General features: G+C 41.9%; 5 protein-coding genes across 6 annotated transcripts; 1 reads left to right on the forward strand and 4 right to left on the reverse strand.

Annotated features, from left to right (window-relative positions):
- Positions 1–4,053: 4,053 nt before the first annotated feature.
- On the reverse strand, positions 4,054–18,651 carry palmda (palmdelphin a). The gene is made up of 11 exons (XM_073490786.1): positions 18,627–18,651; positions 17,771–17,820; positions 14,463–14,525; positions 11,406–11,486; positions 10,782–10,891; positions 10,547–10,661; positions 10,369–10,393; positions 10,209–10,286; positions 7,942–8,102; positions 4,340–5,359; positions 4,054–4,077 (listed from the first exon to the last, which is right to left on the reverse strand). The coding sequence occupies exons 3-11, from the start codon at positions 14,505–14,507 to the stop codon at positions 4,054–4,056; spliced, it is 1,659 nt and encodes a 552-aa protein (XP_073346887.1). The 5' UTR covers positions 14,508–14,525; positions 17,771–17,820; positions 18,627–18,651.
- A 36,277-nt stretch (positions 18,652–54,928) lies between these two features.
- LOC141016276 (phospholipid phosphatase-related protein type 5-like) lies at positions 54,929–80,879 on the reverse strand. Of its 2 annotated transcripts, XM_073490538.1 has the most exons (6): positions 80,613–80,879; positions 61,133–61,265; positions 58,407–58,657; positions 58,150–58,326; positions 56,516–56,656; positions 54,929–56,253 (listed from the first exon to the last, which is right to left on the reverse strand). In XM_073490538.1, exons 1-6 carry the CDS (start codon positions 80,814–80,816, stop codon positions 56,224–56,226), a joined length of 936 nt encoding a protein of 311 aa, XP_073346639.1. In that variant the 5' UTR covers positions 80,817–80,879; the 3' UTR covers positions 54,929–56,223. The 2 variants fall into 2 exon arrangements, with proteins under 2 accessions (XP_073346639.1, XP_073346640.1); XM_073490539.1 differs by lacking the exons at positions 54,929–56,253; positions 56,516–56,656 and adding an exon at positions 56,727–57,132.
- Positions 80,880–88,202: 7,323 nt separating this feature from the next.
- On the reverse strand, positions 88,203–97,426 carry tyw3 (tRNA-yW synthesizing protein 3 homolog (S. cerevisiae)). The gene is made up of 6 exons (XM_073492195.1): positions 97,117–97,426; positions 96,790–96,870; positions 96,607–96,705; positions 90,277–90,348; positions 89,996–90,129; positions 88,203–88,904 (listed from the first exon to the last, which is right to left on the reverse strand). Exons 1-6 carry the CDS (start codon positions 97,282–97,284, stop codon positions 88,640–88,642), a joined length of 819 nt encoding a protein of 272 aa, XP_073348296.1. The 5' UTR covers positions 97,285–97,426; the 3' UTR covers positions 88,203–88,639.
- Positions 97,427–111,667: 14,241 nt separating this feature from the next.
- Positions 111,668–243,082, forward strand: LOC141017205 (phospholipid phosphatase-related protein type 4-like). The gene is made up of 12 exons (XM_073491856.1): positions 111,668–111,751; positions 149,747–149,932; positions 173,143–173,266; positions 173,457–173,652; positions 206,962–207,019; positions 207,253–207,426; positions 230,346–230,481; positions 232,505–232,727; positions 238,692–239,307; positions 241,343–241,496; positions 242,037–242,397; positions 242,524–243,082. Exons 1-12 carry the CDS (start codon positions 111,668–111,670, stop codon positions 243,080–243,082), a joined length of 2,871 nt encoding a protein of 956 aa, XP_073347957.1.
- LOC141016928 (E3 SUMO-protein ligase ZBED1-like) lies at positions 117,346–120,090 on the reverse strand. Its single transcript, XM_073491523.1, has 2 exons — positions 119,896–120,090; positions 117,346–119,353 (listed from the first exon to the last, which is right to left on the reverse strand). The coding sequence occupies exons 1-2, from the start codon at positions 119,997–119,999 to the stop codon at positions 117,679–117,681; spliced, it is 1,779 nt and encodes a 592-aa protein (XP_073347624.1). The 5' UTR covers positions 120,000–120,090; the 3' UTR covers positions 117,346–117,678.
- Positions 243,083–243,793: the final 711 nt, after the last annotated feature.

Raw genomic sequence — 243,793 nt, forward strand, 5'->3', positions numbered from 1 at the left:
CAGCTAACAGTAACTGTTTCATTGTTCACAGCATGTGAGTATTATATGAAGTTAGACCAGAAACAATCTGAACATATCCTCTAAGAAAAAAAGTCTTGGAGCTGTGAGGTCACATAAGAGTCTGAGATGTATTGAATGCACAGTAATAACTTCTATGTCAAAAGCAGATAAATAGGTAGATACAATAGACACACTGTATGATAGCACATAACACACCTGTACACTCACTGTTTGTCCCGTCATGTGATTGTATCCACGTCCAGACCTGTTCAAGTTTCTGCACCAGATGAATTAAGATACTTTAATACTTGATAACTCTACGTTTAGTTTTAAGAAGAAAGTGTATTTAGTTATAAAGTTCTTTAACATTTCTGATTGTGTTGATCCCACTGCTCAGTGAACACAGAGGTCACACTGGGTCACACCACAATATTCTGTATGATTCACGTAAACAGCTGCCCTTACTTACTATTACAGCTTCTCCTCACTAGTGTCATGTATTCTGATTATTCTGTTTATTTCTTAGTTTGTTTGCCAAATGAAAGTTCTGCTGATGACGTCTTCAATAAAGTGTGTGACTTCTTAAACCTACTGTGTGTCTATAGTCTGTTCATTTGTCAGCAACCATTCTGATGGTCCGGCACAAACATCTGTCGATCTGATATCGCTCTGTGGCTGCGAGGGACAAAGTCCTTTTAGAGCGAGCTGTTGTGACTGAATAGGTTAAGTAGAGTACTCTGACCCAGGACACTCGGGTTTATATCCTGAGTAGAACTTATTATTGAGACTTGCATTTCTTTTCCAGTCTACTGACCGCTGAGTTCACTTCATTCTCAGAATTGTGACTTTAACTCTGAGATTGAAACTAGAATTCTGAGATAATCATTTTCTTCTCAGTGGCTGGACTCTTCTTCCAGACCGTCAATGTGAGGACAATGAGTCAGATGTTTCAGGAGGATGGCTGTCTTGCAAAAGAAGAAAAGACTGAGGTACAGAGAGACCCAGGCATCGACATTAGAAAAACAAGTAGAGGTAAATCTAACATGTTGGTCCGTTTGTGATGCTGGGCAGAGACTGTGGATGAAGCAGCACCATGGACAGAGGACACAATGATATTAAAGCATCACTGGAATAAGGACGAGGTTCTGATGTATGAAGGCAGCAGTGGAGGTAGAGCAGCAGGCTCACCATGAACTGGTTGGTGTGGTCAGTCTGGGATCACAGGAGATAGACTTCACTCCTCTGTACCTGACACACACACACACACGCACATACACTTTCATGAGTGCAGCAGTCTGCTTGTTCAGCTCTAGCTGGCTCAACATGTGCTTTGCTAAAAGGCTAAATGTGATAACGGACATGATTACATCGACTCACACTACAGGAAGTTGTAAGATGAGGACTCGCAGGTGTTTCAGCTTGGATTTTTCAATTTTAAGATAGAGAACATGAGATTATAGATTCAACCAAACAACCATGATCCTGGCTGAAAAAAGGAGGTGGTGGAGGTGTTAATTTAAACTGTGGACTGATTCTGTCCTGCAGCCACAACAAGAACACTGGATCCACTGTCCTCAAAGACTAATTCATGTTGTCTGCCTGTTAGCGCCAATGATACAAGTACTGTCATTAATTTCATCGGACATAAAGCTGTCAGCTACAGGATGTGTCCTGCACACACACAGAGAGAGAGAGAGAGAGAGAGAGAGAGAGAGAGAGAGAGAGAGAGAGAGAGAGAGGTACAGTATAATTAGATGACATCAGTGTTAATATAACTAACACAGACTGATATCTAGCATGACTTTGTGGGGACATCTGAGCCGATTCACATCATACAGGATTAATGTCACACACACACACACACACACACACACACACAGTGATGATGAGGTTTTTAGGGCAACACACACACACAGAAAGCTGTTATCACCTGTCAGTAACAAAGGTTTATTAGCATCATCATTACACATGGTCGTCATCTGACATGTACAGTTCAAACATTATAGTTAGTATAAATATGTGACAGCACCGGCAGGACATGAACACAAAACAAGAAAAAAAACATTCTGTACAAAAGCTGTCATTCTTGGATTGGATGTTTTTAACATAATTATGATCCAGTCAAATATTTTATATCTGTACATGTTGCCTTTTCAAATGTTTTGCAAATGTTGTGAGAAAATAGTGTCACGTAACATCATTGTGGTTATTCTAAGTTTGACAGTGTGTTGATCCAACGTTTCTATTTAAAGCTGCATCACGTCTCTGAGCAGTTTGTGATTCTGTAACAGGGAGGATGGTCCAATGGAAACAAATACACATCATGTTTATAGATAAAACATCTAAATGTGTTGTTCCAGAGGGGGTTTAGTGTGAGGGTGCATCTTCAGCAGCACACACACTACTGAGTGATCATAGAATACTACAGTACATCTCCTACATGTTGCTATGTGTCACTGTGATCATGAAGCTGACTCTATGGAGTATATACAGACTATATATATAGTATATAGTGTAGAGTATTTATAGTTTAGTGTTACAGATCAGAGAACCACAGAGGTACCACTGAGGCTCCCTGAAACTTACTTTGCAAACTAGAAGTGCACATGCACCTGCATCTACTCATTAATATAAACTAGGTCACATCAGAACCTTCACACCAGCAGAGGGAGCCATAGGACAGCAGCTCACTGGAATCTGTTTTCTATACATTTCCACATATACTTGCCATTATTATGTGCTGTATATATTCTGTTTTTTAAAGTTCTTTGATAACTTGAATATACCAGTAGTTAGTATTTTTAAACACTGCATGTTTGCATTTATTCATTAACAAGTTTAATATGCATTATGAAAGAGTACAGAATTATTTAGATAGCAAGAGAAGTGCATTGTGCTGCAGGTGGTTTGAGAATTTCTTGTAATTTCTTGCAATATTTGTTTAGCAGTGAAAAGTGCTCACCATTCAGTAAATGTTCTCTTCCAACAAAGAACAAACAAGCTTTTCAGAAAGGATGCACCATATTATTTCAGCCAATACCAATAAGTTAACTGACATTTTTGGACTTTAATAAGTTAATGAGCTGTAGTTTATTCATACCTGAAGGTAAGAAAAGCAAAGATGGATGACTTAATATTCCACAGCTTTAAGGTTTGTTGTGGTCAAACAGACGTTCCTCCTTCTGAACCCTTGTAGCATTTATTACAGTTGTGGTTTTTTCCTCTTAATTGTAAAAAATGTCCACACAGTTTGTCTCTCTAGACACTACACTACACCTGTACCCAGGTGCAGCAGTGACATCATGAGTGTGACAGCAGTGTGCTGCTTCTTCTTCTTCTGTGTTTATTGGTGGATTGAAAACCAACTTTCAAGATACAAACAGCCACCGACTGTATCGGTGTTTGTACATGCTGTGTTTGTTAAGTGGATAAAGGAAATCAGGCTTCATATTATCGTCTCCATTTATCAGCTATATCTTCACGGTGCCTGTATATATCTGATGATTGTAGGTCTGACAGAAATCAAGCATCCTTACTTTGTTTTTGCCACCTTTCAGGTCTACAGCAGGCAAATGTTTGATGCTCACATTATAAATATACTGGTAGAGTACTGCTTTTAATTAATAAACAACTGCATATTACCACATCCTGCAGACACAGAGCAAGACAAGCATTACTGGTGCAGTGACTCTCCTTCCAGCTGTTTGGTCTTTATGAACTCCTGAGTCTCTCTGGCTGCTGAATGCTCCACTATGTTCACCAGCTAGTCTCTGACCGTGCTTGTCTGCTGTTTGCAGCTGAGCAGCTGGTGCACAGTGGCGAGACTTAAGTGTACGGTTAAAGCTTGAAGTTGAAATGTTGGATGGAACCAAGACAACGAGCTCTGAGGGGCTGGAAGCTCAGTAGACTTGCAGAGCTGGTATGAAAATGATGAGCTCTGTGGGCTCATCATTTTAAGTGACTCCTTTCTCTATCATCGAGCTACTTGATTCATTTAATGTAGAAAGTATTGACTTTCCAGGTAAAGCTGGATTTCCACTTGATGCACAGGGTTCACCTGACCCCCGCCGCAGATACCTGTGGGTAGGTTATGATGTCAGCACACCAGCAACACTACACATCTGTATTGTACATAACATGACTTCACTTATACAGTATCTGTTCGACTCATCACACACTGCTTATGTCACGGGTCAAACAGAGACTCTCAGTGGGCTTGTTTGCAGTTAGTCATCAGGTTAGCAGTCTGATATAGACACTCAGGCATTAGTAAGTCCAGTTAGCAGACAGTACAGCACATTTTGTGTTTTTTGGGGCTCTTTCTGATATCTGGTCCCACCTGTCTCTCCGTCCTCTTGTCTCCTATTCCCTCCATGCGTCCCATGATTCCATTAGCTGAACTATTGCCCCTGAGCGTGGCCTGGCTCTTGTTCTCCCTCATGCTGTTGTTAGCAGCGTTGTCTTCGTTGTCTTTGATGATGACCAGCTCGGCCTTCATTGAGCCCTCAAACTCTCGACCCTGCCCGCTGTCATCCTGAGCCATCTGGAAGCCCATGAAGATGGCTGTTATTGGCTCAGTGGTCTCTGTGGCGTTCAGGATGGTGTAGGGAGTGTCGTCTCGGTAGAGGGGGGAAGGCACTCTGTCAGAGTGGGCGGAGTCACACACAGCAGTGGGGGGGTTTCCATCATGGCTGTGATAGGAGGGTGGGTTGAAGTGATAAAGTTCTTCTTCCTCCACACTGATGTAATCCCTAAGAGGAATATAATTGGCTGGAGTGTAGCAGAGCAGTGGTTGGCAGGTGGACACCACTTCCTGGTCATGTGATCTGGGAGGAGGGCAGCCATTGGCTCTGCCTCCACTTACCAAACCATTGCTTGTGATGATGCCGCTTGCAGGCCAATCTTCTTGAACACAGTTTCTTAGCTGGTATGAACTGTAGTGACAATCACTCTGGTTGTCATAGTGATTTCCCAACCCCTTGTAGTTTCCAAGGCGATGACCCTCCCTCAGGTTGCTTTGGTTATCTCTCTCTTCCTGCCTTCTGTAATGGCTTTCTTGGGGACCAGAGCGATGACCTGCCCCTGGTTTTCTCTGCCACTTCTCCCTACAGCTCAAGTCTTTCTCCGAGCTGTTGTTTCTCGGGAGATGGTTACTACTGTGACCCCCCAGGTGTCTGAGGTCACACCCCAGCACTCTGTCGCTCTCATCTTGGTGCTTGTAAAAGCAATGCTCCTCCCTCCTGCTGTGGTTTTGGCGGTAGTTTGGTTGGTGTACTTGGCGATGTATTGTGGCGCTTCTCAGCAAGTGTTCCACCTCATTGGCTGACAGCTCGGACCCATAGCTCTGCTCACGTGACCCCTAAAAGTAGAAAAAAATATGGGACATTATTAGGAGAACACAATGCAAAGTCACTGTCAAGAAGCAGACGATTTTCCAAAAACAAATAGGAGGGGTTGCTGCGCAGAAGAAGATCAAAGTATTAGACAGTTACAGTTACTCTTGGTAATCTGACATCAACCTTTTCTTTGTATTGTGTAGCCGATAACAACTCTATGGGTCCTAAAGTGCATGGCGCTAGTGCATTTAGGGCGTGTCCAAGTCCAATTTGCTAGTTAAACAGTGGATAATCTGGGAGCAAAGTGTGACGCACAGCACAAAAGGGTTGTATTTAGAGTCTTCATTAGTCATAGGTGTGTTTTGGATGGAACATAAATTAAACCAATCAGAGAGTCCTCTGCCATTCCCTTCAGAGCCAGCTGGACCAGGACCTGGAGCATTGCTATTTAATAGTGGCACTCGTCTTCACAGAGGGACAGGGATGTGGTCCTCTGCTGCTGGACCCTCTGCCTCAACAGCTCTGTTTGACTGCATCTGAAAAAACACACTGATATTTAACTGAGGAGGAGGAGAGCTGCTACTCATCCCTGTGTGTGTAATAGTGATGCATAGATCTCAGTCCATGGATCAGACGGGACGGGTCATAAATAGTATCATCCTTATGAATAATGGTGGGATGAGAAGGAGAAATACATCTTTAATGAGGAAAATATTAATGACATTACCTGCAGCGATCCTTCAGCAGCAGAAACCAGATGTGTATCTCTACATTAACATGCACATTTGTGCACGAGGAACAGCTGATTAACTTGATTGATTATTTAAAACTCCTGACAGGATCAGATAGTATTTCATGTTAATCAGTGTTCTGTGTTCTTCTACATATCAAAGGTCACACAGTCCAGATTCATACAGTAGAATAGTTTGGAGTGAAGCAGCTGTCCTGATAAATCCTGACATCCTGTCTAAAAATATTTATTTTAGAAGCTGAAAGTTTAATTTTTGTTTCCTTTGGAGAGTTTAGAACTACAGCTTTTAGTTTTGTTAATTAAATGTGCCACGATATTTGTTACAGTGACATGTTTAAAATAACTGACAGCAGTCTCTCTAATCATAAAATCAGAGTGTATGAACGGTGTGAACTTGCCTGTGTAGGAGCATCTAATGCGTCCTTTAAACAGCAGTAAAAAGACTGCGATTTGACTTCAGACCAGCTTTTTGTTGGTCTATAACGCTGTCACTTTCTGCTGCCTCAAGATAGCGATCCTCCATCAGTGCGCCTGACCACACCTCACTTTAAGACCAACATGCCCAGGGGAGCACAGGTGGGTGTAAGTACGTTTGCTATTTACACAACGTAGGCGCAGGGCATGAAGATGTCAACTGCGTTGGTCTGAAACTAGCGATGACACTTCTGCAGCACTGTGCGCAGCCTTGTACTGAGCATAAGATAGAGTCCTATGCGTCTTTCAAATCTGCATCTACCAGCAGTCTCTAAGTCTCCTTATAGAAGTCTAACTGACCTTAAGCATTGCTTGTAATGACTTCCTCCAAGTCAATGAAGAAAAAAATGACAGTCTTGTTCCGGTCATTAAATACATCAGAATCTAATGGTAAACACGCTCACCTCTAGTATCTTATTCTAACATAACTTTGAATCATGTTCGTAAGGTAGTTCGGTTCAGTTCAGTCCTGTTCATATCAACTATGTATTGTTTCCAACATCCGGTCATTTTAATTATTCTCTGACTTGTAGAAAGTTCTTCTGCTTTACATCCTCTGCAGAATTGATTTTTTTTTTCACAAAACCCCCCGTTTTCTTAGCTCTTTGCACCAGCTCCCATTGATCTTAGAATGGACTTCTGGGTTTGACCTGTTACTTTTAAAGCACTGCATGGTCTGCATCACTTTTTACAAGGAAACAAAAAACTTCATGTTGTGATTTAATGCTGAATTTACAAGAAGGCACCAATGATTTAGAATTTGTTGTAGCCGTTTAACAAAGTTTGTTAAGTTTCTCCTCATGAAACAACTCTTAAATCACTACATTTGTTAAGGGAGTCTGGTGATAGTGTGGTTACTAGTTCAATGGTTGGATCAGTTGAAACAGACGGGGTGTTCACAAACAGCTGCTGCTGACAGTGGCAGGTTAACAGAGACCAAACATGTCATTTAAATCACAGTGAACCACACGGAGTCAGACAACAAGTGCTGTGTACGAGAATCCATTCTGCCTCTTGTTGTGGCTTCTTCTTCTTTCACAGAGGACATCAGTTGAGTAGACGGTCCTTCACTGTGGTCCAGGACACCAGTGTGTACACACTGCTAATTGAATGTGGTCCACCTCTGAATGTGGTCTGAGTGATCCCATCTCAAATGCGACCTTGATGCGTTTGAGCTGTCCACTTGTCATTGGATCAGTCAGGATGAATGGTCAGTATTATAGTTATTATTATTATTATTGTTATTATTATTATTATTATTATTATTATTATTATTATTATTATTATTATTATAATAATAATTAGTTATATTATCATTATTATTATTATTATTATTATTGTTATAGTTATTATTATTATTATTATTACGAGAGATAATACCTCTTGTGAGTTCAGGGCATAAACACACTTCCTGCCGTCGTCGTAAACCTTGAACCCTGAGTGTTGGTGTATCTCCTCTGGGGGAACTGTTGCAGTAGAAAGGACTGTGCTCTCCCCAGTACACAGGTTTTTACTCACATTGATCTGCATGGCAAACAGTGCTGAGACACAGAGGGAAGACAGACAGACAGAGGCCATGTTAATATCACTTACATGATTACACCAGTCCAGGTTACCTCCATAATTAGCAATGACCACTTAAGCTGCTGTTCCTACACTTCAGTTATATTTAGAAAGGCTGTATGACCAAACATCACTTTTTAGTGAGAACAGAGGTCATTTAGTACTTGAGCAGGTGTTAGTTAGCAGCACAGCATGTTGAAGTCTGTTACAGCCTATAGAAGACTCTCCCAAGTCTCCTATCTCAATCATCATCAGATAATGAGTGTGTTTACATGCGCACTAGATATCCCGCTTTGGTTCAGATTTTTGGAGTTTGCCAGTTTTACCCAATATGCCAGTTTCAGAAATCTGGATGAGCCCAAATCCTGGTTCTGAGAAGGAGAAAATGCAAAGCTGCAGTACTTGGATGGAAACCAGGATAGTGTGACAATTACTGTCTGCCATGTTTTCAGGTGCATGCTCACCCTCACCACAACCTTTGATACTATCTACATTGGTATTTCCACCTGTTTCTGTTCACACCAGGACAGGTCTGAAAATCTGCCAGTGGCACTATGATGAGGCCTTGTCCAGAATCACTTCACTTCCCAGAAGGACACTGTACAGCAAATTCTGTTTCTGTTTCTGTGTAGTCATATTCAAACAATCTTTCACAGGGCAAAACTCAAATATTTTGCAGAGCTAGATCTGGACCGGCATGGCCCCTCTTCAACTGGGCTAAAATCCTGACCGACTGTGAAACCAGGTTGCATCAGACACATACAGAGAATCTTCACAAATGTTTTCTCTCCCGAGATCTCAAGTGTGATATTGTGACAAATTGTTGCAGTAACATTAACATCAGTGAGAACAGGAGGTGAGTTAATATCCATCAACAGTAATCGGCCTATGCTAGCTAATGTTAGCTTCAAGGGCTAGGTTTGTTAACCGTTGCTTGTCAACATAGTCAACTGCTGGATATCTCTCTCATTGGATATTGTGAAAGTATTGATGTCATGACAATTGCTGTCGTCAAGATTTTCAATCCTAGATATCAAATGCATTTGATATTCATTGGGGCAGCCTCGATGAGTCTGGAGCTGTCCAGGAGGTTTGAGACTGGATCAGTACACACCTAACATTACCAAATAATCTGGGCTGACCCTCAGGACCGACCAAGCTCTCTGCCCAGATTTCTCCTCCAGTTGTCAGGAAGGGCAAATCAGGGTTAAATCAGCCTTACACTGCTGTAGTCTGAGCCCGGCTGTACTTAAAACATAGAGCCCAGAAGACTCCAGCAGAGCAGTCACCTCTCTGCTGTCCATCCCTTCATGTTTTCAGAAGTTTTTTAATATGGCTGAATACTAAGAGTGGTGAAACATTCATCACCATTTTCTCCTCATATATTATGTTTCCATGCAGAAAAGTCAACAATCAAAATTTTAAAACCCTTTTAAAACCCTTAAGTCCTTAATACTGTGATCGCCTGCAACAAGTTTGTAAGAGCGGGCCGTACATTACTTATGGCTGAACCAACTGCATGCTGAAACATAACAGACGTAAAACACGTGTCATGATTAAATTTGAAGCTCGGCAACTTATTAAGTTTTGGTGAGAATGGCTGAGCATGAGCACAGATAATAAATTCATCTGTTTGTTTTAATCATAGATCAAACAGGTTCAAAGTAGAAAGTCGTAACACAGTGACAAAAAATAAATCATGTATAGAAATAACATTCTTTGATGCATCAAAATGGATGGATAATCTTTTCATAGTCACATCCTAGCCATCAGAATCAGATCAAAGCGAAGTGTCTTGAGATTGAAGCTTCTGTTTGATGTTAGTGTGCTTAGATTGCATTCATTGAGGTCCACCAGGACTACACTGGAGTCTACTACAACCACATCAGATTGACCAAAGCTGCTGTCCTCTGCAGGGGAGCCAGATACAAGCTTGGTTTGTCACTACAGTTTTCTTTTAAGAGTCTTTGCCACCAAACTATAGGACTATGGGTGAACCCTGAACTCTTGAATGCACATGAACATCAAAACTGATTAACTACAAAGAACAGCTGACTTGACAGAAACAAGTGAAATGGTCTCACTCTTTCTTGGTGTGTTTGGTTCAGAGTGTTTGTTGGATTCTGGGACATCAGGGATCACTGTGGTGACCTGTAGAGGCTCTGTGGAACAGAAAACACAACTGTGAACATCAACTCATCTTTGGTCTGCTTAAAACATCCCAAAAAATATATCATGACTCACCAGGAGCAAAGCTGTCCTGGATTTCCTAGAAGACAGAAACAAATCAGTAAAAACAACGTAATGGAGCCATAAATATATAGCTGTGAGAGTGTGAGAGTGTGTATGTATGTATGTATGTATGTATGTATGTATGTATGTATGTATGTATGTATGTATGTATGTGTGTGTGTGTGTGTACCTTGATAATATCCTCTGAACTTTTCTCCACAGCCTTCAGTCTGTTGAGGATGAAGCTCTCGTTGGTAGAGATCATAGACTCCTCTCTCTCCAAAGCCTCCACCTCAGTTTCTATCCTAATGAGGACACAGTGCAGGTCAGTCCAGCCTCATATTGGTGTGTGTGTGTGTGTGTGTGTGCCACTGTGTGTGCCACAGTGTGTGTGCATGTGTGTCACTGTGTCTTTGTGTCTGTACCTGTGGATGCTGAGCTGCAGTGCTCTGGTCTGCTGCTGGTCAGGCAGGAGGTGTGTTGCATTGTGGGAAGCTGAGTCCTGTAGCAGCCACTGCTCTCTCAGAGCTTTTTTCTGATGATGTCGAACAGAACACACACTTCAATAATGTGGATGAAGATCTGTGACCTAGTTTAACTGGAACAGTCTCAACACTGACGCCTCTATATGACCTACATCAGCAAACAGGAACATCAGTTAGAGGACCGGGTATCTCTATATAGAGTATTTATATTGTTCTTAATGCCTGTCACTGGGCTGTATGACTCATAACATTTAAATTATTTTCATGGCAGTGTTCTGAGGATGGGTTGAGGAAAAAAGCTGCTCTATAGTCTGGTGGTGAGGTACAGCACTAAAACAGAGCTGACTCTATCTTGCTCAGCTGCCTGAAACAACAAGAGATGAGATGATCTAGTAGCAGCTTTAAATACTGAAAGAGTCAGTGGTGACCTCTGTGCCTGTCACAGCAGGAAGAACAATATGAAGATAAACAGATGATAACAGATAACAGTTTACCTCATACCTCATCTGGTGCTATTGTTAGTTTAAATCAGACAGCATTTCAGTGTAATTGAGTGTACTGTACCTTTAGATGCTGTAATTTCAGTTTCTCCTGGTCCAGTTCCAGTTTCTTCTGTCTAATGTCTTCCTGAATGCGATGCTTCTCCTGTTACATTACAGTCAGTGAAATGAGTGAATGTACAAAACAGTTATATTCCAGTCAACTGAGGGGAAACAGGTGAAGTCAGCCAGAAAACAGCAGATATACAGTACTGTGCAAAAATTTTAGGCAGGTGTGAAAAAATACTGTAAACCAAGAATGTTTTTAAAGAATGGAAGTGTTAATAGTTTATTTTCATCAATTAACAAAATGCAGTGAATGAACAGAAGAGAAATCTAAATCAAATCAATATTTGGTGTGAACAGCATCAGTTCTTCTAGGTACACTTGTACACAGTTTTTGAGGGAACTCAGCTGGTAGGTTGTTCCAAACATCTTGGAGAACTAACCATAGATCTTTTGTGGATGTAGGTTTTCCTCACATCCTTCTGTCTCTTCATGTAATCCCAGACAGACTCGATGATGTTGAGATCAGGGCTCTGTGGGGGCCATACCATCACTTCCAGGACTTCTTGTTCTTCTTTACGCTGAAGATAGTTCTTAATGACATTGGCTGTATGTTTGGGGTCGTTGTCCTGCTGCAGAATAAATTCCTCCCTGATGGTATTGCATGATGGATAAGTATCTGCCTGTATTTCTCAGCATCGAGGACCATTAATCCACCGAATCTCCAACTTGCAGAAATGCAGCCCCAAACTTGCGAGGAACCTCCACCATGCTTCACTGTTGCCTGCAGACACTCATTATTGTACCGCTCTCCAGCCCTTCGGCGAACAAACTGCCTTCTGCTACAGCCAAATATTTCAAATTTTGACTCATCAGTCCAGAGCACCTGCTGCCATTTTTCTGCACCCCAGTTCCTATGTTTTCATGCATAGTTGAGTCTCTTGGCCTTGTTTCCATGTTGGAGGTATGGCTTTTTGGCTGCAACTCTTCCATGAAGACCACTTCTGGCCAGACTTCTCCAGACAGTAGATGGGTGTACCTGGGTCCCACTGGTTTCTGCCAGTTCTGAGCTAGTGCACTGCTGGACATCTTCTGATTTCGAAGGGAAATTAGCTTGATGTGTTTTTCATCTGCTGCACTAAGTTTCCTTGGCTGACCACTGTGTCTATGATCCTCAACGTTGCCCGTTTCTTTGTACTTCTTCAAAAGAGCTTGAACAGCACATCTTGAAACCCCAGTCTGCTTTGAAATCTTTGTCTGGGAGAGACCTTGCTGATGCAGTATAACTACCTTGTGTCTTGTTGCTGTGCTCAGTCTTGCCATGGTGTATGACCTGTGACATGCAACTGTCTTCCACAACCTCACCTTGGTAGCAGAGATTGGCTGTTCCTCACCCAGTTTTAAGCCTCCTACACAGCTGTTTCTGTTTCAGTTAATGACTGTGTTTCAGCCTACATGTGAAATTGATGATCATTAGCACCTATTTGGTATAATTGGTTGATGATACACCTGACTATAATCCTACAAAATCCCTGACTTTGTGCAAGTGTACCTATAAGAATTGATGCTGATTTGAAGGCAAAGGGTAGTAACACCAAATATTGATTTGATTTACATTTTTCTTTTGTTCGCTCACTTTGCATTTTGTAAACTGACAAAAATAAACAATTATTATTTATATTTTTGAAAGCATTCTTAGTTTACAGCATTTTTTCACACCTGCTTAAAACTTTTGCACAGTACTGTATGTTTAAAAGGTGTTAACTTCAGATAAGGATTATAGCCACTCTGATCACAGCTGGATCAGCTGTTAGTCTGCTTTAACAGCTGCAGAGACGTCAGATGAATTTGTGCTAAAAATGCTATTATCTATATATATTTAAATTATAACACAGAACTCAAACTTGACAAGAGATTTGGATAATCAATAAAGTCAAACTGATGTGCTGCGTGTTATTGTGCACAGCTCTGTTAACAGAGAGACACACTTATATGGTTTCTTATAGTTATATATAGTATGACATATTATTTCAGCCACCAGCAGCTCCTCTGATATCAATCACAATGTTTAGTTTTATGACCTGGACCGCCCAACACAGGTTTCCGGCGGTGTCCATGGATATAGGCCTACCTGTGATCTGGTCATCATCACCGTGAATTAAAGTTACAGTGAATACAGTTCAGACCTACACTTGGAAATTAGACTGTGATGAACTTGATTCACAGATGGCTTAAAATAAAGATGTTATTTCTTTTGCATTATCTCAGCTGCTGTCTGTGTCCTACATTATAACCATCCTGTCCTTTATACCTGTTTAAATATATTTGAAGAGTGGACAAACAGTTTACTGGATGATCACTTTGTATACTGTATTTATATTGTGAACTGTGTATTCATACTGTGAGCTGTGTATTTATACTGTGAACTGTGTATTCATACTGTGTGCTGTGTATTTATACTGTGTACTCTGTATTTATACTGTGTACTGTGTATTTATACTGTGTGCTGTGTATTTATACTGTGAGCTGTCTATTTATACTGTGTACTGTGTATTTATACTGTGAGCTGTGTATTTATACTGCATACTGTGTATTTATGCTGTGTGCTGTGTATTTATACTGTGTACTGTTTATTTATACTGTGTACTGTATGTGTTTATATATTGATTCATTGTTTATCTGTGTTCAGTGATATTCTGATGTGAAATCATCATGTAATAACTCAGGATGTGACTGTGGTATCTTCTGGACACTGGAAGATATTTTCAGGCTAAATGTTTCAGTGAAAACTGAAATGAAAACATGAAACGTGATGCTCAGGAACGATCAGCCTCACGTGTTTAAACTACTGTGTTTTAATTAAGAACGTTTGCATCAGTCACCTCTCGGGCTCCGTACGTACGTCTCTGTGAAAAACAGTCAAAACTCATCACTCTAATTTAATTATATTATAATTATAATTTTTCAGTGGCCTTATTGTCTTCCACAGTTCAGTGGAGCAGAAACTATAGGATTGGCTACAAAACACCAACACTGGTTCTGGAGGTGATCAGACTGAAGCAGAGTGAAGTCTTACAGTGATGGCCTGCAACCTCTTGTTGAGCAGGTCGGACTCCTCCATCCTACGTCAGAACAGACACTGAGGGAAAGAAAACATGAGAGTGAGGAGAAAGTGGACAAGAAAGGAAAGACATTTGTTCCACACTTCCACAATGAAATAAAGTTATACTGCATTTAACTACAAGATTAAAGTAGCTGTTACTGTACCGTGGAAGCTGTAGCAGTAATGACTGTGTGTACGACACAGGAAAACACAGTTTATATAATGATTGACTCATTTTAAATGTACTGTACATTGAGCAGCTTACAGCTGACGAACAGTTAATGCTGTGATATGTGGCACTGGTCCATGCTTTGTATTTGTCTCTGTATAAATTAACATTCAATAAACATTACCGGTATTAATCAGTGCTGGTTAGACATGCCAACATCAGGCTATGCTTGAAGACAATACATGTTCTGTGTTGTAGTGAGTGCACATCACTGGACACATCTGCACCGAGCTTCACAGTACAGTATAACAAGTTATCTCCACTGCTGGAAACCGGACACATAGTGCTTTGGCTATGAAATGAAAAAGTGTATCAGTAGTATCAGTCATCAGTTCTGGTCAAAGTTACCTTTACAGGTGTAATTTGTGAGAAATGGCCAGAATACAAAGGTAGATCCAAAACTATAGAGGGCAGCAGAACTGTACGCAGTCAGAATACTTTTTGCTGTAGCTATCTTTGGCCATGCCCACTAGCTGCTGTTAGCAAGTGGCTCAGTTAGCCCTGGAGCTAAGTGGCCCTGTGAGCTGCCCGGAGTCTGTCCACACCACAACGCTGAGTCAATGCGGTGAACCGGGCTCAGCAGCCTCCCAGTGAACACAGCTGGACACCAGACTGGGACTGAACTCAGCCTCTTAGAGTGACTGAGGTCAGTCTGCAGACAGGAGACACAGTACAGTGGTAATTTACACCAACTCTGATCGGCTGTATTTATCTGTAGAGTAAAGAAAACAGAAGTGAGAGTATTTCCTTTCTTGACATTTTGTGAGCTTATTTTGTTGTTTGTTTAAACTAAAATCCTGATATTTCAAATTGATTCACAAAATCTTCATAATTTTCAATAGTTTGGCATGATTGCATATCTAATACACACACTGCACATCACTGCTTATGTCTCACTGCTCTGTCCTGCTTCCTCTTCATCAGCTGTTGTTGTTCCTGCTGTCCGTTTGTCCCAGTTCAACCCAACTGAACTTCATGTCTACAACAGCTGCTGCAGTAGGGCCGTCCCTACATGGACTAAATCTGTGACTTCCTATTCAGAAATACAACACTCTGGCTTTTTATATACTGTGGGGTCAAATCTTTAATTTCTGTCCAGAGGGTCGGTGTTGGTGTCTGCTGGCCCAGTTGTCCACAGTGTGTCACGCCTCATGTTTTTCAGCCGTCTATGGTCTAAACAAAATATTATTATTATAAAATATAATCTATCATTTCTAATGTCAAATGTTCTCTCATTCTTTGATCCTCCTGGGATCTGGTATTAAATGCTCAGATCCTTGGTGTTGTTCTCTCATTCTTTGATCATATACTGTATGTGCCCTGACCTTCTCCCTATGAAGACCTTATTGCTCTTCTCCTCACGTCTTCATGCTGCTGTAATAATACAGCCACTAGAGGGTGCCACCTCACAGGAAACATAAAAGAAGTGGTAAAAAGTGCTCTTGCGGTCGTTTTTCTGATGCAGACGCGCAGTTAAAGAGACAGACCACCGTTCACTTCCTGTTTCAAACCAATAGTCAGTGTTGTTTCCTTTTAAAGCCTGACGATAATAATAAAAAATAATAAAATTATATATATATATATATATATATATATATATATATATATATATATATATATATATATATATATATATATATATATAAATAATAAAATAATAATTCTCTAGCCTTAACCACATATTTATGATTATAACCATGATGACAAAGCTCTCCAAACCTTAACGCAGCAGTCATTTTAACCTGAATCCAGATGTTTCCCTAACATTAACGACTAAATGTAAACATGATCCTCCCTAAACCTAACCAACCCTGAACAAACTTCCACCACAGTGCTGTCACATCACCAATCCAGTTTACTTCTCAGCAGTGATTTACATTTAACGATTAAGACATCACAGGCTTCTAATGTCACAGGGTCCATAGAGCAGGCTAGTAGGCTCATTCTGGAGGACTTGTTCATATAATGTAATGGAAGCATGAAACAAATTAGAAAATACAATATACCACAATCCTGTAAAGTGACCCTCTGAAGAACTCCTCAATCACAACTCAATGTCCTGTTTTTTTGTACATAACAATATTTACTGCCTTTTTGTTTCCAAGGAATAGACTTAATCTCATCTTCTTCAACCATCAGTAGAAGGCTAATGTTAGCCATGAGGTGAGTGGGCGGCACCAACAGCAGGCTGCTCTTTAAAACTCCAGCTGAACACAAATGAAAGATAAAATGGAACACACCAGACTGCACAGTCAGCTGCATTATGCAGGTATTTCACCAGTGTCCCCTGAGGCCCTTGCATGTAAGGTCAGCAGTACAGCCCACATTGACCCAGTGCCTCAGGTCAGCCAGGAGAAAAGGCTCTCAGATTAATTTTGCTCTAAGTCATCTTAATAAACCAGTCCATGCCACTGAAGGAGAGGGGCCACGTTATTCTGCCCTAACTCTCTCAAATAAGGCGTCGTGCCTGTCAGCCTTAGAAGGGGGTTTAATCTGCCCCCCCTCCAGTCACACACACTGTCAGTCACATGCACACTGTCAGTCACACAGTCCTCAGCTGTCACACCATCATCCTCTACATGAAGGGAAAACACATTTACCAATCAGCTCGTCTTTCATACATTAGGGTGACTGACTTTTTCTCATTCCTACAAAATAAAAGCTGAGTAGAGTTTCTATCAGTCAGTCAGTCAGTCAGTCAGTCAGTCAGGCAGATAACTGGTCAGTAAAGCAGTGGGTACTCTTGGGTAGCCTCATGAACAGCTAATCTGCTCATGAGGCTGTTAATCTGTGTAAACCATCTGCTTGCCAGCTCTACTGTAGACAGAACAACCATGTGGGCTGATCATCATTATGACACAGTAGCATGTGCTCAGTATCTATCTGACAATCTAACAACACTGCACAGCAAGTGCTGTGAAAAGCTTTGACTGTGTGTCAGTGATCATTTCACAGTGAAAAAATATAGTTCAAAATGTTGTTATTCCACAAAATAACATGGACGCATCACTTCCTAAAGCATTAAACACTCACATTCATACATATTACTTACCCAGTGTAGAAACATGTCGTACAGAGTAGACAGAGGTGCTGATCCTGGTTCTGTGGCCAAATGTAAAGAGTCAAATCAGCAACATGAATTAGGGATGTTAATGAATTATGATTAACCAATTCAGAATTTACCTATGAAATGTATCAAAACAAACAAATACATTAAATAAATTCCTTATGATTCAGATCAGCTTATCAGATATATAAAGACAAAGGATGCTGTTATGTACAGTCTGTGCAACGACTACAAACCATGTGTGAAGTCAAGCTAATGAAAGCTGGAAGTTTTCAGACCTGTACTCAGAGCTGCAAACCTGAACCCTACAGAGGAGGGTCAGGGTTACAGGACTACACAACGGCTCAAGTGTCTGCACTATATTTCCTGAATACTTGAAGTACTCAATTTGAGTATAGACAATGTTTTCACCTTTAAAATAAGACTGTAGTTGTACATAAAAAACAGAGACTACTGGTTGTCTGCCTGGTTGGAGGCAGCAGTGTTACAGCAGCTGAGCACTGAGGAGAAACTGAAGCTTAAGCAGCATTAAGGAATTATCTGCACTTCTCTGTTTGTCTTTGTGTGTCCTCCTGTTTGAAACCTTTACTGACTGTCTGTGTGGTTCCAGTGTGACTGACTCCTCTGCTGGCTGCCTCTGAACCTGAAGTGAGAGCAGCTGATGGAGCTATGAAGCCCTGCTGCTGCTGCTGCTGCTGCCACTGCCGCTGCTGCTGACAGGAGTCTGTTTACACAGTCACTGACGGGGTCACCTTCTTCAACACAACAACACAGGATCTAAACTAAACGAACTAACCCTTCACACACACACTCACACTGTGGAGACACACACTGAGCCTACCTGACAGCAGACCACTCCTCTCTCGTGCTGGCCGGTTGTGCGTCTGTCCCGCGTGGAGCTCGAGACCATCCGGCTGCAGGTGTAGCGGGGCGTGGGCGGGGCTATGTGTGCCCATCGTTGTGTGTTACAGTTGACTGACACGTGGCTGTCCTCCTGCCAGCCAATAACAATGACAGAAGTGTTGCCACTGGGGAGTCCTGCTGCGACGCGCCGAGACAAGACGCGTCCTCCAGAGACAAACTGTCAGCTGACAAACCTCCAGCTGACTGCTGTGTAACTGGGCGCAGTGCCTTCAGTTCTGACCCACATCTCAAGTTCACACTCATAAAGATCCCGCTACATGATGTCGTCATGAGTCATCATAGTTTCAAAGTGTTACACTGTCAGTACTCATGGAATGTAACTATGTAGGCTACATGTATTCAAGTACTGTATTTAAGGCCTGGACTACACGTATATGGATATTTTTTTTAAGCGGATATTTTCATCTTCGTTTTAGAAAAAAACTCTGTCCACACCACAGAAATATCTCTGTCCATACGAAGAGGCAAAACTGAAAACTTTCGCCTCTGAAGCCTGCAATGCCATGCCCAGCCGATAGGTGGCGATTAGCAAAATGTAAAATACCACAGAAGAAGAACGTTATGAGCATGCGCAGTCAAACAGTCCAGAAGAAGCAGTCAAACGGCGGCAGTTAGGGTAAGAAGTTATGGCGAAGAAAACGAAAATAGAATATTTTGTGTGGACCGGCGCTGAAGTGGAGTTGTTGCAACAACGTTACGTTCATGTGTAGAGCTGAGATGAGACCTAAAAGTGCAAAGCACACATAGATAGCCCGGTACATGTCGGCCATTGTTGTTGACAACCGTTTTGCTTCAATACGCATGTGCGAACTGCTTGTCGCTAGGCGCTTGACGTCATCGCGTCAACGCCAGCTCCGTTTAACATCGCTACACGGATCCACTCAATCGGATATTTTTTTATTTCTCCACTTTTTTCTCCGTTTATGTGGGTGAAATCGCCGTGTTCGTGTGGTTGAGAGGCCCAATTTGACAGAAAAATGTGTGTTTAGGAATATTTCGTATTCGTGTAGTCCAGGCCTAAGTAGGCCACAATTCATTTTACTTTATTGGAGTATTTTCTGATACTTTTTACTTCACTACATTTATTTGATAACTCAAGTTACTAGTTACTTTCGTGCCGCATCACACACACACACACACACACACACACACACACGTACTTTTGACAGGCTACTTAATTCTATTAATGGGCAGAGTAGTAGTATTTCAACATGATCTCTTTACTTTTACTCCCACCACTGCCACCACTTACATCACACTAGAAGGAGAAATCCTTTGTTAACCAAAGCTGATTTAAAAAAGTAGTTAAAACATTTTTCAATTGATCAGATTGACAATGTGAATGTGACAAGAAATTAAAACAACATATAATACAAAAAGTCACATGCCAGCAAAAAGAAAAGCCACACTCATTCACTGCTCACAGTAACGTGCAAGAAATGTCAACTCTTAATGACAACAGATATTAAAATCAGAGTCATACCTTCACTTTGTGTTTAAATTGTTTGTAGTTTTAGTAGTTTACCTCACAAAAAAGACATTTAACAACATGAGTCACTACACAGGTATGAATGCAGTTTAATTACATCTAGTTCACTTCTCCTTAACACTGTCCAGTTCAGTACCAGTGACAATGGAAAGGAGGTAAAGAGACTACGTTCATGATTCATTTCTAAAGTCTTTCAGTATCAGTCCTCGGAACAACATGAACAACAGACAGCAGTAGTTCCTTGCTTTAGTTGTGGATGTGGAGTCACTTGTTCTATAAAGTGCTGTATGTACAGGCACCTGCATTTACAGAAACATCTCATGTTCACATGGAAAACTAACCCTTTTATTTAAAGGTGCCTTTCAAAGCACTCAAGGACACCTTACAAGACACACATAATACAACAGCAATCAAACGATATAATCAGGTAACATTGGTATGGAAGTAAGTGCAATTATGTTTATTTTGGAATATCTGAGTATGGTAATAATCTGATAAGTGGTTTATCATGAATTATGTTTATAAGAAGCATAAAGTATGTTGATTGAGGTTCTCAGTCATCCAGGTCCTGGTACCTCTAAGTGCTGTATCATAGTCAACTGGACTTGTTTCAGTTTCTTGAAGATGTTTCACCTCTCATCCAAGAGGTTTCTTCAGTTCTAACTAACTGGAGGAGCTGCAGGCTTTTAAACTCTGTGTGGGAGTGTCCTTACAGAGTCGTTAAGGACGCGTGTGAGCTCTGAGTTTCAGAGTCATTAGGGCCACTTGTGGGTCGTTGTTGTTGGTTCATGTTGGTTGCTAAGGCTAGGTGACTTTGCAATAACTCCAGAAGAGATACTGGTGGTAAATCTCATCACAGCAACAGAGTCAGCCATCAAAAACAACAAGCTGGCAGACACAGAGGCAGAACAGCTACGGTTGAAGGTATCAGCCACTATTGCTAATGCAAAAGCACCCCCTTCCAACCTTACTACTGAGGAGAGGAAGGCCCGGCATCACTCAAAATACACCAGAACATCACCATCTTGCCGGCGGACAAAGGGAGATGCATTGTAGTGCTAAACACAGTGGATTACCACACCAAAATCACTGATCTGCTTAGTGATACTAACAACTATGAGACTCCGAGGTGAGATCCTAACAGTAGCTACAAAAAGATGGTTATAGAATATCTGCAAAAGGGTTGATGACAAATAAGAAGCAAAAAATCACTCTTTTGTAAAACACATTTTTTTAAGAAAATATATATATATATATATATATATATATATATATATATATATATATATATATATATATATATACATATATATATATATATTCATGTAGTTTGAAATCTGATATTTGAGAATACATAAGTGATCACTAACTTTTTCAATTATTTCACTGCACCATAAATATGTCCTATGGTGTGACGTAAAAAAAATTAAGGAAAAAAACCTTAAATATTACACAAATAGCATGAGACAGATTCATCTTAATTGTGAGACACTTATTTTCATATAGTGTTATTTATTTGATGAGAAATTATGAATAACACTATTTTTTCCCCATGACTTGTTGAACGTTTTCAATAAATGCAATAAATGTGAGTCAAACTTTGATGTCAACCTTTCAAAACTGTTAAAAAAATGATAATAATTCAAGGTGAATGATGATTATATATCCCCTAATGCAATACTCAACCTTTTTTAAAGATATTTTTTTACATACAAATACATTTTTGGTTCTTTTATGTGTGTTACACCATAGGACATTATGTCACACTAAAGGACAGAAATAGTAGTCATTAAAGAGAAATTGAGAGGTGTTACATTGAAATATTTTTTATTTAACTTTGAAAATGTCAGAGATGAAAGAATATTCTTTTTTTACAAACAACATCAAACATATTTTTAAACAAAACAAAAAATAATAATTTTCACCTAACTTAACTGACTACTCAACAGAGCAAATATTTGAAACAAGCAAGTTTAAAAGTGTGTTTGGGGGAAAGAACATTTCATTTATATCAATCATGTTTTTAAAAAACAAAACAATCATTTTTCATCAGATAACCAAAAAACTGTCTTAATTTAACTAATGTTATAATTTCTTTTATTTAATTTCATTTTATTCAATTGTTTAATACAGGAGTTCTCCTCCTGCTCCTTTACTCCTCTTCTCCTCCTCTTCTCCAGCTCCTCCCTTTCCTCTCCTCTCCCCCTTATCATCTTCTTCTTATTCTAGTTACTTTCTGCGTCGTTCTCTTAGGATCTCCTCCCTTTTGTGTGGATCCCTGTTAATTTTCTCTCTATATTTCTGTGTCCTCTCTCTCCCACTCATTTTTCTTAAATTCTTTCTGTCTAAAAAAAAACACAAAAAAAATTTAGTACTTTTTTCTCATGACACTTTAAAACAGTACAAATTTTCAACAAAAACAAAATATTTTAATTAATGAAGCTATTGCATTTAAAAACACTGAAAATGGTCAAGGGAATAAAAATTGTTTTTAAAAAAATCTTATTTAATTGTTTAGAATGCTTCTTAAAAAGACCTTGTCCTCCGGTGTGACATTTTGTCCTTTGACATTTCTGTCACACTAAAGAACATTTCAGCCTTTTGTGTGAGTTAAAGACCATGCTATTCCTAGCTAACCTGTCTTTAGCAGTTAGCAGTTAGCATTTGTATAATTTTCCATAATTATGTAGTTTAATCAACAGTTTTTAATTGAAAAATATAATTTAGTGACGTCACACCAAAGGACAACAAAACTGAGCACTTTCATAGTGGTTCGGAAAAAGTTAAATATTTGAATAATGCTGAGACAAGAACTTACCATGTACTCATGTCATTGGCTTCATAGGAGGCTTCAGTAACAGAAATTTGAATGGGGTCCTTCAATTAAATAAAGTTGTTTGTGGAATTGCCCAATTTAAAATCAGAATAAGGTGTCACACTGAAGGACATGTTTTTTGTGACAAAATGTTCCTATGCATTTAGAAATATATGGATGAAAAAAGTGATTGCCATTTATTAAAATAAGCACTTAAACTAAACTAACTAAACACTTAACTAAAATTATGCCTGACTTATTTATAAACATTTTTATGCTTTTTAAAAAAAACTTATAAAAGTTGTAATTTATTTAACTATGCAGTCACACCATAGGACAATTTTGAGATTTGACTCAAAAATTTTAAAAATCTAATAACAAAGCAGTTTTTATAGCAACAGGTCCATGTAAAACAAATAAATGTTTAACCATTTACTGTATTTTAAATGACGAGAATACTAATTATATTCATTTTTATCTTCTGTGACAGTGAAAAATACATGTCATGTCAACAACCCAAAAACAGAAAAAGGACAAAGCCATTGACAGGCTATTATATTACAGACTGTACCCCAGGGAAGACATCCCATGTATCTGTGGACTCCCCAAGAAACACAAGGAAGGAGCACCACTCAGACACATCACCGGCAGCATTAACTTAGTTACCTAGAACATATCCAAGCACTTAGCCAGTGTCCTAGCTCCTTTGGTCAGTATCAAAAACTCACCGGAGTTTGCCAAAACACACAGATCAATACTTGCTGTTTGACTCTCATCACCCACTGGAACACAAGCTGGGGGTCATCAGAACCATAAACCATCTGGCTGAGACCGTGCCCACAAAGACAGAGGGGAAGGAGAAGGAACAGAAGCACATCAGGGGAGCACTTAAAACCTGTGGCTACCCAAACTGGACCTTGTCAAAACCTCTAAAACAGACTTTCTCAAAGTGTGGTCCCCGGACCACTGGTGGTCCGTGAGCGACCCCTAGTGGTCCGCGAGGTGACAAGTGACATATCATGTTTTAAAATTTATGTCAGTGTTTTAATTTCAGTGTTTCTCAAACTACCATACATATATGTGTTGTTTTCAATATCAAATAAACTAGCATGTAAAATCACAAAATATTTTTTTGTGGCATTGTCTGACTTGAGCAGTGCAGTGGACTGGTTTGCGACACCACAACCGGTTTACGTCAAATTAAGTGTGACCCTGCTGCCGTAACTGGGAATGTGACTGTGCAAAGCGGTGTAAAGCGTGGATGTATGGTGCGAACAAGCACGGAAACGAGTTATAAATGGATCAGTGGCTTAGGACCGGGTCACGTAAAAGAAATGATGAAAAGATGAAAATTCTGACTCGACAGGAAAAGTTGTTGAGTCCCAGGATGCTGGTCCTACGCCAGCGGCGTCGTCAAAGCAGACCCCGCCGCCAACTCGTCATGAACGTGAAAAATCCACCGTTAAGGTGAAACGAAGATACCACAGCGACTACATACAGTTCGGGTTTTTTTGGACTGGTGACGAGGAGGATCCTAAACCACACTGCGTGTTGTGCTATGAAATGTTAGCTAACGAGGCTATGAAACCTGCAAAGTTAAAGCGACATCTGGAAACTAAACACAAGGAGTACATGGGGAAACCTACTGGATTTTTTGAAAGGAAACGCGATGAACTCACGCAGCATATGATGAAAGAGGCTTCACAGTTTTTTGAACCCGGAGAAAATGCTAAGGCTACTGAGGCTTCATACAAGGTATCCCTCTTGATCGCTAAAGCTGGAAAACCTCATTCAATAGGTGAAAATTTAGTTAAACCAGCTACAAAGGTGATGACTAACATATTGTTTGGGGGGAAAGCCAGCGACGAAATTAACAGGATTCCTCTTTCCAATGACACCGTCCAGCGGCGCATCAAATCTTTGGCTGAAAGCGTGGAAGATCAGCTGGTGACACGTTTGCGCCAAAGCCAGTTCGTCTCACTACAGTTGGATGAATCTACCGACATTGGGAATGAGGCAAATCTGCTGTGTTTTGTGAGATACATTTATGCCAGTGGAGTGCATGATGACTTTCTCTTCTGCCGTTCCCTGCCGACCAACACCACAGGAGAAGCAGTTTTTCACTCACTCAATGATTTCATTATGACGAATAACCTGGACTGGTCAAGATGTGTCGGCATTTGCACCAACGGCGCAACTGCAATGACTGGAAAGCTGAAAGGACTGGTAGCGCGCGTTCGCGCAGTAGCGCCGTCTGCAGCAGCAACACACTGTTGCATCCACAGAGAACAACTGGCTGTGAAAAAAATGCCACAGTGCCTAAAATCAGTACTGGACGAATCTGTGAAAATAGTCAACAAGATCAAAGGTAAAGAACTGAACACACGTCTTTTTAAAGCTCTGTGTGAAGAAATGGGGAGCGAACACACAAAACTCCTGTTTCACACTGAAGTTCGCTGGCTGTCGCGTGGTAAAGTTCTCACCCGTCTATTTGAACTGCGAGACGAGGTAATGTTATTAATGCACCACAGCGATGAACTGTATGACAGAATGCATGATTTCCAGTGGCTCGCAAAGTTGGCATACTTGGCTGATGTTTTCAGCACTCTCAATACTTTGAATGTGGCGCTGCAAGGGAAGACCGTCACCAAAAAAACGCACAAAACGCACATTGAGCAAGTCAGTTCCAAACTTTCACCAAGAGAGGCTGACAGCCTTGTGGACATTGCATCAGATGGGACACTGAGGACAACTTTCAGGGAGAAAGAATTGACTGACTTTTGGCTCCACATCCAGCCTGAGCACCCTGAGCTGGCTGACTCTGCTCTGAAACTGTTGATGCTGTTTCCAACCACCTACAACTGTGAAGTTGGATTTTCCTCCCTTGTTGGTCTGAAAACAAAGCAGCGCAACCGGATTAACGTGGACTATGATATGAGACTGAAACTGTCCAGTTTGGAGCCAGACATTGCTTCACTCATGGCCCAGAAAAAAAAGCAGCACCATTCTTCTCATTAAGATGACAAAAAAACTGAGTGAGTACAGAGACTATGATATTGCTTCCTTGAGGGATGGGTTAAATACAAAGAATCTCACTGTACAAGCTGTGTGACAAAAATAAAGTACCTGTATCTTTGGTAAAACTGTCATTTTATGTTGTAATTTGTGAACTGAAGTTAGCATATTGTTTTGAGGCTATTTTGAGTTAGGTGGTCCGTGAGTGTTTTTTTATGGGTTAAGTGGTCCTTGGTCTGAAAAAGTTTGAGAAACACTGGTCTACACCGACAACAACCCCTTGAGTCACCTGTCGTCCGCTAGGCTTGGGGCCACCGAGCAACGTTGGGCAGCCCAACTAGCGTCCTTTGATTTCGAACTCAAGTACCGCTCGGGCCGAAGCAATAAGAACGTGGATGCTCTCTCTCGCCAGCATCCCCCTGAGCCACAGGACATGCAAACCATGGTCCGTGGCACACTGCTCCCTAAGCCTTTGCAGCAGGCCCTGCAGGTGGAAAAGGTGGGTGCACACAAGCAGTGGTTGCAGCCTTGCCCCATCATCCTCCATCTGACATTGTCACGCTCCAGCACACCGACCCAGTGATCCAGGAAGTCCTGGTTTTCTGGAGGCATAAGCAACCTCCCAATAAAGAGGAGTGCAAGAACATGTCTCCCTCAGCCTTGGTGTTGCTTTGGCAGTGGGATCGGTTGGTGGAGCAGAATAGTGTTTTGTATCGCCAGGTTTTCCGGCCAGATGGGGCGGAGGTTGTGTTGCAGTTGTTGTTACCTGCTGCTTTAAAAGCAGATGTGCTGACTGAAGTTCACCAGGGGCATGGCCATCAGGGGGTCAAGAGGACCTTAGAGCTCCTACGGCAGCGGTGTTACTGGCCAGGTATGTCGGCTGAGGTGACACAGTGATGCCAGGCATGTGAGAGGTGCCAGGTTGCCAAGGAGAGTCAACCGACTGCTCGTACCTTCATGGGGCACTTGTTGGTTCCTCGGCCTAACGAGATCCTTGCCATTGATTTCACCCTTTTGGAGCCCAGCCGTAATGGCATGGAAGACGTCCTTGTCATGACTGATGTCTTTAGTAAGTACATGTTGGCTGTTCCTACCCGGGATCAACGTGCCACCTCTGTAGCTCGAGCCTTGGTTATTGAGTGGTTCTCAAAATTCGGTGTCCCAGCCCGGATACATTCAGACCAGGGACGGAGCTTTGAGAGCTCTCTCATCTAGCAGCTTTGTGTTTTGTATGGCATAGAGAAGTCTCGTACCACTCCATACCATCTGTCAGGGAATGGGCAATGTGAGCGTTTCAACAGAACGCTTCACAACCTGTTGCGTACATTGCTGGTGTCACGAAAGCATGACTGGAGTTCCTGTCTGCCTCAAGTCTTGTATGCCTATAACACCACCCCGCATCAAGCCACCGGCGAGTCTCCTTTTTTGTTGATGTTTGGCCAAGAGCCTAGACTCCCAGTCGATTTTCTGTTAGGCCGCGTCCAAGATCCTGTTGGTGGCAGCGTCCACGAGTGGCTCCAGGAGCATCAAACTCGCCTGCAGATGGCTTTCGAGGGACAGGTTGAAGGCTGCTGCAGAACGCCGTAAGCAGAACAATGACCAATATGTCCGTGATGTTCCCTTAAAGGAGGGCCAGTTGGTGTGGTTGCAAGATCTTAGTGTACGGGGGTGTCATAAGATCCAGGACCAGTGGGCCTCGGTTGTGTGTCATGTCTTGAGGGCACCAAAGGAAGGGGGGCCAGTCTACACCATTGCCCATTGCCAGGCAAGTCCATCGTACTCTGCTGAAGGCTGTGGTGGGGGTCGACCCCCCAGGTAGTAATGCTGTCTCTTCTCCTCCTGCTGAGCAGCCTCAGTCGGAGGATGAGCTGTCATGCGATGGCGATTTGTTGTTCCTGAGGCCAGAGCACTGGCCACTCCCCCACCAAGCCGCTGCTGTGGCTCAAACCACACGCCGGTTGCTGCTTCCACAGTCCGACCGAGCTCCCTCTGTGCCACCCCTATCAGTGGATCCTGCTCCCATGGACATTGGGCCATCTCTCCCCGTTGTTGAGGAAGTGGCTGCATGACGGACAACTAGGTCTACTGCAGGCCAACATTCCAATGCCCATCGTCTCCCACGGTCCGCAGGCGGGATGGCACACAGAGTTGTAAATCTTCCTGGCCCAGTGTCTAACGCGGTTGCCACTTTATTTAGGCCTTGGAGTTAATTGTTTCTTGGTTTGTTGCTGGTTAGTTCATCGTCGGGACGACGACTCAATTGGTGGGGGGAGATTGTAGCAGTATGAAGTTGTGTGGTGGATTTCAGCTGTGTGGCTCTTCCCAGCCAATGGCTGTGAGGGAGCACCTTAAAAAAGGCAGGCAGAAGGCACCTGGTTCACGTCACTTCCTGACGCCCTCCACTTCCGCATTCATTTGGTGGCAGGTAGGCTGGCGGCGGCGACTGCAGTCTGTTATCATGCTGTCCATCCAGTTGTTCATTCTGGTTATTTTATTTCAGAGGCTTGCTTGGGTGTTGCTGCTGGCTGCTCGCTGCTCACCGCTCGCTGTGTGCTGCTCGCTGTCCACTGCTCGCTGTCCGCTGCTGGTCGCCCTCAGGTAGCCAAGTGCTTTGCTCCGCGCCGTGCCGATCGGGATTGCCTGACCCGTATGTAGCACAGTGACCTTAGCTTCCTCCTCCAGCCATCAGTAAGTTGCTAATATCTGTTGTTTTATTGTAGGGTAAAGATACCTGTGTAGCAGGAAATCACTGCTGCTTTGCTTTGCTTTGGCTCGACTGTTGCTTCGCATTGCTGCTGCTTGGCTTGGCTTTGCTTCGCCTAGCTGCTTTGCTTCGCCTCCTTGTTATTACGGCGACCCATAAAAAAACACTCACGGACCACCTAACTCAAAATAGCCTCAAAACAATATGCCAACTTCAGTTCACAAATTACAACATAAAATGACAGTTTTACCAAAGATACAGGTACTTTATTTTTGTCACACAGCTTGTACAGTGAGATTCTTTGTATTTAACCCATCCCTCAAGGAAGCACTATCATAGTCTCTGTACTCACTCAGTTTTTTTGTCATCTTAATGAGAAGAATGGTGCTGCTTTTTTTCTGGGCCAGGAGTGAAGCAATGTCTGGCTCCAAACACATCTGAAGAGCCTACATTCACAATGGGAATGTAGGCTGTGCCCCGTACCACCGGCACCAGGGCAGAAGAAGCAAGCAGTCCAGCTGGCAGGCCAGAGTCTAATGGCTCAAACAATACAGTGCTGCCGGAGTACTGCTCCGAGCATGTGGTCACAACGATTTTCATCACACCACCTGGGATACGACAAGCCCTTTTGCCACGAACCTTGACCTTCCCTGCACTCTGATCAGGCTTAACACTGGCTTGATGGCACTTTTGCAGGGCCTGCATGACAGGCTTGGGGGCCTCAGCCACCACCGGCAGGTCGAACAAAGCCAGGCCATGATGCCCAAACAACTCCCAGTAGCACTTGCGAATAACATTCATCCCTAGAATGCCAGGAACCTGCGAAGACAAACAACCAGGAGGGTCCTTGACCACCAAAATCCCACAGCCCGGCAACCTCTTACCACAAAGCTCCACGTCTAGTTCTAGGTAGCCAATGTAGGGGATAGCCAGTCCATTGGCTGCTCTGAGCTGCAGCCAGTGACAAGATTTGAGCCATTCTTGGCCCCATGGCTCAAAGTGCTGGCGAAAAAGAGACTCCGTAATGGTTGACACCATAGACCCTGTATCTACCAGGCAAGAAACAGCAATCCCCCCCATGCTCACACCTAAATGGGGACAAGATGACATGAGCTTGGACACTTCCATGTCACCTACACACCCTGAGCCTGTAACTGCCCCGCCCAAACTGTGACTCTGCAGCTCGGCGGGCACTAGTTTTCCAGCACCTGGGCAGGGTGGAACGGCCTGCTTGGCTGAGAGACCGGCAAAGGAGGCTGAGTACGGAAAGGGACACGGGCCCCATCACACTCCCTAGCGATGTGACCTGGTTGCTGGCATCGCCCACAAATTATGGGACCACAAGAAGCTACTCGGCTATGCTGCTGAGGGCCCTGCAGATGGGAAATGCTCTGAGTCAGTTGATTCAACTGCTCTTGCTGTAACTTTAGCATTTCCCTCAACTCACGCAGCTCGGAAGCCTGTGGAGAACCAACACCTCCCTGGCTACTACCCTGAACCACGCACTGAGCACCGAAGATAGAAGGGACAGAATGACTACGACCCCTAACACCCCCGGGTAAGCCCTCTCATTCCCACCTGATCGCCTCACTCCTAACCTCCAGTAAAGTAGCTGTAGGCTGCCGGCGCACGAACTGCTTCAGTTCACGACGAAGGGCCCCATCCAGCACATGCTCCACAAACTGGTCATGCAACAGAACCTCTGCGTTGGGTATGCCACTGGGTGCACGCTGCTTCACAGATGTCATGAGACCCATCAACACAAGTGAAAACTCTAACAGAGTCTCTCTCTCTTGCTGCCGTCGAGAGATAAAGGCCTCTTGTAAAGCTACATAGGACTCTGCACAGCCATATAGCTCCTGTAGCACCTCTATGATTTTAGCTGGATCTGCACGCTCTCCACTGGGGCGATACTTAATATCCTCACGTGCCTCCCCCTCTAGGTGGTCAAATAAGAAGAAAGCCTGATCGGATGCAGACAGGTGGTGTGCTCTCATACAGGCTTGCACCTCCTCCAGCCACTCAGTTAACCCTATCCCTGCCTTTCCCCTAAATGTGGGACATTTTCTGTCTCGAGGCACAAAAATCAGCTGCTCCGTTAAAGGAGCACTGGCGGTAGAAGAAGCAGCGGGTGTAAGAGAAATTGAGGGCGCTGCACTAGGGCCAGGCATGGCCGCAACCTGTTCCTGTCTCAGCCTCTCGTTATCCGCTCTTAGCTGAGAGACTACTTCCCTCAGTTCCTGCAACTCAGCCTCCATTACTAAACCTGTACCAGCTAAGGCTTTCCTACCGTAAAGATGAGACCAGGGAAAAGGGGAGAAGGAGGGCGGGCTCCTCACAGGACTCTTCTCAGATCCAAGAAACCAACTGCTGCTTTGCCTCGGAAGGAAAAAAAAACACAGGTCAGACACTGACACTTAAAATAGTCTGTCACCGGTTTTCCCATTCAAAGGAGGGAAAAGGAAAAAAAATTAACAAAAGAAAACAGAAAATGCGTCTCTGCTCTCAAATTGCAAACCCTGCCAACAACGCCAGATTGTGGTGACACGAGAGTCGTGCTTTGGGCAGCACTTGATTAAGAATGAATTTTCACGCCAAACAACGCCACCCTGGGGGTTTCACCCAGGGACCTTTTTTTTAAAGGACTATTTTTTAACAAAAGAAGGCACTCAGGTCCGTTTTACAATTGAGACAGAGACAGCATTTCTGGTTACCAAACAAATGTTATTTATTAATTATAATTCAAAATTTTTAAAACTCCAATGTTAAGAAGTCACTCACTGGGGCAAAAAGGGGAGCCAATCAGGGCTGAGTCTTACTGGGCAGATGGGTCCAAAACAAAGGGGGATCCCAGGAACACCACACGTGAAGTAAATGAAAGTGAAACAAAATCAACCCAAAAAGTGCTAACACAAGGAGGGACACCGCCACCAGGACACCAATCCGCCACCCTAGACTCAGCACCTGAATGGGGGGGACAGCAAGTGAGAAACAAAAGAAATTAGATACTAATCACAAAACACACATAAGAAATCAAGAAATTAACTATACAAGATCTCTAATAACACAATAGCAAATCAAATATAATTAACATAATAAATAAGAATTTGAATAAATAAGTAGTTAGTGGTTAATAACAACTGGTAACAAGTACTGGGATATTAAAGAATCTAATCAAAATGTGAATGAATCATAAATGAATGGTTAAAACATGTATTGCTCTGCACTAGTTGATTGAACATGCACCTATTGATCGAACTGATGATTAAACTGAATTGTGTTACTTTGGAATGAAATATAACCACAAATGAAAGAGTGAAATCATGTAATCAAATATACCACATTTTTTATTATTGTTGTTAAAAGAGATGGAGTCAGTGGGGCAGTAGTACAAGTCTCACAGTCACAAGCACAGAGTAGCCAAGGTCAAATGAGAAGATAGGGCAGGCAGCCAGCTCCACCTTTCCCGGCCTCCGAGATCTGACGGCGCCGCCATGGTAGAGTTTTGCTGAGCAGAGAATTTCGTAGCGAGGTCGCAAGACGGGCACAAGCAGAAAGGGGAGGGGGCACATGTTTTTGCCTCGAGAAGGAAAGTACCCGAATCAGAAAAATTTGGATGTAAACAAAAGAACGAGCCAGGATTGGACAATCCAAGGGGCCCAGCCCCCGAATTAGTGAATATAAGGAGTATGTTTTGTATTGAGTAGTTGGGTCTTATCAGATGAACTTTTGTCTGTATGATCTCATGTTTTAATTGTCGACAATTAAACATTACTGCACTCAGCTTTGGAAGACTCCTGGAGATTATTTCCTTTTTATTGGTGACTTTTTGAAACTCTGAAACACCTTTTTGGACAAACAAAGATTAAGAAGTCGATACACAACATTTTGGCGACCGACGATTGGGACTGGAATCGAGCCATCAAGTGGGTCCACCAAAGGGAGGAGGTCAACCTGCATTTCAGTACCAGGCCACCAAAACTCTAAAAGGTAAGCAGAGCCTTTAATATCTGCAAATATGAATTGGTGACTGAATGCAGGTGTGATTCCGCCCAAAGGTAAAAACCCTATAATGTCATGTTTATGTCATCAGTCACTGAAACCGTGGACTTCTACAATACAACCCTGAGAAAAATTCTGGATTTCCATGCACCCATCAAAGTCAGGACAGCAACATTCTCCTGCTCTGCTCCCTGGTATACAAGTGAGCTGCGGAAAATGAAGGCAGCTGGACGTGCCCTTGAGCGCCGATACAAGGCTTCTGGACTTACTGTCCACAAGCTGGCATATCGGGACCACCAAAAGACTTACTCCAAGTCCCTTAAAGACGCTCGGTCACAGTTATACTCTAACATCATCCAAAGCAGTCCTGGAAATTCCAAGCAATTGTTCTCCACTATAAGCCACCTCCTTCAACCTCAAAACCCTCCACTTACAGGAATTACAGAAGAGAACAGAATTCGCTCACATGCTGTTGGCTGCGGGGTTCCACAAGGGTTGGTGCTTGGACCCATCCTGTTTATCCTCTACATGCTCCCCCCCGGTAAAGTCATCAGACGCTTCGGGATATCTTTTCACTGCCACGCAGATGACACGCAATTATACATTAGAACGGATACTCATTCACCACCATCAGCAGCATCACCTCCCTCCGTGCTCACTGCATGTCTGGAGAAGATAAGGGCGTGGATGAGACATAATTTTCTCCAGCTGAACAGCTCGAAAACTGAAGCCATCCTCATTGGTTCCCCTCATCAGATTCGAAACTCCTCCATAACCTGCATTACTTTCTCTGGCAAGGACATCCCTCTATCATCAACAGTCACTAACCTTGGTGTCAGGTTTGACCCCCAGCTAACCTTTGAGGCCCACATCAATCTCCTCTGCAAAATATCATTTTTCCACCTAAGGAATATAGCCAGACTTCGTCCCACACTCACCTTAAGAGATGCAGAGAAGCTCGTCCACGCCTTTGTCTCCTCCAGACTTGATTACTGTAACGCACTTCTCAGCGGGATTCCCAGCAAGAGCATACAGAAATTACAACACATTCAAAACAGCGCCGCTAGAATCCTGCTGAGAGTACACAAATATAAGCACATCACACCCATTCTTCACTCACTACACTGGCTACCCATCTCCACTCGGATCGACTATAAAGTCTCCCTCCTCACATTCCAGTGCATCCATGGCAATGCCCCCCAGTACCTCAAAGAACTCCTCACCCCCCAGACCTCAGCACGCTCACTCCGCTCCACCAACAGCCACAGACTTCTCCCCCCAAGGACTAAGAGCCGCACACTGGGAGATCGAGCCTTCTGCTCCTCTGCTCCTCGACTGTGGAACACCCTCCCAGAACACCTTGTTTTAAAAAGGGCCTTAAAACGTACCTTTTTAAAAAATCTTTTAATCTGTAATTTTTGCTTGTGTTACTTTGATAACTGCTTTTAACTCTTGTTTTAACTTATTTTTCTTTTTTGGTTGCTGTTGTAGCACTTTGAGATTTTTTGTTAAATATAAAGTGCGTTACAAATAAAATGTATCATTATTATTATTATTATTATTATTATTATTATTATTATTATTATAAGAACTCACCAGTTTGAACCTAATTTGACACTAAAACTAACAACTAAGACAATCACCAAAGGGAGAAAACAAGGCTGGGTGCAATCTGTGTTGTGTTTGTCTTGTATGTTACTGTGTCTATGTTTATAACTAACTATTACCAAGTAAGTGATAATCCGAGCGTTGAGGAAGTGTATCTCGGATTAAAGACAGAAGGAAAAACTTGAGTGTTGGGGAAGTGTATCTCAAGATTGAATCGGAAAGTTATTGTATTGTGCACTCTGTGTTGTGTTGTCTTGTATGTCACTGTGTTCATGTTTGTAACTGAATATTACCAAATGGTGCGGTATAAAAATGAATGATACAGAATATCGGGACAAAGTAACACTGAATGTGTGTATTGCATGCTGGCTTATCGCTATGAGAGTGTTTGCAGGAGGATTGTTTTGGCTAGCGGTAAGAGCAGGTCAAATACCTCATTAAAAAACAGAAGCAAAACAAAACAGAGCAACCTATTGTAGTGGAATACAGTTAAATAGACTGGTGTGGTACTGATGCTGAAAAAGTGAGTTTAAAACCATGTTGAATTTGGATGTTGCAGCTTTAAGTATTTGAAGTTTGTTGTTAAAAAAAAAAAATAAAGGAAAAAGAGTTTCCAAGATTGGGACAAAATGAAAAGGGTGTGCATCATAAGGAGTCAAGAGGGCATAGTTATTGTGATATATTAGTGCAAACAAGGCACAGTTGTTGTATGTTGTATGATGTTTGTAAAGTTGTAGATTAGTGGAAGACATAAAAAGCACTGTGGCTACCGCTCTCGTCTTCAAGGGTCAAAGAGGCCAGCTAAAGAGTGAGGTCTGCACGGGCAGTTGGCTTTAATGTGCCACAAAGAGTGTGACCAAGTGCGCTGATATCGCTGAGAAGAATAGCGATTAGAGGAAGAGATAAAGACCACTGTGGCTACCGCTCTGGACTTCAGGGGTCAAAAAGGCCAGCTGAAGCGTGATGTCTGTATGGGTAGTTGGCTAAAGCGCTAAAGAAGCGCTGTCACTAGGAAGTGACCATAGTGCACTGAGATCACTGAGAAGAATAGCAACAGAGAGAGAACTGCATGCAAAGGGAGACTGGCCAGGAGACAGGGGAGTGAGAGCTCAAGATAAGATAAAAACCTACATTCACAGAAGGTCAAGTTGTGGGACAGAACAAATCAAAACAAGAGAATTAAAGTCCTAGGCAATTTCTTTTTCTTTTTAACATTACTACTGTGTTTGCTGTGTAATTAAGGCTTAAAGTATAACTATTGCTGTGCGTTAAATGTTTGATATTAGACTAATGTTATAAAAATAATTGTAGTTTGAGGCAATTAAATAAAGAAAATAATATAATAGAACAATAATAGCAAGCTAATAATTATACACTCAATAGAATAGAATTCTATTATATTATTATAATAGTACAATAAGTTGATGATGATAAAATAAGTGGATGATAAAACAAATATTATATATTATTGTATATTATATAAGACACATATGGATGGAGGAGATAGCAGTGAAGATGAGATTATAACTGATGATTATTTTACTACAGAAGGAGACAGGGAAACACAGGGTGTCAGAACTCATTTTTGGCTTGAACGGACATATATTGATGAGGAGGGAATTGAACATTGGCAAACTGAGCAAGAAATTAGCCAAAAGTTGTGGCATTTGACTAAAGTTGTCAATTTAGAGCGGACTGAAAAAGAGTTTCCTGTAGTAGCGTGGAGAGAGGTGTTAAGGGGATTGTGGACTCCTCGAATATTATCATCAATATTGGAGCATCTTTGCAAAAATCCAATAACTAAAACAACTATTCATTTAAACCCAATTTTAGGAATCCCAGAAGGCCTAACTATAGAAGGGGTGAAAAGGGGAACAGTAGATCCACGGTTGGATATCATTGTGGTCCCCAGGAAAGTAGAGTGGGACACAGGTAAATTTGGCTACATTGTCAGAGAGACCACAGACGACGGTGTTGAAGAGTTAAAATATAATCCCACACAGGAAAAAAGACTTAAAGCAGGTGTGACTATTAGTAAAATAATAGTGTTGATAAAAACAAAAGAAGAAAGACGCCCAGAGATTACTAGAGCAGAGGGAGAAGCAAATCAGGGATACATGGGGGCTAAAATGACAAAGAGGGAAGGGGCGTTAACTCCATTGGCATTGGTAGTAAGAATGCAGCCAGACCATGAAAAACAGATCAGACTCTGCATGAAAAAATGGCACAGACGCACGTCAGGAAGATTACAGTGGCCTCTGGAAGGAACATTTGAAGCAGCTTGTTGTAATGAGCTAGAAGCTAACATCAGACATTACAAAGCTAAAGACACAAGCAGCATAAGAGAGGGCAAGCAAGCCAGGGAAAGGGAGGTGCTGAGTTGGTTTAGACAGGCTGCCCAAAGACATGTGTTGAATATCAGACAAATGCCAGCACTACAGAGCGATAAGACCCAAGAGGCTAACAAGAGTCCACAAGCCGCACCTACTGCCCCACAGTGGCAGGCTCCACCCCCTTATGCACCAAACACAACTGGAGGATGCAATACCACTGAAGCTCCAACAGGACAATTTCCGGTCAGAGGAGCCCAGGGCACCATGGAGGGAGAAATGGTGGGAAAAATAAAAATAAATTGGAATTCAAAAACAGAAGAAACAGAAGATAACAGCGAACAAGAATCGATCAGCCTGAGAGAAGAAGATGATGTCAGCATATGCACCAACAGCATGGTATCAGGAAAAGCGGAGCCAGCACCAGAGGGCGCCAGAGCAGAAAGAACACAGATGGGCAGGGAGCTCAAAGGACATGCAGCTCTGGAACCCGAACAGCAAGAGAAAGATATGAGAAGGTGGTCAAGATGAAAGCCCATCAGAGGGAGATAGAAACCGATACCGACGCCTGGGGACAAGGTCGAAGAACGATTCAGAGGGGGAAGAAAGCGAAGAAGAAACCAACGCCAAAGCAATGTACCAGAAGAAACACAGCACCCCAAGAAGCTATCAACCTCGAGAGATAGAAGAATGATTCCTCACGCAGCTTCGAACCAAGGAGAAAGTGGAGAAGTGGTGCAGTGGATCACTACTACTAATAGTTCGAGCAGTTGGAGAAACTACATAATGAAGAGAGACAGCTTGAAGCTGGACTGGCAAAACTACGAGAGGAAGCAGACAAAATAAAAGCATGTCCTCCGACGATGAAACTAAAGCTAACAGGAACAATGGAGCCAAGTAACGGTGAGGAAAATGAAGAAATCTCCCAACAACTGGACCGGATCCAGACCACTCTAACCAACCTGATGGGTCATCAAGCTAGTCAACTGAGGCCTGAGCAAGAGCAACATGATCATATGAGACTCAGAAGCGGCAAAATGGTGCCAATGCAGCAACTAACGATGCCACCCGATCCATATGATGACGAAGCATCAGAAGTATATCTCCAAGAAAATGAACTACAAGGAGAATACCCAAACCTCACCATGCTTCCCCTGATGACAAAGCCCAGACAGCGCCAACCACAATATACCATAGTCATTCTGTGACATGATTGAATTGGCAGGCAGGCTACCAGACCTTACTGAAGGAGCCAACAAATGGATTACAGCGCTGGAAGAGAACACAGCAGGGGTAACATTAGCATTGGGAGACATCAAAGCACTGCTGATGCATGTGGGTGGCAAACACGTCACTGAAAAAATCTTCTATGCTGCTCAACTGCCCCTGGTGGTGCAAGGCAACAGAGCTGACGACTTAAGGTTCAACTGTTTCCGCGACCGCATTTGGACTGAATTAAGAAAACAATATCCAGAGAAGATGGATCCCTCAAAGCTGGAAGGAGAGACACTGAAAGATGGGGAATGTCCAGCCAAGTTCCTAGGCTCGTTCCAGGGAAAATGGAGGGAGGACACTGGCAACACCTGGAACCTCAACAACACCACCCAGAGCCTGTTCAAAGTAATGGTGAAAAAGGCCATGCCATAAGAAGTACAGAAGCGGCTAGACAACGTGGTAGGACTCATGAAGATGGAGTGGCCATTGTTATCAGAACATTTGGTTCACCGTGTGGAGAGCGTCAGAAAAAAAAACAAACAGAAGAGGAGGCAAACAAACATCTGACAAATAAACTGGCACAACTGCAGGTGAGTGAACTAAACAATAAACAGAAGAAAGGCAAAATACAGGCGCCGGTGATAACTGCGGGACAAGCTCAAGCACAAATCACTGCAACAATGGCACCCCAGAGTCCAACTTGACCCCCACCACCTCCTCAGATGCAAGTCCCACAGGTGACTGAACAACCAGCGTTACCCACATCTCCCATTCCACTGCCACCGATCCACGCATACTTACCTGGTGGAGACATACGCTACAGAGGGCAGACGCCACAGAGAGGAGGTTCATATCGTAGAGGACGGGGTCGTGCCCTAAACCAATATGGACGGTCAAGATCCCAAGGTCACCTGAATATGAACCAAGAAGATGATCAGGTCTGCTGGGGATGTGACAAAAAGGGACATCGCTGAAGAGACTGTCCAACAAACCCATGGGAAGGACCAGCAAGAGAGTGGCAATAGGGGTGCCCAGAGGAGCCTAAAGGGGAGCTTATGACACCAATGGTCTCTATGCAACCACAAGATGAGCCAACAATACAGGTAATAATACAAAACCAAAAACATCCATTTATGGTGGACACAGGGGCAACCTATTCCTGTATTGGAAACGCCGGCTCCAGACTCCCCCTATCAGAATCATCGGTAAAAACCGTAGGCTTCTCTGGGAAAACACAAGTTATACCCCTAACACAGCCCGTCCCAATGCTGATCGCTGGAAAAACCATAATAGCGCCCCTGTTGTACTCAGAAAATACACCCATCAACCTATTAGGAAGAGACATTTTATGCCCATTAAAGGCTAACATAATATGCACACATGAAGGACTGAGTGTGGATTTCTCCAACGACCCCATCCACAGACTGATGACAGTGCAAGTAATAAAAGAACCTGTCACCCAAGTCCAACCAGCTGTGTACTGGATCCACTGGCCCTCAGCATCAGAGTTGAAACAGAAATGGGAGCACTGGAAAGACTGGACGATGAAAGAAATGGGAACTGCATATGAACCAGAGTTGCCACCACACTGCACCATGATGTATGATGAAGAACAGTCACATACAGACTATAAGAAGTGTTGGGAAGAACTGATCAACAAGAAACCATTCTATGTGGTCAGCTCGAACATGTACATAGGACCACAAGGAGCAGCAGCCGCAGCAACTCTCCCAACCGAATTACAATCATGGTTCCAAGTCCCAGACTCTGTCCCACATGTCACACTCATGATAGCAGACAGTCATGAGTCAGACAACCAACAACATGATGAAATTAGCATTACAGGTGCAACAGTAGCTGCCAACACGAAACAAAAACATTAACATCACTGCTAACAAACAGTATATGAGAATATCATTGAGGGCAAGTGATGAAGGGACAGCAGAGAGGGTATTAGTGAGTAGCAGGTCACCCACACAAATGATGACATCAATAGAACAAGAGGTCTTGCTCAAACAAATATCACAGGAATTATGGTCGCAACATAAAACAGATGTAGGTTTGGTGAGATCAGCACAACCCGTTCAGATCAAGCTAAAAAGTGGAATAGTGTTGCCATATCAGAGACAATGTCCTCTCAGACAACAAGCTGTAGATGGCATCAGGCCAACAATTGAAGGTCTGGTAAAGGCAGGTGTACTTATTAAAACTCGTAGTCCCTGTAACACACCAATCTTTCCAATCAAAAAGCCACACTCGATTGGTACATGATCTGCGCGCTATCAGTGCTATTGTGGATGTTGAAACACCCATTGTCCCAGACCCCCATACGCTATTGTCAAACATCCCTCCATCTGCTCAATGGTACACAGTGATTGTTCTATGTTCTGCATTTTTCAGTGTACCACCGCATACAGACTCATGATATCTGTTTGCATTTACTTATCAAGGTCAACAATATACATACACACGGCTTGCAAAAGGCTATGTAGACAGCCCCTCTATTTTTAACAAAGTGCTTGCTGATGACTTGCAGCACCTAAATGTAGCAAGTACACGAATTCAGTACGTAGATAGCCTCCTGATCTGTAGTCCCACCAAAGAGCAGTGTGAAAAAGACTCAATTGCAGTGTTGACTGCATTAGCAAAGGGGGGGACACAAAGTAAGTAAAACTAAACTACAATTCTGCCAAACTGAGGTTGAATACTTAGGCAGACTCTTGAAGGGAAATAAAAGAAGCATAGCTCCCTCCCAGGTTGAAGCTATAATCAAAGCTCCTAAACCACAAACAGTTGGACAAATGTTGTCCTTCCTGGGGATGGCGGGGTACAGCCGGCCGTGGATTTGCGATTATGCTATCAAAGCAGCTCCTTAATGAGGTTTAATCCATGCAGCAGGTCAAACAAAATCCTCCACTGAATTACAATGGACAGCAGAAGCAGAAGGTGCTTTTCAGGCTCTGAAATCAGATATGCAGTCAGCTCCTGCACTTGGTAACCCTGACTATGCTAAACCTTTTCATTTGTATGTTGCAGAGAGGGCTGGGTTTGCATGTGGAGTTTTGACGCAGGACACTCCAACTGGTAAGCAACCATTAGCATATTATAGCACCAAATTAGACAACATTGAGGCTGGTCTGCTTCCCTGTTATCAGGGACTTGCAGCAGCAGTGTTTGCTTTTCAGAAAGCCTCAACAGTAACTATTGGACACTCAACCATCCTGCACACGTCCCATCAAATACATGCCCTCCTCACTAGTCCCAGGTTTGTACTTACACAGGCTAGGAAAACAGGTTATGAAGTTGTGCTTTCATCACCAGAACTAAGAGTTCAATGTTACACTACAGTTAACCCTGCAACAAGGATGGTGATACCGATAGATGAGTCACCACATGACTGCCTTCAAGCCACAGATGTGTTTCTGAAACCTCGTGAAGATATGCATAACCAACCAATAACAGCAGATCTTACTTTGTTTGTAGATGGATCCTGCTTCAGAGACGCGACAGGTAACCATGCAGGTTATGCCATCGTACAGTTACTGCCAGATGACACGTTTACCACAGTCCAAACAACTAAACTTGCTCAGCCATGCTCAGTACAGCTTGCAGAAGTTAAAGCATTAACTGCAGCATGTAGATTAGCACAAGATAAACGCCTAAATGTGTACACAGACTCACAGTATGCATATGCAGTTTGTCACGTGCATGGTAATATTTGGAAACAAAGAGGTTTTCTTAGAGCAGATGGCACACCTGTAACTCATGGGAAGGCCATCTCTGCACTATTAGAAGCTATTCATCTACCAAGTGCAGTAGCTATCATCAAATGTGCAGCACACCAAAAAACAAATTCCCTAATAGCCAAGGCAACAATCTGGCAGATGAAGCCACTAAACAAGCTGCAACTAGCACATGTGTAGGACCACTGTTGGTAGCTGAAGACTGTGAACCACTCACCACCTTAGCATCTTTAATAACGGCCCAAGAAAAAGCTGACGTATATGAACAATCAGTATGGTTTAAACGAGGTGCTATCAAAAATACTCAAGAGGGACCACAAAAGGGTTTATGGCGTAGTGCACATGGTCATTTTGTGTTACCCGTAGGGTTGTTGAAAATTGCTATTCGTGATGCGCATGGCTCCGACCATTGCGCAAGGGGGGAGGTGATCAGAAGGCTTCAAGCTGTTTGGTGGACACCATTTTTGGCAAGTACAGTTGACAGAACATTAGCAGAATGTGATGTTTGTGCACACCATAATGTAAGAAAAGCATTTTCAGCACCGATTGCACACATCCCACCACCTAGTGGACCATTTTGCCATCTAATGATGGACCACATAGATATGACAGAACGTGTGAAAGGGTTCAGATACATTCTGGTTGTTGTTGACAGATTCAGCAGATGGGTGGAGGCCGCCCCAACAAAGGGCCCAGATTGCAGATCAGCAGCAAAATTCCTATGCAAAGAGGTGTTTCCGCATTTTGGCTTCCCAGATTGTATAAGTTCTGATAATGGACCAGCATTTGTTGCAGATATGATGAAAGTAGCAATGAAAATGTTAGGGATCAAACAGAAGTTTGGGTGTGTATCATCCACAATCACAGGGTGCTGTAGAATGCGCTAATGGAATGTTGAAAGCAAAACTGGCCAAAATCATGGCAAACAGTGAGTACAAGGTTAATTGGGTGGATGCACTGCCATTGGCGCTTATGTCTATGCGAACACAAGCTAACAGACTAACCCACCTAACACCGCATGAGATGATGACAATGCTGGTTCCCTACCTAAGAGGTCCTTACAATGGACCATCACTTGAACATTGTGAAAAAGAACTAACAAATCTGCAACATCTAACGCAAATACACAAAGTTATATTCCAACAGGTAAAAGGTGCAGCTGAGAACAGAGACGCAGCTATCCCAGATGCACAGCAGAGAATCGAACCAGGTGACTGGGTCTACGTAAAGGTGTTCAAACGAAAGTGGGACCAACCCAGATGACAAGGATCTTTTAAGATCACCCTAGCCACCCCAACCGCGCTCAAAGTCGAAAGGTAAGAGCGTTTGGTTCCATTTAAACCATTGCTGTCGAGCCAGAGATCCAAGTGAGACACCAAGAGTACATCGTGAACCAGAAAGGGACGGCGACGCCGCCCAAATGGAAGATAGCCAGCCCCCAACACCTCAGGAAGAGAGACACGGGGAAGGCAACGCCTCCCCACATGCAGCAAGGCGATCACAGAGACTGATTGAGAGACGAAGAAGAGAAAACATAAGCCCCGCAAGTAGTGGATCACTGGCACTTAGCCAAGATAATCAGGATGGAGTTAGTAACCAAGACAGATCAGACAGTGAAACAAGAACAACAGACAGACAGGAGAGACCAGGTGAAGAGCAAGAGTCAAGCCCAGAAGCAGGACCAAGTATCAGGCCAGAGCAGGAAGAGCAATCAGATCTTCCCTCGTATGAGGACCCACTTACAACATTTAATTGGACTACAGGAGAATGGGAGAGAAGTGAGGACTAGGAGAAGGAGAATAAGGAGTTGGGTAGTAAGGGCAATTAGGATAATAGGGTGGATAATGATGTGCACATGTCTGATCAACTTAGGTATAGAATCAATGCCTAAAACAAAACAGGAAGAATGGACAGAGTGTGCACTAGCAATAGGGGTGTTAGCTGCAGAACAGAAGAAAGTACCAACTGACAAAATAATAGAGTTCACGTACGTCAAATCAGCAACACATGACCAAGCATTAATCACAGACCTAATCAACATTAAAGCTGTAGGCAAACCAATCCACAAACAGTGTGATATAGAGGGAATGACAGTACTGACCTAAAACGAAACAAAATCATGACAAAAATAGAAGCGAGAAAACTGATCAAAATCCAAACAACACCTCACGAATGCACAATACGCCAAATCGAACAACATAAAGTAATAGGGTGGGAGAATAATATGTTTTATCAGTGGATGAAATTCTCAGCCAGACAAGTGAGTGAACAATCCTGTGTTGCATGCTTTAACCCAAAAAGATTACCTAAAATCTTACCAATCCCAGGGATAGAAGAGACTTGTAAAAATGAGGCAACCTGCTTTGCATATTGTGCAATAGCAATGGCCAGCTGGGTAAAAGAGCCGAATAAATCCAGCTTGAAACAACTATCAGTCTGCCCTAAAAGATTAGACAATAAATTCGAGTCATGGGTACCACCACTGACCGAAAAAGCAGATGATCTGGTACATCCCTTCTGCATAGCAAGAGGAGCAAAAATGGCTTGAGAAATGGCAGAAGCTCAAAAAGCAGCACTCGGTGCTTTCGCAATACTTGATAATCAATATAAACTTAACAATCAGAATTCATCCGTCAAGCAAAACATATCTGACGAACAAGAACTAACATTTGACGAGCAGGAACCTATTATGGGTTTTACGGCACCAAACTGAAATCAATATGAGTGGAGCACCCTATTCGAAAATCGACGACCCACCAGATATAATGCACTAGGGACAATGATAGCTAGAGGTACCAGGAAAAGTGGAGTACGAGCAGAATATAAGCTATTAGAGAATCCCCCATATAACCATCAGCTGTTGTCCTCCCGATCCCGAATCCAGCCCAAGATTTTGTTTAGCACCACTAAAAAGGCCATAATGCAATGTAAAGTCTTGGACTATGAGGGAAATCCACTTAAAATATGCCGCAACAATTCACTTATCACGCAACATACTTTACCAAAATTGGCAAATGGCACACAACCACTGGCAGATGTATTCTGTCTGTGTAATGATAGTCCTCAGATAAAGGTAACCTTACCAGCAAATTGGACAGGGATGTGTACCCCTGTCATGGTAACAGGCCAAATAACTGTGTTCATCACCACCTAACAGCGCTAACAAAAACAGCACAAATAGAATGAAAAGAAGTCTAATGGGCAGACCATGGAGCAGGGATGATGGAATCTACATAGCTTGGAATCAGGAACCTATAGGAGTGCCAGATGATCATCTGGCAATAGCAGAAAGCTGGATCAAGTCTGGACAGGGAACAGGCTGGTTGCCATTGGCAGGGCCAGTTATTAATGCACAATATATTGCGTGTAACAGCAGATGGGTAAATTACTTATGGTACGACCAAGAATGGTTCATGAATTGGACAATAAAAGTAATACACGGAATAAATGAGCAACTGTATGCAACCTCTCAAATGACATTACAAAACAGATTTGTAATACTGTAATACTAAGACTGATGGCTGAGGAACAGAGAGTTTGTAGTTATTTTGGAGACGAGTGTTGCACGGAAATACAACAGTTCGCAGGAGAGACAGGAAATCTTACAAAACTACTCAAACAAATGGAAGCAATGAGGGATGAGCATGTTGAGTCCTCCAATTGGAACACCCGATCACTAACGCTAGATCAAATTTGGGAGTGGTTAGGCAAGCTGTCATGGACTCGCGTTTTTCAGATAATAGGGATGGTGTTGGGTGGACTCCTGCTAATAGCGGCAGTAGTTATGTGTTGCGTATTACCAATAATTAAACTGATGATCAGTAAGACAACCAAAGTCATAACAGGGCAGTTTCCAATCCAAATAAACAAAACATTAGAACTGAACGCCCTAGAGTTCATAGAACACCCCTATCAGGAAATGATGGCACAGGAACTCTATGAGAACCAAGACGTTTAAAATGGCTGACAAACCAAACAAACAAAAGCAAAAAAAAAGGAAAGAAAAAGATATTGGAGGAAAATGAGAAATTGCAGTCAATATTAGACAAACTTCCACTCGGACCAATCCAGCTAAAAGGGTCTAAAACCTATATACAATATCATCATAACTGGTCAGTGCATTCAAAAGAATATCCTATGCCAAATAAAACTGCAGAATTACGAGTAGAAACAATACAATGCCTACAGTGGAGAATTAGTACTTATGAGTTAGGCAAAGGGTTAAGCCTAAAACACCACGATGCACTCCTGTTGTACAAATATGATTTAGTAGAGCTTAGAAAAAATGGCACGTGTGATGTGTGTACACCTCTATTTACTAAAGGGAGAATAGCGATATATTCTGTTTTTAGGGTCAGAAATATTATTCAGCACACGCTTGGCCCCCAGAAGATTGTCAGCCCAATGTGAGGAGAAGTACAGAGAACATAGAGACAGACCTCATATCAGGATAGGCAAGGTAGTGTACTGGTGCCAAAAGGACTACTCCTGTGACAAAGATAACTGGCGTCATGAATTAAAACCATCCTCTCATTAATGTCATCCAAACAGACAAAACATGTGGCCAAACAGTTCATATCCAAACGCAGGGCCAAGCCAGGACCCTTCGAACAGGGCCCACGGGTCATTCCAAGGCAGCGGCTGGCTATCTCGGCCACAGGGACCCAGGCTCCTGGGACCAGGACCATCCGAAGGGGTGATCAACTGGCAGGCACCCCCCATATCCCCACCCACTTGGAGACCTCGGGTCAGTGGACCCTAATGCATCCCCGACACCGACCCCCCAATTAACAGCACCACGACTGAGCTCACCTTAATGAGCGCACCCTCCTGGCTACCCCATGTGAGGCAGCGTCAGCTTGTTCTACCAGACAACCACCTGATCAGAGAGAGAGAGCGTGAGCTGGCAACTGTGACTCCGACAGGGGGACACCGAGTGCGGGAGGAAGAGTTTTAGTCACTTCCCCACCAAGCGACCCCATCGCCAATCTGGCCTGCCACACAAGCAGTGGGGGAAGCCCAACCCCCCACTGATGATGACATCACTGAGTACATAAATTGGAATGTGGCCTTACCATGAGAGACCAACTCACCAGCTCACCTCCAACGCCCGACTCTGCTGGCCCATTCCCCTCTACATCGGGGGCACCATGGCCACCACCAGAGGAAGATGATACACACATTGTGATAGAAGTGGTGGCATCATCCGTGAGCATGGAGCCCATGGCAATCCAGAATTCCCCAGACACGTGGCCCAACAGCCACCGAGGCTCCAGGCGAGACCAGGGAAGAAACGTCAGGGAGCATCAATACAAGAGCTGCGCAGGGAAATCGCCCAATTGCAGAAAACGAATGGTGTGCTGGAGGAGGTTGGTAAGCTGTGGCAAAACCAGCATGCCCAAGTGATGCAGGAGAGGGATCGTCTCATTGCACACGTGGATCGTCTGAGAGTGCAGCTGCTGCATCAAGTGATAGAGCGTCATCGCACCTTGAGAGGATCTTCATGCACCACTGACATCGACTGGCAGGTGCCCCTCATAATATGCAGTAACATCCCCAATGCCGCCCTGAATGTCACCCTGCCATAAAAAGGGTGACAGATCCCTTCCACCAGCACACTGTCCCTGATTGCCAATACTGATGGAGTAAAAGGGGACTGAACTGTATACCCAGTTGCAGGCCCCAGGAGAAGTAAACTGGAACACTCACGTAGTTTACACTGAAGATTGCACCATATAGCGTTTGAAGGCACCAGAAGAAGTACTACTATACTTTGTATTTTTGTGTGTTTGTTTGGTTGTTTGAAAAAAAAAAGGAAAAAAAAGAAGAAAACAACACCAACAAAAAATGAAGGTATTGCCATACTATGTACCTTAAGTACCGTGCCATGGGGCATGTAACACGAAAGCATTATATATGTGCCAGTAATGGAACCATATGCTAACACCAGAAATGTGCTAACATGTATAGGGAGCATTTCTCCCAACATTATTTGAAGTAGAATAGAATGTTCCTCATGGGACGCAGAAATGTGATGACTAGCGGATTCTCGTTACTGGCGAATGGATCTACATGAAAGCATGGCATGAAGCTGGTCAGTTCCTGGGCCTTTGATGACTGGTACTTGCATTAGCGCACTACCCCTGTAGTTCATGCCAGTAGTGCCTGGTCAATGAACCATCGTGTGAGGGGGCGTGCGTTGATGTGACTTCGAGTCACAAAGGGGGAAAATGTAGTGTAATATAACTATATAACCATAAATAAGTAGTTAGTGGTTAATGACAACTGGTAACAAGTACTGGGATATTAAAGAATCTAATCAAAATGTGAATGAATCATAAATGAATGGTTAAAACATGTATTGCTCTGCACTAGTTGATTGAACATGCACCTATTGATCGTAGCCAAGGTCAAATGAGGAGATAGGGCAGCCAGCCAGCTCCGCCTTTCCCGGCCTCCGAGATCTGACGGCGCCGCCATGGTAGAGTGTTGCTGAGCAGAGAATTTCGTAGAGAGGTCGCAAGACGGGCACAAGCAGAAAGGGGAGGGGGCATATGTTTTTGCCTCAAGAAGGAAAGTACCCGAATCAGCAAAATTTGGATGTAAACAAAAGAACGAGCCAGGATTGGACAAACCATGGGGCCCAGCCCCCGAATTAGTGAATATAAGGAGTATGTTTTGTATTGAGAAGTTGGGTCTTATCAGATGAACTTTTGTCTGTACGATCTCATGTTTTAATTGTCGACAATTAAACATTACTGCACTCAGCTTTGGAAGACTCCTGGAGATTATTTCCTTTTTATTGGTGACTTTTTGAAACTCTGAAACACCTTTTTGGACAAACAAAGATTAAGAAGTCGATACACGACAGTTCCACACAGTCTTCTTCCCCTCTTGACCGCTTTCTTGAAGTCAGCACCTGCCACACACCTCAGCAGTGGTAGGGGGGTGTGTTAGCACCTTTATTCTTGATGTCAGCCTGCTAGTCCCAGATGGACCAGTCACCTTGCCCAGGAGTCCAGAGGGCTCCCACCAAGGTCCTTGTCTCTTTCAGTGTCTGATTCCAGCTCTGATCTTTCTGTACTGCCTGTGAGCACACAGCCTCCACCGGCTGGCAGCCAGAACTCTTTTGACCACTCCAGGTCTTTCTTGTGCTCTCTCCTTGAGCTGAACACTCGTTCAGCCTACTTCTTAAGTGTGGATGTGATCTACAGTTTTCTGGACCACAACGGTCACCCCAGCTTGTCAGCACAAGCTGGCCTCCTCTTTGGCAACTGCCAGTAACAACATGAGGATATCCGCATGCCAACTCACCATACCAGCATGTACTAACACCCTTCCTCCTCCTTAGAATGATAGACATGCCTTAACATTTTTGCATGCCTTAGAGATCCAGTCAGCAGTTATGGGAAGATGTAGCTTAAGTGCAAGTAGCTTTAGAGATCTTCTGTAGGACCCCTTAGGGAATACTAGCTCCTAGGTTAACAACCTGAACAATAGGATTCAACTTGGTCCCCTTTGCCCCAATTGCAACCATGCAACCTTTGCAACCCTTAGATCTGCTACTACCACTATTGTACAATCTTCAGATACATCTGACAACAGGTCCTGGCAATGCAATAACAAATTTTGAAATCTTCAGAATTAACCCATTTATCATAGACAGGTAGAAGGTACACAGACTTACAAGTCTGTTAGGTGTTGGTTTGGCTTTTGTTTTGTGTTTCTTTTGAGTCAGCACATGTGCATTTCACATTACGACCTTGCGCACATTCTGCACACAGTCCACAACCATATCAGTGGCTAGCTCTAATCCTCTCGGGAAAGAGGAGAAGCCTACTAACCTTTCCTCTAACCACCCTCCTTTCCTTCTCTTTGGTTTTTTCCATTTCATTTTGATGTTTTTGTTTTGGTGGTTTTGAAAGCAGCAAAGGAAGGAACAAAGGTTAATGGTTGATAATGATTGTATGATGTTTGTAACTAGACGTAGTTAGAAATCATCTGCCCAGACGTGCCTCAGTGTGAATGTACTAGTGCCCAGACACAAAAGCCTTTCACCATGAACTGTTGAACTGTGTGGCCCCCTGTTTTTAGGAACACACATGGACTGTTTGATCGCCTTCCCTGTTCAGAGGATATATGGACTGTGTAACCCCACAGGTTACCACCTACATGGACTGTTTGGTCCTTAGTTGCTCCAAAGACTGCGGACAGCACCTCACTCTTTGGACCAAAGGGGGGATGTTGGGACCGTCCACATGGTTCTGACATCAGAACCGCCTGCGTGTAGCCTAACGCTTAAATGCGGCCTCCTTGCACTAACAAAGCCTGGTAAACAAAGGAAAGTGCACCCACCCTAATGTCCAGTAGGTGGCACCTGCTTGTCACAGTCCCCCCAGGTTTGAATCTCCCATCTCCCATTGGCTGTGAGCGCACCTGAACCATCGGTTGCGCCGCCACCGGAGGAGATAAATACAGCTGCAGACTCATTTCATCATTCAGTTACGTGTTGCTATTACTCTAATGGAGCATACAGATGTTTGGATTTTTCCTGCCTAGGCCGCAGTCTTTCACCTCGCTGGACGAGCCAAAACTGCCCCGTGTTCACCAAAAACGCTCCGGATCCAGAAAAGATGCTGTGCAACCAGCCTCTTCCACTGCCTGCAGAAGGAGGATTTCTCTTCAGAAAACGCCCGCTTTTGCCCGTTTTCTTAATGCCCACATCGACTACGCTGTCTTAACAGCCAATGCAGGACGCTGCAACCGCCTTTAATCCACACCAAGGAAGCAAGCTGGATTAAGGAAGACACGGGGACAAGTGAGGCTTAATTAGTGTCTGGGCAGATACTATAAGTTAGCGTGTATTGTATGCTTGTGAGCTACATTGTTTGTTTTTGAGTTTTGTGGACCGCCGTGTCCCTCTTTAATTGCTGTTAGTTTTACGTTGTAAAACATGCTGTTTGTTTCTCCTTTTCACTCATCACGAGCTGATTCGAGCCTCTCCACTCTGTGGAGCGGAAGTGTTAGCTTAGCCGCTGCTAAGGGCGTTAGCCCTTTGTCTTTGTCTTCCTCTCTCTTACTCTCTCTAACTAACCCACATGTACATATACACACATATTAGGGGTTATGCGCATACACATAATCTTATGAGCGTTAATGACTTCGCTATAACATAAGATACGTGTGTCTTGTGATATCTCCCTTTTATGATTTCAGAGATGGACGCCTCGTGGTAGCACGGCTACCTTTTCTGGAACAGTAGCTCACTTTCCCTACAATTCAATTCAAAGGGGCTTTATGGCATTAAAGTTTTAACAACAATATTGCCAAAGCACCTGTCCAAACACTCGGACAGAACACAACAAATAACAAATAATTTAAATTTAAAATATAATTAAATATTATATATTAAATTAATTATTTTAATATTTTAAAATATAAATATAAATAATAATAATATAAAATATTTTATATAATTATTATTATTAATATTAAATAATAACAAAATTTTAAATTTAACAATTAAATACAAATTCATCTTGTGTGCAATCAAAGCGCACACGAAGCCAATGGTGGTGTAACCATTAACGTGTTCAAATCTTGTGCGTTCGTTCATTTGACTAGCTTAAGGTTACGTATTCAAGTCCACCATTTTTGGAATTCTATACACTTGATTCAGCAAAATCATTATCATTTTTGAATTCGTATCCACGCGTGACTTCTCCAAGTCACGTTTTGGCCATTTTTGTAGTCTAACAACCGTGAGTTCCCCAATTCCTGTTTCGGCCATTTTTGTAGTCTTTTCAACGGAACCTGACGTCACCCTCCAAGAGAGTGTGACCGCCATTTTGGCTCTCCGCCATCTTGTTTCTTTGACTACAACCACCATCTTTGCTCCTCTTTCTTTGTCTCTCCGACACACACACACATCCACATCACTATGGAGCTAAATCAGGGTCAAATGTTTTGTACTTGAAAAAGTAAAATTTGAAACTGAAATTTCAAGTTTTGATCTTGAATTTTGAAAAATACATCAACGTATTCAAAATAAAAATAAATGTACAAAAAGTTTTTTCAAGTTAAAAATAATTATGATCAACTCTGGTAATTCTTTTGAATAAATCATTTATTTTCATTTTTCACTTTCATATGTTTTGATATTTGGGATCCTATTTCTTTCAGTTGCATGTTTTATCTTTTCAGATTCAAATCTTAGTTTTTTTTTCAGTTTCAAATCTTTTTTTCAGTTTCAGATCTTTCTTTTTCAGTTTCAAATCTTTTTTTTTCAGTTTCAGACTTTTGACCCTGATCTAGCGTCCCCCACGCTAGATCAGGGCAACAACTGAGAGGGGTGTGGAATCATGACAGACAGCTTAACCAAAAGGCTACAGACCTTCCCCTATCATGTTGCCTTCAGGGAACGTAGGATCTAAAACGATTCGGCTACGCCACATGATTGGCAGTGAAAAACTACTGTCAGTGACAAACTTCCATTTGCACACCATGCACGAATATCCTGCACAGCTAAAACTGTTTTAATTTCCAAGGCTGTTTAGATGTGAGATGTGGAAGCTGTTTTAGACAGTACTGAGGACTAATTGTAGTACAGGAGCGACAAAATCACGCCAGATTGTGCACAGACACCCACACTTTAAGTACTGAAATGTCCGATTTCCACGTAGCACTGTGAATGCCTCGCAGTGTCTGCTGGCTCACCTGCTGGACCCAGCACACAGGTGAGAAAAGTAAGGTTGGGAAATCGTGATAAATATCAAAATGAGAGGTCGTTTTCTAACAACATACAATGTTTCTGGCATCTTTTAAGTGGTGAATTGTCAAAGCTAGAGGTTAAGCATAAGGCTAACGTTAGCATCGAGTGGCTGCTAACGCAGTAGTAGGTAGTAACGTTAGCCTATGTATTGCGTGAAAAACACAGATAATGCTGTGGATTTGATTAAAGGTAGTGCTGTTTTGTGGTTGCAGGAATGCATGGGGTGCTGAAAAAAACACAAAACGACCTCTCATTTTGATATTTATCACGATTTCCCAACCTTACTTTTCTCACCTGTGTGCTGGGTCCAGTGCTACGTGTCGGACATTTCAGTACTTAAAGTGTGGGTGTCTGTGCACAATCTGGCGTGATTTTGTCGCTCCTGTACTACAATTAGTCCTCAGTACTGTCTAAAACAGCTTCCACATCTCACATCTAAACAGCCTTGGAAATTAAAACAGTTTTAGCTGTGCAGGATATTCGTGCATGGTGTGCAAATGGAAGTTTGTCACTGACAGTAGTTTTTTCACTGCCAATCATGTGGCGTAGCCGAATCGTTTTAGATCCTACGTTCCCTGAAGGCAACATGATAGGGGAAGGTCTGTAGCCTTTTGGTTAAGCTGTCTGTCATGATTCCACACCCCTCTCAGTTGATGCCACGCCCCCCACGCTAGATCAGGGTCAAAAGTCTGAAACTGAAAAAAAGATTTGAAACTGAAAAAAAAGGATCTGAAACTGAAAAAAAGATTTGAAACTGAAAAAGAAAGATCTGAAACTGAAAAAAAAATAAGATTTGAATCTGAAAAGATAAAACATGCAACTGAAAGAAATAGGATCCCAAATATCAAAACATATGAAAGTGAGAAATGAAAATAAATGATTTATTCAAAAGAATTACCAGAGTTGATCATAATTATTTTTAACCTGAAAATTTTTTTTGTACATTTATTTTTATTTTGAATACGTTGATGTATTTTTCAAAATTCAAGAACAAAACTTGAAATTTCAGTTTCAAATTTTACTTTTTCAAGTACAAAACATTTGACCCTGATTTAGCTCCATACATCTCATGCTTGTTTGTTTATTTGTGCTTGAGTTTATCTTAGTTTCGTTTCATAGTTTAGCTGCTTTGGTTGAGTGATCGATTTTTGTAATTGAAAGTATTATTGATTTGATCAATTTGCTAACAATAATAAAGTTTATTATATTGTATTATTATGATTTTGTGCACATGTTTTGTGGCATTTACTGGTTGTGATGGTAAATATTTTACAAATATTTACATTTAAATTAGTCTTCTTTTGAGACTAATTTTGGTCTGGTTATTGGTCCCTGATTCCAGGGTGGTGCCCCATTTTAACGATTTGAAAATTTATTTTATTAAATTTTATTTATTAAATTTTAATAATTATTATCAAGAATTATTCATTTTTAATAACCACACCTGCCCTACCATCAATTCCCAACAGGAGTAAAAGAATCCATCTATGTCAAACTGGAATGACCGTCTTTTAACAGAGGAGGTGGCCTAAGACATTACTTATCACCCACCTACAATGCTGTACTGAGTTCCCTCCCCAGACAGCTTAACAACCATTCACATCTGGGCTCACCTAGCCCTAGAAACCCACATGAAGGGCGGTTGGTTCAATGACTCCCACACAGAGTTTAAAAGCCTGCAAACTCCCCCGTCCGTTAGAAGTGAAGAAGCCTCTTGGACGAGAGGTGAAACATCTGCAAGAAACTGAAACACGTCCTATGATACAGCACTTAGAAGCATAAAGCATTGGTGGTCATGTGACTGCTGAATGTTTTTTTTTTCCATAGTATTCAGTATTTGTTATGATGATATTTTGATAACTGGACCAAGAAAATCATATAAAATGTGTTCTGTTGACACATGCCAGGTAATGAACTGATATTTCAATAATCTCTTATCTATTGGCATCGCTTACTTTATTAGTCCACTGCAGTTCAGTCAGTCTGCAGCAGATGGGAGTCTTGCATCATTTCATAACTGACTGGTTCACAATATTTTGAATGGTTGTGTTTACAGTCCAGACGAAACCAAAAAAATGACCTAATCTGAATCACCCACTGTTGTTCTTTAAGTGACTTCCGTTAGTCTTATTTGTGTAAGTATCAGGGTTAAAGTAATAATAGATTGTTGTTGTAGATTATTCTTATCATTATTCAAATGGTCCTTTCTTACATGAAGCAGCTATATCTGAAATTATGATGTGATAAATGTAGAATCAAGATAATTAAAACCTAAATAACATCTCCTTTTGACCCATTTGCTTAACTAGTAACCTGTCTGACCATTTTATTGCTTCCCTACTCTTGTTTTCTGATCCACAGAGCAGACACATCGCAGGACAAACATCTTGTGTAAGAAAAATGAATACCTTGAAACAGCTACATGGCAACTCAAGTAAAAGTTTGACAATAAAAAAGTTGTTTATTTACATCAGCATACACAGAGCTAATACAGAAGAGACAGATATGCGTTAATATATATGCGTGAGTATATCAGGTTATGATACCAGTGGCCCTCTCATGGTGTGTGTATCCAGGTTTCATTATAACTGTGATCAATAGTATCTGCAATAGTCCTTTTAGGAGCTCTCTGGCTCTGTTTGGATATGGTGTCTTTGATACGGCCATGTTGGTGTTGGTCCTGGAACAACATAATTATGTTTAATGTTTAATGTCACTTCTACTTCTTCATCTGGAGCTAAACGTCTTAAAGACTGAGGTACTGATGTATCCTGTTCAGATCATATCTCTATACAGTCCACTTGTTATTTTCCATTTCTTGTCAGTTTTCTGTTGCTGTTTGGTTGGTTTAGGAAAACAGTTTGGGTCCAAATAGACCTTTTCACAATGCTCAACAAGTGTGAGAAAAGATCAGTCTTTTCCCCCCTGAGTCACAAAACAGTATGAAAAAACGTGACTGGTCAATTCCAATGATGGTCCAGGATCAACACCAGCACAGCCATATCAGATCTCATGTCTCATGTCATGTTGGATACACAGTAGAACTGATTGGAGCAGTACGATGAGAAGCATGAGGGTCAAAACACAACAAGTGTATGAAAAATAAATAATCTCTTTTCTGGCTTGTGAGTTTAAAGTAACACACAACACTTTACTTTCAAACATAACAAGTACTCACAGTAATAGATTTACATGAACAGGAACAAACAAAGGAAACAAGCAGGAAGTAAAGTATCTTTGGTAATAAGGGTGTGTTTTTCCACCATAACAAGTCTTTTCACTATTGAACAAAATAAAAAAAAAAAGACATGCAAAAAAAATTACAAAACCAAAACAACAACCTTGTTTTTTAATGCACCAAACTACCACATAGAGATGACAGGCGACACCATCCTGAGTTCAGCTTCAGCTCTGGATCAACTGGTGGAGAAGAAGCCTTGTTGAACTTTGCTGTTGCCTTGAGTCATGAACAACAGTACGACCACCAACCACATATCTATATGAATATCATTACATTATCACACACAGTTTTACCTTTAAAGACCCTATAACCTATGGATTATGATAAATAGTATGGCTGTACCATTTAACTACATAACATTAGACACGAAGATGTTTATGTCTGTAGTTTGTTTCCTCTGGATACTGTAAAGATGCTACATGTACCATCATTTACAACATGTAAAAACTGATTCATTATGATAATCAAATGCTGAACAGACGAGCTTTAAATCCTAAACTATGAGGGCTTCATAGACACAGAGTTTAATCTAGAATGGATGACTTCCATCTCCCCTCGGTCATGTGGGGAGGGGGTCATAGTCATGTGACCTCTGTGCAGGATCCTGGGCTCTATAGGAGCACAAATAAAAACATTTCAATTCAAAATTGCCTCTCAAATATTATTTGTACATTGAGCAGATTATTGAGCAGATGTCCTCATTATGAAAAACAGTTGAGTGCCTCTCTCCCTTTACTTTAGGTATGTGCACATGCAATTCATGTCATGCCACAGTGGTTTTCCTATACAATAAGGTAAATTACGCACTCATGTGTTCTTTAGAAAATGAAAACAAAACCAGGCATGTGTAAAAGTGTTTTATGTATGTTTTACCTGTGCAACAGTGTATTTGTCACTGATGTCCATGGTGTGATTAGTTTGAGGTGAAGCCTCGTCAGTGTTAGCTGTGCCTGCATCAGAGGGACTCTGAGGAATCACAGGTCGCTTTTTAAAATACTGAACCACAAACACCACCTGGAAGGAAGGAAGGAGGAAGGAAGGAGAGAGGGAGGGAGGGAGGAGGGAGGAGGAAGGAAGGGAAAGAAAGAAAGAAAGAAAGAAAGAAAGAAAGAAAGAAAGAAAGAAAGAAAGAAAGAAAGAAAGAAAGAAAGAAATGAGTCACAGTCATTTTAAATGTGATGTTTGCGGTATACAAACACAGAAGGATAGAAGAACAGAGTGAGTCCAGCATGAAGGCCTGTGTGTGGAGACTTCCATTACAGAGATGTGTTGTTGTGCTGCAGGGAGACGGAGCTTCATCATGTTAGCTCAGATGTGACCCAGCTTTGGTGCATGGCGTGTTAGACAGAAGACACATTCAAGTTCATTGAAGCAGCAGCAGCTCGTGTGCTTTGTGTATGTGTGTCCTGCAGCGAGCGAGTCCATTAGACGCTGTTCTGCTCTGGATAATGTACAGCGGTAGAGTGCTGCTCAGACTCCTGAAAGATTCTCTGGTTAGATGAAGAACCACCACAAACCAAAAGAGAGAAACTTGAATTCAGTATGGTTGTATTTTTCTGTTCAGTAAGGAAAATAGAAATTAGAATATTTCATTTCTTGACATTTGTTACACTAACAGCTGGCATACATCTCCCTGCTGAAACTACAGGAGCTGTCAGACCATCACCTCTTCAGCTACAGAGTGGTATTAGGAGACAACATTAGCATGTTAGCTTCAGCAGGACAGAACATCAACACTGTTGTTTCTTCACACTCTTAGTTCAATTTTTGAATTTTTAAACAAATTCTGGTCATATCATACAAATTGCTCGTTGTAAACAATAATCTTGGAAGAGAATATATTTTAATAAATGGAAATGAATACAGATAAAACAACCAAACTTCAGTTAAGTGTGCTGATTTTAAGCTGTGCTCGATAAAGCAAAAGTTAAAAATGATTTTTTTGGTTGTTTTTCCATTTTAAATCAAGTCTCCAGCTACTTCAGTTGTTTAGCAGAATGCTGCAACTCTGTTTTACTGTGAAGCTCCAGAAATGTTTTGTGGACTACGAGACTTCATCTGACTTTATATCATCAGGAGGAAGGAGATGATGACTGGGTTACTGTTTGGGTGAACTGTTTCTCTAATTTTCTCAATCAATAAAAGAACACTTCATTTAAAATATAAAATCAATATTCAAAATGACCACATTTGGAGATACTTGGTTTTCACTGGGCAAGATGGGTGAAATGTAAACATTAAAAGTAACTAGTAACTAAAGCTGCCTCTGAGACATAGTATAGAGTAAACAAGCAGTATAAAGAAGCATAACACAGAATTACTCAGGTAAAGTACAAGTATCTTGTATTTCTAAATAAGTACAGTACTTGAGTAAATTAACTTAGTAACATTTCATCACTGGCAGTTATTTAATGACATTAAACTGATCACATCCCTTTAATAATCACATGTATTAGCACTGTTTATGTAGGTCTATGATGTGCTCCTGCAGCTGAGTTACGACTGACCAGAAACACAGCAATAGCTCCCCCGATGGCTTGTCCTGCAATGACATCACTCCAGTGGTTTCGGTACTCGACCACTCTGTTGATGCCTGTTAGCGCAGCCAGACTGACCAATGAGAGGCTGAGGACGGGGCCACTCAGACGACCTCCAGCTGAACCGACGCAGCACATGACATACATCTGAAAAGGAAGAGGATTTGTGTGTGTGACACTGTTTCAGAGCTGTTATTACTGCAGGTCTGTGCACATCAGACACTCACTGCCAGGTAAACAGCTGTGTACAGACTCAGTGCAGCCTCTTTGGAGGGGAAAGTCTTCCTGGCTCTCATGATGTCATCAGGGTCACCAGTACAAGCATCTGATTGGCTGACAAAATTGCCCATGTCGTGGCAACCAAGGGCAGTGTAATTGGGCTGGCAAACAGACAGGAAGTGAGGAGCCAGACTTCCTGTGATAAGCTGACCAGCGTTGACAAAGATGTCTGTTGTAAAGAGACCGAAAACGTACACACCTACAGAGAAAGACGCACGTGTTAGATGATTTACATTTGTTAACACACAACAAAGCAGCATGTTGAGCATCATGTTCTGATGATCCATAATTATCCTGTTTGTACGATCAGTGGTGCCAGCTGCTTTAATGTGTGACACCTGCACCATTTTGTGATTCTTACATTAGCAGTTGGTTTCTGTCTGTTTAATTCATTTGCTGAAACAATCAGTGGAGCAAAATATGGATCCAATGTGTCATGTGACCTCTTTGGTTTAAAAAACGTATGTGAATTTTTTTATTTAGATTTACAGCAATATTTGTGAACTTTGTGATATTTACTTCTCTTGTAAAAATATAATGTCAATGTTAAATCTAAATGTTAAATCTAAATCTAAATGGTAAATCTAAATGCTAAATGTTCAATCTAAATCTAAATCTAAATGTTCAATCTAAATCTAATGTTAAATCTAAATCTAAATGTTAAATTTAAATATTTAAATAAACAGCAACTTTTTGCCACATTCAGCAACAAACCACGTTTAAAAAAACGTATGCAATTGTAACTTTTACCAGATTTCCAGGAATATTTGTGAACTTTGTGATATTTACTTCTCTTGTAAAAATATAATGTCAATGTTAAATCTAAAAAAAATCTTAATCTAAATGCTACATATTAAATGTTAAATACAAATGTTAAATATAAATCTAAATGCTAAATGTTAAATCTAAATGAATGAATTAATATTGAATTAATATTTAGATTTATACTTAACATTTAGATTTAGATTTAACATTTAGATTTAAATTTAACATTTAGATTTAACATTTAGATTTAAATTTAACATTTAGATTTAACATTTAGATTCAAGATTTAGATTTAAATTTAACATTTAACATTTAGATTTAACATTTAGCATTTAGCATTTAGATTTAGATTTAAATTTAAAATTTAACATTTAGATTTAACATTTAGATTTAAATTTAACATTTAACATTTAGATTTAACATTTAGATTTAAATTTAACATTTAACATTTAGATTTAACATTTAGCATTTAGATTTAGATTTAAATTTAACATTTAACATTTAGATTTAACATTTAGCATTTAGATTTAGATTTAACATTTAGCATTTAGATTTAGATTTAAATTTAACATTTAGATTTAGATTTAACATTTAGATTTAATATTTAACTTTAGATTTAACATTTAGATTTAACATTGTAAGTAAATATCACAAAGTTCACAAATATTGCTGTAAATCTGGTCAAAAGTAACATTAAAAAATTCACATGTTTTTTAAATGTGGTTTGTTGCTAAATGTGGCGAAAAGTTGCCGTTTATTGCCCTGTGAATGTGAATGAACTGATCAGATTATTGTTACTGATGCCATAATGTTTAAGCAGCATTGACCTTTTCATTAGTGTTATTATCTATAACAATGTGTCGTATGTTAGACGGTCATCAGAGTTGTTAAGTAAAGCAGGTAGAAGCATAAAGTGACAACATAAGTACACTTAATGTACTTTTAATATTTACTGAAACGAACAATATTTGAGTAAATGTATTTCCTGCATCAACATAGGTTATAATAAATGTTAGCATTGTACAGTGTTAGCATGAAACATACCATCATCTACATATATGTGTATGTGTGAATGCTAACGAAGAAAGTAACAATATGGCCGACATGAAACAAAGGCTTCTCTTTACTTTGATAGTTATTCTGTTTGTTAGGTACGGCAGCCCAGAAGGGCCATCACGACAGAAAACATTGCTGTCATTATAAAGAGGAAAGTATTTGTTTAGAAGGACACATTATAATGACTGATCAGGAAATTAATTCCCCTAAAAACAAACATGGACGCTACTTTCTGCTGTTAATCTTATGTTGCCAATGTAAAAATGACAGCTGTGTAACACTCTGTTAGTGATGACACACAATGATGCAAAATCTCCATTAACTCCTTGTTAGACAGTTAATCACTTATTGTGCTTGTTTGTTTTTTAACACATCTTAATATAACATAGAACGCAGTCATCTTTAATGTGGCTGTCTTGCTGTAATGAGAAAGCATCTCATAATAAGAGAAAATGTTTTTTGTGAATAACACAGTTATGTGCACAATGTATCCGTCAGAGAGTGTTTGTTATAAATAAAACAGTCTCATATAATGAGTTTGGAAATGTCTGGTTTCATGGCAGCGTTCTTTTTTTTAAAAATTGCAATTCAAGTTGTAACATTTTTAGCCATTTTTATTTTTTTTAATAAAGCAGTATATTTCTGTCCCTCAGGGGCTCTGTACCATTCACCTGTTAATCCATGAAATAAAACCTGAACTGCCACAACACTGAACTACAGTGATGACTGATTAATGGTCGAAAATGATATTCAGCATGAAGAACTTTTGATTTAACCACATAAGCTGTAAAATGATGAATTTATAGCTAAGTCTGTACACATTTGAATTATTTTACTGCAGTAATTAGATTACCAAGGAAACGGAAGGTCCTGCGCACCATGGGGTTCACATAGCAGCAGTCCCCCATGATAAGCACCTTCTCTTGGTCATACAGGTTGTTTGAGTTGCAGTGAAGGAGGAAGATGACAAGCTCTACTCCTGAGATCTGTGACACACAATGAAAACAGGACATTAATGTTGGAGGTTGTTGAATTGTTGGAATAAAGTTACCAGTAATGATGTGAACTGTCACACACATGCTTCTTTTCACACCCCATCTGTTCCATTTATTCAACCTGCATTCCACAATATCTAACCAGTGTGAAAATCCCCTACAACAGCATTCATACCATAACAGGAAATAGAAACCTCATCCTATACACAGGAGATCTACAGGTTTTGCTGTTTGTTTGCTATTCAGACATGCAGTGAACTCACAGTAATGTATGTGATCATTTAAGTACAAAACACAGTTCAGTTCATAAGAATTATGACACATGGCAACCAAGAGAAACAGATCAAGGAGAAATCACTGCAGTCAGCTGTTGAAGGTTGACTTCATTCTTTTAGCGCTGTGCTAACGATACATTGGATCATGAGCAGGCAGAGTCCAATACTCCCTACAGGCTGTACGCTGACAGCTTTCTCAGCTGCTTTTGATAGAAATCAAAGTTTAAAATGGGTCTCAGTTGGGCTCTACTGTTCAAACATGTTAGCACACGTTACACATCCAGCAGAGTAAAAATCAATCAACTATTAGTTCTGTTTTGATCTCCACAAACTCCTCACCAAAGTCTCTTATCAAAGTCTCACCAGAGTCTCATCAGAGCTTCATCAGAGTCTCACCAGACTCTCACCAGAGTCTCACCACTCTCATCAGACTCACCAGTCTCATCAGTCACACCATCACCATCACCATCAGTCTCACCATCAGAGTCTCACCAGAGATATACTGTTCTGTAGCTGCTAAATGCTGCACAATGCTCACCAGCAAGTCTCTAACTTTGTCTGCCTGCTGTCTGGTGCTGGGCAGGGAGTGAACATGAGTCTCACCAGTGTCTCACCACAGTCTCACCACAGTCTCATCTGAGCTTCATGAGGGTCTCACCAGAGTCTCACAAGAGTCTCATCAAAGTCTCACCAGAGTCTCATCAGAGCTTCATCAGAGTCTCACCAGACTCTCACCAGAGTCTCACCACTCTCATCAGACTCACCAGTCTCATCAGTCACACCATCACCATCACCATCAGTCTCACCATCAGAGTCTCACCAGAGTCTCACCAGACTCTCAATAGAGTCTCAAAAGAGTCTCACCAAAGTCTCTCCAGTCTCACCAGATTCTCATCAGAGTCTCACCAGTGTCACCAGTCTCACCAGAGTCTCAATAGAGTCTCACCAGTCTCATCAGTCTCACCAGTCTCTTCAGAGTCTCACCAGAGTCTTACCAGAATTTCATCAGAGCTTCATCAGAGTCTCACCAGTCTCACCAGTGTCTCATCAGAGTCTCACCAGACTCTCACCAGACTCTCACCAGTCTCATCAGAGTCTCACCAGTGTCACCAGTCTCACCAGAGTCTCACCAGTCTCACCAGAGTCTCACCAGATTCTCATCAGATTCTCACCAGTGTCACCAGTCTCACCAGAGTCTCACCAGTCTCACCAGATTCTCATGAGAGTCTCACCAGAGTCTCATCAGTCTCAATAGAGTCTCACCAGTCTCATCAGAGTCTCACCAGTCTCTTCAGTCTCACCAGAGTCTCACCAGAATTTCATCAGAGCTTCATCAGAGTCTCACCAGTCTCACCAGAGTCTCATCAAAGTCTCACCAGACTCTCACCAGTCTCATCAGAGTCTCACCAGAGTCTCATCAGTGTCTCACCAGAGTCTCACCAGAGTCTCACCAGAGTCTCATCAGAGTCTCAATAAATTCTCACCAGAGTCTCATCAGTCTCAACAGAGTCTAAAAAGAGTCTCATCAGAGTCTCAATAGTCTCATCAGAGTCTCACCAGAGCTTCACCAGAGTCCCATCAGAGTCTCAACAGAGTCTCAATAGAGTCTCACCAGATTCTCACCGGTCTCACCAGAGTCTCACCAGTCTCACCAGATTCTCATGAGAGTCTCACCAGAGTCTCATCAGAGTCTCAATAGAGTCTCACCAGTCTCATCAGAGTCTCACCAGTCTCTTCAGAGTCTCACCAAAGTCTCACCAGAATTTCATCAGAGCTTCATCAGAGTCTCACCAGTCTCACCAGTGTCTCATCAGAGTCTCACCAGACTCTCACCAGTCTCATCAGAGTCTCACCAGATTCTCATCAGAGTCTCACCAGTGTCACCAGTCTCACCAGAGTCTCACCAGTCTCATCAGTCACACCATCACCATCACCATCAGTCTCACCATCAGAGTCTCACCAGAGTCTCACCAGATTCTCAATAGAGTCTCAAAAGAGTCTCACCAAAGTCTCTCCAGTCTCACCAGATTCTCATCAGAGTCTCACCAGTGTCACCAGTCTCACCAGAGTCTCACCAGTCTCACCAGATTCTCACCAGATTCTCAATAGAGTCTCAAAAGAGTCTCACCAAAGTCTCTCCAGTCTCACCAGATTCTCATCAGAGTCTCACCAGTGTCACCAGTCTCACCAGAGTCTCACCAGTCTCACCAGAGTCTCACCAGAATTTCATCAGAGCTTCATCAGAGTCTCACCAGTCTCACCAGTGTCTCATCAGAGTCTCACCAGACTCTCACCAGACTCTCACCAGACTCTCACCAGTCTCATCAGAGTCTCACCAGTCTCACCAGTCTCACCAGAGTCTCACCAGATTCTCATCAGATTCTCACCAGTGTCACCAGTCTCACCAGAGTCTCACCAGTCTCACCAGATTCTCATGAGAGTCTCACCAGAGTCTCATCAGTCTCAATAGAGTCTCACCAGTCTCATCAGAGTCTCACCAGTCTCTTCAGTCTCACCAGAGTCTCACCAGAATTTCATCAGAGCTTCATCAGAGTCTCACCAGTCTCACCAGAGTCTCATCAAAGTCTCACCAGACTCTCACCAGTCTCATCAGAGTCTCACCAGAGTCTCATCAGTGTCTCACCAGAGTCTCATCAGAGTCTCAATAAATTCTCACCAGAGTCTCATCAGTCTCAACAGAGTCTAAAAAGAGTCTCATCAGAGTCTCAATAGTCTCATCAGAGTCTCACCAGAGCTTCACCAGAGTCCCATCAGAGTCTCAACAGAGTCTCAATAGAGTCTCACCAGATTCTCACCGGTCTCACCAGAGTCTCACCAGTCTCACCAGATTCTCATGAGAGTCTCACCAGAGTCTCATCAGAGTCTCATCAGAGTCTCAATAGAGTCTCACCAGTCTCATCAGAGTCTCACCAGTCTCTTCAGAGTCTCACCAAAGTCTCACCAGAATTTCATCAGAGCTTCATCAGAGTCTCACCAGTCTCACCAGTGTCTCATCAGAGTCTCACCAGACTCTCACCAGTCTCATCAGAGTCTCACCAGATTCTCATCAGAGTCTCACCAGTGTCACCAGTCTCACCAGAGTCTCACCAGTCTCACCAGATTCTCATGAGAGTCTCACCAGAGTCTTATCAGTCTCAATAGAGTCTCACCAGTCTCATCAGAGTCTCACCAGTCTCTTCAGTCTCACCAGAGTCTCACCAGAATTTCATCAGAGCTTCATCAGAGTCTCACCAGTCTCACCAGAGTCTCACCAGAGTCTCACCAGACTCTCACCAGTCTCATCAGAGTCTCACCAGAGTCTCATCAGTGTCTCACCAGAGTCTCACCAGAGTCTCATCAGTCTCAACAGAGTCTAAAAAGAGTCTCATCAGAGTCTCAATAGTCTCATCAGAGTCTCACCAGAGCTTCACCAGAGTCCCATCAGAGTCTCAACAGAGTCTCAATAGAGTCTCACCAGATTCTCACCAGTCTCACCAGATTCTCATCAGTCTCACCAGAGTCTCACCAGAGCTTCACCAGTCTCACCAGATTCTCATCAGAGTCTCACCAGAGTGCCATCAGAGTCTCAATAGAGTCTCACCAGTCTCATCAGTGTCGGCTTTTCTTGTCAAAAGCCGTGGTGTTGAAGGGGTGGTCCGCTTCACTCACGCTTCATAAACATTCGCTCGTCACGGTTTAAAAAATCTTAACTTTTATTTTTACAACTTAAATCCGTTCCAAGCTGTATGCTTAATTATTAAGACATCCAAAAGAGAATGAAAAAGTCTTGTATGGCAATGAAAAACTTAAATAACGTGGTCAAAAAACTGTTTTCAACCACCGCCTCTTAACCAAACATTTAAGGTTTTTCCAATGCACCGCCGCGCAATCACCTGACCCATATATCCTCCTGTTACGCACAACATGCCCCCGGGAGACATAAAAAACAAAAACAATAATATAAACAATCATAGCAATACCATAGGCCATCATAAGCAGAATAAACAATTCATTTCCATTGTAAAACTAAGTTAACAAATACGAAAGTAATAACTTCAATTTGACGGCTGCAACATACCAGCCCCTAATTGTAATACTCAATTACCAATTATCAAACAATTACCAGAAGCCATTATTACACAGTAATAAAAGATTTTTTTTTTTCACTGACCCATCTTTTCCAAAACAGGTCAGTGATGTACTGCACTTGCCTCCATTGTCTACGGATGTACAAGTCCTCCCTTTTGAACAAGCCAGGTGGCAGTGTTGGTTTGCCTTTAAGCTGGAGGATGTGGTTGGGTGTTAGAGCTTCGATGTCATTGGGGTTGTCACTGGATGGGGTGATAGGACGGTCGTTGAGTATAGCCTCTGCCTCGCATATAGCTGTTTGCAGGGTCTCATCGTCCAAAGTCTGCTGCTTCAGCACTGAGTAGAGAGCTCTCTTGACCTGCAGTATAAGGCGCTCCCAGACTCCTCCGTGATGCGCTCCATGGGGAGGATTAAAGGTCCACTTTATCCCTTCTTGCAAAAGTGCTTTTAGGATCTTGTCCTGGTTGAGCTCCTGAAGGGACTCTTTTAGCTCCCGATTTGAGCCCACAAAGTTAGTTCCATTATCGGATCTTATTTCCGTTACTTGCCCTCTTCGGCATATGAATCTCCTGAGGGCATTTATATGTGCATCTGTGTCGAGAGCATGCGCCACCTCCAGGTGGACTCCCCGACATGCCAGACAAGTAAATATGACTCCGTATCTTTTAACTGTACTCCTACCCTGTTTCACATCAATGGGCCCGAAGTAGTCCATTCCGACATGTGTGAACGGGGGGAGATCTGCCGAGACACAGTCAATGGAAAGATTCGCCATTTTTTGTTCGCCTGCACTTTGTTGCCGAAATTTACAGATCATGCACTTCCTGATGACTGCTCTGGCTGCTGCATTGGCATGGAGTATCCAATATTTACAACGAAGAGTGGAAAGCATGTGACTTCGCCTACTATGGCCAATCTTTTCGTGGATATGGCGAAGAATAAGCTGTGAGATGTGGCTGGCTTTGGGCAATATTGCGGGATGCTTTGCTTCCTATGGGAGAGCCGCTCGGCTCAGCCTCCCACCCACTCTCAAGACACCATCCACTACCACTGGGTCGAGCTTGACCAAGGGACTTGTCTTCTTCACTGTGCCTTTTTCCAACGAAGCCATTTCTTCCTGAAAGCTTTGTCTTTGTACAAAGCAGAGGATGGCTTTTTCTGCATTAGCCATGTCTTCAGTATTAAGCCTTTGTATCGTACCCAGCCTTAAACCGCTGCAGATGCTTTGCTACTGCATCACCTTGCTGGCTGGAGGCTAGGTGCGTGGCAATGGCCTTAACTCTTTCCTGGCACAGTTGCTTAAGCAGCTCTTTAAACTTGAGTATCCATCCCACTGCTCTTTTTAAGTCCATCCAGTTGGAGAAGTGACTTAGGAGCGTAGCAGAGGGAGATTCGTTGGGCTGTAGCACTGCAGCACAGACTGAGACCACATTCCTCACTTCTGAATCATCCAAAGAGATCATATCAGATTCCTTATCATGTCCTGGCCATTCAGACTGAGGTTTCCTTAGAAACTCAGGGCCATGGATCCAAGTTTTGGACTGAAGAAAGGCATCTGTCTGCAGGCCATGTGATGCTATATCTGCAGGATTGAGCTTTGAGCTGATGTAGTTCCATTGTGCGACTTCAGACAACGTCCGTATCATGGGGACCCTGTTCGCGACAAAGGTTTTAAACCTTGCTGTTGTGCTTGCAATGTATTTCAAGACAGATTGGCTATCGGTCCAGTATGCCGACTCATCCAACTGAATTTGCAGCTCTGTTTTCAGCATTCGGTCCATACGTACTGCCAGGACTGCAGCTGCCAGCTCCAATCTGGGAATGGTGGTCTGCTTGAGGGGTGCTACTTTTGCTTTGCCCATGATGAAAGCAACATGCACTGCATCTCTGCAATTAGCAAGTCTGAGATACGACACTGTTCCCATGCCAACCTCACTAGCATTTCAAAAGTGATGCAGCTGTGCAGATGAGATTTCACCAAACCCATGGGGTGTGATGCATCTGCTCATAGAAAAGTCATCCAACAGGACCAGTTGACTCAACCATCTTTGCCATCTGTCAACATGTTCTTTCGGGATATTCTCATCCCACCCCAGCTTGGCCTTGCACAACTCCTGCAGGATCTGCTTGGCAGGTAGCACGACTGGTGCAAAACCCTAGGGGGTTGTAGATTGAACTTACAACCGACAGAATGCCACGTCTTGTGGTTGGTTGAGGTTTTAGAACTGTGCTGAAGGTGAAGGTGTCACTCTCGACATCCCACTGAGTCCCGAGGGCCCTTTCCATGGGAAGTTTATCCCTGTCAAGATTCAGTGTCTTGACCTCTTTGGCTCTTTCTTCCTCAGGAATTATGGCAAGGACCGAGCAATGGTTACTTAACCATTTGTTCAGATGGAACCCTCCTTTGCTGCACATCTCTTTGAGGTTCCTGTACAGCCGTGCTGCTTGCTCCACAGAACTCACTGACTTAAGACAGTCGTCCACATAAAAGTTCTGTCTTACGGTGTCCACAACTTCAGCTGGGTATTCATTCTGGTTGTCTTCTGCCGTCTTTAGCAAGGCGAATGTGGTGCAACTGGGTGAGGATAAAGCTCCAAAAATGTGAACTATCATCCTATGCTCCACACATTGTTTAGTGATGTCTCCATCTGGCCACCAGAGAAAGCGCAAGAAATCAACATTTTCTCTCGCAACCCTCACCTGATGGAACATGCCTTCAATGTCGGTCATCAGGGCGACAGGACCCAGACGAAATCTTAGCATCACACCAATCTGCTTATTGGTCAAGTCTGGACCTTGCAGCAATTCTCCATTCAGAGAAGTTCCATGAAACGTGGCTCCACAGTCAAACACCACACGCAATTTCTTTTTGCGTGGGTGGCAGACCCCATGATGCGGTATATACCAGACTTTGCCACTTTCAGTTACCAACTGCTCTCGTGGTACAACCTCAGCATATCCTTTTGCCAGAACATCCTGCATAAATGCTTGGTATTCCTCCAGGAATGTTTGGTCTCCTTTGAACCTTTTCAGCAGCTGTTGTGCTCTTTGCAGGGCCATATGCCTGTTGTTGGGCATGGTCACATCTGGCTCACGAAAAGGCAACTTGAGGTAGTAGTGTCCATCTTTAAGCACTGCTGAGTCCGAGATGATGCTCATGAACTTCTTGTCCTCCACTGACATTTCTTTTTGTTCGTAATGCTGTTCAGCAAAGTCTTGGTTGTACTGCTGGGTTAGGAGCTCTTCCAAGTTGGCAATGGCTATCCTGTTAACCCATGCAGGATGACAATCCCTCATGTCACTTTCCTCCCTGTGCCCAAGTGGGCCATTAATTACCCACCCTAGGAGGGTTTTTAAAGCAAACGGTCCATTACCTTCGCTGTTAATGACCTTCCACGGCTCCAAGACTCTTGGAGCATTTGCACCAATCAGAAGCCCAATGCTTTCGTTGAATGGTTTTAGTTCAACCTCCTTCAGATAAGGCCACTCTCTGAGGTCCTCCTCTGTAGGGATGTTGTCTTTTGTAACAGGGATAGACATTTGTGAGAACACGTCTGGTAACTTCAAGAATGCGCTTCCTTTGAGCGCGGCCACTTCCATTCCAGAAATTCTGTAACTGGGCACAGGCTTCTCCCACCCCATAGTTTTAAGGAGAACTTTCACCCTTTTTCCACTTGTGTTTAACTCCGTCATTAACTCCTCTGTACAAAAGGTCACAGTGCTTCCTGGGTCAAGGAAAGCATACATCTGCACAATCTTGGTACCCTTGCACAGCTTTACTTGAACCGGCACAACAGACAACTTGCATTCACTATTACCGGCCCCAGTATGGCTGCCAGCATCCAGGGACACAAGGCTTGACGTGACCTTTGCTGCTTCTCCAGATTCTTTTGTGTTGCAATACGATTCCACTCTTTCTTTCTTATCAATGTGCAGTAAGATTGGGTGGTTTTGATGGCAAATCTGACAAGTCATTCGGTTTTTACAGTACTTGCTCATGTGCCCTTTTCCAAAACATCCAAAGCACAGACCTTTACTTTTCATGAACTTGATTTTCTCTTTGTTAGGTTTATGTTTTAGGACACCACAAAGCTCCAAGGAGTGGTCTTTACTGCAGTATAGGCAGGGTTTGTCAAGAGGATGTGAAGAATCATGTTTTAACTTCCCTTGGTTGACTTTGGGTTTGCTTTGTTTACTTTCATCTTGCTGTGTTTTCTCTGACATGGTTGCAACTGCAGTAGCAAAACTGCTCCCCCTACTGGCTGGTTTAAAGGGGGGTCTTTGTGCTGGCCTTTTTGTTGCTTTTATCAACCCTTTCCCATCAGTCATGTCTTGTATATCCCCAAAAAAGGGATCCAGCACGACTCGTGACTGTCTTTCCACAAACTCGACAAGATCTTTGAACCTTGCCCGTCGCTTGCTCTTATCTTGAATGTCACAACTGATTATTCTCCATCTGTCTCGGAGCTTAAAAGGTAACTTGAATATAATTGTCCTCAAGTGAGATGGTGTTTCCAGTTCTTTCATAAAATTCACCTCTTTCATGATATTGAAGCAGCTTCGAAGATACAGCGCATAAGACCTCAATGCTGGTCCATCCTCCACTTTTATTGAAGGCCAATGCAGGACCTTGTCCATGTGTGCTGATGTTAGCTTCATTTTGTTGCCAAAATGCCATTCAAGTTGTTCCTTTGCTTCTCTGAACCCTGTGTCTGGGTCCATGTGGAGAAAGCTACGAACCAGTTGGTTGGGTGCTCCCTTTGTGTATTGCTCCAAATAGAACAATTTGTCTTGCACATCATCCACATTGCATTCTATGCCTTGCTCAAAGGCCTTAATAAATGATCGGTACTGCAGAGCGTCACCGTCAAATGTAGGAATCTCTCTGGCAGGGAGAAGAGCTGCTTGTTGTTGCTTTACGAGCAGTCCAGTTATTTCATTCTGTCTCTTTAATACATCAGTGAGACAACTTTCCTCCATTGTATTTTTATTTGAAATTGAGGATCCATCCTCATCCTCTTGGTCATAACTCAGGTGTTTGCTTTTAGCCTTTGCTTTACATGGTGTAGCTTGATGGGAAATATTTGGTTGCTGAAAGCTTTGAGGGTTTTGAGATTTTTTAGATGTTACTGGAATTTTGTACTCTGTAGATGTTCCAGTAACCTCAAACTGGCGCATTGGTGTTACAATTTCCAATTTTGGTTGCTTTGATGTTAATGGTTGTGAAGCTTTTATTTGTTGCTTTAATGATGAGGGTGGTTGTGCAGGTGCAGCCTGTGATAATTCACTCTCCATGAAAACATTCAATTTGGCTTCTGCTGCAGCCAATTCAGCCTCCACATCATGCTTTTCCCTTCTTGCCTTTAGTTGAGCTTCTTCTATGTCAAGAGCATGTTTCATTTCCAAGGCTTGAGCTTTAGCCATTGGAGCAGCTTGCTCTGCCTTAGCCTTTAAGCATGCAGTAGATGCACGGGAGGATGAGGATGTGCTGGAGGAGCTGGCAGCTTTGCTTGGAGCCTTGCTTGGGGATTTTTTGGTCTGGGACGCACTATCCTCCGGTCCCACTAATAACGCACTCGCTTCTTCTTGCTCCTCTCCAACCTCACTCTTGTCCGTTTCTTTCTCCACATCACCAGCCAACCATGCTTTAACGTCAAATAAGAAATCTCGAAAATAGATTAGTTTAGGCTCATACCAGTCTGTATGATCCGCTTCCTTTTCTTCTTCACTTGAAAGGAGATTTTGTACAGCCACTTGCAACTCCATAAACTCTCCCAAGTAATTATTGAAAGCTTCAACGTGTTTGTTGACTGTCTCTTTACTTTCCCCAGCTTCCAACAGATTATTAATTTCATTCTTTTTGCGCGTCAAAACGCCAAGCTTTCCCCGGCGTGATGCGATTGTTTTTATCAGAAGCGTCTCATCAGCCTTTCCAGTGCCAGACATCGTAACATGCAGGTGGATATATTTTATTCACGTTGAATTCCACCTTTGCATCAATATATTTGACCCACAGCAAGCAACAATATCCACTTTTATTGAGCGCATGTGCGCTGCGCTGCTTCTTTGCTTGAATCGGAGTGCGGCGGCTCCTTTCGGTCCATCATAATCAATGAATGAAATCCGGTACTCACAAACCACAGACACTTCATCCACTGTCTCGCTGCGTGTGTGTTCTTTGTTTCTTTGAAGACAACTTCTTTTTATCTTCAATCCATGGAGTTTTTTGACTTTAAATGTGTCGGCTTTTCTTGTCAAAAGCCGTGGTGTTGAAGGGGTGGTCCGCTTCACTCACGCTTCATAAACATTCGCTCGCCACGGTTTAAAAAATCTCAACTTTTATTTTTACAACTTGAATCCGTTCCAAGCTGTATGCTTAATTATTAAGACATCCAAAAGAGAACGAAAAAGTCTTGTATGGCAATGAAAAACTTAAATAACGTGGTCAAAAAACTGTTTTCAACCACCGCCTCTTAACCAAACATTTAAGGTTTTTCCAATGCACGCAACGCAATTTTGAACGCAATCACCTGTCCCATATATCCTCCTGTTACGCACAACACGCCCCCGGGAGACATAAAAAACAAAAACAATAATATAAACAATCATAGATCATAGCAATACCATAGGCCATCATAAGCAGAATAAACAATTCATTTTCATTGTAAAACTAAGTTAACAAATACGAAAGTAATAACTTCAATTTGACGGCTGCAACACCAGAGTCTCACCAGTCTCATCAGTCTCATCAGACTCATCAGAGTCTCACCAGTCTCATCAGAGTCTCATCAGACTCATCAGTCTCATCAGAGTCTCACCAGTCTCACCAGATTCTCATCAGAGTCTCACCAGTCTCACCAGAGTCTCAATAGAGTCTCAATAGAGTCTCATCAGTCTCACCAGATTCTCATCAGATTCTCATCACTGTCAATAGACTCTCACTAGTCTCACCAGAGTCTCATCAGATTCTCATCAATCTCAATAGAGTCTCACCAGAGTCTCACCAGTCTCATCAGATTCTCATCAGTCTCACCAGAGTCTCACCAGAGTCTCACCAGAGTTTCATCAGAGCTTCATCAGAGTCTCACAAGTCTCACCAGAGTCTCATCAGTCTCACCAGACTCTCACCAGAGTCTCACCAGTCTCATCAGAGTCTCAGCAGAGTCTCATCAGTCTCAATAGAGTCATTTTTTTCAATTTAAATAGCTTTATTGGCATGACAAGGCAGTGCTTATATTGCCAAAGCATATAACAATAAAATAATATTAATAATAAAAAAAATAAAAATAAATAAATAGATGAATTAGTGACAGTCAATGGCAGAACATTAACAATAACAATAAAATATAAACAACTTAACAATTGAGACATTTATCGATCACCAAGCCACAAGAGACACGGTGGCACACACACACAAAAAACAAAAAAACAAAAAAAAAAAAACATCCAAAAGAAAATCATTTTGATCACAACATATTTACAGGAACAGAGTTTTGGAGCGGTGGTTTGCTCCTATGTGGTGTTTCCGTGGTCGTCCCTCAGTCTGTGGCAGGAGGACACATACTCAGCTGCTAGTCTGCAGCACTTTGGTTTCTCACCTAAAACATATTTTAATTTGTCTACATCTGGAAGTGTCTCAAATTCTTCATAGTGGTTTTTAAATCTGGGGAAGAACATTTGTCTAATTTGTTTATATTTGTCACAGCAGAGTAGAAAATGTTGCTAAGTCTCTACTTCTCCCTGTGAGCAGAGCAAGCAGAGTCTGTCCTCCCTGAGAATCCAGGTCTGTCTGTGTCAGCCGGTTTCCAGAGCCAGACTGTGTCCACTCAGTCTGTATCTGCTCAGAGTCTTTCTGAGTCTGTGGTCAGGTACGGTGGTCAGGTATTCTGCCACTGTGTACGGCCTGTTTAAGGCTGAATAACAATCCATTTTGCTTTGGTTCTTTGTGGTGTCTTTCCAGTAGGTGATGTATTTCTCTTTCTGTCTGCTTATGATTTGGTTGGGCCGGATGGTTTGGGGTCTGTCCTGAGGGTCTGGTGTTGAGGTCAGGGAGCTGAGAATCATGGCGAGCTGACTGAGGGGGCTTTTCTCCAAGTTTATCTCTTGGGATTTTAGTGCTTTGTAGTGGAATCTCTGGGGGTCACTTGATTTTAGGTGGTTGTAGAATTTGATGGCTCTTTTTTCGATTATAATTTGTAGGGGATACTGGCCCAGTTCTGCTCGGCAGGCGTTATTTGGGATGTGTCTCTGCAGGTGTAATATGTTTCTACAAAATTCTACATGGAATTTCTCGATTGGGTGATTGTCCCAGTCAGTAAATTTTAAATGTCTACTAAGCGGGCCCCATATTTCACTGCCATATAGAGCGATGGGTTCTATTACTGATTTAAAGATTTTTAACCATGTTTTAATTGGAATATCTGTTTTGATGTTTCTTTTAATTGCATAAAATGCCCTTCTCACTTTGTCTCTCAGCTCATTCACCGCCGCTTGAAAATTACCTGATGAACTAATATTGAGACCTAAATATGTGTAATTTTTTGCATGCTCTAATTTGACTTTGTCTAGATAGAATCGATGTTTAAGGCTGTGATTCCCAGACCTCTTCTGGAAAATCAGTATTTTAGTTTTGTTCAGGTTGACAGTCAGAGCCCAGGTGTGACAGAAACTGTGCAGGAGATCCAAGTGTTGTTGCAGGCCTTCTTTGGTAGGGGACAGCAAAACTAGATCATCAGCATATAACAAACACTTGATTTCAGTGTTTTCTACGGTGATACCAGGGGACGTAGAGTGTTCCAGGTTTTTAGCCAATTCATTATATAAATGTTGACTAGAGTAGGAGACAGACTACATCCCTGTTTGACACCACATTTTTGAGGGAAGAAAGTTGTTTGTTGGTTGCCAATTTTCACTGAACATTTGTTGTTTGTATACATTGATTTTGTGACATCATATGTTTTTCCTTCAATACCCATTTCAATTAATTTGTACAAAAGGCCGTCATGCCAAATTTAATCAAATGCTTTTTTAAAATCTACAAAGCATGAGAAGATTTTGCCGTTGTTCTTATGTATTTGTTTGTCAATGAGGGTGTGGGGAGTAAAGATGTGGTCTGATGTACAATATTTTGGGAGAAATCCAATTTGACTTTTGCTCAGAATATTGTGTTCAGTGATGAAGTGTGAGATTCTGCTGTTAATAATGCTGCAGAATAGTTTTGCCAGGTTGCTGGACACACAGATCTCTCTGTAGTTATTTGGGTCAAACTTGTCTCCGTTTTTATATATTGGGGTTATCAGTCCTTGGTTCCAAATAGCTGGGAAAGTACCTGCATTTAGGATGATATTGAAAGCTTTTAGAATAGCCAATTGGAATTTGTTATCTGTGTATCTGATCATTTCATTCAAAATGGCATCTGCACCACAGGCCTTTTGGGGTTTAAGCTTTTTCATTTTGTCTGTTAGTTCTGTTTGTGTAATCGGGGTGTCGATGGGGTTCTGGTAGTCTTTAATTGTTGGTTCAAGGGTTTTTAATTTCCCTTGTATTTCTTGTTGGCCTGGGTTATTTGTTATTTTGCTGTAGAGGTTAGTAAAGTGAGTGGTCCAGGTGTCACCGTTCTGGATTGCCAACTCATCATTGGATTTTCTGTTAAGTTTATGCCAATGTTCCCAGAATTGATTTGACTGTATTGATTCTTTGATTAGGTTCAGCTGATTTCTGTTGTGCTTCTCCTTTTTTGTTCTCAGGATGTGTTTGTATTGTCTCAATGTTTCTCCATAAAGAAGGCGTATACTTTGGTTATTTGGATCCCTGTGTTTCTGATTGGATAAATTTCTTAGTTTTTTCCTTAGATTTTTACAATCATTATCAAACCACTTTTCAACATTTATTCTTTTTGGTTTGCTTTTTTTCTTTAAATTTGCTAGTTTTGCTGCTTTCTCAAAAATGACATTTATGTCATCAATGGCCAAATTCACACCTTCATCATTGTAAGGGAAGGATATACTTAGAAATTTATCCAAGAGTGATTGGATTTGCGGACTATCAATTGCCCTCTGGTAGCTGTCAGCGCTGCTTGCAGTCCATTTGTAGGACTGGGCAGAGGGGTGCAGATTATTGGGTTGTAATGCTTTGTGGTTGGAATTTGTTCTGCTCAGATAGATTCTTATTTTACTATGGTCAGACAGAGGAGTAAGGGGACTGACTGAATGCCCTGATACATGTAAGATCAAGGTCAGAAATAAAATAGTCAGTAGACAGTACTACTGCCGATAATGAACTGAAGGTGTATCTCTTATCGTTTTAGAGTCTCACCAGAATCTCATCAGTCTCAATAGTCTCATCAGAGTCTCACCAGAGCTTCACCAGAGTCCCATCAGAGTCTCAACAGAGTCTCACCAGATTCTCATCAGAGTCTCACCAGTCTCACCAGAGCTTCACCAGTCTCACCAGATTCTCATCAGAGTCTCACCAGTCTCATCAGTCTCAATAGAGTCTCACCAGTCTCATCAGTGTCTCACCAGACTCTCACCAGAGTCTCAATAGTCTTATCAGTCTCATCAGACTCATCAGAGTCTCATCACAGTCTCACCAGATTCTCATCAGTCTCACCAGTGTCTCTACAGTCTCATCAGTCTCAATAGAGTCTCAACAGAGTCTCATCAGAGTCTCAATAGTCTCACCAGAGTCTCAAAAGTCTCACCAGAGTCTCACCAGATTCTCATCAGATTCTCATCAGTGTCAATAGAGTCTCACCAGAGTCTCACCAGAGTCTCACCAGAGTCTCAATACAGTCTCACCAGAGTCTCACCAGTCTCTTCAGAGTCTCACCAGAGTTTCATCAGAGCTTCATCAGAGTCTCACCAGTCTCACCAGAGTCTCATCAGAGTCTCACCAGAGTCTCATCAGACTCATCAGAGTCTCATCAGAGTCTCATCAGTCTCAATAGAGTCTCACCAGAGTCTCATCAGAGTCTCATCAGTCTCACCAGAGCTTCACCAGAGTCCCATCAGAGTCTCAACAGAGTCTCACCAGAGTCTCATCAGAGTCTCATCAGTCTCACCAGAGCTTCACCAGAGTCCCATCAGAGTCTCAACAGAGTCTCAATAGAGTCTCACCAGTCTCACCAGAGGCTTACCAGAGTCTCAAAAGAGTCTCACCAGAGTCTCACCAGTCTCACCAGAGTCTCACCAGATTCTCATCAGAGTGTCAATAGAGTCTCACCAGAGTCTCATCAGAGTCTCACCAGTCTCACCAGAGTTTCATCAGAGCTTCATCAGAGTCTCACCAGTCTCACCAGTCTCATCAGAGTCTCACCAGTCTCATCAGAGTCTCATCAGAGTCTCACCAGAGTTTCATCAGAGTCTCACCAGACTCATCAGAGTCTCATCAGAGTCTCACCAGTCTCAATAAATTCTCACCAGTCTCACCGGAGTCTCATCAGTCTCAATATAGTCTCACCAGAGTCTCAATAGAGTCTCATCAGAGTCTCATCAGAGTCTCACCAGAGTCTCAACAGTCTCGCCAGAGTCTCACCAGTCTCACCAGAGTCTCAATAGAGTCTCACCAGTCTCATCAGTCTCAATAGTCTCACCAGATTCTCACCAGTCTCATCAGAGGCTCACCAGAGTCTCAATAGAGTCTCATCAGAGTCTCAACAGTCTCAATAAATTCTCACCAGTCTCACCGGAGTCTCATCAGTCTCAATATAGTCTCACCAGAGTCTCATCAGAGTCTCAATAGAGTCTCATCAGAGTCTCACCAGAGTCTCAACAGTCTCGCCAGAGTCTCACCAGTCTCACCAGAGTCTCAATAGAGTCTCACCAGATTCTCACCAGTCTCATCAGAGGCTCACCAGAGTCTCAATAGAGTCTCACCAGAGTCTCAACAGTCTCACCAGTCTCAATAGAGTCTCACCAGTCTCACCAGTCTCAATAGAGTCTCAATAGTCTCACCAGTCTCACCAGTCTCAATAGTCTCACCAGAGTCTCAAGAGTCTCACCAGAGGCTCACCAGAGTCTCACCAGAGTCTCAACAGAGTCTCGCCAGAGTCTCACCAGTCTCACCAGAGTCTCAATAGAGTCTCAATAGAGTCTCAATAGTCTCACCAGAGTCTCACCAGTCTCACCAGACGCTCACCAGAGTCTCAATAGAGTCTCACCAGAGGCTCACCAGAGTCTCAATAGAGTCTCACCAGAGTCTCACCAGAGTCTCACCAGATTCTCATCAGAGCTTCATCAGTCTCACCAGAGTCTCACCAGAGTCTCAACAGTCTCGCCAGAGTCTCACCAGTCTCACCAGAGTCTCAATAGAGTCTCACCAGTCTCATCAGTCTCAATAGTCTCACCAGATTCTCACCAGTCTCATCAGAGGCTCACCAGAGTCTCAATAGAGTCTCACCAGAGTCTCAACAGTCTCACCAGTCTCAATAGTCTCACCAGTCTCACCAGTCTCAATAGTCTCACCAGTCTCACCAGTCTCAATAGTCTCACCAGAGTCTCAAGAGTCTCACCAGAGGCTCACCAGAGTCTCACCAGAGTCTCAACAGAGTCTCGCCAGAGTCTCACCAGTCTCACCAGAGTCTCAATAGAGTCTCAATAGAGTCTCAATAGTCTCACCAGAGTCTCACCAGTCTCACCAGACGCTCACCAGAGTCTCAATAGAGTCTCACCAGAGGCTCACCAGAGTCTCAATAGAGTCTCACCAGAGTCTCACCAGAGTCTCACCAGATTCTCATCAGAGCTTCATCAGTCTCACCAGAGTCTCACCAGAGTCTCACCAGTCTCTTCAGAGTCTCACCAGAGTTTCATCAGAGCTTCATCAGAGTCTCGCCAGTCTCACCAGAGTTTCATCAGAGCTTCATCAGAGTCTCACCAGTCTCATCAGAGTCTCACCAGACTGTCACCAGAGTCTCACCAGTCTCATCAGAGTCTCACCAGAGTCTCATCAGAGTCTCACCAGACTCATCAGAGTCTCATCAGAGTCTCACCAGACTCATCAGAGTCTCATCAGAGTCTCACCAGTCTCACCAGTCTCAATAAATTCTCACCAGTCTCACCAGAGTCTCATCAGTCTCAATAGAGTCTCACCAGAGTCTCATCAGAGTCTCAATAGAGTCTCATCAGAGTCTCACCAGAGCTTCACCAGAGTCCCATCAGAGTCTCAATAGAGTCTCAATAGAGTCTCATCAGTCTCACCAGTCTCACCAGAGGCTCACCAGAGTCTCAATAGTCTCACCAGAGTCTCACCAGAGTCTCATCAGAGTCTCACCAGAGTCTCACCAGTCTCTTCAGTCTCACCAGTCTCACCAGAGTCTCAATAGAGTCTCAATAGAGTCTCATCAGTCTCACCAGTCTCACCAGAGGCTCACCAGTCTCAATAGTCTCAACAGAGTCTCACCAGAGTCTCACCAGAGTCTCATCAGAGTCTCATCAGAGTCTCACCAGTCTCTTCAGTCTCACCAGAGTCTCACCAGAGTCTCATCAGAGTCTCACCAGTCTCTTCAGTCTCACCAGAGTCTCACCAGAGTCTCACCAGTCTCACCAGAGTCTCATCAGAGTCTCAATAGAGTCTCATCAGAGTCTCACCAGTCTCAATAGAGTCTCATCAGAGTCTCAATAGAGTCTCACCAAAGTCTCATCAGAGTCTCAATAGAGCTCTGCTACTGAAAAGAGCTGGCTGCTACTGGAAACAGTTGATGAGAGTGCTGACGCTGGGTTCAGACAGGACGCTGAAGCGCCGCGATTAGCTGTGAAGCACCGAGGAGCGGAGCCATTTTCGTTTCGGCGCCCATGTTAACCAATGGTGTCGTTCACATTGGAAGCGCCGCGGCACTCTGCTCCGCTGCCGGCGCGCTGTGCAGCGATCGTTTTGGCGTCTGGTCTATTTTTTTCGCGTGCTGCAGCCGAATGTGTCAAGCTGGGTAGGAAGTCAAACAAAGCAACAACGAGAGAATCCGGTCGATTTTCAAAATAAAACAAGTTTCAAAATAAAACTATTTTTGATAATTAAACACCCCGATTGACAGAAAACTACTCATTACTATGAAGTGGACATACATTTACAGTTGTCAGGAAAACATGGCGTTGTAATTTTATGCGGTTATTTACTTTCCTATGGTGAAAAAACAGCTCCAAGTGTGACTACAGAACAGCTGAGGAGTGAGCCGTTTGCCGACCGGCGCGGAGAAATTCGTGTCTGGTGTGAACAGAAGGGCCGTGGCTCGCACGAGAATTTCCGAGGGCGGCGCTTCGGCGTCCTGTCTGAACCTGGCGTGACACAGAATGACCAAAATACAATTGAACGCGAGCTGACAGACACTGAAAGCCTCTGTAGAGCTGAGGGGAAGTGCAGAGGTGCTAATAATAAGAGGAACCTCTGTCCCAATACTAACAGTCATTTAAAGCCCTGTAAATGTAATATAAAAAATATTGATTGTTTCATCTCTTTCTTTTGCAAACTGTAAAGCACATTCATTCTGTAATGAATACTTTTTCATACACCGCTTGTACTAAATACCTGATCACATTTATCAGACAGTTTATTTAGGATATTCTATTGATCTTTTGCTGTAGCAGCTGTAATTGGCCAGTTTTTTATGTAAAATGAGCCTCTTTCTCTTTCACACCTCTGACCCTCTTTGTCTTTAAACTATGTTGTGTATGTTTCTTGTGCAGATTGGGTCACACATTAATCTAAAAGGGTCATAGAGTTATCTATGAATATAGTAGGGAGGTGAAACCTCGCTTATTACAGCACAGAGTCAACAGCTTTAATGACAGCAGCCAGGTTGAAATGTGAATGTCTGAACTTAAACTAAAAATAAAAACATGTTAAACATGAAGTAATGTCACAAAACACACTTTCAACACCTGTGCCTCTCTGTAGCTCTTCTTCTGATAGCATCAGTATCTTCATCACAACAAAGAGAAGCAGTACCTTCAGCTGACTGTGTTTAAATCACAGTACGACTCACCAGTACGACAGGCAGTCCACCCACCACAGAGTACAGGATGACAGGTTGTACGCGACTGTCCTGTTCTGGTCCAGGATCTGGTTTAGTCAAAGCTGGATCTCTGCAAATGAAGCCCTGCTCTGCCGGACTGAAGGTGTCGGTGAACTCACAGTAGTAAACCAGCATCACTGTCGCGGCCAAAATCACCACCTGGAAGTAGAGCATGGTGGACCGAGCCTCCAACGACCTGATGTTACAGCGTCCTGAACACAGTTAGACAGCGATGAAGAATCCAGCCGATGACTTCCAATAAATGTCGTTATGTTGTCCAACATTCAGTCTCTAGTTTGTGTCACCATTGTGAATAATCCAGTTTGAATCTTTCCTTGTAAATGTGTCCCACCATGATGCTTTATAATCCAAATTTCGAAACAGTTAACATGTACAACTGAGCCGAACAATTCTCTGAGAGTGATCCAGTGCAAATGATGATGGTGACTGCGCTGAGGATGATGATGATGATGATGGTGACTGTGCTGAAGATGGCGATGATGATGGTGACTGTGCTGAAGATGGTGATGGTGATGATGATTTGCCCCGCAGAGACAGAGAAAGTCGTTCTTTGCCTGTTTTGTGAATCTGTGGGAGGGAAACCTTGTCTTTCCGCTCCTGTGAATATCCTGAATCATCTGACAGCAGCCAACCAGGGAACTCTTTCCGTTTCACTGAACAATCTCTAAAGAGCCACTTACAGTCAGCTGAACACAAAGTCACTTCAGTGCTCTGCAGAATTGGTGAAAAAAGAGAAAGTGGAGGGCGGATGCTAAGAAAGTTTCTGGACTGATTTTGCAGGTTGGATCAAGATGTTAAAAAGGGTTAAACACAAGTATTGACCTCAAGTTGTACATTATTACAGATATGTAAGAATTCTGCATTCAAATGTCTAAAAATGACAAGAGCTTTGTTACATGTTGTGTTGAGTTGTGTACTGGATGTACGTTATTTTCCCAAATGTTTCTAATAAGGTTCAGAAACCAGAGAAATCCACCAGTATACTGGAGGTAACGGTGCATTTCATTCGGTCACCTGTCGCTACAGTATACCTTTCAGGAGAGTCAGACAGTGAGGGAGGAAGTCTGCAGATCAGACGGCACATAACGTGACTGAAACTTGAAAACATCAGCTCGTCTGGGAACATGTGTGTCTGAGTCACATGAGATAAGAAATGACATATTGTATCTTTAAAGTTCTGTTTTAGTGTGTTCAGGCAGCAATACAAGCTAAAGACAGCACTGACATTATCACCATACAAAGTTCATATGGTTGAGTGTAAACAGGACACAGAGCAACAGGAGCTTTTATTTGGAGCTGTTTGTGTCACCTTGTAGCAACTAATAATATAATAACAGCTCATAATGTAATAATTTAAATGTAATAAAAGTTCATAATATAATAATCGGCTCATAATGTAATAAAATCACGGACGCATAACGTAATAAGGGCTTTGCGCGTAATGTAATAATGTAATAACTTATTACATTATGAGCCTTACTGATGCCACTCATAATGTAATAACAGCTCATAATGTAATAATAGCTCATATTGTGAGAAAAGTGTTGCATTATCATAATTTTTATTTCTGCCATCTCTGCAGGTGTGGAAGGAAACGCTTTCACCTGTGTCTGTCTATCAGCAAGATCACACATTTCTGCAAACATGGTGGAGCATTAGCCAGCATTTTGGAACTTGTGCAAGAATTAGAAGAGCACTTTAGAACCATACAATAACAAAAAAGTAATCAAAAGCATTAGAGATCTGAACATCAAATTAGTTTCACAATATCTACCTGCTATATACAATGTGTGAGTCTAGAACAGACATAGGGGGGTCATAGAAAACATGAACCAGCTCAAAAGCTCTTCAAATGTAAACACAGCCTGTCAGGACACCCAAGGAGAAACATAAGTCCAAATAAATTTAACTAAACAATATGCATAGATAATACATGATCATAAATTATAGTAAAAATAAAGTCAAGGGGGCTCCATTTGTCAGTGACTGTGCCAGTGATCACTCAGATCACTTTATTTCTTCCAATGAATGTCTTTATGTCTGAATGTTTTTATATTCAGCATCACTAGATTAATGTAAATATTTATTTTTAACAAATATTTCATGTACATACATTTTAGGATGTTGTGCACCCCTGCAAATAATTTGATAACAAAGAGTCTTCTCAGCCAAAGGTCCTTAATGTACCTCTACATGTTGCTGGTTGATGGCAGATGGCAGACTGAAAAGGTAGAGCAGAGAAAACTTGCTTGATGATAAGGTGTATACCCACCATCGGGGCCGACCAATCACCCCTATCCTAGACTTTTGGCTCTTTATACTACAAAGATGGCTGATAACATTTTGTGTTGACACACGAAAAATATAAATAATATAGGTGATGGATGATAATATATAGGCAAATTACAGGTGACTTGCAATTGCAGCTAAAACATACAACATTATTCTAACAAACATCTTAATACACAAGAAATAGCTGCTAGCTAAAACACAAAAAATAGCCGCTAGCTAAAACATACACCATTATCCTAACAAACATCTTAATACACAAGAAATAGCTGCTAGCTAAAACACAAAAAATAGCCGCTAGCTAAAACATATAACATTATCCTAACAAACATCTTAATACACAGAATATTTAAACAGATAAGGTGGATGGCTTGGTTTAACAAAGATATTAATTGAACTTTAAAGGTCACAAATAGTGCTGCTTACCTGCAATAGTCACAGTAAAAGTGAGCACGGCATTGTCAAAGGCCCAAAATAACTCTCATGGGTGCCACCTAGTGGCTCAACTTTATACATCAATAAAATGAGAGAATGCAATTACTATTAAATAATACTTGGTTTCACTAATTTAGTTTACTAATGCACTGAAGCCCATGCCTTTTACTTTACTTGCAGCTTTATTTGAGAGGTAAAATGATGATAATGCAACACTTTTCTCACTATATGAGCTATTATTACATTATGAGCTGTTATTACATTATGAGCGGTATCAATAAGGCTCTTAATGTAATATGTTATTACATTATAACATTATGCGCAAAGCCCTTATTACGTTATGTGTCCGTGATTTTATTACATTATGAGCCGATTATTACATTATGAACTTTTATTACATTTAAATTATTACATTATAAGCCGTTATTACATTATTAGCCATTATTACATTATTAGTTGCTACACACCTCATGACCAATATTCTCTTTTTATCTATCTATGGCCTGAACCAAGTATTCACTGTGTGCTGCCTCTCAGGCATTCTTTTGTTTTTTACAAATTTCTCCTTTAAATAATTATTTGCGACTTGTTTCAGTTAAAATGATGTATTGATATCTGCTCTTAAGTTTAACTTGTCTTTAAGAAAGTCTTATTTTGAAATTTGGTTACTGATGACTTCACATCCTGTCAAGTTGCTTCCTGTTAGCTCATTTCCTGTTTATGTTTTCTTCCTGGTCATGCAGAAAAGTAAGGAAGACATGTTGTGCATGCTCTGAATGTAATCCGCCTCTATCCACTAAAAAGCATCATAGAAGCAATGCTGTAAGTTCATTTATTTAATCTTAAGGATGTTAGGAAGAGATAAATACTAATGTTTTGATAAAAATACATTTCATAAGTAGTTAAAAATGAGAGTTTATTTACAAGCTAAGAAACATGCTAGTAGACATTTTAACTTCTACTTAAAGTGCATACAGTGATGTTAATTCATGTTTATGGTCATGTGCAATGTCATATTTAGTTAAAAACACGGATGCTGAATATTTTGTATGGTTTGTTCACAGTTTTCACCAGCATGTTAATGAAGAGGTGTGACAGTAAATGGTTGACCTTACTACGATTTTGTCTTCATTGGCGATGGTTTAAAGCTATGGTCTACAATTTGAAAGATTGATCATTATTATTAACATTATTTAGATGGTGGTTATGGCCCAATAGTATGACCTACACAATGTGAAGAGCAAAAGGAACCAAATAAATCCATTCTCTCTAGCGCCTGCAAAACTGCAAAGAAATTGACTAATAGCAGCCACCCGGTCCGAATGGGAGTTTCCCCTTGCTCAAATTTGCACTCTCTCTCTCAGACCCTTAATCCAATCACCTCGCTCACTCCCCTGCTCCTGGTCACCATAGAGATAATAATTATGTAGCAAGCGGCTGGAAAGGCTGAAAGAAAGCGAAAGTCTGTCACTGAAAAGGCAGATACAACGGTGGCAAAAGCTCCGTGAAGATATGGACCTGAAAAGCGATGCTGATACAGCAGAGTTTTTGTTGAACAGGTAATCTTTCGTCTTTATTGTGGATGTTGTGACACAGATAACTTTTATGCCGATGCTGGCTTATGACTGTGAAAGCTGCCGTTAGTTTTTTTCTGTGTTATTAGACGGCGTCGAAACAATTTCTGTCTCTGCAATATTGTCAACACTTGTTTACTTGTTCGACGGAGACGTTAGCCTTATGTTAGCATTGTAAGCTAAAATTGCTATCATGTTTACACCAAATCAGCCTATTTATTTGCTTGTGGCAGCTAAATGAAGCAGCAAGTAATGCAAGTAAGATGAATGAATGGATGAATGAAACCCTCCGCTTCACGTTGGGGTTTCATTCATCCTGTCCGGATTTATTTCTCCATAACAACCTCTTGCCCGGTCACTACTCAACTGTTTTGCTAACCCTCCTCCCAGTCTTCAACGAAGCCTTTGCTAAATCAATATGATGGATTATCATATACGCGTTACGATGTGTGTATTTGTGTGTCCTATCTGTCATAAACAAGAGATTACGGTTTACGGGGCACGTTTGTGTCACGGTCGTGGTGCTACTCAGACAACAGCTGGGACACAGCTGGGTCCAAGGCTCATGCAGGTTTAGTTTTCAGCCACAATGTGGAAGCGATCGTTATGTTTAAAGCTAACGGCAGCATCTGTTAGTCTCTTGGCCCTCAATAACTTTTAGAAGTGGCTAACTTAGCTGTTGATAAATAGTAACTTATTACGTAGCTGTAACGTAGCTGTAACATGCTAATAAGGTTACTCTAGCTTGGCTGTGGAGCCTAGCTGTGGACATTGTAATGACTTACAAGATTTACGTTTGTTTCAACGTGCATTGTAATAACTTTACCTGTGAATCCGACATTGTTACTCCGCATTCAAAGCTGACGCCGTATTTGGTTTCTGTCGGCCTCTGTTGCTCTTGTTGCTTGTTGCGGGAGGGGGTGTGTCGTGGGAGGCTCCGAGGGGAGAGCGATACGAGCTCGGAGGGGAGGGATTAAGGAGCACAGAGGGGAGGGGTGTTTTTTTCAAATCTTTCTCAGATCGTAGACCATAGCTTTAACTTGGTGTTTAGTCAGAGTTTCGACACACTGCACAAGAACACTACACACTGCATGTTAATTTGTTTTTAGTGATTTGGTTAAATGTGTTGCAAATTCTACAAGCCAACATTACAGTGCTGGTTCTGGTATTAATTAATCTGTAAGGTATAGCCTGCAACAAGGTTTACAGTATGCATCATGGTTGGGAGATGGGTGGATTGAGGTGGGACAGGCCAATAAGGGTCCATCAGTACATTGTTACCACAGGGCCCCCAAACAGGTTCACATGACATTACATGTGGGAAATGACTAAATAATAATTAGTTCAGCTTTAAGGCAAATTATGTTTATAACACCATTCATCTTTTTAAAAAAAAAATTTTTTTTACAAGACTTCATGAATACTGACCAGTTTGACCTCCTCTGCACATCACTGTCAAGGTCTCCCTCCTTTACTGTACAACTCCAGTCAGGATCAGTTTAATCCCAGTGGACATTACGAAATACAAACTCACTAAGTAGCCAAGCAACAATGAGCACTGCTGCCCTCTAGTGGTAATACTGTAACATAAGTTAAACAACAAGAAACAGCTTCTACACATGGTATATGAGCCCCCTATGAAGACATGACATGCTTTCAGTCAGACTGTAGGCACACACAAAGCCTTGAGCGGAACCTTGGGTCTCAGACTGTGCAGCAGACAAGTGCCTATTTTGCCATATTCAGGATCAAAACCCAATGCTAAAAAAGCAAGTAGATAATGTTAATGAAGGAAAGGAGTTGTTTACCTTACTGAGAGGTTGGAGGTGTGCAGCCTGTAGCCTGCAGCTCTTCATCAAACAGCTCCTGCTTGTTCATTACTCCTCCAGACTGAACAAAACTGAGCCGCTGTCTAAAAGGCCAACAGTTACAGTTGTTTTGAGCTGTAGACACAATTTTGTAATCAGTCTCATCTTCCCAGTGCCTGTCTTTCACTGACCAGCACTTCGACCATTCAGCTGCCCAGAGCAATAGAGCCTACCCAGCTACCTCTGCCATTTAGCTGACCAGTGACCACTTCCACCAACGCCCAGTGAGATCCTCAGCCCCACAGCTCCAGCAGCCTCTCACTTGCCCATTGCCCCCCACCAGCACCTTTGTCTTGGCCTGTGCAGCCACCCCTGCCATTTAGTCAGCAATACTCTGACACCCATGCACAATCAGTCACCCATCTGTACTGTTGTATGACCTGTCTGTCTTGAGCCACAGCTGTTGGCCACCACTAAAGACTACTACACCCTTGTTTGCTGGCCCACTGCTCTGCAGTCCAGTAACCTTATGCTGGCCTGTCCCCGTCAGGTGTCCTTGGGCCAGCAGTCCTCCAGCCTGCATCCCTGTCAGCCTGACAAATGTTCATGTTGACTGAGAATGTGAAAAATTCACAGTTACATTTTTACAGTTAGGTAATTACGTTTGGACACAAACTTACTTGGTAAGCATAAGATCATACTTTGGCTTAAAATAACCAGTTTAGTCACATCACTTACACAACTTACAAACACTCACTGATGTAACATCATCAACATCACAAACCAACCCTGGTCCCCGGGGGGAAGATGTGGTTTATGTTGCATCTGACCCACCCCAACCACCCCCAACTTAAGACTGTTCTCCCTCTTTATACCAGAGGGGTGCTTCAACAAGTGACGCTACGAGGGTAACTACAGCATCCAACTAAGCAGGGCAGAGACACTGACCAGCTGCTGTGTTTGAAGTGTTGGGAGTGAGAGACACTGTATTTATATGCACATGTAGGGATCGGCAGATGAAGTTGTTCATTGTGGGATTTCAACTGAACTCAGTCCCCCACAATCCTCCAGTCTTCACACCTAGGTGCAAAGACTGCCCAGAGACCCAGCTTTGAACTGTGATTGGTCAGTGGGAGCAACAGCCGCCCCGACCACGTTAACAAAACTGGAGCTCCCTCTCTGTTCTCTCTCTTCTCCGCTGACATGTGTGGTGGTGTCTGTACCTTCAGAGACCTGCCCTCTGCTGTGAGTCCTCAGTCTGCTGTGTTCAGTACATTTGTCAGCAGTTCTGTAGAAAGATAATCTGAAGAGGCTGATTTCCAGGTTGTCAAACATAGACAATGACAACCTGAGAAGGACACTCATCGACTATCTTTCTCCAGAGTTGCTTACTGCACTGGTGAACAGTCGTTTTACAAACAGCAATCCACAAATCCTGCATAGTATGCCTTTAATTTTACAGCCATGTCCACAAGTTTCATTGTTCACAAGGGGACATACAAATACATGCACCTTCTACTATGACTTGAATTGTTTCAGGTGTGTATGACAGTCTGAAGTTCCTCCTCCTCTTTCAGCTGTGCTCTGTTCCACTCGCCTCTGCAAGACAATGTGTTTTCTCTCTCCTCATGTTTCTCTCAAAGAGATTCTCCTGGCTTATCAAAATGTCTTTATTATTGTCATTTTATTGTAAATTCAATACTTGGGTCCATGTTAGGCATCAGGTGAGCTGATTGGTCATTTTAAATGTTCTGTTGACTTGAAGCTGCCTCAGAGCAGGTCAGTGGTGCAGAGTGATCGTCTCTCTCAGATCAAATCAATCACTATCTATCAACACCAACTCATCTACAACACAGTGACACCATCTTCTTCATGTGAACAGATCCACACAGTTGTCCAGCTCTGGCCCACTGCTGGACCCGTCACCATGGCAACAGTCAGTCTGATGGTGCTGTTGTCTCTTCCGCCTCCTTCTATATACACTTGTTTTTATCTTCTCCTTTTCTTCTGCTTCCCCCTTTTCTGTCTCCCGTCTGTGAGGGGAATCTTGTAGTTCCTGGGAGCTGGGAGGATCTGGGATTTGTAGTTTTTGTAGTTTCTCTGTAGACAGGGCTGTCTGGAGATTATGGTAGAACCTGGAGATGACCAAAACAATAAAAATAAAATCTACCAGCAGCTGGGTTAACATTTGCATGTTTGAATTGAGTTGTGATTAATATAATTAATACGGGTATCACGATCTTAATTGTGAGTCGGATATCGATGAAATTACGTCACAATCTCGACCTTCAAATTCAAAGGTGGAATCATGGATTTGGCCACGCCCCCAGCATCACGTCCGGCAGACATGCCAAGAAGGGACAAAAAAACCCACACACAGCATGTCGTGGTGCGGCGAGTTAACGACAACGTTCTCATTGTCGACAAGAAAACCACAGTTTGTAAGCTATGCTATGTGAGTGTAGCATACACGTCCACAGTCAACAGACATCATCGCATCAGACATGCAACCCTATTCAGTGGTGGAAAACCTTGGATGTAAGCAGTTAATTAGTGTACTGGAACCACGCTTCGAAATGCCAAGCCGGTTGCATCTTACCACAAAGGTGTTGCCCTCCATGTGTGATAATGTGAAGGAAAGTTATAGGAGGTCTGAGCAGTGCAGATTTAGTGGCTTTAACAACAGACTGCTGGACCTCCAGAGCAACACAGAGCTACGTGACCATCACAGCACACTACATTAAATGTTCACTCTTCATCTGCTGTTACAACAAAGAGTCACTAGATGGCAGGTTCCCTCTGACTTCTTTTCTTTACAGTTAGTTTCTAATTGACTGGTGAAACAAGTTATTGTTACATTTATATTGGTAATAAATTATTTAAATTTGACAATAAGGCCTTAGTGTGGTACATTGCAAATGAATAATGGAGATTATATCACTCACTACACCATATAGACCATCTTTTGAAATAAAAATAAAAAATTAAATGGAGTTATCATGGCAAAAAAACAATGATCCTAGACTAGACTCTTTTAAAATGGCACAGCCATCTGTACTAAAAGAAAAAAAAAGATCAAGAATCGAATCGTGACCTTAAAATTAAAAATCGAATCAAGGATTTGGAGAATTGTGACACCTCTAATAATTAGTGAGACTGTAGAGGCTAACAGCCACAGTTACTTTGACCAATGACTGAATCGGAAAGACCCAATTAGCAAACTGACCTGTGGATCCGTCTAAGATTCTCCTCCATCTTCTGATTGGCTATCTGAGTTAGGAAATTGATGTATTCATGTTCAACCAGGAGCTTTCCTTCATGGCTCAGAGGAACCTCCAGGCCGTGGGTACAACGGACAGCCTTAAGGGACAAAATACAGTAGGGATACATTTAAACCTTTTATACAGTCTATCTGAGCAACACATGCAGCAAAGCAAAGTTAGATTTACTGTTTAATGTAAGGGACAGACGTTTTGTCCACAACGCTGGAAATATCACAAGGCCTACCGTGATGATTTTTCCTGTCTTGCTGACGGTGAGACCAGAGTTCCTGAAGCCTGAGTTGATGGCCACTGAGTGCTGGAGGACAGACGACATCATTAATAACAGACAGGTCAATTTACTTGATGAACTATATGATAGTATTATTCTGAAACATGGTCCAATATTAAGGTGGAATGAGTCAAATCCATCAACACAAACACCCACAACTACTACTTTCAAAACAAACAGCTGCTCTCAGTGTTGAGTCCACATGTTTCACCCTGACACACACGATCAGGTGAGAGGTAACATGACATGTCTTTTTCAGAGATCCTTTACTGATTTGTTTGTGAAGAGGAACATCTTGTGATGTTTATTGTTGAATCACTGCTGTTTTCTGTTCAACTCTGGAATCTTTATTTTTGCTGAATATTATTAGAACTGGTTGAACCACAACCTGTAAAAAGCCTCAAGGATAAAGTCAAGCTGTTGTTGAAAATTACTCCTATCTTTTTAAAGAAGAGCTTGAAAATGTAAATGACAGCTGTCAGGACATGAAACCAATGATCTGCTGATCTTTACTGATCCATGTGTGTGAGTCTCACAAAGGCAGAGTCGTCAGGGCTGAAAAAACAAAGTTTAAATAAAAAATCTAATCAAATCTTAAAATGGACGGTCCAATTGAATCAGGAAATTAAGTCAATTGTGACACACATCAGCTGTGCCAGTGGCTGGCAGTCATACTAGGGCTGAACGATTTATGAAAAGATCTCATTGCGATTTTTCTGGCAGATATTGTGATTTCGATTTGATTCACGATTTCCTTCAAATCAAGCTTCAGTGCAATATTCACAATGTACAGTAACATTAAAACATTAAATGCTATTACTCTAATGCAGGGATGAAAACTACAGTTAAAAATTGCTTCCAAATGTATTTATTAACGGATATTATATATTAGATATTTATATACGGATATTTATATATGGCAAAAGATGCTGTAATTGTAGTCTGTTTGCTACAGTGAGCCTGAGTATCATTTTCACCGGACTTTTTCGTCATGCACTCGTCATGCAAATACCTGTGGTGATTTTTCAAGTGCCGGTATAAATTGGTTGTGTTTCCGCTGCATGTTGCAACTTTAGAGCGACAGGTTTTGCACAGTACCTGTTTCTGGTGCACGTCTGCAGCCTCAAACCCGAAATACTCCCAAATGACCGACGTGCTGTTTTTCTTGAGGATTAAATCCCCTGACTCTGCTTCTGGTCCAGCTGAAGCCATTTCAGAACACTTTAAGGAGCAGGTTAATACTGATTGGTTAGCGTGACCTGTCCATGAGTAGCATGCCGCTTCTGATTGGTGAGCTTGGCAGGATGGTAGGGAGATGGCATGTATGTGTAAAATAGTTGACACAACAGATCCTGGGTCAGTCAGGAGCGCTGCAAAAACTGCAGCTTTGGCGATCACATGATCGCGTTGTCTGAAATCGCAATTTCTATCAGAAAGCGATAAAGCGTTCAGCCCTAAGTCATACCATACTGTGAAGAATGGCTCTGATAGTCCAGTCATTAAGCACATATCTAGAGTCTGGCTTACCATTCAGACACATTTAACAGTGTCTTCACACTTCACAGTAATACTCCCTTTGTTCCTCTAGCTTGTGTGCGCTGTAAATTGTCCGGGTGCTGCACTACCCTCACAGTTTAGTTCCAGCTTTTTTGTTCCATCAGCATCACGCAAAAAAGCGATTTTTGACATTTGTGAATAGATTCGAAACCGTAGCATACGAGAATCTAGATACTTATGTGAATCGATTTTTTTACCCACCCCTACTTTGGACTGTTGTGGAAAATCCCACCCGAGTCCTTCACAAAGACATCAACAGTCCAGCAGCATTAAACAACTTCAACATGTGGTCCACAGGCTTGTATAGACAACAGAGAGAGACTATGCATTGCCATGTCATGGACAAAAGACTGTAGGCGACTAAGAGCTCACTGGGATATACGTGTCTCAACACTGAGACTGAAAAGTGGCTGATGACACTGTGTGCCACTCTTCAATACTGTAGTCACTAATGAGTCTCTGCAGGCTCAGCAGGACATAAATCTAAAGACATACAGGGCAGTACACTTTGTAACATACCTGACCCTTTTTTAAGTGTGTGCAATGATTGCATTAAACATGTATAAATGGCCGATGTGGTGCTTTAATTTAAATGAATAAGATCCTTATACAGATGAAGAACAGATCCAGTGTATTTTAGTTCTGATCCTGCTCCTGAATTTGGATATGTGGCGATACTGATACAAGTTGTTGTCCAAACTAAGGACATGTGGAGCCAATGTTACTAGCTCACTCAGTTGTTTCATTACATAACAGCAGGTTAACAGTCCAGCACTACCTCCAGCTGTACGTCTTATTCATAGAAATCTGGGAGGTGAGCAGAGATCTTTATAGAACCGTTCAGTTGGCTTTGGGCTTAAGACGAAGGAAACTGGATGGCTGAGTGGATCGATGACTTCAGTTCAAAATCTGATGAGTGAATTACATATCAGCACCCAAAACAGATATACATAAAAGCAGGCATATGTCACTTTTCTGTCACCAGAACGAACACAAAGTAAACACAATGAAAGTGCCGGCGTCAGATTTAAAAAACTAGTACCAGCATTCCTGTGTAGCACATCAAACCATAAGAAACACTTCAGTGTACAACTTTCTTTACTTCCCCAAAGAGCGAAAGACAGTAAAAGAAAAGCCGTGTGGCAGAGAATTAATTGGTAAAATGTGTGTATAAAAAAAAATGTGCCGCTTGTGGTTGTAGATCAAAGTGAATCAGAGTCGTGAGTCTTCCTGGTGGTGTAACTATAGTTTACTGTAAAAAAATATGGCTCTACACTAAAAACACCTGCTTTTAGAACAGAGTTTGGTTTAACAGTCTGTCACTGGGAGCAGAGGGTGTTTTAACATTAATACATCGCACCGACCTGCCTTCTAATAATGAAGCTTGTAAACAGTATACAGTAACATCGGAAGTGGAGAAAACCGACCTGTGTTCACCTCCTCTCAGCTCCAAGTCAACGCTATCATTATTAAGCACAAATGACTGCAGTTCTGCTTCACCACAGCGATGTAATCAGATTACAGTAACATCACATTGGACAGATTATTAATGACAGAAGAGACGAATGATGACAGAAAAATGACCTGGACATTTAATAAGGTAGTTGTGTGAGTCAGGTTTGTCCACTCTGATGGACACTGAGACTGAAAGGACTCATCAGCCACGGTTTGTTTTCTACATAATGACACGGAACGCAGATCGACTACAACATAACATGATTGTTTGCCTGTCTGATCGTCAGACTTGTGCTCCTAATCAGGGCCGGCGATTGCTATAGTGTGTTGGGGGCGCCCTCTAGTGTTGCCATTACTTTTTGTTGCTCTTACCCATTAATCATGGAATTAGAACGACAAGCAAAATAAAACATGTTTATTAAACATGATCATCCTAGAGCGCCCCCTCAGCCACACGTTTACTTGTCAATCTGATTATTAGATTGAATTGATGTTTATTGTCGATCATTACCTAATGGGGGGGAGGTTAGTTCGCGCGCGCTCTAGTTGCGTTGTGTTACGTTAGGCAAGCGCTTAGCTGCTGCCTTGATCAAGCTTCACCTGATTCCCAAAATGAAGCGGTCTAAACCCTCTGGTGCACAGGGTTGAAAACGGAAAAAGGAAGAAGATAAAAAGAAAGCCAAGTATAGAGGTAAGTCTTCTCTTCTCAGCCATTAAAGTGTCAAACGAAATAAATTTAGTATTGTGCATTACCTAATATTGGACGTCATTGCTGTCACTAAGCTATGGCTAGCTAGCGACTGTTACTTTGCTAGCTTGCTATGTATTACTAGCAAACATAACTTCACTGATAACCTACATAGATGTAAATGTCATAAGACCAGTATCTGGATAACGCATGCTTTTGTAATGCTATTTCGCCAACCGGTGGTAGCACTGGTGATAAAAATCCTCAAATAAAATATCCTGAAGTGAACTCTCAACAAGGGTTGTTGTGCTGATGTTGTGTTAGCAAGACTAGCTAATCAGTCATCTGAATCAATATAGCACTAGGTAGTGCTAGGAGCTAGCTAGCTGCTAACGGTAAATAGAGTATCAGATAACCTGATACTCTATTTACCGTTAGCAGCTACCGTTAGCAGCTAGCTCTCTAATGACAACCTGCACTATTCAACCTGATTCAGGTTCAAGGACGATGAGTCCCACTACAGGAAGGAGGTCAACCTTCTGACCACGTAGTGCAGAGACAACAACCTCCTGCTGAATGTCAGCAAGGCCAAGGAGATTGTTGTTGACTACCGGAGAGGCCACACCCAACACCCACCACTGACCATCAATGGTGCTGCTGTGGAGAGAGTGACCAAATTCCTGGGGGTGCACATCAGTGAGGACCTCTCCTGGACCACCAACACTGCATCACTGGCGAAGAAAGCACAGCGGCGCCTCTACTTCCTCCGCAAACTCAAGCGAGCGAGAGCTCCTCCACCCATCATGTGCACATTCTACCAGGGCACCATTGAGAGCATCCTGTCAAGCTGTATCACTGTGTGGGGCGGGAGCTGCACTGACTACAACAGGAAAGCCCTGCAGCGCATAGTGAACACAGCTGGAAAGATCATTGGTGCCCCACTCCCCTCCCTGAAAGACACATACACCACCCGCCTCACCCACAAAGCGACCATGATTGTGAGCGACGCCAGCCACCCCGCTGTTCAGCCTCCTGCCCTCTGGGAGAAGATACCGGAGCCTCCGTGCCCGCTCCACCAGACTCACAAACAGCTTCATCCACCAGGCCGTCAGGAAGCTGATCTCTCTCCCCTCTCTCCCACTCCCCCCTCTCTGCCCCCCCCCCCCACAAAAAAAAACTCTGGACTCTGAACCCTGACCTTCAGACTGACTGTCTTTTGCATTATTACAAATACATCACACAGAAACGTTTTGCTGCTATTACTGACTGTCTTCTTTTGCACTACATATCATACAGAAACTGGACATACTGTACATACAGAAACATAGTAGTTTTTTTATATATTTTATTGTCTATTAAATGTTAGTACATGTCTTTATTTCTGTCGTGCACCTTATTGATACTTTAGTGTTAGGAAATGTCTGTCTTCATCTGTTGTGCTTGTGCACTTTATTTCTCTCACCGTGGGATAGTGAGAAACGTCTTTTCGATTCCTTTGTATGTCTGATACATGTGGAGAAATGGACAATAAAAACTTGAAACTTGAAACATATAGGATGTTTCAGAGTTTAGCCATGGTTCTGGGCAGTGGTCTACATAGCTTATTCCACAACTTGTCTGCCCAAGAATATTTCATCTGTGCAACGAATAAAAAAAATCATAGCCTAGATCGCCAGCTACTGTGCCGTCAGTAATATCTCCAGTGCTTCGACCCCTTTTTCATTTTGCATTTGCCCAGCCTTCTGGTTTCGAAAACTCTCAGAATAGTTATGAAAAGTACAGTTGCTCTCTACATTCATTATAGCTAAAAGGCATAAGTTCTGTTTAGTGAGTTCACAACTACCAAGTGCATACAGTGTAACCATTTTGGTGATAGTGGTGTTTGTTCACACTTCTGTAAAGTTCCCCTCCAGGAATATACTAATATATATGTGTTTTTTTTTTGTTTTTTTTTTAATTGGCCAGATGCACTCAGGCAATATTTGCAGAGGCCAGCACCTGCTGGAGAAAGGACGCCTGATCCTTCATGTTCGCCTCTCTCTGAACTTTGTAAGTACAACTAGTACTATTGTTGCTGTTTTTGTTATTGTTTAGTATTATTATTAGCAATTATTACTTTTATAGAGCATTTTTGTTTGTTCATCCATTGTTTGAGTCATAATTTGTTAAATATCCTTGAACATTCTCTGTAGCATTTTTGTATGTGCAATTTATTAGAGTGTATCATTCAAGTCATAACTTGCCTGTTGAAGTGTTGGAGTGACTATAATAACATTTTTGTTTGTATAGTTTCTGGAGTTCATCCATTCTTTGAGTTGTAATTTGTTAAATATTCTTGAGTAGCCTTTATAGTATTTAACTCCTAACTCAATCTCGCCTAGGGCAGCCAAAGGGCTAGAGCCGGCCCTGCTCCTAATAGCTAAAAATCCAAACGGTTTTCTTATTTTATTCTATTAAATTGGCAAATCTGTCCGAAATTGCATTTCCTGCCAGTCAAATTAAAGGAGCTGTTTTTTCACCCAAAAGGGGCCGGGGGGGCGTGTCAATGTTCAACACCACATACACACACATGAACTGTCACCCACCAGCAACTGGGCATCATCCAGACGTCGACACTGAACATGGAGCACAAAGGGCTCAAACTTCAACACTGCGTCTCCACTGGACCGGGCCACAGCACACACCTGAGGGACACACAGTGGACTCTTCATATTACATCTACATTATTAGATTAAATATAAATAGTGCACAAGTCCACCGTTTCTCACCACATCATCACAGTTGCATTTCTTGTGTGAGACAAAAAGCCAAACACAGTTCTGTTTCTGGACATCACTTCTCTCTGGAGCCTAGAGGACAGGAGACAAGACAGCGAGGGTTAAAGAAACTAATACAGAGACTACAAAATGTTGTGGTGATATTACATCTCTTGAAATCTTTTTTTTAAATGACTGTCAGAAGAAGTGGTCACAGCAGTGAGACAAGCTGTGAGACAGAACATCAGCTGGACAGGTCAGGACCGTGTGAGACCAGGGGACAGGTTAGGACCGTGTGAGACCAGGGGACATGTCAGGCCCGAGTGAAGCCTCTCTCACCCCGTCGATGAGGATGATCCGACCCGAGCAGGAGCTGGTGGTGAAGTACTCCTCACAGCTGTTGAGCAGAGACACGACATGTTCAATGTGTTCGTCCACACTGGCCTTCTTACTCAGGTCCAGCTTGTTGAGACACTGTCTCTTCCACTGGAGGAACGTTTTGTCCATCGCTACTTCTGTAATGAGTCCCGGAGCAGCTCAGTGTTCACACTCGCCACCGTACACACTCACACTATGAAGAAAGCATCTCAGCAGGCTCTGCTCCGAGGACGTCAGCTAGCTGCTAGACAAACATGCTACGCAACGCTGTTGTTTCTTCTTCTGCAGTCAAGATGGCGGCCGAGAAACAAGCCAGTGGCGGACAGCGCCACCGTGTGTACGGAAGCCACACCGACAGGAGTCATTCACAAAGCGGGAGATGAAAGTTAATTTGTTCTACTTTTGAGTTATTAATCGCTTTGAGTATTCATTTAAATTTGAGATGCACAGAATACAAAATGTGACAAAATTCTCCCATGAATATCTGGGAACATGAAGGAGGACTAACATGAATGACTGCAAAATAAAATCAGGTAAAAATGATCCCAAAATTTAATTAATTTAATAAATGAATGATGATTTTTTTTTTTAACATTTAAACACCTGTCCAAAGAAATACATTAAAATCATATGAAACAAATCCATTTGATTTGTCAACTAAAATGTTCTCTTTTAATTTTTTGTCAATAATTATAATTGATTTCTACAAATTAATTTACTTAGTATATTTTAAATAATTCCAGAGCAAGTTCAAGTTAGGTACAAGGTACATTTATTGTCATTTCTTAAAACACAAGGGTCAAGTCCTTTGTGCTACATCTATTTTATATAGTGGAGTGCGGAGTTGTAGGGGCTGTTTTTGTTGATTTAAAGAAAGCTTTTGATTTGGTTAATCATGAGGTTTTAAATAAAAAGTAAACATTTTGGCCTGATGTCACTAAATGGATAAAACCATACCTAACAGACGGAAAGCAATGTGTCGCGTGGATCATTATCTTATTTGTATATTAATGACCTACCTGAAGTCTGTCCGCCTACTGTTGCCTGTCAGATGTATGTTGATGACACAGTCATATATCTACATGCTAAAAACAAGAGGCAAGCTGCAGAAGAGCTATCAGCTTCAATGGTCAATATCTCTAACACAAACGTGTGTCTGCACCTCCATGTTTATAAAACTGTATGAATGTTTTTTTGTCTGCTAATAGAGAGCCAGACCCAGATCTTACAGTAGAAGATGTTACAGAATTGGTATTGGGAATAACAATACATTCACAATTCACATTCAAAACACAATTAAAAGTTTAAAAAGTTGTGAACACAATCAAATTCAATTTGGCAAAATGCTCTTTTGTCTGTGCTTTTCTGCTTACTGCTGTGTTCAAATGCTTGAACACAGTCCTTAACGTCCTTATGTGCCCCGTGATAAATTGTTCTCGTATGTGTATGTGTTATGTTTTCTTATGCCACCAACCGGCCAGGGACAGCAGTGAAAAAAGTAGCCTGTATGACTAAATCTGGCAGGTTTACATGATAGACTCTGGTGCACATGTTGATTAATGTGCATTGTCCCTTCTTCAAATAAAATCAACATAATGTATAAACATATTGGGTCTCATTCATGAAACGTTAGTAAATTTGTGCGTAGATTTGCACATAAAAGCCTACGCTACTAAAAACCTACTCCGGATTCATGAACACTGCGGGAAACTCAGATCTGATCGTAAACACGTGTGTATGATCGTGAATGCCAATCCATCGTAAAGTGACAGCGCGCTCCCGGTAATCAGCTATTAGCATAAATCCCCGCCCATGAATTGCCAATGACCACCATATAAGGAGGTGTAGATGCATCCAGTTGACCTGTCAGTCATGGCGCAAACGAAGAAAGGGAGAGAAAGAAAAAAGAACTTTGCGGAAGCGGAGATAGAAATACTTTTGGGTGAAGTGGAATTAAGAAAAAAAAAGTATTTTCATCTGTTAGCAGTGGTGTGACAGGGACAGGCAAAGCGAAGGCCTGGAGGGAGGTGACAGATGCCGTCAATATTGTCTCTGTAGTCCAAAGAACCATGTCCGAGGTGAAGCGTAAATGATTTGACATGAAACTGGAGGCAAAGAAACGCATAACCTCACACAAAAGAAATATATCAGCCACAGGAGGAGGAGGCTCACAGTCGCAGCTATCACCTGCAGACGAGCGCATCGCGGGGATAACTGGGGAGACCTCTCTGTCAGGAATTATACCTGGCGGAGACAGCGACATGCCTCCACTGGAGCCTATATTTTTATTATCATCATTCAACATGTAGAAAGAACGTGTAATCTATTGAGTCGATTTACATAGATAATTCACAATCATGAACCTAATCTGGATCTTAAACCTGCCAATTGCCAACTACTTTCACTAAATGTGTTATATTTTTATCATATGTTTAGGCTATATCACGTGTTTCAAAGGCATCTGCGTATTGTGTACATAACAGAGCGCAATATGAATTTAAATTGTAATTTCCAATAGTGACAAGCATTATTTATGTGCATTCTTAAATTTACACAAGCACTACGCGTGGTCAGCAGCATGTGTAGATTTTGTTAGTAGCTACGAAAAGATCGGAGCTACTAAAATATTGATGAATGCGAGATGCACGTAAATTTCCGTCTGCGAACAGTTTACACACAAATTCGTTCTGCTCACGTTTCATGAATGAGACCCAATGAGTTCAGTCTGAGTAGTCTGTAGTCTGGTTCTACAACAGCAGGTACTGCTGTATCTGATGTCAGATGGCAGCAGGGTGAACAGACTGTGGCTGGGTGGGTGTTGTCTTTTAGTATCTTTTTGGGTATCTTTTTGGGCTCTGTGCAGACATCTCACTTCACTAATACCACTGATGCTCTGTGGATGGTACCAGTGATGTTCGGGTGGTTTTAATCACCTGCTGTAGAGCCTTCCTGTCCTGGGCCGTGATGAACCACGCCAGTTTGTGATGTTTCCAGTCAGGATGCTTTCTATTGCTCCTCTGTAAAGGTTGAATTTAGCCTTCCTAAGTTTCTGTAGGAAGTCGAGCCTTTTCTGTGCTTTTTTAACCAGAGTTGTGATGTGTGATGACCAAGAATGGTTCTCAGTGATGTTAATTCAAAGGAACCTAAAACTGTTCACCTGCTCCACCTCAGCTCCACTGATGTAGACAAAGGGAGGGTTAAGGTTTGAAGATTCTATTTACTTGCAAAAAAGACAAGCCATTATTTACAACAAAATGTATAGTTAATTAAACTTTATTTAACAGTTATTTCGCTGGTAACAAACAATGAAATACTTTATAAACAATTTATTAAGCAATTGTTTATTACAAAGATGCAACTGATGTTCATAAACCTTTACTATTGCTTAATAAATTGCCAATTAAGCATTTAATTGTTTAACAGTGAAATAATAATAATAATAATAATTAAATAAAGTTTAATTAATTATACATTTACCATCTATTTATGATGGTTATATTATAAAGTGTGAAGAACAACACAACATACGTACACACAGTATGGAATCAGTGACGATGTCCCCTGACCCGGCCAAGAGAATTCAACATTCAATATTTTCTGTCACTCTGGTTGAACTCTCATGTGAAAGTCTTTAGCTGAGCGACTAAACTACAGAACTTTAGTCATTTTATTAAATAAAATGTTTATAGGAAATCATAACAACAACAACAATAATAATAATAATAGTAATAATAATAATAACAATAATAATAATGATGATGATAATAAAAATTATAATAATAATAAACAGAGAATATAGAATAGATGAGAGTGTAAAGCAATGAGTAATTATTATATATGAAAGTAATAGATTACTCTACACAGACAGTAATATTGTAACGTCATATATTACTTTTAAATGAAGGTAACTAGTAATATGTAATATATTGCATTTTGAAAGTAACTTGCCCAACACTGATAATCATACGCCAGTCAGAGGGGTCAAACCAGTACTTTTACTTTAATACTTTAACTTAATTTAGCTACTGATACTGAAGTACTTTTACTTGAGTAAAGGATCTGAAAAACTCTTCCACCACTGGCTATAATGTGGTTTAGGTGCTGTTATTGGCAGCTTTATTCATTAATGTAATGTAAAAACCAGTGGTCACAAGTACTCCTCTTCTCTCTTCAGATGCACTTTTGAAACATTTTGTTCCCACACCTGCAGATCCTCAGCCACCTTCTGATCCTCAGCCACCTTCTGATCCTCAGCCACCTGCAGATCCTCGGCCACATGCAGATCCTCGGCCACCTGCAGATCCACGGCCTCCTGCAGAGAAGAGCACAGCGATGCAGCATCAGCTTCTACTGTCCTCTCCATGTCAGCACAGTGGGGCTCAAACTCATTAAAACCTGCTTGAGATCTTCTATTGGGCGAGAACATCTCAGCGAACTTTCCATCATTTCAGTAAATCATGTGGTCTCTCAACAGCATATTGCACTGAGGTTTCTGCAATACAGTGTTTTGTGCAATAGTCTTATTTATATTTGTAAATCTGCACTGATTTCTTTGATATTATATTTTTGTGCAATACCTCATTTATATTGTATTTATATTTCATTTTATGTCATTGTTTCTTTACTACTGTGTTATTTCTAAAACAAAGAAAATTTACATATAGCAATTTCGTGTCTTTGTGAGTGTATGAACATGATTGGTGTGCAATGGCAACTGTCTAACATGATAGGGGCACCAGCTGAAATCTTGCCTATAGGGCACCAAATTGGTCAGGGCCGGAGGGTCTCTCTGGAGGCCAGTGTAGGGTAACTTTGGTCCCAGCAAATGTTTTGTTCCTTACAATAAATTTATTTCTTTCAGGGTCCTGAAAAAGTCGAAAAAATAAAGTTTTTCTAATAAAAGGCCTTACAGTTTTTTCCAATTGCTAAAACACAATTTTACAAACTAGGCTGGTTTCATCAAAATACTTAACACAATTCACAAAACCACACACCCAAACTGCAAAATACCTCATATATCCTGCAAAATGAAGCACTGCAACCAAAACTACATATAGCATTATCAAAATCAAACTTTTGCATCACATGGCACACACTTCATTCATATTACCAGATTTTTGTCTAACCAACTACACACTGTTGGGCATAATGAAAAGCACTCTCATCTTTAGTATGCTTTGCCATAATACTAAAATAGTTCAAATTGTAGAGAATTCTTCAGATTGTTCACATGCACAGAAATATTTGCAGATACACACACGCTGTTGAAACATTTTTATTTTTTATTTTTCACCAAACAAGTCAGTGCAACATATGCACAGCAGATATATTTACATTGGAGTGAACAAAAATATGCTCACAAAACAGTAAACTGAAAAAAAAAATTGCAGAAAAAATATAGAAAAAAAGAGGCAAGAAAAATAATTAGGCAGCATCTTGCCGGACAGCTGGGTCTGGCCACAACGCCTCGTCCACAACACAGGCAATATCTTCCCTTGCCAGACATCGAGGGAAGAAGCGCCTTGAGTGCCTTATCCATCCCTGAATCGCACCCACATCAATTTCATCACATGCCTCTTCCATAGCCTGCACAAGAGGCATGCGCACAAAGGGCTGCTGGTCATATACCTTCCACCGCCATGCCGAAAAGAACTCTTCTATGGGGTTCAGAAATGGTGAGTATGGTGGGAGGTATTGCACGAGAAATGGTGGGTGGTCAGCAAACCAGTTTTGGACTGGGGCTGCACGATGAAAGCTCACGTTGTCCCATACTACAACGTACCGGTTTCTTTGATGGTCTGCATCATTCATACGCTCTGGTGGTGTGAGAATGTTGTGGAGTCCAGAAATGTGAGAATATGGGCTGTGTTGTATGGTCCAATGGTATGGTTGTATGTATGGTTGGCATGACGGTGGAGGACCCCATGCCTATTGGAGATGGCAGCGCACATTGTGATGATCCCACCGCGTTGGCCAGGAACATCTATAATGGCTCTGTGGCTAATGACGTTTCTTCCCCTTCTTCTGGTCTTTGCTAGGTTGAACCCAGCCTCATTTATAAAGATGAACTCATGTGGGATTGCATGAACATCCATTTCCAGTAACAAAGAACAGAAATCAGTCAAAATGGTGTTACAGTATCCAGTACACTGGGAAACAATGTTGCGTGTAGTGTACTACAGTCAATATTGTACTTACATCCACATATGCTCGTCTGAGCTCTTTGTTTCTTTGAGAGTTTCTCTCAAAAGGCACCTTATAAAGTTGTTTCATTCTGATTTGGTTTCGCTTGAGAATGCGAGCCAATGTGGACAGACTGACTCGTTGAATGTTGTTGAATATGGTGTTGTCTTGGATGATGTGGCTTTGAATTTCTTGTAATCTGATTTCATTATTTTCCAAAACCAAGTTTATAATGGCAGCTTCCTGTACCCCAGTGAACATTATGGCCCCTTCCTCCACCATGGTTGCATCTCTCAGTCCTTTAGAAAAACAAAAAAACAAAAATATAGGGCTTGGACAATGCAGCCTAAAGATATTTCCCCCACAGTAGACTAAATTGTACAGGAAACTTGTACAATTACTGTATGACATCAGCCATTCATGAAGTAAACAGGTGTCACCCAACTGATACACTATGATATGGGGTGTACTACATAGTGTGAAAGAAATTTTGGTTACATACATGTACTCCAGTCTATATGTCCAGATTACAGAGGCGACAGTAAAACGGCTCAAGTTGGGCTGCACTCTCTGTCCAGCCTCTCGCATTGTCAGCCCATGGTTGATAACATGATCAACTAAGGTTGCTCTGATTTCATTTGAAAGTTGTTGTCTTCTTTGGCCATGACCTCCTCTACCAGCTCTACAACTACCTCTCACTGTTCCTCCCCCTCTCATTCTCACCCTCCCTCTTCCTCTTCCTCTCTCTGCAACGTCTTCCATTGTTGTTGTAAAAAAAAAAAAAGGTGCTCACCTGTGGTCTTTTAGTGCTTACTTCCTGATTGAAGTGGTAACAATTAACAATTGTTTGGCCAGGTGGCACATATATTGGCCAATTAGCTCATGTAGTGTCATTTTGAATGGCAGTGTTTTGAAATAGCAAACATGTGACTTTATGTCAGATTGTTGTGTCTTATGCAGAGAACCATGTTCAGTGCATTTAAAAAGTGCCATTTTGAATTGCAAAATGTGTGTAAAGCAGAAAATGTGTTTTGCTCTCTGTGTGTCAGTTTAAATATTTGTGCTATGCATGTCATTTTAGTGTGTTAGCAATTGGAAAAAACTGTAAAAGTCTTAAATTGTCTTAAATTCAGGTTCAATGGGTTTTAAATATTTTTGCATAAATGTCTCCAGTCTGACAGACTGAAGAAGAAGAATGTTTTTCCCATATGCACCTCATCATCACAGAGGATTGAGGCAGCACACAGGTCAAACTATACCAGTATGAGTCTATGCACATCAGATAATTAGTAACATTAAGAAACAAAAGTATATCAGGAGGTGATTCCTTAACTCTTTGTCATAGTTCTCAACTAGCCTCTAAACTAAAACAGCATAATAGAATTCCTGAAATTCAGTTGTGTGTGTGTGTGTGTGTGTGTGTGTGTGTGTGAGTGAGAGAGAGAGAGAGAGTGTGTGTGTGTGTGTGTGCGTGAGTGTGTGTGTGTGTGAGCGTGTGTGTGAGAGTGTGTGTGTGTGAGAGAGAGAGAGAGAGAGAGAGAGAGAGAGAGAGAGAGAGTGTGTGTGTGTGTGTGTGTGTGTGTGTGTGTGTGTGTGTGTGTGTGTGTGTGTGTGTGTGTGTGTGTGTGTGTCATCCCCTGCAGGACTGGCATGGTTTCGCTGGCCCAGAAGCTGCAGTCTAATAGAAGTGACAGCAGAGCAGAGAGCAGCAGTCAGGCAGACATGTTGATCAGAGTACAGACACAGAACGAGTTCAGGATCTCTGCCATGAAGACATTATGAAGATCAGACCTCAGGTCAGTGTCACTCTCCTCCTCTCACTCTACACATTCTTATGACCCTCAGAGCCTCCATCAGGAACTCAGTCAGAGATCACAGGGGGTCAGACAAGAGACAAGTGTTAGGAGACAGATCAGAGCAGGACAACAGAGACAGACTGGAGGCACGTCATTGTGTCTCTGTTATTTGTTACTGAAGGAGACTATGAAGGCTGCCACCCACGGTGAGTCCAACAACAGAACCCTCAGCGTTCTGATACATGGAATATGTCTGTGTTTGAAGACAGGAAGGTTCAGATGTACACAGTTTACTAACAGTCCTTCTAACTGTCCTGCTAACAATTCTGCTAACTGTCCTGCTAACAGTCTTGCTAACTGTCCTGCTAGTGGGGTTAGATCTGACCTCAGTGCTGTAAATATGGCATAAAGGCTAAACTTTGACACTTAGATAGATAGTGAATAGATAGAATAGATTTAGTGTTTAGATGGATTTCTTCTACCTATTGTTCAATTTTATTATTTCTACTAACTTGTTTGATATCTGTAAGTCTAAGGTTAGTTATCATAGCTGTTTGTGGTCCCTGCATGAAGTATAAATGAATCTCCATTGTTTACGTTGTATAATGAAACATCCCATTTTGGGTCGGGTCCGTGCATGGTCCCTGCATGAAGTATAATTGAATCTCCATTGTTTACGTTGTATAATGAAACATCCCATTTTGGGGCTATTTCCTATTTCATTGTCGTAAGACACGTAATGCAGCTTGTTCCTTTATCCAACTTGTACAATGAACATTGAAAAAGGAAGTTGAGTGTCGGAAACAGCCTTCAAAGTAAAAGTTGAGCGTTTTGAAACCGCGTTGGCCGCAGCTGTCAGTTTAAGGAGAGCGAAATGAAATAAATACAACCTAACAACAAATAGCCTAAATAATTTAGATAATTCATAACTGTTATACAGTGATATTTCCGCCACTTTCCCACAACTGAGAGAGATACTCACCGGGATTTTCAAAGTAAACACACCGTGTTTGAGACGGAGACTGAGCCGCTGCTGCTGCTGTCATGAAGTAAGTCAAACTTTTTTGTTGTTGTCGACCTTATCCACCAAACGTCTCCAACCAAACACTGTTTAAATCGGTTGACCTGCCAGGAACGTAGTTAGCTGCTAACTTCAGAACATAGCCAATGCTAACAATGCTATTTTGTTTGCAGGTAAAGTTGCTAACTGTTGTAGCTAAACAGCTGTTGTAACATTATGCTAATGTTAATCGTTTGTTATTATCAGCTGTTTTGCACGTCATTTTAATATTTGTCCATCTAAGTCTGTGTGAAATGCCTACAATTATGCTAGAAGTGAGTTAACTGGACCGTGCCCAGTCATATAAGTAAGGCTTAAGGTGCGTTCACACCGGACTTTTTATTTTTGTCACTGTCGCTCATGTTGCTCCAAAAAAATCGCTCTGTCGCTCAGCTGCAGTCGCTCATCGGCACAATTCAACAGATCGCTCTGATGATGTCATTCAAGCGATTCCAGTGAATTTCACGTCGCTCGGAGGCGCTCATTTCTTCCCGTTTGTATTGGTCCAGCATGGCTGACATTGTACCTGTTGCCGCCGTTTACCTGTTGTGGAAGTCCCACAAGCGCCGTACAACCAAGCGTTGTCGGTTTTGGGTCCACAACACACTCAAGATGCGCACTGATCTCGGTGAATACCACCGGCTATTCCAGGAGCTGCGTCTGGACGCCAACCGTTTTCAATGGTATATGCGGCTGACAACGGCCCAGTTTGACGAGCCGTTGGCGAGAATCGGAGGCAGGATTGCCCGGTTGGACACCAACTACAGGCGCTCCATCCCAGCTGAGGAGCGCCTGGCCATTTGTCTCCGGCGAGTGGCTGTGTGTGTGTGTGTGTGTGTGTGTGTGTCAACGTAAAGCCGGCTTTGCACTTCCGGACCGGTGGAGTTGTATTACGTTTCCATGGTTTTAGTAGTTGTCGTAGTTACACATAGATTACGGCAGCCAATCAGCGCTGAGCGACAAGCGACTGACAGCCAGAGACTTGGGATTTCTCATCTCGAGCGATTGAGCGCTTTTTCGCTCCGTCGCTGGCGCTCGGAGCCCCAGCGATTTTTCGCCTGAGCGATTAATCGCTCAGTTGCTCGTTTGCATTGACTTAATATGTAAACTTGTCGCCAGCAACAAAAATAAAAGGTCCGGTGTGAACGCACCTTTAGGGATGTTTTAAGATTAATTTTGATGTATTAAACTGTAGTGTGGTCTGTGTTCACAAATGTATGTTACCAGCAGAAATATTCTAAATAATATAATTGTCACGTATCCCTATAATTAGTGAGTAAAAACTAAAGCTACAATTAATACACTGTTCATCTGTGGATGTACAGTTGACACCATCAAAATAAAGAGGAAAGATGAACCTCGGCCATATATTTTCTTTATGCAGTCTTTATGTTTCAGTTTTCTGTGTAGTGGATCCACTGGTCCTGTATGCAAATTGGTGTTGGTCGAGGTCAGGAGGGATGCATGCCTTAATGTGGGGCAGTACCAGTCTCTCGAAGCATTTTCATAATCACCGACGTGAGGGTAATCATTCAGGCTTGTGATGGCTGAGGTTTTGGGTACAGGGATTATGGTGGCAGTTTTCAGACATCTGCCTCTCCAAGGGTCTCATAAGCTCTCTACTCTGGTCCTCTGGAAACTCTGAAATAAAAGGTAATATTTTGTTAGGTTTAAAAACAGATGTCTTACATAAAGACTGCATAAAGAAAATATATGGCCGAGGTTCATCTTTCCTCTTTATTTTGATGGTATCAACTGTACATCCACAGATGAATACGTGACATTAATTATATTATTTAGAATATTTCTTTACTTTGCAGTCTGTCTGCATGCACAAACACTGCTGGTAACATACATTTTTGAACACAGACCACACCACAGTTTAATACATCAAAATGAATATCAAAACACCCCTAAGCCTTACTTATATGACTGGGCAGGGTCCAGTTAACTCACTTCTAGCATAATTGTAGGCATTTCACACAGACTTAGATGGACAAATATTAAAATGAAGTGCAAAACAGCTGATAATAACAAACGAGTAACGTTAGCATAATGTTTCTTTAGCTACAACAGCTAGCAACTTTACCTGCAAACAAAATTGTTAGCATTGATAGCATTGGCTATGTTCTGAAGTTAACAGCTAACTACGTTCCTGGCAGGTCAACAAATTTAAACAGTGTTTGGTTGGAGACTTTTGGTGGATAAGGTCAACAAAAAAAAAAGTTTGACTTACCTCATGACGACTGCAGCAGCTGCGGCTCAGTCTCCGTCTCAAACACGGTCTGTTTACTTTGAAAATCCCGTTGATTATCTCTCTCAGTTGTGGGAAAGTGGCGGAAATATCACTGTATAACAGTTATGAGTTATCTAAATTATTTAGGCTATTTGTTGTTAGGTTGTATTTATTTCATTTTGCTCTCCTTAAACTGACAGCTCCGGCCAACACGGTTTCAAAACTTTTACTTTGAAGGCTGTTTCCGACACTCGACTTCCTTTTTCAATGTTCATTGTACAAGTTGGATAAAGGAACAAGCTGCATTACGCGTCTTACGACAATGAAATAGGAAATACCCCCAAAATGGGATGTGTCATTATACAACGTAAACAATGGAGATTCATTTATACTTCATGCACGGACCGTTTGTGACAGTCTTTGTCATTTTAAATGAGACAGTGTTACAGTCCAATCCTGAGAGAGGTGAAAAGGTTCTGAGAGCTCGTTCTGACACTGCATCTCGAAGATACAAATTCATTTTTAGTAATACTTCAGCATCATTGATAAATGGTGAATGATTAGTTAATGAAACTTCACTGTTAAACAATGAAATGTTTTTAAACAATGTATTATTATTGTAAAGATGTAAACATGACTTCCATCTTCATAGTGACCATCTAAATACTGTTGATAGATGAACTACACAGTATTTATTAACCATTTATAAAATATTATACACATCAGTTGAAACTTTACTAACTTTTAATAACTGTTAATTAACCATATATAAATGGTGGTCCACTGTTATTATAAAATGAAAGTTTTAGTTCCTAAAACAGCGGGTCACTGTAGATTTTAACAAACGTTACTCAAACAGGAGGACATTTGTTGGGGACCATTTTCAGAGGCGGATTAATACACATTTGGTGCTCTGCTGAGTCTTCAGGGCAGCTGGACGGTGTTGAGTCAAAATAAACTACAGGGTGTTCATCTAATCTTAATCATTTCAATAAATCAAACTGTTAGAAGAGAACAACATCTGACCTGACAAAATACTCCATAACCATCAAAGTTTGATGATATAATGTAAGAATTATGGATGAGCATCATTACTGATTTACAATGAATTGAAGTATGGATGCAACATATGTAATACTAGTGCTCAGATATTACTCACATGTTTTAGATTACTTAGTTTAAACTAAAGCATGGGAAGTTAAATTGTCTCACAAACCTGCTCCTCTGACTGTCATGGACAGTATGTAGCAGCTGATCCATAGGGATGATAACATGTACAGTATGTAGCAGCTGATCCATAGGACTGATCACATGTACAGTATGTAGTAGCTGATCCATAGGACTGATCACATGTACAGTATGTAGCAGCTCTCCACACACTTGACAACATATTGCAGGCGGTGCTGGAGGGGGGACCATGGCACAGTGTATCTGCAGGCCTGTGTGTCCTACATACTGTACTATCACAAGTAAAGCTTTCTGTGCTGGAGGCGGTGTTCACACACACACACTCATGCCCGCTACCCGTGCGGAAAATAGGTTTTTAGCACGCTTCTGACATCACGCCCTTCGATCAGTTTGGTTTTCCTTGTTTGGTTGTTTATCAAGAGGATGAATCACTCTGTAGATAAAATCCAGACCTTAATACTGGGTCAAAGAGGTGGGTGTTAAAGGAAGTGTTTAAAATGTGAATAATATGCTCGGCTCAACTACAGACCTTGATTGGGATGATTACATATTTCTATTGTATTCTAGCTTTAATGGTTTATTTTATTGTTTGGCTTTATTAGATAAATTTAGGCCTAATTCTTCAAAAGAAGACTCAGATGTTTCTTTTGTCTCAACACTCAACCTCTAGATAAACTACAGCAAGCAATAACCGTTTCCTTCAGTTCAGTTCACATCAAAATGATTAAAGACTACATCTGTGGACCATAAACAGCTGATCCTAGGCGAGCCTAGGCCCCGTCCCTCTCATTGTCCCTTGAGGGATCTGATTTCAGATAAACTTTGTTTGGTGAGAGACAAATAATTTATTGCATTGTGTCATGAATCACAAAGATGATGTTTGTCAGTTTGTCATCAAACTAATGAAACATCAGACTGTGACAATACGTCATTATAAAGACGACACAGCCAACAGTGTCGTTAGTGACGTCGTCTCCTAACTTAAACATTGTAGAGCTACTCCTGTATATTAGCAGCTCACAGAACTGAACCAGAACCAACTCTCCTTTCACAGAACTGAAGTTGTCAATATGAGCAGATTTATTGTGATGTTCATCTTTTTTACGAGCTTTTCTGAGCCCAGTTGGCTCCATGTTGATGTTGGTGATGTGTGTTGAGTGAGACGATGTAGTTCACTGAGCGCTTTAACACAAAACTATGAGGTTTGACTTTAATTACAACAAACTGACAAACATCATCTGTGTGGAGCACCTAGATCATATGTGTGATTCATGACACCATTCAAACAGGATCAATACATTATCTGTCTCTCTCCACTATACATGGGGGAAACCGGAAGGCGTGTGATTTCGGCTCTGTGTAAAACCGAAACATGTACAGAGTGAGACGTCGTTACGTTTCGGCCTATCTTTTCCGGCACCTGCTGATATACGTCAAGCTAACAACATGTAACCGGAAGAGACGAAGGTGTTTTATTTTTGTTAACACCAACACATTTGCCAGAAGGAATGCTACAACCAGACTCACAGCCTCATAGACTTACAGCCTCATAGACTGACGTGTTCAGTGGGAAACTGAAGTGCAGAGAAATAGTCCATGTGTTTATTTTGAAAATCGTGACAGGAAGTGTGATGATTGTGTCTGACTTTTGGGCATCACCTGCTGCAGCAGAGCAGAGAGGAGAGGAGAAAGCACAGTGGACAGTTCTGAGGTACCGGCCGGGCTCACTGGACCCATCCTCTCCTCCGAACACACTACAGGACCACATTAACGTTTAATGTCAGCACACAGAGCGAACTCTTTCACCGACACCGGGTCAGTCCTGCGCTGACACAATTTTATGAAGCCCAAAAACCGCAATTTAGGAGCGACAACGGACCAATCACAGTAACAGGCGTCGACACTTCCAGCTCACCTCGCCTGGAGATGGAGGTCCGCCGTTAAGGGCTCGGGGTAACCGGACTCGGCCCGAATTTCGCCAAAATTACGACGGGAATCAAGTACAGCTGCCTGTCTCCCGGCAACGGGGCAGACCACCGGCCGCTCGTCATGTCTCGTGCCAAGGAGCGGCTGAAAGGCGGGAATGAGACCAAGGACAGCGTCACTCTGCTGCCGTGCTTTTATTTTGTAGAGGTGAAGCATCTGTCTGTCTATCTATCTATCTATCTATCTATCTATCTATCTATCTATCTATCTATCTATCTATCTATCTATTGATCTGTCTGTCTATCGATCTGTGTCTATCTATCTATCTATCTATCTATCTATCTATCTATCTATCTATCTATTGATCTGTCTGTCTATCTATCTATCTATCTATCTATCTATCTATCTATCTATCTATCTATCTATCTATCTGTGTCTACCTGTCTGTCTATCATGAGGCCTATGATGATTGTGCAGGTGATGGCTGACAGGCTGCTGTGTGACTGGTTTGGTTGGCTGATATCTAGTTTGACAGTGACTCTGACCAGCTGACTGACTGCTGGGTGGACTGATGGTCTGGAACCAAATGTCTCTGTATGAGAGCCGATGGATGGACGCTGTCCGTCCGTCAGTCAGGCTTTATGTGTTTGTGGTGTGTCTGGTTTTGGGGTGGATGGTGCTGACAGACCAGGCCTCTGGCAGCTCTCTCATGAACATGAGTTGTAAACTCATTGGGGCTGTTGTCTAAGGAGGCGAGCAACCACACTGAATCCCACAATCAGGTTAAACAAATAAACCTTCTGTTCTCATTCTGGTTCCTCGAGCATAAGAAGATAGTGCAGAACCTCACATGCAGCCGGCCTGGCTGTAACAGCACTGGTCCAGAGAATCTGTATTCACCTCGTCCCTGTTCAGCCTGGTCTCTCTGCAGCCAGTGACACTGCAGTCTCCACAGACCATAGTGTGATTCCTTGTGTGTGTGACAGTTTTTGGGACTGGATTCAAACATTTATACAGCTGTCCAATTCAATATTTGGGATTATCTGAAGTGCCTCATCATTAGTCAAACCACTGTGATGACAACTATCCAAACTGTGCTGCAGTTTTTTTGACACATTTCATTGAATCATCAGTATTAAGATGGCCCCCATTCAGTCCATCACCATCAGATCAGTGTGTTCCACGGACTCTCACAGTAATTGTTCCTCCCGAGGACTGAAGCCTCCAGTGATGCTGCTGCATTTAGTTCATCCGCCCGCAGACTGTGGAAGAACCATTCTGTAGGCACCACGATGTGCCCCTCTTTCAGCATTTAAATATTAGGATTATCATTATAGTTTAGTGGTCGTCGTGGTGGTGATAGTAGTAGTAGTGGCCTGTTACAATCCCCTTTGTTTGGACATAACCTAAATACCCAGTAGCCTGTCATGGTAGCATCACATTGAAGTATAATCACAGCAGCTGAGTGAGAGCCTCAGATTGATGAAATGATCTCTGCCACATGAGAGAAAGTCACTTGTGTTATAATCACTCCCATTCTGTGCTATTGAAATGCAGCACATGTAATCTCTGCTGCTAAAGGTCCCTCAGTCAAAACTAAACAAACAGCGGATTCATGTGGGATCATGGGAGTTGTTGTCTTTATTGTTAAACATCCACCACTGCTGATGAACATCTGTCGTGACAGATGTTCACAGACCAGGTGCTGTTTAACCTCATCTCATTTGTTAGTTTCCTTCATGTTAGGTTTAGTCTCAGTGGCCTCTGACTCTCTCTGGAAGTTATAACAACAGGTGACAAGTGAAACGCACTGTTACCTTGAGTAAATACAGAAGAATTTGGGATACTGTAACAAAATATAGAACCATGATCACTGATAGGCGGACCGCGGTCCAGGTCTGGACCCAGCCACCGTCCTATCTGGACCCAGACCTATAAACAATTTATTATTGAGAACAAATACATTTTGACGGAGCCTTTCTGTTTTAACTGTCACAGCTTTTCTAGCCTTAACGGCCGACGAAACTCACAGACCAGTTGCGTGTGATATAAGTTATCTTGCGTGATGTTATTCAGCCATTCCAATCAAATCTGTGCTTTCTGACACCCATGGCGACTTGAGACAGTGAGTGACAGACACACACAGATGAGAGACAACAGTTGGGTAAATAAGTGAGTCAGAGAAGAGGTATTTCACTCAGCTCTGTTTTGTTGTCCACGTATCTCTTTTTAAAGCATGCTGTTAATACAGAATGGACTCTCATGTTCATTCTTCTCAAAGGCAGTTCAACACCATATGTGTCATATGTTTAGAGAGGGCCGATTATTAAAAGCAGCAATGTGAAGTGCCACTATGAGATGAAGCACAAGTCTTTATAACAAACAGTCCAAACTAAGGGCACAGGAAATAAATGATCTATGATCGATCCACCAGAATCCTCACATGTCAATCACTGCCCAACAGCGTGCGAAAGTTAAGCTAAAAAAGACAAAAAGGGGAAAGTCAGAGGACACTTTGTATTTATCTTATTTTAAAAGAGGCACATTACTCAAGCTCTCTGTGGTGTGTTATTTTCAAATGCAGCCCTTTTTTACTTGAAATGTGATACGAACATTTATTTATTATCAGAATGCTTCTTATAACTCTCCCAGTTCAATGTGTAAACGGACTATAAATATTGTTGAAATATTATAGAATTGTAGATTTTTTTATTTGACAGTCAGTTGTTTACTACGAGGGTAAGCTACTGCTAATGCTAGTCTACTTCAATATACTGTTGGGCTGCACAATAAATCGCAACATAATCAAATCATACTATGACTAAGCGCAATATCCAAATGAGAAGAAGCTGCAGTTGTTTGATAAATGTCAACTGTGTGACCAACAGCATTATGATGAAGTAGCTGCAGAGACGTCCTGGACTACAGGTCTCCTTCTACAGATGTAAGAAAACACGTTTGTTTGGTTCAGACCCCAACAAATGTCACATCTTCAGGGTTTTAATAGTTTTTTTCAGAGAAAAATGGAAAATAGTGATGCCAAAATGATCATTCCCACTAATTATAAATCACATTGCAATTGCAATATCTGTCAAAATAATCACAATATGATTATTTTTATTGTGCAGCCCTAATGTCCGTATATGGCACTGAATTTTAATTGTAGACATTATGATGTTCTCTAACTTGACCTCTGATATAAACAAATGTCGAGTTGTTTTTAGACATTTTAATGCAGAAATGTTACATATTATACAGCATATAAAAACATTTGCACAAGGATACCTTCTACCTTCATGTAGTCTTGGACTGAGTGCCTGTATAGTGGACTGAGTGCCTGTACAGTGGACTGAGTGTCTGTACAGTGGACTGAGCGCCTGTACATGTCTTGGACTGAGTGCCTGTACAGTGAACTGAGTGTCTGTACAGTGGACTAAGTGCCTGTACAGTGGACTGAGTGTCTGTATAGTGGACTGAGTGCCTGTACATGTCTTGGACTGAATGCATGTACAGTGGACTGAGTGCCTGTACATGTCTTGGACTGAGTGCCTGTACAGTGGACTAAGTGCCTGTACAGTGGACTGAGTGTCTGTATAGTGGACTGAGTGCCTGTACATGTCTTGGACTGAATGCATGTACAGTGGACTGAGTGCCTGTACATGTCTTGGACTGAGTGCCTGTACAGTGGACTGAGTGTCTGTACAGTGGACTAAGTGCCTGTACAGTGGACTGAGTGTCTGTACAGTGGACTAAGTGCCTCTACACTGGACTGAGTGCCTGTACAGTGGACTGAGTGTCTGTACAGTGGACTGAGTGCCTGTACATGTCTTGGACTGAGTGCCTGTACATGTCTTGGACTGAGTGCCTGTACAGTGGACTGAGTGTCTGTACAGTGGACTAAGTGCCTGTACAGTGGACTGAGTGTCTGTACAGTGGACTAAGTGCCTGTACAGTGGACTGAGTGCCTGTACAGTGGACTGAGTGTCTGTACAGTGGACTGAGTGCCTGTACATGTCTTGGACTGAGTGCCTGTACATGTCTTGGACTGAGTGCCTGTACAGTGGACTGAGTGTCTGTACAGTGGACTAAGTGCCTGTACAGTGGACTGAGTGTCTGTACAGTGGACTGAGTGCCTGTACATGTCTTGGACTGAGTGCCTGTACAGTGGACTGAGTGCCTGTACATGTCTTGGACTGAGTGCATGTACAGTGGACTGAGTGCCTGTACAGTGGACTGAGAGCCTGTACATGTCTTGGACTGAGTGCCTCTACAGTGGACTGAGTGCCTGTACAGTGGACTGAGTGTCTGTACAGTGGACTGAGTGCCTGTACATGTCTTGGACTGAGTGCCTCTACAGTGGACTGAGTGCCTGTACAGTGGACTGAGTGTCTGTACAGTGGACTGAGTGCCTGTACAGTGGACTGAGTGTCTGTACAGTGGACTGAGTGCCTGTACATGTCTTGGACTGAGTGCCTGTACAGTGGACTGAGTGCCTGTACATGTCTTGGACTGAGTGCATGTACAGTGGACTGAGTGCCTGTACAGTGGACTGAGAGCCTGTACATGTCTTGGACTGAGTGCCTGTACAGTGGACTGAGTGCCTGTGCAGTGGACTGAGTGTCTGTACAGTGGACTGAGTGCCTGTACACAGGGCCGCCCCTGGCCAAATTGGGGCCCTAAGCAGAATTTTATTTTGAGGCCGTACATGTCTTGGACTGAGTGCCTGTACAGTGGACTGAGTGCCTGTGCAGTGGACTGAGTGTCTGTACAGTGGACTGAGTGCCTGTACATGTCTTGGACTGAGTGCCTGTACAGTGGACTGAGAGCCTGTACATGTCTTGGACTGAGTGCCTGTACAGTGGACTGAGTGCCTGTGCAGTGGACTGAGTGTCTGTACAGTGGACTGAGTGCCTGTACACAGGGCCGCCCCTGGCCAAATTGGGGCCCTAAGCAGAATTTTATTTTGAGGCCGTACATGTCTTGGACTGAGTGCCTGTACAGTGGACTGAGTGCCTGTGCAGTGGACTGAGTGTCTGTACAGTGGACTGAGTGCCTGTACATGTCTTGGACTGAGTGCCTGTACAGTGGACTGAGTGCCTGTACATGTCTTGGACTGAGTGCATGTACAGTGGACTGAGTGCCTGTACAGTGGACTAAGTGCCTGTACAGTGGACTGAGTGCCTGTATGTCTTGGACTGAGTGCCTGTACAGTGGACTGAGTGCCTGTACAGTGGACTGCAGAACACAACTCAGTAGCAGCCGTTCTCTGTTCACCACTTGAATCCTCCACCTGAGGATGCAGGCAACAGGCTGGAAAGCATCAAGACAGGTTTAAATGGTATGAATGATCAAAAGTCTTGGGACTGTATGGAGTCTTGTTTGCTACTGCCCACCCCCTGCTTGCAACATCAGGTCTTGAATGTGAGGTTGAAGTGGGTTAAAAGAGTCCTGCTCAGAGCAACAGTGCATACTGAAACATGTACTGGCAGGTCTCACTGTGACACACTCAGTAACTCGGGGTGTGCATCTCTCCCTTATAGGGCTGCAACTAACGATTATTTTGATAATCGATTAATCTGTCGATTATTTCTTCGATTAATCGATTAATCGGATTTTTTAAAAATGCACTAATTTTATTTACATTATAGGGAAGAGAAGAACGAGGAGACGAGTTGGTTCTCAGTTTGATCCAGCACATCCCTGGCATCATTTATTTCTTTCTCAAATAGCCATAGACTAAAACAAAATACATACAAATGTATGCTGTACGTGTGCAAAGATATACCGGTAGGCCATAGGCCATAGACTAAAACAAAATACATACAAATGTATGCTGTACGTGTGCAAAGATATACCGGTAGCCTTTTTTTGTTTTTTAAATTAAAGTGCACAAAAAAGAGGTATTTTACGTTGCTTGAATGGACCTGAGCTGTGTAAACAATAATAAATTATAAAAAAGTAAAAAATGAAATCACTGAAATCACTGTTAACAGGATTTTTCTACATCAAATGGCTCTAACAACAGGCCATGAACCTTAAAGGTGGATTGTTTATGCAGACTCACTCACTCACTCACTCACTCACTCACTCACTCAGTAAGTCAGACAGTCACTCCCACACCCATATTTCTACTCCTACAAAAACTTTGCATTGCAGTGCAAAAATGTTAGCATGTCCACATGCTCCTGGCTAAGACTAGCTCTCTTCTTGGAAGCTATGTTTCCTGCTGCTGAGAACAGCCGCTCAGATGGTGTGGAGGTGCCAGGGATGCATAAGTAGGACTTTGCCAGCCTGGCCAAGGTAGGATACCTGTCCTCATTAGCCTTCCACCAATCTAATGGACTTTCTTCTTTGGCAAGGGGCTTCTCTCCGAAGTAGGTGAGTACTTCATTGCTCACTTGACTCTGGAGGTCCACAGCTTCCCCCTCTCTGTTCTCTTCTTCACCATCAGAATCCAGGAGTGAGTCCAGTAAAGAGACAGGAGCTGCAGGTTTAGCTGCTGCAGCAGCTGTAGTGGTGGAGGTGGCACTGGTTATTTGGTTACAGCCACGCTGCTGCTCATCCATCACCCTTCTTTCTTTGAGTGCCAGGCTGTGCACTTTGTTTTGCACGTGCAGGACTTCCTCAGGTTTTAGAAACTTAAGTCTCTTGAACCTCGGGTCCAGGGCAGTTGAGAGGATCACTGTGTTTGGTGCTGTGTCTGAAAAAGCAGTCTCCCTCTTCCATCGCTGTTGAAGCTGCTCCATAGCAGTGACTTGGAAAGCCCGCATCGGGGCTGACTCGAAGGCAGCACTCTGGGTGGACTTGAGTAGCCCCTTCACAAGTGGCGGAACTGCAGAGATGGTTATGTATTTCTCCCCACTCATGAAGACAGTGGCACATTCAAAAGGCTTAAGAGCTGTAGAAAGTTCTTCCAGCAGGCTCCACTGGTCAGCTTTCAAATCCAGGTACCTTTTGCCCCTCTGTGTGACAGAGGGGTCCGAAAGGGTTGCCGTTACAGGCCATCTTTGCTCAATCAGTCGCTCAATCATATAGTATGTGCTATTCCATCTGGTGCTTACATCCTGCACAAGCTTTTTTATTTGCTCAGGTGGGCCCATTTGTTTCTGTTTCTCTTTTAACTTGTTGCTGGCTAGCTCACTTTTTTTAAAATGTTCCACAAGACATCTTGCTGCCCCGAGAGCCTTATCAATGCTTGCGTGCTTGAGTGCAGAGTTGATCACGAGTTGCAAGGTATGGCCTGTGCAGCGTACAGAGGACCACCCATGCTTCTCCTCCAGTATGTTTGCCGCTGCCACAACATTGGCCCCATTGTCATGCACAATGGCAATGATCTTGGTAGGAGGAATTTTAAACCTGGCTACTCCTTCCTCCAACCACTCAGCGATGTTGGCTGCAGTATGTCTGTCCTGCAGTGGCATGGTGGTAAGGCAAACTGACTGCATGTTCCAATCATCTGTGATGAAATGGCATGTAATGCCAAGGTAGGCTTCGGTGGCTACACTTGTCCAGGCATCAGTGGTGAGAGCAATCTTGCTGCTGCTGTTGTTTATTGCAGTCATCACTTCCTGGACTGTCTCTTGATGTTTCCTCTCCATCAGCTTTGTAAAATGGGTCCTTGAGGGAAGAGTGTAACCAGGCTGCAGGGTGTGGATCATTGCTTTGAAGCCATCATCTTCCACCATTGATAGTGGCCTCATGTCGGTCACGAGCATGTTGAGGATGCTATCTGTCAAAACAGCTGCTTGCCGTGGTGTGCATGGTGCATTATTCCCCACCACGAAGCCACTCATGGTGAGTTGTTTTTGTCTGAAATTAGAAAGACTGTATGAGTATGCATAAAAGCACAATTATTAATTTACATAAAATTTAATACAGGCCTTGTTGTTTTAGTTAATTATTATTGCTTATGTAAAGGCCAGTAACCCAAAGGGCAAGTACAGACTAGACTTTTGACAACACGCACGCACGCACACACACACGCACGCACAATAAATAAGGGACAGGAGTCAGGACTAAATACAGAATTATATCAGAACAGACTGAAAGCTTAGCGGGCCAGCTAAACGTTCGTTTCACAGCAAGTAGATCGTTTCGTTTATCTAACGTTAATACCCACTGTTTGCTTGCCATCCAGCTTGACAAGCATAACTTAGCCGCTAACGTTAGCCTTGTATTGCGTTACGTTAGCCGGGTAATCTTGTCGAGCAAACAGCGGCTATTACAGTTAGATAAACGAAACGAACTACCTGCTGTGATATGAACGTTTCCTCACCGCTACGCACATGAGTCTAATCTTTTGTTTAATGAAAATCAAGATGAAGATTTTGTAGTAACATTAGCTAACTTACCCAGCCGAGCTCCCTTCCCCGGCGGCGTCATCCATGGCACCGACATGTTTCCTTTTTAAATGCTCTCGCATTACGGTTGTGCTCCCATGCCAAGCCAGGTTCATTCTGCATAATTTGCAGCTAACACTTTTTTTCGTTTTTGTCAAAGTGAAGTGCTCCCACACTTTTGATGACTTCGGTCTTGCGGTTTTCTCCCCCTCCGACATGTGTGTTTTCTTTAAGCGCCGCTGTGCTCAGACAAGGTAAGTGACGTAGAGGCTCCGCGACACTTTTTTTTTAAGCCAGTGACAGGCTGCGACCAGGCTGCGACGCAGCAACTGATCTGCAAAACAAACGGCTCTGCGGGCCAAGTTAATCGCTACCCAACGAATCGATAATCAAATTCGTTGCCAACGAATTTAATAATCGATTATTATCGATTTTATCGATTAGTTGTTGCAGCCCTACTCCCTTATAAGACGATTCAATATGTATCTAGATACATGAGCTACAATACGATTCAGGGACGATACTTTTTATTATGAAATGATGCGATTCCAATTCGATTCGATCTGGTTTGGGTACGATAAGATACAGATACAATTCTTTGTATCATGTAGACGTTCATTTTCTTTTAGTAAGCGATGCCACTTTCTATAAAAGTGGCATTGCTTACCGTCAAATAGATATTTCATAAGACCAGGGAAGCCTATGTATTATTCTTACTATTATGTACATCTGTATCTTAATCTACTTATACCTCAGTGTATAAAAACACACGTGTTGTCTCATCCCGATCTGATGAACAACTATCCTGTTGTCTGGATCTCCATGAGCAGGGTCTGTCTGAACTGGATCTGTCTACATTGGACCTCTCTGAACTGGATGTCCCTGACTGTCTGTATCCTCTGCTTCCTAATAATAACCAGTGTATAAAATCACACCTATGATTAACAATCAGACAAATGTTTACTACTGATAACCAACTCAAAAGTTGGATTAACTTAACAGTGTGCACTGTACAGCAACTGTCAGTAGACAGTAAACAGTGTGCAGTATGGTTAAATAGCAGTACATAATGTCAGTAGACAGTTAACAGTGTGCAGTATGGTTTAATGCAGTACATAATGTCAGTAGACAGTTAACAGTGTGCAGTATGGTTCAATTCAATACATAATGTCAGTAGACAGTAAACAGTTTGCAGTATAGTTCAATTCAGTACATAATGTCAGTTGACAGTTAACAGTGTGCAGTATGGTTCAATTCAGTACATAATGTCAGTAGACAGTTAACAGTGTGCAGTATGGTTCAATTCAGTACATAATGTCAGTAGACAATGACAGTTAACAGTGTGCAGTACTACCAGCAGTCACAGAATACAGCTAATGACAGCAACACGTTCAAAAGCAGACAGGTCGTAAGTCCTTAGCAATAAAATGTGCTATAGATGCTGTGGTTACCTTTGACCCGCCGAGTTGCGGCTCAGTTAAGGCTGGAAAAAGTGTTTAATCTTTGTGTGTGTTCTTGCTAGTGCTAGCTTTACTAGCACCCTCGTCGTCTGCACAGGTTTCACCAAGCCGTCTCACCAGGTGAACGCTAACATTTGTTGTGCTACCACTGTACTTAAACGCTGCTCTACAGAGCTTACAAATGGCGTGTTTTTTGTCCAACTTTCCGTCCTTCTTATAAAATTCAAATCTCTTTCCAAACTTTTGATTTTAGATTTGACGGTCGGCATTGTCAGACATGTTGCTTTTGTTTCCTTGGCAACGCTACGCTAACGTATCTGTGTCGCATCTCACGAGAGTCTCGCACTGACCTTTGATCTTCTACGAGAGTTTGAAGACACAGTGGCTGTGTCTGAAATCACTCACTCACCCCCTTCTCCCTACTCACTACATAGCGGAGTCCAACATAGTGGACTATATAGTGAGCTCATCGGCAGAAAGAAAAAAGCACTTTCGGATACTACTCAGGCGCCGTTAATTACGTCACTGCTGTCGCACAGTTGAAAGGTGGACTATCTGTAATAAAATTAAATATATATTAAAATTAGTATTTAAAAAGTATACCGTTAATATTGAGTCAAAACACAAGCATTTTAATGTACATCCCGAAATCTATATACTATATACATGTATGTGTATATTTTAACACCATTTTCGCGCCACATCTTTTGTCTCTTTTATCTTGTACCGTGATCAAAGAGCTATAGTTAGACCCCATTTACTTTGCAATTGCATACGAGTCTCAGAACTCCCCAAAATGCCACCAAACATCAATTTATCTATATTCTTACTCACCATCATTGTCAGATTGTAAGTATAAAGATGAAGGATTTTACATTTATACAAGACATCTAAATCATTAATGTATTGTTAATGTCAATAATTCACTTGTATTGTCAGACTACACCCCCTCCTGTGGAAACAGACATGGCACAACTTTGTTCATAAATCAGATTAGATGGATGGATAGATAGATACTTTATTCATCCCTTAGGGGAAATTCAGGTGTCCAGTATAGCTCATAAAAACACACATGAATAAATAAGTTAACAACAGCTCATAAAAACACACACGAATAAATAAGTAAACAACAGCTCATAAAAACACACACAAATAAATAAGTTAAAAACAGCTCATAAAAACACACAAATAAATAAGTTAAAAATAATTATTATTGCATTTCATTTTATGAAATTTTATGTTGTATTTATTTTTTTACATTTTTTTATTTTTTGGACATATTTGTTGGGTATCCAGGCTCAGTGCATGACTCTAGAGTCCTGAAAAATAGCCCTCTTTATCCACCTGAGGGCTACTGCATTCTAGGGGATGGTGGATACCCCTGCATGTCCCACCCAGTTGCCCTTGTAACCCCCTACAGAGAGCCTGTGAGAGGTGTGGTCGCTGGGAGGTGCAAAGGCTCGTTCAGCCATAGAACAGGCCTTTGGCATCATGAAGACCAGATGGCGATCGGTCTTCTTCAAGGCTTTGGAGGTGCACCCTGCATTTGCCGTGAAGGTCATTGCCTGTTGTGCCATCTTGCACAACCTCTGCATCAGGGATGGGGACATTCTAGAGCCTGTCGAAGAGGTTCCAGATGATGGAGGTGAGCAGCTTCAGCAGGACCTGCATTGTGGGGAACAGCTGCATGGGCGCATCGCTGCTGCTCTGTCTGCACCGGACAACACTCCTCAAGCTCTTCAAGAGCATGACTATTGTTAAAAACTATAAAAAAAAAATAAAAAAAAGAAGTACAAAGTCAAGTTTTTTGGTTAGGTTATACTAAGTACTATAGTACTTCTTAAGTTTCAAATGATATTGTAAAGTGCTAAAAGTTTAATAATATAATCTTTGATTTGTTTATGTTAGTTAAGGAAATGTTGATGTTAGAATTTGCCTTGTAAATATTAGTACTCACTTTTTGTTAATTATTATTGATAAATGTTTATATGTTAGAATTTGCCTTGTAAATATTAGTTTTCATCAGTTTTTGTTATTGATAATCCATTGAGTTAGGGTATTGTTGGTATGTTGATATGAACCTGTCTCATTCCCTGGCTCTGGTGTGTCACTGTCTGAGTCAGGTGGCACTGAATCAGGGGACACTGAATCAGACACAGAAGGGTTCTCTCTCCATGCTGAGGCAATGAGGCATGGAGGCTGAATAGATGGCCTGGCTCCTATCACCTCATCCATGAGGGAGAACCACTTCTGTGTCCCAGCAGTAGGCTCCCCTGATTCAGTGCCACTTCCTGTCGGTGGTTTCTATTCCATTCAATTTTGATAGACGGTAATTTAGTCACAAGATAAAACTACTTTCACCTTTATTAAGAATGCACATCAATATAAGATGTTCCTTCACAATAATGTGACAGCTCACTCCCATCGAAATGCTGAGGCAAAGCGTTTGCCTGAGAAGAGGTGGTCCTTCTCTCTCCTCAGGCGGATAAGTTTGGACACATCGTCGTCAGTCCCTGAAGGGATTAAAATATGATATTTTCTCTAGTGCTGATGTGACACTCCAACTTAATTTCACTGCTAACAAATTAGAAAAAATGTAGCTCATCAAAGTTAGTTTTCACTTAGCGCCGCTGCTAATGGCAATTACAAATTACTGTAGGGAAGAGGGCAACAGTTAGCTAACAGTCAGCTAACATTAGCGAGCGTCGCTAGTGTTAGCTAACAGTCAGCTAACATTAGTGAGCGTCGCTAGCTGTGAATTATGCCATAACACTACTAAGCAACTTTTAACACAAACTTCAACACATCCATATATATTTTTTTGTTAAAATTACTCACATTTGTAGATCAGCTCCCTCTCCGCGACCTCCATGTGTCCGTCCGACATTTTTCTCTCACCGCAATGCATGATCGTAAATATTGCTTGGTTAGTGACCATCGGTTGTACAGTCCTGCTCACCATTATTGGCACCCATGAAGTTTAAGTACATAATGTGGAATATCTTCTGAAAAAAATGAATCAAGTGAAACATTTTTTTTCTATAGAGAACTCGTGTTTGATACAAAAGAGCAAATGATAAACAACAATTTAAAACAATAAACAATGGGAGGAAAAAATAGAAAAACTTAAAGCTTGCTGTGTCACTGGTATTGGCACCCTTTGTTGTAAATCAGTATGGAAACACATTGTGACTCACCTGTGGTAAATCACAAATGAGAATCATCTGTGATAAATTGTCTGTGCCCATGTGACATGAATTAGCCAATGAATGATGACTTCCCTGTTTTAAAAAGCCATCTGTTATCCCCTGTTCCTTTGTCACAATGGTGAAGACAAAGGAGCTGTCTGAGGACATCAGAAGTGCGATAATTGGCAAACACAAGACCTCCAAAGGGTATAAGGCCATCTCCAAAGACCTTGGTGTCCCTGTTTCAACAGTGCGTAATGTTATTAAGAAGTTTGCCAAGCATGGAACTGTCAAGAACCTCCCTGGGCGTGGGGGGAAGAGAAAAATTGATGAGAGAAGTCTTCGAAAGTTGGTGCGAATGGTGGAAAAAACACCACGTCAAACATCCAAAGACCTGAAGGCCAACCTGGAACAGTCTGGAGTCATGGTTTCAACAAGTACCATACGCCGCACACTAAACCAAACAGGGCTTCATGGGCGAAGGCCAAGGAAGACATCACTGCTGAGGAAAAGACATAAAAAGGAACAACTAATCTTTGCCAAAGAGTACCTGGACAAACCACAATCCTTCTGGGAAAATGTTCTGTGGACAGATGAAACAAAAATAGAGCTTTTTGGCAATGCACACCCACAGTTTTTTTATAGACTACACAATGAAGCCTACAAGGAAAAGAACACCCTACCAACAGTTAAGCATGGTGGAAGATCCATAATGCTGTGGGGCTGCTTTGCTGCATCTGGTACTGGAGGCCTTGACCGTATCACAGGAATCATGAAATCAGAGAATTATCAAGAGATTTTAGAGCGAAATGTCCTACCCAGTGTAAGAAAACTTGGTTTGAGTCGAAGATCATGGGTCCTCCAGCAAGACAAAGACCCAAAGCACACATCCAAAAGCACGCAGGAATGGTTGAAAAGGAAAAAATGGACTGTTTTAAAATGGCCAGCCATGAGTCCTGATCTCAATCCGATTGAAAATCTTTGGTATGAGCTGAAATCTGCCATTTGGGAAAAGAAACCTGCAAACGTTCAAGAGCTTGAACAATTTGCAAAGACAGAGTGGGAGAAAATACCAGCTGAGAAGTGCAAGAAGCTTATAGAAGCGTATAAGAAACGTTTGGAGGCTGTCATCACTGCCAAAGGGTGTGCAACCAGATATTAAAGAGGGGTGCCATTATTGCTGCACATGCTGTTTTTTCTGTTTCTTCTTTGAAATTACAATATGTAAGTTGAAAAAACAATTTTCTTTGTTAAATTACTTTGGACCTCCGATTAAAAGATCCTGATGATATAAATTTGGTACATTTCCATTTATTTCTGACGATACTGTAGAGGTTATGCAAAAAATGAAGGGGTGCCAATAATGGTGAGCAGGACTGTACACTACCTCTCGCGATGCATTGTGGGATACTTTGAGTCCACTATATAGGGTATAATAATTCCCACTAGACATTCGGACAGCACTACAAAATGGCGTACTCACTATGTAGTGCACTATATAGTGAGTAGTGAGGGATTTCGGACACAGCCACTGAGGAAGTTGCAGCATAGCAGCTTCACTCAACCCATTCATAACATTAAAATCGGGCCATCGACAGCTTCACAGTACATTTAGATGATATGATGATGATGAATGATAAGATGCATGTAATATATATAAATTAAGGGATTTCTCTGGTTTATAATGAGCATATTTTCAATGATAACAGAGATTAAGCAATATGCAACACTGTAGCGCCTTTAAGCAGTCCTTCCATGTAGGGCTGGGCAATATGGCCTTTAAATGATATCACAATATTTTTAGGCCATATTGTGATATACAGTATATACCATCACAATAATTTTGACCAAACAGGCCCTACTTTGATATCAATAATTGTAGGGGTGACTATTGGTACTTTTATTTAATACGAACACAGTGACATTATTGATAATCATCAGTAATGTGGATGTAGGCCTGGGCGATAAATCAATAGCAGTATATATCAGCGATAGACACGTCAACGATAGCAATAAGAAAATAGTTCAATAAAATGTACAAAACGATAGTTTCATGTGTACGCATTAAAGATACTTATGATATCCCTTGATAATGGAGGGTACTACCAGTAACACGTCAGCAGCCAGTCAGTTAACAGGTGTGTAGTTCAGTTGCACCGTCACCATGTGACTGACAGCAACAGAACAGCGTGTCAGAGGTGTTACTGTGGACCGCAGTTCTCATAAGAGAGCGCAGACCAGGGCAGATAGTCCACTCTTCTATAATATATGTATACACTGATCAGCCACAACATTAAAACCACTGACGAGTGACGTGAATGACATTGATCATCTCATCACAATGCGATGTTCTGCTGGGAAACCTTGGGTGCTGGCATTCATGTGAATGCCACTTGACATGCACCACCCATCCAAACACTGTTGTTGACCAAGTACACCCCCTCATCACAACAACACTACCCGATGGCAGTGGCCACCCCAGCAGGACAATGTGCCCTGACACACCGCAAACACTGCTCAGGAACAGCTCGAGGAACACAATAAAGGGCCCAAGGTGTTGACCGGGCCTCCAAATTCCCCAGATCCCAATCTGATCGAGCATCTGTAAGACGTGCTGGAGCAGGTCTGATCCATGGAGGCCCTACCCCCCAACATACAGGACCCAGAGGATCCACTATAAAACGCCCGGCTGCCAGACACCACAGGACACCCTCAGAGGTCTTAAGTCCATGTCTTGACAGGCCAGAGCTGTTTTGGCTGCACAAGGGGAACCTTCACAATATTAGGCAGGTGGTCATAATGTTATGCCTGATCGGTGTATGTATGTCATGTCTGCTTAAAAAAACACAACAAAGTCGGCAGTCAGAGTGAGCTGAATGGGTCGGTACAGGACTCTCAGTCAGGGGACCAGGGTTTTTATCCTGCTCTCGTATTATTTTCTGTTACTGTCTGGTTAGGAAGGAGACAAAACTACTCAGTTTGGTTTAGGAAAACAAGAAAACTACATGTGTAAGCTACCAGAGGATTTTTGATAACTGTGAATGTGGATTGTGAAATGGAGTCAGTGTATGTGTTGTGTTTCCTTACTAATCCTCTTTACTATCATCTTCTACATTTTAAGATGTCTGGTATTTATACACCAGGACTAAATGCCGTATCTTGCCCCATGATTTGGATCTGTTCCATGATATAATGGAGTAGTTTTTTCCATAATCCTGCTGACGGACTGAAGGCAGTTCCTCCTTGAGTGGGGTAAAAATAAACAGATGGTTTATACAGTGTATTAAACACCAGACAGTCCACTGTATTGAATATTGCCTTAAAGCAGTCCCACTCGTTGATTTTCAACATTTCCCACAAGTGCTTCACAGGGATATTAAAGGGAAAGCTGTCTTAGTGTAAAAGGAATGAGGAAATCTCTGAGAGTTGATCAGTTTCTATGACAGGGGTATTCAACTAAAATTCAAATAGGTCCAGTTAGAGAAAATTTCCTCAAGCAAAGGTCCGGAACATCATAATGTCTAACTTGCGTTATGATTTAGTGTGATATTGAAGTAGCCTAATAGTTGTATCAACGTCTGCATGTAATCAACAACTGACTGTCAAATCAAATAAAGAAAGAACAATTCAAAAACATTTCGACAATATTTATTGTCACTTAACATTTAATTATACAGATATATAATACTGTAGATAAGTATTATTTTCTTCTCTCTTTAAGGAAAAGAAGGGTTGCATTTAAAAATAAAATAGTGAAAATAAAAAGCTAAAAATTGTGCATCTTAAAATAAAGTACTTCATTTTTGAAAAATAAAATAAAGTGTAGCAGCAGCTTGAGTTTCCCTTTTTCTTTGTTAATGTTTCACATCTTAACAGTCCCAACCAATTTTACAACAGATAGATCTCAACACATCTTAACAATTGAACAGTTTTACAGTTTCTCTTTCATTGAGCTCTAGCTTGTCCTGCCAGGATTTTAAATCTGGGCTGGAATGGTGTCGGGGCCATTCTCATACACATCTGCAGGTGCCAATTGGGGAACCTGGAATGATATTTAGTTTTAAAAATGTTCATTGTGGAGAATGAATGATGAATGAACCCATTCTGGGTTGAAAGCTCTGTTTTCGCTGTCCACTTTTCTCTTCTTAGAGAGCGCCTTGTGTGGTTATTTTTCTCTGTTGTCTCCGGCTCACTCATCTCTCTGTCTTCTCTCCCTGTATGGCTCACTCGTCTTTCCCTCTGTCACTCACTTCTCACCTCTTTCATCTGTCTGTATTCAGAGTCGCAATGTTTAACGCCTGGAATGCACAGATTTGATTGGCTTAGTAGCATCACGTGGGAATGGCTTAACTTGCATGCAATTGGTCAGAGGATTTCCTCATCCGCTAAACCAGTACTGTAAAGTCTAAAAAAGCTGCGCCGGTCAAAATAGAAGTGCCCGGTCGAAATTTAAAATACTTAAATAATTTATTGACTATAGGTCCTGGTCCGTATAGGACAGCATCTGGGTCCGGACTTGGACCGTGGTCCACCTGTTAGTGACCTATGTTCTATGATATACCCACCACATCCCTCAGAGTCTCGCCTTTGGCTTATAGTGCAGACATTAGTGATAACTTTGTGTTCCTCAATAACCGTGATGACATTATTATTCTCTCTGAAAGCTCCTCCTGAGTCACAGAAGACATTATATGGACTGAGATGTAGTTACAGTGACGTGTAAAAACAATTTCATCACTTCATCTTGATGAAATGTTCTCTCAACACAAGCCTTATAACAGCAGGTGATATCTGTAAAACCCAGGTCAGGTAGTTTTGTCCAGAGTTGATGTGCTGAGGTGGAGACAGGAGAGCATGCACAGATAGCTTCTGTGGCTGTCTGAGTTGATGATGGCATCTGTTACTTGATCTGAATGAGCTGCAAATTTGTATAATGCCTGTAACACATGCAGGAGGTGAGCATGGACAGTAAACTGTATTATTAATGTGAAACAGACATTATGATGCTACGTTGATGCCTTGACCTCAGATCCAGGATAATGACAGTAAATACAAGTAAAATACAAACTTTGCTTCCCTGTGTGAATGCACCACATGAAACACTTACACACTCATTTGTACATCACATGAGGTCCTCTGGTGACACTGGTCCTGTACACATCAGGCTCATCACTTTAATGAGACTGTGCTTTATGTCAGGAAGAAACACAGTATCACTAGAGAAAGAGCAACATTTATATGAAGTACAACACAGTAACGAGTCTGTCCACAAGAGTAAAGAGTCAAATGTAGAGGAGTGAATCTTAACTGGCCTCACAATCTGATTTGATCACGATTCATTATGTATCCCATATACAATACGCAGTCAGATGAATCCAGACCCACCTTTTTATTGAGAAAGTCCTTTAAAAATCAGACTACAGCAGTCTACACTGGGGGTGGTTGGTGTCCTCCGCCACAGAGGAGGATCCCTCTCCCAGGACGGACACACATGCAGTAGATGTCACCAGTACAGAACAGAGCAACACAATCACAATTACTTCAGACTGCTTTCTCAATGAGGGCCAGCTTCAGAAAAGGCAGGATGCTCTTTAAAACTCAAGCTCCAGGATGGATCGTTGCCAAGTTCAGCCCAGTTTTAGATTGGATCAACTAAAAGTTTTGCCATTTTCTGTTCGTTGTAGCATGCTGGAACAGTGTTGGAGTATTTAGTATGAAGGGACAGTCAAGAGAAATTGTGTGAACATTAAGCCTCGTTTGAAGTGGATAGATTCAAGCGGTAGCAGGATAGATGTGGAAACATTTTCACGTTTCTCTTTGTGGAACTTCATATTACAACACAAGCTGAGCTGGCTGTGTTGTTAATGTGACATTAAACCTCCTTCTGCTCTGTGATCCTCAGTATGTGTGTCTGTTGCTGCTGGATGTAAATGTTCTTGATAGAAAAGCCCCTCAGAGAAGGAATCACATGACATTTACTAATAAACCCACATTATCAGGCAGGCTGTTCTCCAAAACACTCACAGGCCTGGACCTCATCTTTATTCCTATTTGAAGCCAATAAACATGTTCATTTTTAAAATGTCTGTACTGCCCTTGCAGCACGTTCACTTGTGCAAAGCTAGACAGCCAGTTAACATCCAAATAAACCAATAAACACACAAGGCTTGACTTTTCTTGGTTTTACTGAAGACTTGTTTCCACATTTGCTTCAATTGTAAAACTGAAATCTTACAGAGATAAAACATAAATCAGTACACAAAACTTTCCATGTACATGTAGAAATTACATATTATACACACACGCTTTATCTATGCCAAAGCAAACACTGTACTTTGTAAAAAAATAGCTTAACTAACACAATAACTACAAGTTACAAGCCAATTGCAGAACAGAGCTAGCTGCTGCTAATTAGTAGAGCACATGTTTAGCTAACCCGATAAAAGAAATCTACAACATGTAAAAACTTTAAGAATACAAGAATATAGATAATCTACACTACTCACAGACATGATTTCCAAGGCAGAAGCATGACAGAGAAGCCTCCAACAGATTCATGCACCGAGCAGTGTTCATCTTGCCTGCCTGAGCTCAACTGAAGCATGTGTTGCAGAGTATGCGTGACTGCATCAAACTATGACCAGTAGGTGGCAGCACAGAACATGAACTAATACAGATAAATCAATTGTTTTTGACCTTTTAACTTATGAAGCCCACTTTTTAAAGCTTTTATAATCTTTAACTTATTGAAATTATTTATTAACTTAACTTAAAGGCAGCACAATGTCTTTTCTTTCTTAACATACACCAATCAGGCATAACATTATGACCACCTGCCTAATATTGTGAAGGTTCCCCTTGTGCAGCCAAAACAGCTCTGACCTGTCAAGACATGGACTTAAGACCTCTGAGGGTGTCCTGAGGTGTCTGGCACCAGGGCGTTTTATAGTGGATCCTCTGGGTCCTGTATGTTGGGGGGTAAGGCCTCCATGGATCAGACCTGCTCCAGCACGTCTTACAGATGCTCGATCAGATTGGGATCTGGGGAATTTGGAGGCCCGGTCAACACCTTGGGCCCTTTATTGTGTTCCTCGAGCTGTTCCTGAACAGTGTTTGCGGTGTGTCAGGGCACATTGTCCTGCTGGGGTGGCCACTGCCATCGGGTAGTGTTGTTGTGATGAGGGGGTGTACTTGGTCCACCACAGTGTTTGGATGGGTGGTGTGTGTCAAGTGGCAGCACCCAAGGTTTCCCAGCAGAACATCGCATTGTGATAAGATGATCAATGTTATTCACCTCACTTGTCAGTGGTTTTAATGTTGTGGCTGGTCGGTGTATGTTCCCTTTATTGCCAACAGAGTGATAAGAGGTAGAATCATGTTTGACTGAATGTCACTGTTATTTTTGTCATACTGTGATATAATACCATCACTGGATGTGCTGTGATCTAAAATAAAAACAAGGTTTTTACATAGCAGCTCTGAGACAGGGCACTCTGCTGCATACCTCTCTCAGAGCTGGACAGCAAAGTCTGCAGCACCTCTTCACAGTGGCTGAATAGCTATGCTTGCTGTATTCTTTAAGGCTGCAGACATTAGTTCAGGGTGAAAACTAATGTGGTTCTTCAGATTTGTCATCTTACCAAAGTAAGTCCTTGTTGTGAAGCAGATTTTATACACAGCATGCGTCTTATCCAGTCTGTGCCTCCCAGTAAGTTCATCAATCTGAAATGTGGCCAGATGTCTGCTTTCAAAATACTGGGTGTTTTTTTTTATTTCTCCCTGCCTCCCTTTGACACGTCTCCCAACATAGAAAAGTAATGTTAGCCTAATGTCTGCCCACAGTTCAGTGCAAGAGACAGTATTATTTTGAGTAGGCTGCAAACTCCCAGTGATTTTCTGTCTCTGCAGTGATGCAGAATCCACCACGTCTGCATCCAGATGCATCGTAGCATCAAGGAACTTCTACACCTCTAGTAAAATACATAGCAATTATTCTAACCATAATTCAGCAGTTATTAGCATGGTGGGATGTAACTCCAGCTGTGTATGAGTATGTGTGTAACCATAGATTTAAAATATACATAATTTCTATTTAATATCTACGTGCGTAGAACAACATTTTTTCACAGTACATGTCTGTAATCGGGGTAAACATGTAAGTTGTAACCATGGTAACACAGACTCATTGCTTCAGCTTACATTAACTGCATCGGGCTCTGGTCAGGGCAGAACACCTCTATAGTTTGAGTTTGAGTCGAGCTCGTTTGCTTCTCTGTTTGACTCCATGTGACTGCATGGAGAAACACTGTGATCCAACCATGATCCCACCAAGCTATAGGCAGTGCTGTACATTATGTGTTGGCATTAACTTAAGCATTAAATAATGGATGAGTGACTAATGAGGGGAAAGCCTGCTGGCACTGTTAGTTTTTGCTGATTTTATGCTTTTCTCAAAATGTTGCAGTGTTAACTGTAAACAGAGTGTGTGATTAAAGATAGTTTCATCTTGGCATCTTTCTCTAAAGTCAACAATGTTGTGAACTCTAGTGAGAACACACAGATAGCACATCAGTATCTGTTAGTGTTGGCTGATAGGACTGAATTTTCTTTGCATTAAGTCAAAAACATTCTTAATCTATCATAATTATTGCTTGTTTCTTCTTTCTCTTCCTGACAGAGCTGTTCTGTGTCTCCTACATTTTCTATTTCACACACTGTCACATCATCCTACCCACTAACTGGCTGCTAGGCAACATGGCCCTCTGAATGGGGTGTATTTTTATATCTGTGTGTTCAGGGCTAGAGACGTTAAGAGGAGAAAAACATCCCTGCTGCAGCCTAGTTTCCTCTGTGTGCACAGTGGCCTCTGAGGCTTTGGTTGATATGTCTTCAGATTGTGTATTCACTTCAGCGGGTATGCATGATATGGTACCCTGGAGGATTTACAACCGGGAAGTTTATAATTAAAGGTTTGCACGTTTGTTCGTACCATTCAAACATACATCAATAAGCACACCAGCAACCCTATCACTGATATTTATTTATTTATTTTACTACTATCAATGCTGTGACATCCCTTCCTTGCTCCTGGTTGACTTCAGTCTTATACTTCTAACACTGTGATGGAGGTTTAAAGGTTGTAGACTGGCTTCTCTGGTTTGTAATCGCGAAGTGTGTGTCTGTTAGAACACAGTCTATAATGTTCCCCCAAGACTTAAATAAAGAATGAAGCAGGAAACAGTCGATCCCTTTTAATCCGGTGTAAACAGCGTACACTTACAGAAATGATGTGTTGTGTGGTTAAGGCGTGTGGTTCTGGAATAAACCAAAAACAAAAACAGCCATCAATAAACATATGCTTGACCATAGCACACAATCCGAAATAATAATCTAATTATCATTAGCATGAAAATATAGGAAACATCATAAACAGAAGTAATCAGAAGTAATATACATGATATAATATCACATATATGTAACTGACAACAAAGGAAATAGTCAGTGGCATTAATATAACATAAATGACCATTTAAACCATCAGCGGTGATAGCTAACACTGCTAGAAATACACACTTAAGTACCAGATACAATCTCAACTAGCAGACTGATAAACAGATGAGATATAACAACAGTGAGAAAAATGCATCCAGTAAATAAACAATATAACTTACGTTTCTCTGGACGCACACTGAACCACAAACGGCGGATCAACCAATACAAAGTAGCAAACTCAACTTCATCCACCCACTATACACACATCTCACCGTCGTCAGTCTCTTCTTCTCTCTCTCTCTCTCACAATCAGCGGCGCTCTGCCTGATTGAGCGCGGCAGCGCCCCTAGTGGCTAGATCCACTCAAATCACCTGCTCTGTCATACAATCTTCAGAACAGCCGCCCCCAAATTTGCTCCAGCAAATTTGTAGTATTCAGTCTATCACTGTCAATTTTCTTCTGGTACAGCAGGGAGTCTGATAATATGGCTCACAGGTTGGACATAGGTGCAGTCCCGAACTTTGACCTCCGCTGTGCGAATCAGACCATCGGCCCCAGGGAACACCTTCTCGATATTCCCAACAGGCCATGATGCTCTGGGCAGTTGAGGATCGACGATCATCACGATGGTATCCAGCTGAAGAGGGGATGTGTCCGACTGCCACTTGGACCGGGTTTGCAGTGTGGGCAGGTAGTGACGCAGGAACCGCACCCAGAAGCGATCGGACAGCACTTGACAGGCCCTCCATTGGTGACAGCTGAGCAGCTCTGAGTCATGATACACTGCCTGAGGTAGCGAAGGGTCTGGCCACCCCATCAGCAACAGATTGGGGGTGACTGGGTCCGGGTCTGCTACATCGGATGATACGTAGCGGAGGGGCTTGGAATTGAGGATACCTTCAATCTCAATCAGGACGGTGGTCAGCACTTCGCCACTGACAACCTGTGACCCCAGGGTAGCAGTCAGAGCAGCCTTGATCGACCTGATTTCCCGCTCCCAGGAGCCTCCAAAGTGGGGGGTGCTAGGCGGGTTGAAGCAAACCTTTATCTGGTACTCTGCCAGCTGGACTTGGAGAGAAGGATGGAGGGTTTGGAAGGCTTCTTGTAATTCCCTCTCTCCACCTTTAAAGTTGGTGCCTTGGTCCGAGAGCAACTCTGCTGGTTTCCCGCGATGAGATATGAACCTCCTTAAGGCCATCAGGAAGGAGTCCGTGTTGATGCTGGACAGCACTTCAGTATGGACTGCTCTCGTCGTGAGGCATTTGAAGAGCAAGCCCCAGCGTTTCTCATTCCGTCGGCCGACTTTAACCTGCATCGGACCAAAACAATCACTCCCCGTAGAGTAGAAGCCTGGTTGATGCACTCCGGGCATGAGCGCTGCTCTCTTCTTATGGCCTCCCGGCCACGAAGGATCCAGAACCTCCTCCTTAGCTCCGCGAAGAGTCGTTCTGCACCAGGGAGTTTCAGATCATGGTCGACCTGTCGGATGAGCAGCTTGGTCACAGCATGCCTTGGGTCAAGGACTACAGGGTGGATCACATCGTCCTCCAGATCCTGACAACGCCGCAGTCGACCTCCTACCCGTATCAGCTGGAATGTCGATCATATTCTGGAGCCAGTGTGATTAAGCAGCTGGAGGAAGGGACTTGTTTCCCAGCTGCCAGACACTGGACTTCTTCTGAGAAGCTGTCTCTTTGAGCGGACCGCAGGACGCTGAGTTCCGCTTCCTTGAATTCCTCGGCTGTAGGAGTCCCTTTAGCATCAGCAGCTGCCCCATGAAGATACCCTGCAGTCACCTTCACCAGTTCACTGAAGGTACTAAACTGCTGAGCATCAGGTAAGGAATGGTGGGTGCCGGTTACCGTGCTAACCAGGCAGGTTGTGGGCCTTCGCAGCTCCTCAGCGATGTCTTCACTTGTTGTGACTGGATGCACTGGCCACTGGTTGGGTGGCAGCCGCAGGAACGGGGGTCCATGGATCCAATGATTCTCACCTGAGAGATCCTGCAGGGATTTTCCCTGGGTGAGGTTGTCCGCTGGGTTCTCTGATGTCTCCACGTAGCGCCAGGCCTGGCTATCAGTCAGCTCTTCAATTTCTGCAATACGGGTTCCTGCAAACACCTTTAAGCGGCAAGAGTCCGATTGGATCCAGGCAAGAACAGTTGTGGAGTCTGTCCACATAACCACTCTCAATATCTCTACTGTGAGCTCTCGGGTTAGCACGTCTGCAAGCTGTGCGCCCGTGAGCGCAGCACACAGCTCCAACCGTGGCATGGAGAGCTGACGCTTGGGGGCCACTCTGGACCGGGCTGTCAGGAATGCTACTTCCACATGCCCCTCTGTGTCTTCTGTGCGTAGATATCCCACACTGCCATACCCACATTGAGATGCATCACAGAAGATGTGGACCTCCCGCTTACTGGCTGCATTGTCCATGGCTGGACTCGCGTAGCAGCGAGGCAGTCTAATGTTGTCCAGATATTGTAGCTCATTTTCCCAGTCTTGCCACGCTGTGAGCAATTCACTAGGCAGCAGAGGGTCATCCCACTCCCGCTTCTTGTCCCATAACTGCTGAACAAGCACTTTGGCCCTCGTAGTATAGGGCATGAGGAACCCTATGGGGTCATATTGGCTGGCCAATACCTTATAGATGTTCCTCATGGTGGATGGGAGTCGCTCCATCAGCCGTGACTTATACTGCAGCATATCCGATTGGCATAACCAACGCAGCCCCAGGGCAGGTTCTTGTGGGTCCATGTTTGTGTGGTTTAGCAACTGTTCACTACTCTCTGGCCTGATCTCCTTGGGCAGGTGGCCGATAATGTTTGGCGTGCTGCTGGCCCACTGTCGCAGTTTGAAGCCTCCCTCCATTAACAGCTTGTCTGTGACATCTTTGTGGGCATCAGCATGGGGAACAAGTAGTCCCGAAGGGAAGGACCTGCCACTCATATACACTAGGTTGGGAATCTCTCTGTAGATCACGCCAGAGAAAGCGCAGCAGAGGGCGATCTTCAGGCAGCAACCTCACCTGGTGGAACATTCCCTTTATGTCACTGCTGACAGCAATGGATGTTCCCTAAACCGCAGCAGGACACCCAGGAGAGATGCACTCAGGTTTGAGCCGGACAACAGTAGCTCATTGAGGTTCTTATCCCTATAGGTGTAAGAACAGTTGAACACAATACGATTTTTCCCGTTGTGTGTCACCAGGTGATGGGGAATAAACCACGACTCCTTGGAAGTGGTCACCTGCTCCTGACTAATCCTGGAGGCATAGCCTGCTTTCTTCAGCTTCATGATCTCTGCCTGATATGCCTGTACCTTCACCGGGTCTCTGCCGAGACGCTTCTCCGTGCTGCGTAGGCTGGAGAGTACTGCTTCAGGTGGCGCTGTGAGTATAGGTATGTTACTCACCCGTAACAGTGGGGTGGCGTATCTGAGGATTCCATCCACCTCCAATCTCCTAGTCTTTGCCTCTAGAAGGTTCATGGCCTCTTGGTCTCTCCGTGACCTAGTCACCAGCTTCTCATTTCGGTATGGCGGGGTGTCCAGTTGCCAGAGCTTCTCTACCTGATTAAAGAGTTCAGCTGCAGGGGAGGTAGAGGACACAAACAGACACTGCTGTGGGCGGTTGCACTGTTGGAGAGACTTGACTGGCCCTTGCAGTGTCCAGCCAAGCCTGGTCTTCACCGCAGCTGGGCCCCCAGGCGGGCCGAGATGAACAGGTTCAATAGGCGTCACCAGGTGCGGACAGTCGGAACCTATCAAAAGGAGTGGGTGAACGTCTGTGAACGGCTGCAGGGGGAGTGTCTTGAGGTGCTTATATCTGCGCTGAAGTCCCTTCACTGGGTAAGAGTATTCAGCCAGACCTAGTCTGCCTGCAGTGATGGCTCTCTCAATGTCTTTGTTGACTGACCAGTCAGAGAGATTTTGAACGTCACTGATGAGCCATGTAGTGTTCTTGCATCTTGCCGAACTGTTCTCAGGGTGAGGCTCTCTGGAGTTCCCTGCAGCTGCAGCCTCTGGACGGCCTTCTGGAGGAGGATCGTCCTCTCTGAGCCATCATCTAGGATTGCGTATGTCTCCAGGGTGTGGTCGCCGTTATGCAGTAGCACCTTACTGACCTTCAAAAGGACCTGATTGCAGCCGGCATTCCAATCCAGGTACAAACATCTGTCGCTGACTTCAACTCTGCACCAGTGCCGTTCCCTGCAGTATGCTCATTTTTGCCAGGCCAGAGATTCACCTCATGCAAGGCCTCGAGGTGCTTCCCCTTGCACGTCTTGCATAGGACTCTCAACCTACACTGGGCGGCCTGATGGTGCCGTCCACAACGCCAGCAGCGATTATTGGACTTCACCCAGGTCCTCTTCTGTTCCTTGGTTAATTGCTTGAAGTTCAAGCACTGGTCCAGGAAGTGCTGCGTATTGCTGCAGTAGGGGCAATAGGCTTTGGGCTTATCCATGGTCTCTTGGTGATCTGAGACTTCAGTTTGCCCTGCTTGGGGGGTTGTGTCATGGGCAGTACCATGCAGCACGTTCATGGACTTCCTAGTGGCTCTCTTATCCTTGTCGCACTCCTTCCTCGCCCCACTTCTCCCTCTCTGGACATCCTCTATCTTGTCGAACCGATCTCCGTCCTCCTGGATTTCCAGCTCATAGTCAAGCCACTCTGCAAAGTCCATCAATGATGGGATTCCCGCCTTCCAAGAGTGAAGGTGACGCCGGAAGGTGGCACGGAGATCCTGGGGAAGCTTTCTCATTAATCTGGCCACGTGAGACCCACACTTTAACTCTATGTGCCCATCTTCACCTAGCTGCTCCAACATCCCGACTAGAGCTCGGACTCTCAGAGCAATCCTTCTGAATGCTACAGTGTCGCCAGCTCGGATAGTGGGCTCCTCCATGTACTCTGCAATCCACTGTAGAGACAGCTGGTGGGGCTGACCGTAGTGTTTGGTCAAGGAAGCCATAGTGTCGGAGTAGGGGAATAAGGAGTTGCTATAGGAATCAGCTATCAGGAGAGCCTCTTTAAACTTGAGGTGGTCACAGAGCACTTGGTACTTGAACATCTCCGTCGCATCAGTGGGAAGAATATTGTCAAGGGCAAGCTTCAGTCTGGAAAACTCTCTGGGGTCACCCCGTGTTAACTTAAGGATAGACGGCGTCGGTCCCCTGTATGTCCTCTCGTTGCTGTTCGGCAGTGGCACTGATGAGGTTAGCCATTGGGGGGGTTGTGGGGGTGCAACTGACGGCAGCACACTATCATATGGTGGTTCTGACATCATGGATGGGGCTGGTGACAGTCGTGCTTCCAGCTGCTGCAGACGTTCTCTAAGGTTCTCTACCATATCAGCAGGTTGCCCTAGAGGTATATGGTGGCTCATAATTGTCATAGGAGAAGGCTAGGGGAGGCAGCGGCCAATCATTGTCTGCTAAATACCTGTCCTGTACTGCGGGCAGGCGGTGCAGCTCCCTTGGTGGAGGCGGCGGTGCAGCCTGCAAGGGGGGTGGTGGCATTGGCCGGCTGTCCTGGTCTCCTGGTTGTGGATGACGTGTTCCAGGTGGTGGATGCAGCATGGGGGGTTGTGATAGTGGGGGCCTGGTGCCCTCTTGTCTGACAGAGGGGTGACTCTCTTGTGGATGGTCCAGCTGTGCAGGCTGTAAACTGGGAGGTGCTGCACCGCTCCTGCCCATCTGATGTCTCATATCCCTCACCATCAGCTGCAACCTCCTGTTATCCTCCTGTTAGCGTACTCACATACACCGGTGCTGCAGCTCCAATGTGGCTGGGAGATGTCTCTACGAACTCAGCAGGATAACGAGTGTGCTGTAGTGGGCGCTGGGTGAGGGGTGTCATCTCGGCAAATCCCTCCCTATTTCTGCTCCAGTCAGTCTCATCTATCGCAGCGGAGGTGCGTGGTGGGTAACTCCCAGCCTGTGGGAGGGTGTACCCTTCATAATCTTCCATCCATCTTGGTTGGCGCGCTTGTCCTTAAGTCATTACCTTAACCGGCTCAAAGGACCATATGTGATGGAGGTTTAAAGGTTGTACACTGGCTTCTCTGGTTTGTAATCGCGAAGTGTGTGTCTGTTAGAACCAGGGGTGAAAGTAGATTTAAATTCTTGCCGGTACTATTACCAAAACCTTCATTGCCTCATATTGTTCTCTCTCTCGCTTCATGCATTTTAAAAACAGCAAAGTCAAAACCCAAACAAATAAAAACATTTCAATATTTTACTGTAGGCTACCTGTGTGGAGTAGGCAGAAATTAGAAACACTTGACAATATGATAAAATATTTATTTTAATTATTAAGGTGCTGGCATGTATGAAACATTGATAAACATCCAGAATACTTTCTGCCGTGAACACGACTGATATTCAATAAACATAAAAATTGGAACATTTTAAAGTGTCTCTTTTAACAGGCTTATGTGAAAATTTCATAACTTGAAACATTTTCAACATCCTCATTTCATACCTGAACAGTTAACAAGTCTCTGTCTTTGGACTTTCTGACATACTAAGTATCACATAAATGATTAAGAACAGATGGTCATGAGCAAAAACTCAAAGTGGATCTACCCCTCATCAAAATACATCACCTAACAGATTTTCCACAGAGGCCATCCCCATAGCAACCGCTCTGTTTCGGAAGTAGACGCGCATGCGCATTCACGTACTGCCGAGCGAAATCTGGTCGTTCGCTCATAAGCAATTTTTTTTCGAGTTGTTCTGTGTCGTTGAAATTTAATATATAATAACATGAAACACAACTGTTTACTCTCCTACTGATTTTAATTGGGACATTTTACAACGAACGGAAAGACATTAAACGTAGTGCACGTTTCGAAGGCTGGGCGCAGAGGAGCCCACCGGGCTTTCTCCGAGGGGAGGGGGAGAGAAGCAGGGCAAGAGCCGTGAGGAAGAGAGGGAGATGTCCGGCCAAGGCTCCGTCCAGCATGGACCAAAACTCAGCACGGATAGTTCAGAAACAATTCGGAATGAGTTAAAAGCAATTTATAAACAGACATAGTAGTGTTCAAGACTGCATATTGCTAGCGGATCTATTTTCTGACCCAAAGTGCGGCCGTGACTGGTTCTGAATGAGGGCTTCAGCAGGCAGCCGCTCTCCCCCCTCTTCCTGGTACTGCGTACCGCCACTGAATCTTTTAGTGGTACGCAGTACCGGACCGTACCGGCTTACTTTCACCCCTGGTTAGAACACAGTCTATAATGTTCCCCCAAGACTTGAAGCCAAGAATGAAGCAGGAAACAGTCGATCCCTTTTAATCCGGTGTAAACAGCGTACACTTACAGAAATGATGTGTTTGGAATGGTGTGGTTAAGGCGTGTGGTTCTGGAATAAACCAAAAACAATAACAGCCATCAATAAACATATGCTTGACCATAGCACACAATCCGAAATAATAATCTAATCATCATTAGCATGAAAATATAGGAAACATCATAAACAGAAGTAATCAGAAGTAATATACATGATATAATATCACATATATGTAACTGACAACAAAGGAAATAGTCAGTGGCATTACTATAACATAAATGACCATTTAAACCATCAGCGGTGATAGCTAACACTGCTAGAAATACACACTTAAGTAACAGATACAATCTCAACTAGCAGACTGATAAACAGATGAGATATAACAACAGTGAGAAAAATGCATCCAGTAAATAAACAATATAACTTACGTTTCTCTGGACGCACACTGAACCACAAACGGCGGATCAACCAATACAAAGTAGCAAACTCAACTTCATCCATCCGCTATACACACGTCTCACCGTCGTCAGTCTCTTCTTCTCTCTCTCTCACACAATCAGCGGTGCTCTGCCTGATTGAGCGCGGCAGCGTCCCTAGTGGCTAGTTCCACTCAAATCACGTGCTCTGTCATACAATCTTCAGAACAAACACATCTGTTGATCGTGGCAGAGATTGAGATTGTGATGTCGAGAGCTAAGTGCTGCCCCGTTCATGGGTTAGCTACTGACTAGCTGTTCAGGTTTGAATGTATTTTGCCTTTTAATTTGCCTTTTTATTATTTCTATGACGCAAATGATAGAGGGCTTCAGGCAAAGTCCATGTTAGATCATCTAACAGCGTCTGGGACCTCTTTTGTCCACCAATATTGCTAACTTTCCAAAAAAAGTGTAATAAGTCTCACCCATTTTACACAACAACTGGACGGAGGGGTAAAGTAAGACAGGATTTCATGGTCACACTTCTCCGGACTCTTTTTGTGAGTACAACATGACACGCAGTGCCACATGCCTCATCTTATCTCCCCACTCTTTATGACCTACTAAAAAAAAACAAAGGCGAAAGTGTTTCTTTTTTGTTTTGTTGATCAAAGACCACCAAGGCCTGCCACGGTAGACTGTGTTCCCGGTGTTACACAGTGGTCGGGCATGCACAGATTAGATGACCTGCTCACTGTCCACACTCTCATAATGTGACCAGAGTAAGGAGAGTTGACTGACAAGGTGATGGCGGAGGATTTGCTGTAAAGGCGAAAAGCAAAAGCACGTATTTGGCAATATGTTGGTTTTAAATGCAATGCTAACAGGAATCCTAATAATGGTAATTGGGATGTAAAAATGAGTTGGTTACTTTACTGAGAAGTTATTCCTCTAACAACTCTCCCGCCGACTGAATAAAACTGCTCCCTGACATATTTCAAACAGACAAATGAATAATACGGCCATTGTTTGTCTGTAGACGCATTATGATGAATGACAGCGCTGAATAATGCAAATCTTATACATTACATTTCCTGCGTCCAGCCTATTTCAAAATAAAAGTCAACTTGTATTTTACCAGTTAAATGCTTTCAATGTAAAGCTGCAGCAGTAGGAAATGTTCGGTTTGCATTAGCCGTACAGCGCTCTCCAGATAGCGAACGTCTCTTTTTTGTAAAAAGCCAGCGCACTAGGTAAGACCAGTGTTGTCATGAGCTTATTAGTCGGTGGGGAAATTCCTCACTGCGGCAACCCTACAACCACCCATCTGTCATGATTGTTTCTGTGTTGCAGTCTTTTGTTGACTTGAGCCCAACCTAGACTGCATTTTTGAGGCAGATACCAATATTGATATTTGATTGATCTTGATAAAACTTAAAGGGTTCTATTTATGCTCGGCACAAGGCGACACACATCGCTAGTCATTGCTAGTTTCAGATCGTCACGTTGTGTAAATAGCAAATGTACTTATACCCACCTGTGCTCCCCTGGGCGTGTTGGTCTTAAAGTGAGGTGTGGTCAGGTGCACTGATGGAGGATTGTTATCTTGAGGCAGCAGAAAGCGACTGCCGTTAATTAACATGAAACACTATCTGATCCTGTCAGGAGTTTTAAATAATCAATCAAGTTAATCAGCTGCTCCTCGTGCACAAATTTGCACGTTAATGTAGAGATACACATCTGGTTTCTGCTGCTGGAGGATCGCTGCAGGTAATGTCATTAATATTTTCCTCATTAAAGATGTATTTCTCCCTCTCATCCCACTGTTATTGATAAGGATGATACTATTTATGACCCATCCCGTCTGATCCATGGACTGAGATCTATGCATCACTATTACACACAGAGGGACGAGCAGCAGCTCTCCTCCTCCTCCGTTAAATATCAGTGTGTTTTTTCAGATGCAGTCAAACAGAGCTGTTGAGGCAGAGGGTCCAGCAGCAGAGGACCACATCCCTGTCCCTCTGTGAAGACGAGTGCCACTATTAAATAGCAATGCTCCAGGTCCTGGTTCAGCTGGCTCTGAAAGGGAATGGCAGAGGACTCTCTGATTGGTTCAGTTTATCCATTCATCAGTTATCTATAACCACCGTGGTACCGGTGCCGTGGTACACCATGGACAAGTCGCCAGTTCATCACAGGGCTAGTTTAATTTATGTCACACCCAAAACTCACCCAAGACTAATGAGTCTAAATACAACCCCTTTGTACTGTGCACCTTACTTCGTGCCCAGATTATCTTAACAAGCAAAATGGACTTGGACAGGGCCTGAATGCACTAGGCCATGCTTTGTGTGTTTAAATAGGGCCCAAAGTCTGAGACCTCTAGTCAAGATTGGGGATGGCTCGGTACCACTTTTTTAATGTTCAATACCGGTACCGGTAAGAGTATCTGCTGATATCAATCCGATACAGCCTTTCCCCCTCGCTTAATCTTGTAGCCTCTTAGTCCTGACTTGTAACTAAAGTTGACCGAGAGGCCAGATAATCACTGTCTTGTCTTAACACTATGTGCCATCTTAACTATATATTGTATGGTCTGTGTGGTCTTGTATGTCTTGTATGTTTATCTATCAGCCTTGACAGAGACTATCAATCAAATCCATTGGAGCACCCTCAGTATTTCTTTTCTGACATTTATTGTTACGCATTATTGATACAAATATGTCTTTGCTATAGTCCAATGGAGTGTGCGCTAAGTAAGGGATAATGTATAGTTTGGAGGTTGTTATGGAGAAATAAACCCCGACAGGTTGTATAGAACCATACAACCTGTTGGGGTTTATTTCTCCATAACAACCGACTAACTATACATTATCCCGCTTATTAGATGGCTTTTGAGTGAAATAAATAAGAAACAATCACGCACAATGATTCAGCAGCGACAAGGATTGGTCGGTAAAGTTTTCACTTTCACTTTCACTTTCAAGGTAGGCCTGAGAGAGGAGCTGGACAGCGGTGCTTCTTATGCTGTGGTTGATGTAACACGTTGAAAGTCCAGCTGTCTTGCTTATGTTGCTATATGTTGCCAGGGCGGATCAGAGCGCCATCCCTAACAATGGTCTGTTATACTTGACGACGGTCATTATACAGAAATAACGGACCGTAGAACGCAGCGATGGACCAATCAGAGAGCAGCATTTAGTAGAGCCGTGTAATAATGTTAAATAGTGTGCAACATGCTGTACACCACAGCTAAGCTGACAAAGACACTTTGAGTCACCTGTGAGGATGGTTTGCTCAGTGACACTAATGATTCAGTCCTCTTTGCCCAGTTTGAGGATTCGGTGTTAAACATTCAGTTGTGGATGTATTTAAAATGTCTTCTGTTCTTCATACAGTTAAATACCTTTCCAGGTAATATTGAGAGCATCCTGATAATGTTGACAAAATGTTAGAAAACTTTCAGATTTCTTATGTACAGCATCTACTGATTCAAACAAAACCCTGTCCAGCATTTCTTCAGTGCTCAGACGCTGATGATTAATGGCGCATTTGTTTGGATGCACTACTGTTGCTTCCTTTTCCTCTGATATTAAGAGGCAAAGAAAATTATTTCTCAACTAGTGGTTAGCCTACAAGGTTAGCCTGTGCAATGGTGGTCATAGAGAAAGACTGAGAGCTGTGAGTCCCATTAATGTCCTTGATAACAGCAGGGAAGTCTGCTGTAATAATTCATGCTCTTCTGTTGGCTTGTTGGTGCAAACATTTGTTTGGCATGTGTTGAACTGAAGTAGTGAAATACAGAGCCAATGTACTGCCCCGCTTCCTGGGTAGCTTCCCGCTAGCTTTCAGTTTTCAATGCAGAAAGGGTTTCTGATCTTTAGAAAAAAGCTGAAACATGATACTGATGTTTTCTATCTATAGTCTGAACTATATGGGCATCTTTTAGCATCGCCAAGCTAAAGAACAAAGCCATTGTTAGCATGCAAATACTACAGCTTCCACGACTTTTAATCATATGCACCGCACTGTGTGAAACATCCTTGGGTCTCATGAAATACGCTATATGAATACAAGCTAGTATTATTATTGTTATTATTATTATTATTATTATTATTATTATTATTATTATTATTATCTAAACCTCATTGGTTTTGATTTACATAAAAATTATTTGTAATTGACAACCTGAGAGTGTGACTCAAAAATAAACTTTCTTCAGAATGACTTAGTTTTCCAACATTATTCCTACATAGTGTTGCTTTAATTGACCACCTTAGTGCACGCACACACACACACGAATGTCAAAATTATGAGAGTTACAATTTATAGAAATAAAAAATCAGTACTAATGGACCAGCATATTAATCTCACCTCAGTAAAGTGAAATATTGAACATGGAGAACATTATTCCTGGTAAACATCAGTATGTTAGCATTGTCACTGTTAGCATTTAGCCATGCTGATGTTAGCATTTAACTCAAAGCATTGCTGTGCCTAAATATAGCCACGACCATCACTTTTACTTATTAAAGAGCCACAAAGTCTCTATCTGATCCTGAATGGGCTGAGTACATACTCTCACTCACAATACTGGAGTTTGTATTGAGCCTGCAAAATATTATTATACTATCCAGTTATTATTTTTGAGCTAAGTTCACTTGTTACATGTCTGTTTGTTTTCAGGTTTCTGAAATCAAAAATTTCCTCAAATATACTTGATTAGGGTTATGAAACAAAATACTCGGTTTACTTTTGTTGACTAGTATTTTAGTTGCCCAAAATAAAATATTACAATAATTTCATTTTTAATGTATTAGTCTATGAAATATAATTTGAGGTGCTGGAATCAGAACATTTTTGCTTGTCTTAATTATCTATTGTTAAGATTGCTGATTAATTTTCTGTTAATTAACTGATTTGATCTTTTCAGCTCTACTACTTGTAGAAAGTTTAGATGACATACTTTTCAAGGGTAGATGTGACATTACTGCATTAAAAGCAGCAAATTAAAAACTTTGCATAATTGCCTAAAGATTGTCACACAAGGTTGTTGAGATGAAGTCGTAATTAACTTGCGTAAGGACAAAGTGCTTTAGGATAAAGGTACAAATGGAGCTGAATAGCAATAGACCTGATATCATGCTGTGTGTTACTACACAACAGCATGTTACACTAAATAATGTTTACATTAGCAGCTTGTTGACTGCAGCTTGTATTGTCAACTCATTAGAGCTAAAATTGGTGATCAGAAATGTTCAGTTTAGTTTCAGTAAAGATTCCTTCCAGAAATGTGTATTTTAAGATTTATAGACAATATTCTCCTTTGAACATATTTTTTGTCTGATGTAGCTTTATCACTGAAAAGCTCAATTACCTTGTTAAATTCTTATATTTCATCCACCTGTTCTTCCTCAATGAAAATTACTTGTTTTAGCTAACTTCCTCTCTGTTTAGCAGTTAGCAGTCCCCACCCTCCTCTCCAGGTCATCTCACTTGCAAGACTCCTTTCTTTTTTTCGAGGCAGCTCTCTTTGCTTCTTTCTTTTCTTCAAGCATTTTTCATCACTTGGTCTGTTTGGCATTCTGAGCCGTCACCAGCAGTGCTGGAATCGGTAGCTTTCCCTGTTCCACCATCGCAGGTATAGGTACGAGAACAGGAGGATCCTGCTCTTTGTGTGTTCATCAAGCAGACAGGACCACCTTTATTTTGAGGTCTCTGTCCTGATTGGATAAGGTGGGCAGGGATACCAGAAAATGTCTTTTCTCTGTTACTGCATGAGCAGGAGGAGCAGAGACATGGGTTACTGACCAAAGAATCTATAACAGTGAATACTGTTGGATTATAGAGCAAACACTTTTCAAATGAGAAAATTAAGGCCAGTCTATTCAATTAGAGGCCTGTGGGCCTCATGCGCCCCTGTCGCAAGTGACACAGCATATAAACTGATATATGACAAAACATATGAACTAAAAATATAGTGTACAGTATATGTCCAGTTATGTCTCTCACACATATTTTTATAGATGTGATGTACACATACAGTAAGTCACCATATACTGATACTACAAGATTTTGAATCAGACACATATTTTCTTCCTTTCCTGATGATTGAAGTAGCTAACCAGTGAACCATCTTGCTTCCTTCTCATCACTGTTGAGAGTTGTGCATGTGCTTGACTGATCAGGAAGGACATATGAATCAGTTATCTCTCACAAATCAAGTTTTTTTCTTGTGACACAGTTATGGACAAGTAGGCATGAACTCTCCTGAAAATATGTCTCTGTCAACTCTGAAATGTAAGAATGAAATTGACAACCATTTTAAATAGTCCATCCCATCTACTGTACATTTCTTGTTTTTAAAATCTAGCCCATCAGAATTTGTAATTGAATAGTCCACATTCAAGTAATGGAAATGAATGTGTGCTCTGCCCTGTGCACATCCTACAGGTCCAACATAAAGGTTTTAAACAGGGTTGATCCAAATTTTATGGATCATAACTGTATCATAAGTGTTGAAATTTCTGACTGTGTCATCCACAGTGGCAGATTAAATAAAGACAGCGCACCCCATGGATCTGATCCTGGTACACTGAGATGATTGGGCTGAAACCCAAAAACCCAAACAGCAACACAAACTTGTGCCATCAGAATAATTCTATAGCTGGTATCAGTACATACAACCTGTAGGCAGCTTTATTAGTGTATACTGTAAATGAAGTTGAGAAACATAGTTGTTTTTGGCCTCCACTGAAAGTGTAAAGAGTTGTGGTGGGTGTTGACTTTGAACTTGAGACATTTATTTGTTTACACAGTAGAAGATCCATTACGTACCCTTGTGTTTGTCCTTCTATTGTAAGTGAACATCTGAATCTCTGTCTATCAGTTTTATTGATTTTCCAGGAGCCAGTTTTTCAAAAATATCTTTTAAACTCACATCCAGTGCAAGTGAGGTCTCCTGATCAAGATTTAGTAAGTTTCTCCTTGCCAACTTGGGCCCACGTGCATTTGATGCTGATGCTTCACGCTGGATTGGTATCATCTTCAATCTGTACTGTAACACAGATTAAAGAGCAGGAAGTAAAACTCTTTCTGCTCTGTGAAGTTTGTAGTATGAATATTTGCTCTGACAATATTTGGTCTTGTGTTGAGAGTCTTGAGTCTTCAACCTTCTCCGTTCAATTTGGTTTTCATAATCCTCTATCGGCAGTGTGTGCGGGTGTGTGTGTGTGTGTGTGTGTGTGTGTGCTGTTTACCTCACAAGTATCAGATTAACAGAAGCAGGCAGAGGTGTGTTATTATTCCTCAGATCGCTGACCTTCACACACACCATGTATCTCTGCTCTGTGTATGTATCTGTGTGTCTCACCGTGACCGGGCTCAGCTGAGGTTAATATGTCCCTTCTGTTGAGGAAAGAAATATACTGTGTATACACAATATATATTGTGTAGTTAAACTGTAGCTGGATACTGTATATTGTGTAGTTAAACTGTAGCTGTATACTGTATATTGTGTAGCTAAACTGTAGCCGTATACTGTATGGATAATCCTTCACTTGCTCTAATGAGGACATTTTGATTTGATCATCATGTAACATGTTGATGCTCCAAGCTGCACTTATTCTCATGACCACTAGAGGCTCTTTTTTCCACAAACACTTTGAATGTGTTGAAGTGAACTGGAAAAACCTCAAATATCCAAATGTAAAATCTTTTTTTTTTTTTTTTTACTGAAAGAAGACATAACTAGAAACATTTGGAGACGTAACAGGATGAACATGTTGAGGAGAGACAAACACTGACTACTGACAATGGAGGCAGCAAAAACAAGAATGACTTCTTCTTATATTACCTGACGGTCCCGACTGAAATATCTCAATATGTACTTGATGGATTACCGTGAAATTTGAGTCAATAATCATTTTGGTGATCATCTGACTTTTATTTTCTTAGTATTTCCTTTTGATGAACATTTTCTAAATTCTTTTGTGTTGTTGTTTCTTCCCTGCAGCTCCCTATCCTGGCCTCTTCTGTTGTCAGTCTTTATTTCCTGGAGCTGACTGATATTTTCCAGCCGGTGCATTCTGGGTACACTTGTAATGACCGCAGTCTGTCTCTTCCCTACATCCTGCCCAGGCAGGAAGTCTGCCCACTGCCTCTGCTCTTCAGCTTGGCATTCGCTGCTCCCACTGCAACTGTAAGTAAACCTCCACCTCTATAGTCTATAGTCTCAGCACTGGACCTCTCAGTAATATCTTCACGAGGCTAACACACATATTAGTTTCAGGGACTGTGATTAACTATATTATACAGGAGCCACCCAGCTGTTGTTCACCTTAAAGCTGCTGTAAGCATTATTTTCTCTCTATAATCCAACAGTATTCACTGTTATAGATTCTTTGGTCAGTAACCCATGTCTCTTCTCCTCCTGCTCATGCAGTAACAGAGAAAAGACATTTTCTGGTATCCCTGCCCACCTTATCCAATCAGGACAGAGACCTCCATATAAAGGTGGTCCTGTCTGCTTGATGAACACACAAAGAGCAGGGTCCTCCTGTTCTCGTACCTACACCTGCAATGGTGGAACAGGGAAAGCTACTGATTCCAGCACTGCTGGTGACGGCTCAGAATGCCAAACAGACCAAGTGATGAAAAATGCTTGAAGAAAAGAAAAAAGCAAAGAGAGCTGCCTCGAAAAAAAGGAAGGAGTCTTGCAAGTGAGATGACCTGGAGAGGAGGGTGGGGACCGCTAACTGCTAAACAAAGAGGAAATTAGCTAAAACAACCACAACGCTTACAGCAGCCTAAGGCAAAGGTGTGTTTCTGTGAACTTGTGTTTCTCTGCAGCCCAGTTGCAAAAAGTAAATGTGGACAGTTGACGTTTCTTCAAACCACTGATATGTTCACATTTGTACATGTCATCACATGTACCATATTGACATTTAATAAATGTTCACATTACATGTTGATGACCTGACTTTCATATTGGGAGGTGGAGGGGAGGCGATGGGGTTACAGGCGAGAAGGCTGCCAAGCCAGTGACTGCAGTTTGAGACTGTGATAGTGTGACATTACTGGATGTTTTTAAGCAGGGCTGCACAATATTGGAAAAAAAACTGACATTGTGATATTTTGTTTTTCTATGATATATAATGTAATATGAAAATATACAGGAATGTTCATAAAACTTGAATAGCTCTATTTGCAGACCTGCCAACATGTATGCATTTTTCGTACTCGGCACGCATTTTGACCCTTAAGTACGCTTGAACGAATTGCTGCTCTCCAGGTACGCATTTGTTGCATCTCGCAGTTCGTCGGTTTCAGTTTCTATGCAAGTCCAATCTATGAAGTTGATTCTGCCGCTGAGCCACAACAATCTGCGTGCAAGTGGAGTGAAAAGCTTTTGGCCAATCAGAGCGCTACATTTTAACACCCTCGCCCACCTGCCCCTCCTAGCCAAATGCTTCGCATGTTCAATTCAATTCAGTGCCTCAAGCAAGCCAGGGTGGCCGGATAACTGATCCCTCTTCACCCGCTTGCTGTCACTGCTAATCGCCTGCATCCCTATAGTTCTCAGCCAATGCAAACAGCATTGAAAAAGTAAAATTAATACGTTGAGTTTACCCGACGGTGTTGTTAACCACTCGTCAAAGTTACTGTGTGTGTGTTGCAAATAGTAGTGTAGCGCCAGTTAAAATTAATGAAGTTTTTACTGGTGGTGGTCTGAAGTATTTTATTCCTCGAAGCAATTCTTTATGACCGACAACAACGTAAGAGCTAAAATAAAAACAAATAAAAAGCCATTAGTCCATACATCTATAATTAGCTTGTGGCATTTAGCTTTACTTTACATAAAACAAACTTAAATTTCAACACAAACATAAATGTACCATAAGCCTTTACCTTGTTGCCACTTTAAACCGGGCTAATAAATCACTCTTGTAGTTAAGTTCAACACCGTAGTTATTTTTCTTTATCCGTGAATTTCCTTATATCCATGTGATGCTTGTTTACCTTCCTCAATCAATTTACCGTCCATTCGCTCCTTTTCCGTTTACCAAACCCTTTCAAAATAAAATACACCAGTTTAACAGGAAGTGTCAAAATAAAAGGGTGTGTTTGTACTCACAAAATTTCTTCAAGGTTGGCAGGTCTGTATTTGGTATACTTTGGTTGTTCAATTCAACAAACAACCAAAATATACTCTGCTTTGTACAACCAATTATTCAAGAGTTATTGGGCCTCATTCACCAATATCGTCTTAAGAATCTTCTTAGATTCTTTCTTAAGTTGTTCTTAAGAGGTTCCTTAAGAAAACCCTACGCCAGATTCATCAACGCGTTCGTAAGCCTCAGAATTGTTCGCAGCTGTGTTCCTACATTGATGAATGCCACCTCATAAATTGAGAGCGCGTGCAAGGTGAGTCTAATTAACATAGGATTAGCATAGGTAACCGCCCATCAATGCCCATAAAAGAAACTGCAGGGCCGTGTAGACACTGATGCCGTAGTACAGAGCAAACAGCAACAAAATGCCAAAAGCAAAAAATAAATCAGTTGGAGCGCAGCAGGTGAAGCGAAAAAAAAACTTTAGCAGTTCAGAGGTGGAGGTACTGCTGCAGGAAATCACCCGAAGGAAAAAATATATATTCAGTAGCCTTGGTGCAGGTTATGCCAGTACAAACAAAAAGGAAACATGGGAGGCTGTCACACGTGCAGTGGACGCAGTGTCTGGAGAAGGACGCACAATAGAGGAGGTGAAAAAAAAATGGTTTGATCTTAAATCTGAAACCAAAAAAAACATTGCAAAATTCTGACGGGAGACGCAACGGACCGGAGGGGGAACAGCAGACACCAAAACCCTGTCTAAGTTGGACCAGCGCATCGGGGCCATCATCGGGGAGACGGCACTCTCAGGTAGGCTATATGGGAAAAATCTAAATCACTGTAATGTGTTATTTATTTAATTGATAGTTTAATTTTCCCACCTTACTTTTTAGGAGTACCATCGGCTGAGTGTCTGGATACAGACCTGGGCCCCGAGGCAACGCTGTCACCCCCTCCCTGTGCGGCTGCTACTCCAGAGGAATCAGAAGGTAATTTATTTATTTTCTGGAATAATGGCTTTATTTAAAAGGTGTACCCGCAGGAGTTTACCATAGTGTGTGAGATCAAAATACGTCTTAGTATTGGACTGAGGGTGGCAACCATGGCTTGATTTATTATTTATTCACAGATGAAGTCCCACAGAGCCAACTTGCAGAACGGACAGAACCCTCCTGCAGCAGTACCTCCACGCGTACTTGGGCCCGTGCCTCTCCATGCCTGATTTCGGACGCGGTGTTGGACAATCAGGAAAGGATAGCTGACACACTGGATAAGATTGCCTCATCACTCGCAACCATATCCAACACACTTAAAGAAATTAATGAGAATTTTAAAAAATAAACGTGTGAAAGATGTGCACTGAAACCGGTCTGTCTTTTTTTTTTGTTTATTTTTTTTAAGTGAATTAGACTGTTAGACTGAAATTGTGATATTAATGCATTTTCTTCACAAGCGGGCAATTAATTGTGCTCGAACATGAACAGCGCACCTGCAGTCTGGTCCCATCATTGCGTCAGGACGCACATCCTCACGGTGTTGTGGCTGAGGGGGAAGTGGCACACCACGCTTCATAGCGATGTTGTGCAGGACACAGCAGGCCATGATTATCCTACAGACCTGTAATGGTGAGGGAGAGTCATAAGTTAAGATGCAAGGTGTTTCAATAAACGTGACCTTAGTCTAAGCAGATTTTATAATAAAAAAAATCAAATCATCAGTTGTCTTACCTTCTCCGGTTTGTACAGCAATTTGCCACCTGCTGTGTCCAAACACATCCAGCGCCCCTTTAAAATGCCGATGGTGCGTTTGATGGTGGAGCGAGTGTGCGCATGCATCTGGTTGAATAAAATCTCCTGTGGAGTCTGAGGGTTGGTCAGTGGTGTCATCAACCAGGGAGCCAGGGCATATCCTCGATCCCCTAATAAAATTAATCAAGATAAAATCAAATAAAAAGACACTTTTATGGGAAATTCTAATTATATTATAAAAGATACGTACCAATGAGCCATGCCTCACCAGCTGCTCCTTGTTCAAGGTGTGTTCCCATGGAACTGTTTTGGAAAATATAGGAGTCGTGTGCTCCTCCTTGGAACCGGGAGACCATGTTCAGTAGGTGGTTATTTGAGTCGCAGATAAGTTGTACGTTTATCGAATGGTATTGCTTGCGGTTGAGGTATGGGAAGGGGTCTGGAGAGGGTGCCTTAATGCGTACGTGTGTGCAGTCTATTGCGCCAATGGTGTTAGGGAGGCCAGCGATGTTATGAAATCCTCTCTTAACTGCGACTTGATCTTCTGCTGTGTATGGAAACTTTATGTATTGTGTGGCCAGTTGATTTATTGCATCCACGACTCGAGGGAGAGCGCGGCTAATGGATGGCTGTGATGTGCCCACCCTGTCCCCCAGCTCCCACTGAAATGTTCCAGTGGCCTAAAAGCCGAGGGTCGACGGTACCTGTAGTAAGTGTGTGGCTCCGAAGTGCTGGCTCCAAGTGGTTGCATAGATCTATAAGAACCGGTCGTGGGAGCCTAAAGCGTCCAAAGAGGAACTCATCGCTCTCTGAAAAAAGATCTATGTGATCCCGAAACATTCGCTCCCTCCGTAGGGCACAATCAGCAATCTCTTGCAGCAGCAATATATATGCCATTGTTTTGCGGGCCTTGGATGGAGAAATGCCACGTATAAATAGGGTGGGGGGGGTTACTAATTGATGGCATGGTTTCCAATTTACTTGATTAATGTCAAATCATTGGCACATTTAATTTATTTTAAAATTTAAAATTCTCTGTAAATTACCAAAAATATGAAATGAATAAATAACTAAATAAATAAATATGACAGAATTATCACTGTAATATTGTATTTTATTTAACTGCACAAGAGAAGAAAACACAACCATGCCAACATGTCAGCACTGAAATGAGTACTCCTGAGTGTTCGTAGGATTTGTTCTTACCTAAGAATAAATCCTGGATAAGAAAAAATTCATGAATGCCACAATCTTCGTAAAATCTTCATAAGTGGGACTTAAGAACAAATTTGTTCGTAAGAACGGTTCATGAATGAGGCCCATTGTGATTGGTGGTTCACTGTCCATGCAGAGCCTGCATGTCACTCACATGCAACCTCCATCCAAGAACCCTTAAATTGTACTAAATGATGTGTTGTCACACCGACGTCTCTTGTAGATTAATCACAGAAAATGAGAACTGTACAAGTTTTGCTTCAAGCAGCAAACTAAGTTGGAGCAGGATGTGTTGAGTTGATTTGTCTTACTTGTCATTGCACATTCTGTGATGTGACGATTGCACATGCTCTAATTGCGATGACAATGCTGACATGATATATTGTGTAGCCCTGTCTTTAAGGAGACCTCGGGACAATATCCAGCCATGTTTGTGGTGACAGAACCAGGTATTTTAAGCCAAAAAGTGATCTTTTCCTAACTGTAACTAAGTATTTTGTGCCTAAACCAGACCATAAGCACATAGTTGTCACAACATTGAATAATAGCTGAACCTTAAAAAATATAAAGTTGCAACATAGAGATGTGTAATGTTTCAACATCACCTCTATCTTTTCTGGTGACTGGGTTGTACTGTTGGGGCCCACGATGAAGTCGTTCATTTAACTCAATTTTCCAGAATTCCCCAGTCTTCACACCTACGTGCAAATTCAGCTTTGAGCTACTATTGGTCAGGGTGACAGACCCCCCTCTGACCAAATAGTCAAAATTCCAGCTGCTTTCTTTGTTCTCGCTCTTTTCCACCTCGTTGAATTATGCTTCACACAGATTCAGGGTCTTTGCATGCAACTAACCATCTTCTATAACCTGGCATCACGTCACACACACACACACACACACACAAAAACACACACTCTCTCCTTCAGCCTGGAGCATATCACACCCACATGTGATATCAGTGAGCACATGATGTGAGCACCACCTTTGTTTCTTAGTTCTCTCCTATTAATGAAACAAATGGTGGTCCACCATCTTGGACCTGAGTCCAACCATTGGATCAGCCATTTTGTTTGTAGTCTTCCTTTGTCCATGCCATGTGGCGTGGCACTTTGAACCCTAGCCACCATTTTGCTTTTGTTCTTCCAGACGTACACACACACACACACACACACACACCTGTATTATAGTACATGTTAGTTAGTTGTGTTTACATTTTGTGTTAAATAAAAGACTGTTGAACCTTCATGCTGTCTATTTAATATTGTACAGAGTGAATGTTGCCAACCTCTACTCTGTCAAGGACTCCAAAATCCTTTGACCATTACAGCTGTTATGGTAATTTGGTTGTAGTTATTAAGTTAATTAATAATCAGAGTTACAAACTGGCAGTTTAGTACCTTTTTATGAGACTGATTTGGTGAGTTGGCTCTTTTCCCTTCTTCAAGGGTGGTGTCTCGAGGTGATCTAATGTAAATTGGATCTTATTATTTATCATAATTAATAATTATCCATGATAATCATTAATTATTATTGATAGCCAAGTGTAACCCAAAACTATTAATATTGTTAATGTTGCATGAAGCATTACAGTACTCTGTTAGCATAAATAAACCAGGTGACTGAGCATTCTTCCTCTGAGTCTCTCACAGTAACGACTGTCAGCTGACACTAAAATGTAGACAAATAGAGGCAGTAAATATTTCAATGGGGAAGTCATCTTCCCACAGCTGGTCTCCTACACACTGCAGGTTTAAAAATGTGCCCATAATGCTGCGAGAGTCTGACCACACTGAGAAGAGTACAAGTAAAGCCCTTCGCTGCTTTGATGAAACACTCACATTTCATGGGGACAGGTTTGCCATTTTAACCATGTGGACTAGATTAGAAAAAAATCTCAGTAATAACTTTTTTACTTCTCTTTAAAGTGACTATTGTGTTGTAAAACAGAAAAACACAGCTGCTGCAAATTCCTAGTTAAGAATTTATTTAACCTGTATCTCTGTTGTTGGGCTTAGGAGTCGTGCTGGAATACATGTTAAGGCAATCAAAATATGAAAACTACACATTTCAGGGTAGGATAAAAATTAATTGTGAAAATGTGGATATAGGCATTCAAACAGGCAAATGGACAAACAGAATAAAACTAAAAATTACTTAAAAGTATGAGTCATGTAAAACTAGCTTGCAGAGTTTGAATTCTGACAGGTTTTGAATGTTTTTTTCTCAGAATCCCAAGTCAATATAGTCAATAAGTCAATATTCAGACTATTTTTTCTGAGAAAAATGTCAGAATTCTGACTTTAAACTCAGAATAGTCAGAATACTGAGAAAAAGTCAGAACTCAAATTTTTCACAGCGGCCCCAAGTCCTCCTCCACAATAATAACAATATTTCTGAGCCACAGGGAAAGGTCAGCTGCACCAGTGGCATGTCCATATCCAAACCCTAATCTACACACAGGGTTGTAATTATGAGACAGTCTTGTCATAATCATGAGATGGTAAGTTATAACATACTTACTGCATGTCATCGTCATTTGTTTTTTACATACAAGTGTAAAGTAATAAACTATGTTTGTAGTGAGTATACTTTAATTTTTACCAGTTCAGTCATGATTTTGTCAATCAACACCACAAATTTGCTCTTTCACATCAGGGTTAGTTGCTGTGGACATCAAAATGATTATGAGATGGTAAATTAATTTAAACAGGCCTAAAAATGTTGATGTGTTTGAGGCAGATGACACAAAATGACTGAACCCATGGGGAGTTTTGATGTATTGCCATGTGTAGTATACCTGTGGGAAGAGTTTGATGTATGATGATTTTATAGCAGTTTTTCTGTGCGTGTACATTTTTGCCACAAAGGTGTCATAAGGGTGCAAAATGCATAAATAGAGTATAAAAGACATGTGAGAGTAAAAGACATTGGATTTAAAAAAATTTACTAAAAAGAAAAGTTCTTGCAAAAATTCATGCCATAAGCTGTAACACAGCCAAAATGATCACCAAATAAAAATTAAAAAAAATGAGAAAAATGTACAAAAATGCCCGAGGAGGGCACAAGGGTTAAATGCCAGTTTAATTATTTGAATTATTTCATTATTTATCACAAAAAAACAAAAAAAAAAATTATTTTCCATAAAATAAATAGTAGGTGGATGGGGCTTTGGTGGTGAATGCCTCCCAGACTCCCTCTGGGAGGCATTTTTGGCCACGAAGGTGTCCATTTGAGTATCTGACACTACATAAAAAATACTAATGCAATTAAATCAATTTTGCTGCTAATCTTTGACATATCCAAGACTCTAATCACCACCAAAGCCCCATCCCCCTACTATTTATTTTATGGAAAATAATTCATTTTTTGTGTTTTTTTGTGATAAATAATTAAATAATTCAAATACTTAAACTGGCATTTAAAGGGTTAAAATCCTGAAAATCATTGAATGTTTGGTAGTTTTGAATAAGTGTGAAGTTGTGTAAGTGATTTATGGAAAAAAAAGCTGAAAAAAATATTGATGTATGATGATTTAATAGCAGTTTTTCTGTGTGTGTACATTTTTAGAGTATAAAAGACATGTGAGAGTAAAAGACATTGGATTTCAAAAATTTTACTAAAAAGAAAAGTTCATGCCACAAGGTGTAACACAGCCAAAATGATCACCAAATTAAAAAAAAAAGTTGAGAAAAATGTACAAAATGCCCAAGGTGGGCACAAAGGTTAAAAGAAACAAAAGACAAAACACTAGGATATTAAACAATTAAATTCATGACATAAAATAATATACTTCCCCATATCTACCTTCTGGGAGTTAGAGGGATAGGCAGTAGGTGATTTGTTAAGTTTTAACAGGGGGGATGGCCCAATGGGAGCACCACCCTGCCCTGACACACCTATGTACACCTCCCAAAGGACATTGTTGACGCCTTAACCATAACTGTGACACTTCTAGTTCTACAATTCCATTTGATCCAGTTATCTTCCTTCTCTCCCTACTACAATTGTCTTTTTATAACTGTATTAAAGTAATGAGTAAATACACCTTTGAATTGTATGCAGTGGACTGAGTTTATTCAGGCAGGGTTTTCTCATGTTTATCACAATACACTATAAGCAGGGTCATTTTAAGTTACATGACCCCTTGGAATTTTTTACCATCTAAATTTCTTGAAAGACACACAATGAACATTGTGCAAAATAGTAGAGCCCGACCGATTTATCAGTAGGCCGATTTTATCGCCCAATATTAGCCTATCACAGATATATCGGTATCGGCGTAATATTGTCCGATATGCACCGATATGAAAACCTTATATTTAAAAACTATAATACAGAAAAACATGTTTGGGGTAATTTAAAATTGGTGTAATGACATAGTTTGTCCAGCAGAGTGCACTTCAATGGGGGATAAAACAGCTGGTGTCAGGAAATGTAACAGCTACCTCACTAATGGTTAAACTATAAACCAGCACAAAAATGACAATTACCAACATAACATAAGCCACCATGTTCTGAACAGACACACTAAAAACACTTACAAAAAGTAACATTTTAGTTTTAGAACATAAATAGCAAACTTACTATTGATATTAAACTGTCAGAAAAAACTCATCTCTGAAAAAACTTGAACATTACTGAAAATAAACATGAAATATTTGCACCCCTGATATAACCAGCAAAGGGAGTGGAGTCTATGAATAAAGAACAAGTCTGTGTTCTCTGTGAAAACCATTTGAGAGAACCCAGCGGGAACATTTCAGAAGCCGAGCCTTTTGCCTGCCTGATTTTGTTGACTTGCTCAGATTTTGTTGATCTGGTCATTTTTCATTTTTATACATTCGGGAGTCTGCACAGGGTGTTTTATTTTGAAAATTGACCGGATGCTCTATGCCGTTCCTGTGTCTCTGACTTCCTGCCGGCGTGATCTGCTCTTTGCAGCTTGTTGTGGCTTCTGTCAAAATAGACCAGGCAGCCGGAACGCAAAGCAGCCGTGCACGGCTTGACTCTACTGTGCGTCGGAGCTGATCGCAGCCACTTTTGATTTGTAACACACTTTCTGCTACTAGGGGATGGAGAGTGATGGCAGGTTAACAAGGGGGATGCTTTTTGGTAATTTTGCTAACAAGGGGAACGGCATCCCCCCTCATATCGCCTACTGGGGATAGGTGATTTGAGGTTATCATTGCATTAATAAACTTAATACAGGACTCCATCTTCTGTCAGATTTATCCCTTTGTAGCCTTAGCAGGTGGGCTGTTCGCTTCATCTTGGAAATTTCCAGGATCTTTTGGGTCCACAGATGGTATGTAGGTGGCTCTGGCTCTAACCAATTAATTGTAATGCATTTAATTGCTGCAGTTAGCAAGATCTGCAATTAATAGTTTGCAGCTCTTCGGCCCTCTATTCCTTTGGGTTTTACCCCTAATACAGCCAGCCGTGGGTCTTCAGGGATGTTAGCATGGATAACCTCTCTGAGAGCTCGATATACCTCATCCCAGAATGGTCTTAGGGTGGAGCATGACTATGGGGATAGAATACTGACATAAACCGCATTTTTTTTCCCCGAGCGCTTTCAAAGCACTCGCGAGCTATTTTGTATCCTGCATCTCTGCCCCCTCGAGCAATATTGTAGCCTGCGAGGAGAAAAACAGCTCGAGCGTGCGCAGAGTCCGCTCGCAATACTTTCCCCTGCTCGCGCGAGTGCAGACTGCGCGCTCGCGAATCTCTCCTCTCCTCGCTCGGAAAAGTTTCCCCTGCTCGCGCACGAGTGATTTTTTTTAGTGGGCGGTTTTTGTCAGCAAGGGGGCGGGCCTGGGGGGCATGCCAATCACCATTGTATCCTGAATATAATTGGTTGAGCGAATTCGTGGACAGCAAGGTAAGGCAACACCACTAGGACAAACGGGACAAACCACACAGCCCTGAATGCCTGAATGACATGTATTGTGATTTGGTGTCTTGACTTGAATGTTTGCAAAATGTCACACAGAGCAATGAACTTCAATATGTTTGTCTGAGTGCTGTCTTTTCTTTCCTCCATCGTTGACATTAATCTGATAAAACGCTGATCATTTTTTGTAACTTGGGTCCTGTTGCACACAGACTGTACATTTTTTATTTTGGTTAAACTGTTTTGTTCATATTCTAGATCTACTTCTTTCTCCCTGAAAATTATAAACGTAATATTAAAAAATTATTTTCTGCAAGTTCTTGTGAATTTACAAACCTCTCAAAGCCCACGATCGCCCGTCTGAGCAGTTTGCTTTATTCCTTCTCAGAGACCCGACCCGATCCGATCCGCAGGTGTTGAAGCCTGGACCCATGTGTCTGACTTCAGTAGTCACAATGGTCAGACACACCTGGATTAATCAATTTGTCCAATAATGTAAGACAGGAAATAAAGGAGCTGACTTAAGTTGAGGAAGTAGTGGAGCTGTGCATAAGGACTGCGGCAAAAAAAAAAAAAAGAAGAAGAAGAAGAAGAAGCCCGTGGTCCGACCTGACCCGAGGTTGTTAATGTTTCCGATCCGAACCCGGCACGTCCGGACAGTGTTGTTCGAGCCATGACCGGTTTATGTCAGTATTCTATCCCCATACATGACCAGAATATGTGTAAATATTACCTATTTGTGCTCCACAATTTCTCCAACATTTCTTACTGTGTGTTGGGCCCATCTTTGATACAAAATCAAGGCCAAATCAAGTCATCAAATCAAATCAAATCAAGTCATCATAAATTACCAAAATAAAAATAAAATCTATTTGTCAGGGACATATTCTGATGGCAGGCTGTGCGCTTAATATCTAGTGATAAAACATGTTTAAATAAACTTCTAACTTGTTATGAACTCAATGGCAGCTGCTATAAACTTAAAAACTTAAAATGGCCCTGTCCCACTGTATGTCTGCAAAAAAGATAGTTGCTTAAGAGCATTAGTCTACAAACTTCTTGTTAAGTTTGAGCAGCAGTTGATTTTCAAAGTTAGTTGTGCTCATCCTTGCTCGCTTTGCAGTGAACAGTAATCCAGCACAACTGATAAGCCGCTCACAAGCAGCTGAGGCAGGCAGGCCCATGTTGAGTTTCAGAGAGAGTTGTTTGATATTTGGAAAGGAGTTCAGCAGATCTATTTTGTCTGAGGCACAGGCTAGGTACCCTTCTAACTCCCCTGTACCTTCTGACCTTCTGGACTTCATTGAGGAGAAGAAATCATCTTCATCTAATGAATGTTGTCCAACTTGCTCCACCCCAGCCTCTGCCATCCGGTCAAGGTGTTGTCTGACATGGACCAGACCTGTTGAGTGACAAACAACAATATTTAAGACAATTAAATGCAGAGATTACCAAAAATAGCAAAAACAATTACAATTTGAGCTGAGAGACTTACAGTATAGCACTTATAACATTGTATTGAGTAAAAACAACTGCAATACACAATTATATATCACAGTACACAGGTGGTTTTGAATTTCGGTAGAAGTATTGCTGCAGCGATCAGTTCTGGGTCCTCCATCATCTCACCAAAACACTTTTGGACACCATCCTGAATGGCTCTGATGAGTGGTAGACACATCTTGGAGGATGTCTCCTGCCTTCTGAGTTTTGCTTGCAGTTGAACGATCACTGGAAGAAGCCACCCTAAGGGCCGGATCTACTAAAAGTTTGCGTGTATTAAAACGTGTGCAAACTCCTTGCACACGCAAAAAAATGTACAAACTGATTTACTAACAGTGCGCCTGCATCCAGGTAGTACGTTTGCAGGAATGAATATGCAATATGGGGCGTTTACACGCAATTGAGCGTGTTCTGGGTGGAGAAAATGTAAATATATTAATTTAGCACACGCAAAGTGATTTATCAAACCTGAAAGCAATTTTGCTAATAGAAACTGCTTCTATATTTAACACGTCTCAAAGGGAGGTGCAAACCGTTTGTATGCGTAATTGTGCACACATGGCTGCGTTTATTGTTGCAAGAAGGAGACACCGAAACAATGGAAGCCTGTTTTATTTGCAGGCCTTTTATTATACGCCAATTTTTCTTTTGTTCTTCTTCTGATGTCTTGGTATCTCCTTTTCACTTCATCCACTGTTCGCCTGTTTTTTCCAACAGCATTAACTTTTTCACCGATTTTCTCCCACACGGCATTCCTTTGCGCGACCGTCAGATTCCTTTGCTGCAGCTCATTGAAATGTTTATTCGCTTCCTCTACCAACACTTCTAATTCCAAAGGGTCGAATTTCACTTTGCGCTTTCGCTCTCTCAAACTCGCCATGCTGAAAACCATGAAACACACTAAACCCTCATTTAAATAGACGTGTCTCCAACACGTTTGCACCTGTTGTCATTTACGCAATCACTCTTAGTAGTACAAGCAATTTGGGATCTTAGTAGATCCGGCCCTAAGTGTGTGTTGGTCTCCGACTGAAGAATGTTCAAGGCCTTTACCACAGATTTCATCACTGAGCAGTACTCAGTTGGGAAAGCAATTTCTGCTTGACTCAGCCTGTATAACATAGATCAGATACATACAATTGTTGGCAAATCAAGCAGGAATAGTTTGAAATGTGTAGCCAAGTATGAAACTGTAATTAAACAATTCCATACAAGTATGGAAAATACGGAAATATACAAGGTAGCTTCATGCACTGTTATTCACTTGTAATTAATTTGTCATTTCTTATAAACATTCCATACTGTTAAAATGCAAATTAAAACTCAAATTTTCAATTTGAATTCTTCACAAACATTCCTGATTGCCTCCTCCCCTTTCTCTTGTATGATCCGTATGATTCTCTCCACAGCCATAAATGTTGAATTCCACCGCATTTGATTTTGCAGAATGAGCTGGAGCTGGCAATTATCTTCCACAACTTCTGCTGCCATGTATGAACGGCCCGTCTTATTCCACATGGCTTGGCATTTCCCAAAAGCTGCATGTGATAGCCTCTTGTATGTATTGTTCTTCTTTTCTGCCATGTCAGCATCTGTTGTGGCAACTAAGTTTAACAAGTGGCATGCACACCTTTGGTGTGTGGGAAGCTGGTACTCCAAGCCATTATCTTTCTCCAGGATGCTGAAGGTGTCCAGGTAGTTGGCATGGGCCTCCTCAGAAGACTCTTGGTCTGACTCTGACTCTGCATCCTCAGACTGGCTCTGCTCACCAAACACACTGAATGCTTTAACGAAGTTCGAGCCACTATCCGTGGTGGTTCTTACCACTTTCCCCCTTATTCTATATTGACAGTGTATGTCATCAAGAGCACCTGCAACAACATCAAAGGTGTGAGACCCTTTTAGCCTCTTGCATGCAAGTGCAGCGGATCTCCTCTCTAAGGTTCCCTCATCTATCCGATGAGCTGTTACCCCAATGAAACTTTGCTGGGGCGCGGTCCAACAATCTGTGGTGGTGGCAACATAGCTGACTTTACTAAGTTGCAATACCACATTCTTCCTCATTTGATTAGCAGTTCCCTCTATTCTGGTCCGGACTGTGGGTCTAGAAATGACCTTGATGTGGGGATTGAGTGTCACGACTAGTTCTTTGAAAGCAGGTCGTTCAACAAAAGAAAATGGATGAAGACCCTCACAAATTAAGTTGATAACAAGCTTGTTGACCTTTCCCTGTGACACACAGCAGTTGCCTCCCACTGACATTGCGTCTGTTAATTTTGCCTGCTTGCTTGGGTTTGGTGCTGGTGGATTTGGGGTTGGATGGACTCTCTTTGCTTGATTGAAAGCCATCAGCTTAGATGTATGTTTCCTCTGAGAAGAAAGAAAAGGTTTTCATCAGTAAATCAATCAATGTGGTATTCATTAAAAACAATGAAATTCAAACATTGATAGATAAGAGGTTTTCTATTGCTATACTCATCACATTTTGTCTTTTGCATTTCATAAAGCACTATTCTTGCTAACAGAGATTCCTGAACATATGAAAATAACCATTAAAACAGTTGAAGGTACATATTCGTAAACATCAGTTTGTAGTCTGAGATATTTTTATGCCTACTCTCTTAGCCTACTGCAGTCGTAGTGACATCTACAGTAGACACTGCTCTGGGGTAGCAAAGCAGCAGCAAAAACAACAAAAACTTTGATTTTCCTAAAAGATGTCTCATTTGTTGCCCCATTGTTGCTCCCATCCTCAACACAGTCAGATTTCTCTGTGTCTGTCCCTCCACTGACTACACTCTGCTCTTGGAAACTGGAAGAGTGCTGAGTGCCCTAAAATGCTATCCTACAATAATTACTGTCAAAGCAGGCAAAGAGCCTCACACTACAATCCTCTCCAAAAATACTAAGCTCTTTACCATTCGCACTGCTAATACATTTGATTTACATTCAAACCGGTGGCAATTTCGGTGGGGCAACGTTCACAGCCCAGATGGTCAGACTAGCAGCTAGCGAGCTTCTACACATCAGTGCCCTACAAAGGTTGTCCTACAGGTTGATAGTGCTAATCAAAATTAGCAATGTCACGAAACAGGGTAGTTTGCAAATTGACAATGTGCTATTAGCCATTAAAAAAACTAGCTACCAATGCAACATCTCAAGTACTTATCAAAACATGCTTCCGCAGATTTTAAGTGGAGTTGTTGAAAGCAGCCAGTTCCGTCACCCTTGACCATGATGATGCTGTTGGCCCTCTTGTATTTGAAAGAAAAACACTCTTTTAAATGTGGCCAAGGGTTTTCGTCATTTATGAGTTCAGCAGAATTCGATGTTTCAGGTACAGCTAACATTTCTAGGTCCACTGTCTCTGAACCGTCATTACTGCCAGTGCCTGTCTCATGATCAGCCTTCATCGCCATCTCTTTGAAGAAGACTTGGCGCCAGCTTGATACATGCTGATCAATTGTCACTATGTAGTTCCGGGCGTGATTTTTTTTTCCGTTAGGATTTTTTTTACTCAGTAACAGATGGTATTTTTAATGAAGCGAAGTACAATACTTCACTGAAAACGTAATCAAGTATAAATAAAATTACCAATTCAAAAACTACTTAAAAAATACAAAATACACAAAAAAACTACTCAATACAGTAACGTGAGTAAATGTATTTTGTTACTTTCCACATCTGACTATGGGTACTGATTTTGCTCACTCGTTTAGCCAGAATGGTTGTTAATATACGAAGGTCTCCATTCAGTAACGATATAGGCCGATATGACTGGCATTCTGTAGGGTCTCTGCCCTCTTTGTGTCTATTGTTGCTTCATTCCAGGAGGGGGCCATGATTCCAAATTTGAGAGCGTGATAGTATGCTTTCAGTAGGGGATATTACATCTTTTTTAATATCGAGATTATCTCCTGTATCTCAAGGTTCCTTGATGGGTTCATCTAATTCTTTTGTCATTTAATTTGAGAGTTCAGTTAGTTTGATGTTTTTCGGGTAATGCATTAATTGTTCATCATCAGAGCAGGTATCCTTGTTTTGGTATAAAGCCTTATAGAAATCAGCGAATGATTCAGTAATTTCATCTGGCTTTGTGAGAAAAGTAGTTGGATTTTTAGATTTTAACTTTTGTACAATATTTGACGATTGCTGTTTCGTTAAACGAAATGCCAGCAATCTGCTTGCTCTGTTTCCATGTTCGTAGAATTTTTGCTTTGCAAATCGTAGATTGCCCTCAATTTTGTCAGAAATTAGGTTATTTAGTGCTTTGCGCCTCTTTGAGAGGGGTCAATAGACTGGCGGATGGTGCCTGTTTGTGTTGTTTTAATCATTTGATCGTGTCCTCTAGCTCTTTTTGTCTGGCTTTTTTTCTTTTTTTTTGGCACTCGAAAATGCAATAATACGGCCCCTAATATAGGCTTTGGCACAATCCCATAAAATAAGTGCCGATACTTCATGAGTGGAGTTGTTTCTAGGTAGAACTTGAATTCAGTTTTAACAATGGCAAAACATTTCTCATCATTTAGGAGAGATGTGTTTAACCTCCACTGCTTGGATGTTGGTCTATGTCCCAGGTCCCAGGACATCAGCGGTGGGGGAGTGATCCGAAAGCGTGATTGGAAGTTATTTTATATTGACTGCTCTATGGATCTCAGATTTGGGAGTAAAGAAATAGTCAATTCTAGAATAAGATTGATGCCTACTTGAATAATATGTAATGTCTCTCATTCTTGAGAGTGGGGTCTTTCCAGAGTCTGTGACATGACACAGTTAAAGTCTGGAGGAGTCCAGTACTTTGCTGTAATAGAAAGTTGAAAACAATTTTTATAAAGACTGGGTCATCCAGATACATTTTGTCCAGGTGAAGGAAGCTGAACTGATGCTGGTGAGTAAGGAGAATTTGTAGACTCAGTGTTTAGGCATTCTGTGAAGAAAGTTAAGTGAAATATTTAATCTTGTCTAGATACTTTTTGTGTCAGTTGTTGTGAGACCATTGAAGTTAAGTAGCTATCAAGTGAGTTTCTGTCAAGCCAGGTGTGTTGAATAGGCTTGATTGCTGGGCGGAGCTAAGTCCGCATGAGGTAAATCTAGCTCATAAAGGCTAGTCACTACAGCGTCAGCTGCAGCGTCAGGACAGTCGAACAAAGACTTAGGGAGTCTCTCTGCGGGAGTCTGTCAAGGAAGTCTAAGTAACCCACTTTCCAACACCATTCGCAGCCATGGGTCCCTGCCAATCCCAGTCAGGACATCTAACCGGAGGAGATTTCACCGGAGACCCATTGCTCGAGGCTGTAACCCAGCCAATCTCTGCTACCCAACATTCTCCACCGGTACTGAACTAGGGCTATGGAACTGCCAGTCTGTAGTCAAGAGGGCAGACACCATTTCAGCCTATGCCTCTCTGCAGACTCTCCACTTCCTGGCCCTCACAGAGACCTGGATCACTCCAGAAAACACTGCCACTCTAGCTGCCCTCTCAACCGCCTACTCATTCTCACACTCCCCGAGACAAACAGGTCGAGGAGGAGGAACTGGACTCCTCATCTCACCCACGTGGTCCTACCAGGTCCTTACCCTCGACCACCTACCCAGATCTGCATTTGAATTCCACGCTGTCTCTGTCACCCTTCCTTTCAAAATCACCATTGTGGTGATCTATCGCTGCGCTCATCTGAATTCATCAGCTTCTTCTCCTCTTTTGACCTCACACTCTCTCCCTCTCCACCCACCCATCGGGCCGGGAACCAACTTGACCTTGTCTTCACAAGGTCCTGTAGTACCTCGGCACTCTCTGTTACCCCACTCACTGTGTCCGACCATCACTTTGTCGCTTTCTCTCTCCCCTTGAAGTCTTCCGCTTTCCTCGCCCCTACACCTCGCATGGTCACCATCCGCCGCAACCTGAAATCCCTCTCTCCCTCCACTCTCTCCTCAACTGTTCTCTCCTCACTACCATCCTCGGATCAATTCTCTCTACTGTCCACCGAGGAAGCCTCCTCCACTCTGTTGTCCTCCCTCTCCTCCTCTTTAAACGCTCTCTGTCCTCTCACCTCCCGACCAGCACGATCATCTCCCCCCCCTCCCTGGCTGTCTGAATTGCTGCGAACCAACAGATCAGTGCTAAGAGCGGCAGAGAGAAAATGGAGAAAATCTCATCATCCTGATGACCTTACTCACTACCACCACCTCCTGTCTGACTTCTCATCAACTGCAGCCAAATCTGCCTTCTACCTGTCTAAGATCAACTCCTCTGCCTCCAACCCCAGGAAACTATTCTCCGTATTCTCTTCGCTCCTCACCCCTCCTACCGCTCCCCCTCCATACTCCCTTACTGCTGATGACTTTGCAACTTACTTTACTAAGAAAGTAAAAGACATCAGCTCCTCTTCATTTACTCCTATGCCCTACCAGAATGCACCTCCCCCAACCCTCACCTATAACAGCCTTACCTGCTTCAGCCCCCTCTCCTCTGAAGATGTTCACACACTAGTTACGTCTAACCGTGCCACCACCTGTTCCCTTGACCAGATTCCCTCCTCTCTTCTCCAAAACATCTCACACGACATCTTGCCTTACCTCACCACCCTGATCAACTCCTCCCTCACTTCTGGCCATATTCCAGCTCCTTTCAAGACAGCTACAGTAAAGCCACTCCTTAAGAAACCCACTCTAGACTCGGCTGACATCCGAAACTACAAACCTGTATCTCTTCTCTCATTTCTCTCTAAAACCCTGGAACGTGCTGTCTACAACCAACTTCCTACCTTTCGCAAAACGACCTCCTTGACCCTAATCAGTCAGGCTTCAGGACTGCTCACTCCACTGAGACGGCCCTCCTCACAGTGACTGAGTCGATCCGGGCCGCCAGAGCCTCATCCCACTCGTCAGTCCTCATCCTCCTCGACTTATCCTCTGCGTTTGACACAGTCAACCACATTTATCCTTGATAAATGGCAGCTACTTTGCTCGGAAGAGGGCTTGAATATTGTTTCTATCTTTTCTACTGTATCAACGGTGATATGTTGTGGTTTCTTTCTCGTGACAAATGTACTTATTGTAAGTCGCTTTGGACAAAAGCGTCTGCTAAATGCCCTAAATGTAAATGTAAATGTAATCCTCACTTGGAGCATATACATTCATTAGGGATATCTCAGTCCCATCAATGGTTCCATTTACTAGAATATATCTGCCTTCAGTGTCCTTATTAGTTGCTGTGACTGTAAAACCTATTGATCTGTGCACTAAGATGGACACTCCTCTCTTTCTCCCTGACCTGTGTGAAGAGTAGTAGACTTTTTCTGCCCAGGATCTTTTTAACTTTTCATGCTCTATATCTGGGAGGTGGGTCTCCTGTAAAAATGCAATTTGGCATCCGGCTTGTCTCAACTGGTTTAAGGCCTTCTTTCTTTTTATAGGACTGTGGAGTCCTCTGACATTATAAGTTACTATTTTGAGTGATCCCATAATTTAAGGTGTGTTTGATATACAATAGGGGAGAAGGTAGACATGAGTAGGGAAAGAAAGAGAAAAATAAACAAAAGAGAAAAAAAACAGCTAAAAGAAAAGGACATTATCACTGTAGTTATTGAGAGTGAAGCATTGTAAAACACATTAACATATGTGCTCTTCTGGAGCAGTGGGATCCCAGGAGAACACGGGATCTGAACTTTCAGGCAAAACAATCTTTTAACAGTCATGTAGGAACACAGACCAACCGATAACTAAGGTTAGGAGTTTCCGGGCCGGCCCTATTGGCTCCCAGGCCTAAGCTGCTGGTTAACAGGCAGCTGTGCAAACCACCGCTGTTCACTGTTCTCTACTAAGTAAGACTACTGCTTTTTAACAGTTCCAGGTTGAGCTCCTGTAGAACCTTATACATGTTATGTGATATGCATTTCCTAAATAGTGAAATAAAAGCAAATTAAACTACGTCTGAGATACTATGTTAAGATATATTCCCACAGCATATCATATCTGCATATGCATATGTCTCTGATCAGATATGTTAACCCCCATGCTGTACTCTTAAAAGAAAATGCTCTCAATGTCTTATAAGGGGTTAAAAGAGGCAGAAAAAAAGGAAATAGCATTACCTTCATTTGCGCTGTGTTTACAATAAATTGTCATGGATATAGAAGTACTGTCTCTTGGCTGAATACTGGATCCTTTCAGTGTATGGACGGGATGGTGTCACTCTCCATCTTCCGCAGCTGAAGCTGAAGTGATATTTCTGTTCTCATATTCCATGGCCTTGGCTGGGTCCATGAATTCCCGGTCCTTGAATGTGATGCGGAGCTTAGCAGGAAATAGAAGGCCATAGCGGACACCCTGGTGGCCACGAAGTACTTTTTTCACATCGTTGAATGGCGCCCTGGCCTTCGCGACGCTGGCTGTGAAGTCCAGGTAGATGGATATCTGTTCTCCGTCAAGTCGCAGTGGGGTTCATTTTTTGGCTTGTTTTAAAATGTCCATGCAGTCCTGGTAGAAGTGCATTTTCGCGATTATAACCCGTGGTCTCACATCCGGTCTTTTTGGTGCAAGACTGCGATGCGATCGGTCCACTTTAAAGTCACTGTTCATCTGCAGCACCTCTCTCAGTAGTTTAGAGACCGCTGTGGCAGAACTTGAGCTTGGCTTTTTCTGCCACTCATGCAATGTGGATGTTACCTCTCCTAATCCTTCCCTCCAAATCCTCACATCTCTCTTTCAATTCTTCAACCTGACTTTTGAATTTACTCACTGTGTTTTGCATCTCGACCATTTCGTCCGACCATGTAGATAAACCACCTTCCACCTCTTTGATGTTGATTTTCATTTGGTCCATTCCAGAGCGTATCAATGTTGTGATGTTAGGTAATTCTGCTCTCATTGCCTCTAGCTCGCTTTTCAGATGGTTCAGATCTTCAGAGAATACGTTCTTCATTTCTTCACGTATTATTGAGCCTATGTCAGCTCGCAGGGAGGAGAGGATTTCTGATTTCAGCGTGTCAACCTCCATCGCTGCGTGTTGTTGCCGGGTAGTAGGTGATGTTTGACTGGGGTCATCTGATGCACTTTTCTCCGTGGATGCACCAGGCCTGTTGCAGTATGTCAATTTTAATCTTTTAAAAGTTGTTCATACAGAAGGTGCTGTATATATTCTAAATTAATAGCCGCTCCACTGGAGCTCTGGAAAAGGCGTGTTACGCCATGTCTTGCTCGCTAGCGCCCCCCACAGCTTCTATTTTTGTAAAGACGTGTGATTGGCAAATAGTCTTTCTTTGTACAATGTATCACATGATTAATAAGTAGGCATCATGTGGTTATTTTGCTGGTAAAGTTCATGAATAAGATAAGATGATAAGATGTTCCTTTATTGATCCCCCTTGGGAGAAATTTGCAGGTAACACAGCAGTACAGAGGGAAATAAGTAGCAGCACAAGAGTCTAAAAAAATAGACAATAGTAAAGAGATATTGGAAGAATAAAATAACAATATGAATACAACATATAATAAAAACTATTAGAATAAAGATAAACATACTATATACAGTAACTGTCCTTGATGGACATGACGTGTGCAATATATAATAAATGTGCCATCTTTTTCTTTGTTTTTTTAACATTGTGATGATATCGTACCGTGAGTTTTTTATCTTGTAACATCCCTAGTTTCAAGGTTGAGGTACACGTAAGAGGAAACACATATCAGGGAGGGGACAGACTTTGGCACAACAGCGCTCTCCAACGAGTTCACTTTTGTTTTACCCCGGTTTTTATCACTCTCCTTCTTCACCTTCTCTGCGTCCTTCATCAGCGGCTTCTTTTTCTTTTGCAGTGTAGAGTTTCCACAGTAATTACAGTTGTTCCACCGTTACCTGGGGATAGTGGCCAGGGAAAACAATGCCTCTTCCTGTTTTGGTTACGTAATTGCAGACATAATTGCAGTCTGGACAGCAGGGTGGAAGATCTCAATGTCCCAGACAAATGGGAGAAATTCAAAGAAGGTCAAACATTATCTGTGTTTATTGAGCTTAAAAACAATTGATGGAATCAGCCGATGGCATGCATCATCAACCTCAGGTGTCAGTATTTGACAACCTGGGAATAAGACTCAACTGTCATTCTTACTCCACCTTTAGCACAGTTCAGATTGTGTTGAACAGGAACGTTATGATCACAGAGATTTAAACATTTTTAGCTTTAACAAATTTTCCCTGTATAAAACTGATAAGCACCAGATTACAAAAACCCTGCTGGAGAGACAAACACGTTACACTGTGCTCCAGGTGTGTTTCGGTGTGTACTAGATTCTACTGTACATGTGTTTTTAGGGCTTTCAGCTGTAAGTCAAAGCCACATTTAAGATGTCACAAACACATTTATTAAAACAGACTGTGATAAAAAAAAAAAAAAAAAACAGACAGGGTTTTCTTCCCTGTTAGAAAATATACAGCTCACAACATGTAAATGAAAAATGATGGTAAATAAATAGCAGGTTACAATAACTGTTTAACATGTAGTGCTGGAGCTACAGAAACTGTAGCATGAGGATAAAAGTATCATGTTTGAGACCTTCTATCGCTTTTCAAATGAATGTAGTACTGAAAAATGCAGACATTGAATATCTTTACTTATTTATTATTATTATTTATGCACATTGCATGACACAGTCATGCGGCTCTGTCTTACATGCAGCGCAGCGCTGTATTGCACATGTGCTACATGCGATTTCATTCATGGCACAGTCAGATTTTTGCATAGCACATGCAACTTTTGATCAAAAGTTCAGGGTTGTTTTACAATTTACCTTCTATTTATTGTATGAATAAACAAACAAAACCACTAACTATGTTATTAGCCATGATGTAAGTTCATGATCAGTGATCAGTGACAGGAATGTATCTGGTGATATCCGCAGCACTCACAATCTTTTCTTTGTCCTTGTCTGTGTGCAGATTCTGATAGGAGAGGCCATTCTGTACTGCTATCTATCCAGGAGGTCATCAACCACTGAGGCCAACATCAATGCTGCAGGCTGTAATTTCAACTCCTACATTCGCAGAGCTGTACGCTTCATAGGTAGGAGGACACATGCATTATTACCACCAATTATTATGCACATGACTGAAACAACCCACAACTGTAACAGCAACATAACTGTAACAAACATGTAGTCTGAGAATATTGGTGGATACAGAATAAAATTAAATAAAATACTCATGACCTCTGATCCAGTGGCTGCGGTTTTGAAATGTGTTGTTTTTCACAGGTGTCCACATCTTTGGCTTGTGTGTAACAGCACTGATCACTGATATTCTCCAGCTGTCCACTGGTCAGCACACCCCCTACTGGTTGGATGTGTGTAAACCCAATTTGACCCACATTAACATGTCCACTTGTGATGAAGCTTTTATTCTGGAGGATATCTGCTCTGGACAGGACACTGGGCTCATCAATGCTGGGAGGTAAGGGAGGCTGCAGTCAGTGTGGGAGTGAACCAGTGAGTGTGTCAGAGGATGTGTGTGGGTGTTTGTAAGTGTGTGTTTATGGAGTCATTTTTGATGTTTTGTTTTAGCACACACACACACACACACACACACACACATGCACAGGCTATAATCTTCCTGTAGCCTGCAGGCCTAGACTAGTTCTCTGCTGTTGTTATGGTTACAAATCTGCTCTCGGGACTTGGACTAAAACACAGGATTGATGAGCTAGATAGTAGCACACTATGCACCACGCATGCCAAGGTCATGTGCTAGAACATGGAATGGTGACAACATAGCTCTTCTACCATGACAAGATTTAGTGTTTCCCTTTTTTTCCTATCAAGACGTGCAGTTGTCAGTTCATATGCCCACAGAGCAGCCGACCTTCATGGTCAAAGTTGACTGATTCAACTCATCCACACACTAAAAAACAGTCCACCCTTAAAGCTGTTGTTGTGACCTCCACTTGGGCTCATTCTAGTACGGCCGGTCAGTCCACATCTGTCTGCCAAACTCACTTTGGCGTAGAACGGTAACAGCCTGTACACCCTGCAAGTGTGTTCACTTGTTTTGATTGACATATTCATAAAACATTTCAACAACAAAAACACCAAAAAATAAGGTTTTGGTCTATTTTTGCACCAACAGAAGTTCGTAAGCCTGGTCCAGTTAGAGGTGGTCCAATGGACCCTTATGCCTTGGCCACACTTAACAACTTTTAAAATTCAGGTGAATGTGTTGTTTGATTTTCACAACTTTCTGTCTTGTTAATTGGTTTTTACATTCATAGTGGTTTCGACACTACATGAGTGATCAGTGACAGGGGCTCGCACACCACAAGATCACATGTGAGACGTGACACGGGAATGACGTCGTCCAAACAGTTAAAGTTGTTTGTTTGCTGATTTGCAGCAAGGTTTATTTTCACACTGAAAATGTGAAACTGCCTGCCAATATACTAAATTTAGCTCCCATTCCTTGTCAATACAAACTGTCGTAAAAAATTGCACAGTTGGTTTTGACTCACTAAATTTAGCTTTATTAAACATCAGGTGTCTGGCAGGAAATTCTTTTTAATACATGATTCTGAACACAATGTTAGTTTTATGTTTTTAACAAACTTGGTTACCCCACGATAAGAGCAGCTGTTCACATTGAATGAAGCCTTCCAAACTTCTCTTTCATAAGTGAGACTAGAATGCATAAAAAGGAGGAGGTGTTAGTATTCTGTTTAATGAGTTACTCAAATGAAAGCAGATGTTTTATGGAAATTTTTCTTCTTTTGAGTATGTGGCTCTTCAGTTAAACTCATCTTCTCGGGCAATATTTCTAAACATCTACAGGCCTCCTAAATACTGTACACATTCTTTTAATGACTTTGTTGAGTTACAGTCTCTTAACTGCACTGACTTTGTGTGTTAATTGTTGGTGACTTTAACATCCATGTTGACAAACCTGAGGACAGGTCTAGGGACTAAAGAACTGTCTTGTGTTCTTGATAACTTTGGACTCACTCAGCATGTGACGCAGCCCATACACAACAGGGGCTACACCCAGCCTTGGTTATCTCCAAGGGTCTGAACATGGTTCATGGAACAAGGTTCTGGTATCTGATGTTGCTCTCTGTGATCATTACTGTGTTTTCTTTGAGAGTGATATATCTGTGTACACAAATGTTCAAACTGAGGTCATCTCAAAGCGCTACATCACTGAAAACACCAGTAATGTTCAGGCTTTCTCTTCCACACCTCCCATCTCCACATTCTCTGTCAATACCTTGTAGATCATTTCAGTTCTAAAATTACAAATGTCATTGATGGCATTGCACCAACTGAAGTGAAGGTGGTCTCTGGTGAGAAAGAATCTGCTGGAGAAATGCCACGCTAATCAAAATGGAAAATCTAAATAGCGCATGGCCTTCTTATTAGCCATCTGAACTTCATGTAGGAGACTAGAATTATGTGCTCTAAGGAGTTCTACCTCCTGTTCTAGAGTTGTTTTGCTCTGAACAGCAAGGCTGGTTTGCGTGTGGAATATCAGAAGCAAACATCTTAACAACTGGTCTTGGGATGCAGTCTGCGCATCACACCTGTCCTTAAGTAGGGACTCTATCTCTTCATTGCACTCACTGAGATTTAACCTGCTAATGACTTCAGGGCAGCCAGGTTTTACACTCTGTGCCAGGGAAGAAATAAATCACTCTACACAGGGGTTCTCCATTGTTAAACAAGTTGTCCAACAACAATCAGTGTGGTTGGCTATGGTGTTGCTTTGGCAGACACTCTGTAGTGTAGCATGGGGGTAGTACACTAGCCTAACCAAACTGTGTTATGGCCTACACTATGGGGGTAGCTTCCTGTGGAGGAGGGGTGGCTATGGCACAATCTTGTGGCTCTTGTGGGCATACAGACTGGGGCCAATAAAGATAAACACAGTTTACAAGCGTAACTTTGCTTACCAAACTTTAAACTTGCACTAACTGGAATGCAGGGCAGTAACAGTCAGAGGATTGTCTCTTAACCCTTTAACACCGCCGGTATCGTCACCGATAGGATTTTACATGCGTTGCTCTCATTGCCGTAATTCCTAGACCGTTTGTGCTATTGAAAAAATCAACGGTTCCTGAAAGCTGAGACTCTGGCCTTTGCACCCATATAGAGCTTATTATGGTAGGCTGTAGGTATCGCGAGATATCGCCGGGCGCACACAGGCGAGCCAACGGGATTTTACGCACGTGGTTCTCATTACCGTAAATCCTTGACTGTTTGTGCAATCGAAAAAATTTCAACGGTTCCTGAAAGAAGAGACTCTGGCCTTTTCACTCATATATGGGTTATTACGGTAACACTTTTCTGTGCCCGCGGAGAGACAAAAGCACACAGAGAGGAGGAAGACGGAGAGGAAGACGGAGAGGAGAGAAGGACGGCAGATGCGGACATTTTCAGCATTTTTACGATAAGTTTTTTATGACAATTGTGTGGCATTTGAGCATATTTGTGAGAGCAAGACATGTCAAGAAAGTCATCAAGGATGACTAAACCTCCGCAGGGGTTCATTGAGGATCCCAGTGACCATGACGAAGGAGCAACTTCATCTGTACCAGAGTATGTAGTAAACTTTGTACAAGCTAGCTAATAGGCTAACATTTTCATGACGCATGTATTTACTGTAAGTCACTGTGGACAAAAGCGTCTGCTAAATGCCCTAAATGTAAATGTCTAATAAGTTTTTATCAAATATACAGTGGATGTTGACTTCACTAAAAATACAAGTTTCAACTTCATAGCAGTATCACTTATCTTTTCAATATAATTTGCAATAATTACTCTAGTAGGCACTGGTGTTATTAGTTTGTTTTAATTCTTATGCTGTTGTAATTTTTTTGAGCAACATCTGGCACAAGAATTCCTTTGGGATAAATAAAGTATTTTATTCACCTATAAATAAAGTTCTATCTTATGTCTCCATTACTTTTTGGATACCTTCTGCTGAAGGGCCATCCAGATCAGTGCCAGAGAGTTCCAGCCGTGGTCGCAGTCCCAGCCGTGGCCAGGGCCATGGAGGTGCTGGTGATGCCATCAGAAGCCGGTCACCAATTAGTGCATGGAAGACAGAGACGGATCCTGATGTTGTCACTCAAGCAATAAGGTTTACCCCGAAGTGAAAGCCTGGTGTTCAACCCCCTCTCAATGGTGGAAAACCATCACCAATTGAAAATATTCGGTCATTTTTTAGATTCAGAAGTCCTCAAAGTCTTGTGTGCAAACACAAACAAAAATGCAGCAAGAAATCTGGAGAATAGGAAGAAATTCGCCTGGAAAGAACTAACCACACCTGAATTGCAAAAGTACCTGGGCTTGTTGCTGTACATGGCATGGCAGACTTCTGGAGAAGGAAAACAATTTATCATGTGGCCTTTCCTTCCACTGTTATGCCCAGGGACCGGTTCCTGGCAATTTCTTCCAACTTGCACATCAGTGATCCATCAGAAGACCCAAAGAATGAAAAAAAAAGGGCACAGAAGACTATGACTGTCTCCATCGGGTCAGACCTCTTCTTGACATGATGAGGAACCGCTGCATGACCATCTATCATCCAAAGCAGCACATTTCAGTCGATGAGAGGATGGTTGCTACCAAGGCCAGATTGGCTATCAAGCAGTACATGAACTACACTAACACTAAGTGGGGGCTAAAAATTTTTGGACTTGTTGATGTAAACGGCTACACCACTGACTACAAGCTGTACACAGGGAAGTCAAAGTTTGCATCAGGGAAGGGGCTCTCCTATGATGTGGTGGCATCACTAGTCAACAAAGACTTCCTGGGATCTGGCTACATCATTTACTGTGACAACTTCTACACAAGTCCCCTCCTCTTCCGACACTTGGACCAGCAGGGATTTGGAGCTTGTGGGACGTACAGGCAGGGAAGAGTCGGTGTTCCACTCAGGAAAATGCTTTGCATAAAAAGTCACCAAGAGGCTCAATTCGCTGGATTCGGGACGGTGACCTTTGATTTGTGAAGTGGATGGACACCAGAGAAGTCTCCCTTTGTACAAACATCCACCCTGTGTACAGTGGGGAGACAGTGATGCGCTGGCAAAAGGCAGATGATGGAAAACATCAGAGGATCCCTGTCCCCAGACCCACAGCAGTGGCAGGGTATAACAAGTACATGGGAGGAGTGGACACATCTGATCAAATGCTGGGTACCAGTTCAGTCCATTGCAAGACAAAGAAGTGGTACATTACTGTTTTCCAGCATTTTCTGAACATTGCAGTGACAAACAGTTACATAATCCACAAAGAATTATGTGCCAGCCAGCAGCAGAAACACATGAGTCGCCAGGCCTTCCAGGAAGAGCTCTCTGCGCAGCTCCTAGGAGTTCCACTGGATGGCAAGCCCAAGACCACCAGTCACGACCACTTCCCTGTCCCCGCAAGCAACGGACAGGGCAAATCACAGAGAGCCAGCATGGGGTGACGACAGTGCACTCTGTGCAAAAGGTGCACTCCCTGGAAGTGTGAGGAGTGTGATGTGGGCCTGTGTCTGCAGCTGGAGAGGAACTGCTTCAGGGAGTACCACAAAGGCCAAAAAACGCCTGGACATTTTTAGGCAAAACAGGCCAAAAAATAAAAACTATGAGGCCAAGGCTCACAAACTTTCTTGGAGAGATGTTTTATAGTTAAAATGTCAAATGAACATGTGTAATATTTTTGTCTATGTGTAAATACAGTGTCTACTCTACTAAAAACCTATTAAATCCAATTTTGTTTTGTGTTTTCTTCCCCTTTAAACTGTTATTACACACTCAAAACATACAGTAATGTCAAATAATTGCCAGATATTGAAAGTTGAAGTAATCCTGGAAAAGGGGCAAAAGCATTTACTCATAGCACATTTTCTGACATTTTTACAGCCAAAACAACAAAATAAATCCAGGCAGCCTGTTTGAGGCTTAGGTGTTAAAGGGTTAAAGTTGACTCTGGTTGAAACATGTGGTAGAAACAACTAAGTACAAAACTTCTGTTTCACAGGGCTGGTAGCACGTTGTGGCTCTATCTCTGGCTCTACATCTTACTCAGGCTGAAATGCAAGGCAGTAACAGCCACATAAACTTCTTTATATCACAGGGCCAGAGGAACACTTAAATTGTCATCAAATTATGACAGCTTGACTAGAATGCAACAAATACAGGATATTCAAATGCTGAACTGAAATTCTTACAGTTTCTACAGAGCACTTTCAACTTGAATCGATAGCAGCAATAGCAAATGGCTCAAAGTGGCAGTTACTAACCTAAATATTTTGGTCAATCAAATTTGATTGATAAATCAATTCTCACCACACTGCAGTTGTTTGTAAGTACAAATCAACGTCGACTCCTGTAGTAGACTAGTGGGGTTAAATGTAAAGACTTCTGGCTAAAGGGTTCAAGATGTGAATCTCAAATTTTAGCACTGTCCAAATTATGCTGAAATTAAGATTGCACATTTAGGAATGATTGCCAACAGTGCACTGCCTCACATGGGGCACCATTTGTAGTGCTTCATGCAACATTAATAGGGAGTTTGGGGTTACATTTGGCTATCAATAATAATTAATGATTATCAGGGATAATTATTAATTATGATAAATAATAAGATCCAATTTTCATAAATAAGGTTCATAACCCTAACCCTACCACCATCCTTGAAGAAGGGAATAGCTAGCCAATTCACCAAATCACTCAGAAAAAGGTACTAAACTGTCAGTTTGTAACTCTAATAATTAACTTAATAACTACAACCAATATTACCATAACAGCTTGTACTGGTTGATTGATTTTGGAGTCCTTGAGGTTGGCAACATTCACTCTGTACAATATTACATGGACAGCATGAAGGTTCAAAAAGTCTTAAGGGGGATGATAGGGTGTGATATGCTCCAGGCTGAAACAGTGTGTGTGAGTGTGACGTGATGCCAGGTTATAGAAGATGGTTAGTTGCATGCAAAGACCCTGAGTCTAACATCAAAATTAGCCGTGTAGCAAAGCAAACTACCAATAACCTGACCTGAGATCACAATAACACCAAAACAGTGAACAAACACATAGATTGAACAGATGTGCATTACATCAACCAGAGTTAAAAGTCCTGTGCTTAGCCTTGCTATGCTATGCTGTGTGCTATCTAGGCCCAGTTCAACGTTACCAGTCTTTGAAGAAAATGTGCTGGTGGTTTCTTGGCTGATGAACCAAGCAGGAGAAGGTTGAAATTCCAATATTGAACAATGCTGTTCTTGCTGTGCAAGGTCTGATGAAAGACAGCAGATGGAGGAAACTGGTCACTCCTTTTCAGGGATAGTAGCTCGGTGCTAACTTACTTCGTGTTCCTCAGATTGTGGAGTTAGCTGTCAAGCTTTGCATTGCAGCTGCTGGTGCTAACTGATCTGGAATACTAGCAGGACCTTGTGTCACTGCTGTGAGGAGAAGTTCTTTGGGCCTGCTGGAAATGTAGCTTGTAGCTCTCAGCAGCTGTTAGGCCCAGAATAATCCAGGAGAAGAGAACTTGAGGGCAGGTAGCCCCATGGGGAGAGAGGTGGAGAAGAGAGAGAAAAAAGGAAGGAGCTGGAGTTTTGACTATCTGGTCTACCAATCTGGTCTACCAATAGTAGCTCAAAGCTGAATTTGCACCTAGGTGAAGACTGGAGAATTCTGAGTTCAGTTCAGAGTCCATTTTGACGTGCATTGTAATAACTTTACCTATGAATCCGACATTGTTACTCCGCATTCAAAGCTGTCGCCGTATTTGGTTTCTGCCGGCCGGCTTGTTGCTCTTGTTGCTTGTTGCGGGAGGGGGTGTGTCGCGGGAGGCTCCGAGGGGAGAGCGATACAAGCTCGGAGGGGAGGGATTAAGGAGCACAGAGGGGAGGGGTGTGTGTGGGGGGGATGCTTTTTTCAAATCTTTCTCAGATCGTAGACCATAGCTTTAAATAAAAACAAATAACTAAATAAAGTTAAAAAATATAAGAAAGAAAAAAATACATAAACAGTATTTATAGTATAGGGTACAGCGTACATTCCCCATGACAAATAAAAAAATGTGTGTACATATATACATATATATATATGTATATATATATATATGTATATACATATATATATACACACACATTAATTTTTTTTTCCCATTACCTCACTCTCCCAGTGCCTCTTCAATATCACCATTCTTTATCAGTTCCATAAACAACTTCCAAATGTTATAAAATTCAGAAGCCTTCTTTCTAACAATATACTGTAGGTTAGTTTCTCAAGAGCCACACTTGATGTTAAGTTATTTTACCAGTGGTCAAGAGAGGGGCAACCAACATTCTTCCAACATAATGCAATAGAACGTTTGGCTTGGAGTAAACAAAGGTCAACCATTTGTCTTTCCTAAAGAACAGTCATCTGGATAAATGCCTAAAATACATAACTTAGGACATAAGTAAACATATCTCTCAGATCACACCTTTTCCTGTGGAAGATGTGATCTGAGAGATATATTTTAACACTGAGCTCCAAAATTTTTGAATCTCCTTACACTTCCACAAACAGTGATATAGTGAACCCTGGTGACTGTTACACTTATAACATAGGTCAAGTATATTAGGATCGAATTTACTTCATTGTACAGGGGAGATATACGTTCGCATTATCCAGTTAAACTGTATCATTCTCAGTCGGGTGTTGATGGTTTGAGTGTGTGTCTTTAAACATATTTTACTCCACTCATTGAGTGAAATGTCTTCTTGTAAGTCTTGTATCCACTCCTGTCTCTTACTTTCGGTGTTATCCTTATGGTGTCCAACCAACATGTTATATAAACTGGGAGACCAGTCTTTTGCCGAAACAATTTTTTGTAACAAATGTTTCTAAGATGGAGAATGAAGGTTGTTGCACTGAATTCTTTAAGTGTGCCAGAATAAAGTGTTTCTGCGGTACATCAAACTTTGCCTTTAACTCATTGAATGTCATTAGATTGTAATCCTCATATACATCCTGTAGTTTTACTATGCCCTTGTTCAACCATGCTTTAAAACCCATGTTGTTTCTTGCCGGGGTGAAGTGATCATTACCCCAGATTGGGGAGAAACAGGACAACCCTGGGGAGTCACCCAAATTTTTTTGTACTACATACAATACACATACAATAGTGTTTTTTACAAAAGGATTAGCAGTTCTTGTCCTTAATTTCTTAAAAGATGCTGAGTATAGATAGCTATTCAGTGACAAACCCTTTGAGGACAGTTTTTCAATGTCTTACCAGGGCAAGAAAACATCCTTAAAAAACCAAAACATTGTGGCTCTCAACTGGGCCGCCCAGTAATACCATTCTAAATTTGGCAACTGTAACCCTCCCCTATCATAAGGTAAATATAAGAGAGAGAGTCTGATTCTTGGCTTCCTATTGTTCCAAATGAAATTAGATAGAAGCTTTCCGGCCTTAGGGAAAAGTGAAGGAGGAGGAGCTAGTGGAATTGATTGAAAAACATATAGAAATTTAGGTGGTATAGTCATCTTTATTATGTTTATTCTCCCCAATATAGATAGAGGCAATGTTGTCCATCTGGTGATCTCTTCCGACAATTCTACTAGCATGGGCTCAAAATTGACTGAACTAAGATTACTTATCTTTGGAGTTATTCTGATACCCAAGTATTTAAGTCCTTCTGTGATGTTCACAAATGGGTGAGATACCACTGGTTTCTTCCTCTTGTTTTCATTTAGAAACATAATAGATGATTTTTCTTTGTTCACTTTGAAACCAGAGATGCTACCAAATTGATTAATCAACTCTAAGAGGGATGGTATCGATTCTGCAAGATGTGATAAAAACACAATAGTATCATCAGCATACAATGCTGTACTGTGTTCCATGTCCCCGATCTTAATACCATGGATTGAGGGGTGTGATCTAATCGCTATTGCCAATGGTTCCATGGCTATTACAAAAAGTAGAGGTGAAATTGGTGACCCTTGTCTTGTGCCTCAAAATGGCTCAAAAGGCTGAGAGGTGAGGTTATTAGTAGATACCAATGCAGAAGAATCAACAAGTATAATTTCCACCCATCTACTCGGTCGAATGCCTTTTCTGCGTCAAGTGATAAGATTGTGGTGTCATAGGACTCTTTGCAAGCATGGATTATATTGAGAACTCTCCTCATATTGTGGAACCCCTGGCGATTTTGCACAAAGCCATTCTGGTCCCCATGTATAATGGCTGGTAGGACCCTCTCTAGTCTCATAGCTAGAACTTTAGCTATAATCTTTGCATCAGAATTCAAGAGTGATATGGGTCTGTAAGAACCCCGTTCAGTTGGCGCTTTACCTGGTTTTAGAATAAGAGTGATCAGAGCACTTCGTAATGAAGCAGGGAGGCAACTTGTTTTAAAGGATTCCAAATAAACATCTAACAATGGGGCTATTAATTTCTCTTTAAATAATTTATAAATATCTATCAGAAGCTCATCTGGACCTGATGCCTTACCTCCTTTCATGCTTGTAATGGCGTTAGAAATATCATCCAAATCTAATTCCTTCTCCAATTCAATTTTTGTATCTTCAGGAATACAGGGAATGTCCAGTCCATCAAGGAAACTGTTTTGGTTTACCAGGTCTAGTGGGCAGTCAGAGTTATAAAGGGTTTTATAGTATGAGACAAAGTGTTGTTAATTTCTGTGGGATTTGTAGATAATTCTCCTTGTCCGTTCCTAATTGTATTAATGGCTCTGTCAGACTCAAGCTTCTTTATTTGCCAGGCTAGCAATTTACCAGGCTTTTCACCCTGGTCATAAAAAGTTTGTTTCAGTCTTAATAGACTGTCCTCAGCCTTAAGCGTAGAGAGCTCCTCATATTTTGCTTCAAGGATAAGTAGTTCTTGTTTTGTTTGTGTCGAATTATCTATGATAGCCACTCTCTCTAACTTTGGAGTCTAATTAATTCATTTTCTGTTTGAATTTATTAGATTTAGAGCTGGTGAAGCTTATCATTTGTCCTCTAATATATGCTTTAAAAGCCTCCCACCTGATGGCTGCACAATTCATATTTATTGAGAAGTAGACATCAATGTGCTCACCTACAAATTTTATAAAGTCAGAATCTTCAGAATCAGAATCAGAATCAGTATTCCTTTAAAGGACAGAATATTTACAAAAAACAATAACAATAGCCAACAATTAACAATATATTAAAAAGGTAAGAAATAGAATAGACTTGTATATACATATAAACATGATATTGTATAAAATTAACAGCAGTGAATTTTCATTTACAATATAAATAATAAATATGGGTATTAAGAAAATTGACAGTGCAGAGTGAGGTCTATTGGGAGCAGTGCTGATTGTAGACTCTGACAGCAGCAGGAAGGAAGGACCTGCGACACCGCTCCTTCACACACTTAGGGTGTATCAGTCTGTTGCTGAAGGAGCTGCCCAGTGCTGTGATAGTGTCCTGCAGGGGGTGGGACTCCTTCACCAGCAGCGATGACAGCTTGTCCATCATCCTGGTCTCTTCCACCACCTGCACTGGGTCAAGAGGGCATCCCAGGATGGAGCTGGCCTTCTTGATAAGTTTATCAAGTCTCTTCCTGCCTGCTGCCGAGATGCTGCTGCTCCAGCAGACTACTCCATAGAAAATGGCTGATGCCACCACAGAGTCATAGAAAGAAGTCAGGAGTGCCCCCTGCACTCCAAAGGACCTGAGCTTCCTCAACAGATGCAGTCTGCTCTGACCTTTCTTGTATGTTGCTGCAGTGTGATGAGTCCAGTCCAGTTTATTGTTCAGGTGAACTCCCAGGTACTTGTAAGATGTCACCATCTCAATGTCCGTTCCCAGGATGGTCACCTGTGTGCAGGGTTGTTTGCGCCTGCGGAAATCCACCACCAGCTCTTTGGTATTCCCGGCGTTGAGCTGGAGGTGGTTCCGCTGGCACCAGTCCACAAAGTCCTTAATAAGTTCTCTGTAGGTTCTGTCGTCCCCGTCCCTGATGAGGCTGACGATAGCAGAGTCGTCAGAGAACTTCTGTAGATGGCTGTGGGGTGTTTGGTGGGAGAAGTTTGCAGTGTACAGGGTGAACAGGAAAGGGGCCAGGACTGTTCCCTGCGGGGCCCCTGTACTGCAGACGAACATGTCCGACACACAGTCCCGAATCCTCACATACTGTGGCCGGCTGGTGAGGTAGACAAGGATCCAGGGCGTGAGGTGTTGGTCCACCCCTGCGAGCTCCAGCCTTTCCCCCAAAAGTGCAGGCTGTATGGTGTTGAAAGCACTGGAGAAATCAAAGAACATGATCCTCACAGTGCTTCCAGGCTTCTCCAGGTGGGACAGTGATCTGTCCAGGAGGAAGATGATGGCGTCGTCCATTCCGATGCCAGGTTGATATGCAAACTGGAGTGGGTCCATAAAAGGACCCACCAGAGAATGGAGATGGACGAGGACCAGCCGCTCCGGGGTATTCATCAGGTATGAAGTGAGAGCAACTGGTCTGTAGTTGTTTAAGTCCTTAATAATAATAATAATGCTTTATTTTTGGATAGGGACAGTGCACATTGATGAACATCGATATTAAATATCTATGTAAACATGCCGGATTATAGCAAAGCTGCTAATTTGCATCCGTAGTCCCTAAGAAATAAATAGAAAAGATACAAATAGAAGAGACGACAAATAAATAGATAAAATACAAGTAGAAGAGACAATACACACAATACACACACCCAGACAGGATATAACAATAAAAAGTAGTATACATGTAGTCACAAGTCCAGTTAGTGGTCGCATTTCAAAGCTGCACTGCTAGTTAATGAATTCCTGATCTGTCTGAAATTTGCCAGGTTACCTCGCATTACCATACTATTTTGATAAGTGACCATGCTCCAGTATCCCTTGATATCAGATTTAAACATCGTAGGAGCGCTCACACCTGGAGATTTGATAACACCATCTTAAAAGATAAAAGCTTCTTGAAATTTATGTCAGAAAGGTTGCCAGAAATTATAGCTACAAATGACACAGGAGATGTCGATGACTCGACACTATGGGAGGCCATTAAAGCAGCGCTCAGAGGCAACATAATCTCTTATATGGCAAATAGGAAAAAACAGTCAGAAAAAAGATTAGTAGAACTGGACGAGTCCATTACTGATTTAGAAAATTCATACCGCGTCTCATCAGACCCCAACACCCTGAATTCAATTATTTCCCTGAGGCAAGAATATAATACAATCTTATCCTCTCAGGTCAATAAGCAGTTAAGTAAAATCAAACAGATGCATTCGAGATAGGTGACAAACCCCAGAAATTACTTGCACGCCAATTGAGGCACAGTCGAGCCTCGAAGGCTATACACAGAATAAGATCAGGTTCGGGAACTATTCTCACAGACTCTAAAGAAATAAACATGCATTTTATGGAATTCTACTCAAAATTATACAAGTCAAATAGTAATCATGATACTGACAGAATTAAATAATTTCTTTCCCAACTAAACCTGCCTCAACTTAGCCCTGAAGCAGTAGCTTTGCTTGATAAGAAGATCTCTATTGAAGAGATTATACAAGCAATTAAAGAATCTCCAAATAACAAAACACCTGGGCCAGACGGGTTCACCATAGAATTTTATAAGTGTTTCTACAAGGAATTAACCCCACTCCTACTGCGTATGTTTCAGCACGCTGCAGCAAAGGGTAGATTACCTCAAACACTTTATAGAGCAAACATCTCATTAATTTTGAAGAAGGGCAGGGACGAACTGGAAGCCTCATCATATAGACCAGTGTCACTGATTCCAAATGAAACAAAACTAATTAGCAAAATTCTGGCAAACCGCTTAAAATCACATATTCATACGATCGTGCATCCTGACCAAACAGGTTTAATTCCTAATAGGCATATTTATTTTAATTTAAGACGTTTATTCAACATACTTTATACTAAACATAATACAGAAACAGTTGTAATATCAGTTGATGCTCAAAAAGACCAGGTCGAGTGGCCGTACATGTATGAGACCTTAAACGCATTTGGTTTTGGGAAGGTATTTATAGATTGGATACGGATTTTGTATGCTTATCCAACTGCAAGTGTTATTACAAACCAAGATGTCTCCTCTGAATTCCCACTACTTCGTGGAACTAGACAAGGAGATCCTAGCTCCCCCTCACTTTTCGATTTGGTTGTAGAAACGCTAGCTACAAAAATACGCCAGCACCCCAAGATATCACCTGTCTCTATTAAAGGGCAAGAACACCATCTGTCGCTCTATGTGGATGACATATTATTGTATGTGTCTAACCCAAAAGAGTCCATTCCGTCAATCATGGAGGTATTTAACCACTTCGGCTCCCTTTCAGGCTTTCAAATAAATTGGGATAAAAGCGAATTAATGCCAGTACATTTAAATCATAACAGTACCACGCTGAATTCTGTTCCCTTTAAAATCGCTAAGGACAAGTTCATGTATCTAGGGGTGTATGTCACCAGGAAACCTGGCCTGCTACTTGAGGAAAATTGGAATTTAAAAATGAACCAACTGAAGAAGAATATTGAATTCTGGAAGACCCTCCCGCTATCACTTGTCGGGAGAATAAATGCCATTAAAATGGTAAATCTCCCACACTTTTTATATATTTTTCAATCAATACCATCCTACATTCCACAAGCATACTTCAGGAAATTGGACTCAGTAGTGATCCCTTTTCTTTGGCAAAATAAAGTGGCATGTATAAACAAAAAACACCTCTGTAAATTAAAACAAGAGGTAGGCTTTGGTTTACCAGACTTCAAATGTTTTTATGGGGCAGCACATCTAAATATTCTGGCTTTCTGGAGGAGCTCGACCCTCACAGAGGATACAACCAATCCACCTCCCGCCTGGCTTTCTTTAGAGCAAGCAGAGTGTGAAGGGACCTCGCTTCTAGCCCTATTGAACAGCCCCATCAAAATTAACAAATCACTGTACAAAGGTAACTTTATGATACACAACTCAATAAAAATTTGGAATCAAATTAAATCACATTTGAAGGCCCCAAATATGTACAGGGATACGCCAATCTGTAACAACCATGCTTTTAAGCCTTCTGCTGGAGACCCAGTGTTTGCTCGTTGGAGGGAGAAGGGAGTGGGGTCCCTGAGCGATCTGTACCAGGGGGGGGGCACCTGATGTCATTTGAACAACTGAAAGCTAAGCATAACCTGCCAGTCTCGCATTTTTTCCGCTATCTGCAGGTCAGAAATTTTATAAAGAACCATGTATCAACGCTGTCAGAAATTCCACAGCACCCTGCACTTGAAAGAATAGTTAAAATTACGCCAGGTAAAAAAGGAGCAGTATCAAGCCTATAGCAGACACTCTTCAGTCAGATAGAAACGAGTACAGAAAAACAAAGGTCCGAGTGGGAGTCTGAGCTGGGAGTCCCCCTTTTCTATAGAATACTGGGAAATGTGTCTTTTGAATATTCATCGTTGCTCAATAAATGCTAGGCATAAACTAATTCAGTTTAAAATTATACATAGATTACATTACTCAAAGCTAAAAGTTAACAAAATGTATCCTAATGTATCAGCATTGTGTAACAAATGCAAGAATCAGGTTGGAACACTCACTCATCAACTTTGGACGTGTCCCAGTCTTCACTTATTCTGGTCTTCAATATTTGATTTTTACTCAAAGGCATTTAAAAGGTTGTGTGAACCCTGCCCCTTGATGGCCATTCTGGGATCAGCGGGTGACTCGACTCAGTACTCTAACAATACAAAGTCTGTACAACAGTCTCTATGTTTTGGTGCCAGTTTGGCTAAAAGACTTATCCTAAGACACTGGAAGTCAGATAATGTATCTTCAATTGAAATGTGGATGAGGGAGCTCAGTGAGACCCTATATATGGAGAAACTTAGATATAAAAATGCAGGCAGACAGGCAATTTTTGATAAAGTATGGGAGCCTGTATTAAAATACCTGAAGGACTTGAGAGAGGTTAATGTTACAATATGAATGATTCCAGCTCTGTGATGATACTGACTGTAAGCAGGTCCTTTTCTCTGCCATATGGTATGGAATTTTTCTGTTGCTATGATTGCTCTGTGAGAGACATGTACTCTATCCAATGTGCACTTGGCAATAAAAAGAATATTAAAAAAAAAAAAAAGAAATTTGCCAGGTTGTATTTGACAGAGTTAGACACTTTTTTGATGTGTTTCCTGAATGAGAGTGTCGAGTCCAGGATGACTCCCAAGTATCTGAACTTGCTCACCAAAGCGAGCTCATCCCCTCCCAGAAAGACACCAGAATGAACAATATTTGGCGGCCTTTTAGCAAAAATCTCATTTTTTTAACATTTAAAGAAAGAGATGAATCAGTGAGCCAGTCGTGAACATGAGCCATTGCCTTGGTGAGTATTTGAGCAGCCTCTGTCGTATTTTTCGCAGGGGTGAAAATGACCGCGTCATCCGCGTACAACTGTGCATTGACACCCTTACTTACCCTTAGGGTGAGGGATCTTTCGTACTGGTACCACGCAGGAGGTTTTCCACAGCAGTGGCACTTTTCCCAGCTTCAGGCTCATGTTGAAGATGTACTCCACAATCCTGCACAGCTGGTCTGCACAGGACTTGAGGAGTCTGGAGCTGATCCCGTCTGGACCCGTAGCCTTCTTCACCTTCATCTTCCTCAACTGATTTCTCACCTGGATAGTGGAGAGGGACAGATTGGAGCAGGGTGGCTGAGTGTCGGGTGGGGGTGGTGGGTTGAATGTCAGGGGGGGCAGTGGGGGGAGTCTGCAACATGAAAGCAGTGGAAAGGGAGGTAGAAGTGAGAATGGGGCAGGAAACGGGTGGAGTGAAAGAGGTGGTGGGGGGCAGCAGAGATGACTGGGTCGGGGAAGTGTGGGTGTCTGGTCAAACCTATTGAAGAATAGGTTCAGGTCGTTCACCCACGTCTGATCCCCTGCAGCCTGGAAGTCTGGTTTCCTCAGCCCTGAGATGGTTTTAAGGCTTTTCCAGACTCCACTGACATTTCTCTGCTGCAGCTGGTCCTCCATCGTCCTCCTGTAGCTGTTCTTCCCCTCTCTGATCTTCTTCCTCAGCTCCTTCTGCACAGCCTTCAGCTCCTCCTTGTTGCCTGACCTAAAGGCCCTCTTTTTCTCCTTAAGGAGAGCCTTTATGTCACGATTAATCCAGGGTTTGCTGTTTGAAAAACACTGTACAGTCCTGGTGGGTACAGTGTTATCAACACAGAAGTTTATGTAGTCCGTTATGCAGCCTGTTAAACTGCTGATGTCCTCCCCATGAGAAACACACAGTTCTTCCCACACAGTTGAGTCAAAACAGTCCCTCAGAGCCTCTTCAGACTCCTCAGTCCATGTCTTAACTGTGCGGGTTTCCACTGGTTGCCTGTTAACAAGGGACTTGTAAACAGGCAGGAGATGCACCAGGTTGTGGTCAGATCTTCCCAGGGGAGGGAGGGGGGATGAGTCGTATGCCTCCTTGCTGTTGGCATAAAATAAGTCCAGTGTTTTATTATCTCTGGTGTGGCAGGCGACATATTGTGTGAATGTGGGCAGGATGGAGGACAGAGAGGCATGATTGAAGTCCCCAGAGATGAGGAAGAGGGCCTGTGGGTGCTGTGTCTGCAGTGAGCTTGTGACTGAGTGGAGAACGTCACAAGCTGCATCAGCATTAGTAGAGGGGGGGATATACACAGAGAGTACAATCACCTGTGTAAACTCCCTTGGGAGGTAGTACGGCCTCATGCTAACTGCTAAAAGTTCGATGTCCTTACTGCAGACCTGTTCTTTAACAGTGATGTGCCCAGAGTTACACCATCTGTCATTAACAAACACAGCCAGCCCTCCTCCTTTCCTCTTACCGCTCTCTGCCGTCCTGTCCGCCCGCCGCATTTGAAAGCCATCCAGGTTAGCGTCCATGTCTGGGGTCTGCGCCGTTAGCCACGTCTCAGTGAACACCATGATGCTGCACTCACGGTAGTCCCTCTGATGCCGGGTCAGCCCTGTTAGCTCGTCCATCTTGTTGGGGAGAGCTCTTACATTCCCCATGATGACAGACAGGAGGACGGGTCTGTAGTGTCTCCTCCTGCTACGGCGAGCAGCTCCGGCACGGCACCCGCATCTCCTCCTCTTCAGCTCGCGGGGGACATCGGGCCGCTCGAGCGGCGGCACCGCGGCACTACTGAGGGCCAACAGCTGATCCCTACTGTAAACAATAGGGCTGTGTATAGGCTCCCTGGACACGACGGAAAACAGTGAAAAAAGCAGTATTAAGACCAGAGCGAAAAAAGCAAGTCTGGTCTTCATACTACCCAGAGAGAGAGCTCCAAAGGGAAGCAATTAAAAATAGTTAAAAAGTACAAAAGAAATATAAAAAGAGGGAAAAGCTCAGAAGTGAGCAAGAGCTGCTGCAACAGGCTGCCACTCACGCGGCGCCATCTTTCTCATTGGACTGAAAAAAGTGTCTTGTAACCATTTAGGGTGTAAGCGCCAATTAGCAGAGTATCTATTCAATTGTAAATCATTGTAAAATAGTGAGGTTGGGGCATGGTCTGAAAACAATGCTATCATATATACAGTTAGTTGTACTAGGTAGCAAAGAGGATGAGATTAAAAAATAATCTATTCAGGAGTGGGTTTTTAAATGATGCTAAGTAGCATGAGTATTCCCTTTTGCTGGGGTTTTGAGTTCTCCATGGGTCACATAAATTCAGGTCTTTTATATATTGTTGTATTTTCTTTCTAGTTTGGAATGGGAGGTATCCATCACTGATGAGCGATCAAACTTTGGGTCTAAAGTACAATTAAAGTCACCCGCCAATATTATTTTACCAGGGAGGGTGGCCAACAGCAAAAACAAATTCTCAAAAAAGGGCCATACACATTAAACAAATTAATATTTTCTCTCAAGAGAGTTCCCTGAACCACCACAAATCTACCAGCTTTATCATAGATAGTGTTGTTAACTTGGAAAGGCACCAAATTGTGAATTAACACCGTAACCTCTCTAGAGTGGGAAGGGAAACTGGACGCCAGCACTTTGCCTGGCCATCTCCTTCGTATTTTCACCAAGTCCTCTCTGAGTAAATGAGTCTCCTGGATAAAAACTATCAATGACTTAAACTGCTTAAGACTGGTAATAACCTGCTTTAGCTTAGCCAATTTTGGGGTGCAATATTGCCCAAATAGATTGTGGAAAAAGAGCAGTAAATTTCATCACCAAAAATATTTTGTATTACCCGTATAATCTCTTGTCAGTATGGCTGAATAGCTGGGCAACTCCAAAATATATGAAAATGGTCTGCTAGCTGTTCTCCACAGTTCCTCCAACATAGACCTCTGACCGTCTCCCCTGTCTGCACACATTTTAACTTAGGAGTTATGAAATATCTAACCAGATTCCGCCAGCAAAAAATCTCTCCAAAGACAAGAACTAGTGGAAGTTGACTGCACAGAGCATATATTCAACCACTCTTCTTCTGTGATGACAGTTCCAGATTCTTTCACCCACTTTAATCTAACCTTATCTGTTGAGTGTTTCTTATGAGATCGAATATGGGAGTACAGTTTTGAAACAAGTTTCTTATTGTCCTTATTTTTGTACATGTCAATAAATATGTCAATTAAGTTGGTCTCACATTCCTCTGTTGTTTTTACCTCATCATTAAAATAAGACCTGATTTGAAGATACCTAAAGAAATCCAATTTTTCTAACCCATATGTATCTGAAGTTTTCTGAAAACTATCAAATTCTCCCTTCGATGAAATTGAACAATAAGAAGCGATTCCCCTTCTATACCAATGTATAAACCTCCCGTCAATCCTTGCGGGCTTGAATTCAGGGTCAAAAGCAACCCATCTCAGCAGTTTAGACTGTCTTGCAAGTAATGGTGATTTACATTCCTTAAACCAAATTCGAAGGCAAACTTTAGACCATTGATTCAGGCCACTAGAATGCTGCTCATACAGTATTTTACTACCCAGTATAGATTGTTACGGTATATCTAATTGTGAAGTTTCCAAATCCTTCCATTTTGCTGTATAATTTGGGTTGCAGCAGCATGCCAGTTGTCTCAATTGCGCTGCCTTATAGTAGTCTGCCAAGCATGGTAGTGATCTACCCCCTTTCTCTTTAGACAGTTGCAGTGTTTTGAATTGAATCCTTGGCCTTCTACCCGCCCCTATGAATCTTGAGATCCCCTTATCCCATTCGTTAAATTGCATTGGCATAACCATTACTGGCAGGGATTGGAAAAGATATAAGAGTCAGGGAAGTAGGTTCATTTTTATTGTTTCTAGCCTATTGTGCATGTCTAAGGGCAGTTAAGACCATCTAACAATATCAGACTTGATGGTTTTACTTATGGGACCATAGTTGCTTTCATATATTTTGGATAGATCTTTAGGTATTCGAATCCCCAGGTACTTAATTTCCTTTGAGTTCCATTTAAAATCAAATGTATTTAGCATGTCTTTTTGAGGAGTGTAGTTATAGCTTAAAATTTGGGTTTTTTGCACATTTAATTTATATCCAGAATAGGTTCCAAAGTCTTTTAGTGTAGACATCAACCTAGGGATGCGAACCTCTGGCGCTGTTATAAGCAGTAACATTTTGAAAATCAATAAAAACACTTTGAAAATAAATAAATAAATTTTAAAAATAAGCAGTAACACGTCATCCGCATATAGACAAATCTTTTGCTCCAAGCCTCTGACCATTATTCCTTTTATTACCAGGTCATCTCTAATTAACTGTGCTAAGGGTTCGATAAATAGGGAGAAAACAGCTGGGCTGAGAGGACATCCTTGACGGTAGCCTCGCTCCAGCTCAATGGGCTGTTAGTGATGTCCGTTGATTTTTATTCTGGTATCTGGAGCAAAGTATAGGGTTTTAAAACATCTAATAGAGTCATCTTTAAATCCAAATCTTCTCAGCGTCAGATATAGGTACTCCCAGCGAACCGAGTCAAACGCCTTTTCGGCATCTAGACTGAGTACTACAGCTCTGTTATTCCCCTTAGTTACATGATCAAGTACATGCAGCACCCGTCTAATATTGTCTTGCGTCTGTCTATCATGCACAAAGCCTGTTTGATCTGGATCCACTAGTTCTGGTATTATATGTTCTAGTCTTTTAGTCAGTATTGACGCATACAACTTATAATCAATATTCAGTAAAGAAATTGGTCTATATGCACTACACTCTTTTTTATCCTTCCCCTCCTTATGAATAACTGAAATTATTGCTTCCCTCCATGTTCTTGGTGGATCACCTTCTTTAAGTGTGTGGTTAAAACAGTCCAAAAGTATAGGTACTATTTGCTCTTTAAAGGCCTTATACCATTCGGCCGGAAAGCCGTCCGTTCCCGGTGCTTTATTGGCCTTCAACTTAGAAATTGCCTTTTCGGTAACACTTTATAATAACTATCCGTTATAACTAGTTAATAGATCATTAGTAAACTGTTAATTAATGAGTTATTAATGACTTGTTAAGTGTTTGTTAAGGATTTATAGCGATGCCTTATATATAGTTAATAGACCATTAATAAACTGTTAGTAAATCAGTTATAAATGACTTGTTAAATAACAGTTAACAATTTGTTAAGGATGTATAACGGTGCCTTATAGATAGCCAATAGATAACCTACAAGCTGTTAGTTAATGAGTTATAAATGACTTGTTAACTGTATGTTAATCATTTATAACTACACCTTATAAATTAGTAATAGATCATGAACAAGCTATTAGTGAATTACTTACTAATGACTTGTTAAGTATCAGTTAATATTTTATGTATGTTATTGGGACGTTATTCTAAAGTTGCAACTATTCCTCATGTATTAACTGTTAATAAATGAGGAATAGTTGCAACTTTAGAATAACGTCCCAGTTACATACATAAGATAATAACTAATATATTAACTCACACTTTACAGATCAGTTGTTAATAGTTTGTTAACCATCTACTAATACCAGTGAAACTTTGTAGAACAGCAAATGGGTGGAACAAGTTCAAGGTACAGAAATTGTATGTGATATTTAAAATATCAAATTTTTGTACCTCAACCTTGTTCCACCCATAGGCTTTTCTGTGTACTGTATTTTACCAAAGAAACACCACAGATGAAATGTTGAACATTGTGTTTAATGTACAGAAACACACATACTGAGCCATCACATGGCAGAACAGCAGTATACAACAGTATACAGTACAAACCCATGAGGTTTGGGCACTTTTTGTGCTAAACACCGGATAATCAGAATTTCAGAGGGACATTTAATGTCCATACATCACAGCAATGTCATGGATTATCCGTCCTAACGGCCCTTTGCGATGCTTACGGGCAAGCCACTCATGCCATTCGATAACTCTGAGATGGTCTACCAGTAACTCCTCTGTACGATTCCCCCTGAGTCTCCACACATTTTCCTTGACCGTTCTCCAGGCCCTCTCTATGTGCTGAGTATGTGCACCTGTTTGGGCATCGACATATGACACACTGTGATTGACAGTGAAATGGGTGTAACCTAGCTGAGGTAAAGCATTGCGATAAGCCCGCCACTCATCACTTATTATTGTAGATCCCACTTTAACATGGTGAGCTATAAGTGGCACCAGATCTCTCCTTCTTCTTCTCTCGACTAAGCGAAGAACAGGCTTTGCATGTCTCCTCCCTCTCCGGTTCACACCTAGCATCCCAAACACCCACTTCTTCCTCTTCCAGCCACCAGCCATTCGTCCCCGTCCGTACTGTTGAAAACATAAAATATTAGGAATTATTCTTCTTTAAACAAAATTAATAATCTGTCATTCAATGGTAATTTGCATTAGTATCTAGATAATAGTGCTTGCTGCTTGCCTTTCTTTTGTGTCTGAAGTGGCTCTCATCAATGGTGACAAACTGCTGCCGCCCCCCAATGTACTGGCCTCTTGCTTGCTGATATCTGTCCATCGCTGTAGTGCACACATCTCGCAGCTTTTGAGCCATCTTGGACAGGGTTGCTGAGCTTCCAGAGATGTCATCATTGATCATGTCCACTTGACGTAGACGCAGGCCTTGTGCAAATCTGATAGAACAAGGCAAATAATTATTATACCACACTTTTGATCTTTTTGGTTTGATACACAAAGTTTACATCTACTGCACCCCAGGATATGAAAATTGTCCATGTGTAGACAAAAACAGCAATAATGAGCTCTGTCAATACATAATGACCAACACAGTAACAGCAATTAAACATATTTCCATAATTAAACTGTTAAGAATTCCAGCTGTAAATTACACCTTTTAGCAAAATAAACCACAAAAGTGAAATAACTCCAAGCACCTGTTATCATCATGAGTCTAGATATGCTCCATAACATAGGTAGTAATCACAAGCTTTACTAGGCTACATAGTCTCCAGTTATTGTTTATGACAGCATAGTTATACAGTATTTCACTTTTCATCCTAGACAGACTAAAATCATATACCTATGCCATAGTTTACCTGTACACAAAGCGCATCCAGTTGAAGAGGGAGACCTTTGAATTGCTGAATATAGATTTGTGTCTAATTGACCTCTTCAGTTTCCTCCCTCTGTGGTTATGGTGTTTGCAAACCCTGAAGATATACAAATAAAGATAAGAATGACACAGGCCAGGGTAGTGGCTAGAGCAGTGATTCTCAAACATTTTCATGTCAAGGACCCCCAAATTAATAATTGGCCATGGACCCCATCTGAAAATATTTTGTGCCAGGAACCCCCATAAAATGTGTGTTAATAAAGTGTTGAAATGTTTTCAGTATTTTTTTTCTGAAAATAGCAGATCTATAAGCTCACAACATTTTGACGTGTTGTGATCTTGTAGATTAGTATTAAGTAGTGTAGTGTATTTCTAGAATTAAATGTTGACATGAATTAAAATATTGGCACTCTTATCAGCTCACAATTAAATAGATTTCATTTTGACTAGAATTCTGAACCAAAAATACCCTTTATGTTGTAATTTCATGCAATAAAAATAAACTTACCATGCATAGTTGTCCACACAAACTGATTCCTTGAATTTCATCTTGTGTTTGCATTTTTGGCATCTCATCTTTCTTCTTAGAAGCCTTTTCTTCTGCATCCATTTGATTATTTCTCTGTGTCTTCTTTTAGATTTAGTTCTGCCTTCAATAAGCTCTCTTAGCTCAGTGGCTAAACCAGGCATTATTTTATTATTTATATTTTATTTTATTCTCTGTTCTTTCCACACACATCACACAAGCAGCTTCCCGAGTCTCTGTGACTATAGCTCCCGCCAGATTATGTTTGAATTGGTCGAGGGTGACGAGGGTGAAACAAGCCAATCATAATTGTATTCACGGGCTGGAGGAGGAGCCATCCGGCCTCCTCCATATGGGCTGGTTGTCAACTTGTCAATCACCTCGCATCACCACTGACAACCTAGACAGACACGCCCATCCTTCACTCACTCGGCAGCGCGCCAGAATACATCCATGCAGCTCGCATTAGCATTGGTTTCGAAGAATGAAGACACGGTCTGGTAAAATGTCCGATACCAGTGTTCCAAGTGGCGATGCGCAAAATACCGAGATAAATCCAGGTAATGTCGGGAGAAAGAGAAAGAAGTCAACAGCGGGTACTTCCAGTAAAAAGAAAACTACACATGTGGACCATGCTGTGCTCGTGGACAACAACGGTGACGGTAAGCAAAACTGCATCTTAAAGTTGTTAAACAGGATAACGTGGACTGATAGATTTGTCCTACATAATTCAACCAGATTAGTGAAGTGTCCAATGATTAATTGTGTGTGTGCGTGCGTGCGTGCGTGCGTGTGCGTGTGTGCAAACATAGACGTGTGTGTGTGTGCGTGCGTGCGTGCGTGCATGTGCGTGTGTGTGTGTGCAAACATAGACACACAAGTGTGTTACTGTAACCTGTGTAAGATCGAGGCCCTTTTATCTTTTTGCCGCTGTGACTGTGCTAGTTTTGTTAGCCTGTCTATGGCGTTTTGCATTGTATGTTAGCATTGGCTAGCGGACTTTATTCTCAGCTGTTTAAGTGTTAATGGCTTTACTGTAAGTGTGAATGCTGTTAAATCTGTGTTGGTTGAACATCTTTATTACTTAAATATATTATATTAATCCTTGTTGTATGTATTTCAGTTTTACAGTAAGCTTCAAGAAGAAGACAACTTTGCCTCTCATTGGAGAACTGTTAGCTATCTGCCAAACTAAACACATCACGTTCAGGGAGGGCAGAATAGTTACAGCTGATAAGGGCTGAGCAATATATCGATATTGTTATATAGCATAATAGTTGTCTTTTCCTGGTTTTGAAAGCTATAACAGTAAAGTGATGTCATTTTCTGAATTTACCAGACTGGTCTAGCTGGTAAAACTTAGTCTACAATAACTGAATTGGCTGCAAAATAGTCAAACAAGAATCATCATACTGGTGTGTTTGTATGCATCAAAACCTTAATTCAAGGCTCCCTAGGCAAGATATCAGGATATATTGTGACCTAAAAATATTGAGATATTTCAAAAAGGCCATATCGCCCAGCCCTATGTGTATATAATGATAGTCTGTACATATCCATTCATATATTCACTCGTGATGGATGATAGTTATACAGTACAATTATGTTCACTCATTCAGAGATTCTCATTATTTTATTTTACCTTCACCTGGCTTTTATGATTATAACTTTTTTAATTCTCTATCCTATCATTCCAGATACTGAGGCAACTGTAGCTCCAACAGCATTTTTACATATTAGGAAGAAGCAGCTTAAGCTCCGTGAGGCCAAGAAGAAGCAGCACACAATCACAGAAAAAATCAGTGACCTGACTGAGGAGAGAGACTCCCTCTGCCAACAAGTTGGTCAAAGTAAGTAGGCCTAACACTTTCTTGGGAAAACATTGCACACCTGACAACGATACTTGGGTGCTTTGTAAACTATATTGAGTGGAAGAAAGGCCAACATTTCACAGACCTGCATCAGAGCATGAGCGTGTTATTACCCAAACAATACACATGTACAGTTAATACCTGGAAGATAATATCGGTAGCATTGATTGACAGCAGACACATCTGTCCAACTGCTGAGATCACGATTTGATGAATCAGTGAAACGTTTTAAATTAATAAATGTAAATGTTGATAAGAATGTATGTGAGTTGACCTGTATCATCATAGTAATGCATTTGGTATTGTATTTTCTATTATATTGTAGATACAGATGACGGTGGGACAATTGACACATCTTCCTCGGCCAACTCGTCTCCTGGTGCATCTTCTTTCTCTTCATCCTCCAGTCCATCCGACTCCTCTTCATCCTCTTCGTCCAGCTCCTCATCCTCATCAACTGATTCTTCCGATTCAGACAAGAAATCGAAGAAAAGACGCAAGAAGAAAAAGAAGCACCACCACCAGAGTCACAAGAAAAAGGACAAGAGGAAGAAAAAAGAGAAGAAAAAAAGGCAACATGGCAAGCAGAGAGGTAAGTGTAAAGACAGGAAGGCAATAAGGCTGCTCCCCTCATGTGTGTCAGGCAGGTAGACTGTCTGTGTCTGTGTGTGTCTCTGTCTGTCTGTGTGTGTCTCTGTCTCTCTCTGTATAAAGTTTATTTTCCATAATGTACTTCCTGGTGGGCATATTGTCTTCCCTCCAATTGCTGTTTCCCTGTGCCGATTCACTACTTGTATGTTTGTTATACTTAACTAAATTTCTATCTGTTTCAGCACGTCATCCTGAGGAGGTCATCAAGAGATACAGGAAAGTCCTTAAGGCGTACAAGAAAGGAAGAAAGCTGAGTGTGGCATATCGAAAGGTCGGTGTCGACCGAAACACCGTCGTCGCCAATGCCCCGATCTGTGAGCTGGCTGTTGTGGCCCCAAAGAAATACAAGGAGTTGCTGGTTGCTCATACACCACAGCAACGACTGCAGGACTTTGCAAAAAAATGTCTGGAAGTGTTGATTAATGATCCAAACCTTTTGAGGTATATTGAACATCAAAAGAAAAAGGGGAAACTGATTCCTCTGTCTAAGAAAGCTTAGGTGTTGTGTCACTGTGGGATAGCGCCCTTGAGCAGTTTGGTTGTAGCTCGGGTCTGGTTCACTAAGTATAGAGGGTCCAAGTTGTCCTACTGTAAGACATGTTCATATCAATAATGCCAATGGCTTGATTTTGATTTATTTTGTTTTCATGTCCTGCACAAAAAGTGCCCAAACCTCATGGGTTTGTACTGTATACTGTTGTATACTGCTGTTCTGCCATGTGATGGCTCAGTATGTGTGTTTCTGTACATTAAACACAATGTTCAACATTTCATCTGTGGTGTTTCTTTGGTAAAATACAGTACACAGAAAAGCCTATGGGTGGAACAAGGTTGAGGTACAAAAATTTGATATTTTAAATATCACATAAAATTTCTGTACCTTGAACTTGTTCCACCCATTTGCTGTTCTACAAAGTTTCACTGGTATTAGTAGATGGTTAACAAACTATTAACAACTGATCTGTAAAGTGTGAGTTAATATATTAGTTATTATCTTATGTATGTAACTGGGACGTTATTCTAAAGTTGCAACTATTCCTCATTTATTAACAGTTAATACATGAGGAATAGTTGCAACTTTAGAATAACGTCCCAATAACATACATAAAATATTAACTGATACTTAACAAGTCATTAGTAAGTAATTCACTAATAGCTTGTTCATGATCTATTACTAATTTATAAGGTGTAGTTATAAATGATTAACATACAGTTAACAAGTCATTTATAACTCATTAACTAACAGCTTGTAGGTTATCTATTGGCTATCTATAAGGCACAGTTATACATCCTTAACAAATTGTTAACTGTTATTTAACAAGTCATTTATAACTGATTTACTAACAGTTTATTAATGGTCTATTAACTATATATAAGGCATCGTTATAAATCCTTAACAAACTGTTAACAAACACTTAACAAGTCATTAATAACTCATCAATTAACAGTTTACTAATGATCTATTAACTAGTTATAACGAATAGTTATTATAAAGTGTTACCGCCTTTTCTATTTCCTCCTTTGTGATATCTGCCATTAGGGCTTTATTCTGTTCTTCACCTATGGAGGGTGAATCTAGTGATTCCAGAAATGTATTTATTTCCTGAGGGCTAGTTGTATTTGGTTCCCTGTATAGTTCTCTGTAGTAGTTTTCAAAAATGTGCTGTATGTCCTTTAATTTGTGGCAGACTTTTTTAGTTCTAGGGTCTCTAATTTCAAATATGGAGCTCTCTGCCTGTAGCTTCCTTAGCCTCCATGCCAGGAGTTTTAGGGCCCTAGGGCCATTCTCATAATATCTCTGCTTAACAAACTTGGCTTTTTTCTCTAATTCCTCCTCATAGAGTCCATTTAATTCCTTTTTGATGGTGTTGATTTCATTTAGGATGTGGGGATCCTTCCCTTCAACATGTTCCCTCTCTAACACTTTGAGATTTTCTTGTAAATCAGACAGCTTTTTATCTCTTTCTTTTTTCTTATGTGATGTGTACAGAGGAGGATTAAGGTAGTCATGGGCCCCTAGGCTATTTTTTATGTGGGCCCCCCTTATGCATCCTGCTCTCCCAGAAAAAATGTAATTTTGCACCATGTGTAACAGTGCAGGAGAATATTTGGCAAACATGATCCACACACACTCCAGTTAGCACACAGGTAGGTCAAATCGAATCGATGAGCTTGATTGGATGAGGTGACCCATGTCTGCCCAATCAGTGCTGTTTTGTTTGTTTATTACCCCATGGACCAATAGAGGTCAATGAATTTTTCCATTATTGTACAAGTACCATAATTATACAAGTGTATTTAAATTTCTAAAAAATAATCTGACCAATTCAAGGACCCCTCCACAGGGGTGGAGCAGCAATTTTAAATGTGGGGGGGGGGTTCTGGGGTAGCACATGAGCACCGCAACCACCTTTGGCCCCTGTTTCAGTCTCCAAAACTAATGCGATGCATTTCTAGATTTTCTTCACTAGGATATGCCAATAATATTGCATTCAAAATGTACATTATAGCACAACGCTCTTTAACCTAAGATATTATATATTCACAAGCAATCACATACCATGGTATTAAGAAATTAATGTATATGTCTTATTAAAGAACAAGTGTGAGTGAGTGAAATTGGCAAGAACACTGTGTTCCTCCCTCTTCTCTTGTGTTATCTCCCTCTCCTTCTCTCATGTTCTCCCCTTCTCCTTCTTTTGTGTTCTCCCTCTCTTCTCCTGTGTTCTCCCCCTCTTGAGGGGGAGAGTCACTTGTTTAACTAGCGCATCACACTTGCCTTTCTCTGAGTTAACTGTGTCCTCCACGTTGCTAAGGCTGCTTCATCCATGCGTGACGAGAAGTCCTTCACATCCCTCTTAATGTCTTGAATTGCTTTCAAGACCACATCAATCTTCGTGACAAAGTCATTTCTGATCCCGTCGAGTTTCTGAATAACATTCATGTTATGGGCCATTCCCGTATCCACATCCTCTGCTTGAAGCACGGGGCTAGCATCGCCTGTTGAGTTAGATAGGCTGTTAGCATCTGAAACGTCATCCTCCTCAGTCAGAGAAGAGTTTGCTTTAAGCTTTTTTTGTACTTTCTTCGTCGGCATATTGTCGCTGGTATACTGTAATAAGTCGCCACCAACGTTAAGTATCACTGTTCGTGAGGTTGAAGGATGAAGGATTTTACTCAGATATTGCCAGGAGCTCACAAAAAGACGTCTGCCTAGTCCAGCGTCATAACCACGCCCCTCGTGTACGTTTTCTGATAGAAACTATAGGCTATTGTATAGTGCTCTCTCCATACACATAGATGCATGATGAGGCTGGGTTGAAAGAGTTGCAGATGACAGTGGAGGACAGAGGGAGAGAGGAGAGCAGCTCTCATTGGCTGTAGCTCGTTCCTGACCCCCCGATCCGGCTACGACTCAGCCTGTTAGATGCCCCGAGCTTCTGGATCGCAGGAGCTTCTCTAAACGCCCGACTGGTGACCTGTTCTATTCAAAGTGTGAAGTGAAATTGTCTGGAGGATAGTAGGCATCCACAGGATACATCCTGAGCTCCTCAAAAATCTCAGGCGATATTTCTATTAAGTCTCGAATTTATGTCCTCTCCATAATTATAAGTATTCCTTTGCCATGTAAACGGTAGTATGAGGGGGAGCTCTATTTCTGCAAATGTAAACAGATTGCAGTTCTTTTCTCTCAATATTTGCTGTTTGCAGTTGTGACATTATTGTGCACATATCATTAATATGACTGACTAAACTAAAAGGATCAGGATACTCACAGTCAGAGGAAAGAAGTTGCTCTGTAGACTGGTCGTACACCAGCGTATACTTGATGTGAGTGAGGCTGGATGATTGTAGTTTCTGATGATGGAGTTGTATTGTTGCAACTCTGTTGTGTTGCATGACGGACCCCCAAAAATGCACATTTTATAAGACGCGATTTGAGATCTTTGAGATCTGAACAGATGTAACGGTGATATGCTTGAGAGGACCATTGGCCCATGATTTGTATTAAGTGTTCTGGGATGCCATTGCGGGCCAAGGTAGTGGCTGCGATTCTGAAGGAATGTCCACAATAGGGGACAGGAGAGATGCCAGACAAGGAGAGAACATGGAGTGTCAGAGTGTCAGAGGAACCAGAAATGAGTAACCACCTGTCCATCTCAGAAATGAAGAGAGGATCTTCCAAGGTTATACTCTGAGATTTCCAGAACTGCGGGTAGTCATAGGTCATGAAAGAGTTCTGTAATGATTGGACGTTAAAGAAGAAGACAGGAGTGGGGGGACCAGATTGGTTGTTTTTTCTTCGTTTTGAGTATTAGACCATGGTGTCATCTGGGAAAAAAGCCTGGTCTGAAATGCAGGCGTGTCAATTAGGATCAAAGTGAAGGGTCCAGGCAGTAAATTCGGAGCATCTGAGGAAACTGAAGAAGGCAAGGAAGAACATGGCCTCTGAGGTTCGAGCAATGTTAGGGTCGCTTTATCTGGAGCGGATGGTACAGACACAGACTGACAGCAGGTCTGCGGTGATTGGAAGGCAGCGAGGATTTTGGGCTGGTGTGTAAGACCACTGAGGAGTGAGGATATCTGAGGATGACTGGGCCTAGGCTGCCAGTCAGGAGTTTGGGAAATAAGCTAATACCACCGAGGTAGACTTTAATAGTATGGGTTTTAATTGCCCATAGCTGAATCGGCGTAGATGATGAAGCAAGTCATGGTGACAAGATTGAACAATAGAAAGGTAATGTTGTGCTGGTCATGGAAGTAGCGAAAGCCGTTCCAGAGGTTTTAGAGCAGGGTTTACAGATTGAATGTCAGAGCTGAATATGGAAGAAATGGTGTCGGTGTTCATCTCCAAGAGGGGCCAAGCTTCTGAACTGCTGGAAAGAAGCAAGAAAGAGAGTCAGCGATGGCATTGAGATTATCTGGAACGTGAGCTGCGCTGAGACTAGAAGGCAAGGTTAGCCAGGTCAGACGTCGCATGACTGGCATGATTGATGAACTTTGGAACAACCTTTGTTGATTATGTCAATGACTGCAAGGTTATCTGAGTATATGAGGACAAATTTATGGCACCATTCGTTTTCCCAAGATGGCTGCAGCTATTATGGGGTAGATTTTGAAGAAAGCAGGGCAGCTTTTGGATGACAGAGAGTGGGGTCTCATGGCAGAGAGGTTTCTGGCTGAGGTGTGGTCCTGCTTGTGAAACTCTGCTCGATAGCTTTGATGAAAATCCAACATGAATAACACTTCTGAATGGATTTCTCTGTATTTTTTAAAAGATATTTAGGGAGCTGTGTCTTTGTGCTTTGACACTCCGCACCTCCAAGAGAAGAACAGTTTGTCCAAGGTGAAGACTAGACTCTTGAAACAAGAAATGAGAAATTCACTTCTCATTCATACTTCTTGTTGTTGCAATGTTATCGATATAATATGAAACGTTTCTGCATTAAAATACCTCAAAACAACTTGTTATATATTATGTGGATTTTTGTGCTTACACTACCCCAAATGTTTCCAACATTTGGTTGCCTGTTGCCATAACTTTCGGGAAAACATCAGATGATACATCAGAGAGTAAAAACGACGGCAAACGACACTAAAAATAACATGAATAAAACTTTGATACATTAGCTTGTCCGTAAACATGTCTGTCTGACTCACCAAGATAGATTTTCATCAGTAATAGTGGTGATTAACAATTAAGACTCAAACTTCTCATGTCTTTTGCTTTGTTTTGATTGCCAGGGTCAGGGTTAGCAGCAGGAATGACATACTGTGTGTTTAAGGCTAAACTGAAAAGCCAAGTAGAAATACCACCAAATGGAGGTTTTCAGTCTACCATCCTTCGCAAATGTGCACCAAGGGATTAAGCATGCACACAGACCTGTGTACATTCACTATGACATATAGCTGTAATATTATAATAACATTTTCAAAAGGAAATTCTGCATCTGTTTGCTGCTATTTGTGTCAAAAATCTTACATGTCACAACACAGTGACATGATAAACATATTTTTTGATTCAGTGTGACTTAAATTCCCAGAGGATGTCATTATGGCCCATGTCCATTGTGAGTCAACACCCGTTAATCTGTTAAGAAATCGAAGACAGACGATGCTACAGAACTTACTTTAGAATAATCCTGTTTTTTAGTTTATGTGTAGTTGTCTGTACACCCATGGATACATTGCCAACAGGAACTACTAAGACCTGATTCGGCTTACTTTCAGTGGAACACTGACAGTGTCCTCTGTTCATCCATATGGTGATTGTCGTGTGTTGAAAACCTTTGGAGGTGGACAGTTGCCTCAGTTGTCCGTCATTTTGTACCACAGTGTATTGTATTGCACTGTACAGATACCTAATTAACTGGTTACTGTATGAGTTTCATTACTACTGTTTGTTGTGGTAGTTCTCTCAAAAAAGCCCATATTAAAATCTATAATCTGCTATTAATTCATGCCTTATTATCATTAATAATTCAATCAATGCAATTATTTATTTAAAAGGATCCCCATTAGCTGAATGCCCTTGGCACCAGCTGGTCTTCCTGGGGTCCAACAGCCAGTACATCCTATTTACAATGAACATTGTAACATTGTGTTACATTGTATTCATCATGATTGTGGTACATCAAAATATTATTACAGAATTTACTTATCTAAAATCTAACTCTTCTTACCCAGTGACTGAAAGCATCAGTCACAGAATCCCCTTGGGGATCTCTGGACTAGTTTAGGTTTCATAGGAACAAGGACAGACACTACATGACCAACACTGGACTGTGGACCAGCTGCTGAGTAATGAATTCTTAAATGGTATTTGAATGAGGATTATTAGATTGATGTAGAGTATACAGTGGGGGAATGAATTACTGTCTGTTTTAAGGCATCAGATTTTAGACAAGGTAACATTACTTGTTCTTCTTCTCACAGAGATCCTGTGGTGTCTGCCTCCCTGTCTGCTTCATATACTGCATTTATTAAACACCTGCCAGAGAATCTACCACCAGATACACACACACACACACACACACACACACACACACACACTAATCCAAGTTTCTTTGAAAGTCACTCACAAAAAGGACAATGTTGAATATTCATCAACAACAAGCTGATGAATATTCAACATTGTCCTTTTTGGTCTGAACATGATAGTTAACACAAAGAACACTCAGTCTTTCTTTCTGTCTTTACAGGAAGTCTTTCCCCTCCCAGCATGCAACTCTGGCTGCCTTTGCTGCTGTCTACATCTCAGTAAGTGGATGATGTACACACTCACATGTGGAATAAGACTTGTAGCTGAAGATGTCACCTAAAATCTTGCCACAGAAACTAAAGTTGTTGGCAGTTGTAGTTGTAGATAGTTAATTACTAAAACAATTAGAATAGAATCACATGTGTGAATTGTTATTACTTTTCTGGGCTGACTATCACAGGTGAGGGATTATCTGTTTTTATATTGGCTCATGTGACATTGTGTGTTTCAGATGTACTTCAACACAGTGCTGACAGACTCGGCCAAGCTGCTGAAACCTCTCCTGGTCTTCTCTTTTGTCATGCTGGCCATCCTGGCTGGGTTAACCAGGATCATTCAGTTCAGAAACCATCCTGTTGACGTCTACTGTGGATGGTTACTGGGAGCTGCCATCGCCATTTATCTGGTAACATAGTCAACCAGTCACAAGCATTTTCCTATTCTTGAAAGTTTCTTGTGTAGCTTCTGTGTTTATTCTTATAAATACACTTTTCAACTATGATGAAATAACCAAGAAGATGGAAGAATTACATCTGCAAAACTGAGCCGAAATGAACCTTGTGCTCTAAACAAAACAGGTAGAAGTAATGTCATGCCGAGGAAACAGAGGAATATCCAACTGTGAACTAGAGTGGCACTCAGTAGAGTGCATACCTTCACCAGGGCCCAACAGTCTCCTTTAATTAAATGAAGTCTAATCCAGTATCAAAGTGGTCAGCCCTGTATCACTGGACATTTAAAGCAGCCATAACTGATTAACCAGAATTTAAAGTCAGCAGATCTTAGATCTGCATCAAACTGTACTCACTCACAGACACCAGCAACCTGATGTCTTTCATCAACATCCAGGTGTTATTACCTAAGACAAGAATAAAAAATCTTGCAATGTTAAAGAAAGTGAGAAAAAACTCCTGGATCTGTCCCTTTATCACCATATTGAAATCATCATGCCATGAAAAGTTGTTATTTCAGAATCACACAGGGGCTTGAACACTCTTGAAGCTCGGGTAAAGCCTGTCTGCTTCTGTCTAAGTTTTTTTATTGTGGCAAATCAGAGATAGAAGTAGACATTTTTGTTAATGTTTCTAGATAACCATCTTAGCTTCCCAACCCTCAGGCACATTGCAGTACATTTCACCTCAATATTCATTGAACATAAAATCTGTGGGTTTCCCAACCGTTTTATGTCTTGTCCATAATTACAGGTGTACAGGTGTACAGGTGTAGTGTTCAACACAAGGAAATGCACTACTTTATGGATACACCGCTAACACGAGAGAGAAGCAAATTTTCTCTGTTCTTATATGTGCAATGAGCATTATCGAGACAAAAACAGGACCAACAATGGTGAAAGATAAGTGAGGAGGTTGACCTGTCAAGTCAGTGTTTCCCACAGGATTTCGTGAGAATATGGTAGGCAGGACTTGGACCCTCTTGGAGGGTCTGAGAGCGTGCGTCCCTGAAGAACATTTTGCACATTTTAAACTAAGTGCATGAATCTGGTGCACTTTGAGAGAAAAGATAAGAGGCTATATGATAATTAACATGAACATTAATAAGAAATTGTAGAAAATATAAACTGTAGAAAATGATGAAATATTACGCTGAGCTTTGACTCTGCAGCCTGGTGATTAGTCCAGTCCTCACAATTATCTAAACTATACAGCTATACACAATGTCAGCTGAAGCCCATAGTCAATAGTCAATATCAATCCATTGCTTTCCATTGTGCTATAGTCCAGAGTTGGAACTAAATCTTGACTGAGAGACCAGATAATCATGTCTTGTTTTAAAGGTATGTGAGAACTACCATCACATCCATATATTGTCTGGTCTGTCTGGCTGAGGTTGCTGCTGGAAAACGCAAGTTTCGTTTGTGCACGCACAGATGAACCATTGTTCTCGTGTGACCCATTATCTTGCTGAGCTGCAGTTCATAAACACAGCTGCCTGCCGTATATGCGTGTATCAAACCTAAGACATAACTTGACGTGTTTCAGTGTCACGTTTTTAAGGCAGCGCTGGAAGTGGCTGACAAATAAAACAGACTGATGAAATGACACACTGGAGCGGCTTTATGCCGGCGCTGCTTGGTTCACTGTGAACAAACAAAGGTGGTGTGAAGGCGAGCCTTCGTTGTGGTGATAATGTAGAATCTCTGTGTGAAAAGGGCTAATGACAGAGAGAGAGAGAGAGGGGAGGGGGGCTTGAATGACTTAGTGTGAAAGACAATGAAAAACGTTAGAGCTCTTCATTGCTATTATGAGAAATGAAAAATATTTTGGGATCATTAAGAAACAGGAGAAAGAGGAAGCAGGAGAAGTTAGACTTTAGCGGCCTGCCATAGTCGAGGTACTTAATGGGAAACACTTGGAGTGTCTAGAAGTATGTTCAGTTTAGTTTACACAGCTAGCATGCTACTAGTGTTAACTAAATATGTCAAACTCACTTGGCTTTTTTTTTTTTTAATAAAGCTGTTATTCATTTTCGCTAGTTGGTTTATGCTAACTGTGGTACACTGCACAGAGGCATTCGGCTAGGATAGAAAAGTTTTAGTTGTTCAAGCTCATGCCAGCTGTAATAGAAGAAGAGTGGAAGGCTTAAGATTGGTCCATTTTGTCATTGACTGCGTTGTGATATTTTGCTTCAAAAGTCAAAAATGTACAATAAATAACCCAAACAGATGCTTCAAGTGTGATGAATGAAAAGGTATGTGTATTAAAGAAAGTTAGTCTGTTATTTTCTATAATGGCACACTCATCTTACTCTCAAATGATGGCCACGTACCAGTGTGAGAAAACAGAAAGGCTACAGTATGTTTAACTATGAACCATTTGTTTGTAGTCAGTTTAACTCATAATCTCAGCAGTGATACTGTGTCTTCAGCTGCTACAGTTCTCTATAGTGTACATTTACCTTGCATGGATGAGGCAGACAACCTACTGGCAGATGATATGTACTATATAGTGTGGTACATGTGGTTCAGTATAACATTCAGTACAGTCTAATGGGCTGAAAGAAGACATGGACGTTCAATTCTCCAAACTAGTGGATATTCGCACAGTATATTCAATACCTCCCACACACCATCACCCTCCAGCCCACAGACACTCTTATAGACATGTCCAGCACACACACACAGAGATGAGCAGGCAGGCAGACACACCAACACAGTCCTCTTCAACTGCCTACACTCTGGTTGTTCTGCCTTCTTTTACAGGAAGAAACGTCAGCTACAGATGTGAGGTTGTGCTCTGAAACATCAACTCTCCATCACATGATTCACAATCACCAGTTACTTAACACAGTTTAAACTAGGTACATCTCACCAGTGTAGGAGCCTTATTTCAATGAAAATAGAAAATGTTTGACCTGGGAAATTATCCCTGTCCCTGAAGTTACAAGATTTTTATCATCCCTTTATGTAGTTTATAGAGAGGATGATCACTCAGATTTGTTCTCTAGGCAATCATTTTTCACAGTACATGCCTCATTGGGCTATTTTAAGGCTCTTTGTTTGGAATTGTATCATCAATCATCAGAGAAGATATGAAAAGAAAAGTAGATATATTGCGGCAGATTGTCGGCCCCAACTTGTTTCTGTGCTGCAGTGCATCAGTACTGGACTTATATACTTACTTTCTTCTCTGTGAGTAAAGAAGTTGTTGTTTTTGCAGTTACCCTGTTCCAATAGCATGTTTAAAACTACATGTAAATCTTATAATGTTGGTTGTGTTTCTGTTCTGGCTGTGATGAGGTAGGGAAGAGTGAGGAGGGAATTGGTAAGACAATTGAAATTATGTAGATGTGCCGAAGGCAGAATGGTCGCACTCATATTATGTTACTAGCTGTGAAATAAACACAGTAGAAGTATAAAATCTACTTGAAATAATGAAGTAATGTACAGGTGCATGTTAAAACATAGTCAAATATTAGCACAAGTAGAGAATAATTATTAGCTAACATTTAATATTGTATATAATGCTAGCTAAGATTTGATAATGTATATAATGTTGTTAGCTAATATTTAATATTGTATATAATGCTAGCTAATATTTAATATTGTATATAATGTTAGCTACCATTTAATATTTTATATAATGCTAACTAAGATTTGATATTGTATATAATGTTGTTGCTAACATTTAATATTGTATATAATGCTAGCCAACATTAAATATTGCATATCATATTATTTAACATACAATATATGATGTATATGATTTTAGCTTCTTACATTTGTATATTGTATATGTTGGTTACCATTAGCCTCCTTTAACCCCTATATGTTCCTGGTAATACCAGGCCAAGTAAGGCTGTAGCAACAAAACCACTGAGAATATTAAATTGAGTAAGGGTGTATTTTATCTTGTATTAATTCAGCTTTTTATTTGTAAAAGGAAGAATGTGCTAGTACATTACAGTTGATCTACTTAACGTTAGCTTTCACTACTTATAGATAGGGTATTGTTAACATGTGTTTGTGTTGCCTTCATTTGAGAATCCACACTTCAAAATGCCAGGCACATTGTGGATGATGACACACAAGCACAATCATGCTGTAATTTTGAAAATGGGTTAACCAAAACCAGTCTGCTTATATAGGATGTTCAATTAACACGTAGACTGCTTCAGTCCCAATTAACACATAGACTGCTTCAGTCCCTACCATGATTCCTGAGGGAGGCTATAATCAAAACCCTATATTTCAGGGAAATGACCTATCATGTTTTTAACTACTTTCCAGCTCATTACATTACTAATAAGCTCTACAGAAGAAGAAGAATCTTGACACATTGTGTCGACATATAATAAACTACCAAATTAGAAAATCCTACTAAACAGAAACCCCTTCACTTGGTTGATGACATCACCAACCCCATATATCCCAGGAAATGTGTGCAGCCCTCCCTTTTCCTGCATGGTGGCTCTAAACAAAGGAACAAACAAATGTAAGTATGAACAAAGAAACAAACAATTAACAGTATTCAAACTTGCAACACAATAAAAATAAATTAAACTAACTTATGGCTATGTGTATACTTTAACTTACTCGTGTGCTTTGATGTAGACTGTAACATAATGCTACCGCAGACAAACCCGGGATAAGGTTAGGGTTAGCCCCTCTGATGGGTTGCTGGTTGGGACAACGGAGCCGAATTTCATGCTGTATGAGATGTGTGCAACCTGGCTTGGTATCAAAGAGCTCCATAGGCATGATGACCATTAGCTTCTCCTGCTGACCTGCTGCAAAATGACTCAGGTCAGGGACTGACTGCATTTCATTTGCAGAAGGAAAAAACTGCTCTTGTGGTTCCTCTTTTTTAGTCACAGCCTGAGCCCACAACTGTAACGATGATGTAGGTCTGTCCAGCCATTCCTTTAACAAGTTAACATGGAATACCTGATGCTTCCTGCGGCTATCTGGCATGAACAGTTCATAGTTAACGGGACCTACTTTTCTGTTGATCGCATAGGGTCCATGCTACGAGCCCACTCTCTGATGTTGGAAGAAAAAGCAGAACTTTCTGGCCCTCTTGGAAGAACCTCCTGATTTTGATGCAGCTGAGCACTGACCAGATGAGTGTTGGCCAGCTCCTGGAACTGTTCAAGCTTGTCTGTCATCTTCAACACATAAGAGAGGGTCCCTCCCAAGCCTCCTTAAGCACATCCAGCGGTCCTCGTACTGCATGACCATAAAGGAGTTGGAATGGAGAAAATCCTGTTGATGCTTGAGGCACCTCTCTGTATACAAAAAGCAGAAAGGGGAGCCATTGATCCCAGTCCACCCCTGAGACTTCGTCAAACTTTTGAGGCCCTCAAAACGACACTCAATTTGAGGGTTTTGTTGACCAGGCCGTTGTGGGTGGTAGGGGCTGGTCTTGATTCCTCTGCTTCCTAGCAATTTGTATACGTATTTCAGGAAGTTTGAGGTGAAGTTGGAACTCTGGTCCGTGATGATCTCTTTGGGGATACCAACCCTCAAAAACATTTGTACCAGTCAGTTTACAATCTGGCGAGACTTAATCTTTCTCAGGATACCTTGTAGCATAGTCACACACTACCTAAATGTACCTGTGACCTGCACTGCTCCTTTCCAGTGGGCCCGCAATGTCCATGGTGATGCAGGAGAAAGGAGTGTCTATGACTGGCATGGTGATAAGTGGAGCCTTGTCACACTTTCTACCAGGAGCTTACAGCTGACAAGCTATCGGCCTCAAGCTCTCAGTAACAACCAACTGGTCTCCCACCTTGCTGCGACGATAGAGTTGCTCACCCTTTAAGAGAAAGACCTCTCTGACCCTGTCTGTGACCTCAGTTGAGTTAGGGACACACTTTGAAAATAGGGCTGCTAGAGAGGGTTCCTGTCTTTTAAGCTTGGCAATGTCCTTTGTAATTACCATTAGCTCATCACGTTTTGGCTCTGGTACTGGCTCAACAATCCTATTAGTTCCTCTCACTTTGTCCTGTCTCCTCTGAGCTCTGCTCTTCCTTGCAAAGCCCTGTCTAGATCCCTCAACATCAGGACCTTCGCTGTCTACAAAAGGTAATTCACTCCAACCTAGACTCGGCTCAGAGTGGTGCCCGCTGTGCTCAGACCTGGTAACTGCCATCCTCACATGAAACCCAGGAATCCCTCTCTTCTGCCCTGGCAATCAGATCCCAAAAGATGGGCAGATCTAAACCTAACACCACTTGGTATGGCTGTTTATACATTACACCGACTGACAATAAGTATTGCTTGCCCTTGACCATAATACTAACATCAGCTAGGGGGTCACTTTCGTCATTACCGTGAACACACCAGATTGTGACTTTACCACTTAAGGTAACATCCCTAGGGAGATATTCCTCTCTGATGACAGAGTGGGTGCTACCTGAATCTATGAGGGCAAAGTAAGGGTTTCCCCCTATAAAAATGCAAGTGGTGTGCTCTCGTTTGCTAGGGGATGCTAACGTTTCACCTTCCTCGTGATGACGCTCAACGGACTCCAGACCTAAGATGACCTGTTCGACCACATGAGTGACAAGATAAGGGGCCTCTGTGCTTAAATTATCTAGCTTAGCTACTGGTCGTATTAGGGGGGCCTTGCATTCAATTCCTGACACTATACCCCTTCCAATCCACTGTCTTACCAAATGATGGAGAGGGTGGAACGGGGGAGCTTTTAATTTGGCGACAAGCAGTGAGGAAGGCTTCTGTCAACTCTGTTGCAGCTTGTTTTGATGTGGATGGATTTGCTCCTTTGTTTTTTCTTTTGGCACCCTAGTCATACAGGTCTTTTAGGCATGTTTGGACCTCTTTGGGGCTCTCCTCTTCCTCTGCTGAAGTGGTGCGGAACCTTAATCGGCATGTCTCTGTGCTTATCTCAAGTTTGTCCAAAATTGCACTCTTCACCTTTGCATAGTCCATGGTATCTTCAAAGTTCATACCCCATTACATCTCAGTAGCAAATATTACACTTTTATCCCACTACATTTATTTTAAAACTTTAGTTAGTTTAGTTTAGTTAGCATTAGCCCTACGGGTTACTTTACTTACTTGATTTATATTTTATCAATAATTTAAATTTCTAGCTAGGTTGTATTATTTCAGGTTAAGCCATCCAGCAGTATATACAGTTATATAATTAGTTAATCCTTAACCTGCTGCAGCCAGAAAGTTCTGAACACATTAATGCATCAATAGTTATAATTCGAGAGTCACGTGACCGTCGCGAGGGATGTAGATGCTTCGTTTCGTCGCTCCGCAGAACCCCCCAATATTTAAGCATTACTTTCATACCCAACGCCACTTTTTAAGCTCTCGGTTAATTTTTCTGTTTTGTGGAAGCTTTGTGCACACCGAGATGGCAGCAAGTTCGAAAAAAATGACAAACAAACAACGTGGCAACATTGGAGCTCACCAAGCTAGTTAAGCTAGCAGTTGCAGAAGCTATCAAGGAGGCTATCCCCACACTCGTGGAGGACGTGGTGTCTCAGCTGACAAACAAGACACAGGCTCTGGTGGATGCACAGGTTGCGGTATTCCATGGCGAGATGGTTGCCATGCAGGCTGATATTTCTAAGTGTATGGACTATATGGACAAGGACGAGAACCGTATGGCAGAGGTGAGCAGCCGTCTCTCTTCATCGGTGAGTAAACTGGCAGCAAAGCACGTCCAGCTGGAGGACAGAATTGCCGACATTGAGGACAGGTCGCGCAGAGATAACCTACGTGTGCACGGAGTCCCTGAAAACGCAGAGACAATGCATGTTCTTGCTTTCCTGTCGGATGCCATACCACGGTGGTTTCTTAACCTGGGCTCTGTTGAAATTATGCGCGCACACTGCGTAGGCGCCCCGAAAGAAGACACAAATGGCAGACCTGTGCCTCGCACCATCATCTTCAAGCTGCTGCGCTTCACTGACAGAGATAAGATCCTGAAAGCGGCACGCGGTGCAGCCGTGGAGTTGGAGGGAAGGACCATCTGCTTCACCCCGGACTACGGCCCGCATACGTTCAAGCGCAGGCTGGACGCTCTGCAGAAACTGGACTTTCACACCTTTCTCCTCTATCCTGCAAAACTTAAGGCGACGTGAGGAGGAGTGAACCATCTTTTCAACACCCCACGGGAGGTAAAGGATTTAATCAATTCTCTCGGTATATAGTCTACAACTACACAGGTAATCCAACCAGCTGGCTAGTTTAATGCTAAATGTTTTGCATGTAGGCTAATAGGCAACTTCGACCAGATGTCTGGCATCGACTACAAGGCATAGCCTGCAATGACATTCTCACTGATTTTCTACAGGGTGTTTTTTGGTTATTCATTTTATTTTATTAATTAGTTTTACTCTCTTTCCAATGATAAAAGCCGGCTTTATATGCTTTACAATGACCCTGTATTGCCTATGTTCTAACTGCAAACATATACGAATCTACTGGACTTTAGCTCTTCACCTCTGAATAAGTCCAGCTGGCTTAATATATATATTCCTCTTTCTTGTTTCTGTTTTTCTGCTCAGTTAGTAACAAGAAACACCAATCTCACAATATTGCACAATGCTAGGGACTTAAATGTTGCTGTTGTTAGTTGATTCCTGTTTAATTTTTGTTTGAGGATCTCTCTCAGCACTTTAATTTCACATTTTGGTCAGTCAGCTGCACTGTAAGTTGTTTCTCCACCCTGCATCTTGTATGTATCACAATACTTGCCTCTACTAGTTATTATGAGTAGTATGCATGTAATCAGCTGGAGGGTGGTTGACGTGACGCTCCATTTTTGTGTTCATGGTGACAAATATAAATAAAAATGTATAATATTTCATTAAAATATCTGTTTTTATATACAGTTTAATCTTCCAGAACTAATACATCTGTAATTAATGAGCATTATAATTCAAATATGTAAATATTTTGTTTTAAACATGACATTTGTCCACTGGCGTGACTGTCCGGGGTAGCGTTGCTTATCTTGAAACTACTGTAATTAAATGAAAAATAAGTCTAAATACATTAAAATACTTGAATAGATGTTATAGTAGTGTTAACTTAATGAAACTAAAGGTTATAAGTCTTAAGGTCCCCATTTAATAATTATGACACATTACATTTTGTCAGCAAAACTGGTGTCCACCTGGTGTGACGCCATTCTGTAGATATAAAACAGGCATTAATTTGGGCACCCTATTACTGAGAGGGGCCCTTCTTCATCCAGGAAGTACAGTAGACCTCACTGGAGCACATGGACTGCACACAAGGTGAGTTCTGTCTCAAATATTTTCATAATATTGCTATTTCCGTGCACTGTTGGAAGTGGGATCCATTATGCAGTCCTTTGGTGTGACGTAATTTAAGTATTGATCTGAAAATTTTCATCAATTTATATTGATTGACTATTGAAATAATGTAAACCTTAACACTGTTAGTCAGGATTGAAGACTGTCTCTCATATAGCTAGGTCACAAACTGGCCTTGATCTCACTGGTGTGACAGCACTGTCCTATAGTGTGACAGGAAATCAGCGTCACACTGGTGGAAATGGCTGTCACACCAGTGGATGTGGGCTCTATCAAGGGGTACAAAACCATCACTCTCTCCCTCCTAACCTCCCTCGCTCCATTCTAACCTTGTAGTAGTGATGTTTGCATTTCCTTTTTTCAAGTTTTGCCTTTTTCTCTTACTCTCAGAATTGAAGGACCACACAAGTCAAACCTTCCTACTCGGTTTTGTTAAGGCTAGTTTGAGATCCACGTTGAAAGTGAGAGGCTGAGATGACAAGCAAGGAAAGGACCAGGAAGTATAGGGAGAGGCTGAATAAAGATCGTCAGAGGAGAGAGAACATCCTGAGAGAGAGATGCAGAAAGTAAATTTGACAAGCTACCAAAAGTTATTTTAGCATAAGAATTGAAACGTTTCATGACATGATTAATGCTTCATCATATTACAATAGTCATGGTTGGTTTCATAATTTTCCCCACAGATATCAGGAGAAGAAAGCATGTGGGAAAATTGTTCAGCTCAGTGTGAAGTCTGTGTCGCCAGCAACAAGGAAGAAGCTACAAGAAAAATGGAGAGAGTCCAAGAGGAGATGTAGGGCAAGGGAAAAAGCCACTAAGGCTGTCCTTGATCTAACGCCACAATCACCTCAGGATCAGGATCATGACCAGCCATTCAATCATGAAGAGATCAATGAGGCCCCAGTGGCAGTGCCTGTTTTGTGTAGCACACCAACACAGTCACCTAAAGAGATGTCCACCAGAGACCAAAGTACACCCAAAAGAGTACGAAAAAGATGTGTGAACAAACAACTAAGGAAGCTAAGAATGCAAAATGAGAAGTTAATGAAGCAACTTGAAGCTGAAAAAAGAAGAGCGGATAGGTTTAGACGAAAGAATCAACGCCTTGTGCAAAGACGGAATGTGGATAAAAATGCACACACAAACACACACAAGCAAAACAGTCAGGAAGAAACACTGCTCAAGAAAGGAAGAAACAAGTGGAGTCCTTCCTATTGAGAGATGAGAGCAGCAAGCTTCTTCCGGGGAAAAAGGACACTGTTGGGAGGAAAGAAAAAATGCAAAGGAGAGTACTTGTAAAGTCTTTGGTGGACTTGCACAAGGAATACTCCCAGACAGCTGAACCAAAACATAGAATGTCTTACAGACAGTTTCTACGCTATAAGCCATTTTATGTTACAGAAGCCAAGGCAAATGATCGTAATACATGCGCCTGCTACCAACATGAGAACATGCGTCTCCTTATTGATGTCTTGTCACAGCGTGGTATCCTACCTTCAAAAAACCTATCATATCTTCTCTCCAGCATAACCTGTAATACGGACAACATGAAATGCATGGAGCGCACATGCACTGAGTGCTGCTATGAAGTCCAGATTGCCATATATAATCCAGATGATCGGGCTAGATGGGAACACTGGGCAAAGGAAGATGTGGTGGTAGGAGACAAAACTTACAAAAACTGGGTGAAGAAAACTGAAAATGGTACAGTGGGAAATCTGGTTGATGATTTCAACAAAGAGTTGGCGGGTATTGCCATCCATCAATTCAGCTGGCTTCACCAGGCCCAGAAATTCAGGCATCTTAAAGAAAATCTAAAAGACAACGAAATGGTTCTGCATGTGGACTTTTCAGAAAACTATGCCTGCAAACTGAACACAGAAATTCAGTCATTTCATTTTGGAGGAAACCGGCAGCAGGCATCCATCCATACAGCAGTGGCTTACACATCCACAGGCTCACAATCCTATGCCACAATCTCTGACTCTGTCAGCCACAACGAACGTGCTGTGTGGGCCCTCCTCAAACCAGTGGTACAGGAAATTATAGCAAACTCTGGCCACAAGATTGACACGCTTCATGTGTTAAGTGATGGCCCAGTCACCCAATACAGAAACAAGGCAAACTGTTACCTTTTGAGCAGTGTACCCTACACATGGAGGCTAAAGCAAATCACCTGGAATTACTCAGAGAGAGCCCATGGGAAAGGTGCACCCAATGGAGTTGGGGGATCAGTAAAACACATGGCAGACAACCATGTCCATGGGGGGCAAGACATACAAAGCCCTAAGGACCTCTATGAGTTCCTAGCCCGAAAAGAGGTCCCAAACATAAAATTCAGATGGATCAATGAGGCAGATATCCAGGTGTTCGACGAGATGTTGCCACCGTCTGTCCCGAAAGTACCTGGCATCTTAAACACGCACCAAATACTTTCCTTCTCTGCAGGAGAGATCTTCTATAGGGCTCTCAGCTGTTTCTGCCGCTACCCAGAGATGTGCAACTGCTTCTCTCCAAGCAAGATGAGGCCAGACAATCGGCCAAAAGATTCAGAGGAACCGCTTGCCTGTGAAGTCCAAGAGACCCAGCCTGAGAGTCCCAGTAGTGGAGAGGAAGAGGAGGAAGAGCTTGACGACGAGTACACTGTAGGGAAATTCGTCATTGTCCGCTATGACAAGAAGCCATTTGTTGGCCAGATCACACAACTAAATGCTGAGCACATTGAGGTCAATTGCATGGTGCAAATTGGCAGGAAAAACAAATTCAAGTGGCCTGCTAGGCGAGACTGCATTATGTACAGCAAGGACCAACTTGTCAGTGTCATCTCTGAGCCAGAGCCCCACCAGCGTGCAGCCCAGCTCACCAAATATGACTGGCTGCTGTTCAATGAGGTGTGATAGGAGGAGGATGAGTCCTTAAACACTCTAAAACACTACTGCTTTTTTATTTTGTTTGTATTTCATGGTGTACTTTGTTGTACAGCACAGTTCATGAAGAAAAGAATCAATTTACTATGAATTATTTTTAAGAACCACAGGATGTTTTGCTGTTTTATTAATGGGTTGTTTAATGAATTTTACCCAAACAGTAGTTTGTTTTTTTAGGTCAGTTCCATTTATGGTTATGAAATGTGACAAGTAGGCCCTATGGCTATTTGAAAAATGATTTTACTTGAGTTGTACTAAAAATGTGACTGAATTAAATACAGAGAACAGTAGTTTTAACTTTTTATCCTGTATAACTTTTACCTTTTTATTTTAGTGAATTTTGAAATAAATTTGAAAAGAAAAGTAATAAGCCAGGTCAATTTTGTTTACATGTTCATGTTATGTTGCTAAATGTTACGATGGCTCTCAAGTCTTTTTTATGGGAATGTTGGTTTCTTCTTCTTTCTTCTGATTTTATTGTACAAAAAACATTTGAACTTGAAGTTGTAACTTTATTTTAAATAATTTTTAAGTGAATTTGAACAAGAAATAATAAATGTGACTTTGTACAAAACAGGGGCATACCGGTACTTTTTGTTGTCCAATGGTGTGACGGAATGTCCTGCGGTGTGACAAACTGAATTATAAGTGGAAAAGGCATTTTAATGCACAAATTCATGTAAAAAGTGTTGAATAGTATAACAGTGATATCATCACTATGCCCATATAAGGATGGAATGAAGCTTCATTAGGTTTTATACTTATTTTAATGAATACAATCCAGACGTTTGGGTAAAGTCCCTATGTGTACATCTTATAGTAGGATAATAACATGATTGTGAATTTTTATTGGTTACTTTTGATTTGGGAATATAATAAGGACAAATTAATAAGGATTGTGCATATTTGTCTTATTTGTCACACAATCTCTGAATTAAATATTAACATTAAAAATGTCGTCACACCGGTGGACAATATTTAGGACTACCAAACAAAAAAGTTAATAAAATGCAAAATAAATAAGGAATTAGAAAGGGACACATTCAGTTTTGAGTTTTTCACATATTAAGCAATATAATTATATGTCATTTGACATACATTTTAGAAATATATTTTTTTCCACTTTGGATTTGAGTTCATGTCAACCACCCTGGAATGTAAATGGGCTGAATGGTCAAATTAAGCGTATAACCTGCTTAGACCTCCAATGCAGACAACATGTGGACATTGCCTTTATACAGGAGTCCTACTTAAGAACTATAGATGTCCGCCGATTTTCAAACAGACACTATTATGTGGCCACTTCAGCATCACTAGACACCAAAACTAGGGGGTCACTAGTAGTACTGAGACGTAACCTCGCAATAACTATACTTGGACAATTTGGTAGTGAGGATGGTAGGATTTCTTATATTAAGACTATTATATCTGGATGCAAATTTGCTTTTATTTCAGTTTATGCTCCATCCCAATATGAACCAGAGTTCTTTCCCAGCTTGACAGAAGTCTTATTGCACCTTCAGGACTTCTCGCTTATCCTTGGTGCAGACATGAACTGTAATGTAAATGTGATATTGGACAAATCTGCTCAGCGCTCCACGGCCACACAGCTACAAGCATCAAAAGACTTTCAGAACTTTCTGTCAGTACTTAGCTTAACAAAACCTTTACCACACTATCAACCCCACATCTAAACAATACACTTTTTATTCAGCAAGACATCAGAGTTTCTCCAGAATAGATTATATATTAACTTCAGCTACTTCCCTTTCTGAAATACATGATGTTGTTATCAAGCCTTGTTCTTTATCAGATCATAGCATTGTTGCAGCGCACTTCACACTCCTAGGTACACCCCTTAGAGCTCTGCATTGGCAGTTCAATGCCTCACTTCTCAAAAATGGAGATTTTTGCACTTTTCTCAAAGAAAAGTTAAACACTCTTATAGATGTTAATGCAGGCTCAGTAGATGATCCTAGATTTTTATGGTACGCTATAAAGGGTTGTATTAGGGACTCCTCCTCCAATCTCATTCTCATCCCACCTTAATAAGAGTAGACTAAATAAGATAACCGAACTGGTGAATACTCTCACTCAGCTAGAGGCGCAACAACAAGCCAAATATTCTGAGGCATTACAAGGCAGAATAGCTGTGACAAGAACTGAGTTGAACTCTTTGTTAAGACGTAGGGCAGAGTTCTTAATGCACAGGACCAGAAGAAAATATTATTTCAATGGCGCCAGACCAAGTCATCTTTTAGCTATAAGACTGAAAAACCATGAAAAATATTCAAATATTACAGCCATTAAAACACATCTTTGCACCCTGAGCAATCCACTTGATATCAATTCTGAATTTAAATCTTTCTACTCATCTCTTTACAACTCTGAAATTTCCCTTGATACGGAGGCGTGTGCAGATTTTTTTCAGGATCTCAATCTACCTTCTCTGTCTGACAACGAATCAGAATTACTCAATACCCCCATTTCTCTAGAAGAGTTGAGGAAGGCTCTTGTTAATATGAAAAAGAGCAAATCCCCAGGGTGGGATGGAATTCCACCTGAGCTATACCTTATTTTCTGGGATGTACTGGGCAAACCACTATTGGATATGATTAATACAGCCATTGATAAGGGTGCATTTAATTCTAGCACTAACACAGCTATAATTACAGTCCTGCCCAAACCAAATAAAGATTTAACTAAATGTGTTAAATAAAGACCTCTCTCCCTCCTGAATGGGGATGTTAAACTATATGCTAAAGTACTTGCAACCCGGTTGGAGATACATCTTACAAAACCTATACACAACTTGCCTAGCATCTGATAATGTGCGTCGCCTGTTACACATCATTCATGCAGCTAGTAGTATTGATCCCCCTTGCTCGGTTCTATCGTTGGACGCTGAAAAAGCATTTGACCGGTTAGAATGGGAATATCTCTGGACAACGTTGGACAAATTTGGGCTAGGTATGCATTTTATTAATATGATTAAGGTTTTATACGCAAATCCCTCAGCAATGGTCTGCACAGGCCACATCTGCTCTGCCCAGTTCCCAATTTCAAGGGCACTCGCCAGGGCTGCCCCCTTTCACCCCTACTTTTTGCTCTTTCCGTCAAGCCACTGGCGCAGAAAATAAGACAACATCCATCAGTACATCCCATCACTTTCTGTAACATGGAGCATCGTATATCCTTGTACGCTGATGACATCCTTCTTTATGTAGGCAGTGCTGGTTCCTTAATCCCACATTTGCTTTCCTCTTTTGATACATTCAGCTCACTCTCTGGATACAAAATTAACTGGACAAAGTCAGCGCTGATGCATTTAAACTCAGCTGCACTTCAAGTTCCCCTGCCCTCCCATATACCAGTAGATAAAAGCTTTAGATATTTTGGAGTTGAAATTTTTCCCTCCACGTCGTCCATTGCAATAAAAAATTTTCAAGGTATATACAGTCAGATAGAGAAGGACTTTGAGCGCTGGTCGAATCTTCCAAATTCACTTCAAGCCCCGATAGCAATAGTTAAAATGGATATACTTCCTCATCAGGGATGGAAATTAACTTTTTTGTCCACGTGCCACTGTGGCTGGTAAATTCTAAAATCTACCAGCCACTTTTATATTTAAGCGTTGATGTGTACAGTACAATGCCTAGAAACATATTTTTCTTGTACAAGACATGCACATAGTATTTCCCAATCAGTACTTGTTACCAGAGTTGATTATTCAGTAATTATGTGATACGAATGAATGATTACAGGGGTAAAACAGGTAAATCAGGTCATCTACTAGGTCGTGAAATAACAGGAAATGATGTCTGAATAGACAAAGTGGTTCAAAATGAAGGTTAGATGGTTAGAAATCTATATCAATATCTCCCTGCAACTACAGGAATTTACAGTAAGCCTACTTCAACTTATTTCATATGTTCAACTGCACTGGACCCACACAAAGGAAGTGGAAATTGCATCATTAGGTGATTAGAAGGTTAGTAATATATAGCAATATCTACTTGCAACTATAGAATTTACTGTACTTCATTATTCCCTATGTTCAACCATACTGGACCCACACAAAGAAAGTGGAAATTGTTATAGAAAAGTCTGCCAAAAGTAAGGAGAGAAGTTACCACAGTTCAGCTATTAAACACCAAGTCCTTACTGCAGTACAGAACAATTACCCATTAACCTCAATGTCCCAATTCCAAATGTAGCACTATAACTGCCAGCGATAAAAGTGAAGCGATTTTTGAGTGTCCGATGCATGTTCGATTTAATGTGGCAAACGAAAAATGAAAAAACAAGTCAATATTTGGTTTTACTGTTTTTCTGTATGCACCAAACATTGAAAACTGGTGTTTGTTTTCCTATTTTCAGCCCAAAACGGAAAATATAATAAACAAGGAAACCAAAACGAAATAATTAAAACTAATTTACATTTTCCGTTATTGTTATAGCCTACCATTTCCCACGGGACATTTCTGCCGTGTGGCCACACTTTGCGCATGCACAATGTATAGTCGCTGGGTAGCCTATCCATGGTGAGCAACAACCAACCGGTCTGAGCCCAAAAGTCCCACGGTCCAGTCCATTGACTGTGTACAGTCTATGGTCCAGTCCCAGTAGACCACTGGAGTCCCACGTTCTAATGGCCTCACTCGAGCCATACATGTCTCTAATTAATGACATGTTTATGAATGGAGTGACCTATCATGAGATCTCAGAAAAGTTGCGAGAAATGGGTGTCCAGCAGGGAAGCTCTGAAAACACACAGAGACGCGGCATTATCCCCATTCACACTGCCGTTTGCATGCGGGGATCCTGCGCCAATTCTCCGCATCCGCCTCTGTGTGAAAGTTTCAGATGCGGCGAGGGGTGAAATTTCGCTGAGCCTGATGCACCTCTGGAGGTAGAGGTAGTATCAGAGGTAGTGTCAGAGGTAGTATCAGAGGCGCAGTATTGGCGAACCGAACCAGTGTGAACGGATAAGCCGGCGGCGCGGAGCGAGGGTGTGTCGGTCTGATGGTGTTCACTGTGTGATAACTAAACAGGTCCATCACTCAACAAAATATAGAGAAATGTCCCACAAAGCAACGTTACAGGACCATACAACAGTAACGTAGTAACTGGTCGTGTCTTTGGCAACTTCTATGAGGAAAGAAATACCGCAGTTATTCGTGGAGAAGTGTCTTTCCGACCAACTATTTCTGCCCGAAAAACAGCGTCTGTCCCCGGCAAAAAACTTTAACTTACCAAGTGTTTGACGCAGTGAAAAAAATCACCTCGACGGTCAGCCCTCCTGACTGAGACTCAGTGAACTTTCCCCCCAGAAAACAGCCTCTCTCCCCGCTAGTGAAATAGTCAGACAGCGTCCTGTTTACTGATGGCGATTATGTAATTATGTAATTTAGAGAAAAACGTAACTTTGTCATTTTCCAGGATGTTTGGTGGGTCAGGATCCCAATCACAACACATTATAACTGCATCCATATGATTATAAACAGTCAGTAGGTACATGTTTAGATTAACAGGAGGACACCGGGGAACACCTTGAAAAAAACACATACGTCATCATCATGATGTGTACCGTCACGCCTCCTTTGGAGCCGCGGCGCCGGCTTTCTGTGTGAATTATACTCTGGTTCGTCTTTTACGCCAGAGCTGCTTGGTTCTATGTGAACAACCAACAGCGGAGAAATGACGAACCGCTGCTGCGACGATAATGCGCGTCTCTGTGTGATTTCAGCCGCTGGACACCCATTTCTCGCAACTTTTCTGAGATCTCATGATATGTCACTCCATTCATAAACATGAATGTCTCTAATTAATGACCAGTGTGTTGTTGCTCACCATGGATACCGAGCGACTATACATTGTGCATGCGCAAAGCGTGGCCACACGGCAGAAATGTACCGTGGGAAATGGTAGGCTATAACAATAACGGAAAATGTAAATTAGATTTATTATTTAGTTTTGGTTTCCTTGTTTATTATATTTTCCGTTTTGGGCTGAAAATAGGAAAACAAACACCAGTTTTCAATGTTTGGTGCATACAGCAAAACAGAAAAAACAAATATTGACTAATTTTTTCGTTTTTCGTTTGCCACATTACCTGGAATAATTGAATGATCAGATGATACACGGACCCAGTACATCAGTTGATTTTCCTCCTCGTAGCTACACAAGCCAATACTGGCGTTCCCCACCGGCTCCCCTTTCTCCTTCACACTCTCCTCAGCGGTTCTTTTAACTCCTGCGATGTTACGCCACATTTTTATTTACTTCAGTTCTTGTAAACTCCGACAAAAAAGTAGCTCTCGCTTACCTTTATTCGTGCGCCACAATAAATAGTTCCAACTTAGAGTCGACGGTTGCCAAGCAACAGGGTAGCCGGCTCCATAGACATAATTATATACGGCCGGCTCGGCTGACCGGAGCGCGGAGTAATAATTAGTAGCAGTGAAGAGTCCAAGTGAAGGCTTGCTAGTGAAGTCCAACGGACACTTTGGTCCAATCAGAAACATATAATTTGACCGGATCTAACTCTAGGGTTGTGGAAAGCGCACTGTTATGCCTTAACCAAGATATCGATCATTAAGATTAATTGGATCAGATCTGACTGGAATGAACCCGCCATAGTGGCTTGTAAACTGATTCAATTCACCCGCCAGCACACAAATACACCCGCATTTGGCGGGTGGTGGGTGCTAATTTCCATCCCTGTTCCTCATGTTAATTTTTACTCTTCTACGATCCCTATTGCTCTCCTTTGGGATATTGGGATAAACTTCAGTCATTAGTTTCTAAATTCATATGGAAAGGAAAGAGACCGCGCCTAAAACTCACAACTCTCCAGCGAGACAAGACGTTAGGGGGGCTAGCTCTGCCAGATTTTAAAATCTACTTCTGGTCTTATGTGCTACGTCCTCTATCTACATGGTTCAACCCTAGTTCCTCTGTTTCTTGGAGACCAATTGAGGAGAATATGCACTACCTCACAGGTTGCAAGACCTGGTGTATGCTAACATACCATTGAAAAAAGCCAAATTATGTTTAGGCCCTGTTATTTCATTTCTACTCACATCTTACTATACTGTAATGAAGCATGTTGGCACAGATTATAAATGGCATAATCACACACCGATTTTCAATAATTCCTCACTTCTTACTGGTAATATGCCCTTTTCGTTTCCACATTGTAGAATAGGGGAGTGAATGTACTAAAAGATCTGTATAGTGCCCATGGTTTACGAGCTTTTAACGATCTACAAGCTGAACTTGATCTTCCAAGTTCATCTTTTTTCTTCTATATGCAGTTAAGATCAGCTATGCGCGCATACGGGGTCCCGTGGGGAACAGCTCTACCCACACACCCTCTATGTAAGTTACTTGCCTCAGTAGGACCGACACGGGGGATGGTTTCTAAACTTTACAAATTCATTTCTGGACCCTATAAACCCTTACCAGTAGAGGGTATTTCGAATAGAGATTTAAATGAAGTAAATGATAGAGAGATTTGCTGGGACACAGTGTGGAAAAATCTCAGTAGTACATCCAAAAACCCCAATCATCAGTTAATACACTATAAGTATGTTCATAGGATGTACCTCACCCCCAGAAGGCGTTATTCTATATATAATATATATAGGGGTTCTAATATTGTTACCTCCCTGAAAATGTACAAGTGACTTGTACAAGTGAAAAAAAAAAAACTTGATGTGAATATATATATATTGTACATTTTTCAATAAAAAATTGATCACAAAAAAATAGTTATAATTCGAGAATATACTATATGTATGTTATTCTGAAATGGACCATTTGTTTATTCAGTTTTTTTTCAGTCATGTAAACGAAGACCGTGTGTTTATTTAGTCTGTTTAAGCACATGAAATCAGTCAATGAAGATCTTTCTGTTCTGATTAAAATGTCTCTCATTGATGCACCCCAGTAGCTCAGTTGGTAGAGCGTGCAACCTCTGTACAGACAGCCTGACAAAGACCTGTGGTCTCTTGCTGCGTATCATCACCCTTCCTCCCATCATCTCCCAAGCTGCTCCGCCAAGACAAGTGAAACATATCTTCCCCCACCAACTTGTTTTACAGCTTCATCAGTTTTTTTAGCCCTTCGTTTCATAAAAAAAAAAATGGTGGGAACTTCCAGTTCACAAGCTTTCTCTATTTAGCTAAGTACTAGATGAAAAATGTTCCTCATAGCATATTAGGGGATTAAAAAGCAGTGTAGTAACAGATTCTTGCTTTATGTGTTATCAGCACAGAATAAGACCACTGAATAAGAACAAAGAGATGCACTGTAATGCTAATGATGTGTTTGGCCTCTGTCACCTCCCAAGATAAGCAGAGGATGTTTGTAAACACACTTTTATAAACTGATTGCATTTCTTTTATCATCCGCCACTGTGTCCACCACTGCATCCGCCACTGCGTCCGCCACTGCGTCCGCCACTGCGTTCTGATAAAAATATCAGAAAAATTATACAGACAATGTTGATGAAGGTTCTCAGTCATCCAGGTCATGGTAAATCTATCATGCTGTATCATAGTCAACTGGACTTGTTTCAGTTTCTTGAAGATGTTTCACCTCTCATCCAAGAGGCTTCTTCAGTTCTAACTAACTGGAGGAGCTGCAGGCTTTTAAACTCTGTGTGCAATGAGAATCATTTCTGCTGAAAAAATGTCACCTGAGTGTAATAGTTCATGCATCTTGTAACCACCCACACCCAGTGAAATATTCAAACCAAATACTTCAAATACAAATATGATCACGGACCGAGCACATTTAAAGATTATCTATCATATTATGCTTCAGCTTTTTGTTTTTCAACAGTACTGCATTGAAGTGAAAGTTATATGGCCGGGGAATTAATGATTTAACAACTACGGGACAGACTATTATAGTATAAGAGCCAAAAAAGTTTTTTTTTACTTGTTTGTTATTGTAGTTATATAAATGTAATTTCTCATGCTGTTAGATTACTGTTAGACCACGCCGTCAGGTGTGTGTGTAAATCCGAGAGCAAATGTTTTTTTGCCACAGTGAAAATATTGTTTTTGTGATTAAACACATATTGAAATTTTGACACTATGAAGTTACTTCACATGAAGTCTGCAGATATGTAGTGGTCTACCCAAATCTGTCCATGGGAAACATTTTTCTTCAACAGGTATTCGTAGATAAAGCCCACGATCTCTGGAGCATTCAAGGCTGTCTCAACAGGGACCAGATATCATCATCCCTTCACCAAAAATTGCTCTAATGTGCCTTCTACATTTGTGGAAACACAGAAAAATTAGCAAATGTTTTTGTCTTTGTTTTGTTTTGCATAGGATTGCTTCTGATTCGTGTAATCCGAACATTTGTAATAATTTCAGAGCACTTGAAAAGTCTAAAAGTCAAAATATATTGAAAAAAGATTCATGTAATAATTTCCAAAATCCACATAGGAGCATGTTTTTACCTAACAAAATATTCTCCTTCAATCCATATTTGTTAGCGTTTAGCCTTTCAAAAGTAACATTTTCACTGTGGAAAAAAACATGGCTCTCAGATTTATGGTAAACTTCCACTGAACGGTGTGGTCTAGCAGTAAACTAACAGCATGAGAAATTACATTTAAATAACTGCAATAATGAACAAGAAAACGGCTCTTAGAATATAATAGTATATAGACGCTGTTAGTGTGTTTTTTCCTTCCTGTTAAATCATTAATTCCCCGGCCATATTACTTTCACTTTCATGCAGTACTGTTGAAAAACTAAAAGGTGAAGCATAATATTGATGACCTCATAATATGGCAGCCTAATAATTATTAAATATGCTCTGTGTGGGAATCACACTCTCTCACACGTCAAATACTGTATGCCTATGATACAGTAAGAACAGCTGATTGCTTGCTGAAGTAAGCTAAGGCTAGGTGAGCCCAGGTGTGAATGGTTGTTAAGCCTGGGCTCACCTAGCCTTAAGAAACCCACATGAAGGCCGGTTGGGTCAACGACCCACAAGTGGCCCCAACGAGTCTGAAACTCAGAGCTCACACGTGTCCTTAACAACTCTGTAAGGACACTCCCGCACTATGTAAGGACACTCCCACCCCGTGTAAGGACACTCCCACACAGAGTTTAAAAGCCCGCAACTCCTCCTGTTAGTTAGAACTGAAGAAGCCTCTTGGATGAGAGGTGAAATGTCTTCAAGAAACTGAAACACGTCCAGTTGACTACGATACAGCATTTAGATTTACCATGACCTGGATGACTGAGAACCTTCCTCAACATAGTAGGAGTAGGTGACTGTTTGGATTTCAGCTTGTAAAACTGAAAACAAAGAATGTGGTTGAGGTCTAATTCTAAAGGGATATGATTTAAATCTGCCCACATATTCTATCTCACATGGACGTACATCTCATGACTGAACATAAAGATGCTCTAACAGCCATTTCACTGTGACGTTAAAAAGGCATTGGTGCAGGACTTCCCGGCTGACATGGCTGCCACCTGAAACTGGATTTGCCAAACTCTTTTTATGCTTGTGCCTTTGCTGTGTGCTCCTCTATGTTTCACTGTGTGTGTGCGTGTGTGTGTGTGTTTATATGCAGGGTGTGTACGCAGTGGGGAATTTCCAGCCCAGTGAGGATCGGTCCAGAAGTCGACCACCTCCCCCAACCCTGAGAGAGCCCCCCCTCTCCTCCCTACCCAATGTCAGCCAATCAGCAATTAGCAACAGTCACCAAGGTAAAAGCCTGCCTGCCAGATGATTCTTTGAGTTACAGATTACATCACCCTGACATGTCAACCACTAAAATTCATTTTCAGAAAAAATGCTAGACATCACCCTTACTGGTCAGCTTCACTAATGCTCATGAGCACAGTCACACTGTGTACTGATTTGACTTTAAACAAGGAAATAAAGTGTCGTAATTACCAAATCAAAGGAGAAATACATTTGTCCTGTCATTAATCTACACAGAGAGCAGGACATAAAATTGTGGGTCCTTTCTGGCAAAATTGTTTTGTATTAATCCACGACCTCAGACATTTGAATCATTTATTCTGACTAAAACAAACAGCCAGTCATGGCAGGAGTGGGCTAGAAAAGTATGACACACTTGACAATAGTTAAACTGTTGTCTCCTGCTTGCTGTGCCGCTGGTAAGAGAATAATGTCAACATCCACAGAGGTTGGCTCATTTAGTGTTGAACTGCTCATTTTAAACTATGCTTATTGGCCATATTTATTTTCAGTGCAACAGGATGCCTGTATGACATTGTTTCCATTGGAAAGTATTGGTTTAAGATTCAAGATAGGTGGAGTTCCTCAAGAGAGCAATGTTGGTGTTCAATGGAGTCCTGGCTAACATCCGACAAATCAGATTTACCTGGAAAGTTCAAAGCCTGGACCTGTCAATATGGCATCCTGCAGCCTTTGATGTCCTGACCTGGCATTGTCCTGTGGTTAAAGTTAAATAAGCAAGTGCTCATGCTGGAGATCAGTGTTCCTAGACCAAGACTGGATGGAAAATGGCAATGTGATGAAGGGGGCTAAGTATGAAAACCAGGGCAGGGGTGGAGTGCCCAGTGCTCGCTGGTGGAAGGTGGCTAGTCCCTTAGCAAAGTGCTCAGTCTACTGGGGATGACGATGAAAACAAAAGCTGTCAGATGTGGCACACAGGCAGACAAAGATCGTCTAGATGACTATGGATCAAACAAAGCGAGCTATGGAGTGCAGGTGTTGGTTGAGGATGTCTGAGAACCGTATCACCTATTGACCTCAAGTTTCTTCAGTGATGATGTGTCCCAGTGCATCTGAAGATTTATGTTACAACAAAAAAAAGAATAGTCTAAATCGAAGCAGTAGAGGCCAAGATATCCTGACTTTTAGTCCCTTAAGGATCAGGCTCTAAAACTGGTGGATCCTGCTTTTCCCACAATGCAAATCAAATAGTGTCTTTCTTTGACACTCCACACTTGGTATATGTCTAAATTCCACATCCTCAGTTTGTAAGGCAGGCTTTTTGTTTGTAGAAAAATTATAATCTCCAAACGAGGACCTGATGACATGTTCAGGGTTATTTTTTGAAAGCTCCTCCAGAGCCACAGAAGTCATGACCTGACTGTCATGTTGAGTCGTACTATACTAATTCTGAGGTGTACAAGTAGTGGAGTACCCCTTTAACTTGTACCTAAATATACCTTGTTGCATAAGAAGAATACTTGAATGAAACCACCTTTTCAGAATTCAAACAGATATGAAGAATGAGATCGGGGATAGAAGTGGCTGAAATGAGTTTCTTCCACAGGGTGGCTGGGCTCATCCTTAGAGAGGAGGAGTTTAAGGAGGGTGAGGAGCTCAGAGTAGAGTCACTGCTGCTTTGCGCTGAAATGAGCCAGTTAAGGTGGTTTGTGCATCTGATCAGGATGTGCTGTGGGCACCTTCCTTTCGAGGTTTTCTGGGCATGCCCAAGAGACCCCAGTAAAGATCTTAGAGGGTTTATATATCTCACTGGACCTGGGAACACCTCAGGATCCCCCAGGAAGAGCTGGAAAAAGTTGCTGAGGAGAGGGATGTCTGGACTGCCTTGCTAAACCTATGCTGAATCAGTGGAAAAATGGATGGATGGATGGATGGATACGTGAGAGGGTGGATGGATGGATGGATGGATGGATGGATGGATGGATGGATGGATGGATGGATGGATGGATGGATGGGTGGGTGGGTGGATTATTAGTTTGACCTCTCCCTTTTGTCCAATTATAGGTCACCACACCCTGGCTCCCAGCCAACCAGAGCCCATCATCACAAGGACCTCCTCTCACACCCTGTCCCCCAACCGACCAGAGCCCATACTGACGCGAAGCTCCTCCTACCGAGAGCCCTCTATGTCTATGAAGAGAGCCAGTGCTGAGGTGGAGGCGATAACTCCATCCAGTCCTCTGGGTAACCATGACAACATGACCTTCAGCAGCAGCACACTGCCCAGGTAGATTTCTCTGATACAGACTTCATTCACAGGTTTGGTTTGGGAGAGAAAACAAGGTGCTGTTGAATGCTGCTTTGCTTTCAGGCTAACTGCTCTATTTTACCTTGTGGATGACATTTTAGCATGAAAAGTAAGTAGACAAAACCACTGCAGGTGTTGTAGAGAAAGTAGAGACTGCAGGTTGTGACATGTGACAATCTAACTGATTATGAGTCCTTCAGCCCACCCCTTCATTTAGTGGCAATATCCCACACAGTGTCTGAGTCAACCAGTATCGGCTCCAGCAGAGTTAGAAAGTGTGACTGACAGGTTTAGTTCATGTTTGTCTCTTAACAAGTCTCATCACGGCTGTCTGTCACTCTGTGGTCAAATCATGGAGAAAATATTACTGCCTGTGTGTTTAACCTCCATCATTTTCAGCGCTTCTATCACTGTGAGCAATCTGTCTGCTCACCTGTCGTCTGTGTCTGTGGTACAAACATTGGGGGAAGAAGCAAAGGGATTTGAGATGTGATAGGAATGGCTGTTGATGTATCTGTGTGGGTGTAACTGAGAGGACAACTAATTTGAAATACTTTGAAAGCAGCACACTAAAGCAGCACTGATAGAAACCCGCAGGTCTCGAGGCATGTCAGGGTTTCTGGCATTGTCCTGGAGCACACACAGGTGTTGGAGTTCCTCAACATGGAGCTGACTGCACCATTTAAAACAAACAAAAAAAAGGACAAAAGGGGATATAAGTAATGATTGTATGTGCTATTACACATATTGTAAAATGAGAGTTGTTCAAGTGGCTTGATCCTGGAAACCTGCCTGACATGTCAGTGGTGACTGGTGGGTGGAGGTCATGTATTGACTAATTGTCCCATGGTCCTGTTTGGCTCCTCGTCCAATTCTTTTTAAAAAAAAATAGAGTTGAAATGGGGAAGAGCTGCACAGAAAAACAAACGTGTTAACTATTCACCAAGCCAGGTGGAGGTGGGTCGCTGTGGAAAACATAAATAAAACAGAATCTGACAATTTACTGACCTTTTCTGACCTGCACTCGATAGAAAACGACCTCAGCTTAATTGATTTTTGTAAATATATTCATATTGTGAGTTGATGTCAGCATCACTTTTCAAACAAGTTGTGACAGAAGCAACAAAAGGCTGTGGAAGTGATGGAATGCTCCAAAAACACCTACAGACTACAGGTAAACAGGTTCACTGGTACCAGGTGACAGCAGGGCCGGCTCTAGCCATTTTGGTGGCCTAGGCCAGATTAGGATTTGGAGCCTAACAATACAATGTCAAATCAAAGTCCCAGTGCAGGTTTTACACAACTATTTAAAACATCCTATTGACAGCTTCCGCAACATGCATTAAAAAGTTATGGTCAAACAATACAAAACAGTGCAATGAAAATAGAATATAAAAGGTCCAGTGAAGGTTTCGCTGGAGGTAGGTGTCATGCTGGATGTGGTGCTGCTGCTGCTGCTTGTTGCCTGACCTGCAGCTGTATTCAAACATACAGTACATCCATACATACTGTTACCACTGCATTAAGTCTGTTTTGTCATTCTACTTCATATAACGTAGGCACTGTACAAATAAGATTTATTTAATTTGAACAGCCAGCAGCAGCAGCAGCAGCAGCCAAATAAGTTAACAGGGTTGACTCATAAACATCCTTAGCAGCTAACATAGCTTCATTATCTAGCATTATTAGCTAGTTTTGCTTTATTTTAATTTAAGTTGGCCAGTGCAAATGAAACGTCTTTATTCAACGCAGCATTTTTTAAAATTATTTAAAAGACGACATACCTCTATATCAGACTTTCTCAAAGTGTGGTCCCCGGACCACTGGTGGTCCGTGAGCGACCCCTAGTGGTCCGCGAGGTGACAAGTGACATATCATGTTTTAAAATTTATGTCAGTGTTTTAATTTCAGTGTTTCTCAAACTGCCATACATATATGTGTTGTTTTCAATATCAAATAAACTAGCATGTAAAATCACAAAATATTTTTTTGTGGCATTGTCTGACTTGAGCAGTGCAGTGGACTGGTTTGCGACACCGCAACCGGTTTACGTCAAATTAAGTGTGACCCTGCTGCCGTAACTGGGAATGTGACTGTGCAAAGCGGTGTAAAGCGTGGATGTATGGTGTGAACAAGCACGGAAACGAGTTATAAATGGATCAGTGGCTTAGGACCGGGTCACGTAAAAGAAATGATGAAAAGATGAAAATTCTGACTCGACAGGAAAAGTTGTTGAGTCCCAGGATGCTGGTCCAACGCCAGCGGCGGCGTCAAAGCAGACCCCGCCGCCAACTCGTCATGAACGTGAAAAATCCACCGTTAAGGTGAAACGAAGATACCACAGCGACGACATACAGTTTGGGTTTTTTTGGACTGGCGACGAGGAGGATCCTAAACCACACTGCGTGTTGTGCTATGAAACGTTAGCTAACGAGGCTATGAAACCTGCAAAGTTAAAGCGACATCTGGAAACTAAACACAAGGAGTACATGGGGAAACCTACTGGATTTTTTGAAAGGAAACGCGACGAACTCATGCAGCATATGATGAAAGAGGCTTCACAGTTTTTTGCACCCGGAGAAAATGCTAAGGCTACTGAGGCTTCATACAAGGTATCCCTCTGGATCGCTAAAGCTGGAAAACCTCATTCAATAGGTGAAAATTTTGTTAAACCAGCTACAAAGGTGATGACTAACATATTGTTTGGGGGGAAAGCCAGCGACGAAATTAACAGGATTCCTCTTTCCAATGACACCGTCCAGCGGCGCATCAAATCTATGGCTGAAAGCGTGGAAGATAGGCTGGTGACACGTTTGCGCCAAAGCCAGTTCGTCTCACTACAGTTGGATGAATCTACCGACATTGGGAATGAGGCAAATCTGCTGTGTTTTGTGAGATACATTTATGCCAGTGGAGTGCATGATGACTTTCTCTTCTGCAGTTCCCTGCCGACCAACACCACAGGAGAAGCAGTTTTTCACTCACTCAATGATTTCATTATGACGAATAACCTGGACTGGTCAAGATGTGTCGGCATTTGCACCGACGGCGCAACTGCAATGACTGGAAAGCTGAAAGGACTGGTAGCGCGCGTTCGCGCAGTAGCGCCGTCTGCAGCAGCAACACACTGTTGCATCCACAGAGAACAACTGGCTGTGAAAAAAATGCCACAGTGCCTAAAATCAGTACTGGACGAATCTGTGAAAATAGTCAACAAGATCAAAGGTAAAGCACTGAACACACGTCTTTTTAAAGCTCTGTGTGAAGAAATGGGGAGCGAACACACAAAACTCCTGTTCCACACTGAAGTTCGCTGGCTGTCGCGTGGTAAAGTTCTCACCCGTCTATTTGAACTGCGAGATGAGGTAATGTTATTAATGCACCACAGCGATGAACTGTATGACAGAATGCATGATTTCCAGTGGCTTGCAAAGTTGGCATACTTGGCTGATGTTTCAGCGCTCTCAATACTTTGAATGTGGCGCTGCAAGGGAAGACTGTCACCATCTTCAATGTCCAAGACAAAATTAAAGCTACAAGCATGAAAATGGAATTATGGCGTGGCCGTCTCGATCGCGGAGAATTCGACAGTTTTCCCACACTTGCTGATTTTCTCCTCACTGCTGGAGAGGACGAGGATAGGAGCACAGTTGCATCCTTTCACCAAGAGAGGCTGACAGCCTTGTGGACATTGCATCAGATGGGACACTGAGGACAACTTTCAGGGAGAAAGGATTGACTGACTTTTGGCTCCACATCCAGCCTGAGCACCCTGAGCTGGCTGACTCTGCTCTGAAACTGTTGATGCCGTTTCCAACCACCTACAACTGTGAAGTTGGATTTTCCTCCCTTGTTGGTCTGAAAACAAAGCAGCGCAACCGGATTAACGTGGACTATGATATGAGACTGAAACTGTCCAGTTTGGAGCCAGACATTGCTTCACTCATGGCCCAGAAAAAAAAGCAGCACCATTCTTCTCATTAAGATGACAAAAAAACTGAGTGAGTACAGAGACTATGATATTGCTTCCTTGAGGGATGGGTTAAATACAAAGAATCTCACTGTACAAGCTGTGTGACAAAAATAAAGTACCTGTATCTTTGGTAAAACTGTCATTTTATGTTGTAATTTGTGAACTGAAGTTGGCATATTGTTTTGAGGCTATTTTGAGTTAGGTGGTCCATGAGTGTTTTTTTATGGGTTAAGTGGTCCTTGGTCTGAAAAAGTTTGAGAAACACTGCTCTATATTGACATTTCTTTGCCTCCCCCTCTTTTTTCTGTTTTCTAAATTGTGCACCTGACAGCTTGGACCTTTTCACGATGAAAAAAATGAAATGTAAAAATAGCCTGTAACCTGCCTCTTGTGATCTGTCAGTCAGGCCTGTCGCTCTCTCACTCTGACCTGAGATGGGCATTGGTAACCCATCCCCCACTTTCAATGTGCAGCACAGTCAGTGCTCACGTGACACGGCATCCCAAGTGCAGGCCAGGGTCATGGCCAGGTCAAATGATGAGGAACAACAGGGATGCAAAGTTTATTATTCTTTCTTTCTTTCTTTCTTTCTTTCTTTCTTTCTTTGTGCATTTGTTATTTTCAAGGCAGAACATGAGGGAAGGGCATTAATGTGTTAATGCATTAATCCAGCATGTGGCACTCTAGGCGACCACTTATATGGCTGATGCCAAGAACTGGCCCTGGGTGAGAGTATCATGATGGGGTATGAAAGGAGCATCCATGGAAGACAGTCGTTCACAAGCAAGGATGAGGCGAGGTTCACCACTTTGTGAACACGATTGTATGGACTTAAACTGTTGTCAGTAAACAGGTTTGTTTGCAAACGATTGCATTGTGTTTTATTTGTTTTACAGTGTCTCAACTTTTTGGGAATCTGGGCTCTAATTTAATCATAAAACTTTTCATTAGCTCAAAGTGACTCTGTTCTTTAGAGAGAATGTAATAAGAGGAAAATACCCATTTTCTCCCTCACCAAGTCTGAAGTGCTTTTGAAAGAGAGGCCAGGAGGCTGATTTGTCTTCTTTGTTTCTGCCTGTAAAGGGACACGGGGAAAGAAAACAAAAACGTAAACATTTCTTGTGCGCACGGGAAACTTTCTGGTGCGCACAAGATACTTTCTCGTGCTCACAAGAAAGTATCTTGTGAGCACAAGAAACTTTTCTCGTGAGCCCAGGAAACGTTTAAGTTTTTTTTTCTTTCCCCATGTCCTTTTACGGGCTCCGTATGCCTGTGTTATAGTTACCATTAGCTTCAAAATTGCCAGTAGATTCAGAAAATTAGATTATTAAGCCCAGGAATTCCAATAACATAACTGTAATCAGTATCTTTAACAATTTCTCATATGTTTCAGGAAATAAAGGTCTAAAGAGCAACACTTACAGTATATAGAACATCATAAATAACATGTAACTTATCTGACGCTCTCTGTCAGTCCAGGACAACAACTGGCCTCACCACATCTGTACTGGCTGATATGTGTGTGGATGTGTATGATTGGTTGTCGTATTTATTCTTTTTTTCACCTTTTTTGAATATTTATCCTGTTGATGTGTTTAATGATGACCATGATGAAGGCCAGTGAGGTGAACAGTGAAGTCTGTTTCCTTCCTCCATGCACTTTGGTAAAAGTTGTGCCTGAAAGCCCTCCTCTGCTTCGAAGGAGTTAAAGGTCACAAAATGGTTATTTGTGTGCACAGTTTATCAACTTAAGAAGCAATTTGTTTATTTGAGTCATTAAATGAGTCATTTGTGCTCTCAGATCATGAACCTGACAGAACATTTTATTTATTTGATAGCTCCACTATTAATATATATGCACAAATGATTGATTAATTTTTCCCCATGACACCCGCTTGGCTCTGTACTAATCTTCTGTTGTGCTTGTTGTTAATTTCAGCTAATCACATTGTGGTTGCCTCTTACTTTAGGTCCCACGGAGGCTCCTCATTTGATGAGGGCCGAATTCCGCGACGTCACGCCTCCATCCACGCATCAATGGACTCAACCCGATCCAAACAGCTGCTCAGCCAATGGAAGAATAAGAATGACAACAGGAAGCTGTCCCTGCAGGTGATGGATGGAATAAGACCAACGTCTTCCTCATCTCCGCAGAGGAACATGGAGCTGCGCTGCTCCTCTGAGCCTTCTGCCATGGGCCTGGAGGCAGAGCTCCGCGGAGGAACACACCTGCCTTCAGTCACCTGTCAGGAAACAGAGCTGCGTTCTGGGGTCCCCATCCCAGTTCAGTACATGAAGCTGGCAGCAAGCTCTGTTCCCATGGCCAGTCTTAATCACCTGGCCCTTAATGGCAGCACCGGATTGGCTGGTGGGGCCAGAGTGTCTATCCAATCCCGGCCTGGATCCTCTCAGCTGGTTCACATTCCTGAGGAGGAGAACCTCACCAGCAGGGATCAGGAGAGCGAATCAGAAGACAGCATTATGGACGGGGGCGGGTCAGTGAGAGAAAAGTGGCTGAGAGTGGCTGAGAAAACGACCATCCCCTGTAGGCCACTCAGTGCAGGAGGACAGCCCCGACTGATGCAGGTTAGGATGAATATCACACAACTGCGTCCTACTTCTTGTTTACTGTTAGACCTCTCCGTCTCGCCTCGTTGTTATGTCTGTCTTTGTCCTAGCAGCTCTCCACTGAGGACCCTGACACACCAGGCTGGCAGTTGGCTATCATCTAATGTTTGGGCGGTCGGTGAGCATCTGTGGATTTAGTTGTTTCCTGCACCGTTGGCACTAGTCCCGGTGGGAGGGATCGCTCTGATTGGCTGTTCAGCTAAGCAAATCAGTGTATGAGAAGACAAAAAGAAAAAATAAGGGAAAGCCCTTCGAGCCTGTTGCTGTAGAATCCACGATTTCACCCATTTAGTGTGGTTCTTCTTATTTTTCATCTCTGCATATTCAGAAGTGCCGTTAGCAACTTTTGATCAGAGAAGGTCTTGATCTGAAGTGGCTATATAAGCAAGAGTGGTGTGAGAATGACAAGCAAAGGCTGTTTTATCATAACACCAGTTTGTATAGCTGCAGTCCTCAGTCCTCCAGTTCCCTCTTTTGAATAACGAACACAGACTGCCGCCACCTGGTGGTATGCAGAGTTTTTCCTGTCACACAGCTGCAGAACGAACAAGCTAGTTGTCTGTCGGCTGTAGTCTTTGCGGTGTGTTTAAGTGCAACTTTTTGTCTGAGACACAGGCAACGTGTGGCGACTCAATTATTGGCTTTCGTCGCTGCTGGTTCATTGGTGTGTGTGAGCCCTAAAAGCTAAAAACAAAAGTAAAAAATGTGTAATGATAATAAACTTTATTCATAGAACTGCAATAAAGCATGAAGAGTGTTGGAGTGAGGTAAATGGAAGAAAGGTATTCATAATGTATTAAAAGTCAAGAAAAAAAGTCACACATATGTTTTATGACTGTTGATGTAGTGTATCAGAATGCATTATGTGTGTAAATGAGTCAGCATTATTAATACATTATAATTTATTATGAAGGCCCCCATAATGCTATATTGCTGTGGTCTTCATGAGGTCTTCAAGTGTTACCAGATAATCTCAACTAAAGGTGAACTTTTAAAAACAGCTTCACAGATTTGCTCAGTCATTGAACCGTCGACTTCAGTTGGTATAAAAATAAATGTTAGTTACACCAAGTACACAGCCGTGAGCAAAACTTGATCTTGCAAACAAACACATGAGTTAAAAGCTATAACTCATGTTGAAGCTGTCCTCAGTAATGCACAGTAGTTAAAACATATTTGAAAAGACTTGAGAAAAATAAGCCCATTGTGCTTAAATGAGAAACAGAAACACGTGTGAAAACTGATACACAGATATTTACAGGGCTAAATACATTGGAAGATTGAGTGTTGCTAATGCTCTGATCTCACTGTGATGGTCTGAGTTTGCTCCAAACGGACTAGTGCAAGAAAACAAAGGGCTTTAGTGCTGAAGTGATTCAAGATATCACCCAGATTCTTGAACCACTGGAATCAATTTGCTTCACAAGCTTATCCAACAATCATGAATTGTGATCAGATAATTTAAATGGAGACTTTTGTGGACAGCTGCCGTCTCAGCCTGTCGAGGTTCATTTTATTGTCATTCAACAACACAGGGTTTTACAACTAAATGCAAGCTGTAGTCCCTTTATGCTACACAAGAAAACTTTATTTCATGATGGAGAGTTGATGAGATCAATAGTCTCAAAGTATTAGTATTTTTGGGCTCTGTGCAGACGTCTCACTTCACTGATGTCACTGATGCTCTGTAGATGGTACCAGTGATGTTCTGGTGGTTTTACTCACCTGCTGTAGAGCCTTCCTGTCCTGGGCCGTGATGGACCATGCCAGTTTGTGATGTTTCCCGTCAGGATGCTTTCTATTGCTCCTCTGTAAAAGTTGACCAGAACTTGGCAACAGAGTTTAGCCTTCCTAAGTTTCTGTAGGAAGTAGTGCCTTTTCTGTGCTTTTTTTTATCAGGGTGGTGAAAGGGCAGGTTTACTTGTAAATGAGTAAGTATCCCAGCACCAACATTTGGAATAACTCACATTTCACTGTTATTCTCCTGTTCCAGGTGATAGCCTTATCCAAACAGCAGGGTTTGCTTCACTCTCCTCGGTCAGAGGATGGTGGCAGCACCGTCAGCTGCACGGGATCCATTCGGTACCGAGCTCTCACAGACCAGGACCCTTCACCACCGGCCTCCACCACTGGAGCCGTGGGAGGAGGTCTGTACCTCTAAAATAGATATATATCAGACTGGGAGATGGGAAACAAGCCGGCTTACATCCTTCCTAGTATCAAACTGTATATAGTTTGGACGTGGGCTGTGCCATATGGTCAAAATTCATTTTATGGTTATTTTGACAGATGTTGGGATGTGATTCATGATGAGTAGGAATAATCATTTTTGCATCACAATTTTCATTTTCTCTGAAAAAATCCTGATGATGTGACATTTGTTGGGGTCTGAGCCAAACAAACATGTTTTCTTACATCTGCAGAAGAAGATCTGTAGACGTCTCTGCAGCTACTTAATTATAATGCTGTTGGTCACACAGTTGACCTTTATCAAATAATTACAGCCTCTTGTGTTTTGGATATTGCACTTGGCCATATAGTGATTTTGATTATACAGCTCTAGTGTGGACAGCATGAAGGATGGGAAGATTTGAGATTGAGATTTATGGATTTAAACATTTTAGGTTATGATTATAATTGTGAGGAGAAGGCGATTATTGAGTCATTCCTTTGTCTTGGTCTTTTAGGAGGAGGTTTGGAGAGAAGTGGCAGTATAGTCCGTGTTGAAGCCCACCCAGAGTCCAGATCACATAAACCTGTGGTGAAACCTCCTAGCACCGACGGGAGTGGCTCCTGGAGATGGAAACCACCAGATCAACGAGCTTCACTCCGACAGTCAACTTTCACCCTCAATGACCTGAACAGACACACAGACAGCTGTGATTCGCTGAGGGATGGAGGTTCAGTGGATGGGCGGAGGAGTGTGACAGGGACCGAAACAGAGAGTGAAGGGGGAGATGGAGGGGGTGGAGGAATGGGAGGGGGAGGGGGGGGTGTATACACAAACCATCCACATGTTATACACCCTTTACATCCCTTACATCCCAATAACCCCAACAACTTCCAGCACCCCAACTTTAACCCCAACAATCCCAATAACCCTAACAACTTCCAACACCCCAACCTTAACCCCAACAATCCCAATAACCCTAACAACTTCCAGCACCCCAACTTTAACCCCAACAACTTCCAGCACCCCAACTTTAACCCCAACAATCCCAATAACCCCAACTTTAACAACGCTCATGTTAACTTCAACCCCAACTCTGCTAACTCCAACATGCCATTCGCCCCCACTGTCACCTTTGCTCCTCCCTTCCACCCCCACCCTCAGGCCATTACCACCATAAGGGTCACGCCAGTAGAGGGAACAGCTGCCAGCAGTGACGGCGGCTCAGACTGCCAGTCTGTCGCCTCGTCCAGCCGTGAGTCAACGCTGAGGAGGAAGAGTGGCTCCCACATGGTCCACATCCCCGATCGAGGGCCCACCCCTGAGCTCGACAACAACCACCGCCTGTGTGACGACAGCAACCGCCTCGACAATGAAAGCAGCAACCGCTTCCACGAAAACCTTCGAAGTTTTCAAGAAAACCCCATCCACCCCATGCACCCCAACCACCCCAACAGGCAGGTGATGTTTGGCCGTCCCAGCCCAACCCCTCCCCCTACCTTACCCCGCCCCATCCTGACTCACACTCCACCTCCTACTCTGGGGTTGGCCTATAAAGAATGATGCACTCGGTGTTCAGTTCATCCATCAACACCTATGGTACAAATGTCCGCTACCTTCACTGGAGATGCTGCTTGGTCCAAACAGAACATCAGACAGGGACAAAAATGAAAGGAAAATCTGTCTACCACCCAGGGTCAGTAATTAGGGGATGGCCACAGACAGCCCTGACACAATATAGCTAATTGTGTATCCAGAGAATCCCAGCTGGTTTAGTTACCAACCAGATAACTGTTGTGTCTTATTAAGAGGCGTACTGTAGGCTTTTTAAAACCTACCAGCAATAGGTTCATGATCCACTTTGGGTCACAAGCCATAGAGAGTACAAACACAACTAGCCCTGCCCACCACCTCCAACTGGTCAATAAGAAAGGACTATAGTCATGGTCCAGCATGTGAGGGTGAGTTTGATTCAACTTTTTTCCTTGTTTTTTTTTATTATCTTGTTCTGCTGGATACACCAGTCATTTTTTTGTTAATGTAATAAACTGAGCGCACAAAGATAATAGGCTAAATAACTGCTGACGCAATCAGAGGGAGAGACTCAGTCTCCTCAATATGTCCCACAGCTCCCTGTCCTCTGACTGCTGGGTCAGCTGTAAATGGGTTCACACTCTTATCACAATATTTATACATATAGTATATTCTGTGGTCAAACACAGGTAATGGTATATAAACGTAATGGTATATACATTTGAATTCAGAGCCCATAAC

This window comes from Pagrus major, chromosome 21 (genome assembly GCF_040436345.1).
Source record: "Pagrus major chromosome 21, Pma_NU_1.0".
NCBI lineage: Eukaryota > Metazoa > Chordata > Actinopteri > Spariformes > Sparidae > Pagrus > Pagrus major.

Excerpts from the sequence above, each read along its gene's own strand:
- palmda (XM_073490786.1), bottom strand. The coding sequence starts at position 14,507 with ATGGAGGAGTCCGACCTGCTCAACAAGAGGTTGCAGGCCATCACT. Across the intron at positions 10,662-10,781 it reads CTGCAGCTCAGCATCCACAG|GATAGAAACTGAGGTGGAGG; the intron begins GTACAGACACAA and ends TGTCCTCATTAG. Across the intron at positions 5,360-7,941 it reads ATGCCCTGAACTCACAAGAG|GGGTCACGTGAGCAGAGCTA; the intron begins GTATTATCTCTC and ends TTCTACTTTTAG.
- LOC141016276 (XM_073490538.1), bottom strand. The coding sequence starts at position 80,816 with ATGCTCTACTTCCAGGTGGTGATTTTGGCCGCGACAGTGATGCTGGTT. Across the intron at positions 61,266-80,612 it reads GTGGACTGCCTGTCGTACTG|ATCTCAGGAGTAGAGCTTGT; the intron begins GTGAGTCGTACT and ends TGTGTGTCACAG. Across the intron at positions 58,658-61,132 it reads CAGGACCTTCCGTTTCCTTG|GTGTGTACGTTTTCGGTCTC; the intron begins GTAATCTAATTA and ends CTTTCTCTGTAG.
- tyw3 (XM_073492195.1), bottom strand. The coding sequence starts at position 97,284 with ATGGACAAAACGTTCCTCCAGTGGAAGAGACAGTGTCTCAACAAGCTG. Across the intron at positions 90,349-96,606 it reads TGGATGATGCCCAGTTGCTG|CACTCAGTGGCCATCAACTC; the intron begins GTGGGTGACAGT and ends TCTGTCCTCCAG. Across the intron at positions 90,130-90,276 it reads AGACAGGAAAAATCATCACG|GCTGTCCGTTGTACCCACGG; the intron begins GTAGGCCTTGTG and ends TTGTCCCTTAAG.
- LOC141017205 (XM_073491856.1), top strand. The coding sequence starts at position 111,668 with ATGTCTCGTGCCAAGGAGCGGCTGAAAGGCGGGAATGAGACCAAGGAC. Across the intron at positions 111,752-149,746 it reads CGTGCTTTTATTTTGTAGAG|CTCCCTATCCTGGCCTCTTC; the intron begins GTGAAGCATCTG and ends TCTTCCCTGCAG. Across the intron at positions 207,020-207,252 it reads TTGCTGCTGTCTACATCTCA|ATGTACTTCAACACAGTGCT; the intron begins GTAAGTGGATGA and ends TGTGTGTTTCAG.
- LOC141016928 (XM_073491523.1), bottom strand. The coding sequence starts at position 119,999 with ATGAACCTGGCTTGGCATGGGAGCACAACCGTAATGCGAGAGCATTTA. Across the intron at positions 119,354-119,895 it reads GGGGAAGGGAGCTCGGCTGG|ACAAAAACAACTCACCATGA; the intron begins GTAAGTTAGCTA and ends TTCTAATTTCAG.